Source organism: Anabrus simplex, chromosome 1, assembly GCF_040414725.1.
Source record: "Anabrus simplex isolate iqAnaSimp1 chromosome 1, ASM4041472v1, whole genome shotgun sequence".
Taxonomy (NCBI): Eukaryota; Metazoa; Arthropoda; class Insecta; order Orthoptera; family Tettigoniidae; genus Anabrus; species Anabrus simplex.
In genome coordinates this window covers 175,193,458-175,481,815 of record NC_090265.1, presented here as the reverse complement: position 1 = coordinate 175,481,815, position 288,358 = coordinate 175,193,458, and positions in this window count along the sequence as shown.

The window sequence follows — 288,358 nt, the reverse complement described above, 5'->3', positions numbered from 1 at the left end:
TTTACGGCAGTCGCCCAGGTGGCAGATTTCTTATCTGTTGTTTTCCTAGCCTTTTCGTAAATGATTGCAAAGAAATTGGAAATTTATTGAACATCTCCCTTGGTAAGTTATTCCAATCCCTAACTCCCCTTCCTAAAAACGAATATTTGCCCCAATTTGTCCTCTTGAATTCCAACTTTATCTTCATATTGTGATCTTTCCTACTTTTAAAGACACCATCCAAATTTATTCATCTACTGATGTCCTCCCACGCCATCTCTCCAATGACAGCTCGGAACATACCACTTAGTCAAGCTGCTCGTCTATTTTCCTCCAAGTCTTCCCAGGCCAAACTTTGCAACATTTTTGTAACGCTACTCTTTTGTCGGAAATCGCCCAACACAAATCGAGCTGCTTTTCTTTGGATTTTTTTCCAGTTCCTGAACCAAGTAATCCTGTTAAGGGTCCCATACACTGGAACCATACTCTAGTTGGGATCTTACCAGAGAAAAATATGCTGTCTCCTTTACATCCTTACTGCAACCCCCAAATACTCTCATAACCATGTGCAGAGATCTGTACCCCTTATTTACAATCATATTTATGTGATTACATCCATGATGATCTTTCCTTATATTAATACCTAGGTATTTACCATGATCCCCCAAGGGAACTTTCACTCTATCAACGCAGTAATTAAAACTGAGAGGACTCTTCCTATTTGTGAAACTCACAACCTGACTGTTATCCCCGTTTATCATCATACTATTGCCTACTGTCCATTTCACAACATTATCGAGGTCATTTTGCAGTTGCTCACAATCTTGTAACTTATTTATTACTCTGTACAAAATAACATCATCTGCGAAAAGCCTTATCTCTGATTCCACTTCTTTACACATATCATTGATATATATGAGGAAACATAAAGGTCCAATCATACTGCCTTGAGGAATTCCCCTCTTAATTTTTACAGGGACAGTTAAAGCTTCACCTACTCTAATTCTCTGAGTTCTATTTTCTAGAAACAGAGCCACCCATTCAGTCACTCCTTTTTCAATTCCAATTGCACTCATTTTTGCCAGTAGTCTCCCATGATCTACCCTATCAAATGCCTTAGACAGGTCAATTGTGATACAGTCCAATTGAACTCCTGAATCCAGGATATCTGCTATATCTTGCTGGAATCCTGCAAGTTGGGCTTCAGTGGAATAACCTTTCCTAAACCCAAACTGCCTTCTATCAAAACAGTTATTAATTTTGCAAACATGTCTTATATAATCAGAAAGAATGCTTTCCCAAAGCTCACATACAATGCATGTCAAACTGACTGTCCTGTAATTTTCAGCTTTATGTGTATCACCCTTTCCTTTATATACAGGGGCTACTAGAGCAACTCTCCATTAATTTGATAAAGTTCCTTCATGCAAACAATAATCAAACAAGTACATCAGATATGGTACTATATCCCAACCCATTGTCTTTAGTATATCCCCCGAAACCTTATCAATTCCAGTTGCTTTTCTAGTTTTCAACTTTTGTATATTACTGTAAATGTCATTGCTGTCATAGGTAAATTTTAATACTTCTTTAGTATTAGTCACCTCCTCTATCTGGACATTATCCTTGTAACCAACAATATTTACATATTGCTGACTGAATACTTCTGCCTTTTGAAGATCCTCACATACACATTCCCCTTGTTCATTAATGATTCCTGGAATGTCCTTCTTGGAACTTGTTTCTGCCTTAAAGTACCTATACATACTCTTCCATTTTTCACTAAAATTAGTGTGGCTGCCAATTATGCTTGCCATCATGTTATCCTTAGCTGACTTCTTTGCTAGATTCAATTTCCTAGAAAGTTCCTTCAATTTCTCCTTACTTCCACAGCCATTTCTAACTCTATTTCTTTCCAGCCTGCACCTCCTTCTTATTCTCTTTACTTCCCTGTTATAATATAGTGGATCTTTACCTTTCCTTACCGCCTTTAAAGGTACAAACCTATTTTCAAATTCCTCAACAATTGCTTTAAACCCATCCCAGAGTCTGTTTACATTTTTATTTACCGTTTTCCACCGATCATAGTTACATTTTAAAAACTCCCTCATGCCTGTTATATCAGCCATATGGTACTGCCTAACAGTCCTAATTTTAATCTCTTCCTTTCTTTCACATTTATTTTTAATTACCACAAAAACATTTTCTTGATCACTAATACCATCTGTTGCTTCGTTTTCCCTATAGAGTTCATCTGGTTTTTCCAGCACCACATCCATAATATTCCTCCCTCTAGTTGGTTCCATCACTTTCTGAATCAGGTGCCCTTCCCATATTAACTTATTTGCCATTTGTTGGTCATGCTTCCTGTCGTTCGCATTACCTTCCGAATTGACATTTGGTAAATTGAGATCACTCGCTACGATCACGTTCCTTTCCTTATCGTTTCCCACATAGCTGTTTATCTCATCAAATAATTCTGAATCAGCATCTGCACTACCCTTCCCTGGTCTGTACAATCCAAAGACATCAAGTTGCCTATTATCTTTAGAAATGAGCCTTACCCCTAGAAATTCGTGCTTGTAGTCTTTAACTTTTTCGTAGCTTACAAATTATTCTTCTTTCACGAGAATGAATACTCCCCCTCCTACCATTCCTATCCTATCTCTACGATACACCCTCCAGTTCCGTGAGAAAATTTCTGCATCCATTATATCATTTCTCAGCCATGATGCAACTCCTATTACAATATCTGGTAAGTATATATCTATTAAATTACTTAATTCTATTCCTTTCTTTACGATACTTCTGCAGTTGAGTGCTAACAGTTTTATGTCATGCCTACTTGATTTTCAGTTCCCTGTTCCCTTAACACCGCTCCCTAGGCCACCCTGTTTCCCTGAATGTACCTCCCTATAACCCTTCTAAACAAATTTCCTAACTTATACGTACCACTGCGGTTTCAGTGAAGGCCATCTGAGCGCAGATCCCTATCTCCTACCCACCCATTAGGATCTAGAAATTTCACTCCCAGTTTCCCACATACCAACTCCATAGTCTCATTTAAATCCACAATCACCTTCCAGTCAGTATCCTTCCTACACAGTATTCCACTGATAACAATCTCCGCTTCCTTAAACTTCAACCGTGCTGCATTTACCAGATCCCATTCAAACAGGTGAGCAAAGCCCAGGTCAACGGCCCCAAGCAAGGCGATATGAAATGCATGTCTTCAAAATGCCGCCTCCAGTGCGAGCGGCGAAAATGTCAGCCTGGACGAGAAGTCAGCATACAAGTTTCCGCGGAGCGGCAATTATGGTGAGCTGCTCGTTGAGGGTGAGGAGCCGAATCCTGGAGAACATGATGAGGGGCAGTCCTTAAGAAGCACTGCAGAAGGTTCCAGATCCGACATAAAGTAGTGCTGTAAGTCTAACAGTAGTAATTACTAAAAAGTACATAAAGAACCTTATCAAAAAATACAAAAAACGACAGAAAGGAAGTCCAGAAAGAATATTAATAATTTCCAGTTAATTAATAATATAACAAAGGCAGAAAGCAAATAACAGAAAAGACCAATGGAAAAGTAGGAAGGCGCGGAAGAACACATTCTCGTTACCAACCGGATATGAAGTTGCCGATGACGCAAAGAGTCATGTCAAGGTAATGTAACCAATCAACAGGCAAGAAAAAATGAGCCAGAGAAAGAAAATAGGCAAGCAGTGTTCGAATAACCTCTGACATGATTGCACGTCGAAGGGAACTTGTAATAAATCCACGAAAAGCAATTAAGCAATTAAGGTAAGAGCAATATCTAAAATAAATTCAGACAAGTAAGAGAGGTACCAAAAATAGTAAAAATTACCAACAAAATCGTACGTTCATGGACGCATGAACCACCCTCTGCACCGAAGGCCTCAACACTGATCATTCAGCCAAGGAGTCGGATGAATTGCTGAAGCCATTTTCTCGGTCTTTATACAGTTTCAGTAGTACATTGGCAGAAAGTTGCAGCACTCGGGAATGCCCGAAAGGTATTCCTAAGACCGCATTCCAGAAGACAGTAACTGTATGCGATGTGTAAAGAAAATTGAACCTTACTGTACCACGCGTTTGGAATATATGGTTGCATGACTTAGTTACGCACTCCTACAGTTTAATGCATTTAACTTGCATTTTCGTTTACCCATCAGCATAGAAAAATGAACTCAACGAAAATTGTTCTGATGAACTGCGTATCCATATGTGGCAGGGAGGCGCGACCAGTCTTATGGAGAATAATGGATAGGTAGAGCATTGTGGAATACTGGGTATTTCCAGTAAAGCGACGTTATAATAATATAGCAAAGGAGTAGGACTTGACAGTCATTTCTTTTTATATTCATAGACTTTGAAAATGACATGTTCATTCTTTTTCTTATTTCTTTTTTCTTCCTTATTATTATTCCTACTGGTTTATTCTTATTGTTATCCTAGTGCCATAGTACATAGAGGTTCATAGAGAAGACTGTCGATGGGCTACAACTCCCACTTCTCTGCGGTCTGCGTGCTGATAATAGCAAGAGTGAGAGGGAGATGGACCCAAGGGACCTTGAAATGGAACTGGGCGGTGGTTTCCTTAATTTGCTCGAATTTCCGTTGAGTTAAGCGTGTCAGTCTCTGAGGGAATCGACCTGGAGATATATCCAGAGGACTACGTAATTAACCTTCCTTCAGACAAGTGAGAACATGCTCGAATTGGGAGAGAGAAGATGGCTATGAAACATTCTAGTAATCTGCACTGAAAGGTACTCCACTTGAAGGAATTTACACACCTTTGAAAGTATATCTTTGATTACGTACAGTTAGGTTCACCTAAATTTTCCATCTCGAGTACCTGCTGACCTGCTTAAAATAGCGATAGACGGTTTTCAACTACTTAAATAACAGTAAAGAACAGATGGATGAACGTGAAGTATACTGTCATTGCTTTGATAAGTGCCGAGGCAGCGACACTAAGTTGTTTTTTTAAATGAAACTAATCACATTTGTGGCGCATATATAGTTGTGCTTAAGCAGTCACATTCAGTAATTTAAATATTATTACACTCAGACTTGTAGCACTGACGAAAAAGAGTGTTGAAGTGTGTACGTTTTCAAATTTGAGAACTCCCTAGATCTCACAAAACTAATACCAAGAGGGATCGCATGTTAGATAAGAGAAGGGCGATCAAAGGTCATACATTGATAAGTCAGTATTTGTAGCGTACTTCTGCCGATAATTCAACCATCATTCAGGGTAGCGACTCAACAAGTATAAAGTATATCATCCATTTTAGTTGTCAAATTTGTCAAATAATTTTCTTGTCACGAAATGTATCTTTCAGTCCACTCAGTTTCAGACAGTTGCAGTTCAGTACTTACTAGCTTTTAACCACGGCTTCACCTGTCTTGACCAGGTCAAAAGTCTGTGTCCTCGGAGTTTATAATAAATTACTAATTGGAACAAAAAGTTGTACCAGATTAAGCTCTTGCAGTGAAATAGCAGAGGCTAGACTAAAATACACTGCCCACAAAGATCGAAGCACCAACAAAAAATGTCCAGATGTCAATGTAACTTTGTGCACGTGCACACAATCTCTGGGTATGTAAATTATTAGAGTTGCAATTTACTGTGACAGGTAAAACGGCCACCAGAATGCATTTGTCTTATTCGAGTTTAGTGTTCCAAACAGGCTTGGTATAGTGTATGAGGGACGTGAACATGGTCAGATGTCGAGTAATCACTGTAAAGTACACAAATATGTCGCATATTCGTGTGAGACAGTGTTATCAGCACCTGGCAGAGTTTAAAAGGGGACTCGTTGTGGCTGGCTGGTCGAATCGTGCAATATCCAGCTTTGTGGACCATTCGGATGTGACAGCAGCCCGATTTTGGATTGCATGTGAACATGAGGGCAGGCATACTCGTAGTCATGGTTACGGTAGACCACGTCTGATTACAAAAGCGAGGATCATCGTACTGTGTACCGATCACTCTTCATGTCTAGTGCTGCCTTCCGAAAACAAGGAGTCCTTTATTCTGTGTCATGCAAAACTATTGGTCGGAGGCTAGCAGCAGTCGGATTTGGGAATTACCGCCCCATGCATTGGCTGCCGTTAACACCACAACACAAACGGCTACGTTTGGAGTGGTGCGGTGACCGCGACGAGTGGACTGCTGATGAATGGCGGTCCTGCGAGTATGGCGGCGACCTGGGGATACGTCTTATTCTTCCAATGTTTCGAGAAGCTCGGCGGTGCTACTCTCGGCGTAATGGTCTGGAGAGTCATCTGGTGTGATTTCAAGTCACGGCCGGTAGTGATTGAGTGAACTCTGACGGCAAAACGGTACGTTATAGACATCTTGCTTCCTCATGTATTACCTCTTATGCGACAATATCCTGGCGTCATATCTCAACACGAAAATACTTGTTCACACACGGCACGTGTTTCTATGAACTGTTTGCGTGATGTTGAGGTACCCCCGTGTCCAGCAAGATCCTCAGATCTGTCCCCGATAGAATATGTGTGGGACCAGCTCGGAAATCAACTCCATCCCAGTTCCAGTATCCAGGATGCCGAGGACAGGTTTCAACAGTTGTGGGCCAGCTTGCATCATGGAAGGGTACTACAGGTAGATGACGCCTTTTCCAAACGAATCAGCGCATGCATCCAGGCCAGAGTGGGGAGACGGGTGCAACATCATTGTACTTACAAGTTGCCTCGTACTGCAAAGTTCTTTGTAAATTTGACTCAATTTTATAATCACTGAAATAACATCGCATACCCTCTCAACACGTGAAGATTCATTTCGCTTCCTCCTCCCCTTCTGAAAACTTCAAATTTTTGTCAAACAGTGTATCTTGGAGGTAATAATACCAATGCCGATTGATGCTAAATATACTCAGCATGTATTGTTTGCGTTTGTTTATCTGTTCCTTGTCCGGATCTATGGCTGAATGGTTAGCGTACTCGCCTTTGGTCACAGGGGTCCCGGGTTCGATTCCTGGCAGGGTCGAAAATTTTAACTATCACTGGTTTATTTCGCTGTCACGGGGGCTGGCTGTATGTGTCGTCTTCATCATTTCATCCTCATACGACGCGCAGGTAGCCTACGGGAGTCAAATCAAAAGACCTGCACCTGGCGAGCTGAACTTGTCCTCGGACACTCCCGGCACTAAAAGCCATACGCCATTTCATTTGTTCCTTAGTGACTAATTGTTATTTTCAAAAACATAGGAAGAACAGTTCTATTATCTACATCTAATAACAGAAAACCATCAGTTAGTCAGTTTGTAAGCAACTGATGATAGAAAAATTAAGTTAGCCTGCTGCTCTGCACATCACAAAATCGTCTAGTTATTTTTCGCACTGGTAGGTCTAACAGGTCAGTATCACACAATATCTTTGGATGCAATGTTCAAGTTCGCTTTTCAATTGTAGTTATGTTTAAACAGTAGACGGCTAGAAAGTATAAATCCAAGACTGCGCCCAAAAATATATTGATTTTTTGTTATGGGTCAATTGTAGAGAGCACTGCAGGTGCTGCCTCATCAGTGTGTCATTCTCGGTATCATGTTCAACCAAATGAACGGAATCATTACTTGGATGAGCAACCACGTTTATTTACACATTGATGAAACGTTTTGATATATGTACATGGACGAAATAAAACATACTAATACCGCATAAATATGGGCAAATCTGATACAAAAGAAGGCCTAGAACATCTACTTCAGGACACATTTTAGATATCAGTTATACTGAGACCTGCATGTGAGCGACCCGAAAACACTTAAAAATGCGTTATGTTAAGATTGGTTTATATTTTATTGTTTTATTTTCTTCAAATTATATTATTTACAGTGATAATTAAAAGTGCATTATTCATTCCTAAATCCAATTTCCTTATTAATTGAATATTATAAAAAATTACGAAAAAGGAAAAGAAAAAAGCAAATCAATATTGCAAACGTTCTAGGGATATGAGCTATGAATTGTAGGTAAATAAAATATTACAAAATATGAGAATACATTTACTTATTCCTAAAATTTACAAACCTTTTGTTAATCATCATTATCCGGTCGATTAGATTAGCAGACTGACTTTTTCTATTACTACGAGCTCTAATGTGAGTCAATGCAGAGTTTCAATTACATTCCATGTCGAACTTTTCAAAAGATTCTAAAAACACCTGAGAGTATTGAACCAAGAAACACATTACATGAAGAATGATGTAAATAAGTTAATTTGGCTAGAACTTGAATCAAAAATAAAACGCGTAAAGGAGCAAGCTTTTTAGCCTGTTTATGCGGAACTGCTTTTAGACCGTAGGTGATTTTCGAAATGTGTTTTTTTTTTAGTTTTATGGAGCTATCCAGGACTCATTATACCTTTATAGCTTCAACTTTCAGCACAATTGAGTAAACGTCTTAATTTTACATTTTTCATAGTATGAGGGTCCCTACTTAGCCTGCTAAGAAAAGTTTACAGCATGAAAGTGAGAACCGAAATACCATTACCTCGTCGCACTGCTTGTCGGATAACGCTAATTGTGCACAATATTTACATCCACGTAAGAAGGATGGGTAACCAGCTAGTTTAACACTAAATACACAGAAACCTTCCTCAAGAGATCCTATATGGAAATGTGAAATTCGCTTAAAAATGTATCCAGTGATTCTTGAGTTACAGCCGGAAACAGATACGTACCGTGAGGCTGACATACTTCGAGCTTCAGGTAATTTCTGTAATATTTCAACAATATAAATGTACCCGTAATGAAACATTTTAAGATGTGAAACTAGTCACTCAATAATGATAAGCGTTCCTCTTAATCCGTAAAACCAAATGCTTGGACAAGCGATTATACTGGAGTAATATTTCGGTGGCATTTATGTGAGTTAACTCGATGTGACGTTCGTAGTTAGAAAATTGATTTAGACTGAGGTTATTGTGTTAGCTGGTTGTTACGACAGACTTGTCATTAGAACTGGTAGCAGTGCGCACTACAGTGCAAGCACTAAATTTAATATGAGGTTCCTCAACCGTGGTTGACGTATAAAATCGCTGCTTGCCTCCTATATGTATAATTATATAAGTATCACCCCCCTAAACATCAACGTGACAGACACTGACATTGAATATCTTGTTAACATGATTGGAATGTCATCTTAGAATTTAATAGCAGAATTTCCACCAAAATAAATTACTGAATACCGTCATCATTCGGAAGGTTGCTAATGCTCTAATAGATTCGAACAAAACTAATATCTCCCTGATGACATATGCTCGCTGCTGTGCCATGACCGCAAGTGTAACAATGCTCATCCTATCCATTACTTCCTTTAAGACTGGTCACACCTCCCGGCCACATATTTATACGCAGTCCGTCAGAACGATATTCGTTGAGCTCATTCTCCTATGCGCGTGGGCGACTTTAACACTGACCTTTTAAAGCATATTAATGACGCGAACTATCTACTGAATTTATTTCTCGCTACAAACATGACGATTTCACCCCTAAACGCCACGAATAACGTTCATTACTCTGACCGCAGAAGTCATACCTCAATTGACCTTCTTGTGACAAATCACCTCAAAAGTAATTAAGCACGGACAGATCCCTGCTCGTGGCATCTCTTCTCATGACCTATTGTACATGTGTTATTCTACACGAATACCAAAGTAAAAATCACGCTACATTACAATACGAGACTTATGACACATGGACCGGAATAAACTGCGCTACGATGCAGACAACTTGTCTTGGGTTACTATACGTAATTTTTAGAACATTAACTGTAAAGTAAAGAAGTTCAATTCACTGGCACTGGAAATATTTTATAAGCACGCACCAAAGAAACAGGTAATAATCACCCGCCATTCTTCCGTGTGGCTAACGGCCGAGATAAGATCTGTTATGGCCAGTCGTGACAAACTGAACCGACAATACAGACAGACGCATAGCACAGATGATTTTGAGCGGTAGAAGATCCTGAGAAACAGAACTAATCAGTTAATTAGAAATTCTAAATATAAATACTTTCAGGAACTGATGAACAATAAGAGCCCGCGAAAAAATGGAGTAATTTGCGTACGATATGTATAGGTAAAGCCGCAGAGCAACATGTATCAAGCATATCGCTAGAGGATTTAAACGATCATATCGCGCGGCCAAGAATAGCCTCTGCCTCCTTCCCAACAAATTCACTACCCTTGTTTCAACAGCAGTCCGTGTATGAGCAATTCCCTTTTAGAAATGTCAGCTCGAATGAAATTAAAGGCATGATATACTCTACTACATTTAATGTCACAGGTAAAGATGTTATTCCCGTATCGCTGATTAATCTCAGGAGCTGTTCTTCCAATACTAACCCATATATTTAACTACTGTCTGACAAACGGAGTGTTCCCAGATGTTTGGAAATATGCAATAATTATACCTATCCCAAGGAGCTCCAAGTTAGATTCTCCTTCAGATTATCGTCCAGTGTTCATCCTACCATCCTTATCGAAGGTGCTTAAATGTCTAGTTCATACACAAGTTACTGAATACCTTACAAATCATTCCCTCCTCAACCCCTTTCAATCCGGTTTCAGGAAAGGACATAAGACTGCGACAGCTCTGCTACGAGTAACTGATGATATCAGACGTGCAATGGACCAACAGGACGTGACTCTACTTACATTATTAGATCTCAGTAGTGCCTTCGACAGTGTCAACCCTCAGTTACTACTGCAGAAACTTCGAGAGTTAAATTTTAATACTGTGTCACTTCGGTATTTTTCTTCTTACCTTCAAAATCGCCCGCAACGTGTGACAGTTGGTAATGTGACTTCAGGATGGCAAAGTAAGACGCTCGGTGACCCTCAGGGGTCGGTCCTCGGACCACTGTTATTTATCATCCAAATTATGATATATCAAATGCACTTAAATTCTGCAAATTGCAAGTGTACGCGGATGATGTACAGATTTACTATCATTCAAAACCGAGTGATATCGATACTGCAATTACTAAAATAAGTTAAGACCTTCAACATCATAGTGACTATGCAGATAAAAACAGTTTATTGAAAACCTACAACCTGTTTTCCATTCATTGACCGGGTCAGTGATGGAATGAATGAATCAGATATAGGCTATTAGTACGATGGAGTCGCCACTCCCAAAGTGATTTAGTAATGAGTGATAGATGCTACGAAATGATAATGGAGAGTGTTGCTGGAACGAAAGATGACAGGGAAAACTGGAGTACCCGGAGAAAAATCTGTCCTGCCTCCGCTTTATCCAGCACAAATCTCACATGGAGTGACCAGGATTTGAACCACGGTACCCAGCGGTGAGAGGCCGACGCGCTGCCGTCTGAGCCACGGAAGCTCTAAAAACAGTTTAATAATAAACCCAAATAAAACTCAAGTTATCAATATAAGCACCAGAAAAAACCTATATTCTCTCAAGCAACAGGATATCTCCCCAATAATTTTAAACAAGAAAATCATACCCTACTCTACTTCAGTGACTAACTTAGGAATTATTATGACTGTGAGCCTAAATTGGACTCAGCATGTGATAAGCACATGTAATAAAGTACATAAATGATTATATCCATTGAAACGGTTCTGTAATGCATTCTCTGTTCGACTTAAAGTACTACCTCTCTGGTACTCTCTGGTACTACCTATGTATTACTATTGTGATACTGCATTGGCTGAAATAACCTGCGACAGTAACGAGAAACTGGACCGGAGCCTGAACAGCTGCGTAAGATAAATCTTTAATCTACGATATTATAAGGAGGTGCCGTGGCTTCGAGTGCATCAGCGCCGTGAACTTACCATGTTATCGCTTCTGCATAACATACTTTCCACTAATACTCCCCACTATCTATCTTCACCCTTTTCTTGCATCTCGCCCTATCATGACCACAATACAAGATCTGGGTCCTCCCTGGCAATACCTATAAACCGCACTGCTGTTTACAACCGCTCCTTCATAATCTCTGTGTCCAGGTCAAGGAATTCGCTACCTGCGAATATTAGAGACAATCCCCCTCATCGCAAGTTTAAAGTGGCTTACCGTGAGCATTTGCTGAGTAGATCCTGCTGACGTGCTCGATAATTGTTGAATGAATGAAGAAATGAATGAGATGAATGAATGGATTACTGTAGTTACGTCATTGAAGAGATAATAAAATTTTGTGTATTTTAAAATTATGGTTCTAGTATTATTATTATTATTATTATTATTATTACTGCTATTAATGTTATCTGTTTCATTTGTTTATGTAATTATGTAAAGTAGTTAAGTGTAAGAGAGGGTCTTGAGCCCTAACTTCGTCACCAATAAAGGCATTATCTATCTATCATTCTATCTATCTATATATCTATCTATCTATCTATCTATTTATCTATCTATTCATCTAAAGGAGAATGAACCTTAAAGAAATCGTAATCTAGGAGCGGGTAAATATGTCATGCAAACATGCATACTGCACCCATAAGCGAATGTGCATAATAAATGCATAAATTAAATCTTTAATAATTCGCATATGGAATACTGCAGAAGGCTGGGAAAAGCTTGCAGTCTCACAAAGCAACAGTCAGGCGACGTTCAGACTGAAAATATATCCACAGAATACGTCTTAAGGCACGAACAGGAAGTAGGTAGCCTGAGTGGTACGTCCAATTATGTTCATGATGCCGACGAGAGGTGGAAACTTTCTATCCAGTTCCCACGTGAATCCGCACAGCGGAATCTGCCCCTCCCAGGAGTGCGAGAGAGAAACGAATAATGCCCGTCATCCCTTAGCAGAAAGTGGAAGAATCCAAGCTACTAAGAGCGCGAACGTCTCAGCCAATCACAAAATTGCAAATTTTAATGTCTTGTCGTAGCGGGAATCTACAGCTAGTATTTCGCGATTTGGTGCCCGAAGTAGCTGTGAAAGATTGTGTCCTGACTTCCAAACAATATTTGAGGATTTATCAGTGCAAACGTGTGGTTAATCAGTGGTTAAATAAGAAATTTTCAATTTTATATGGAAGAGTGGTATCGCCCAGGAAATGAACAATCATGGCGGGAAGGCGCCATACTCTTGCAGAAAATAGAGCCAGTGACGCGCGCCGTCGTATAAATTAACCTGTGATCGTTTCTCACAACGCAATGTAACACGTAAATCGGACCAAATTTAGGAATGTTTAGAACACATTTCCTAAAATTCTAACCTACGGACGTATGATAAATCGGTCCCAATTGCAGGATTATCACGCCACATCCCTTCCACAGAACTATTTTCGAAGTGGGGGGAGGACAGTTTACAAAGCTGACGACACCAGTGTGGTGAACCTCAGTCTTGTGAGAATTCGCAGTCTTGTAAGAATTTTCAGTCTTGTAAGAATTCTCAGTCTTGTACAGTTATTGGCATCCGAGTGAGTACCGTATTTATTTGTATGAGTAATATCTTAGCCGAAATGAACACTTTGACAAACTTTTATTCAACTTTAGTTTATGCAGAGATAATCAGGCAAGTAAATTAACAAATGACAATGGTAGTTATATTCTCAACACTTGCCTTGAATGAACTTATAACGTGCTAGGCCCGGAATGAACAATGAATCTCTTCGTAACACGTAGCTGCATAACATTTTCCCTAGTTCACGTGTAGCTTGTATATTTTGTGGAAGAGTCATATTTTGGAGGACGATTATTATAAAAATTCTCCACATATAATTGGGAACATTACATTTAAATGTTTCCACACTCTCATAGAACTATTATTGCAAGTGAGATATTTGGGAGCAGAATTAGTCAAGCCAGTTACAGGGAGAAGGACTTTGTTTTCGCTAGTGGAATGCTGTGGCACTAAGACCTTGAGTCCAGTGTTATGGTCAGAGAAGGTGAATAACAAATAATCCTCTACAGAAACAAACTGAGAGGGGTGTGAGAGACGACAGTAGGAGGCTAGGCAGGTAGCGGAGTCCAGACTTTCAGCTTCACGTCAGGTGCTCAATGCAATGTCATTGAATAATCTTCATAGGAGTGTTAAAAATGCGAGTGCTAATATAAATGTGGACGTGTGCAACGCTATCGTAAAAATGCATCAAGTTTGTGCGCGTGACCTCTTGGATAACCAAATCTGCTTGAAGATGGAGTACTAAATTCATCATGACGGAGTCCGGAGGGTGATCTGACCTGCCTCCAGCACAAATAATGTAAATGAACAGAATGTAAATATGTAAATATGTAGGACTATGAACAATCGATGATCAAAAATGTAGTTTAGAATTTTAAATAGGACTGTAAATAATTCACGTGTCGGATGATATTAATTGTAGTTTGATATCATTTTCATTTTGAGTTAAACGTGAGACTACGACAATTATATTTGACGACTCGGAATATAAATGCCATAGTGTCACAATAAGAGTAATTATAAAAATTAGGATCGTAATAGTAATAATAATAATAATAATAATAATAATAATAATAATAATAATAATAATAATAATAATAATAATAATAATAAATATGTGTTAGCGAGTGTTATTTGCGTAGTTTCCTTAAGTAAATATTTTTCATATTATTTATTTATTTATTTATTTATTTATTTATTTTCATACGAGAATCCTATTTTACTAAGAAATTTACACACAGTGTAGTGCATATTTTAAAGTGATGATAATAATAATAATAATTATGGTAATGAGCGTTATATTTTTGTTGACGTTTTGATTTTGTAGATGTTGCCATGTTAGTTTAAATGTTTACTTTTGCTGCTGGCGCATCCGGTTTATTATTTCATGTTATGTAACCATTATTCAGATGACCGTTTCCGGTAGCCCTCATACTGCGTATTTCGCGACGATATGGTTGATACGCAAAATTTAATTTCTTTATGTAAACGTGGTTACACATTTCGATAGCCGTGTTTTTGAGAGGCAATCTCATTATTTCAGTTAAATAATTATTGACAGGAAGCCATTGATAAGTTAGCTCTGATATTTCATAATATGTGAAACGGTAGATGATCAAAATAACGAGCAAGGTAATAGTAATATCCCTGATGATATGCGTTGAAAAATGGAAAATATGATATTTGGACTATGTCACGAATTATGTCGTAAAAATGGATATGTGAACGACACAGTTATTTCGCCCGCCTGATACGAGCGAGGCCGTATTATGAGTTACTACGTCGAGAATATTGATGAATAAATAGAATTGAGAGATGAATAATTTAACCGAGAGGGTTAAATATGCGATGACATGTGTAATGGTTGCAGGTGAAAAGCCTGTATTGTTTCAAATAGTTACCAGGGAAAATAGATGCTCGGAAAATATGCAAGTTGGAGTCCGAGGTGAATTGTGAACAGAGCGACCGATCAATATGTGTTTCGACAGTCATGTATAATCATTGATGACATGTAATACCAATAATTATTATCCGTAAAGATTGAATAGGGTCATGTCCAGACATTTTTCGTCTGAGGTGAGAAGATTGCCATCAAATTCACGTACTTTTGCTATTTGAATCAGGGTAATATTTTATACTTCGATATTGCGCATTTTTTATTTTAAAAATTTTATTAGGCTGCGATTTTTGGGATCTGGATTTTTGTAATAATATCCTTTCTTTGCATATATTTTGTCACCGTATTATTTTAGAATCTGATGATACGTGAATAGTGTTTGTATTTAATGTATGTAAATAAAATAGGTGTAGTCAGGTTATTTTTAATTTTAGTATTTCTTGGGAGCAGTGTTTCTCCATTGACATGTTCATTTATGTAAATAAGATTTCATGTGTTAGGGTAGTAGATCATCGATTAGTTCATAGTCAAAACCATAGTAGTGGTATGCTCATACCAGAAGACAGTTAGTAATCACCAAGCCTTAGAAATCCACTACATTTCAGTTAGGCAAATGAAGCGATCTTTAATAAGCAGTTGTATCACAAGGCCGCAAATGAGTTACATAAATAAGATGAATCTGCCTTCATCTAGAGTTGGTACCACACAAATATGCATTCACTATGAAAATGCAGGCAGCGGCAAACTAGGTAAAGTTAACGATGTAAAGGGATCGCTTTCATTTAAGATGTAAACTTGAGGCACTTGGCCTAATTAATTTAAGTATTTTAAGCGTCCAGACTATCACAATTAAATAAGTAAGATTTAACTAATTAAATGAGTGATGGTAGCACTCAGGTTTTTGGTTCTATATTTTTTTTTTCAGCCAGGAATATTTTAAGTATTTTAATTGTTAAAGGTTATATAACGGATAAAGTACCATGTTCATGGTTGTTTTGTTTTTTTCTCTCTTCTTTTATTGTTACACATGGTTAGTGCATTCTATTATTATTTTAGAGTTGGGTGTTTCCCAACTGAAGTTGAATATGGGTAAAATATTTGATAGACACCTCAAAGTCAATGTCAATTTGATGAATTAACAAATTAACTAATTAATTACTCAAATTTATTTTGAGAGGACATTTTCCAAGGTATTGTAAATCATTTATTCAAATGAGGCTGTATTTCTTACCAGTGTTTGAATTTGGTCACATCATCGTCATGGAGACAGTGGTTCGATGTAATCCAGAATACTTAAATTTTGATCGACCTTCCGTCGAAATTTACTAAGGCAGATAATTAACTTATTGTAATGCAAATCTTTTAATTGTTTTAAAATTTTAATTTCATTTCACATTATTTTATTTTACACCATTTTACTTTCATTTTCTTACACTTTGCAAATTTTGTTAATTAAACCATTTTATTTATTTCAATTTTAATTCAGTCTTTGGGTACCGTCATTTAATAGTTTAGTTTACCCCATATTTCATTTCCTCACCCCCCGACCGACGTGTGGCCCATCAACCCGAGGGATCCAAGGACGCACCACCCCTGAGGAGAAGAGTCTACATCAGGTGGTAGGTATTATTAAATGTCAATATTTGCAGGAGCAGCCGGCGCACATATCAAGAAAGAAGACCACCGCATTGGGTGCCTTTAAAAGGGCACAATACAGTCTCGTAAATTAACTAAGTGGCACGACAATCCTCTGTTGGCAATTAACTCTGTGTCCTAGTTTAATGCCACACCTTTATCTTTAAATCATTAAAACTGTCTAACTGTCGTCTCCTTGGTCTCTGTACTTCTCTTACCCTCCATGACGGAGTTCAGTATTCTCTTCGATAACCTATCGTCCTCCATTCGCCTCACATGGCTCCACAACCGAAGCCGGTTTATACGAACAGCTTCATCCATCCAGTTTATTCCTAACTTAGACATAATCTCCTCATTTAGAGTACCCTCCTGCCATCTTATCCAACTCTTCGTACCAGCAATAGTGAACATGCATGATCCGAGGTTTTCATTTAAACTGTGCTGATGTTTCAAAGGTTCTTGCAAAATTATAAAATGTTGTCAGAATGTAGAAACAATAACTCAAAAGAAGATAAAAATCAATATTAATGTACGAAAATATAACATGATCTCATTGGTTTAACATTATTCTCTAAGATGACTGTTTTACCAGACGAAATAAGAGAGAGTGTGCTTTGATAAACAAGAAATTAATAATATTATTAGCTTCACGTTCCACTAACTAATTTTACTGTTTTCGGAGACGTCGAGTGCCGGAATCCCACATGAGGTTTTTACGTAAGTCAGTACTGATTATTAAAATATTTTCGAAACCTAATCCAAGTTTTGGTTGATCCATGTCAAATTACTAAACAAAAGGGCTTATGAACCAAACTGATTGCTGTAATTATACCAATTTTTCTAGGCATGCGACAGTTATTTATTTACTGAAGTGTTTACATTTGTAAACAAATTTAGGCTAGAACTAAATACACTATAATATAACAGAAAAAACAACGTGAATTTAGAAAAAAACAAATGCATATCTCTAAAAAGCAATGTTTGTCTGTTGAGGTGGTCTCAGCTTTACAAGTAAACTATGCTCATTTATAATAATGTTAATGAAACAACTAACATAATTTCACACTGTAGTGGAAATGCATTACTAAAAATGAAGCCATGTTGTTGTTTAAAATACTGTAATGTCTAAACTTAGCCCAATTCTTAAGTTATCAATAAACCAAATGGCAAAAATCACAGCACCCAAAGACATTGCTATATTGAGAGACTAAAATGTCAACAAGGCACTGTTCTTTCTTGATATGCTGAACTTGTGAAAAACTACATATTTAATGAATCTATTTTTTCAGGAACGATAGGTTATACGTATAATACTAGCTACATTTTTATGTTAGCGCTGAAGTCCGACTTGTTACTTTAGTAATGGTGAAAGAACGAAAATTTAATGTAATATGTAAGATTGGACCAAATCAAGAAATAAATTGCAAAGGTGATTTAAGTGATTCATATTCATGTTCTTTGTTATCCCTATACTATGAGCTACAGTAAATGGACGTTTTACATTGTAAACAGAACGCCCGTACTTCAACTGGAGCGGAAAGCATGGGTTGACGCCAGGGCCTGTACGGTCCATGCTAGGAACTAATGAGAGAAGGGTATTTGAATAAGATCTTTTTAAATTAAACTTCTGGTTTATTCAAGTTAGACAAAGTAGATCACCTTTTACAGACGTGTAGGATTTTAGAAGTCCAAGCAGTAGTTGGAAGATACGCTGTCCCTCGAAGTGGGCGTCAGCGGTGTCCCGCTTCGTCGGACTCCTTCCCCCTCACCATGGATCTCCTCTCAGCACCATGGCATCACGTTATCCCATGGCGATTGACGGACCTTGAAGTACCGGTGAGGATCGGGATCGAACCCGGGAGTCTTGGCGCCTGGTGATTGTTTGAGTGCAGCGTGGAATAATTAAATTAGAATTTATTTCCACGGAGATTCCATGAAGGGAGTAGAGAAGTGTATAGTCATCACACAGGATGTCAATGAGATCTGATACGACACTTCTCTACCGCACTGGACTGAATATTATTACACAACACTGTCTGTAGAATCGGCGAGTTCCACTATTCACCATGAACGAAAGAGATTAACGAAGTTCAACGTAAATAATATGGTAGTCGTTCGATGCAATTACAACGTAATTCAATTTAGTACAGTATCACAGTTTGTAACGGAAAAGATGATTAAAATAGTTCAAAAATGCAATAATGGTCGTTCGATACACTTGTCGACGTAACTCAAATTAATGAAGTACCTTAGTTCACAAAATCTTCAACCTTTTCTGACACTAAGGCACAGTATTACGAAAATAAATTAAAGCACAGTTCTTACGAAATAAATCCGTCATTGAGACATAGTCTTGTAAAATAAATTAAATCATAGTTTTAACGAAGTAATCACTGTTACTAATGAATTAAAGCACACTTTTTACGGAAAAATTCTTACTAAGGCACAGTCTCACGAAGATGAATTAAAACACAATTTTCATGGAAATTCTGTTTCTATTATGTCACAGTTTATGCAAGTCAATAACAATTCACGATTATTCGCTCGAAGATAGAATGTTAATTACTCTAGCTTTTCCAGTTCAACACACAAGTATTTTGACTCGAGATAGTCAGTCACCTCATACTTCACACAAAATTAGAGTCCAAATTTTCACTTCTGACACTTCGAAATTTAGACACGAATACTTTACTGTTTAACAAGACTATCATAGGCAATCTTCTGGACACAGTAACGGCCTCGAATAGATATCCACAGCTGACCCGCACACCGTGGCAGCGGGGAGTACACGCAGATACTAACTCATGACAGGACTTAGGAACTAGGAAAGGTTTTCATTCCCCTCCCCAAGTGTGAGGGACGGGCCAACTAAAAGGGGACGCCTTCTCTCTGGCCAGATCATGTTAACCTAACGAGCTCCTTTTATATCCGTAGGCCGGCAGTGTGGTTACAAATACAACAATCTTCTACCTTCAATTACTCGGCTATCCTACCGCCGATTTTGATGACACTTGCCATACTACCGTTTGTTATTAAGGGCTATACGATGACGCGATCAGAATTTTTATATCATATTTCGTTCTGGAGATAATGAAATGGCAGGAATAGAATGTTCAATGGCTACGTCATCTGTCCATGGCTGGCTCTCTGGCAGCGACCGGGTTGAGTGCATGGCTGCTACATCCGTCACCCGCGCACACAGCGGTCTTTTCAAACCTCCCGTACAGGTGTTGTTAAGAGTAGTGCTAGAAATACTTTGATAGATAATGTCGCGGTGACATTCCCGTTTACAAATTTCCTTTAGATTCGAACATTTTTGCAGCCACAAAACAGTCGCTATTTTTCAATAATGATATCACAGTGATGGCATCCACACATGGTAGATTGTCTGACTGAGCTTTCTTGAACCATTCTTCTGTCATTTTGAAGTTATTCGTGATAATAAGTATAATAAACATTCGGCTGAAGGACAATTGCTGGTAGAGCTTCGTGCGCTACTCGACGGTGACGTCACAGCCTGCCGCCTACGTCACAGGACGTATTACTCGCCTTGGGGAAGAAGATTTTTAAATATTTTAAATATTTTTGAAAATTAGGTATTTTCCCAATAATTCTCGCTACTTTCATGTCTGTTACTTGCAACTTATGAACATTATGAATATTTAAATGCACGATCTTAATTTTTTCGAAAACTTTCCTGTTGTTTTAAATGACATGTCCAATATTTTAGGATACTTGACTTATTTCCGTTACATCCACCTATGACACGATCTCTGTGGCTAGCTTACAGTAATTCGACGGACGATTCTATCAGGTAATGGCAGAGTGAAGTCCAGATGTGTCGCTCCTTGTTGGAGTTGCTGGACATCCATTAGTAGAGTTTCCTGCAGCCATTAACAAATTACCCAACGTACGAGGATGTTACTGTAACTAAATAATGCGCTTTACTAGCAACGCCCCTCTTTTGCAAAAAAATACCTCCACTCCAGTGTCATTTGACCAACACCCCGCTAGGGCTGGAGTTAAAATTAGTAACTGTATAATTGAATCACCACACTTCTCCAGTGTTAATCTATTTCGTTTAATTGCATTTGATTTTCATCATTCTTGTGATGTGAATCTGGACACCATTTCGTACTATGCACTATAGGTAAGGCGATATGTTAGTCCTTGGATGAACAACAAGTTTATGAATGCAAATATTTTACGTTTTAACGTCTTTTAATTGGAGAACAATCAAATGAAGAATGTATTTTGTCCAAGATTAAAATTTCTTCAATTAACTGTGGAAACTGGATTTGTATGGGGTGTAGAATGCAAGTTTAAAGGTATAATAATTTCCATAGCCATTGCTAGCCTGGATCATCTCTTTTAATGCAGACCTTCCAGGGAGGGTGGGCGGTGCCGGCAATCTACGGGAAATTGTGTGTTAAAGTCGTAGAGACCTAGTACTGAGAGTGGTATGTGAGTTGTTGGAATGCTGAGGATAGTACAAATACCCAGCCCCCGAGCCAAGGGAATTCACCGTGTATGGTTAAAATTTCTCAATCTGTCAGGGAATCGAACTTGAGTTCCGAACGCCAAGACGCTGACCACTCAGCCATGAAGCCGGACATGCTAAGGGTTAAGAAAATTTTACAAAAGAAAGTGTGTGGGCTGAGTTCATGGATCTTGTCTACACTGGTTATGTTATCAATATATCGCATTACCGTCACCGGGAACTGCTACGAAGTGTTGGTCACGAACACCGATTCACTCGGTATGAGTGACCGAGATACTCTCGTCAAAGTGTGGAAAGGATAGGGAGATGACATAATATCTGAAGAAATTACTGGACTATAAGATAACTTTCTATATCATGTTTAAAAGGATTACTTCAGCTTGATTGGGTCTATCCAAGGAGAACAATTCAAAAAGAAAGGGTTTCACTTCCCGTTCTGATTGCCTGGACGTAATTTACGGCACTTTTGTGAATCTAAGACCAGTGACAGGACACGAACCGGTCAAAAGATATGCTCGGGGAACACAATCACGAAGAGAACTGATTTGTCACATTCTCAGGCATCCAGTTTATGGGTATTCTACATCAGCGAACTACAAGATGGTATTTCAGTTGCTCTGTGTGTGGGTATTTCTGGATGAGTGTGGTATTATTTCACCTGTGCTTGGCACAATCCGGAGCAAAATATAGCTTTCACTCATTTATATCGCCGAATTGAGTGGCTCAGAGGGTTAATACTCTGATCTTTTGACACCCACTTGGTAAGGTTCAATCCTGACTCAGTCGGGTGGTATTTGAAGGTACTCAAATACGTCAGCCTCGTGTCGGTAGATTTACTGGCACGTAAAGAAACTCATGCGGGAGTAAATTCCGACACTTCTGCGCCTCCAACAACCGTAAAAGTAGCTAGTGAGACGTAAAGCAAATGGCATTATTATTATTATTATTATTATTATTATTATTATTATTATTATTATTATTATTATTATTATGGCTCCATGGCTAAATGGTTAGCGTGCTGGCCTTTGGTCACAGGGGTACCGGGTTCGATTCCCTGCAGGGTCGGGAATTTTAACCTTAATTGGTTAATTTCGCTGGCACGGGGGCTGGGTGTATGTGTCGTCTTCATCATTTCATCCTCATCACGACGCGCAGGTCACCTACGGGTGTCAAATCAAAAGACCTGCATCTGGCGAGCCGAACATGTCCTCGGACACACCCGGCACTAAAAGCCATACGCCATTTCATTTCATTATTATTATTATTATTATTATTATTATTATTATGATTAGTATTACTCATTTATGGCTGAAGCAGTATGACATTAGGTGATGTAAAGGTGAATATGAGTAATGGCATTACGAACAAAATTAAAGCCTCTTTTTTTTTCTTTTTTTTTTTTTTTTTTTTTGCTAGTTGTTTTACGTCGCACCGACACAGATTGGTCTTACGGCGACGATGGGACAGGGAAGGGCTAGGAGTGGGAAGGATGCGGCCATGGCCTTAATTAAGGTACAGCCCCAGCATTTGCCTGTTGTGAAAATGGGAAACCACGTAGCCTCTTGATTATATGAATGGTGTTACTCATATTGTAAGCCATGCTGGAATAGCACTTCCTGACCCAGCGAGGAAAGCAGTGGTATACTATCTCACTCTTTATCATGTCTTGTAGGTCTCATTACGGAGCGGTTCATGACGTATTTGTGATTTCACTTAAATCCTATGAAGTTTTGTGCTGTTATATAAGGATACAACCAGCCTCTGGGCTGAAGACTTAACGCAATGACCTACACTGTTTTAATGGAATATATTTATGTTCAGCTTGAACTTAGTTAATGTATAGCTGTGAGGTATTTTCTATTTGTATTTATTAATTACTTCCTCCCCTGTGAACCATGTAACCTTGTCGCTGTGGGGAGGCTTGCATATATCAATGAAGCAGATAGCCGAGCCTCAGGTGCAACTATATCGGATAGATATCTGTCAAGAGACCAGAATAACAACTGGTTCATCGAAAGGATGGTAGCAACCTATCGGAAGTTGCAAGGGTGGCAGTCTGGATGATTTACTGATGTGGCCTTGTAATGATACTTAACATGGATTTTCTGTATTGATACTGCTACACGGCTGAAAGCAACCGGAAACTCCAGTCGTAACTAACTCCAGAGGACATGCAGCTCTCTGTGTATGAATGATGTACTGACAATGGCTTCCTCTCAGGTAAAATATCCCGGATGTATAATAGTCCCCCATTCAGATCTCCGGGTGGGGAATACACGAGAGTGGGCCTTCTGCGATTCGGGGCGTGAAATGTTGCAAGTTTTAATCGTTATGGCGGGTTAGAGAATCTAAAAAGGGGGATGGATAGACTGAAGTTAGATGTAGTTGGTATAAGTGAAGTACGTTGGCAGGAAGAGCAGGATCATTGGTTAGGCGACTACAGAATTATCAACACAATGTCAACACCGTGGGTTACAGCGTGCTTCCTATGGGCCGGCCCTATCAGCAGATAGGTCCTTGTTCAAGTTCCTCCCCTGGAGAAGTTTATTTCTTCTATTGACGCTCTGAAGTCGGCCATACGCGACCTGTAAGATATCGTCCCTGTTCTGCCAAAACGGCGAATGTTACATTGCTCTTCCTATCCATTCTTTCCCTTAAGACTGGTCACGCCTTCCAGCCACATATTGATATTACGTCCATCAGAACAATTTCCGTTGAGTTCAGTTTCCTATGTGCGTGTATAAAGGAAAATGAGCCTCACTGTACCATACTGAAGGAATGTATGTTTGCATGACATTTACCCACTCCTATGCCCGAGTGCACCAACCTCGGTAAAGAGAATACCGCGGTAAACTTCACAATTTTACCAGGGTAAAGTCGTATTTCTGTTGCACCAAGCTCGGTTTCGAGTTTACCGACATTTTACCGCGGTATAATGTTTACCGCGCGTGAGCGAGCGGTTAACTAAGAAAACCGCAGTAAAGTTGTATTTGTGCTCTGTGGTTAAAGATTCCAAGATGGAGCTTAACAACTATAGGTTATATCTCCAGTATCTTAATCAGTTTGAAAGAAATGAAGGGAGAATTATAGAATAGAGACGCGATTTATTTGAAGAATTAAGCGATGTTTCGTTCCAGAGAAGATTTAAATGGTGAACAATTGGAATGCCCGACTGAGAGAAACTGTCCGAAATCGCCTAGAAATCGTCTTTCAATAGCGCTGCGGTTCTATGCAACTGGAACATTTCAAGGAGTGATCGGTGACGTCTGTGATGTTGACAGAACAACTGTATGCCGCATAATACACAAGGTTTCTGATCTACTTGCGTCGTTATCGCCACAGTTCATTCAACTTCCACTTACGCAGCGAGAACAAAGAGAGGTTATGGAAGGGTTTCATACAATAGCTGGGTTCCATAGTGTATTGGGTGCGCTGGACTGCACTCATGTGCGAATACAGTCTCCCGGAGGTGAAAATGGGGAGGTATTTAGAAATAGGAAAGGTTATTTCTCGCTAAACGTGCAAACTGTGAGCGATTCGAACCTCACGATACGAGATATTGTAGTAAGATGACCAGGGTCGACTCATGATAGCACAATATTTCACAATTCTCGGCTGAGAGCGCGTCTCGAGACGAGAGAAATAGCTAATGGCTATATTTTGGGTGATGGAGGTTACCCATGTAAATCCTTCCTCCTGTTCAGAATCCCACCTCCCCAGCAGAACAACGATATAACAGAGCCCATATTGCCACAAGGAATGTTGTCGAGAGACAATATTGTGTGTGGAAAAGGAGGTCCCCTTCCATGTCTTTAGGACTTCGATGTAACATTCAAAACATGTCGAACATTATTTTCCATTTTAAGGAGTCGATAACTTGCTTGCGCTGTCACAAAATGTAAACACGAGGGACAAGTGACTGTCGAAACGATCACTGCCGGTTGGATAAACTAAAGACAAGTGACTATCGAAATGATCACTGCTTCCTGAATACTACTTCGAATTTCTTCCGAGGGGAATAATAGCGAGAAAATCAAGCGTCAAGAAACCGCGGTAACGAAACCGGGTGATAGTAATGGTGCACTGCTTTTACGACAATACCACGGTAAAAGTTTTACCACGGTTTCGTAAAGGCTGATAATTACCGAGCTTGGTGCACTCGGGCACTAGAGTGTGATATATTTAAGGTTCATTTTCCTTTACACGCGTGCATAGGAAAATGAACTCAACGAAAATTGTTCTGATTGACCGCGTCTCAATATATGGCTGGAAGGCGTGACCAGTCTTAAGGGAAATAATGGATAGGAAGAGCATTGTCACATTCGCCGTTTTGGCAGAACAGGGACGATATAGCAACACCGCAACGCAAAGCCCATGTGAAGTCGCCCGCGAAGCTATCTGATAGGCTAATTTCAGCAGCTGATGAAATGACAACGGCGCGAGATATCTAATTAGTTTTCCCAAATATTTATTGGTATGACCAACAATCATATACCCGGTTCACGTTGTTTCGGACCAGCCTTTATATATTGGCCTTCAACCCTTACCCGTCTTTAATTGAAAACACTTATAAGGACAGTATAACAACTAAGGAAACCTTAAGATATTCAATAAGAATACAAACAGAGATTTATGCTTCGCATAATTCTAGAACCGACGCGTCGAATGGTGGAATTTCACAATGCAAGTGTTATTACACTTGTGAGCGTTCGAAGCATCACATGTGGAGAACAAAATAATATTAAATTCAAGAACCCATAATTAAAGATGTGAATTTGCACATACAAGGGTTGGTACATAAGTCATTGCAAATATTGTTATTGCCTTGGATGCGAGACCTACCAGAAAAATGGAAATATACCGATCTGAATGTCGATCGTAAAGTGCAGGGTAATGTATGAAAAATGCCGAGTAGGTTTACCAGGTGTAGGATGCACAAGTAACGAAAGTGACAGCCAGGAAATCCTTATGCTTCATAATGTCTCGGATAATAAAGCAACCTTTACGGTAAACCCTCAATTTAGTCCCCTAGAACATCCACAACTCGTTGCCAATCATGCTGAAGACGTCAGATACCAGCCACCTCGCTAAGTGTGAATTTTCCACTCTCATGTTTCAACGGTTTCTTCCCTTTGGGGACGAGATCAAAATCGCACAGAGTTCAGTCCGATAAGCTGTTCTTGCCTCGTCACATCCATTCTGAACGGAGCCTGACTCACTATTACTGTCTCATCGCCCTGTGCGTCGTACCTGGTCCAATACAACGCCATCTCGTGCTGTCCCCATACATTATGGGTGTCATAATTTCCTGGACATTCATGACCATTGTATGATAGCAGTGTGAAAATGTGAGGAAAAACATACTTTCTCAGGCTTATGCCTCAACCGTCGTATTTTAAATTTGCTCCTTGAAATGTTGGTTGTTACAGACGTGGCACTCAAGTAATACAATTTTTCGAGTCAATCAATCAATCAATCAATCAATCAATCAATCAATCAATCAATCAATCAATCAATCAATCAATCAATCAATCAATCAATCAATCAATCAATCAATCAATCAATCACTACTCATCTGCATTTAGGGCAGTTGTTTAGCGAGCCTTTTTTGAATTATTGCAAAGAAATTGGAAATTTATTGAACATCTCCCTTGGTAAGCTATTCCAATCCCTAACTCCTCTTCCTATAAAAAAATATTTGCCCCAGTTTGTCCTCATGAATTTCAGCTTTATCTTCACATTGTGATCTTTCCTACTTTTAAAGAAACCACTCAAACTTATTCGTCTACTAATGTCATTCCACGCCATCTCTCCCGTGATAGGTGGGAACATACCACTTAGTCGAGCAGCTCGTTTGCTTTCTCCCAAGCATTCCCAGCCCAAACTTTGCAACATTTTTGTAACGCTATTCTTTTGTCGGTAATCATCCAGAACAAATCGAGCTGCTTATCTTTGCATTTTTACCACTTCTTGAATAAAGTAATCCTGGTTAGGGTCCCATACACTGGAATCATACTCTAGTTGGGGTCTTACCAGAGACTTATATGTCCTGTCCTTTACATTCTTACCACAACCACTAAATACCCTCATAACCATGTGCAGACGTCTGTGCCCTTTATTTGCAATCTTATTGACTTGGTTACCCCAATGAAAAGCTTTCCTTATATTAACACCCAGGCACTTAGAATGATCCCCAAAAGGAACTTCCACGACATCAACGCAGTAATTAAAAGTGAGAGGACTTTTTCCTATTTGTGAAACTCACAAGCTGACATTTAACCCCGTTTATCGTCATACCATTGCCTTCTGTCCTTATCATAACATTTTCGAAGTCATTTTGCAGTTGCTAACAACCTTCTAATTTATTACTCTGTACAGAATAACATCATCTGCAGAAAGCCTTGTCACTGATTCAACTTCGTTACTCATATCATTGATACATATCAGGAAACATAAAGGTCCAATAATACTGTCTTGAGATACTCCCCTACTTAATTATTAATTAATTATTGGCGTATGGCCTCCGCAGAGGCCTGGTGCAGGTCATTTTCTAGTAGATGGCCTATAGGCGACCTGCATGTCTGTGAAGATGAGGCCCCTACCTAGGATGATTTCTAATGCTGAATACGCCACATACACCCAGCCCCCGAGCCATTGTAATTAACCAATTAAGGTTAAAATCCCCGACCCAGCCGGGAATCGAACCTGGGACCCTCTGAACCGAAGACCAGTACGCTGACCATTCAGCCAACGAGTCGGACTACGTAATTATTAAAGGGTCAGATAGATTCGCCTACTCTAATACTCTGAGTTTTGTTTTCTAGAAATGTAGCCACCCATTCGGGCACTCCTTTGTCTAGTCCAATTGCAATAATTTTTGCCAGTAGTTTCGCATGATCCATCCTATCAAAATGCTTTCGATAGGTCAATCGCGATACAGTCCATTTGACCTCCTGAATCCAAGATATCTGCTACATCTTGCTTAAATCCTACAAGCTTCAGTGGAATAACCTTTCCTCTCCAGAATTATGAATACCACTGTACGTCGATTACAGGAAAATGCTTTAATTATAATTATGATAAATGTCTGCTTCAGGAGCGATTACGATTTAAAAACTCACCAAATACGGAAACAACTAGTGATGAGGAAGGAATCTAATGAAGTACACGTAAGGACCATACCGGAAGAGTCGACGCCCAGTGTATTCTATTCCAGTCCATTCTATTTGGTCATATTCAAAATGATAATGCGATATGTTACAAGCCGTGGTTGCTATTGAAGCTTGTTTAAGAGAAATATTGGGGGATATTAACTGAAAGATAATACATGCTCTACATGCTTAAAATGGCAATTACTCAGTGGAATTTTGTGTAATAATTGTGTATGTTGGCAGCCCTGGAGGTGGGTTTCAATGCTTTCCCATTTTCACACCAGGAAAATGCTTGGGCTGTACCTTAGTTAAGGCAACGGTCGCTTTCCCCACTCCTAGCCATTTCCTATCAAATCGTCGCCATAAGACCTACATGTGTCTGTACGACGTAAAGCAAATATTGTGTACAATAGAACCTTTGATAACCGAAAGAAAGGAGGGGGAGTGGAAACGGGGATTTCGGATAATAACTTATTGCCCTTTTTAGAGGTTAAGAATCGTTTTTAAAAGATTTAGATGAATGTAAATGAAGACGATGGGCTACATGTATAGATACATTGATGACAAAGTATTTCAATACTTGAAACTCAAACTACTCGACTGTATTTACAAAACAAAAATTATGTATGATAGTGCATGTATTACAAATATAGAGTAAGCCTTAATATTGTTTACTTTAAAGGTCTTTTATTTTCTGTACCGGGCGGTACACCTCTACGACTCAAGTTCAAATCTTGCGCCAAATGAAACTCGTCTACAGAATAAACTTCGAACTTTTAAAACGGAATCAACTCTCCTGTTTATCAGAAGATGTCACTGTGTGTTTTTGATTTGATTTTGTTTTTCATTGATCAAGAAGTGTGGACATTCTCTAACAGATGCCTCTACTAAAAACTATGATAACGCACTCTGGTGTAAAGGAATGAACCTTCTTGGAGAAATGTTGTATTCATAAGTTTTGTCTTTACTAAATTTTGTTCTGTGGTTTGTGGGTTGGCAACATTAATCCATTCTTTCAGCCTGTTTTGAATTTAGCCAATCAGTAATTTATGTAATTAATTTTCCTCCAATCATTGCTTTCTTCTACGAATTTCCATGTGTAATTCTTAGTCAACCAATAAAAATTGATGGGGGGGGGTCTACTCATTCCTGAAAGGTCTCGAATTTTCCACGAGGGTATAAAAACTGCTGATTTTCTTGTCTCCAGGCCACTCGTATAACATCTAACTCAGTGTGTGAATATGTAGCAGGGGGCGGGAAGCGCCTCGTTCTTCAGACAGCAGTTCTTCAACAAGGTAATGGCCTTTTAACATCTTTATTTCTTGCTAGCTCAGCAGTCTAACTCTCGGGGAGGTTTCAAAACCTTTAATATGTAACCCATCTCTTTAAAATGTAAATTCCTTTTCAGTCTATGTAAAAACTACAAATCTCTTTTACTGAAAAGCGGGGATAGAGAGGGCTTTACCCTCTCGAGCTCCCCTTCATTTTTGAAGTTGAGGTGACTACGTTTTCATAACCGTTTCTTCTTTTCCTTAATGTATTAAAGTTTTCTCATACGAGTCACCTCCCTAGCTTGGGATTAGCCCCTGTGTATCGGCCTAGAGCCACTTAGGTTTTAAAATGTGTATTTAGGAGTGCAAGTTCACGCCTCCAGTCCTTTCTGTACTTTGGGCCAGTAACTTAACCTGATGTTTTGTTTTCTTCATGCGAAGGGCCTGTAGGTTGGGTATTAAATACCCCTGTTTCTTTGTGTGCCTTGAGGGCAGATAGAAGTGACGTTTGTTGTTGCCTTTGATAGACTTGTGAAATTGAGAGCAGGTGCGCCCTTTCTGGTATTATTAAGCGGGAGCAAGAGCTCCATGTAATATAAGGGTTTTCTGCCCTTTGGTATTTTGTGATTGTGAGCTGAGAGCTCAAGGATTGATTAATTTGGGCCCGTAGCCCAGAATTTGTAAAGATCTCTTAACTGGTGCTTTTCTTGTAAAGCGACATTGTACCTGATTTTCTTTATTTCCCCTAGTGGAAACTGGTTAAATTTTTCTCTAATCTTGGACTTCTTGATTGTGTACCTGATTTAACTTGTTGTTATTTGTTGTACGCTCAAAATTCTTGTTACCATTGTTAAGTTTTGAAAATATAACCTTTATTGAAATTTTAATTCATCGTTCGAACTTGTAGTTAGACCCATTCCAGCCCGCACCTTCTTTCACCTCTGACTTCCACGGATAACTCCGTAACATTTTCTATTGTTTCTTTCTCTTCCCATCGTTTGCTAGCCGCTGTCATGCCACCGCTTCATTAGCAGAATAGTCCGCCTCATTGGCTGAAAGGTCAGGTTCACAGGGACCCGGGTTCGATTCCCGGCTGGTTCGGGGATTCTAATCTTCATTGGTTAATTCCAAGGCCCGGGGGCTGAGTATTTGTGCTATCCCAACATCCGTGTAACTCACACACCACACATAACACTATCCTTCACCACAATAACACGCAGTTACCTACACATAGCAGATGCCGTCCACCCTCATCGGAGGGTCTGCTTTACAAGGGCTGCACTCGTCTAGAAATATCCATACGAAATTATTATTAGCAGAATAACCTAGCAAATTATGTTTCCTTAATTCGTTTTTGTAATTTAACAATTTTCTTCGAACGTTTCGGTTAAAGGTTATTTCGGTTAAAAGTGTTTAGGATAAGGGAGGTTCTACCGTATTTCCTTTCTAATTTTCAACTTCGCACATGTATAACGAAACATTTAATTTGATGTTGTGAAAGGATCGTCTACCAGATTGAAAATGCTAGTGGTCGATGACTGCCTGTGATGTAACGTGCTAGCATTACTGTTCCACTTGAACAATACTGAGTCCACCATTGCAGATCCTAACCACCTGAGCACAAAGAGGGTCACGATTCAGAATATATTCGATATGCCCACTCCTCAGCCATGGAAAATGGTATCCCAAATCTCAAGCCCACTTACTTCGCAGTTCAGCTGTTGTTACTAGCATCCATACCATGAACCTTCTATTCTTTCATAAAATTGTCTCATTCTCATCTTAACAATATGAAGGGGACTGGACTAACTATGATTGGGATATACAAAGTAATTATAATAGTACATTTTATTCTGGAGAGGGAAGGAATGGGATTTTTCCTCAGTCCTCTTCTCCATACACCTGAATTCTTTTTGTCCTAGACTGTCTCTGACAGAGATCGAAACCAGTCTTCGGACTAAAGTCTCACATACTTACATAAGTATATGTGGTATTAGAATAATAAATAATCGTGTAACATCAACTACTGTGTGTTCGGCTTCATAGCTAAATGGTTAGCGTGCTGGACTTTAGCCCAGTGGGGCCCGAGTCCGATTCCCGTCCGAGTTGCAGATTTTAGTCTTCGTTGGTTAATTCGGATTGCTCGGAGGCAGGATGTGTGTGCCGTCTTCATCATTAGAATTCATCGTAGTTAGAACCACGTTCTCATAGTTGCACATGTCGCCTATACGGCGTCAACTCAAACTACCTGCACCAGGCTCTTCAGGGACCACACGCCATTATTATTATTATTATTATTATTATTATTATTATTATTATTATTATTATTATTATTATTATTATTATTATTATTATTATTATTATTATTATCCCAACTGTGTGCAAGCAATTTAATGATACACCACTTCGGCAGGCTGCATGTAAATTTTAACGTTCAAGTTTACTCTGCTCAATGGCACAGAAACAAATCCCTGTGCGGGTGCTGAATGGACGTTTTATCACCCTCGAAATTCCGACTATCTCTTTCGTCCTTGAACCCACGATCTTGCGATCTGGTTGCCAGCTCTCTACCACTGGCACACAGAGAAATCAAAAGGATTGTCGTATGTGTCTCACAATGTTCCAATATCGAAATTATTATTTTAGTTTCTAACGAGGCTGAAAATTAAAAAAATATGAAAATGTTGATTCCGCTTGAAAGGTAAAGTTCAGATATACATACTCACCTTGCCATATTCCTGACGAGCAGCCACTGAAAGCTAAAAATACGTGTAATGCTGTTGAGTTTTGCCGTTTATTCAAGGGCACTTTGTGTAATTAAGTGCCGCGAGCGGTTTCCTTTATTAAACTAGGAGTGAAAACAAAATATCCGCTTGCTGCACATATTCGTGCATGACAGGAGGAGAAGTTTCATGAGTGTTCCAGTGAAGAGGATAACTAGGGAAACAGTGTAAAAACATGAAAAGAAAGTGAAGCAGCTTAGCTACAATGTTTATATTTAGATTATTCGTTATTATTACGTCGTGTGGTACTATGAAGTTTATCAGTGTGTATTTAAGTAGGAAGACAAAACTTTAGAATGCGTAGGTTTAAATCAAACATTCTATAGTCCTTAAAATAATCTTTTGAATCTTACCAATTATTCAGACGAATGCAACGAGCTAGCCCTCTTCTAGGTCACTGCAATATTCTCTCTTAATTTCTGATTGCCTTTGGATGAGGGCAGTTGAATACACTCATGACATCGCCTTCCTGTCGTATAGGTGGCGCCGGGCTGAGTGGCTCAGACGGTTAAGGCGCTGGCCTTCTAACCCCAGCTTGGCAGGTTCGATCCTGGCTCAGTCCGGTGGTATTTGAAGGTGCTCAAATACGACAGCCCCGTGTCGGTAGATTTACTGGCACGTAAAAGAACTCCTGCGGGACTAAATTCCGGCACCTCGGCGTCTCCGAAGACCTCAAAAAAGTAGTTATTGGGACGTAAAACAAATAAAATTATTTTATTATTATCGTATAGGTGCCAAAAATGAGGACCCGTACTGTTGAGTGTGGATTAATGACCACGGGTTCCCTAGCTGAATCTAGCATTACTTCCACTTACTTGTGCCAATCTCCTCAATTTCATATTTCCTATACAACCCATTTTGGACACTTTTATGTTCCCTTCCATCCTCGACAGTGTTAGGTTTTCGAGACCAAAGGTGTCTTCCCATTCACTCCCTTTGTGGCCATTTATTTTCTTCTACCGATATCATAATTCTTCCAAGTTACTTACTTCTTCATCTTTTCATCTGATTAGTGTTAATAGAGGATGGTCGCTTAATTGTACTGCCTTTTAAAAAGCTCGCCACCTTCACGACCCACGATCACTCCCAATTTCCGGTCTAGTGTATTATATTTATGGTTATCTCACATAGAGCATCCACTGCATTAACTTTGGTTTACGTTGACTCATACTCTCAGTGTGCTATCTTCCTGGGAAAATAGACATCAAGTCGGACTGACAGGCTTAGACGGAAGAAGCTGTGTCCTTCACAGCCCAGGTTTTTGCATTTGATCCCAGCCCAGTCTGGTGATAATTAAAGGTCTCAAATACGCCAATCTCGCATAGGTAGATTTATCTGGTCTCGAACACTTGCATCTAAGAATTTCGACACATCGGCTTTTCAGAAAACCGTAGAAGTAGGTAGTGGGATGCAAAATCACATCATACATAGTTGAGATGACTCATGTATTCCAGTTTCGTATTCTCTATCCAGCATTCAATCCTTTCTTCTCCTTTCCGTTTTTTACAAGTTGCTTTACACCGCAATGACACAGATAGGTTTTATGGCGACGACGGGATAGGGAAGGGATAGGAGTGGGAAGGAAGTCCACTTGGGCTTAATTAAGGTACAGTCCCAACATTTTCCAGGTTTGAAACTGGGAAACCACGGAAAAACATTTTCAGTTCTGCCGACAGTGAGGTTCGAACCCAATATCGTCAGAATACTGAATGCTGGCCCCACTTAAGCGACTGGAGCTATCGAGTTTTCTTCATAGGTGTCATACATTTTTTCTTGGAAATTGACATTTTCGTAACATATTCACAGCACCACTTTACATGCGTCAGTATTTTACCGTAGAATGCAAGCTTTTTAAAATTACTTTTTTGTAACGCGCTGACACAGAGAGATCTTATGGCGACGCTGGGATAAGACAAGACTAGGATTCGGAAGAAGCGACCGTGGCCATAATTAAGGTACTGCCTCAGCATTCGCTGGTATGAAAGTGGAAAAATACGGAAAGCCATCTGTTTCGCCACCGTCAGTGGGGTTTGAGCCCACTATCTCCCGAATGCAAGCTGACAGCTGCATGTCCCAAGCAGCGCAGCCTATTTCCTTGTATGTTACTGTTTTATGCTACTGTTTCCTGTAACAAATGTCAAATTTCAGAAATATTTAAATTAATCAATTCTTATCTAATTAAGTTGTTTTTTTTTGTTTTTTTTGCTATTTGCTTTACGTCGCACCGACACAGATAGGTTTTATGGTGACGATGGGACAAGATAGGCCTTGGAATGGGAAGGAATAGGCCGTGGCCTTAATTAAAGTACAGCCCTAGCATTTGCCTGGTGTGAAAATGGGAAACCACAGAAAACTATATTCAGGTACTGCCTCAGCATTCGCTGGTATGAAAGTGGAAAAATACGGAAAGCCATCTGTTACGCCACCGTCAGTGGGATTCGAACCCACTATCTCCCGGATGCGAGCTCACAGCTGCGCGCCCCATCCGCATGGCCAACTCGCCCGGTAATAAATTGTTTATTCCCCTCATACAGTAATATATATTTTAAAGATTTTGATTTTTTTTTACCGAAAGTTGGTATCGGTTAACATATAACATAGAGAGCAAATATTCAGTTAAATATTAGCGTTAAATAACAGTTTCATTGAAACCTAAGGAACAATGTCCTTACAAACATTATGTGCATAATTCTGACAGTGGAATGTCGATATCTTACTGAGGCTTTTGCATTTTATTCACCCTAATAAAATTCGAAGAGTTCGGGAGAAGTAGCATAATTTTATTTAACTTCCTACGAAAATTTCTCATCATCTGCTTTCCGTCATGCATCCCTTAATTTATTTACCTAAATGAGTGGATTTCACTTGCTCGATCACGATGACTGATATGAGATTATTAGTCAAACATCTTTAGATTAATATCCCAACCAATGCAATATGTCTTTATTTTGATCTTTAGTTAGGAATAAATACATAGACACTGATATATACTGTAGATACATGCTGATTCGTTCAACTACTTACAATTTGTGTTTCAGTATACAGCATAAAACAAATGTAATTTAGAAGCCTCCCACTAGCACAGATGAAAGATTTGTGGGCCGAAACGATCTTCTGGGCAGTTTTCCAGGAACTGGACCTGTCATTCACACATTTTCTTCTGAACGGTGGTAATACCCATATACATAAACTTAGCATTTGCTGACAGGTTTTTCTTCATAGGAGATTAAAACGGCTAAGTTTATAGAAATTGTAGATGAGCCTGAAGTGGCTGATTCCTCAGACATTCCCGACTTTTAATTCAATATTTTTACATGATTGGCAGAAGACGAATTAGGGAAATAAATGCAAATTCTGGTAATTACAGTGCAGATCTTACGGATTTAAACCCAGATAAGGTTGACGTCCTTCCAGAAGGATGTGTGCAGAGGTGTGAAAATATTCATTTATTGTATGTGTTTGTGAAGTATTGACTGAATTCGCACCTGTTCGCCTTGCCCACGCATCACATTCTAACAGAACAGCAGTGCAATATTCTTCATTGTAGACTCAACTTTTTCAGAAGTAACTTAAAAATGGAGGGCTGCTAAAACTGGATGACTTGACAAACTTTGATCGTAAATGGGTTAGCAGATTAGCTTAACGTTTACATTTTTGTGGAAATGATCAATGTTGTGGCATCTCAGGAGGTTCCATGTACATACTAATCAGTCATACGGGATTACACAAAGATGACCGGTGGTCTACGTTTGACTTTTTGTAAGCATCCTTCCAGGAGGACGTCAGCCGTTAACCATACCACTTGGATTGCAAAGCTTCTGTGCGCATACTTTTGTTACATTGCTTATGTTAGCTAAATATGGGCCTATCATCCATAGAGCAGAATTCAATTATAAGTGAGGTTCATCTCCCCTCGTGTGGGGGACCAAGCAACGGATATGCCTTATACACTGACTGACAGAGCAAATGCAACACCAAGGAGGAGTAGTTCGAAAGGGATGAAAGTTGGGGAGAAAACAGAGACGGCACGGACGAATAATTGATGTATATTTCAAACCGATATGCAGGTTACACAATGCGCACGGCATCGACTCAGTAGGATGTAGGACCACCGCGAGCGGCGATGCACGCAGAAACACGTCGAGGTACAGAGTCAATAAGAGTGCGGATGGTGTCCTGAGGGATGGTTCTCCATTCTCTGTCAACCATTTGCCACAGTTGGTCGTCCGTACGAGGCTGGGGCAGAGTTTGAAAACGGCGTCCAATGAGATCCCACACGTGTTCGATTGGTGAGAGATCCGGAGAGTACGCTGACCACGGAAACATCTGTATACCTCGTAGAGCCTGTTGGGAGATGCGAGCAGTGTGTGGGCGGGCATTATCCTGCTGAAACAGAGCATTGGGCAGCCCCTGAAGGTACGGGAGTGCCACCGGCCGCAGCACATGCTGCACGTAGCGGTGGGCATTTAACGTGCCTTGAATACGCACTAGAGGTGACGTGGAATCATACGCAATAGCGCCCCAAACCATGATGCCGCGTTGTCTAGCGGTAGGGCGCTCCACAGTTACTGCCGGATTTGACCTTTCTCCACGCCGACGCCACACTCGTCTGCGGTGACTATCACTGACAGAACAGAGGCGTGACTCATCGGAGAACACGACGTTCCACCATTCCCTCATCCAAGTCGCTCTAGCCCGGCACCATGCCAGGCGTGCACGTCTATGCTGTGGAGTCAATGGTAGTCTTCTGAGCGGACGCCGGGAGTGCAGGCCTCCTTCAACCAATCGACGGGAAATTGTTCTGGTCGATATTGGAACAGCCAGGGTGTCTTGCACATGCTGAAGAATGGCGGTTGACGTGGCGTGCGGGGCTGCCACCGCTTGGCGGCGGATGCGCCGATCCTCGCGTGCTGACGTCACTCGGGCTGCGCCTGGACCCCTCGCACGTGCCACATGTCCCTGCGCCAACCATCTTCGCCACAGGCGCTGCACCGTGGACACATCCCTATGGGTATCGGCTGCTATTTGACGAAGCGACCAACCTGCCCTTCTCAGCCCGATCACCATACCCCTCGTAAAGTCGTCTGTCTGCTGGAAATGCCTCCGTTGAGGGCGGCCTGGCATTCTTAGCTATACACGTGTCCTGTGGCACACGACAACACGTTCTACAATGACTGTCGGCTGAGAAATCACGGTACGAAGTGGGCCATTCGCCAACGCCGTGTCCCATTTATCGTTCGCTACGTGCGCAGCACAGCGGCGCATTTCACATCATGAGCATACCTCAGTGACGTCAGTCTACCCTGCAATTGGCATAAAGTTCTGACCACTCCTTCTTGGTGTTGCATTTGCTCTGTCAGTCAGTGTAGTTTGAGCCTTATGAAGGAGCTGGAACACTGTCGCCAAAGTACATATTCTGACAAGGATGTAGGCTAAAGTGTTGTTATGACGTAAGTTGACCAGATTTAGAACTTTCTTAAGAAATCTATTTCGGCAATTTTAACATCACTACCCCTTCGGAAAGAATTATGCAGAAGAAATATACAGGCTACTGCTACGATGAAGACTGGCTGAATCAGCAAGGATTGTGACACCTGAAAGGAGGCGACATGGAAAAGAAGCCTCGAAAACGTTTGACTTCAGATTCCATATTAGTAACTACACGGAATGATAAGAGTGTGATTACTGTGGTCACTAATTTTACACTATAACCCCATCTCGTAAAGTGACACGTTATTCAGAGTAGAGGAAGAAATGGACACTAATTGACCAACCAAAATTCAGTCCCAATTATAACAAGCACATGAGTGATACTGATCGAGCAGATCAAAACATTTCTCCCTATAGGCTGTCGATCAGAGGAAAAAAATGGTACCTCCTCATAACTGCACATTGCATTGATGTAGCATAACTCAATGCTTGGCAGCTCTGCCCAGCTGATGGAGGTAGGCTAGACTATTTCGCATTTCTCCGACGGATTGCAACAGCTATCTTAGAATCAAATCGCCAGGTAGGTTCGACCATACAAGAGGAAGGCCATCTAAAGGATTGATTCGAGGTACGGTATCGTCCCTGTTCTTCCAAAACGGCAAATGTGACAATGCTCCTCCTATCCATTATTTCCCCTAAGACTGGCCACACCTCCCAGCCACATATTGATATATAGTCCATCAGAACAATTATCGTTGAGTTCATTTTCCTATGCGCGCTTGTAAAGGAAAATGAACCTTAAATACATCACACTCTAGGAGTGGGTAAATGTCATGCAAACATACATTCCTTCAGTATGGTACAGTAAAGTTCATTTTCCTTTACACACACGCATAGGAAAATGAACTGAACGAAAATTGTTCTGATGGACGGCATCTATATAAATAAAATTGTAGGGGGTTCGCTGTCTTTAATTTCTTTTGTTTTGCCAATTTTTCAGATATTTATCCGTTTTAGGTCAACTCAAGACCGAATCGGTGGATTTTACGTTTCGTGTCTGTTTGTTTGTCTGTTTGTCTGTTCCACCATCACGTCGAAACGGCTGGATAGATCTCAACCAAACTTCATATTTAGAGTATACTCATCCCGGGGAAGGTTTCGATTTGCATATCGTTTTAAAATCTTTGAATACACGGGGGTTTTATAGGAAAACCAGAAAGTTTTTCCACCATCACGTCGAAAAGGCTGGATAGATCTCAACCAAACTTCATATTTAGAGTATACTCATCCCGGGGAAGGTTTTGATATATATATCATTTTAAAATCTTTGAATACACGGGAGGTTTACAGGAAAACCTGAATGGTTTTTCCACCATCACGTCGAAACGGCTGCATAGATCACAACCAAACTTCATATTTAGAGTACACTCATCCCGGGGAAGGTTTCGATATGCATATCATTTTAAAATCTTTGAACAGACGGGGGGTTTATAGGAAAACCTGAATGGTTTTCCACCATCACTTCGAAACGGCTGGATAGATCTCAACCAAACTTCACATTTAGAGTATACTCATCCCGAGGAAGGTTTAGATATGCATATCATTTTAAAATCTTTGAATAGACGGGGTTTTATAGGAAAACCAGAATGGGTTTCCTCCATTTTCTCTTATACTATTGATTTTCTGTAAACTTAGTTTACCGTACTTGAAACGTCTCTTCATTATAAACAACTTTCGTTATGTTCATAATTTACCTTACTCTTCACATGACGGTGAAATTTACAATTTTCCGCTGGTATCATGCTCTGCATTGAGTGACCGACAGACCGACAACGAACCTACAGGTTACCATGGCAACGTCTCTGACTGCATGCCAGCAGGGAAGTAACGTATTGCCATTTTCCTCATCATGCTTTTAAATTCGTGGTTGTTCCTTGGGTAGAAGGCAAGAGAGGCGTCAATCGGCCTATCTGCGGGATATTAGCGGAATATCGTTGGATGTTATAACCGCCCTCGAATAGATTAAGTAATAACACCATTAGTCATCTTCTTATTATTTGTTTACCTAGGAATCACTGGACCTAAATTTCTCCTCTGTTATCGCTTTATTATATCCATAACTCACACTAGCATAATTTATTGAGGGGCATTTGATTTTCCAATACATTCACTTGGCATTTACATATTTGTCGTTATCCGGCTGTCCTCAGTTATAATCCATTTTCTATTACTTTCAACTTTCTTAAACTGTATTATTTACTTCCTTAATTACGCCGTATGTACGCGAGTGCTACAAACTACTGGATGTATTTCCACCAAGACTCATATTTAGAATACACCTGTCCTTGATAGGTTTTAGGTCAAATATTGTTTCTAAATCCCTGAACTGACTGGGGGTTTATACGAAACCGAAACAGTGATTTTGCACTTCCACAAAATATACACAACCAAACTTAATGGAAATCTACCTACCTTGGTAGAAATTAATTTCTAAACCTTTTTTCTCATGTGCATCATTTCGATACGAGGATTAATAAGGGAGATATCATTAACGGACCGTTTTTCTGTACAAGTTCCATCGGACTTAACTCACGAGCGGGTGCGTGTAAAGCGTATTCCTTACAACTTGAAAACTACTGAAGACATTCGAACCAAAATTTATATTTAGCATCCACCTGTCCAGAGGTAGGTTTTAAACGTAAATAACATTTCATGTTCCGGAATGGACTGGCGGTTTATAGGGAAATGGTGATTTTACTCTTCCACAATATATACAGAACAAGACCAACCTGACTGGAAATCGACCAAACGTGATGGAATTCCACCTGTAAAACTTTTTTTCATGTGCATTTTTTCGTCAGGAGGATTAATAAGGGAGATATCATGAATGGTCACTTTTGCAGGTTAAGTCCAGCGGACATAGCCCAAAAGGTGCTTTACATGGAGCAGATTCCTTATTTATATAAATCAAATCGTAACGACTGTGTGCCTCTACAGTGACTATTTTGGCGAAATTTTCGTACAATAATGACCATCTCCCTAATTTTGGGTTTAGTTTCCTGAAAGTCCTAATTTTTACCCGCCTCGCCCAAAATCCAGATTGCGGCATAATTTGCCAGAAGAAAAGAAGATAATTGAAATTTGACAACATTATACGCTTTGGCCTGTAACGAACGGAAAACATCCAAGATCATTAAATTTTTCACTTTTTATCCCCGAAGAATATCGAAATATGCAGGCAATTTTAATGATGGTGCAGACCTTCGGAAATTCCTATCACATAACGGATTGCACAATCTCCGTTCAATTTGGAATGATCTACAACCTTGGTCTTATTACTTCTTGCTGTATCTGTATCCCTTTTACGTTTGATTTTTCTCTATTAATCGATGTTAAGTCAATTTGGAATTTTCACATGCATAATTCATACTTTCAATTACTTATATGAAATACAGAATCATCATACTCTTCACGAAAATCGGCCCACCCAGTAGGCATATGTGAGCCAAATGCTATGTATGTAGCTGTCACATAATTATCCGAAAAGTAATGTAATGTGAGATAATCTTACAAACCCTTTACCCTGTTCCACGTTTCTAACTCAATCTGACCCAAGAATAGATGAAATACCATAGGAACAGCCATTTAGGCCACTAAATCCGGCGTGTCCTATTGTATAATCCTTTGTCGATATATCGTACGCTTAGTAGCAGTTAATCTGTAAATGAAGGTCTTCAATATTGTAAACACGAATATACTTTCGTATGTCTATCTATATATATTCACTGATGTCGATTTTTAGCGATCGAGAAACGGTGGGTCTGATATTGTAATCAGTACTCCCCACACCGACTTTGACTGGCAGTAGGAAAGGGTTCCTTCTCCAACTCCTGTGTAACTGTCATTAGTAAGGAAGGCCTAAAATTGTAATGAATAGTTCCCTTCTCGATTTGACTTGCAGAAGGCAAGTGAGCATGCAGTTTTCTTTAAAACTCCCCTACCCGATTGTGTTTGGCAGTAGGCAAGGGTGCCCGCCCTTATAAAGAAATGTCTTAATCTAAAATGTGATTGGCATTAGGCATAGTAGCCTGCTATTTTGATGGAAACTCACCAACTTGGTGTGACTGGCAGTAAGCTCGCTGGCAGTAGGAAAATGGGCCTGGCATTATATTGATAACTGCACAACTCAATTTCGATTGATGGTAGGATAATTGCCTACCATTATAATAGAAACTCCTCAACTGTAATCTGTCTGGAAGTAGGAAAGGGGGCTGCCATTTTAACGGAAACTCCCCAAATCGATTCCGTCCGCGTAGTAGGCAATGGGGCCTGCAATTATAATGTAAACTTCCCAACTCGATTGTGAATGGTAGTAGGCAAGTGAGCCTACCGTTATATCACAAATCCGTAACAAACACTTTACATTGGAAACAACGTACGGGGACCTCCCCATGCTCTTTCTGGGATAACGCTAAGAGACATGCAATTTTAAAACAATCTTATTTACTGCATGTACACTATTTACTTCGATATTCGAATACAATGTAGAATACCGTAGCGAAGCACGGGTACATTCGCTAGTATCAATATATGGCTGGAAGGCGTGACCAGTCCTAAGGGAAATAATGGATAGGAAGAGCATTGTAACATTCGCCCTTTTGGCAAAACAGGGACGATATGATGGGACACTTTGAAGCAGACTTGCCTACAAATACAGTTACGGAAGAAAGTAAGTAGCTTCACTGCTGTCACTGTATGAACGACGACAGTGTTCCAAGTTCCATTCAGTATTACACTGGAACCTGAGTCAAAGGTCACTTCTAAATACACAGTTGCTGACCTCACAAAGAATTCAGAGCATAAACGTACTAAGATGACGTTCTTCCAGAAGGGTCAGCTGGTTTTTTAAAACCTTTTGATAGAAAAAATGTGAACCGAGTTTATTGTGTTCTTTCGAATGCTTCTAAGGCCCGGTTTCACAGTATACGCTTAAGCCTTGGATCGGGCTTAAGCGGGAGCTTAAACTCTGGACGAGTTTCACAGTGGGGAGTGCAAGTGGTAAGCCGAGCTTATCTGTGACTGGCTTAAGCTGTATGAAACTGAGGTTTAAGCTAAGGATTCAGATCAGATGGTAGAGCGCTGGCCCTCTTATAGCCCAACTTGGCAGGTTCGATCCTGTCTCAGTCCTGTGGTGAAGGTGCTCAAATTCATAGTTAGTGGGACGTAAAACCAATAACATTAATAAATAACTTATATTTCTGAATATATTTCGAGGCTCAAGAGACAAAATGTCGGTCGGTCACTTGCTTTCTTGGCTTACGCTGCGTGAACCATCAACGATAGACCCCACGTGTAAGTGTACGAATTGTAGAGCATAGAAACCTCTACAAAAATGTCCGCGATGGTATATACCTATTTCCAACCGTTTGCCCTCTAGAAACGATGTATAACCTACAAGTCAATCAATCATAGGCTACGGATGTAAACAAAGATGAGAATTGAATCACTGCGCATGCGCAAGCATTACCAACTTCGGAGATGTTGAGCTTAGTAAAGCTGCACATGGTCCCCCTACTGTGAAACTCGTAGTGTTTAACCCAAAGAGTAAGCCTTGCTTAAGCGGCGTGCGTGGCTTACTAAAGCTTCGGCTTAAACTCAAACTGTGAAACCGGGCCTGAGTAATTTGTTGAAAAACTAAACTATGAAAAGTTACGGAATTTCTCTAAATGTCCTGAATTCTACGGAAAAGGTACGAAGACAATTCTGTACAAATGAGGAACAGTTCTACAGGGACGAGGCAGACTTGTAGTGCATGGAGTTACGAACGAGCGCCAGAGGAAGCATTTTCTAATTAGAGAAAAATCTAGTCGCTGATTCCTTGGTTCTAAAATTAATCACAAATATTACTCTAGCCCTGAAGTTAAGCCGTGGTTGGCATCTGGAAAGAACGCAATAGCGCGCATGAAAACGTATCTGGAAACACAAGAACATAAGAGAGGTAAGGCAATCAAGACTGTTAGGTGTATTATTATTATTATTATTATTATTATTATTATTATTATTATTACCGTGGTTTGGTGGATTAGCAGAGGTGAAAGAAGGCGTCGGGATGAATGGGTCTAACTACAGAATCAAAGTTAATTTAAAAATTTCAAATAAAGGTTAAGTTTTTGAATTTTAACAATCAATCGACGACAAAATCTTAACATTTACTTTTGGAATAACAATTTGTAAACAGGACTAGAAGATGCAAGATTCCAGAACTTTAATTCTCTCGGGCTACACGCCCTTAGTTTTACAAAAGCACAATTTGTACAAATGGGCAGCAGTATGTATTGAATAATGAAATATTGCGTATACTATAATACGGATAAATATCTATACTACAGTTCATTTTAACATTCCTACTATAGATATAAGCTTCAAGAGAAAAAATTCATAATTTATTTTTAATATACGCATCCTGACTGAAATAATATCCACGTATGTGAAATGTAATCGAATTAACATTCTGAAATATAGGTATTCGTCTCTGCCATTATGATGATATGAAGCATAAATGAACTTGAACAAAGTAACAAAGGAGTATTAAACTTTTAGCTCTCTACTGACTTGTTCAGATCAGAATTCAGGATCGCGTGGGGGTAACATACGGAGGGAGAATTTGAGCCTTTCTATGAATATTCATAAACTCAACTTTCAGTCTGAAGGAGAATGGCGTAAATATTTGGACAAACCCTTTTGAATTTTCTGTGCATAGGAATGTAATATTATTTGGAGACTTGTTGATCGCGTGCTTGCTAATTTTACGTTAAATACGCATATAATCGGTTGGCTGGAATTACAGGGAAAAACAACTCTACCACTCTCTTTGTACGTTCATTTTTTTTAGGATTTCGTAGTACGTAACTACATATTTTGACAAATAATTAAAACCATCCTTACAAATGACAAAGAAAAATAGTTCACATATGTATCATAAGTACGTACAAATGTAACTACATACATAATTACTGTCGCCTAAGAAGCAATATCTCGTAAATCACAATGCTATTCTTGGCCATTCCCAGCCTCTTATGGATACTCAGTACATCAGAACAATTTCCGTTGTATTAATTTCGGTACGCATGCGTATAAAGAAATATGAACATTTCATAGCGTATAATATAGGAATGCTTAAGTAAGTCATGTAAACGTATGTCCCTAGAGTACTGTATGGTAAGGTTCATTTTCGTTTACTTCTAACCATAGAAAAATGAGAACAACAAAAATTGTTCTGATGAATTGCATATCCACAAGTGGCTCGGAGGCGTGACCTCTCTTAAGGAACATAATGGATAAGATGAGCGTTATGAGATACGAGATATGGCTTCTTAGGCGATTGTATATCTTCATCATAGGGTGTTGGGCAATTCAGAATTCAGTGTACAAGCCAAAGTGAATTAAGTATGTATTTGTTTATTTGCCACTAGTTCTGTTGGTTCCTTTAGTCACTTTAGTATACGGATTTTTTCTGTACATATCTTAGCTGCTATCGTGCTTTACCTTTAGTGGGGACTACTACACCCATTATTTGTTCGTATTTGTACACAACATCACCAATTCATTATCACTGACTAGTTTACGTAACATAAACACATATATGCGTATGATTTAAAGTGATTTCGTGGAATCTCGGGATGTTCTTATAGAACGAAACACGTCATTCTTTATTTAAGAGTGTATTTTTACAGGTATGTTATAGTAGTAAGTTTTCGACAGACTGAACCGTTTTTAAGTTACAGCTTATCCTTAAATCATTAAAATCTGAGTCCGATGATTACCGCCTTGGCTTTCCTCTCTCTTTCCTCCATGTCCGGAACCATTTTTCACCTAGGTAACCTACTCTCCACCATTAGTCTCACCCCCACTATCGAAACTGGTTTATATAATCAGTTTCATCCATCGAGTTCTTTCCTAACTCAGCCTTTGTCGCTTCATCCCTGGTATCCTGCTATCATTGTTCTTATCTGTTTGTGCCTATGAATAATACTGTCCATCCCAATGCCACCCAGCTTTCACTTCGTTATTACAAAATTCGTCTGTAAACAGTCCGAAGTAGAGATAATTTCGTCCGATAGATCACCTTTTTGTTAAAAAAAAAAGGCCCTACCGTTAATCATAACTGTGAGCTCACGGCTTTAGCTTTGTTACGCCTTGATTTAATATCACATATTACTCCATGTATTACCTCCAGGGTGAATAAACTCCCTGAGTAATTTAAATGATCCACATGTTCCCAGTGTCGTATTTCTTATCTATTACTCAATTCTGTTTGGTTACTTACCTAATGATGTCACTTTTGGAAATGCTCATTTCCATATAACGATGGCCTAGAATGAAAACCTCGTATCTCACAAAGTTCTTCCTATCCATTACTTCCCTTAAGACTGGTCACGCCTCCCAGCCACACATGAATATGCGGTCCATCAGAACAATGTTCGTTGTGTTCTTTATTCTTATGCCGACGTGTGAAGGAAAATGAACCTTACCGTACCGTACTGTAGGAAAGTATGTCTGCGTGACTTATTTACTAACTCCTAGAGTGTAATTTTTATAAGGTTCATTTTCCTTTACGGGTCAGCATAGGAAAATAAACCCAACGAATATTGTTCTGATGGACTGCATACCCAAATGTGACTGGGAGGCGTGACCAGTCTTAAGGGAAATAATGGATAGGAAGAACTTTTTGAGATACGAGGTATTCAATCTAGGCCATCGATAATGTCCGTTGAAAAATCTTTATCAAGGTGTCAGATATTACCTCACAAGATTTCAACACAGTATGTTATAAATAGATTTTATTTTAGTATAAGTCGATTGCTTATGCTAGTACTTTGGCGCCCAGTACTTTAGAAATCAGTATAGTTTCAATATTAAGGGAGAATTCGCCATTTAGAGACATGTATTCCCATGTTCACAGACAAACTTCAATAATTAAGTATAGTATAGGAATCACCCACATATTTCGAAGCCTATACTTGCAAATATTGATACAACCAGCCAAGGTAACTTTCCAGGAAGACTAAAGAGTGCATTAACTCTTATCTTCGGTGAAACATGAAATACAATAGCCTGTTTCGGAGGTTCTGAACCACTGGTTGTGAAACAACCAAGAGCTTGGTAGGAAACAATGTGAACCAGATATGTGTGCGTTAGATGATTGGTCATACTAATCAATAACTTGAAAAAATATCTCGATAAATCACTCCGTTATCATTTGATCAGCTGCTGAAGTTAGCCAATCAGATCGCGAATTCAAATTGGCTTTACGAGGCGGTGTTGCTAAATCTGCACGTGGCTTGGTAGGGCTTGAGAACCATGCAGAGAAATCAGCGTCAAACACGAACACACCGTGGGTTTCAGCCGGTGTCACCGTAGCTCACTTGCTATGGTGCGATCCTGTCAGCTTGGAGGTCCGTGTTTCAATCCCTCCCCGGGCAAAGTTTTTTCTTCGACTGGTGCTCTCAAGCCAGTCTTAAGCCACGTTCAGATTTAGTTACACCGCTTCGCAAAGCTCATTTGAATTCTCCCTTGAAGCGACCTGACCTGCTAAGTTCACCTGCTGATAAAATGACAACGACACGAGGTATCGAACTAATTTTTACAAATTATTTATCACTATGACCACTCCTTTAATGCTCATATATCCTGTTCATGCTGTTTCCGACCAGCCTGTATATGGTACCGAGTTCCCGCGGCTCACTGATATGCGAGTTGGCAGCAATGGGGATTTCTCGTTAGCACAGTTTGCTTCCAGTACGATGGCTTTCTTTTAAAACCTCGTATGTCCAAATGTTCTTCCTACCTATTATATTCCTTAAGACTGGCCACGCCTCCCAGTCATACATTTGTATGCAGTCCATCACAATCATTTTCGCTGTGTTAATTTTCCTTTGCTAATGTCTAAAGGAAAATGAACCTTAACGTACCAAATTGTAGGGATGTTGATTGCATGGCAAATTTACACACTCCTACAGTAGAATGTATTTAAGGTTCATTTTCCTTTACAAATGGACAGAGGAAAATGACCATAACGAAAATTATTCTTTTGGACTGCTTATAAATATGGGACTGGGAGGCGTGACCAGTCTTAAGGAATATAATGGATAGGAAGAGTATTCGGACTTACGAGGTTTTTAAAGAAAGCCATCGAGTAGTTGGTTATCTTTACGCTTGAAGCCATAAGGCCATTTCGTTCACGCTCTGCCATGTTGTGAGTCAACAATTTCACGAGTGTTATATGCATTATTGTGTTAAATTCTATCTTTATAGATAAATATCATGTTAAAAGGAGGAAAGTTGATGATGAGTCAGGGACAGAATCTAACTGTGCAAACGTGCGAAAGACGAGAACTGTGAGAGATTTTTCCCCGTTGAAAAAAAACGGAAACAATAACAAAAATGAGACTGTTATTTTTTGGCAAAATTTTAGGATCGATGAAACCAGATTAAGAATAAAGATAATGAAATGCCTTTGAGGGAGAAAGTCAACAGCAATCTGGAGGAGAAATCAATGAAGATGGTATTTTTAGAAATAAATTGTTAAATATGAGAGGATTCCAAGGAAAAATGTAAAGGAAAACTGGTACAGTGTGGTATGAAGGGAGAAAGAAGAAAGGATTAAGCAGTATCGGAAAGAAAGCAAGAGTAAAAATCACAGGCTGAGTAATTGGCATTGTCCCATGGTCCTTAGCAGGTCATAACTGGAAGAGAGAGGGAGAATAATAAAATAGTAATTCTTATTTCTTCGATTTTGGCCATGTATAGACCACATAAAATGACTTCCACTCGTTCTTTCTCCTTTCTTGATTATCGGTCCCGCCCGTTCTTTTTCGTCCTTTCACTGTGTTCTTTTCTTCTTTCATCCGACCAGAGAGTTACACGTTTTCTGACGCCTGCCTGAAAACCCCCAAAACTTTGTAATCCTACTGCGAAATAATTCCTTAATTAAAATATTTTTTCCAACTGCTTAAACAGCGTGACACACATTCATCTAGCGATGTTTGATAACTGGTTCCATTCTCATGTGATCATATGGTAGACACAGAGAAGGAGTAGTTACATATAGAAGTTTGATATAATAATAATTTCGTCAGGCTATTTCTTGCCGAGTGCAGCCCTTATAAGGCATACCCTCCGTTGATGGTGGGAGGCATCTGCCGTGTGTAGATAACTGCGTGTTATTGTGTTGGAGGATAGTGTTATGTGTGGTGTGTGAGTTGCAGGGATGCTGGGGACTGAACAAACACCCAGCCCCAGGGCCATTTTGTTTTCCTTTCAGCCAGGAGTTTGATTATTTGACCTGTATTTCCCTAATGCACGAAACTAACTTATGGATCACTAGGATTTTTGCGTGAATATGACATTTCGAAGCTATTTATAGAGAATTATCTGTGTTTCTATTAAAGTAGCTTAGATAGTCTCGCACTGATAAAAAGTCCCCTTTTATTGCTTGAAGATGTTAAAAAGAGTTCCAATAGAACAATCAACTGAATTGCAGTTGGTTTCTAGTTATTCTTCTCTTGATTATCACAGCGCATTTAACATGATGAAATATATATTCAGATCACGAAATTATAAACGTGTATATGTAAATGTACCCTTTAATGTCAGGAGGTGAAAGATTAAACGAACTAAAACATCACTTTAAATACATCCGTGTATTCCGAATAATCACAGAACTGATTGTTCTCGCTGAAGAAAGTCTGGTGAATTCTGATTTAGTTACTATAGATTGATATTAGTTCACAGGGTTGTACTTTCTTCACCTTTACTCGGCTATTTCTGGGATTTCGGTAGCCAATCATGCTCATTTTGATGTTTTGTCTGGGGTGTAAGTTCGGATGCCCTTCTAGCTACCACGTTACTTTTCAGGTGGAAATCTCAACCCAAGATCGAGCGGGATTCGAACATCAGTGGGAAGTTATCAACTAATCACGGCCGGCATTTCAATGGACTGCACTCAAATGAAATAACTATGATGAAATTCTACAAGATTCCCATCCTTCATCGAAGTTGCTCTTCATATGGATATAAAGACGACATGATTGGGAACAAGCCCCCCCACGTCAGCTTTCCATAAAGCATGAATAATTCTTACTAACTATTTAAATTGCTTTCGCTACACTATAATTCGATTTCTCTCAATAAATGCATCAAATGAGAAACTTACCAAAAGCGCGGTACTTGAAATGTTCCACATTTTTCACTTTCTAATTCTTTATTTCGTGTATTGCATTCTCTTTGTTCTCTTCTCCTCCGGTATCACCGTATCTGCAGAAAATGCTAATATTTTCTTTTACCGTGACAATAAGTTTGGAAAAGTCTAGGATTGAGAAGGAAACGACCGTGACCTTAACTAAAGTACAATTTGGTGTGAAAATGGTAAACCACGGAAATCTGTCTTCACAGCTGTCGACAGTGGAGATGTCGAACCCATTATCTCCCGAATGTAAGCTGACAGCTACATGACTCGAACTGCGTCCACTCGCTCGGTGGATATGAATTTAGATTTTTTTCAGTGAGACAATAGGATTCATCACATTTTCCAAAGCATAATGGTGTAACTTATGAAACGGAGCACGACGGCGAAATGGTAAGTGAACATAAAAACATACCGGTACATCATCATTATAGACCGTTATGACTTACAGCGTTTAGTCTGCAAGCATCTGTGAATTTACTAAACGTCTCCACAATCCTCTATTTGCAACTAGTGCTGTGGCCACATTTAGTTCTGTACCTCTTGTCTTTAAATCCTTATAAACTGAGTATAACCATCGTCGTCTTGGTCTCCCTCTAATTCTCTTACCCTCCGTAAGAGAGCCCGTTATTCTCCCAGTTAACCAATCTTCCTCCATTCGTCTCGCATGGTCCCAACACCGAAGCCGGTTTATGTGTGCAGCTTCGTCCATCGATTTCATTCCTAACTAATCATTTATCTCCTCATTCCCAGTACCCTCCTGTCATTGTGCTCGCCTGATTGTATCAGCAATCATTCTCGCTACTGTCATGTCTGTTAATTCTAACTTATGAATAAGATATGCTGAATCCACCCAGCTTTCGTTCCCGTAAAGCAAACTTGATCTGAAAACAGACCGATGTAAAGATAGCTTCGTCCGAGAGCTGACTTCCTTTTTACAGAATACTGCTGATCACAACTACGAGCTCACTGAATTATCTTAACTGCACCTTGATTCAATATCACTTACTATATTACCATCCTGGGAGAACACACAATCTAAATACTTAAAATTATCTACCTGTTCCAGCTTTGTATCACTAATCTGATATTCAATTCTGTTGAATTTCTTACCTAGTGACATCAATTTTTTCTTCGAAGGCTAATATTCATACCATATACATTGCACCTATCTTCAAGTTCCAAAATATTAGACTTCAGGTTTCCGGCACAATCTGCTATTAAAACCAAGTTGTCAGCATAGGCCAGACAGTTTACTACATTTCCAACTAACTGAACTAACTGAATTCTTCCCTCCCACTTAACACCTTTCAGCAGATGATCCATGTAAACTACGAACAACAGAGGTGAAAGATTACAGCCTTGTCTAACCCATGTAAGTGCCCTGAACCTAGAACTCATTCTACCATCAATTCTTACTGCAGCCCAATTGCCAACATAAATGCCTTTGATTGATTTTAATAATCTACCCTTACTCCCATAGTTCCCCAATATGGTGAACAACTTTTCCCTCGGTACCCTGTCATATGCTTTCTCTAGATCCACGTAACATAAACACGACTGTCTAATCCTCTCGTTGCACATTTCACTTACCTTGAGCATGCTCAAAATATGATCCTGACAGCCCCTCTATAGTCTGAAACCACACTGGTTTTCATCAAACTTCCTCTCAACCCCTGATCGCACCATCACTTCCGAGATTCCACTGAATACTTTACCCCGATAGTTGTTGCAAGCCTTCCTGTCCCCTTGATTATAGATAGGTGTAATTACTGCTTTTGTCCAATCTGGAGGTACCTTACTAACACTCCATACTATTCTTACTCTATAAAGCCATTTCACTCCTGCCTTCCCACTAATACTTCACCATTTCAGGTCTAATTTCATCTATTCCTGCTGTTGTATCAAAATGGAGTTTATTTACCATCCTTTCCACTACCTCAAGCGCAATTTCACCATCATCATTTTCCACCTTCTCATGAGCTCAGCTTTTCGGGACACCACCATGAAGATTTCCTTTTACGCTGAGAAGATTTTCAAAATATTCCCTCCACCTGTCCAGTGATTCCCTGGGATCGATTAAGAGTTCACTTGAATTGCCCAAAACACTGTTCACTTACTTTTTCCCTCCCTTCCTATGATTCTTTATTACAGTCCAGCAAGCTTTCCCGGCTGCTTGACCTAGCTTTGCCGTGTTATTACCAAAATTTTCCCATGACTTCTTTTTGGATTCGACAACTATTTGTTTCGCTCTGTTTCTTTCACCTATGCACAATTCCCTGTCTGCATTATCCCTTGTTTGGAGCCATTTCTGATTTCTGCGTTACAAGCTGCTCTCAATTCATCGTTCCACCAAGATTTTCGCTTTTTTCCATCTTTACACACAGTTGTTCCTAGACATTCCCTTGCTGTTTCCACTACATCATCCTTGTATGCCACCCATTCTCTTTCTATAACCTGAACCTGCTTACTGTCCACTGTTAGGAACTTCTCAATAAACATACCCATGTTCTTGTCTAATTTCATCGTCCTGGAGATTTTCTTCCCATTATTCTTTTGCAGACAGATTTCACTTTTTCTGCCCTAGTCTTAGGGATACTTAGTCCACTACAGATTAGATAGTGGTCTGTATCATCGAAGAATCCCCGAAAAACCCGTACATTCCTAACAGATTTCCTGAATTTTAAGTCGTTTAAGATATAGTCAATTACGGATCTGGTATCCCTATCCTCCCATGTGTAGCGGTGAATAGCCTCATGCTTGAAGAATGTATTCGTAACTGCTAAACCCACACTAGCACAGAAGTCCAGCAAATGCTTCTCATTGCTATTAGCTTCCATATTTTCCCTACATTTACCTATCATCCTTTCGTATCCTTTAATTCTATTTCCAACTCTTGCATCGAAATCGCCAATTAGAACTATCCTATCCTTGTTTTGACCCTGAATACAATGTTACTCAATGCTTCATAAAACGTGTCAACTTCATTCTCATCTGCACCTTCACATGATGAATACACTGACACAATTCTCGTCCTAATTCCTCCAACTGACAAATATAACCACATATTTCGCTCATTTACGTGCCTAACAGAAACTATCTTGCGTGCAATAGTATTCCTGATGAACATTCCTTCCCCATACTCTGCCCTTCCCTTTTTAACATCCGTCAAGTACAGTTCATAATTTCCTATCTCTTCCTCGTTATCTCCCATTAGCCGATTATCACTTACTCCTAGCGCATCCATATGCATCCTCTTTGCCGACTAAGACAGTTCTACATTCTTTCTCCCATAAACCCCATTAATATTGACAGCTCCCCATCGAATTCCATTTCATTCGCCAAGTAGTTTCCAAGGAGTCAAATCATACGTGAAATGGTAGTGGGACTTCGTTCCTCCCATAAGTCCGAGGCTCTTTAGTAAGGTTCTGAGCACGGTACTGTACCAGGAAGGCATAGGCCCTGGCACATATAAATTACAACTTTTATTTCCAGCATACAATTCCATTCGGATACGTGAGCAGCAGTGTGAGAGAATGTTCTCGTGCCTACCACACTCCACGAGAAAGTCAAGCAAGGTCAAGTGAAGTCACCGCCGCTTGCAGTTTACTTCCCCTACAGACGTTTCTGGACTGTTTTCATGAAATTTTTCATTCCTGGACCGATTAAAACGTGACCAACGCTGACTTGTAGCGAATATTCTGAAAGTAAAACCCTGCAAATTTGAAGTCAATCCGTCCAGTGGTTTTCGAAATATAACAAATTAAAGTTTGAAAAGAATGCTCACCCTCTACATCACCTGATTCCTAGCGCCGCCCACCTGGCGTGTATATATGGGCCACTGGACCAAGGCCAAAGGGCAGTGCAGTCTGGTCAATGCAGCGAGTACAGTCTGCCAGTGCAGTCTCGTCAGTGCACAGTGTGTGTGCAGGAAAGTATGCTCCGTCGCGATTCGCGAGGACATAGTCTTGGCCATGATCGAACGCTGTTTAACTAGTAAAGAACGTCGTACCGTACGTGAAGTTTCTGACGCGCCGCGACGACGATAAGAATCTAGACGTTTCTTGCATAGTGAATTATCACAATATAACACTTGTGAAATTATTAACAGATTAAAACTATAATTTGGAGTGAGATTTCAAGTATCCGATATTTTACGGACTAGTACACGACATCGTGGACTTTACTAATTCCGTACAATTGTGAACTATGACAAAATCCTAAATCATTGTGTGTGGCAAACGGAAATCATAATTTACGACAATTTCAAACATTCTAGGACACATTCCTTTTACGACAGTATATCGGTGAAGTATGTGTAACTTTATTTTCTCAACATTCGTCCCATAACAGGACAAGACTTTATTATTTTCCTAGTGCACTTTCTCGATCTTTCGATCATAACTGAAAGAAGCCCAGTGAACATTAAGGACTTTTTATAGTAACATTAAATAATACAGGCTAGTGTGGTATAAAAACGACCATAAAACGCGTTATTCTGTCACTAATAGTTGTTCAGAGACTATAATAGGGACTGTTGCGACTTACATTTTCAAGTGCTTATGAACTGTGCTTACTACTTCACAATAACATTTCAGACGTAATCAGTGACGATTATGAACTGTGTTTTCTGCAGCAAGAACTGTGAATATTAATTTAATATCGTAAAATTAGTGTAAAACAGAACTGTGCGTTACGATAGTGTGTGGTAGTAATATCTGTGATTACTGAATTTAATAGTGCCAATTGAACTTTCCGTGTGCTGATATCACCTTCAAGAACTACGGAAATCTTGGCGAAAGTACTACGAGATCCTGTTACATCAAACGTCGCTTCATAATTTCTTCATTTATGGTACCCATCGAGGGTCGTCGACGAGGGAGATTGACGTGGTATCTTCACTGAACATCGCCGGTGCTGAGTTAGAGTCTTCGTCCCCACTCCGCGGAATGTTCCAGACACCAAGTCTCCAACTCCAACACTCGTAAGCAGATATTCATCTTCTGAGTGAGTAATCACAAATGACTGACTTTTACAAAACACTTCAATCCAGTACAGTGATATTACCAGTGCTTCGTGTGGATGTTAATCCATAATTTTCTCGTTATTTCAAAGAAATTCACATTTTGTTATAAATTCATTTTCAAAGTTATTAATTAATTTAAATTCACATTACCTAGAAGAACTGTAGGAATTTCAATTGCTTTATTATCATTTCTTTCAATTCAAATGAACTGGGAGACATTCAACAAGAAGTTTAAATATTTTATTTAATTTTTCCATGACAAGTGTGTGTTCAATTTTTTATGATTTAAAATCTAGAAAGACTGTAGGTCAGCACCATAAATAATGAACTGATCCTAGGTACAAATTGATATTTTGTGGTTTAAAACTCATATTAGAAAGACTGTAGGTTATTTATGCCCTATGGAAGAGTGATAGTTATTCTTGGTATTCTCAAACTGACTTCAAGAATATCACTATATAAATCTTTGATTTTACATTTTTTTACAAACATTGATGACAAATTTGAGTGCTCCATTCAGACTGCAGGGTGATATATCTTTGGATATTATTAATAAATTTTATAAAAAAGTATAGCCATCTATTATTCGCCCTGCGATACTATCCTTCTCTGTATCTGCTCCAAAAACACCGAACACTACCTGAGATCCTTCCCATGCTCAAAACCCACAATCATTTCCTGGTACAGTACATTCGTGAAGCCAAATGCTACCTTACTTACACATAGTCCAATTGAGGATCTCTCCTCTTTCGAGTTAGGGACCACGGTGGATTGTATAGTCCTAGCCGCCTGAGCACAAGGAGGGCCATGACTCACAATATGCCCGAGATGCCGACTCCCATTCTGTAGCATGTGGTATCCCGACACTCAGGACCACTTACTAGGCCACTCAGCCGTTGCCTATGGTTCACGAACTAGGACGTGACTACAGTATTAATAATAATGTTATAGGCTTTACGTCCCACTAACTACTTTAACGGTTTTCGGAGACACCGAGGTGCCGGAATTTAGTCCCGCAGTTCTTTTACGTGTCAGTAATACTACTGACATTAGGCTGACGTATTTGAGCACCTTCAAATACCACCCGACTGAGTCAGGACGGAACCTGCCAAGTTGGGTGCAGAAGGCCAGCGCCTCAGCTGCCTAAGCCACACAGCTTGGCTAGAAGTGAAAACTAATATAAAGGTTATAGTGGTGGGGAAGAAGTTGGCACTGTATTTATCATGCTTATTAACAACACAAGTTATAACCTGTGCACTTTTGTGAATTCTTACGTGATTTCTTTGTAATAATTTACTCCATTTATAACTGTGTGTTTTAAGAGACTGCGTGGCTCAGGCGGCAGTGCACCGGCCTCTCACCACTGCGTTTCATGGTTCAAATACCAGGCACTCCATGTGAGATCCATGCTGGACAAAGCGAAGTCAAGACAGGTTTTTCTCCGGGTACTCCTGTTTTTCGTGTCATCTTACATTCAAGCAACACTCTCCAGTATCATTTCATTTCATCTGTCATTCATTACTCATTGCCCCAGAGGAGTGCGACAGGCTTCGGCAGTCGGCACAATTCCTATACTCGCCGCCAGATGGGGCTTCATCCATTCCATTCCTGACCCGGTCGAATGACTGGAAATAGGCTGTGGATTTATTTTCTCTGTATTTTAAGTTATGTTTTGTACATCTTGAGTAAATTTGTGTAAAATTCACTTGTAATAGTTACGTTACTCTACTTGTAGGAAATATTTGAAATTTATGTAAATTTCACGTGAATTACAATCATTTCGTTATACTTACGAGGGTATATCTTAATTTATATCCATGCTCCTGGTTGTATTCGTGCGTAATCCTAATTTTCTTCAGATCATTTTATAATATTGAAGCAGTCCCCGATGGTTTTCATGTCCTGAAGTTAGTAAAGATATGGGTGGTCACTCCTACTTGGGGTCCGTAAAATTCTATATTCCTTTTTTTTTTTTTTTTTTGCAAGCTGCTTTAGGTCTCACCGACACAGATAGGTCTTACGGCGATGATGGGATAGGATAGGACTAGGAGTGGGAAGGAAGCGTCCGTGGCCTTAATTAAGGTACAGCCCCAGCATTTTCCTGGTGTGAAAATGGGATACCACGTAAAAATCTTCAGGGCTACCGACAATGGGGTTCGAACCCACTGTCTCCCGAATACTGGATACTGGCCGCAGTTAAGCGACTGCAGCTATCGAGTTCGGTACTATATTATTTTTCTGAACTGCATCAGTTATGTTTGTCACATGTGCAGTAGTTCTGTATTCACAGTTGTAAACTGATTATTTACACAATCTTTTCCTCCTTTCCTTCTTTTTTTCTTTCTTTCCTTCCTACTTTCTTTCTTTCTTTCTTCCTTTCTTCTCTCTTTGGTCTCTAGTTTTTCGATTAATTCCTTGTTGTACCTACAGAGCTGCCGACGGAGGATTTCTAACCGACTACGTTCTGAATGCAATCTCAAAACTGCACGAATCTAGTCGCATGTCAAAATCGCATTGTGATACTATATTTCATTCGTCGTTTTTCTTTCATGATATTGAGTACATCTATATTCTTTTTGTTTACTGGAAGGACCTGCACATGTAATATTTAAACGTCATTGGTAAAGCAGTGTAAGTAAATATTGCCACCGGCATATATTCCAATAATCATAATAATAATAATAATAATAATAATAATAATAATAATAATAATATTAATAATAATAATAATAATAATAATAATAATAATAATTGTACCAGGCGGTACACCTCCACGCCGCTAATTTAAAATGTGCGCCAATTGAAACTCCTCTGCTGGAGGAGGTCTGAACTTTATTGAAGGTATTAATTTTCAAGTTTCTCAGAAGATGTCACTACCTGGAAATTTTAGAGTTTTTGAACTGTGTCATTTTCGACATATTTTTGTTTTGCTTGTAGAAAGAAGTGTGAACTTTCTCTTCTGTTATTGTTTAAGTTGGCTGTATACCCCTCTCTTTCCCCTTGTTTTGTATTTAACCAATCCCGAATTTCTTTTATTAATTTCTAACTAATCAGAGGTATCTTCCCCCAACTTGAATATGTTGCTGTATCCTACCCAATAAAGAGTTTGTGGGAGGGTGTTTTCATTCCCCTAACGCCTCGAACCTTCCGCGAGAGGATATAAACTGCTGATTTTAGGGTCTCCGGGCCACTTCTGTTCCATCTTTCGGTGTGTAAAGTACATAGCAGGGGGCGGGAAGCGCCTCTTTCTTCGGCGACAGTCAACAACCAGGTAATGGCCGATTAATTACTTCTTTTCTTGCTTGCTCAGCAGTTTAACTCTCGGGGCGGGTCCAAAGTTTATCCATTATGTAACCTTCCCTAAAATGTAAAGGAACTTGTATCTATTCCATCTTTTAAACTGCATATCGGGATAGAGAGTGCTTAACCCTCTCGAGTTCCCAATCATATTGTTTTGAGGTGAACTTATTTTTCTCAACCTATTCTTAGTTAACGTAAAACAAATTGTTCTTTTCTAAAGTCACCTCGGTATTATGGGATTAGCCCTTGCATTAGTGGCCTAGAGCCAGATTAGGTTTTAAAAACAAAGTGTATTAGGAGCGCAGATCGCCTCCTCTCAAATTGTTATTTTGGAGGTCATGTAATTACCCCTTTTCATTTAATTGACCTCAGTAGGTTGGGTATATTACCCCTGTGTCTATGTCCTGGGAGGACAACTTGAAGGTGGAGTTTGGTATGGCCTTTGAGAGGCTTAAAGTTGAGAGCGAGTGGCTCTTTTTCGAAAATTGAGTGTTGTATGCCTCGTGGAGGCTTTTCGGTGTAATTTGGAGCAAGTGCTCCTGAGCATGAATGGGGTTTTCTGCCCCTCTGTTAATACTTATTTTGAAGTAAGGTTGGGCTGATTGCCCAAGCATTGTGAAGTCAGGGCTCGAAGCCCAAATTCTGTAAATATTGTAACTACCCTTGTGACTTGCTACCTTGTACCTGCAATGCTTGTTATTTCTTCATTTTAAAAAGGAAATATAACCTTGTTAAATTTTACATTAACTTTGATTCCGTAGTTTGAGACCCGTTCACGCCCGCACCTTCTTTCACCTCTACCTACCGCTAAAACACGGTAACAAGTGGTAGCAGAGCGTGGTTGAATGGGTCTCAATTTAGCCCCTTTTGACGGCTAAACATTGTTTTGTTCCGAACTCTAATAATTTTCTCAGTTGCTGGAATTTTTTGATTTTTTTTTCAAAATTGTTCTGTCATCATGCCCGGCCCTCGCGATGTTCTCCATCTTAACTATTTGCGCAAGGAGGAGTTAATCTACGAATTAACTATTAGAAATGTGCAATCTGGAGGCACGGTTGCAGTAGACACAAATAAACTTAGAGAGTCCCTTGATTTGCCCATTTCCATCCACACCTTGGGAGAGAAAGAAGTTGACGACTCTCTTTCCACGATCGTCGAGAATATTACTGGGCTAGCTTCTGTAGTTAGTTTTTTTGATGAAAATGATCCTTCTCCTAATCAAATTAAGCGTGTGCAAGCCAGGCTACATCACTTTTCAAATAGAGTTAACGATCTGTTGTCTCTGAAGTTGAATGACGTTCAGAGGAAGGAAGCTAGTACGCTGCTTGAAAATATTTCTGAATTGTCTAGCAAGGTCACTCAATTGTTAACGGGGGAGGTTCCTCCCAAAAGCGATCTACCCACCACAGTGAACGTAGGTAGTGAGGAAGAGCCTCCTAAGGGAGAAGCAAATAGGAAAACCATTGCTGCTCAAACAACCTCTGCCCCATTGGACGAGTCTGAACGCCGTAACTCATTAAATAATGTACGTTCTGAATTAACTTCCTTGCCATTGAAACCTTTACCTACTATGTCACCCGGGTTTAGCAGCTTGCCTCATCCATTGGCAATGTTGCTCAGAGGTATCTCTAAGTTTTCCGTTAATACCACCAGTGACGTAATTTCATTTTTAAGATTTCTAGTTGAATTTCAGGATCATGCCCCTGTGTTTTCTCTTTCTCCATGTCAAATTTTGCAAATTATCTATCCTTATGCAATTGGTATTCTCTCTGACAAAATAGTAAGAGCCATAGCTGAACAGTCATCTATTGAAGATTTTCATGCACACTTGCTTGCAAATTTTATTCCCGCCCGCGCGAGGTCATCTCTGATTCAGAAGTACTATTACCGTGTACAACGCTTGGATGAAAACTTGGCTGATTTCATACAGGACATTAAGTTTTATACTAGGGTGTTTGCTCTTCACTTCCCTGAGGATCAGATTGTACAAGCCATTGTGGAAGGTATCTCGCCATCCTATAGGTCATATTTGTGAATCGCGGCGTGCCCGCAAACTTTCTCTGAACTTGAAGCATTGGCCGTCTCAGCGGAAGGAGTTAGATACGCCGATTCTTTGCGTGTCGCGAAAGAACCCCCTCCTTCTTTTAGTAATCCTCGGCCTCCACCTCGCCGACCAGTCAATTCCCGTAAATGTTATGCTTGCGGGTCGCCTGAACATCTTCGCAATAAGTGTCCACTGATCAAGTCGAGTGGGACAAGGAATGGGGCTGGTTCATCACAAGGCTGTTTTAAATGTGGGGCTTTCTCACATATCGCCAAGAATTGCCCAAACTCAAATAGCACCCCCTCCTGCTCAACTTCTGGTGCAAATTCCACCAATGCCAATAATAAAATGTGACTAGCGGCTTCGGCTGAGTCGACTAATTCTGCTTCCCGAGGCTCAGCCCCTGGCAAAAAGGTCGTGAATTCAGGGAACGATCAGTCTTCAAATCCATCTTTTGAATGCCCTAAAGAATGTCTTAGGATTGCGGCGGATACCCCCGCACCTGTTCCTTTTCTTAAGATTGAGTTAAATAACGAGCCTATAACCGCTCTATTAGATTCAGGCAGTGTTTGTTCAATTATTTCGGACCAATGGTATTCAAAATTTAAGTCTGTTTGTAAATTACCTGACTATGATTCATCTCCTGTTCAATATGTTTCGGCTAATTCATCCCCATTAGAAATTCTAGGTTCTGTAAATGCCAAAATTCGTATTTTTAAATTTACATGGAAAATCAAACTGTTTGTGGCTAAGCACTTGTCTTGCCCCATCATACTGGGAGCGGACTTCATTTCTCACACTGGTCTTGTGCTCGATCTCCAGAGTAAGTCGTGCACATTCAAGTTTGCGTCCAATTGTAAAATTCCCTTGTTAAAGTGTAATTCTGTATCATGTTCATCTATTTCGCCTACCCAGGATGAGATGTTGTTAGACCTTAGACATCTACCTGAGGAGCAGGCTGATAGTATTCGTAAATTATGTCAGTCATTTCCAGAGATGTTCTCTGATACTCTTGGTGTTACTGACCTTATTGAATACAAAATTTAGGTCACGGATTCGATTCCTGTCCGTTTTCCACCATATAGGCTATCTCCACCAAAATGAAGGCATTGAAAGGAATCATCGATCAGATGTTGAAGGATGGTATTATTAGGCCCTCCAAGTCGGCGTATTCTTCGCCTATTTTTCTAGTCCCGAAACCCCAAGGAGGCATCAGGCCTGTTATTGATTATAGAGCTCTCAATCGGAAGGTGGTGTTACAATCTGTGCCCCTTCCTGACCTTCATTCTTGTTTTTCATGGTTTCGTAAGGCCCAGTTCTTTACTATCTTGGACTTGAATCAGGCCTATAATCAAATTCCCCTTGCCGAAGAGTCTAAACACCTTACAGCGTTTGCCACGGACTGGAACTTATACGAATACAACCGCGTGCCTTTCGGGCTCCCCACGGGAGCAGCTGTACTCACTAGGCTGCTAGATAGGGTCTTCTCCGACATTAAATTTGAGTACTTATATCACTACTTGGATGATGTCGTTGTATTTTCAGAGACTTTTGAAGAACATCTAGATCATCTGCGAGAAGTTCTCGATCGCCTTCGTAAGGCTGGGTTAACTGTCAAGTTGTCCAAGGTTGCCTTTGCTAAGCCCTCTATGTCATTCCTAGGGCATATTGTGTCACCTGATGGTGTAGCAGTCGATCATTCTAGAACACAGGCCATCCGTGATTTTAAACCTCCCAAGGACATTAAAGGTATCGCCAGGTTCATTGGTATGGTGAATTTCTTCAGGAAGTTTATTCCTAACTTCGCTAATAGAGCGGCGCCCTTAAACCTTCTTCGTAGGAAAGGCATCAAATTCGAGTGGGGACCTTCTCAACAAGCCGCTTTTGAAGATCTTAAATTAGCTCTCTGTAATGCCCCTGTACTTGCTATGCCTGATTTCTCGAAGAAATTCATCGTCCAAACCGACGCGTCGTCGTCAGCAGTAGCGGCAGTCCTTCTTCAAGAGACTGAACTAGGGAGGCGACCCATCGCCTATGCATCTAGGACTCTATCGGCTCAAGAAGCCAAGTATTCCATCTATGAGCTCGAAGGTTTGGCAGTCTTATTCGCCTTAGAAAAGTTCCGTCTCTATCTGGAACACGTCAAATTCGACCTGGAGACAGATAATCAAGCCTTAAGCTGGGTCTTAGGTAGGCCGCGTCGTACTGGTCGTATAGCCCGTTGGGCCATCCGTATTACTGCCTTCCAATTCGATGTCAGGCATATCAGAGGTACCGAAAATGTTGTTGCTGATGGACTCAGCCGTATGTTTTCTAACGACGTCGAGACCCATGAACCGGTCGGCAGTTCATCACCGTCCGAGTCCATACTATCTGATGTTAATGCCATCTTAACAGATGCTCCCATGCTCTTTAGGGATATCGAGAAATACCAACGTGAAGATCCGACGTTGGCTCCGATAATGGAAACCCTTTCTTCTGGGGAACATGTCGTCCCTTATGTTCTGAGGAATGGTGTTCTATGTTGCCCTTCGAGGCATGATAAGATGATGAAAGTTGTCGTTCCAGCTGTTCTTGTACCTATGATCTTCAAGTATTATCATGAGACCCCATTAGGAGGGCATCTTGGTATCTTTAAAACTCGTGAGAAGATTCGTGAAATGTTCATCTGGAAAGGTATGGACGGTGAAATCCGTGAACTAGTGAAGGCTTGCAAACCCTGTTTGCTTAGTAAACCAACCATGTCCACCAAGGTAGGCCTTTTGTCTTCGCATCAAGCGTCGCGCCCCATGGAACGCCTGTATATTGATTATGTAGGACCCTTCCCCCAGTCTAAGGGAAATGCTAACAAGTTTATCTTTGTATGCGTAGATGGCTTTACTAGATTTTAATGGTTATTTCCGACTAAGCTGGCTACCGCTCAGTCTACCATTACTTGCTTAAATTCTATTTTTGCCTCTTTTGGTCCGTGCCAATATATTGTGTCTGATAATGCTAAGGCGTTCACATCTAATCTTTTTCGTAAATTCTGTTTCGACTTGTCCATCTCTCATGTAACTACTTCTGCTTATTACCCTCAACCATCTCTGGCTGAACGGGTTAACCGTAATCTCAGGTCCGCGCTTATTGCCTATCATCATGAAGATCATTCCAGGTGGGACACGTCCCTGCATTGGTTAGCTTTTGCTTTGAATTCGGCGGTTCATGAATCACATAAATTTACTCCAGCCTCTTTGATGTTCAAGTTTGTTCCCAACACGCCGCTCTCTAACCTCTGGTCTCTGAGTGACATTCTACCCGAGACAATAGATCCGAACAACATTAAAGATCTTTGGAAGAAGGCTAAAGCCAATCTTAAAGTGTCTCATGAAAAGGTTAGGGAAAGGTATGATCGTGGACGGAGACGCACCCCTTTGAAGGTAGGTGACCAGGTTATGGTCAAGAACTTTGTTCCCGCGGGCAAGCTTGCCCCCAGATTTCATGGGCCTTGTATCATTCTCGATTTTCTTACGCCGGTTACGTTGTTATTAAGTAATCCAGCCACCGAGAGGATATTTAGGGTTCACCTGCCACAGGTGAAACCAGTGTAAATTTTGTGTCAACTTGCTTCATATAATTTGAAAGGAATATGAAGGTTATATTTTTTTTTGAGTTTCACTTTTAAGGCTTTCTGCCCCTTCTATAAAATTTAGTTTCATATGTAAGTATTTTTGTAAACCCTCCCCGCACCGTTAAACTGCCATTCTGTCCTTACCACGGCCATTACCACGCTCCCGTCTCCTGCTATACACACTGTGGCTTGCTTATATTAAATGCCATGGATATCTGCACGCCGCTGGCCCCTCAACCTCTCCACCAAGCCTGTGCCCTCAAAAAATGATGATGGTCCAACAATTCTGCCGCCTAGTTTTAATGTTTCAGTGCCCCCGCAGCCGCGTGGCGCCGTGCCGCGTCTGGGCTAGAGGAAGGGCCCCCTCGACCCCAGCGAGGACGACATGTGCACGGCGAGCCGGAGCTCTCCTCCCGGCCAAGGCTGATGTGCGGCGCACGACCTGCTACTGGCCCGCAGCCTGTATATGTTCACCGCGGGCGCGGCGTGCTTCAACACCACTGCTCCCCTCATAGTGCGGGCGAGCGGTATCTCAGGGTACTTGAGGGGTCCGAGCGGCCTCCTTTGGACGCAAGCTGCAACGGCCGGTCTGGCCATCCAACTTAATCAACATCAACTACATGGACAGTTACTATAAGCGATGACTACACTTGGGAATTCAACAACAAAATCTGGTGGACTTAGAAAATTTTCCTCGACATTAAAACTAAAGTTTTCCTTCTCAATTCAACCTTCCACAAACATAAAAACCTTACTTCTCCAGTTACAACAAATTTTTTGAAACTGAATCAAACCAAATTAAGAAAATCTTATAAATGCTTCTGCAATCAATCTTCATATCTACATCAAAACTTGGACCTTGTTTTCAAACAAATTTCATGTGTCACCCCTGGAGGAACTTTTGGGGGGGGGAGGTCTGTACCGGGCGGTGCACTTCCACGCCGCTAATTTAAAATGTGCGCCAATTTATTGAAGGTATTAATTTTCAAGTTTCTCAGAAGATGTCACTACCTGGAAATTTTAGAGTTTTTGAACTGTGTCATTTTCGACATATTTTTGTTTTGCTTGTAGAAAGAAGTGTGAACTTTCTCTTCTAGAGGACACTACTGAAGATCAACAATAGTGCACCCTAGTGCGGAGTGAAAGAACTATTTTTTTTTGGAGAAATTTTTATTTCAAAAGTTTGTTTCTTGTTAAATTTCTTTCTGTTATTGTTTAAGTTGGCTGTATACCCCTCTCTTTCCCCTTGTTTTGTATTTAGCCAATCCCGAATTTCTTTTATTAATTTCTAACTAATCAGAGGTATCTTCCCCCAACTTGAATATGTTGCTGTATCCTACCCAATAAAGAGTTTGTGGGAGGGTGTTTTCATTCCCCTAACGCCTCGAACCTTCCGCGAGAGGATATAAACTGCTGATTTTAGGGTCTCCGGGCCACTTCTGTTCCATCTTTCGGTGTGTAAAGTACATAGCAGGGGGCGGGAAGCGCCTCTTTCTTCGGCGACAGTCAACAACCAGGTAATGGCCGATTAATTACTTCTTTTCTTGCTTGCACAGCAGTTTAACTCTCGGGGCGGGTCCGAAGTTTATCCATTATGTAACCTTCCCTAAAATGTAAAGGAACTTGTATCTATTCCATCTTTTAAACTGCATATCGGGATAGAGAGTGCTTAACCCTCTCGAGTTCCCAATCATATTGTTTTGAGGTGAACTTATTTTTCTCAACCTATTCTTAGTTAACGTAAAACAAATTGTTCTTTTCTAAAGTCACCTCGGTAGTATGGGATTAGCCCTTGCATTAGTGGCCTAAAGCCAGATTAGGTTTTAAAAACAAAGTGTATTAGGAGCGCAGATCGCCTCCTCTCAAATTGTTATTTTGGAGGTCATGTAATTACCCCTTTTCATTTAATTGACCTCAGTAGGTTGGGTATATTACCCCTGTGTCTATGTCCTGAGAGGACAACTTGAAGGTGGAGTTTGGTATGGCCTTTGAGAGGCTTAAAGTTGAGAGCGAGTGGCTCTTTTTCGAAAATTGAGTGTTGTATGCCTCGTGGAGGCTTTTCGGTGTAATTTGGAGCAAGTGCTCCTGAGCATGAATGGGGTTTTCTGCCCCTCTGTTAATACTTATTTTGAAGTAAGGTTGGGCTGATTGCCCAAGCATTGTGAAGTCAGGGCTCGAAGCCCAAATTCTGTAAATATTGTAACTACCCTTGTGACTTGCTACCTTGTACCTGCAATGCTTGTTATTTTTTCATTTTAAAAAGGAAATATAACCTTGTTAAATTTTACATTAACTTTGATTCCGTAGTTTGAGACCCGTTCACGCCCGCACCTTCTTTCACCTCTACCTACCGCTAAAACACGGTAACAATAATAATAATAATAATAATAATAATAATAATAATAATAATAATAATAATAATAATAATAATAATAATAATTCGGAGCTTTATCTCGAGTAGACCGACTGATGTAATCAAGACATTTTCTTCATATAACCAGTCTGTTAAAACACTATGCCTGCTACCCTACTTTGAGGTATCTAATCCATGAGTTTCTATGCTAGTTGTTTGAGCTGCCAGTGACATATATTTAGAATGAAATTTCAATTTGAACTGACCGAGGAGGGGGAGGGGGATGAGTGGGGTATGGGTGGGGAATGGAGTGAAAGTCCTGACTTTAAACATGCACGCTGTCTCGAATGAGAGAAACATTTAAACGCCAGAAATGAATGTGCATCACGCGGCGCAATGCATTATGCATTGGTACGGTATAGAACTGGAACACAATGGACAAACTTTTCAGCGTAAAGCACTTTAAACAAGGCACAATGAAAATTCACAGAACTTTCCCTCTAATACTCTTAAATTTTGCAATGGAACAGTGTTGAAGTAGTTTTTTTAAGTCACTTTCGTTTCTGACGTGTATGACATCAGCAAAAACCCTCCTGTTTTCTCTTTTCTTCTACTGTTATACGTTTTAAATTAAAAACGCTTCATCGCATACCAATGAGGGGTATCCTTTCGCCCTATTTGATATTACGCAACACCCTGGGAGAATATTTAATGAGTTTGTTAGAAGCTCCACGAAGTTGGCTTGCTGCTGAAGAGAAACCCTGCCACACATTTTTTTTCTAACTCAACATGCGATTTACGCAGCTCAAATTATTGGCATTATCTTCATCATGTGGTGATTATGATGAACGTGTTTCGTCAGATGGTTGTCCGTGAGGTAATTAGTATGAAGAGAATCAATAAAAGTTCACTTGAGTGTACATTGTTGGAAAGAGTTAAATTTCAACAGGATGTAATAATAAGCCAAGTGCAGACTTTCAGGACACATTCCTAACACATACAAAGAGAAAATACGTTAGATGGACATGTGTCCGGAAATGCTCTGTTTCCATGTTACAACCAATTTTCTATAACTGTACATGGTACATTGAAATGAAATGTCGTATGGATTTTAGTGCCGGGAGTGTCCGAGGATATGTTCGGCTCGAAGGGTGGAGGTCTTTGATTTCATGATTTGACGGCCGTAGGTAACCTGCGCGTAGTGATGAGGATGAAATGATGATGAAAATAGGAAAAGTCCTCTCAGTTTTAATTACTGCGTTGATGGGGTGAAAGTTCCTTTTGGGGATCATTGTAAGTATCTAGGTGTTAATATAAGGAAAGATCTTCATTGGGGTAATCACATAAATGAGATTGTAAATAAAGGGTACAGATCTCTGCACATGGTTATGAGGGTGTTTAGGGGTTGTAGTAAGGATGTAAAGGAGAGCGCATATAAATCTCTGGTAAGACCCCAACTAGAGTATGGTTCCAGTGTATGGGACCCTCACCAGGATTACCTGATTCAAGAACTGAAAAAAATTCAAAGAAAAGCAGCTCGATTTGTTCTGGGTGATTTCCGACAAAAGAGTAGCGTTACAAAAATGTTGCAATGTTTGGGTTGGGAAGAATTGAGAGAAAGAAGAAGAGCTGCTCGACTAAGTGGTATGTACCGAGCCGTCAGCGGAGAGATGGCGTGGAATGACATTAGTAGACGAATAAGTTTGAATGGCGTTTATAAAAGTAGGAAAGATCACAATATGAAGATAAAGTTGGAATTCAAGAGGACAAACTGGGGCAAATATTCATTTATAGGAAGGGGAGTTAGGGATTGGAATAACTTACCAAGGGAGATGTTCAATAAATTTCCAATTTCTTTGAAATCATTTAGGAAAAGGCTAGGAAAGCAACAGATAGGGAATCTGCCACCTGGGCGACTGCCCTAAATGCAGATCAGTATTGATTGATTGATTGATTGATTGATTGATTGATTTATTGATTGATTGATTGATTGATTGATTGGTTGATTGATTGACTGATTGATTGATTGATTGATTGATTGATTGATTGATTGATTGATTGATTGATTGATTGATTGATTGATTGATTGATTGATTGATTGATTGATTGATTGATTGATTGATTGATTGATTGATTGATTGATTGATTGATTGATTGATTGATTGATTGATTGATTGATTGATTGATTGATTGATTGATTGATTGATTGATTGATTGATTGATTGATTGATTGATTGATTGATTGATGAAGACGACACGTAGACCCAGCCCCCGTGCCAGCGAAATTAACCAATGACTGTTAAAATTCCCGACCCTGCCGGAAATCCAACCCGGGGCCCCTTTGACCAAAGGCCAGAACGCTAACCATTTAGCCATGGAGACGGACACATAGTACATTAATCATGGGAAACACGAACGAACAAAATTTACCATCATAAAACAAGAAACTCTTCCTTTACATAAAATATTCAACTGCCCTCCGCAGTCATTACGCATGCCTCAACACGCAGTTGTATTGAATCTCAGATGCGTTGATACACCGTCGCTCCTATATCAAAACCGCGAATGTGACAATGCTCTTCTTATCCATTATTTCCCTTATACTGGTCACTCCTCCCAGCCACATATTGATATGTAGTCCATCAGAACAAATTTTGTTGACTTAATTTTCTTATCGATGGCTTTCTTTAAAAACCTCGTAAGTCCGAATACTCTTCCTATCCATTATATTCCTTAAGACTGGTCACGCCTACCAGGCCCATATTTATATGCAGCCCGAAAGAATAATTTTCGTTATGGTCATTTTCCTCTGCCTATCTGTAAAGGAAAATGAACCTTAAACACATTATACTGTAGGAGTGTGTAAATTTGCCATGCAATCAACATCCCTACAATACGGTACGTTAAGGTCCAAATTCCTTTAGACATCAGCAAAGGAAAATGAAAACAGCGAAAATTATTCTGATGGACTGCATACAAATATATGACCGGGAGGCGTGGCCAGTCTTAAGGGATATAATAGGTAGGAAGAACATTTGGACATACGAGGTTTTAAAAGAAAGCCGACGTTATGCTCCTTTGTAAAGGAAAATGGACTTACTGCACCGTACTGCAGCAATGTATGTTGGCATGGCATATTTACCCCCTCATAGAGTATGATATATTTCAGTTCATTTTCCTTTACATGTGAGCATAGGAAAATGAACTCAACGAAAATTGCTCTCATGGACTGTATATCAATATGTGGCTTGGAGAAGTGACATTCTCAAGGGAAATACTGGATAGGAAGAGCATTGTCACATTCGCGGGTTTGGCATAGGAGCGACGACATCGTGTATGCAGCTTTAAAAATTAAAATAATATTACTTCTACGTATTTGCAAACAAATCACAACCCACATGCAATAAACGGAAGATTTCATATTCAACTATAAAACGAATACTCTTGTATTTTTCATGTATTCATATCTTTCTATTACAGTATATCATCGCTGCACCGGCAAAACACCGTATCCCACATTGATCTTCCTGTCAATTATTCTCGTCCGACTTGTTGGCTGAGTGGTCAGCGTACTGGACTTCGGTTCAGAGAGTCCTGGATTCTATTCCCGGCCGGGTCGGTGACTTTAACCTTCATTGGTTAATTCCAATGGCTCGGGGGCTGTGTGTTCGTGCTGTCCCCAGTATCCCTGCAACTCATACACCGCAGATAACATTATCCTCTACAACAATAACACGCAGTTACATTCACATGGCAGATGCCACCCACCCTCATCGGAGGGTCTGCCTTACAAGGGCTGCACTCGGCTAGAAATAGCCACACGAAATTCTTACTATTAACTTATCAATTATTCTCCTTAAGACTGGTCACGCCTCCCAACCACATATAGATATGCAATCCATCAGAATAATTTTCTTTGTGTTCATATCCCTATGCTGGCAGGTAAACGAAAATGAGCCTTGAGTGCAGTATACTCTAGGAATGAGTAAATTCGTCGGACAAACATTCATTCCTATAGTGCGGTGCAGTAAGGTTCATTTTATTTTACTCGTAAGGATAGCAAAATGAACACAACGAAAACTGTTCTGTTGGACTGCATATCCTTTTCAAGCTGGGAGGCGTGACCAGTCTTAGGGAAATAATGGATAGGAAGAGCGTTGTGGGATCGAGTTTTGCCGGTGCAACGACGATATATTCGTTTAATAATTCCTCCTCCTTAGTCTAGAAGTAAACATAATATCAAAGCAGGCGGTTCAGAGTGAAACACAGCCCTTATTTAAGATTTAACACCAGTTTCATGGACTCTTATGCGTTTCATTCAATATACAAAATATGCACCAGGAATATTCAGAATGAAAGTGATTTCAAAAATATTTCCGTTACTTTTTATAGCTCAAAATCTAAGTAAATGCTAGTATGGCACCTATTATTTAAAAATCGATCACTTCCACTCCAATATCACACCTGTGTATTAAATGTATCTCCTTATTTCATTATTATGGGATCACCTGCGTACAACATTTGGTGATGTGTTGAAATATGCGGGATCGAACACCGGGGCAGTAGGTAGCGGAACTCTGGTGTCAATACATTTATTAGCATAGTAAAGAAGGGCAAAATACTGGCAATCAAGTGTGCCTATAAATTGATAGCATGTCGATGGCTTTCTTTAAAGACCTCGTAAGTCCGAATACCCTTCCTATCCATTATATTCCTTAAGACTGGTCACGCCTCCCAGTCCCATATTTATATGCAGTCCAAAAGAATAATTTTCGTTATGGTCATTTTCCTTTGCCGATTTGTAAAGGAAAATGAACCTTTAATACATTATACTGTTGGAGTGTGTAAATTTGCCATGCAATCAACATCCCTACAATTCGGTAGGTTAAGGCTATTTTCCTTTAGACAGTAGCAAAGGAAAATAAACACAGCGAAAATTATTCTGATGGACTGCATAAAAATATATGACCGGGAGGCGTGGCCAGTCTTAAGGGATATAATAGGTAGGAAGAACATTTGGACATACGAGGTTTTAAAAGAAAGCCGTTGATATATGTAAATAAATTGATATTAGTGAGACACCCATGATTCACTATGGTTTTACGTTAAAGGTTCTTTTTGAAGTTGAACATTTTGCAGATCTCAAAGGTGGTGGAGTCTACAAAATGCACTCCCAGTATACTCTGCTAGTAGTAAGAGGTAGTAAAGGTGGATATCAGGAGATAAAAACTGCCATGGGGTTATTACTGGATGCAAAATATCGACGGTTTACTTCTAAAACCTCGTATGTCCCAACGCTCTTCCTACCCATTATATACCTTAAGGCTGATCACGCCTCCAAGCCACATGTGGATATCCAGTCCATCAGAACAATTTTCGTTGTGTTCATTTTCCTATGCTGGTGTGTAAAGAAAAATGGACCTTACCATACCGTGTTGTAGGGATGTAGTTTGCATGACGTATTTACGCACTCCTACGGTATAGTGCATTTAAGGATCATTTTCCCTTACATGTTAGCATAGGAAAATGAACTCAACGAAAATTTTTCTGATGGGATGCGTATCAATACGTGGCTGGGAGGCGTGACCAGTTATAAGGAAAAGAATGGATAGGAACAGCATTAGGAGATACGAGGTTTTCGAAGTAAGCCGTCGATATTGTGCTTTTACAAAAATGTTGCAAAGTTTGGGTTGGGAAGAATTGAGAGAAAGAAGAAGAGCTGCTCGACTAAGTGGTATGTTCCGAGCTGTCAGCGGAGAGATGGCGTGGATTGATATTAGTAGATGAATAAGTTTGATTGGTGTTTATAAAAGTAGGAAAGATCACAATATGAAGGTAAAGTTGGAATTCAAGAGGACAAACTGGGGAAAATATTCATTTATAGGAAGGGGAGTTCATTAAATTTCCAATTTCTTTGATATCATTTAGGAAAAGGCTAGGGAAACAACAGATAGGGAATCTTCCACCTGGGCGACTGCCCTAAATGCAAATCAGTATTGATTGATTGATTGATTGATTGATTGATTGATTGATTGATTGATTGATTGATTGATTGATTGATTGATTGATTGATTGATTGATTGATTTTGCTTGTCATTGCTGGGTACTTGTGTCAAGCTCTTCCACTCGTGCTTCCTATCGACCTACCTTGGTCAGTTCTTGTATACTGATGGTATCAAGATGTTGCGAAGAAAGTATTCGTTTAATTTTACCGACTTTATTTTCTTTCTCAGGACGATTCCCTCATTTATAACCGATCTGAACTCCTTATCTCTCTTGTATAGACCGTTGACAGTATATCTGCTTACAAATGCACCCACAATCATAAAGTTTTAGAGACTTTCCTCGTAAATTATACTTCATTTTCTACCTCCTGGCTGCAGAGTTATCAAGCTGTGAGACGTAGTCATTCGCCACCATGCTACGTACAGCCATAGCGAATAGAAAAGAAATTATAATCCTTCCGCTAGTATTTTAAAAATGTCATTAGATTTGGCTGGGAATCGCGCACAGACAGACCGCTAATTCCTTTTGTTATTATGTATAATATAATAATGATGTTTGTTGTTTTAGGGGCCTAACAACTAGGCCATCTACCGATATAGTAGTGAATTGTAAAATTCACTTATATATGATATTGGATACATAATTCTGTATCAATATTGATAAGTTCTGCCACTAAAATACTATTGAATTTCCCGGTCTCACTCTCATAGCCATTTTAATAATTCCCAATTACAGCATTTAAATCAGACTTCAGCTTTAGATTAATTTACATTTAAATATCTGCTTTCCGACAAGTCTTAATATAATTCCACCAGTGAAACACATCTCTAATTCAGTACTAACGATGACTGATTGTTAGAATTTAACCAAATGCCTCAAATCACGTCACAAATTCCAACCAGGAATACATTACATTGAACAGATATAAGCCTCCAATAATACACCTATACAGTTAATACAAATATGATGGTGTATGTAAGCGTGTTCGTTTGTTTGTTTGCTTGTTTGTTTGTTTGTTTGTTTGTTTGTTTGTTTGTTTGTTTGTTTGTTTGTTTGTTTGTTTGTTTGTTTGTTTGTTTGTTTGTTTGTTTGTTTGTTACGGATATGTTTCAAAAGTACTTGACCGAATGAGTTGACATTTAGTACGGATATAGCTTGAAATTCAGAGTAACTCATCGGATACTATCGATTTTGATATATTTGACCGTTTGGAAATATTGGATAAATGTACAGGGCTATGCTCTAAATTTAGGCAATTTTTACCCTGCATCAAATATAATAACAGGCAATAGGTTGCCCCATCGAAAAATGCAGTGCACCGCATGGCCTTGAAATTAAATTGTCTACAAGAAAAATGCCATGCATTTTCTCTGTAACTCTAACGGTTTTCGGGAGAACTCAGCTTTCTTGTATTGGTTGTGCTCGCCATCACTAATGAGTAGGGTACTCATTTCCTGTGTAAGTAGGAGTCACGTGATGATGCCATGTTCGTCATCGTCAGTGCAAAGACGTTGTTCGTCTAGCAATAGGTCACCTGAATAACGTACGCGCCATTCCACAGACAGCGTTTGGAGGCTAAAGTTACGTATATTGTTGCGAGTGTTAAGCATGTTTACGCATATCTGAAAACTGCTGTTGGCTGTGGTTTATTCATTCAGCCATTTCATCATCATCGTCATTGCATATTCCTCATTTTCTGTCTTTTTAATATCGTGTAGGTTTGTGATTCATATTTAGTGGTTTTATAATAAAAAATTGGGAGTTAATATCATCATCAAAGTACTATATTTATATTTCGTGTTTCTATTGTTTTAATATTGTGCTACTTTGGTATTCATAGTAGGTACCCATGTAGATTTCATATTTCATTCTAAGTAGTCTTAGAATTTACAGCTCTTGTCCGGATATTTTCACACGGACTTGTTTTTTGGCCTGGGGGAGGTCTATGTGAAATTTAGGGAATGGTTATCCAGTTGTACATCTTAAACAATAATCACCACGACCACCACTCTATCTGGAATTAGCATCATAAATTTCCAGGCACCATTGTTACCATGGAAACCACTGTTCGTATTACTAAATCAGTAGCGTCATCTATACGTGGCTATAAGAACATAAGATCTAAGTTAAATATTGTTAAATGACGCACAGTCCTAAATTTGCTAACATTTTCGATGTTGCTCGTTAGAATGAGTACCATTTACTGACTGTCGTATCAGGAGATGATCTGAACCTCGATATGAAGTCAGTACCGGGTCAATAATTTTTCTTTTTCATGCATGATACGTTCGCCCTCGAATTCAACTATTTCACAGACACTTTCACTACGAGGTGAAATGCAGCAATGTGTTAGGCGAAAATCGTGTCATGTACACGGATATCTTCTTTCACCGACCCGGGCGAGTTGGCCGTGCGGTCAGAGGAACGTGGCTGTGAGCTTGCATCAGGGGGGGATAGTGGGTTCGAATCCCACTGTCGGCAGCCTTGAAGATGGTTTTCCGTGATTTCCCATTTTCACACCAGGCAAATGCTGGGGCTGTACCTTAATTAAGGCCACGGCGGCTTCATTCCCACTGCTAGGCCTTTCCTGCCCCAACGTCGCCATAAGACCTATATGTGTCAGTGCGACGTAAAGCCACTAGCAAAAAAAGAAAAGAAAAACATCATTTCACACTGAATACCACGGAAATTGTTGTTGTGCTATGTTGGCTACTATGCAGATTAGGCGCCAATCTCTGACAATAACACTAGGCAGCCTTACTTGCATTTTAGCCACTAGGTGGAACACTATATTCGTGTAGGGAAGCATTCTAAATGGAGCCGAAAGAGACAGAAGAAAGAAATGAACGCACGCAGCTAGAAGAGTTTCTCACTTCTCATAATGACTTACTGTTCTGTCCTTAAAGTATGAAGTCTCCCTACATAATATCAACAACAAACATACTAATGGCTAATGCGTATGATATCGTCGCTCGACCGGTAAAAGGTTGTATTCCACAAAGCTCTTCCTATCAATTATTCTCCTTAAGACTGGTTACGCCTCCCAGCCACGTATGGATATGCAGTCCATCAGAGCAAATTTTGTTGTGTTCATTTTCCCATGCCCATGCGTAAAGGAAAATGAACCTTACAGTACCGTACTGTAGGAATGTACGTTTGCATTACGTATTTACGCACTCCTAGTGTACAATGTAAGGTTCATTTTCGTTTAATCGTCGACATAAGAAAACGAACACAACGGACATTGTTCTTATGGACTGCTTATCCATATGTGGCTGGGAGGCGTGACCAGTCTTAAGGAGAATAATGGATAGGAAGACTATTGTGGGATACAACGTTTTACCGGTGAAGCGACGATAAATATATAATTATTCATGACTGGAATTTAAAACAGTGCCTGCAACATAGTTTGAAGTTTTAAAAACATCATATAATACTACAATTTCACCAGTGAGCAGCATAATTTGAAGTTCAAAAAATCATCAAATATTAAATTTCACCAGTGACCGTGACTAAAAACATTCAGAGTCCGGTAGTATTTGAAGGTGCTCATATACGTCAGCCCTGTGTTACCAGTTTTACTGGCACGTAAAAAAACTCCTGCAGGACTAAATTCAGGCACCTCGGTGTCTATGAAAACCGTACAAGTAGTTAGTGAGACGTAAAGCAAATAGGATTATTGTTACCGGGATTTCATGAATCACAGAGAGGTGAAAGAAGGTATGGGCTTGAATGAGTCTATCTACAATATCAAAGATTCTTTTAAAACTTTGAAGTAAAGGTTATATATCTTTTCAGAAAATCAAACTTAACAACAGTGTAGCAGGTAAAATGACAATTTTGAAATAAGAATAGAGAACTCCAGAATAAGGAATTTAACACTTTTGGGCTTCAAGAACCTAATTTACAACTTTACAACCTCGCAATGTTGTGTTATTTAGATAACGTGAGAAATATGTCAATTCCAGAGCACTCTGCTCCAACCGTTAGAAATTTGCGGCCTTCCAAATGTACCACTAGCATCACACAAAAACCAGAAAGAGTTTACAAGCTCTCCGAATTCAACAAAGGATACTGGCTCCCGATTTCTTACAGCCTACTCACGGCAACATTACACAAAAATCTTACAATTCCTAGCCTTTCTAGGCCCAACCTATAATTTACAATTTTTTTTACACAAGGGTATATATTACCCAAACTACTGGGCCTTCGTGGAAAGAAGAACAGGTTAAATTACTGGCCCATACACAAAATGTATGGAGGCGTACTCTTGCGCTCCTAGACAACCAAATATAAAACCCTAACTGGGCTCGCGGCCCTATGATACAGAGGCTAATCCCAAGCTACTGAGGTGACTAGAATGAAAGGTTAATTTAATACATTACAGGAAAAAAGCAGTTACAAAATCGTAGTCACCTCAAGATAAACTGAAGGGGAACCCGAGAGGGTAACGCACTCTCTATCCCCGATTTACAGTTTAAATCTTAATGAAATTTTACATTAGCAGAAAGAAATGTTACATTTTAGAAAACAGATACTTACATAGTTGAAGATTAGGACCTTCCCCTCGGGAAAGTTTGCGGGGATAGCTACAGAGATAGAAAACTGGTGGCCATTACCTGGGCTGCCGAAGGATGAGGCACTCCGCCTCCTGTCTTAACACACACACTCAGAACTTCGACGATCAATAAGGCAAGGTAGCTTGAAAAATCCGCAGCTTATATACCCGAGGGGAGGTTTCGAGAAGGTTCTTGACTAAATCCGGACACACCCTCTCATTTTTGTTGGACGAATAAAATCTGCAAGAAGCCTGTAATAGGCTGAAAAATTAATACAAATATTTCTAATTGGCCAGATTCAAAAGCTGACGGGAATAGAAGGAAGTGTTGCAAACCTTGAAATAACAAAATGAATGAACGTTGATTTAGTTATGGAAACCTAGAAACACAAAACAACTTTAAGTCACAAATTCTTCCACCTTGCACCAGAGTGCATGACCTCAGTTTTTGTAAGGACATCTATGGAGAAAAGTTCAGACTACTTGCTGTACACCAATACAAAACACATAAATCCAGTCAGTTTAGGAAACTTTAAAATAACACAATACTCTGTTATTTATGAGTGACATCTTCTGATTGATGGCCCAACTTCATGCAGTCGCTGTTCCACGTTTAGTTTGATAGATAGAGTTCCTTAAGTTGCTTCTTTTAAATGTGCGGTGTTGAGGTGTACCTCTCGGTACAATTGTTATTATTATTATTATTATTATTATTATTATTATTATTATTATTATTATTATTATTATTATTATTATTATTATTCGCCATAAGACCTATCTGTGTCGGTGCGACGTAAAGCCCCTAGCAAAAATTATTATTATTATTATTATTATTATTATTATTATTATTATTATTATTATTATTATTATTATTATTATTATTATTATTATTATTGGCAACTGAACTCAACAATGATTTTGGGAAGAATGCGGTTAAACTAACTAAAATTCTGGTGTGTGAATTTCATTGTGATTATATGATGAAGAAGTACGCTGATAATGTGAAATTGCTCTACACAGTTAATACCGATTCATTTATTAACCACATAAAAACTGATGCCTATTATGAAGGTTTAAAACTAAACCTAAATAGATTTGATACTAGTAGCCATTCGAAAAATAATGCTTATAATATTCCACTGGTTAAGAATGAAGAATGAATATTATAGATTCATTTGGAGGTACAAAATCTAAATTATATAGTAATGTGACTCCAAGTGATCTATTAATAAAGAGACTGAAAAGCATTAAGAAGAACGTTGTTATGAATGAACTAAATATAAAAGATCACATAAAACGGAACTCACTAAATTGTGATGATATGAGTTACGGATATAAGAAGGCATTAACAGAAGAAAAATTTGGCGCGGGTACTCTTAGGTAAACAGGTAAGAAGATGACTTACGGTGTTATTACTTAACCCTAAAAGTCAAGAGAGAGACAAGAAATAAAAACGGAAAACAGAAGTAGAAGAGAGGTACAGTAAAATTTATAGCAAATGCCAGAAAAAACCGTAAGGTGTGAAATCACTCCGCGGTATTGTTCAAATATTAACAGCCCCTTTAGAACTATTCGAAGAAGATTGCAACGTACAACGGTATTCCGCAAATATCTCGCTGTAGGGCAGCGTGACGTCTGTCAGGCCTTCTATGCAAGGAACAGTCACGAGTTTGCAGGAGTTTGGACGAAAACGACATTAGCCTATGTTACTACAGTGCTGGCAGGCAGTCAGATACCTTGCCATGGTAACCGGTAGGTTCGGTATCGGTGTGTCGGCCACTCAATGCAGAGTATGAAACCCGCAGAAAGTAGTAATTTTCTCCACCATTTGAAGAACAAGCTAAATTATGCTCATAAAAAAATTGTTTAAAACGATCGGCCGTTTCACATGTAGCTCACGGATTATACAGAAAATAAATAGTATAAGAGAAAAGGGAGAAAACTGTTGTAGTTTTCCTATAAACCCCTATTTTATTAAATGATTTTAAAATCATATTCATATCCAAACCTTTCCCTGAATGAGTGTACTCTATAGACTATGTGAAGTTTGGTCGAGATCTATTCAACCGTTTCGCCGTGATGGTGCCACAGACGAACAAACAGACAGACGGAGAAACAGACACGAAAGCTAAAAGCCACTCACACGGTCTTGAGTTGACCTAAATCGGACAAATATCTGAGAAATTGGCAACACTAACGGAATTACATACATCGGACCACCTACAACTTTATTTATATAGATAAGCATTCAAACAAACCCCATGACACTGCAGCCCTTGAAGGGCCTTGGCCTACCAAGCGTCCACCTGCAGATTACGAGGTGTCGTGTGGTCAGCGCGACAAATCCCCTCGACCGTTATTCTTGGCTTTCTAGACCGAGGTCGCTATCTCACCGTAAGATAGCTCCTCAATTCTAATCACGTAGGCTGAGTGGACCTTGTACCAGCCCTCAGGTTCAGGTAAAAGTCCCTCACCTGGCCGGGAATCCAACCCGGGGCCTCTGGGTAAGAGGCAAGCACGCTACCCCCACACCACGGGCCGGCACATAGATAAGCATGGGCACGTTTATAAGTGCAGACATTCATTTCGAGATTTACTATTTTTAAACGGTAGGTCGTATCAACAAAAGGATTCCGGCATCAGACGCCCCTTTTAGTGTTCTACATGGTTGGTCCAATGATATTTGCTCGTATCTCCTATATTCATGGGTTAGATTGAGATAAGGTGAAATGTGTGTACAGTTTTCACACATTACTTTCTTTTTTCGGGTACTTATGTAGCAGCTACAATCATAAAATTTGGCTAAAGTATGACCACTTGTCGTGTCAATGTGGGTATCGGATTTTATGATTCTATCTTTCCTATAAGTGTGCCAAACGGTAATATATACGTGGAAAAATTACAAAATTAACTTAAAATTAAGAAGTGCAGCGCTATCAAAAGTATAAGAGATCGAGAACGACAATATGTCATTGGACCAATGTTGTAGATCTCTCCAAATATAACGGCGATTGTGCTTTCTGTTTTGTGAAACGACTTACAGCTTAGTTACCAATTACACCGAGACATAGGTCTGTCCCTCATTGAAATTGCCTCCATATTTCAGTATGTTCCGGGGCCGAAAAGTTATACATTTGAACAGCTTGGAATTTTTCCTCAAGGGAAAGTGTGTCCAGGTTTCTGGATTAGCACTCGCATACATATAGAGTAATTAAGGATGAAAGTATTACAGTTAAGAAAGTTGAAATTAATAGAAAATAGGATTACAACTGAGGATAGCCGGATAGGACAAATATGTAAATACCAAGTGGTTGTATTGGAAAAAGAAATGGCATTCACTAAATTGTGATGATACGAGTTACGGATATAAGAAGGCAGTAACAGAGGATAAATTTAGGCGCAGGTATTCTAGGTAAACAGATAAGGAGATGACTCGCGGTGTTATTACTTAAGCCTAAAGAGGCAAGACAGAGGCAAGAAATAAAAGCGGAAAGCAAAAGTAGAAGGGAGATACAGTTAAATTTATAGCATATTCCAGAAAACACCTTACGGTGTGAAACTGTGGGCTACACTCAGCGGTACTATTAAAATATTAACAGTCTCTTTAGAGCTATTCGTAGGCGATTGTAACATCCAAATATATTCCGCAAATATCACGCAGTATGGCAGAATGACGTCTCTCTGAGATTCTACATAAGGAACAGCCACGATTTTACAGGAGTTTTAACAAAAATGACATTAACCCATGTTATTTCCCTGCTGGCAAGCAGTCAGAGACGTTGCCATGGTAACCGGTAGGTTCTTTGTCGGTTTGTCGGCCACTCAATGCAGAGCATGAAACCCGCAGAAAGTGGTGATTTTCACCGTCATTTGAAGAGTAAGAGGAAATTATGCTCATAAAAAAGGTTGTTTAAAATGAAGGAACGTGTCACATGTAGTCCACGGATTTTACTGAAAATCAGTGGTATAAGAGAAAATGGCAGAAAATTGTTGTGGTTCCCTAAAACCCCCCATTATATTAAGTGACTCATAAATCATATGCATATCGTCCCTGTTCTGCCAAAACGGGGAATGTTACAATGTTCTTCCTATCCATTATTTCCCTAAAGACTGGTTACGCCTTCCAGCCATACATTGATATGCGGTCCACCAGAACGGTTTTCGTTCAGTTCATATTCCTACGCGCGTGTGTAAAGGAAAATGAACCTTAAATACATCACACTCTAGGAGTGGGTAAATGTCATGCAAACATATGGTATGGTACAGTAAGTTTCATTTTCCTTTACACACGCACATAGGAAAATGAACTCAACGGAAATTGTTCTGATGGACCGAATATCAATATGTGGCTGGAAGGCGTGACCAGTCTTAAGGGAAATAATGGATAGGAAGAGCATTGTAACATTCGCCGTTTTGGCAGAACAGGGACGATATCTAAACTTTCCCCCTCGATGAGTATACTCTATGTATGAACATTGGTCGAGATCTATCCAGAAGTTTCTCCATGATGGTGGAACAGGCGGATAAACGGACAAACGGACAAACGGACATGAAAGTTAAAAACCACTCGTACGGTCTTGAGTTAACCTAAATCAGGTACATATCTGAAAAACTGGCAAAACACACGAATACAGACAGCAGACCCTCTGCAACTTTATTTTTATATATACATAGCTGATGTCTGCTATTCCTATACATCAGCAGTATCTTTTAATTAATATAGTAGCTCTTAAGATTTAAGATTTTGAACGGTTTTGTCGTTTCCAATTCGACTGATACGATTGCTTGGTGAAATAGGCTTACTGATTGCAGTTACATCACATAAGTATTTATAGTCCGTTGAAATTAGTGTATAAGACTTAAAAATAGTGTTTTAGTTAATTTATTGTTTAAATTATCTCTAAGTATAAAACAAGGGAAAGTACTTTTACTAGACGTTGATTTAAAATATGCACTATGTAGGCCTACTGCTGTTTTATTTACGTATTAGTTACCCTGTCCTATGCTAATTTTTCGTTTAGAGTAGAGCTAAAAAAATTTGCTGAAAACTACCAGTCACTGCGTGATAACGTAAGTAAAACTCTGTCTAAACAAGTATGCTGTTTCATTTACTTATTCTGCTTGCGCAGCCAATCTCGTCTTCACTGACTTCGAAACAGCAGCGAAGTTCTCCTTACATAGCAAGAGTTAGCAGGTTCTTAAAAAGTGCTTGGCATATAAAACCTAGCCCATTATTAGTCTCCTTCTTTCTTTTCCTCTTACCCGCCTCCTTCTCCTCCTCATATACCTGGAATCGTATGACTTTATCCGCCCCCTCCTCCAAACAGGTCAGAAAAGGATGAGAGTTAACTAAGGGTGACATATGGGCTCAACTGCGTACTTTACACTTAGTCTCACTAGTAGCTGCTAATATAGAGACCCTTTCAGTCCTATCGAAGACGGCGACAAAATCTCGGCTTCGCTTCGCATGATGCGAGTCTTTTGCATGCACGTACAGGACCCCATAACGCCAAAAATTAAGAAGCCTTGTAGTGCCGAAATGAAGTCCCGTAGCACCCAAAAGAAGCCTCACAGGATCCTGTGAAACACCATGGTACATATAAGAGCTCTACAGCGACCATATCAGTAGTATAATACAGGGATTCTGGCGCCTCATCCCGCGGGAAATTTGAATTCTGGCGGGAAATTTGAATTTTGGCGGGAGATTTGAATTTTGGCGCGAGATTTGAATTTGTAAACAAAGCCACGTGCTTTGTGACAGCTGTCATCGACAACAACGCATCGCTAACCTCACTGCTGCCATCTTGACGGGCCTAAACCTCAGTGGTACCAACTTAACCTAACTAGCGCGAGGTAAACAAAGCCACGTGTTTTTGACAGCCACGTGCTTTTTGACAGCTGTCATCGACAACAACGCATCGCTAACATCAGTACTGCCATCTTGACGGGCCTAAACCTCAGTAGTACCAACTTAACCTAACTAGCGCGAGGTAAACAAAGCCACGTGTTTTTGACAGCCACGTGCTTTTTGACAGACAACAACGCATCGCTAACCTCAGTACTGCCATCTTGACGGGCCTAAACCTCAGTAGTACCAACTTAACCTAACTAGCGTGTGGTAAACAAAGCCACGTGCTTTTTGACAGCTGTCATCCGCCATCTTTAAACCACAGAGCACTGTGCTGCCCTCTTTATCGTAGTAGATGTAAATTCGTCACCTGTCATCAGCAGTGCTGCCATCTTGGCGGGCCTAAACCTTAGTGCTACCAACTTAACCTCACTAGCGTGAGATAAACAAATCCACGTGCAGCTGTCATCCGCCATCTTTAATCCATAGAGCACCGTGCTGCCCTCTTTGTGGTGGCGGATAATTTGAAAAATGCTTTTTGATAGCAGCCATCTTTGAGCACCATGCTGCCCTCTTTAGCTACTTACGTTTGAAATGTGGTGGCGGTAAATTCCACGTGCGTTACAAACCTATATGCTTTTCTGACAGCTGTCATCCGCCATCTTTAATCCAGAGAGAACAGTGCTGCCCTCTATGTGGTGGCGGCAAAATCCACGTGCTCTTGTTTGGAAACAAATCAACATGCTCTTTTTTGACAGCTGTCAACCGCCATCTTTAATCACCGTGCTGCCCTCTTTAGCTACTTACCTTTGACAGCTGTCATCCGCCATCTTTAATCCAGAGAGAACAGTGCTGCCCTCTATGTGGTGGCGGCAAATTCCACGTGTTCTTGTTTGGAAACAAATCAACATGCTTTTTTTTTGACAGCTGTCAACCGCCATCTTTAATCACCGTGCTGCCCTCTTTAGCTACTTACCTTTGGCAGCTGTCATCCGCTATCTTTAATCCAGAGAGAACAGTGCTGCCCTCTATGTGGTGGCGGCAAATTCCACGTGCTCTTGTTTGGCACTGCATTGCAATCAAACACTGTTTAGAAAAAAAATCTCTTCTCAACATGAGCTAGACAATAACATACTTACGAATCTGCTCAACACCTTCTTTCTTGCTTTTCTTCTTTGAGTAATAAACAAAAACTCTATCTTGCAAATAAGGAGCGGGAGGAAGGTAATACCTAACCTAAAATAAAAGAATATGCCAATTCTACATTATTTATTTACATCTTGTATGTACAAGTTTTATCTCGAATCATTTTACCGTAGTGATGTTTGCGTACTTCTCGATGCAATTCTTGTATGTACAAGTTTAAACTTGCTGTACTACGCTCTCAGCGTACGTCTCCCTACAATATGTACAGTGAATTGTGATGTAAGACAGCGTAACGTAAGTACACACCTCTAGCATAATGTTCACACACGCACATCTGCTTTATGTAAACTAGTACCTATCAATACTACTATGCCCCCAGGCTAGAGTGTTGATAGAATTTGGAATGACAAACCGTTTACAATCATTGCTATTAAGGGCTACCTTACTAATTAAATGAGTGTACTACTGGTGCTTCTTGCTTCTAATGACAGACATTTGCTTATGCAAACCAGGTGGATTACTTTTAATGCAATTGTTATAGTTTTCAAAACTTAGCTGATTCTGAACGACATTCTTTTTAACCCCCTTCAATCTCTTTATTTGTAATTCATTTAAGAGTTTTATGCAATATGACTTGGATTTAGTACCTACAAATGAATCGATAATATTCCCAGCACATTCATCTTTCATTTTACCTAGAACCTTTTTGTTCACTAGCGGTAGATGATATTGATTATTTGCAGGATAGTTACTTGTATCAAACCTACCCAAGTCTGGCTTTATATCATTGTAATAGTCATCAGTTTTGATTTGATAAATAAACGAATCGGTATCTGTGTAGAGCAATTGCGCATTATGCGCGTACTTCTTCATCATATAATCGTAATGGAATTCATACATGAGTGTTTTAGCCAATTCAAGTACTGCAAAGCCGACGTAGGTAGGTTTGTCATACTTAACCTTAACACGATTCATCTGTATAATAACTAAATTCTCATGTATGATGGTGCAGCTGTGGAAATTTGGTTTACTTATTATATAGTTAGCACCATACCTTTTCTTAATATTATCCCAGTTTGTAATCAATTTTACATCAACGCGTTTGTCAACATTTTCCATAGTCTTACCAAACACACTGTTATTCATGAGCTTGTAGAAATCTTTTTCAAACTCGTTAACCGCATTCGTTCTTAAATTATTGTTCAGATCGATATATGGCTTTAGCCACGGTGACTGATTAAATTCTAGTACACGATGAATTTTGGATAACTTCAAACCATGCTGCAAACACTGTTTTAAATTTCGGTAATGAATGATATACTTAGATTTATCGCACAAATTAGCAATGAGCATTTTCGTCGTTGATGCGATGTACGGGGGCTTCATATTTTCAGGGCAGAACGGTAGGTCATTATGAGAAGTGTGTAACTCTTTAGGATACTGTAAGTCAACTTCGAGGAAATAGCTTTTATCAGCTTCATCACCTAGGGCGTGTAGCTGTAAAGCATCAATTTCGCACTGCGTTAGCCAGCGGAAACCACTCACCGGTAGATGCTGACTCATCGCCCACCCATACTGATTATTAGCATCGAGGTAAACGATATACTGAGATTCCTGACTAGAATCGAAACTCGGCATGTACTTATTATTTGCCTTGGAATACCGCCCGCTGCACTGACTTAGACCACCTCGAATAGATGATTTTATAAAGTGCACCATATCAATATCAGTTAGCAGTTCCAAATTCACCTGCGTGTGTTTTAACATCGCGTCCCAACTTAACCCAGGCGCAGTAAAATACTGACATGGGTCAAGGCTGTAGGTTTTCATGCAAACACAGCGAAAATTTTCAAAAACATCAGCTAACAAAAGTACATCTGTCTTTAAATATAAATCGGAGTATTCACCCAGCGTTTGAAAGTGGAACTGCTCCCAGATATGTTGTGCATGTAAATAGTCATCATCACTAACATCTGCTGAATTCAGCAAGCTGTAAAGGGATTGTTTCGATGGTAAAGCACGTTCTTCGAGGCGTTCTAAGCAGTCGAGATATTCATAACAAAAAACACCCTTACGCCGAAGTAAATTAAACTGCGCTTCTTCGGGAAAAAACGCGTCGAATTTCCGTAAATTGTTCAGGTTGTAAATGACTAGAAAGTTTATCGAGGCTACTCGCCATAAAACGAAACGAGTCAAGGAATCTCAGTTTTATAGAATGCTCAGCATTTACTTTTACAGACTTTGCAAACGCAATGTACCGCTCTTTATTCTGAGGGATTATATCTACTTTTTCATCTGAAGCTCCAAATTGTGAAATGATGAAATGAGAGTCGTAACCAGATAAGTTATGAAAAATTACAGGGATAAATTTAGGAACTCTATACTTAAGATTACAGCTATAATGAGCGGCACATCTGTAGAAACCAGTTAAATGATCATGATCAAAAACTTTAGGGTCATTTTCGGAAAATTCCCCATCACAAATGCTACACTTTGTAGCACGTTCATGATCATTTAACTGAATTTCGGTGCGTGGCTTCATAGGAATATTACTATTTAGAATATGACCAAGACGAACTGCATCACTTTCAAGTCTTTCTAAAAATACTTTAGCAGCATCATGTCCTCGATACAGCTCTAACTTGTTAAGCGTACTATCGTAACAACACTTGATGTAATACGCGAAGCTATACGGGACATGCATGTGCGTAGTATTAGTGAAAGAGTTGTCAGGATTAGGTAAGCATGTGTTTCATGGCGTGAGGATGGCTTCAAAGTCTGCATAAATCACGAACGGTACCCACATCTGCTTGTGAAAATTTGTAAATTTTAAAACATTATTGCCTGTAGTAGGTATCTCTGTACGTACATGATTGCAGTCATTCTTGGAATGGTTCGTTAACTGATCTTCAGTTCTAAAATACTGCAAGCATCCATCACATAGCCACTTTTTACACCTTTCTTTGGATAACTGACTACCAACAAGTCTACTCAGATTTTTAATCCAGCAAAATTGGCTATTTTCACTGTTTTCAATATACAGTAAATTAACATGAGTACTCTTCTTATGACATGTATAATACAGAGGACCTACTACAGACTTTTTCTCTACACCATACACATTAATGCTAATTTAGTTCCTCAAAGACCTTAATATCTTTTAACTGCACAGGAAATTCTATACTATCGAAATTTAGTTGCGTTGAATAGTGTGGATACGATGATGTTCTATTCGCTACATTCCGTTTCACAGGATTTAAAGCAGACATCACCGCCCATGCAAAACATGCCTCGTCATTGTTTTGGATGTTTACAACAGCTTTTCTTTGCTAAATCCCTGTCGGCAGCTCGATTTACGATGAACCTCGCATGGGATTGTACTTATTGATGTTAACTTCTAGATACATTATCTCAACTAAAGCCCACCCTGATTCCTTTTCCTGAAATTCCTCGCTCTTAGTTGAAATAATGTTAGAGACATCCCTAAGTACATCACCAAAATTAGTCGACTCACTTATGACAAAATTCTTCGTTTTAAATGATTTAATGTCCGTTATTTCGGATTCAACCGTGCTTTTAATGTACAAGGCGAAAAGTTCAAAATTAACTTTAAATAAATTATGATTGGACAAAGATTTAGCAAGAAGCTGTTGTACATCCGGTTGAACGTAATTTAAAAAGTTTGAAGTGCTCTGAAAATTTTGACTAGTGCGAATTCTGTAACTAGCAATCCTACTTTTAAATGCTGTATTAATTTCCTCGATGTTTGCGTTACTATTACTTCTACATGCATTATTTTTATGTGCATTACTCCGTAAGTGTCCCTGAAAATGCGAAGATGGTACATCAGTGTTACAGTGCTCGCAGTGAATAGTTTGAAGTTCATTTTTCCTAGGTTTTTTACTACTAGTACTTTCTACAGCTACATCAGTAGCTGCACGCTTTTTCCCTACTACTACCTGAGGGCAAGTAGATATTTGATGTACCTCTACTAAGTGAGCCTCGTATCGCTCTACGTTAGCGAAATACACACTACAAACTTTGCATAAAGCAGATGTTATGCTAGGGTGTTTTGATATCATATGGCGCATGAAGTTATCTCGCCTTGTAAACGTTACATTACATTCCTCGCAGCAGGGGAACATCTGAAAAGAGAACGACCGATAGAGATTAGGCGAAAGTTACGATGTTCGGAAGAAACCAAGTTTCAACGTATAGAGGTCGGACATGGCTGTGAGTTTGAAATTATAAGATTAACCTCTTCTATAGCATGAGGATTGAAGAGAACGACTATTTATGAATAGACTAAAGTTACGATGTTCTAGAAGAAACCAAGTTTCAGCCTGTTGAGGTCAGACATAGCTTGTGTGTTTGAAATTATAAAATTAACCTAGCCTATAGCATGGCGATTGAAGAGAACGACTATTTATCAATAGACTAAAGTTACGATGTTCGGAAGAAACCAAGTTTCAATGTATAGAGGTCGGACATTGCTGTGAGTTTGAAATTATAAGATTAACCTCGTCTATAGCATGAGGATTGAAGAGAACAACTATTTATGAATAGCTTAAAGTTAAGATGTTCGGAAGAAAACAAGTTTCAACGTATAGAGGTCGGACATTGCTGTGAGTTTGAAATTATAAGATTAACCTCTTCTATGACATGCAGATTAAAGAAAATAACTATTTATCAAGAGACTAAAGTTACGATGTTCGGAAGAAACCAAGTTTCAGCCTGTTGAGGTCAGACATAGCTATGTGAGTGTTTGAAATTATAAAATTAACCTCGTCTATAGCATGAGGATTGAAGAGAACTACTATTTATTATTAGCTTAAAGTTACGATGTTCGGAAGAAACCAAGTTTCGGCCTGTTGAGAACAGACATAGCTATGTGTGTGTGTTTGAAATTATAAAATTAACCTCTTCTATGACATGCAGATTAAAGAAAATAACTATTTATCAATAGACTAACGTTACGATGTTCGGAAGAAACCAAGTTTCAGCCTGTTGAGGTCAGACATAGCTATGTGTGTGTATGAAATTATAAAATTAACCTCGTCTATAGCATGAGGATTGAAGAGAACAACTATTTATGCTTACCGGGCGAGTTGGCCGTTTGCGTAGAGGCGCGCGGCTGTGAGCTTGCATCCGGGAGATAGTAGGTTCGAATCCCACTATCGGCAGCCCTGAAGATGGTTTTCCGTGGTTTCCCATTTTCACACCAGGCAAATGCTGGGGCTGTACCTTAATTAAGGCCACGGCCGCTTCCTTCCAACTCCTAGGCCTTTCCTATCCCATCGTCGCCATAAGACCTATCTGTGTCGGTGCGACGTAAAGCCGCTAGCAAAAAAAAACTATTTATGATTAGCTTAAAGTTACGATGTTCGGAAGAAACCAAGTTTCGGCCTGTTGAGAACAGACATAGCTATGTGTGTGTTTGAAATTATAAAATTAACCTCGTCGATAGTATGAGGATTGAAGAGAACGACTATTTATCAATAGTCTAAAGTTACGATGTTTTAGAAGAAACCAAGTTTCAGCCTGTTGAGGACAGACATAGCTATGTGTGCGTGCTTGAAATTATAAGATTAACCTCGTCTATAGCATGAGGATTGAAGAGAACAACTATTTATGATTAGCTTAAAGTTACGATGATTTAGAAGAAACCAAGTTTCAGCCTGTTGAGGACAGACATAGCTATGTATGCGTGTTTGAAATTATAAGATTAACCTCGTCTATAGCATGAGGATTGAAGAGAACAACTATATATGATTAGCTTAAAGTTACGATGTTCGGAAGAAACCAAGTTTCGGCCAGTTGAGAACAGACATAGCTATGTGTGTGTGTGTGCTTGAAATTATAAAATTAACCTCGTCTATAATATGAGGATTGAAGAGAACGACTATTTATCAATAGTCTAAAGTTACGATGTTTTAGAAGAAACCAAGTTTCAGCCTGTTGAGGACAGACATAGCGATGTGTGCGTGTTTGAAATTATAAGATTAACCTCGTCTATAGCATGAGTTTTGAAGAGAACAACTATTTATGATTAGCTTAAAGTTACGATGTTTTAGAAGAAACCAAGTTTCAGCCTGTTGAGGACAGACATAGCTATGTGTGTGTTTGAAATTATAAAATTAACCTCGTCTATAGTATGAGGATTGAAGAAAACGACTATTTATCAATAGTCTAAAGTTACGATGTTTTAGAAGAAACATGTTTCAGCCTGTTGAGGTCAGACATAAATATGTGTGTTTGAAATTATAAAATTAACCTAGCCTATAGCATGAGGATTGAAGAGAACGACTATTTATCAATAGACTAAAGTTACGATGTTTTAGAAGAAACCAAGTTTCAGCCTGTTGAGGACAGACATAGCTATGTGTGCGTGTTTGAAATTATAAGATTAACCTCGTCTATAGCATGAGGATTGAAGAGAACAACTATTTATGATTAGCTTAAAGTTACGATGTTCGGAAGAAACCAAGTTTCGGCCTGTTGAGGACAGACATAGCTATGTGTGTGTTTGAAATTATAAAATTAACCTCGTGTATAGTATGAGGATTGAAGAGAACGACTATTTATCAATAGTCTAAAGTTACGATATTTTAGAAGAAACCAAGTTACAGCCCGTTGAGGTCAGACATAAATATCTGTGTTTGAAATTATAAAATTAACCTAGCCTATAGCATGAGGATTGAAGAGAACGACTATTTATCAATAGACTAAAGTTACGATGTTTTAGAAGAAACCAAGTTTCAGCCTGTTGAGGACAGACATAGCTATGTGTGCGTGTTTGAAATTATAAGATTAACCTCGTCTATAGCATGAGGATTGAAGAGAACAACTATTTATGATTAGCTTAAAGTTACGATGTTCGGAAGAAACCAAGTTTCAACGAATAGAGGTCAGACATACCTTAAAATCTTCGCACTGCAGACTGTTACTCGGATGAATAAAATGCGTACTTTCAAGCCTGTAACTCGAATGATAATATTCTGGTCGTACCTAAAAGAAAAGAACAAACATATATGAATGTAGTGTAGGGTACATCAGTTAGCCTAGCTATCTTTACAACTCAAAGTCGAAAACATACCCTAAAAAATGCACGTGCTGCAGACTGTTACTCGGATAAATAAAATGCGTACCTTCAAGCCTGAAACTCGAATGATATTATTCTGGTCGAATCTAAAAAGAAAAGAACAAACATATATGAATGTAGTGTAGGGTACATCAGTTAACCTAGCTATCTTTACAACTCAAAGTTCGAAAACATACCTTAAAAATGCATGTGCTGCAGACTGTTACTCGGATGAATAAAATGCGTACTTTCAAGCCTGTAACTCGAACGGTACCTAAAAAAGAAAAGAACAAACATATATGAATGTAGATGTCTATTACCTAGCGTAGAAGTTGCTATGCAAACAGTAACTAACAGTTCTAGCTTACCTTAAGATAAAGGCTGAAGAATGATATTCACAGCAGACAGTACTTAGACGGGAGATGTGTACGTGATAAACGCATACAGAGAACTGTGAGCGCTTCACGCAGACTGCAGCGAGTAAATATGCTGCTTGTTACCAAGCGGATGTGAAAATCGCTGACAACAGCAGTACAGTCGGAACGAAGTGTTTATGCAACAAGAGCTCTCCTGAAGTCCCGCAGGCTGACGTATTTAAGCCGGAATCGAACCTCCTGTTGATGCCGAGGTGTCAGAATTTAAGAGTTCTGCAGCGGATCGACCCTTGGAAAGTTAGCGCGCGATCATCGACTTCTGGACTTAAACGGGAGGGTACTAAGCTACATCCGCGGTATTCCTTACCTGTAGGCACTTAAAGGTATTGAGCTAAAACTACATTTAGCTAGATCATGTAATTACACGTTATGACGATCGCGCAGGCCCCTCGCCTAGCATTTGCTATTTTTTACGGCTTCCAGTCCGAACCCGCTATCTTCCGAAGTAGCGAGAATGATTGAAGAGTGTTGAGGGTGATTCATTTGTCGGATGGAGGCGTTAAGCTGTGTGCAGGCTTCTTCGGTAGGAGTAGGCTATGTACCGGTACCGGGACATCTAGTTATCGATTTAAAATCCTAGTGAGGAAGGGTAACCGGTCGTAAAACTATGGTGTATGATCTAAGAGGCGGGGTGTGCAAAAAAGCCAGCATTAAGTAAGGGCTGTTGATGGGGACGTTAAACCTTGTGCAAACTCCTTCGAAAATGATTTTGAGTACAAGACGTTGATGGTGATTCATCTGTCGGATGGAGGCGTTAAGCTGTGTGCAGGCTTCTTCGGTAGGAGTAGGCTATGTGCCGGTACCGGTACATCTAGTTATAAAACCCGCTACAACAAATTTATCGCGTATACTGCGATTTAAAATCCTAGTCAGGATGGGCAACCGGTCGTAAAACTATGGTGTATGATCTAAGAGGCGGGGTGTGCAAAAAAAGCTAGCATTAAGTAAGGGCTGTTGATGGGGACGTTAAACCTTGTGCAGACTCCGTCGAAAATGATTGTGAGTACAAGAGTGTTGAGGGTGATTCATTTATCGGATGGAGGCGTTAAGCTGTGTGCAGGCTTCTTCGGTAGGAGTAGGCTATGTGTCGGTACCGGGATATCTAGTTATAAAACCCGCTATAACAAATTTATCGCGTATACTGCGATTTAAAATCCTAGTCAGGAAGGGCAACCGGTCGTAAAACTATGGTGTATGATCTAAGAGGCGGGGTGTGCAAAAAAGCTAGCATTAAGTAAGGGCTGTTGATGGGAGGCGTTAAACTTCGTGCAGACTCCTTCCAAAATGATTGTGAGTACAAGAGTGTTGAGGGTGATTCGTTTGTCGGATGGAGGCGTTAAGCTGTGTGCAAGCTTCTTCGGTAGGAGTAGGCTATGTACCAGCACTGGGTTTTACCCTCTCCCTACGGTAGTATATTACATTCTTAGGTAGTTTCGAGGGCGTGCAAAAAAGCCAGTATTAAGTAAGAGCTGTTGATGGAGGGGTGTTAAACCTTGTACAGACTCCTTCAACAGGAGAAGCCTACGTGCCGGCGCCGTGCAGGATCTTTCGATAGGAGTAGGCTATATGCTGGCACTGTGTTTTAACCTCTCCGTACAATCATGATATTTTATGTTAGGAACTTACATAGGCTAAATGCTACACATTCCGTGGCAGAGCCGGGAATCGAACTCGGGCCTCCGGGGGTAGCAGCTAATCACACTAACTACTACACCACAGAGGAGGACTATTTCAGTTTTACAGAACAGAATATTTTACAACCTTAATACGCTTATAATCTAGCAATAAGACGTTCTATGAGTTACAAGTTGCTTATCAGCACACCGTGTCTTCGTTCAAGGTGACTACAGCCGGAAGATACGTGTACAATTTCAGCCAACACATGCATTCCGCATCTCGCTCTGAATGACTGTGCCGATACAACTTCAAAGACTGTGGAACAAAAAAATGTAACCTATAGCCTACAGTTTGGTTTAGTGTGCATGCCCCTCACCCGGTAGTCTCGGGTTCGATTCTCTTGGGATTAAAAATATTTTTTACAGATTTTAAATCGCAAGAATTTGTTGAGTTGCCCTTCCTGACGCAAACTAGCAGTATCTAGCCTCTTACATCATACACTATTGTTTTCGACCGGTTGCCCTTCCTAACGTCAAAGAACTCGGATTAAGAAACTGTTTTACAACTTCTAACACAAGAATCGAGGATTTATAGCTAGATGCTATTCTTAGATTTTAAATCGCTGTATCACGAACTATTGTTTTACAGCCGGATGCCCTTCCTGACGCAAAACTAAGATTTTTAAATCGCAAGAATTTGTTGAGTTGCCCTTCCTGACGCAAAACTAGCAGTATCTAGCCTCTTACATCATACACTATTGTTTTCGACCGGTTGCCCTTCCTGACGTCAAAGAACTCGGATTAAGAATCTGTTTTACAACTTCTAACATGAGAATCGGGGATTTACAGCTAGATGCTCTTCTTAGATTTTAAATCGCTGTATCACGAACTATTGTTTTACAGCCAGATGCCCTTCCTGACGCAAAACTAAGATTTTAAATCGCAAGAATTTGTTTTAAGACTAGTTGCCCTTCCTAACGCAAAACTGGCAGTATCTAGCCTCTTACATCATACACTATTGTTTTCGACCGGTTGCCCTTCCTGACGTCAAAGAACTCGGATTAAGAATCTGTTTTACAACTTCTAACGCGAAAATCGGGGATTTACTGCTAGATGCTCTTCTTAGATTTTAAATCGCTGTATCACGAACTATTGTTTTACAGCCGGTTGCCCTTCCTGACGCAAAACTAAGATTTTAAATCGCAAGAATTTGTTTTAAGTCTAGTTACCCTTCCTGACGCAAAACTGGTAGTATCTAGCCTCTTACATCATACACTATTGTTTTCGACCGGTTGCCCTTCCTGACGTCAAAGAACTCGGATTAAGAATCTGTTTTACAACTAGATGCTCTTTTAACATGAGAATCGGGGATTTACAGCTTAAAGATGGCGGATGACAGCTGTCAGAAAAGCATATAGGTTTGTGAAGCACGTAGAATTTACCCCCACCACATTTCAAAGGTGAGTAGCTAAAGAGGGGGCAGCACGGTGATTAAAGATGGCGGTTGACAGCTGTCAAAAAAGCATGTTGATTTGTTTCCAAACAAGAGCACGTGGAATTTGCCGCCACCACATAGAGGGCAGCACTGTTCTCTCTGGATTAAAGATAGCGGATGACAGCTGCCAAAGGTAAGTAGCTAAAGAGGGCAGCACGGTGATTAAAGATGGCGGTTGACAGCTGTCAAAAAAGCATGTTGATTTGTTTCCAAACAAGAGCACGTGGAATTTGCCGCCACCACATAGAGGGCAGCACTGTTCTCTCTGGATTAAAGATAGCGGATGACAGCTGCCAAAGGTAAGTAGCTAAAGAGGGCAGCACGGTGATTAAAGATGGCGGTTGACAGCTGTCAAAAAAGCATGTTGATTTGTTTCCAAACAAGAGCACGTGGAATTTGCCGCCACCACATAGAGGGCAGCACTGTTCTCTCTGGATTAAAGATGGCGGATGACAGCTGTCAAAGGTAAGTAGCTAAAGAGGGCAGCACGGTGATTAAAGATGGCGGTTGACAGCTGTCAAAAAAAGCATGTTGATTTGTTTCCAAACAAGAGCACGTGTAATTTGCCGCCACCACATAGAGGGCAGCACTGTTCTCTCTGGATTAAAGATGGCGGATGACAGCTGTCAGAAAAGCATATAGGTTTGTAAAGCACGTGGAATTTACCGCCACCACATTTCAAACGTAAGTAGCTAAAGAGGGCAGCATGGTGCTCAAAGATGGCTGCTATCAAAAAGCATTTTTCAAATTATCCGCCATCACAAAGAGGGCAGCACGGTGCTCTATGGATTAAAGATGGCGGATGACAGCTGCACGTGGATTTGTTTATCTCACGCTAGTGAGGTTAAGTTGGTAGCACTAAGGTTTAGGCCCGCCAAGATGGCAGCACTGCTGATGACAGGTGACGAATTTACATCTACTACGATAAAGAGGGCAGCACAGTGCTCTGTGGTTTAAAGATGGCGGATGACAGCTGTCAAAAAGCACGTGGCTTTGTTTACCACACGCTAGTTAGGTTAAGTTGGTACTACTGAGGTTTAGGCCCGTCAAGATGGCAGTACTGAGGTTAGCGATGCGTTGTTGTCTGTCAAAAAGCACGTGGCTGTCAAAAAACACGTGGCTTTGTTTACCTCGCGCTAGTTAGGTTAAGTTGGTACTACTGAGGTTTAGGCCCGTCAAGATGGCAGAACTGAGGTTAGCGATGCGTTGTTGTCGATGACAGCTGTCAAAAAGCACGTGGCTGTCAAAAAACACGTGGCTTTGTTTACCTCGCGCTAGTTAGGTTAAGTTGGTACCACTGAGGTTTAGGCCCGTCAAGATGGCAGCAGTGAGGTTAGCGATGCGTTGTTGTCGATGACAGCTGTCAAAAAGCACGTGGCTTTGTTTACAAATCAAATCTCGCGCCAAAATTCAAATCTCCCGCCAAAATTCAAATTTCCCGCCAGAATTCAAATTTCCCGCGGGAGGAGGCGCCAGAATCCCTGTATTATACTACTCATATCGATTCGAAGCCTGTAAGGTTAAGATTACACTCCTACGCGATTAGCCCGAGTGTCGAACTAGGGTCTGTGAGGTTAGTAGTCCTGTGACATCAATCCTGGACTCGAGTCCAAGGCTGAAAGGTTTAACTTGCACTCTTATGCCGTTATCCAGTGTGTTGAACTTCGGCCTGTGAAGTTAGTAGCTTTGCGAGGTTAAGCCTGGGGTCCAATCCAAGCCTGTGAGGTAAACATTATACTCTTATGCGGTTAGTCTAAGTATCAAACTTAGGTCTGTGAGGTTAACGGCCCTGTAAGGTTAAGTCTGGGGTCGGACCCAAGCCCGTAAGTTTAGCATAGCACTATTCTCGTATTCACCATTAGGTTATGACGTCACGTGAGGTTAAGCATGCCCTCTCAGCCAGCACATCCTTCAGATGGAGGTTGCCTATCAGGCGCATGAGATGGAGGTGGCTGCAGAACTCTCGAATTTAGGCTACTATCCCTGTTCTATGAAATTACGGCCAGATTACATGTTGCTCAGTCACCTTTGTTTACATTTTGATAAGTGTACTCCGAGTGTGTCACTGTTTATTCACCGTATGTATGCTGTATAATAGGTATGATCTCTGGATGTGTATAGTGCAGATCTTCAGAGCGAGCACCCATGGATAACCTGAGCGTCGTTGATGACTGGGTCATACCTGCTGTAGAACATAACGTTGAAAACGACACACATACCCAGCCACCGAGCCGGAGGAATTAACCGATGATGATTAAATTCCCGAGCATCCAAGGATAGAATGCTAATCTGCCATTTTCAGAGACGGATTGTATTTAAATGAGAAGATCGGTTTTAAGACAAGCGTAAATATCCAGACCTCAAATCACAGTAATTAACCATTGGCATTTAAAATCTCCGGCCCGGCCGTGAATCGAATTCGGGGTCTTCTAAACCGAAGTCCACCATAGTGATCTTTCAGACAATTATTAGAATAATAATGATAATAATAAAAATTATATTGCTTTAACGTACCAATAACTACTTTTGACGATTTTCGGGGACGCCGAAGTGACGAATTTTGTCACACAGGAGTTCTTTTAAGTGCCAGTAGCCGAAACGAGGCTGACGTATTTGAGCACCTTCAAATACCACTGGACTTAGCCTGGGTCAAACATGCCAAGCTGGAGTCAGAAGGACAGCGGCTCAACCGTCTGACCCACTCAGCCTGGCGATTAGGATAATAATAATAATAATAATAATAATAATAATAATAATAATATGTAGAGGCGCGTTGCTGTGAGCTTGCATCCGGGAGATAGTAAGTTCGAATCCCACTATCGGCAGCCCTGAAAATGGTTTTCCGTGGTTTCCCATTTTCACACCAGGCAAATGCTGGGGCTGTACCTTAATTAAGGCCACGGCCGCTTCCTTCCAACTCCTAGGCCTTTCCTATCCCAGCGTCGCCATAAGACCTATCTGTGTCGGTGCGACGTAAAGCCCCTAGCAAAAAAAAAATAATAATAATAATAATAATATTGCGCACATGAAAAGGATGAATCAAGAGCGGTTAGCAGTCAGAATACTCCTGCAAGAAAACTGAAAACACAGTAGGGTGTATTACACAGGTACATATGGACCTGGCAGGAGTAGATATCAAGGAGGAAGAGGTACAGAATAGAAAAACATTAGTAAAATGTTTGTGGGGTTGGGGGATGCTTCCGAAAAGCCACTGCCAAGCCAAGGAACATCTCGCCGGAGGAGTGAGAAAAGGAGAAACAAAATACTTGGGGAACTTTGATCAGAGTAAAGGGTATTAGTCTGCGTGAGAGAAGGGCAGGTAGACTGTGTAAACGTTGCCCACAGATGGCTGTATCGATGAATGAATGAATGAATGAATGGATATTTATACATGTAATACGTCTGTTCAATTGCAAATTGTTTTCGGATACACTGAACTGTGGGGAAGTGATATCGAAACTGTCAAAAATAAAGTGACATGAGTTTACACGTTTAAGTACAGTTAAATATCAATTATAATGGAGGGAGTTGAACGCACAGATTATAATACTGTAGGGGCGGGACTAACTCTACTACACTAGCATTCACTTTGAAGTTGAAGAGAGAAGAATGGCTCCTGCTAATTTCATGAGCACTGTTTCGAAAGAATTCACCAGCACTGTTTTAGTACGACTAAAAGAGCAGAAATATTCGTTAGAGACAACACTAGCAGGAGGCTCTTATCTTCCCTACCTCCGTCAAGTATTGGAATTTACAGCAGTCCAAGTCAGGAAATCTTAAATGAGGAAGCGACCTACTTTCACAACACCATAGATCAAAGAACCACAAGCAAGTAATAAATATTAGGAACAGCGGAAAAGACAAAATAAAGCTCTAATAGCGCACCCGACCAGTACAAGAGATGAATGGTTATAGGAAACAGCTCCATTATCGGGAACTACGATTAAAACTAAAGAAAAAAAAACAGGATATCAAGAAATATCTAAGATCTGCTACAAGTACAGCTTCTTTTCAGTTGAGTAATACCGGCAGGAATTGTCAGCGAAACATCTGCAATGAGGAACAGCAAACTCTGTGAACGAATTTCACTCAGTCGTGTAAAATACTTTCATGCTCGACGATGCCGAAGCGTAAGTATTACATGCCAGAAAACTGAATGAGGCTCATTATGGTTCTCGTTTCATTGTAATACAGGTTCTCAGTAGCACAAGTGGACAGTTCTGGAACCGCCGCCGCCACAGGCCTCCCGCAGAGGCCTCCACCGCCACCGCCATCCCTGGCCCCTCCTCAGAGGCCTCCGCCGCCACAACACGCTCTCGGGAGAGGGCTCCGCTTCATTGACTGCGCTGGCTAAGAGAGCGAGCCTAACCTCACATCCGCCATCTTGGAGGGGCTTAACCTAACATTTTATGCGTAAGAGAGCTAGCCTAACCTCATGGAGGGGCTTAACCTCAGTTTTACAGCCGGATGCCCTGCCTGAAGCCTAAAAGAGCGAGCCTAACCTCACATCCGCTATCTTGGAGGGGCTTAACCTAATGTTTTACGCGCAAGACAGCAAGCCTAATATTATGGAAGGGCCTAAACTCAGCTTTAGGGCCGGATGCCCTTCGCGACGCTATCTTGTGTAGTAGGGCAGTGGGTATTCTCGAGACGTTATTTCAGTAGTAGTGCAATGGAGATTAGCATAAGAGAGCACACCTAACCTCATGGAGCAGCCTAACCTTAGTTATACGGCTGGATGCCCTTCCGGACGCCAATTGCAAAAGATGGCGACTATACACAGCTCCTTATGAGACGGCTTAAGGGTGCTTGCGCAAGAAGGCTGCTATTCATAGGTTCTTATGAGACTCCCTAGCGATGCTTGCGCAAGATGGCGGCTATCTAATTCTACAAGATGGCGGCTATGCATAGCTTCTTATGAGACTGCTTAAGGGCGCTTGAATAAGATGGCTGCTATACGTAGGCTCTTATGAGACTCCCTGGGGATGCTTGCGCAAGATGGCAGCTATCTAATTCTACAAGATGGCGCTACACACAGCTCCTTATGAGACTGCCTAGGGGTGCTAGCACAAGGTGGCTGCTACACATATGCTCTTATGCGACGCCCTAGGGGTGCTTGCGCAAGATGGCGACTATACACAGGCTTTTATGAAGAAAGCTAGCTTAGAGGGTACTGCGCAAGATGGCGGCTGCTCTTATGAAGATCCTTATGCATGCGGTGGAGGGCAATTTGAAATTCTACTTGCTCTTGTTTGTAAACAAAGCTACGTGCATTTTGACAGCGACCATCTGTAATCATTAAAGCATCGTGCTGCTATCTTTTGCTACTACATTTAAAATGTGGTAGCGGGGAATTTGTAAAATTCCACGTGCTTTTTTGACAGCTGCAGCGTCCTTTTTTAATCAACAGAGCATCATGCTGCCATCTTTAGCTACTACCTTTGAAATGGGCTGGCGGGCAATTTGAAAACATTCTACGTGATTTTGACAGCTGTCATCGCCATGTTTAAACAACAACGCATCGTGCTGCTATCTTTACGGCACTAAACCTCATCCTTATACATGTGGTGGAGGGTAATTCTAAAACTTCCACGTGCTTTTTTCACAGCTCCCATCTTTAATCAACAGAGCATCATGCTGCTATCTTTACAGCACTAAACCTCATACCTTCGAAATGTGGTCGCGGGTAATTTGTAAAATTCTATGTGCTTTTTTTTGACAGCTATCAGCGGCCATCTTTGAACAATGGTGGATATATATAGGCTGTTAAGGCCTTATAATCCTCCTCCTCCTCCAACTCCTCCTCTACCTCCTCCGCCTCCTCCTCCTCCAAATCCTCCTCTGTCTAGGCATAGCTTTATATATCTATCGAACAAGTTTAACCCTGCAGAGCGAAGGCAAGAGTGTGCACGCGTTGCAGCGATAACATCATTATGCATGTTTATACTTGCAGATCACAAAATAAGTGATTGAAACATATCAAGAGTATATCAAACACTGTACTCGATGACGTTAACTTCAACATGTGATCAGAATATTGACTGATGTGTTCAGAACACTAAATAATAGATTAAAACATAACAAGGCTAGAATAGAACACTGTACTCGATGTCGTTACTTACAACATGTGTTCAGAACATGTCAGGGGATACCTTTGTTCTAAGAATATCAGATCACAAAGGACGTGATTAAAACATAACACGACTAGAATAGAACAGGATACACGATGGCGTTACTTGCAACATGTGTTCAGAACACGTCAGGGGATACCTAGGTTCTAAGAAGATGGATTCGACAGGGAAAAAATAAGTCTAGAAATCTGAAGAGCTTGTACAATATAGCGGCTGTTATATGGTCCTCCTCCTCTTCCCGCTCGGTTAAGGCATACCTCTATCGAACGTACAATGCGATCTTGTGTTAAGGCAGTGCACATACTGCGTAGCCAACTTGCTCGGTACACAATAATATGAATACGACAGAAGTACAACTTCAAATGGTTTGCCTTCCATCATTTGTCTTGTGGGAAAATCAAAACTACGGAAAAACCATACTGCGTAGCCAACTCGCTCGGTAAATGATAATATGATTTAGTTACAATAGAGAAAAAATTGATTCAAACCCTGTTCTCTTATCGCAAGCATGGAAAGTGAAATTAAACAGAACGCCTAGTGCTATAAGTAATACATTGGTTACATTTAATCCCCCTAGCAGTCGAACAAGTTATCGCATAAACATGCAACATGAAATATCGTTTCGGAAACATATTATTTCAAACGGTTAGCATGGGTTACAATAATGTAGCTTGTGCAGGAAAGGGCTACTATGCAAGATAATTGCAAAATGCTGAACCGAAAAAATAATTGTCCTACACACATAAGAGAGAATAGGACCTAAGGGTTCTATCTTAACAGAAGGGCAAAAGGATAAAGCGTCTCTTCCTCCTCCTCCTCCTGACAGCATTCTCCTTCTTCTCCTCCTCCTTCTAGGGATAAAGGGACAAAGGATCCCTCCTCCTCCACCTCCTCACTACGCTCTCCTCTTCCTAGAAGGTGTTAGCTGAAGTTGGTACAATTTTAACAGCTGCAACACCCTCATCGGCTGTTATCAGCAAGAACGCTTCTACTTTGTTAAGTGTAGCAAATTAATTTCTATTGGTAAATGGTTTTGTGTTTAGAACCGAAGAAATTCATGCCACATATAACAGGGAATGGAACCCAGGGGTCATGTCTTATCAGAATTACCTAATAAAGAATAATATCCCCGACCCATTAGTGGTGCAATGAGTTGCGTATCAGTATCTGCTTGATAGTTTTTAGTGTTTGGAACACTGAGCTTTTCAAAATGGCAGCAGTGAGGTTAGCGATGTTCTATTGTTGGATTTTAAATTCCGCTCGACGACATGCATAAGGTGGCAGCCTTGAGGTTTAGCTCCGTGAGGATGGCAGCAGTGAGGTTAGCGATGCTCTATTGTCCTTAAAAGTGAGTTTAGGGCCCGTCAACATGACAGCTGTCAAAAAGCACGTGGCTTTGTTTACAAACAAGAGCACGTGGTCGTGATGTCACGGTCACGTGGTATGCTACGTCAGCACGAGCAGTTTAAAATACATGCCCACGTGGTTAGAACTCGTGAAAACCTTGTAGATTTTATATTTCGCGCCTACGTCGTTAAGTTCGTGCACGTAGGCTATACTAAGATAGCAGCGCTCACATGCGATTGCTTCACGCTCTGGCTGAGGAAGATTAATATGATAGTCGATGCATGGATTACCGATAGGTGTGCACGCGCACATGCGATTGCCGCATGCTCAAAGAATAGCTATGTTTAAAAATCTTGCGAACATAGCAGCGGTAAGAATAACGATGTTTAAAAGCGTGTATAAATCAGCTATCGATTATGCTGTCAAAAAAAGCACGTAGAATTTTTCAAATTACCCGCGACCACATTTTAAATGCATGAGGTTTAGTGCTGTAAAGATAGCAGCACGATGCTCTGTTGATTAAAGATGGGAGCTGTCCAAAAATCACGTGGAAACTTTCTAATTACCCTCCACCACATGTATATGGATGAGGTTTATTGCCGTAAGGATAGCAGCACGATGGGTTGTTGTTTAAACATGTCGATGACAGCTGTCAAAACCACGTAGAATTTTTTCAAACTGCCCGCCAGCCCATTTCAAAGGTAGTAGCTAAAGATGACAGCATGATGCTCTGTTGATTAAAGAAGGCCGCTGACAGCTGTCAAAAAAGCACGTGGAATTTTTAAAATTGGCCGCTTCCACATTCAAAGGTAGTAGCCAAAGTTAGCAGCACGATGTTTTGTTGATTAAAGATGGCCGCTGTCAAAAAGCACGTAGCTTTGTTTACAAACAAGAGCAAGTAGAACTTCAAATTGCCCTCCACCGCATGCATAAGGATCTTCATAAGAGCAGCCGCCATCTTGCGCAGTAGCCTCTAAGCTAGCTTTCTTCATAAGAGCCTGTCTATTGCCGTCAGCCTGCGTAATCATCCCTAGGGCGTCTCGTAAGTGCCTATGTATAGCAGCCACCTTGTTCGGGCACCCCTAGGCTGACTCATAAGGAGCTGTATGTAGCCGCCATCTTGTAGAATTTGATAGCTGCCATCTTGCGCAAGCATCCCTGGGGCGTCTCATAACAGCCTACGTATAGCAGCCATCTTATGCAAGCGCCCTTAAGCGTCGCATAAGAAGGTATGTATAGCAGACATCTTGTAGAATTTGACAGCCGCCATCTTGCGCAAGCATCCCTGGAGCATCTCATAAGAGCCTATGAATAGCAGCCATCTTGTGCAAGCGCTCTTAAGCCGTATCATAAAAAGCTTTGTATAGTCGCCATCTTGTAAAATTAGATAGCCGCCATCTTGCGCAGTAGCCTCTAACCTAGCTTTCTTCATAAGAGCCTGTCTATTGCCGTCATCCTGCGTAATCATCCCTAGGGTGTCTCGTAAGAGCCTATGTATAACAGCCATCTTGTGCAAGCGCCTTTATGCCGCCTCATTAGAAGCTTTGTATAGTCGCCATCTTGTAGAATTAGATAGCCGCCATCTTGCGCAAGCATCCCTAGGGGTCTCATAAGAGCCTATGTATAGCAGAAATCTTGCGCAAGTGCTCTTGACTGTCTCCTAAGAGCAGCCGCCATCATGCGCAAGCACCCTTAAGCCTTTTCACAAGGAGCTGTGTATAGCCGCCAATGTGTGCAATTGGCGTCGGGAAAGGCATCCGGCCATAAAACTGAGGTTAGGCTTCTCGATGAGGTAGGTGTGCTCTCTTATGCTAATCTCCATTGCCCTACCACTCAAAGAACATCTCGAGGATACCCATTGCTCTACTACTCAAGATAGCGTCGGGAATGGCATCCGGCCGTAAAACCGACGTTAGGCCCTTCCATGAGTTTCGGCTTGCTGTCTTGCGGGTAAAAAGTTCGGTTAAGGCCCCTCCAAGATAGCGGATGTGAGGTTAGGCTCCCTCTTTTAGGCTTCAGGAAGGGCATCCGGCTGTAAAACTGAGGTTAAGCCCCTCCATAATGGTAGGCTAGCTCTCTTACGCGTAAAAGGTTAGGTTAAGGCCCCTCCAAGTTAGCGGATGTGAGGTTAGGCTCGCTCTCAGCCAGCGCAGTCAATGCGGCGGAGCCCTCTCCCGAGAGCGTGTGATGGCGGTGGCCGCGGAGGCCTCTGAGGAGGGGCCAGCGGTGGCGGTGGCGGTGGGGGTTGAGGCCTCTGCGGAGGGCCTGCGGAGGCGGCGGTTCCAGAACTACCCACTTATACTCTTGTTCTCCACCAATCAGAGTTCAGATTTTCATTATGAAACAACTGTTTGTAAAACTGGGTAAGGAGAACGAAATCAAACATGTCGGACATGTTAACATCAATACACCTTCTACTTCCAATATTCCACATCCACACGGCACATTCCCGCAAATTCACTGCACCAACTGTACAATAGACAATTTGTATTTGAAATAAAGCTAGGTTTTGATAACCGTCTTTCAAAGCTTTGAAAACGTATGACATTGTGAAGGCCTCTGATCCAGTCACGGAAAATCAATAATCCAGCGCATGCACTCTGCGCTCTGTTCAGTAAACACAACTGTCAAGGGACATACCGACAGAAATTTATGAATATTTAAAAAATAGTCATAATTATCGTCAAGCATAAACAGTCGTATGCAACTCGCCTATAATGGTAATTAAGACACTCGTGCTCTTGTCTTAATTATTGCCATTATAGGCTTGTTGCATAAGGTACGAGGTTTTAATTGTTTAATATTATTAAAAATTTGCTTTACGTTGCACGGACACAGATAGGTTTTATGGCGACGATAGGATAGGGAAGATCTGGAGGAAGCAAGGAAGTGACCATAGACTTAATTAAGGTGTAGCCCGGCATTTGACTGGTGTGAAAAAGGGAAAGCACGGAAAACATCTTCAGGCTGCCGACAATTGAGTTCAAACACACTATCTCCCAAGTGCAACCTACAGCAACGTCACTTGAAACGCGCAACCAGTCGCAAAATATTTCGTGAAATTTTTATGCAAATATATGAACGAATTTTAATGATTGAATGATATGTTTTACGGGTGTTAATTGAAAGCGTGTTTATTACAAAACTAGCAGATCGTGATTTTTATTACGTCTCGTGGACATACAATATAATAATCTATTGTCAACTGTTTCGTCATTATCTATATCAACTGTCAACATACAAAAGTAAAATTCTCTAATTTGTACATGGTCATAATCTTCAACATCCTCCCCACCCTGGTCGGTCGATTTCTAAGGGAACGACCAGCTGCACTGGTCTTGTGACCATTGAGCGATCCGGGAGCTGAAGAATGACTGTTCGGATTCTGTCATCTCGTCCTCGGTGCAGTTCACAAATTCTGCCTCGTTTCCACGCCAGTCTAGGCTTCAGATCCTCTTGTAAAAGTACTACATCACCTATCCGTAGTTCGGTTTCTTTTTTGATCTGCTTCACTTTGTGGTAACTCCTTAATTGAAGGAGATATTCCCTTTTCCATCTTTGCTCAAAGTGTAAGATAAGCTTTTGTCTCTGTCTGTACACCTTAGTCAAATCTTGATAGATGGAAGTATCTGCTGTACTTGGAAGAGATATCAGCCTTTCTCCTATGAGGAAGTGTGAAGGTGTCAGGATATCAGAGTTACTGTGATCTACAGTAATAGGGCGCGAGTTTAGAGTGGCCTCGATCCACACCAAAATAGTATTTAGCCCTTCCTCGTCTACTTGAGCTCGTCCGAGTATCTTCTTGAGGCACATCTTAGTGGACCCTACCATCCTTTCCCAGAAGCCTCCCCACCATGCGGCTCTTGGTACTATAAATTTCCATGTAACATGGTGGTGTGACAAGTGAGTTTGTACTCTTGAATTTTCTAATAATACCTGGAGTTCGGATATTTCTTTGTTGGCGGCGTGAAACGTTCGAGCATTGTCTGAATACATGGTATTCGGAAGTCCACGTCTTCCTACGAAGCGCTGAAAGGCAAGTAGGAATTTATCAGTGGACAAGTTAGTTGTAAGCTCGAGATGAATGGCTTTTGTCGTTGCGCAGGTAAACAACACGATGTAGCATCTCTTCTCTGCAGCTCCAGCCTTCACGAACAACGGGCCTGCAAAATCTACACCACAAACGGTGAATGGCCGTTGAAACTTAACACGGTCCATTGGCAAAGGAGCTTCTATCTGTTCACATCTCTTGGCGTGTGTTATTTTGCAGGGAAGGCATGAGTAAATGACCTTCTTGATTACTTGCCTAGCTTTCAAAATACAGAATTCACGACGCAATTCTGATAACACAACACGAACTCCCATGTGATGAAGTCTTACGTGCGTTTCTTTTATCAATAATTTAGTGAAATGATGAGAGCCATCAAGAAGTAGGGGGTTTCGCTCATTCTCGGAAAGATCTGCAAACTGGAGCCTACCACCAAGTCGAATCGGGTTGTCTTCTAGAAGTGGATGGAATCGTGCAATCTTGGATGTAGCCGGTACCGGTTCCTTTCGTGTCAGGGCAGTAAACTCTGTACAGAAACATTCCTCCTGAACTCGGCGTATCCAGTAGAGCCTTGCAGCTTCTAATTCTGTGGTTGTCAAATGGCGTGGATACTCCACTCTTCTCCGTGTCACCTCCACGAAACGTAAAATCCAACAGGTGATATGTATTACCTTCCAATACGAACTATACCGTAAAATATCTATCAGTGATTCATTGGCACTGATTACAAGGACTTGAGGGTTTGCCTCCTTGGATTCGGGTAGTGATACCTTCTGACGTGAGATTTCCTGTGGCCAAGAAGTGGGAGCCTCAGCAAGCCATTGTGGTCCATTCCACCATAATGAAGAGGAATTTAGATCTGTCGCTAACATTCCACGCGTCAGAAGGTCTGCGGGGTTGTCTTCACTGGGACAATATCGACACTGAACCGGCGACAGATAGTCTTGAATTTCTGTCACGCGGTTGCATACGAATGTCTTCCAGCGATTTGGGTCACTCCGTATCCAACCGAGGGCCACCATAGAGTCCGACCATAGTGTAGCTCGCGTGCTGTCAAATCCTGTTGACTGGCAAAAATATTTCAAGAGGCGGGAACCTATCAAAGTAGCCAGACGTTCCTATCGTAGGAGTGTAATCCTTTTAACTGGAGACAATCTGCTTTTACTGCAGGCCAAGTGTATTGATATATTATCGTCTGTTACCGTTCTAGTGTACAATCTCAAATCAGATTAACAGCAGCAGTCGTAGAGATCCACAGCTATGTATTTAGAGACGGAAGCTATATTCGACACCTCTATGAATGGTGAGGAGCATAAAACAAGGCATGCTACTGATAGACTCCTTAAACGTAAAGATGTCGGGAAGTTAGTGAGGGAGGACTATATACAGAATGGTCGGGAACAACGTAAACCGAGTAGGCCCTATATTAGCGTTAGGGCGTTGGTCATACTCGATAGGTTATTTGGAAAAATTACGTCGATATCTCGCGCCGTTGCCATTTTATAAGTTGCTGAATTTAGCCAATCAGTTCGCTTCGCGGGTGAATTCCAATGGACTTTTCGATGCGGTGTTGCCAAATCTGCAGGTGGCTTGGTCAGGCTTGAGAGCCATGCCTAGGTCTTATGGCGACGATGGGACAGCAAATGGTTAGGAGCAGGAAGGAAGCGGCCGTGGCCTTAATTAAGGTACGCCCCAGCATTTTCCTGGTGTGAAAATGGGAAACCACGGAAAACCATCTTCAGGGCTTCGAACCCACTATCTCCCGAATACTGGATACTAGCCGCACTTAAGCGACTGCAGCTATCGAGCTCAGTCCGTGGGTATTAGTCAATGCTACCGTAGCGTGTTTGCTTTGGGCCGAGCCTATCAGCAGGCAGGTTCTTGTTCAAGTACCTGCCCTGGAGAATTTTATTTCTTCTATTGTTGCTCTCAAGCCGGTCACAAACCACGAGCAAACACTGCGTCGCAAAGCGCATCTGAAGGCACCCCCAAGGTGACCTGACTAGTTAGATTCAGCAGCTGATAAAATGGCAACGTCGCGAGTCAATTATTTGTTTCCAATTATTTATCAGTATGACTAACCTTCTATCGCTGATATACCCGGTTCACGTTGTTTCAGATCACCCTGTACATAATGAACTGGAGCATCAATGATAAAAGAGGGAATATTAGAAAGTGTCAATATCCCATATCACTGGTAATCCTACATATATGTATTTGTAACCGTAATAGTCGCAATGGACAAAGTATTCCAAGTACTCTCATCTCGAGAATCAGTTGCTGAGGGAGTTTTAATACATTATTAGTTAGACACCATTCCCTTACGACATAAAATTTCTACCCCAAAATAAAAAATAGCAAAACTAACTCATGGTGTGAAAAAGTGCCAATGTGCTGTGAAGACTCGATAACGCTTGTCATGCCTGGCAAGAAAAATACGGAGAGTAAGGCTTCAATGTGGTTCTGGTCCTACTTCAGCCATGTTTTGTAGCATGCCCATTGCAGAGTCAGGATCGGATATATGATTTGGAGTGACAGTTCCTTCATACTCTCAGACGTGTTAATTTTAATTTTCTTAATAAATTATATAAAATTGTAGAGACATTTGGTGTATTTCTCTGTATGTAAGAAGACATCATTTTAATATATGATATTTTATAAAGTTGAAATTCAATTCGTACCTCGCTACATTATGCCCAACTAGTTAACCTAAAACGAAATAAAATTATAAACAAAACCATACTGCAAACGTAAGAAACCGGTGGTGAGCGCTGCGTTCACATTTGGGGAGATGGCGTGACTCAATTATACGTCGACGAAAGGCAAGTTAATACATACTGTATATTGAAGCCAGTGAACCGAATTGTACGCTGTCATAACCATGTCCGAAACAAAGCCGTTAAATAAACTTGGTTACTAAATGCTTTCATAGCAAAGTCAGACACTTCGATATAATTTCTCTAATGCAAAAAGGTTTAAAATAATACTCTCACTATCACGTACAGATGCCGCTGATAACCTTAAATCTCTTTAAGCTATTGCCAGACGAGCATCGTAATGGACAGCGGCTGGGAGCTGCTATTAGCCGATGACCACGCACTGTAAATGCCAGTCTGGATCAAATTCGTTTTTTCCACTTCATTTTGTAGTTACAGTCTGTGTTGAAGCCTCTACATTAATGCACCCGGGAGCACAGATATATTGAAACAAAACGGGCATCGCTGGTCATTCAATTTAAAAGAGTTGGAATTTTAAACTTTAAAGTGGCTTCCCACGTCAATGTAACATCCCTAGTTCTACGCAAAAGTAGCTCATTGTTATTTATATTCATCTCTTGTTCCGTGCGTCCAAGAATAGACGTATAGAGAACAATGATCTACACTTTCAATTTGTATATATATATATATACAACAATCTGCGTGGATATACACTGGAGGTAAGAAGTGCCCAGAGAAGAAACGGAAAAGAACCCTTTACTAAAATAGGCGTTTCTTTGAAGATAATAGAAGACGGAATTACGAAAATAATTTTACAGCCTAGGACCCTTTACGCTATTCTGTAATTATCTGCAAGCTGGGGTATTTTTACGGCACAGTGTGCGAAGAAAGTTCCCCGGTCTTTTAGCTACTCATCCTGGATTTGCTACTAATTGAGCCAGTACGTGATATAACCTGCTCGCTAATCTTTCTCACTAGGTACCGCACCCTCCCCCTACCCATATGGGTCTCCGGCGATACAAAAACAGGGTCGTAAACTGGATTTAAATATTTTGAGCATAATAAATATGTACATAAATACGAGGACAAATCAAAAAGTAAGTTAACGAGCTCGATAGCTGCAGTCGATTAAGTGCGACCAGCATCCAGTATTCGGGAGATAGTGGGTTCGAGCCCCACTGTCGGCAGCCCTGAAGATGGTTTTCCGTGGTTTCCCATTTTCACACCAGGCAAATCCTGGGGCTGTACCTTAATTAAGGCCACGGCTGTTTCCTTCCCACTCCTAGCCATTTCCTGTCTCATCGTCACCGTAAGACCTGTTTGTGTCGATGCGACGTAAACCAGCTTGTAAAAGAAATAGCACTTTACAATAGCTCATCGCGATAGCACGCTGTGTGCCGCGGCCGAGGCTAATGCGAAAAAACCTACAGTAATTGTTGACAAGTCCGATAAGAAACTTGGTGAAGTATCCCGTCGTGCTGTATGTGCAGAGCGAGCTAGGATCTATGGCGCGTCAAATGGGTGTTCAAATTTGAGGTGCGTGCAACGATCAGATTTCTTTTGGCTAAACGGCTCATTTGCACGGACATTAATCGTGAAATCACTGCTGTATAAGGTGAGAGTGTAATGTTTAGCCGAGGTATTGTAGAGTGGTGTGAGCAAATAGATGCCGGATGCGCGGATCACACGGACGAATATCGCGAAGGCAGGTCCAGTACCGTTGCAAATGTTGACGGTGTTGATGGGATCATTAGAGACAATCGGCGCATCACACTGCAGGAAATCGCCAGTATGCTGAACATTTCGTATGGGAGTCTGTTCTCCATTGTTCACCAGTACCTTGGATTTTGCAAACTGTCTCAAAGATGGGTCCCAAGTCTGCTCACCGATGTTCACAAGAGACAACGTTTCCAATCGTCACTGGCATTTTTGCAACGGTTTTCTGTAGAGGGCAACGACTTTCTGCGGCGAATTATCACAGGGGATTAGTCGTGGGTCCACCACATCACCCCCGAAACAGAGAGAAATTCGATGGAATGAGCGCACTCTACATCACCACCACGAAAGGAGGCTGAAGTCCAACCTTCAGCAGGAAAGATAATGGTGGCAGTGTTCTTTGACATGTAGGGTATGGTGCACGTGGAATTTATGCCAAAAGGCACGACATTCGACTCGGCTTCGTATTGTTAAAAGTTGAACCGTTTGCGTAAGGCAATTAAAGAAAAACATCAGCGAAAATTGAGCGCCGGTGTGATTTTGTTGCACGAAAACGCCACACCACACACGGCCCACCAAACGTCCGAACTTCTGCAGCGATTCAAGTGAGAGGTATGGCAACACCCTCCATACTCTCCGGACTTAGTGCCATGCGATTATCATGTGATCCGCAAGCTGGAAAGAGATCTCTGTGGACGGCGATTTCGAAACGATGAAGAGGTGTCTCCAGGTGGTTCCATTGCGCTGGAGGTGGTTTCCATTCATCTGGAATCAAAAGGTTGGTTGACCATTCCGTGAAATATTAGCAGTCTTTTGTGAACTTCGTGGAAAAGTGAACTTACCTTGTATGTTGTCAAAGCCTTGTTGTCTATGTGTAGGTGGTTTCATAAATGGCCATAAATTGGAAGTGTAACTTACTTCTTCATTCGCCCTCGTATATATAGCGTGGTTCACCAGGCCTTTATTTTTTCGGAGGTAGGAAACCCAACTTCTTATTCTTCTTATTCTTAATCTCGTTACCTTCCAGGGTTGGTTTTTCCCTCGGACTCAGTTAGAAATCCCACCTCTACAGCCTCAAGGGCAGTGTCCTGGAACGTGAGCATTGGGTCGGGCGATACAACTGCGAGAATGACCAGTCCATCGCCCAGGCGGCTTCACCTGCTATGCTGAATAGGAGGCCTTGTGACGAGATGGGAAGACTGGGAGGGATAGACAAGGAAGTGCGAGGGAAGCCGCAGAGGCCTTACGTTAGGTACCATCCTGGCATTCGCCTGGAGGAGAAGTGGGAAACCATGGAAAAACACTTCCAGGATGACTGAGGTGAGAATCAAACCCACGTCTACCCATTTGACCTACTGAGGCTGAGTGGACCCCGTTACAGCCCTCGTACCAATTTCCAAATTTCGTGGCAGAGAAGGGAATCGAACCCGGGCCTTCGGGGTGGCAGCGAATCGCACTAACCACTACACCACAGAGGCGGAGGTATCCCAACTATCGCGTATATCATAGTCATCCGAAAAACGTTCGACTCGTTGGCTAAATGGTCACCGTACATGCCTTCAGTTCAGAGGGTCCGGGTTCGATTCCCGGCCAGGTCGGAGGATTTTAACCTTCATTGGTTAATTCCAATGGCTCGGGGGTTGGGTGTTTGTGCTATCCCCAACATCCCTGCAAACTCACACACCACACTTAACCCTAGCCTCCACCACAATAACACGCAGTTACCTACAACTGGCAGATGCCACCCGCCCTCATCGGAGGGTCTGCCTTACAAGGGCTGCACTCGGCTAGAAATAGCCACACGAAATTAATTATCCGAAAAACATTAATATCTGCTTTGTTATGGCTTTAGTACAATTATAACGTTCATACAATGGTTGCGAATATGGTAGAAATCTTTAGCGGCAGTGTTATTTCTGTTGCTTAAAGGATAATAAACTTGTAAAACGATCACAGCTGCGAATAACTCTATCTTACGTTTCACAGGAAGTGTCCATAAGGAATACTAGCTCGGCACCAAAGCACCCAGTAGCTAAGGAGGGTAAAACGCGCATGGCTGCTGATGCGTCAGCCAGGCTGTCCGGCAGTAGGTTTGATTCACAGGCTGGTGAACTTTTCTTTTCGCTTAACAGCGTATACAGCCACTGTAATATGGCCACATGTCTTCTTGTTCCAAGGAGTGAATTTTGATTTTGTCCTGAAGAGAACAGTTTTTATCCGATGTTACGTAGCCACGTCGGACTACGACTAGTCTGTAGGTAGGAAGGATGGTACCCTACATATTCAGTGTAACAAGTGTTCGAAATGTTCACTACCTTGGTTTATGCATATTTCATCACGACGTTTTAAAGACATTCCTACACGTTGTCGCATGTCCGGTGTAACAGTTCGGCATGCCTCTGTGATCAGTTACAGAACGTAACCAAGATCTTCAAGCTCTTGTGCATGCACTACCCGCTTTAACTTACCTCCACAGGAAGAAGTCAAAGTGGCGTCAGATCGGGTGATCTGGCGAGCCAGTGAACGGGTCCTCCCTTTCCTATCCATTTATTTGAATACTAGCAAGGTACCCGTGCTTCGCTACGGTATTATACTGAAATTTATAATTGAATGCTTATTGTTTTAGATATATAATCCGCCGAAATTCGCGATCTGACACGTTTTCAGCGAGAATCCACCAAAATTCCCGATCTGACTCGTTTTCTATTAGATTACGGCACGTTTCCTCCCATTTTTCAATCTTCCTTTCCAGCAATCGATTTTGTACTTCCCGGGCTAGGCTCAGGAATTCCTCCCGGTCAGTTGGGTCCGTAAATCTTTGCCATCTTTTCCTATAACTTTTTTAATATGGATAAAAACCTTCAGGAGATCCGGCGTGGTGTCATATTGGGTGCCTTGGCGGCACTGAACCCGCGGCCGGACTGCATTCTTAGTCATTACCCGTCCAGGAGCCCTTTCCAGCGCGGTCCGCATATTTGACGACGGTCCGGAACATTATTATTATTATTATTATTATTATTATTATTATTATTATTATTATTATTATTATTATTATTAATGTTATTCTTATTCTTATTATTATTATTATTACTATTATGTGTTGCTGGGATGAATGATGACAGGGAAAACCGGAGTATCCGGAGAAAAATCTGTCCCGCCTCCGTTTTGTCCAGCACGAATGTCACATGGAGTGACCGGGATTTGAACCACGGAACCCAGCTGTGAGAGGCCGGTGCGCTGCCGCCTGAGCAACGGAGGATCCTTATAAGTACATTAAGAACAGTAAAATCAATTGGTCTCACCTCCTTTTACACCCCACCGCCGTTAGTTTTTACTACCAACCCCTCCCCCCCCCCAAAAAAAAAAATTGAAAAAAGGCGTGTTTCTTTATGTTTAAGGGAGATTCCAAACACCAATGTTCACGTCGATTACCTTCAATTTTGAGATATAAGTATCCCCATAAATATAATTTACTTTTGTCACTTCATTTCAAACTACTCCCCCCCCCCCTAAGTGAATTTTCCGGCAAAAAATACTTGTTTCTTTAATAGTGAAGGATCTTCTAAATACAAATTATCAAGACTCTAACTTCTTCACTTTTAGATTTGTGTGTTCTCATGAAAGGAGTTCAACTCCTTTACACTCCCGCCCCCCAAGATTCCCTCCCCCCCAAAACGCGTTTTTCTTTGTTTTTGAAGGAGATTCAAATACGAATTTTCACGTCTGTAACAACTTTAGTTTTTATTAGATGTATATATTCTCATACAATTAAAGTCAATTAATTTTTCAATTCTTTCACACCCCTCCCCCCGCTTCATTGGATTTTCCGAGAATACGTGTTTCTTTACTTTTAAAGCAGATTGCAAATATCAAATTTCACGTCTGTAACATCTTCATTTTTAAGATATCAGTAGCATAATTAAAAGAATTCAACACCATTTTCAGTCACTTTCACCCCCCCTCCATCCAAGTGGTATTTCCGAAAATTAAAAATACACGTTTCTTTATGTTTAATAGAGATAAAAATGCCATTTTTCACTTCTGTAACATGTTAAGTTTTTTTTTTGATATACTGTAAAAATTCTCATTTTAAAATTTCACCCCTTTTGGGTTCCCCTTAAGTGGAGTTTCCAAAAACAAATCTCCTATGTTTCTTTACATTTACAGGAGATTCCAAACACCCACTTTTTACGTCTGTAACATTTTACGTTTCCAAGATAATCTTTCAAAAAATTCACCCCAGTTTGTCACTTCTGTTTAACCGCCATTAATAGGATTTTCCAAAAACTAAAAAAATACGTGTTTCTTTATTTTTAAAGGAGATCCCATATACAAATTTTCAGTTCTGTAATATCTTCCGTTTCTGAGATATATGTATCCTCATTAAAGGCATTCAACCCATTTTTTACCCTTTTACACCCCTCCTATTGGGATTTACAGGAAACAAAAAAATACGTGGTCCTTTATTTTTAGAGCAGATTCTAACTACCAATTTTTACATCTGTAAATTTTAAAGTTTTAAGATGTAGACACATTCATTTTAAAAAATTCACCCCCCTTTTCACCCCTCAATATTTGGATTTTCCAAAAACGAAAAATACGTGTTTCTTTACATTTAAAGTAGAACCCAAATACCAATTTTCAGGTCTGTAATATCTTCAGGTTCTGAAATATAATTAGCCTCATTAAAGGCATTCAACCCATTATTCACCCTTTTACACCCTTCCTATTGGGATTTTCCGAAAACAAAAGAATACGTGTTTCTTTATTTTTAAAGGAGATTCTAAATACCAATTTTTACATCTATAAACTGTAACAGTTTTGAGATAAAGATACACTCATTTTTAAAAATCACCCCCTTTTCACCCCCCATTAATTGGATTTTCCAAAAACAAAAAAATACGTGTTTCTTTATTTTTAAAGGAGATCCCAAACACCAATTTTCAGGTCTGTAATATCTTCAGTTTCTGAAATATATGTAGCCTCATCAAAGGCATTCAACCCCTTTTTCACCCCTTTTCACCCCCCTATTGCGATTTTCCGAAAACAAAAAAATACGTGTTTCTTTATGTTTAATGAAGATTCTAAATACCAATTTTTACATCTGCAAACTTTAAAAGTTTGGAGATATAGATTCACTCATTTAAAAAATTCACCCCCTCTTCACCCTCCCATTAATTGGATTTTCCAAAAACAAAAAATACGTGTTCTTTATTTTTAAAAGAGATCAAAAGTACCAATTTTCAGGTCTGTAATATCTTCAGTTTCTGAGATATAAGTACTGGTATACTGATTAAGGGCATTCAACCCATTTCCCGCATTTTCACCCCTTTTCACCCCTCCTATTGGGATTTTCTGAAAACAAAAAATACGTGTTTCTTTATTTTTAAAGAAGATTCTAAATACCAATTTTTACATCTGTAAACTTTTAAACTTTCGAGATATAGACACACTCATTTTAAAATTTCACCCCTCTTTTCACCCCCTTAGTGAAGGAATATCCAAAAATCCTCTCTTAGCGAGCACCTACATCTTAATATGAATATATCCCCAAAATTTCATTTCGTTACGTCCAGTAGTTTTGGCTCTGCGATGGTGAATCAGTCAGTCAGTCAGGACAAGTTATTTTATATATATACTAGCAAGATACCCGTGCTTCGCTACGGTAATATACTGAAATTTATGATTAAATGCTTATCGTTTTATACACACCCCGCCGATATTCGTGATCTGACTCGTTTACTGAGAGATTACGGCAATGTTCCTCCCATTTTTCAATCTTTCTTTCCAGCAATCGATTGCGTATTTCCCGGGCTAGGTCCAGGTATTCCACCCGGTCAGTTGGGTTCCTAAATCTTAGCCATGCTTTCCTATAAGCATTTTTAATGTGGATCAAATCCTTGAGGAGATCCGGCGTGGTGTCCTCTTAGGTGCCTTGGCGGTACTGAACCGGCGGCCGGACTACAATCGTAGTCATTACCCGTCCAGGACCCGCTTCCAGCGCGGTCCGCACATGTTGACGACGGTCCAGGACATTATTATTATTATTATTATTATTATTATTATTATTATTATTATTATTATTATTATTATTATTATTATTATTAGGGTGGTTGAAATTAATTGAATTTACGTATTATTATTATTATTATTATTATTATTATTATTATTATTATTATTATTATTATTATTATTATTATTATTATTATTATTGATGTTCTGGACCCCACAGCAATATGCAAGACTGCTACTTGGCGGTAAAATACATCTGCTGCCATTGTCATTGCTAACAATGTGACCAGCACCATTGTTGCGCGTAGGCTAGTGTGCGGAATTTCTGGCGATACGAATGACATACCTCCGTGTATTATTGACCTTATTATAGAGGTGAACAATTTGACGGCCAATCTCATTCCTATCGTTTATTTCAAATGTGTTTACATTTTTATTTATATGCCAGGAGAATCTACTCTAATCTAAGAACGTTCTCCGAAGGAAAATATGGCTGTTGAAAAAGAACCCAGGAAAGATTAAAAATGATCGGTTTATGATCAGAATAAGTACATCGCAAGTCTACAGCCTGTTTCCTGTCATTCGACAGGATCAGTGATGGAATGAATAAAGCCCCATCTAGCGGCGACAATAGGAATTGTGCCGGCTGCCGAAGCTCCCCTCTGGGGCAATAATCGATGAGTGACAAATGAAAAGAAATATTGGACAGTGTTGCTGGAATGAATGATGACAGGGAAAACCGGAGTATCCGGAGAAAAACCTGTCCCGCCTCCATTTTGTCCAGACGAATGTCACATGGAGTGACCGGGATTTGAAACACGGAACCCAGCTGTGAGAGGCCGGCGCGCTGCCGACTGAGCAACGGAGGCTCCTTATAAGTACATTACGAACAGTAAAATCAATTGGTCTCACCTCCTTTTACACCCCACCGCCGTTAAGTTTATTTACCCCCACCCTCCAAAAAATAAAAAGAAGGCGTGTTTCTTTATGTTTAATGGAGATTCCAAATACCAATGTTCAGGTCTTTGACCTTCAGTTTTGAGATATAAGTATCCCCTTAAAAATAATTCACGTTTTTAACTTCCTTCCACACTCCACCCCCCCCCCCTCACAAAGTGATATTAAAGCAAAAAATACTTGTTCCTTTAATAGTAAAGGATCTTCTAAATACCAATTATCACCACTCTAATCTTCAGTTTTTGATTTATGTGTCCTCATGAAAGGAATTCAACTCCTTTTCACTCCCGCCCCCCCCCAAGATTGTTTCCCCCCCAAAACGCGCTTTTCTTTGTTTTTAAAGGAGATCAAAATACCAATTTTCACGTCTGTAACAACTTTAGTTTTTATTAGATGTATGTATTCTCATACAATTAAGCCAATTAATTTTTTCTATCCTTTAACACTCCAAATCCCCTTCATTGGATTTTCCGAGAATACGTGTTTGTCTACTTTTAAAGCAGATTCCAAAAATAAAATTTCACGTGTGTAACATCTTCATTTTTGAGATATCAGTAGCCTAATTAAAAGAATTCAACACCATTTGCAGTCACTTTTACCCCCCACCCCACCCCCCACTACCCAAGTTGTATTTCCGAAAACTAAAAATACACTTTTCTTTATTTTTAATAGGAAAAAAATGACCATTTTTCACTTCTGTACATGTTAAGTTTTTTGAGATATACTGTAGAAATTCTCATTTTAAAATTTCACCCCATTTTAGTTCCGCTTAAGTGGAGTTTCCAAAGACAAATCACCTATGTTTCTTTACACTTACAGGAGATTCCAAATACCCACTATTTACGTCTGTAACATTTTACGCTTCTCAGATATTCTGTAAATATAGTCTTTCAAAAAATTCACCCCAATTTGCCACTCCTGTTTAACCGCCATTAATTGAATTTTCCAAAAGCAAAAATATACGTGTTTCTATATTTTTAAAGGAGATCCCATTTACAAATTATCAGTTCTGTAATATCTTCAGTTTATGGGATATATGTATCCTCATTAAAGGCATTCAACCCATTATTCACCCTTTTACACCCCTCCTATTGGGATTTAGAGAAAACAAAGAAATACGTGTTCCTTTATTTTTAAGGGAGATTCTAAACACCAATTTTTACATCTGTAAACGTTTAAAGTTTTAAGATGTAGACACACTCATTTTAAAAATTAACCCCCCTTTTCACCTCCCATTACTTGGATTTTTCCAAAACGAAAAAATACCTGTTTCTTTATTTTTAAAGTAGATCCCAAATACCAATTTTCAGGTCTGTAATATATTCAGTTTCTAAGATATAAGTATTCTCTTTAAAGGCATCCGAACCCATTTTCACCCCTTTTCACCCCTCCTATTGGGATTTTCCGAAAACAAAAAAATACGTGTTCCTTTATTTTTAATGAAGATTCTAAATACTAATTTTTACATCTCTAAACTTTAAAACTTTTGAGATATAGATGCACTCATTTTAAAAGTTCACCCCCCTTTTCACCCTCGCATTAATTGGATTTTTCAAAAACAAAAAAATTGTGTTTCTTTATTTTTGAAAGCGATCAAAAGTACCAATTTTGAGGTCTGTAATATCTTCAGTTTCTGAGATATATGTATTCTCTTTAAAGGCATTCAACACATTTTTCACCCCTTTTCACCCCTCCTATCGGGATTTTCCGAAAACAAAAAAATACGTGTTCCTTTATTTTTAATGAAGATTCTAAATACTAATTTTTACATCTCTAAACTTTAAAACTTTTGAGATATAGATGCACTCATTTTAAAAATTCACCCCCCCCTTTTCACCCTCGCATTAATTGGATTTTCCAAAAACAAAAAAATATGTGTTCCTTTATTTTTGAAAGCGATCAAAAGTACCAATTTTGAGGTCTGTAATATCTTCAGTTTCTGAGATATATGTATTCTCTTTAAAGGCATTCAACACATTTTTCACCCCTTTTCACCCCTCCTATTGGGATTGTCTGAAAAAAAAAATACGTGTTTCCTTATTTTTAAAGAAGATTCTAAATACCAATTTTCACATCTGTAAACTTTTAAAGTTTTGAGATATAGACACACTCATTTTAAAATTTCACCCCCCTTTTCACCCCGTTAGCGATGGAATATCCAAAAATCCTCTCTTAGCGAGCACCTACATCTTAATATGAATCTATGCCCAAAATTTCATTTCTTTATGTCCAGTAGTTTTGGCTCGGCGATGATGAATCCGTCAGTCAGTCAGTCAGTCAGTCAGGACAAGCTACTTTATATATATAGATAGATGAAGCATGAAGGTACAGTATTTCCGGATGACTACTTATCCATGAGGTGGGTTCCCGTCCTGTAGAAACCGCACTCGTAATTGCACGCGCAGTAACACGTTCTCCGGCAATTGTGAAAGTTCATTTAGATGTCCGTCGAAGAAATATGGTCCAATGAGATAGTCACACAAGATTTAACACCAGGATTACTTAATTCGAGAACTGGAAGATATTCTAAGAAAATAAGCTCGATTTGATCTGGGTGATTTCCGACAAAAGAGCAGTGTTACAAAAATGTTGCAAAGTTTGGGCTGGGAAGACTTGGAGGAAAAAAGACGAGCTGCTCGTCTAAGTGGTATGTTCGGAGCTGTCAGTGGATAGATGTCGTGGAATGACATTGGTGGATTAATACGTCATATTGGTGCCTTTAAAAGTAGGAAGGATTATAATATGAAGATTGAAATTCAAGAGGACAAATTGGGGATAATATTCGTTTATAGGAAGGGGAGTTAGGGATTGGAACAACTTACTAAGGGAGATGTTCACTAAATACCCAATTTCTTTAAAATCATTTAAGAACTAGAAAATCAACAGATAGGGATTTGCCACCTGGGCGATTGTCCTAAATGCTGATCAGTATTTATTGATTGACTGGTCCATTAGGCTCTTTGCGTATCATTTTCCTTCTTTATAAATACATTCGGGTCGTGAAATATAAGGTTTCGATGAGTTTTACACCCAGACGCGCTTCCTGATATCAAGCCTATCTGGAGGGATGCATACCCTATTGCTTATCTCCATGGTAGTTGGTGTGTTGTGTGTATGACGTAGTGTGTATTAAGACGAACGCAAATACTCAGTAGTCCCCATGGCAAGGGAACTAACCAGCTGAAGCTGGTTCGGGGATTACTCCTGAAACTTCTGAAGCGAAGATTGTTACGCTCATTATTCAGCAAAGGAACCATTAAGATTTCTCTTTACCTCTTCGGCAACTTGCATGCGTGTGCTAGGCCAAACACTTCTGAATCCAAGGATAGATTTGAGTTTATTATTTCGTTCAACCCGTTTAGACCCGGCATCCATGCTGTAACCGTACAACAGGGTTACAGACTCCATTCTGTATTTATTATTATTATTATTATTATTATTATTATTATTATTATTATTATTATTATTATTATTATTATTATTATTATTATTATTATTATTAACCTGATTCATTAGATTTTATATATTCTGTTTCTCATCATTTAGACTGTAAGAATTAGGTATCGCGTATATTATTGTATTTAATCATAGGTTAAGTGAATATGTTTGTAATTATTCTGTATTGTAGGAAGTGAGATTTGTTGGTTTCATATTGTCATGCTGTGGCTTGTAACTTTGGCTAGATGAGCTGGCATAGCATTTTGCAATCGAGGCTATGTTTAACTGTGCAAGGAGATTTCCCGGTGACGCATTCGGCATAGTCATTCTCGGACCGCTTGGGTACGCTTAGACGACACATGACTGATGACATCAGTGCGTGGACACGTGATTGGGACCAAGTGTCAGTATTCGCCAGCTACTGTATGTGGAAGTGGAAGGGATGAACAGTGAGTGGGGAGATGAGTCGTCATCGCGAGGTGATATAAGTCGAGGCAACGGTAGTGAGAGATTCAGATGATATCAATCAGTTGATAGTACGCAGTTCATCAGATCTAGTCAGTTCATAAGCAGTTGATATCGTGCAGATCATATGTAACAGTCAGATGTATCAAATGGAAGAAGTGGTCTTAGTGTGATGGTCAGAGCTAAGAGTTGTGTTTGAAGAGGTAATCATCGAGGAAGTCTACAAGTGGTGCTCGTATCCGAGCAGAGACGGGTACTATGCTGATAAAGAAACATCATCTTCTTGTGAGGACGGACTTCACAAGATGTTTCAATAATATTTTCCAATTATTTAAAATATATTGAGTGGACGTAATTACATTGGAGCTCCCTACACGCGTACATGTTATGTAGGCCAACTCCTTGTTATATAAGAAGATTACAACAGACGGCTCCCGACTTCAGCTCACAGGTTTTCCCAAGAATTTCAAGTTCAACAGCGGTGTATGCAGACAACAGGTAATTAAAGCATCAGACATGTTATGCATTCATAACATGAAGAAGAGTGTAATCAGCGGCGATATCACATCTCACTTCAAGTTCATGCCAATAGCTTTTTTTGTTTAGATTAAATTTTCCTTTTCTTTGTACCGCAAATCTCACGATATATTTCTTTTGTTAAATTAAAAGACGTAAATGATTGTTCATTGTGACGTAAATTTAGTCATAAACTCAGTTTTATTTTTAATTATAATAAGTGATTCCAGTTCCCTGTACAATCCTCAATTGTGGAAATGCAACAGTAATTTAATATTGTCCTGATCCATATCCCTGTATATTGCCAGATATGTGAGTTTATCACCTCACGCCTTGAGATAATTGATATAAGAGGTATGCTCTACCGAATTTTGTTGTTTTTCTTAAAAAAGCAACTGGCGCTCAAACAAATGTTATTTATATTATGTGGAAGATATGAAGGTATAAGAGTAGTGGTTGGAGTATCCACAACGTGGCGCCCAACGTGGGGCTCGAAAGGTTCAGAAGAAGTGTTTCTGAATGGCAATATACATGGATCAGTTCTTTTAATGAGTACGCACATGTTAAATTCACCGAGTAATGTTAGGAAGGTCATTTTGTTGAAGTTTGTATTTAAGGGGTAATGTCAGAGGAAGTGCAAGGGGAAATAGCTTTGAGATCGCGAAAAATTAGTAGGAAACCGAAGATGGACAAGGATAGCAATATGCAGTCAGGTGATGAGGCTGAGGTTATTGTGTCCAAGGAAATCCAAGGTGGTAACATAAATAGGAAGTTGGTGACTAAGGTGGGACCTGCTGAAAGTCAGAAAATAGTAGAAACTGAGGAAAACGCTGTCACGCAAGATCAAAGTAAAGGGGTGATTGACCTAGGTTTATTTAATTTGCTGATGTCCAAAATGACTGAGCAGAATAATGCCATTAGTGAGAAAATTGAATCTCAGAATATTATTATGAGTGAGAAAATTGAAACGGTTATTAGTGAGAAAATTGAATCTCAGAATAATATTATGAGTGAGAAAATTGAATCTCAGAATAATATTATGAGTAAGAAAATTGAAGCGGTCATTAGTGAGAAAATTGAAGCTCAGTGTATTAGTATTAATAAGAAGATCGATGATGTTAGTAATAAGATAGATCATAAGGTGTTAGAAATAAGTAAGCAAATTAATAATTTAGAAAGTAAGGTAAATAGGGAGTGTAGTGACATCAGAGCTGAGATGGAATTGGGTCGGAGCAATCTCCATACGGAAATAGAGCAAATTAGTGAGACAAGCATCAAACAGATTGATGAATTAGGCGCCAAGATCGAGTCTAATAAAGGAGAAATTAATGAGTTAGTAGAAGAAAGGTTTGAAAAGATAACCAATACAGTGGGGCAAGAAACTAGGAAATGTATTAGTAGGGTAGAACAGGTGGAAAGAAAACTTGGAGAAGTAGGTGATCTAGAGAGTGAACAAAAATCATTATCACAGAAGGTGAGAGAATCGGAAGAAAAATTACAGGAGAAGTTAAGAAAAATTGAAGAAAAGGCTGAGGAAACATTGGAAGAAAAATTTCTGAGTTGCCAGAGAGTACTCCAGAAAGAAGTGCGTGATAGTAGAAATGTACGTGAAATAATTGTAAATAATGGTTTAATCACTAGAGATCATGACTTACCTAAGTTTTCTGGGAAAGAATTTAACCCGATGGAATTTATGAGAGTAGTAGAGAAGAAATTTGCTGTTCAATTAAGAGACAATATTATTAGCTGGGAAACTGTATTGGAGATCTTATCTAATGCTTTCGTAGGAGAGACTAAGTCTTGGTTTCAAGTATATAAAAGCTCGATGTCTAGTCTAACTGAATTTAAGGAGAAATTCATGGCTAAATTTTGGAGTGAAGGTGTTCAGAGTAGAGAGAGAGAGAGAGTAATGTTTGGCAGGTATAATTCTAACGAGGGTGTTAGAATGACTGAATACTTTTTGGCTCATGTGTTGGTGTGGAGAAATTTAGAATGTATTGGACCTGAGGCTGATATAGTTAGACTTATGGCTAAGCACTATCCCGATAGAATAAGAGAAGCTGTTTGTATGCAAAGAGTGGAGACTATTAAGGAAATGGAGATTTTGTTGGAAAGTTTTGATGCTTTAGGTAGTAGCTTGAATAATAGTAGGACACTAAATAGGAATGTAGAAGGAAGGGGTAACCAATCTAATAATCAGGACAGGACTATGAATAATCGTAACTACAGAAGAGAATATCAGGAGAGACCTAATAATAATTTCCACAGGGAGAGAAACTATCAAAATAGTTCGGAAAATTTCAGGACTGGGAGGCGTGATTATGGTAATCAACCAGAAGCTGGGAGGCGGGAGAATACAGGCCATAATAATAATAATAATGACGCTAGAGGAAATAGGCAACAGGGGAGGCCGACTGAGGTGTGTAACCAACAAGTCGTAACCGAACCTAGTACTTTAAACGCGCAACGGACTGTATAAACAGGTCACTGAAACAGTCCGTAAATGGTGAGTTCACGTATAAGGTAGATAAGTATGGTAATGTCGACCAGCCTATATTTGTAAGTGAACATGATTGTGACCTAAGTAGCAATAATTCAAATATTTTAAGTGACGACTTAATCGTAGACAATAAATTTTATAAGTGTAATTTAAATTTAGATATAAGGCAAGATTTGTTAAGTGATCTTATATTATGTAATGAGGAGAATTTAAGTAGTGTTACTGTTACACCGACGATTGAACTGCTGATATGGGGCAGAAAAGTTAAGATTTTGTTGGACTCTGGTAGTGAGAAGTCATGTGTAAATTCCAAGCTGTATGAGGAAGTTTTGAGAGAGAAGTATGAGGTAGCGGAAATTCCAGTGAGGAATACGTTCATCGTAACAGCTGTTGGAAACAAGTCTCAAAGAGTGAATAAACAAATAGCTGTCCCCATTAGCATAAGTGGAGAATGTATTTTCCAACCATGCTTAGTTGTGCCTAATTTAGTTTATGCCGTTATTTTAGGTACCGACTGGTTAACGTGTCACAAGGCTAAATTAAATTTTGATCTGTGTAATGTCAATCTTATTTGGGGAAAGAGTAGCAGGGAAGTCAGTTTACCATATGATGTTTTGTCAGAAATTAGTGCGAATAAAGTGTGTTCTAGTACGGAAGGATCTTGTGAAATTCCTAATATGAGGAAAAATATTGATGTCTGCCATGTGTCTATACAGAGAGATTCTAGAGATGAATTGTATGAGACAGTGGAGAAATGTAATTTAGCGGAAAGTCAGAAGGACGAATTGTGTGAATTATTGATATCACATAGTGATGTTTTTAGCGATCGGCCCGGTAGAACACATCTTTACGAACACAAATTTAATGTTATTGATAACTCAACTTTTGTAGGACCGAAATATCCCATTCCGTTAAAATACGCTAGCGCTGTTGAAGAGCAGATTGACATTATGCTAGATTATAATATAATTGAACCATCATGTAGACCTAATTTAAATCCACTTGTTATTATACCTAAGAAGGATAACACGGTAAGATTGTGCATGATAATGTTTGTAGGACTATATTGGATGAATTTGAGCTTGGTGACAAGGTTTTACTCAGAGTGCCACTCCCGTCATCAGCAGAAGCTGGTCAATTTTCTAAGTTTTTCTTGTTATATCAGGGATACTTCACCGTAGTGAAACGGATTGGGAAATGTGCTTATTCATTAGAAGACAAGGAAGGAAATATCGTAGGCACATACAATATAAGAAATCTTAAGAAATATATCATGTGAGTTTGTTGATTAATTTTCATTATTATGTTAATTCACCATATTTTATGAAGCTGGCATTGCGAACAGGACTTCAGTGAAATTAGCGTGTGTTGTGATAATAAGTGAGGCACGGCAGTGCAATAAACTCCAGTGCTTGGAGACAGTGTATATAATGAAATGTCTTCGAGAATTACTTTTGAACACTCAATGAACGTTTGAAACGACAGAAGTGAGAAAGAAATGTAATCTGTATGTAAATAATACTGTATAATCAAAGTGAAAATGATAATTGATCAATGTTTTATATGTGTAACAACGAACATCCAGATGGATGATAACATGTACCCAATTTGTAAAGGGCATTTTTATACATGTATCTATGGTGTACTCGATTTCAGGTGATTGTGTAGATATTTCATGAATCAATCGATTCATTTAATCGATTATTTCATGAGGGAGGCGTTCTGTAACCGTACAACAGGGTTACAGACTCCATTCTGTATTTATTATTATTATTATTATTATTATTATTATTATTATTATTATTATTAACCTGATTCATTAGATTTTATATATTCTGTTTCTCATCATTTAGACTGTAAGAATTAGGTATCGCGTATATTATTGTATTTAATCATAGGTTAAGTGAATATGTTTGTAATTATTCTGTATTGTAGTAAGTGAGATTTGTTGGTTTCATATTGTCATGCTGTGGCTTGTAACTTTGGCTAGATGAGCTGGCATAGCATTTTGCAATCGAGGCTATGTTTAACTGTGCAAGGAGATTTCCCGGTGACGCATTCGGCATAGTCATTCTCGGACCGCTTCGGTACGCTTAGACGACACATGACTGATGACATCAGTGCGTGGACACGTGATTGGGACCAAGTGTCAGTATTCGCCAGCTACTGTATGTGGAAGTGGAAGGGATGAACAGTGAGTGGGGAGATGAGTTGTCATCGCGAGGTGATATAAGTCGAGGCAACGGTAGTGAGAGATTCAGATGATATCAATCAGTTGATAGTACGCAGTTCATCAGATCTAGTCAGTTCATAAGCAGTTGATATCGTGCAGATCATATGTAACAGTCAGATGTATCAAATGGAAGAAGTGGTCTTAGTGTGATGGTCAGAGCTAAGAGTTGTGTTTGAAGTGGTAATCATCGAGGAAGTCTACAAGTGGTGCTTGTATCCGAGCAGAGACGGGTACTATGCTGATAAAGAAACATCATCTTCTTGTGAGGATGGACTTCACAAGATGTTTCAATAATATTTTCCAATTATTTAAAATATATTGAGTGGACGTAATTACATTGGAGCTCCCTACACGCGTACATGGTATGTAGGCCAACTCCTTGTTATATAAGAAGATTACAACAGACGGCTCCCGACTTCAGCTCACAGGTTTTCCCAAGAATTTCAAGTTCAACAGCGGTGTATGCAGACAACAAGTAATTAAAGCATCAGACATGTTATGCATTCATAACATGAAGAAGAGTGTAATCAGCGGCGATATCACATCTCACTTCAAGTTCATGCCAATAGCTTTTTTTGTTTAGATTAAATTTTCCTTTTCTTTGTACCGCAAATCTCACGATATATTTCTTTTGTTAAATTAAAAGACGTAAATGATTGTTCATTGTGACGTAAATTTAGTCATAAACTCAGTTTTATTTTTAATTATAATAAGTGATTCCAGTTCCCTGTACAATCCTCAATTGTGGAAATGCAACAGTAATTTAATATTGTCCTGATCCATATCCCTGTATATTGCCAGATATGTGAGTTTATCACCTCACGCCTTGAGATAATTGATATAAGAGGTATGCTCTACCGAATTTTGTTGTTTTTCTTAAAAAAGCAACTGGCGCTCAAACAAATGTTATTTATATTATGTGGAAGATATGAAGGTATAAGAGTAGTGGTTGGAGTATCCACAATGCCTGCTAGTTGAAAAAAGTTGCACTCTCTTTGACTTCGTTAAAGAGCATTGAATGAGCACTTTCACACTTGATTCGTTTAATATAATTAGTCACATTTATGCCACGTTCTAGCTTATACTCAAGAAGCACCAAAAGGTATAATTGCTTTTTATTAAACGTATAATTGCCTGTTGTGCAAAATATCAATTACTGTAGAAATAACCTGTTCTTCGCACAGGTGTTAACTGATATCAAAGACAAACATTTCCTTTGCATATAAGAAAAATTAAAAAAATAAATCTTATTCAGTTCTTACGATGTAAAAATGAATCATAAAGAGACGTCTGTAATTTCCTTCCCTTTTACTTCAGCTTCCACCTTGTTATATGTTGACTTGAAGACGTATAAATGAAAAGATTTACTTCAATTAACAAGTCGGCCTTGCATTGTAGGTATCAACAGTTGGTGTTGTAAGATACGACTTGAATCTACACCAGATGTATAAACGTATTATACTAATGTTCTAACCTCTTGGCTACAGAAGGTAGTTCTGAAGCACTGGGGTCGATGTTTGAAGGGTAACGATCATGTTCAATTGGAAAGCCAGCACTTCTAGCTGTAGCCCGACAACGTAATTTCCATCGAAGAAGACTTTTTCACAGAGCTAGCATTTCTATCTTATCCCACTCCTCCTGGGAGGCTTTTCAGAGGCCATTGGTTTTGTGTCGACGTCTACTTCCTAAAGCCTTTTCAAGGAGTCCAAATGCATAGCAGTCCAGGGGTGACCCATCGGGTGCCTTCACCGTAACGTCAGTAAAAGGAATTGCACAGCTTCCAGTTTCCATCTCCAATCTCTCTAGGAATAGACGAGTCGAACGAGAGGTGTGGCTGGATGCATTATCTTGATGTACCCATACCTGATTTTTCGCCCTCCCGTACAGTGTTGGAATATCTGTTCTGTAAATGGGTGTTAAAAGCTCTTGCTGATAAGTGTGCAGAGTTCACCTTCACATTATTAACACGGCGAATGGTTAACTTGCCATTGTAGCGATGATCATGAAACACCTCGGAAAACTTTACTGGCATTCTTTATACAATGTTTGATTTTTTTTTCTGTCTCTCAGACGGCAGTAAATCGAGCGTGTTTGTTACTATCACAAACTTCACCGCATGTTTCCATCTGTCCCCTGCCAGATATCCCTCATACAGCTTTCCTTCATTAGTGTGACGTTCCGAAATGTGACAAGGCAACAGCTTGTGAACTCGGTGCTTTTGCCGCTTTCCTACTTGCAGGTCCTTGATGATTATGGTGTTCACTGTTGAACCGGACATCCCCAACTTATTTGCGAAAGTACTTTGGTGGAGCAGAGTTACCACCTGAAAAAAGACCTTCACTTTCCTCTCCATTTCTGGTCTACGGCTGGTGACTAGTCGTTGATTTGTCTGTTTCCCCCTCTGGAATTATGCCAAGTTGGCTTTTGCCTTTTTTTATTCAATACAGAACTTATCCCGTTCTTTAATATCAAGAAATAACACTTCTTAAACATTTCTTGGACTACAGAATAGCTATATTTAGCATGGGAAAGGACTGTTATGTAGCCCTCTCAGTAAGGGTGTCTCCGCTTCGGCATCGTTGCATCTAATGTCACGAAACTCTACACACGCGTTCTCAACATTGACGTGAATCGTCACTCTCCATTCTGACGCGCTCACGTTGATAACAGCGCCGCCAGCGGCCTTCAGACTCGTCACCAATATCCCGAACTACCTTCTGTATGCTAGTTAAGAAAGCGAGGAGGAGAATACAACTAAAGTATCCCCCATTAGCCACATCACAGTCAGGAAACGCTACTCCATCAGTTAACAGGCAATACACGCAATGCATATCTAAATGTTGTAATCACTTATTTTTTCCACATCGTACACGTAGAATTCTTTCTCGTCCACAAATGGTTCAAAACAAGACGCATAGTATCCATCTGCTTTATCTCGAAATATGATCTGCTTCCACAACACACAGAAGGTCGCAGCATGTGATATTAATCCAACCTAGGGACATAAAAATTAACTAACATAACAGTCCGTACATTTTATCAGGAACATTGTCCATCATTCGTCCACTTACTCCATTAATCCTACTCTGTACGGGGTGCATTTTTCATAAGAGTTTCTTAGAAGTTACCCATGACCCAAAATGAATCTCTAGGTAAAATTATATTCTCATCGTTTTATGATTCCTGATATATTGTAAGAGTGTGGAAGTTGTAATTTCATATTTACATCCATGCTCGTTACGGGAAACACGTACTCACACAATGGTCCTTTCTTACCAATCAGTCCCTGCGGAGAAGAAGGAATTTCTATTTCTATATGAGCGAACGCACATACTACATACATACATAAACGCAAAGTCTGCAACATTTTCGTAACGTCGGAAATCGCCCAGAACAAATCGTGCTCCTCTTCCTTGGATGTTTTTCCATCTCTACGATCAAGTCATCCTCGTGAGATTTGCATACACTGGAACCTTTAATTATGGCCTAACCAGCGAATTATATGTCCTCTCATTTACATCCTTACTTAAGTACTCTCATAACCATATGAAGTGATATGTAACATGTATTTACAATCCCGTGTCTGTGATTATACCAATGAGGATCTTTCCTTATACTATCACATAGGTACTTACAGTAATCCATGTGAAGTACTTTCACCCCATCAGCACAATACGGTAATTAAAACTGAGAGGAATTTTCCTCTATATGAAACTTACAACCTGGCTTTTCACCCCGTTTACCATCATACATCTGCTGTCCATCTCACGACGTTGTCGAGGTCTTTTTGCAGTCGTCCCCAAACCTGTAACTTATTTATTACCCTAGGTGGTTTAAAATATTCCGCAAAAAGCTTCATCTCTGATTCCAGTTCTTTACCCATATCATTTATGTATGGGTTCACTGTGGAATAGTGATCGGCTCCATGGCTAAATGGTTAGCGTGCTGGCCTTTGGTCACAGGGGTCCCGGGTTCGATTCCTGGCATCGTCGGGAATTTTAACCATCATTGGTTAATTTCTCTGGCACGAGGGCTGAGTGTATGTGTCGTCTTCATCATCGTTTCATCCTCATCACGACGCGCAGGTCGCCTACGAAAGTCAAATCAAAAGACCTGCACCTGGCGAGCCGAACATGTCTTTGGACACTCCCGGCACTAAAAGCCATACGGCATTTCATTTCTGTGGAATAGTTTCCACCAGTTTGCAGTCACATTTTCTGGCATTTCTTTCCCGGAATGAGGCTATTTTCTTACACAAATGCAGCCCACATCGGAGCATTCTGCACGACGTCTGACTCACTAATGAATTACAATCGTCCTCTGCGTGATCTCGTTGTCCCTAGTAACGTGCCAACGAACCATGTGTGTTACGTTCTTCGGGACAAACTCACAAACTCCCCTATATTGTTGTGTGATAGTCTGTAATATTGAGGTAACATAGTACCATGAGTTAGCTCCAGCCCTCTCATCCGTCCTGTACATTTAGTATTCAGGCTGAAGGCTGATTGGATCCTCATTTGATCCACCATCCACTGTCATGGATAGCCTAGTTTTCACTGAAGGGGCGTACTATGGAAATGAAGTGTACAAAAAATCCCATTGCTTGTCAAACTGAGCCAGAAGGTGCTAATTCATATCATTCAATCGATCCTACTGAAATCCGCACTGTAAATTTTCCTGTGAGTTACTAAGGGACTGACTGCATAAAGAATAGTGTTACTAGCATTGCTCATATGTTATACTAATGATATTTTTCAGATCGGTAATTTAGGCTTTTATCACACGTGACACATCATTGACACATTCATTGGCCATCAAAGACAAGGAAGAGATTGAGAGAAGTCAATTAAAGGAATATCGACGGCCTAGTTCTATTACCACGTATCTGACAATTTATTTATTTATTTATTTATTTATTTATTTATTTATTTATTTATTCGCGAAGCACAAGATACAGCTACACTGAGCAAATTTCACTTGCACTGTCAACAGACTATTTAACAAACGTAAACTTTCATAATAAAATATAACAAACATAACAAAATATAACAAGATCAGGTACACATCCCACTAATAACTGTCCAAATCGAAAACCATAGAATGTTCATGTTCATAGCCAAGTCGTCGTGGGTCAAGATGGCGGTATATTCCTTCACATCAACTTATCTTTAAGATACTATTTACACACCTCTCAAATTCACTTTTATTTGATGCTATATCAAGCTCTTGTCTCGTATTAATATTGTTAAAGAGTGTTGGGAGCGGATTAGGAAATATCGTTGAAGTATTGAGTGCTGAGTGTGGGGAATGTGGAGAAGGTCTTTGGTTCTGGTGGAGCGGGAAGGAACGCGGAGAGAGAAGAGTGAGACAAGATGTTCCGAGCGGTAATGTCCATTTAAGATCTCGTGGAGGAAACTTAGGTCAGCTATCTGTTGCCTGATGTGCAGCGGTGACACATTAATTGCCATTAATACCTGCTGCGTAGACAGATTTCTGAGCTTGGGGTTTATGTTCCTTACAATTGCAGCAAAGAAGGACACTGCTCTGTCTAACTGCTTAGTATTGGAGGGGGCGGCTGTTGTCCAAATCGGAGAGCAGTAGTTTAAGAGAGTTTGAACGATCGTGAGGAAGAAGTGACGAAAAGCAATGGGGTCAGAAATTTCTGTGAAGCGATAGAGAATGCCTAGTAATTCCATAGCCTTGGTTGTATAATGCCATTCGTATCCATTATTTTCCTTAAGACCGGTCACGCCTCTCAGCAGACTACCGTAATGTAAGAATGTGTGTTTGCATGGCGTATTTACGCACTCCTACACAGTAATGCACTTAAGGTTCATTTTATTTTACACTTCAGTATAGGAATATGAGCACAACGAAGATAGTTCTGATGGTCTGCACATCCATATGTGGCTAGGAGGCGTGACCATTCTTAAGGGAAATCATGGATAAAAACAGCATTGTCAGATACATGGTATTAAAACAAGGCCGTCGATATATTTGTTGTAGCTCTTGCCAGAATATGTTGCGCATAGTGGACACAAGGTCTCACCATAAATGGCTTTCACCTGTTCTGTAAACGTGAAAACAGTATCATCCAAAATTAATGTTGTGGTGACAGTCTCCTGCAAGGGAGAGCTTAAGAACAAACAGCCTGTACTTACTTCAGAGTTTAGTAGCTGTTTGGACTACATTAGCCTGGTAACGAAGGAGGCGAGTAGTGGGGCGTCCACTGCCAGGGGGATTAATATGAGAAGCGAATAACAACTACGTTATTAGCATGATGTAAGGAATTGACAGCATGTCAGCTCGTTAGCTGGCTTGTAGGCACCGACATAACTTACGCCCACCGAGTCAGGTTACCACATATTTCGTGACATCGTGAAAACTAAACAACCCTATTTTTAAATAAGAATAATTCAAGTCAAGGAGTTTCATAAAGGTTGGGTAGGCTACCAAGAGGTCGGTAAGGGAGTGAGACATTTCCTTCACATAATTTAGTCTTGTGAATTAGATCTCTCCTACCTGCCCCTTGCTCAACTCTCATTATCTTTTGAACCCGAACGTATTAGGTTTGTGAGGGTTCGTATAGTTCTGGAATGGAAGGTGCTATTGATGTGCTTCTTTTACAGTAATAAAGTGTAACCAAGGGCTCATAATTGTAATTTATACACATATTTTAACCCGAAGTAATTTTATTAATTAAGATGGCAATGCATATATTCACTTAATACATCTAATTACTGCTGAATGTAACACACTTTTTGAATTCCTGACTTTCAAGTGAGAATTAGAGGGTGTTACATTTAGGCTTTTCTCATTCTCTAATATCATTTCCCATGATTTTATAATAATAATAATAATAATAATAATAATAATAATGTCCGCCTCTGTGGTGTAGTGGTTAGCGTGATTAGCTGCCACCCCCGGAGGCCCGGGTTCGATTCCCGGCTCTGCCACGAAATTTGAAAAGTGGTACGAGGGCTGGAACGGGGTCCACTCAGCCTCGGGAGGTCAACTGAGTAGAGGTGGGTTCGATTCCCACCTCAGCCATCCTCGAAGTGGTTTTCCGTGGTTTCCCACTTCTCCTCCAGGCGAATGCCGGGATGGTACCTAACTTAAGGCCACGGCCGTTTCCTTCCCTCTTCCTTGCCTATCCCTTCCAATCTTCCCATCCCTCCACAAGGCCCCTGTTCAGCAGGTGAGGCCGCCTGGGCGAGGTACTGGTCATACTCCCCAGTTGTATCCCCGACCAAGAGTCTGAAGCTCCAGGACACTGCCCTTGAGGCGGTAGAGGTGGGATCCCTCTCCAAGTCCGAGGGAAAAACCGAACCTGGAGGGTAAACAGATGAATAATAATAATAATAATAATAATAATAATAATAATAATAATAATAATAATAATAATAATAATAATAATAATATACAGTTGTTCTAACAAGTTTGTGTAAAATACGTTGTAGACTTCAAACCTATGTTTTCTGTATCTACAGCGAGCAGTAGGAATATGAAATAAACTATCAATAGACATTGTTAAATGCTCAACAATATTTTAGGGCGATATCTCATTCGTAAGTCTCTGTCCTTCCCCTCAAACGATGAAAAATTAATAAAGTTTCATTTTTAGATCAAATGGACATTTCAGATCCCAAACGTCACATCAATACCTAAGGATCACCCTTAAAAGTACAGTAGGTACACTATGTGCTATGAATATCGGATCACAGCACGTAGACTCGTGTTTTAACTCACACGGGGAATAGAGAAATGAAATACGTTGAAGGTGTTATAATATTACATTAGTCCGGCTCCATGGGTAACTGGTAAGCGTGCTGGACTTTGGTCACAGGGATCCCGGGCTCGATTCCCGGCAGGGTGGGAATTTTAACCATCATTGGTTAATTTCGCTGGCACGGATGTTGGGTGTATGTGTCGTCTTCATCATCATTTTATCCTCATCACGACGCGCAGGTCGCCTACGGGAGTCAAACCGAAAGACCTACACCTGGCGAGCCGAACTTGTCCTTGGACACTTTCGGCATTAAAAGCCATACGCCATTTCATTTTTTAATATTATATTATGGTTAATTTCATAAGGAATTATAGACAATAATGGCCGTTTACGTCATATTTAATGGTGTCATGAATAATCAGACTTATACAGATCTTACAGTATTTCTTCTTGAAGTCAGTCATCTGAATTGATTGGATTTTCTGAGTACGTTTCTCAAGTTCACCGTCCATTGACACAGACTGCCTTTTCATCTGTAATATTTATTTATGCAATGGCCACCTAAAGTGATGTTTACCGTTCCGAGTGAGTAAGGTAAACTTATCAAGTTACTGGATGTTGAATACAATATTTTATTCCAAACTGTGGTTAATTTACTTATTTAAAATATTTCATTATACATTAGTTTGATTCAGGCAGTGACCATTTTTCTGTGTTGTTCTGTTTGTGTTGCTATTAAGGATATGTTTATTGAAGAAACCAAACCTTGTATGACACATGCTCTTCCTATCTATTATTTTCCTTAAGACTGGTCACGGCTTCCAGCCACATATCGATATGCATTCCATCGAAACAATTTTCGTCGTGTTCATTTTCGTATGGCTACGTGTAAAGGAAAATGAACCTTAGCATATCGTACTGTACTGCAGGAATGTGTGTTTGCGTGACAAATTTACTCACTCCTACAGTATACTGTATTTAAGGCTCATCTTCCTTTACACTCCCGCATAGGAAACTGAACACAACGAACACTATTCTGAAGAACTACATACCATATGTGGCTGGGAGGCGTGACCTGTCTTAAGGAACATAATCGATAGGAAGAGCATTGTGACATGCAAGGTTTGGTTTCTTCACCGACGAGTTATGTGGTAATAAAACGTCAAAATTAGTATTGCTTGAAACAGTAAGCAGTTTACCAAGCTGTCAGGTTTGTAAACATGGTCCTGTGGTTCTGGAATAAGGAACATAATATGAAAGTTATGGTATATTGTATCGCACGAGATATTTACCTGTCGCCGAGCTGAGTGGCTACGGTTGAGGCGCTGGCCTTCTGACCCCAACTTGGCAGGTTCGATCCTGGTTCAGTCCGGTGGTATTTGCAGGTGTTAAAATACCTCAGCCTCGTTTCGGTAGATTTACTGGCATGTAAAAGAACTTCTGTGGGATTAAATTGCGGCACCTCGGCGTCTCCTAAAACCGTAAAAGTAGTTAGTGGGATGTAAATCAAATAATATTTTTATTTTGTATCATTATTATTATTATTATTATTATTATTATTATTATTATTATTATTATTATTATTATTATGTCGGAAATTGATTATCTTAAACAATATTTAAGACGGTCCTGGGGGCAGATTAGTTGAAGTGCAAATGCAGAGACGAAATATTTTGTGTAGATCGGTGGAGAACCACATTCCTGCAATCAGATGGAGAAACAAATTCAACAAGGTTAGGTTTGGTGTTCGCTCTATGACTAATTACCTGTTTACGTTTGTGTGAACCGGAGATCAGTCAATCAGATACAATTTCTAATTATAGTATCCGCAAAGTAGTTAGTGTACCGTGAAGTATTATCTTCCGTTCAATTTTGAGTATGGAAAGAAGTTAATTCCGTCGAAGTATGGAATAAAATCATTTATATAAACACTCTTCTACGACTTTAGTATTATCACTTAGCACTCCCTTGCTGTATAGTCTCACATCGCTCTCCACAGAATTTGCATACGAATGTGTTTCCGTCTCTTCCTTCATACTTTCGTATGTTGCTTCTCCCGGAAACCCACTTTCTCCAAATACACGGTGCATTATGTTATTTAATTTTACCGGGTCCACTAATTTTCATCTTATCCCTCATTGTGTAATTCTTCCTTTTATTTGCCCTTCACTAATCCCAACTGTCACTTGCAAAGGCTTCAGAATTCGGCAGTAAGGAGATGTGTACGCTAGCGTATTAAGGCGAAAGCTACACTTTAGAACATCAGACGTGGATAAACACGATATACCTGGAGACAAAGTGGTTTCATTGGCTGGACATTTGCAAACATGTTCCCGGCTCTTATAAATACTCCCTTAGTTTACTGTATCTTATTCAAAGCATGTTTAAGTAAACATGTAATTCTGTGACGGGTAATATCAAAGTGCCTGCAATATATACTATATCGTGATATGATCTTTCACTGTATATAGGGTGTTCGAAAACAACGTGAATCGGGTATATGAGCGTTACAGCGTTGGTCATACTGATAAAAATTTGATGAAAAATATGTCGATATCTCGCGCCGTTATCATTTTATCAGCTGCTGAAGTTAGCCAATCCGATCGCTTCGCGGGTGATTTCAAACGGGCTTTGCGAGGTGGTGTTTCAAAATTTGCACATCGCTTATGACTGTCTTGAGAGCGCCAAAACAAGAAATAAGCTTCTCCAGGGGAGGGACTTGGACGAGCACGCTACGATGGAATTGGCTGAAACCCACGGTGTGTCAATGTTTGATGCTCATTTCTCGGTATGGCTCTCAATCCCGACAAAGCAACGTGCAGATTTAGCAACATCGCCTACGAAGAGATTTGATTGTATAACTTCGGCAGCGGAACAAATGACAACGGTGCAAGAAATCGACGTAATTTTTCATTTTCAAATTACTTATCAGTATGACCAACGCTCTAACGCTCATTCTCAGTTCACGTTGTTTCCGACCACCCTGTAGCCTATACAAGAAGTGTACACAGTTTTATCTGCCAATTTTGTAAACGTCATTTTGTTGAAGGGTACATTTTATCATTTTCCTTTATTTGATAAATTGTGCTCCATCGATTGCAATCTTCTTACTTTTACGCAATGTCGATTTCATTTAATTCGTGGTAAAATATTTCTTTCTTTCTTAATTCGTTTTCCGTCAAGGGTTTGTCTTTCGTCGGACTCAGCCGGGGATCCCACCTCCAGCGCCTCAAGGGCAGTGTCCTGGAGCGTGAGATATTGGGTCGGGGGATGAAGCTTTCGAAGAGGACCAATACCTCATCCAGGCGGCGTCACTTGCTATACTGGAAAGGGTCTATGTGGGGGTATGAAAATATCGGATGGGATTGACAGGGAAGAGGGAAGGAAGCGGCCGTGGCCTTAAGTTAGGTACCATCCCGGCATTTACCTGGAAGAGAACTTGGAAACCACAGAAAACCACTTCGAGGATGGCTGAGGTGGGAATTGAACCTCTCTCTACTCAGTTTACCTCCCAAGGCTGAGCGGACCCCGTTCCAGCCCTCGTACCACTTTTCAAATTCGGTGGCAGAGCCGGGAATCGAATCTGAGTCTACGGGGATGGCAGCTTATCACACTAATCACTACACCACAGAGGTGGATGGTAAAATATTTATTTAATAAAAAATGGATTAAATGTCAGATAGAAAATATGAACCTAGAAAAGGTGAATAATATCAAATACAGTACCTAGAATGTGTATTCTCCTAGGATGGTAGTATGGTAAGTGAATTTGAATCAAGTTGTAGGGAATCCAATGCGGTGAGTTAAAAATAGCGACCGTTAATATTTTGTAAGAAAGGAATGAATACTCAGAAGAAATTGTCTATGAATCAATCTGTTTTCAGACCGATCAGAGTGAACGTTGGATGTTCTCAGAATATCTCACAGTATTCAAAAATAGCAGTGCCGGTAACCAACATGAATGTTGCTGGTACATACAGGTGGGAACAATGGAATAAATGGAACTCGTAATGAGGAGATGAAGGTTAAATTAGGAATTAGGAAAGAAGCCGTGTGAATGAACTTACTTCGGAGGTGGGTCATGGAGGAGGTGAGATTACATTGGAGTACATGTACTCAGTCATTTAGTGTGAAAGAAAGAGAAAGAGACCAAGACAATATTCAACCTCAGTTTTAATGAATAAATGGTGATAATAACTGAGGCAAAGGACCAATCTGAAAATTAAGGATAGTGGAAAAGCCTAGTTCATATGTTTAGTGACTGTGAATGATGGGTTCAGTATATATATCGTCGCTGGAACGGTAAAAGGTTGTATTCCACAAAGCTCTTCCTATCAATTATTCTCCTTAAGACTGGTCACGCCTCCCAGCCACGTATGGATATGCAGTCCATCAGAACAAATTTTGTTCTGTTCATTTTCCTATGCCCATGTGTTAAGGAAAATGAACCTTACAGTACTGTCCTGTAGGAATGCACGTTTGCATTACGTATTTACGCACTCCTAGTGTACAATGCATGTAAGGTTCATTTTCGTTTAATTATCGACATAGGAAAACGAACACAACGGACATTGTTCTGATGGGCTGCGTATCCATATGTGGCTGGGAGGCGTGACCAGTCTTAAGGAGAATAATGGATAGGAAGAGTATTGTGGGATACAACCTTTTACCGTTCCAGCGACGATATAATAACCCTATATCATACTGTAGTCATAATGATAATTGAAATTGTAAATCAATACAGATCTAATATGGTAGGGAAGACATTTTATTGCCAAATGTGTAAGCATTTCTAGTTAGGAAGGGCGTGGTATAATACTTCGATACGAGGAAAATTACTTTCAACGCGGTAATATTTTTCTAATTTGTCTAATAAACATGCGAAAAAATTATTAAAAGTTATAAACTTGAATTCTCGAAACGGAGTGCTGAAAATGTGAATACATGTTTAAATGTATATCGTCTCCGCTTGCTTTCTTGCATATTGGTGCAAATACTGCTATCATTACTTCATCAATATCCCAAACCAGGCCTCTAATGAACCTGGAGTACATTATACTACAGGAGTGCGTAAATAAGTCATGAAAACATACATTCCTAGAGCACGGTAGGGTAAGGTTCATTTTCCTTTACATGGGAAAATGAACAGAACGAATATTTTTCTGATGGACTAAACATTCATATGTGGCTGGGAGGGGTGAACAGTCTTAAGGGAAGTAATGGATGGGAAGAGCATTGGGAGAAATGACCTTTTGCCTGAACAGCAACGATATATTTCTGTCCTTCAAGCTTGCTTTCTTGCAGATCGGTATAGATACTACTGCCATCCAATGAAAGTCCATTTCAACAAAATCTTGAAACATAGGCCTGTATGACTCCCGTTTGGCCTTGCCTTTTATACGTCTTATTGCCTTCTTTTTCCTCTTAAACACATATTGTGCGCATGTCGAATTCCCCAATAATATGGTACCGTATAATAAATGTGAATAGAAGAAAGCATAGTACGCAGACAACATCTGATTACTCCTAACTGACTCTTTCAGTCTTCGATGTAATAATAACCCTCTTGGCAGTGTTTTACGTAACTTTTGCCTGTGAGTATACAAGGTTAACTTATAATCCAAATGTATTCCCAATAGTTAGACAGAACTATGTTCATTCTCATCTAAAGTTAAGTGAAAATAAATAACTTCTGTCTTGTTATTATTTAAAAATAGTTTATTAGCCTGCGACCAATTGGATGATTTCTGTAGCATCTCTATCCTTTTATCTTCCACGTTTGTTAAGTACTTACCACTTGTTATGGTAGTGATACCATCTGCATGGAGTACCGACCTGCATGGTAAATTACTTGCAATATCATTTATATACACGGGGAAGAGAAAAGGTCCCATAACCGATCCCTGAACTACGCCTGTTTCTACTGTGAGTGCTACAGATTTTTCGTTTTCAGTTTGTACAATTTGACACCTGTCGTTGAGATAGGATGTGATTAATAATAATTCTACATCTTCAAACCCGTAACAGCTGAACTTATTAGCATATCGTGTGGTATGGAATGAAAAGCTCTACTGAGGTCTAACAATGTAGAACATGTTATGTGGTGAGAATCAAAACCTTGTATTACCTCAGTCACAACAGTTTCTACAGCTTTAATGGTGGATTTACCAGTTCTAAAATCAAACTATGCTGTCTTTAATAAATGGTACTTATTAGAATGTGTTGATAACTGCGCCTTTGTACAATGTTCTTTATTGTACATTTAATTAGAACAATTGAAATGGTTCGATATTTGCCTGGATCCAATATATCACCATTCATAAAGACAGGTTTCGTGCCTGTAAATTTCAAACAATTTGGAGGATGGTGAGGTATTAAAAACTCGGTGAAATTGAAGGGAAAACTAGAGAGGTGGTTATATCAAAACAAAACTGAAGAATAATTTTCCGCAATACTTTGACAGCACAAGAGCCTTCACGGGTTCTGTTGGCAAGGAGTAAGTAAGTACGTGCCCAGATTCCTCAACTAAATGTCAAAAAGTGCCTTGCTTCCATTGTCTTCTTCGTCTGATGTCTCCATGAATTGCCTGGCCTTCTTTCATCTTCTTCTAAATCATCATATTCTTGCCTTCTTCTATCTTCTTCCTCACCATCATCACCTCGAAGAGCGCATTTTACTGAGCCACCATTTTCGTGTGGCTTCTGGTCTCGATTGTCACGTCGATTACAATGACGTGGAATCTACTCCGTCTTCTGACTCCACTGTTTTTTCGAATATAACCTTGACAGTTTTTATCGAAAAAAATTTATAAAGAGGGGGTCCAATTATTACACGTACACACGCGATTATGCTTCAGAATTAATGACAACACTTCACTAATTATAGGCTATTTACAAAACGTCTCTTACCCTCACAGCAGGTCTTCGGCTGGCAGTCTTAACCTGGAGCAGCAAATATCCATAATCTTGGTGACAGTTTTCAACTTCTACTTCACTTCGCACTCACCAAAACTGCTAAACAAAGCAGTTCCATGTAGTCGCGTTCAAACACAGATCTCTTCGCTATCACAATGCACGACTTTACACTTGGCTTGACTCCGGACGAGACCGATAACCTGCACATTCTACTCACGTGACCGCTTCACACACTGAACTCTTAGCTCATGACTCATAACAACTGACCATTCAACCCTCACAACAAAACAACAACTACTACTGCTGTTCTATACAAGCCTAGTTCTAGTACCATCGGGGTAAAACGAGAATACGGGTGTTCTACTTTCAAGTTACTGAAAATCCATGAGCACACCAGATGAATGAGACAACAGAAGCAAATCTGTTACCTGGCCGCCGTCTGACCGGTAGGCTCTCCAGCCTGACTCACTCATCCCTTCCAAGAACTGCCGAAGGGGCTTCCACAGAGCTGGCAACCGCATTACCACGTATCAGTATTTAGTTATGGAATAATTCCTCTGTGGGGTAGGGAAGGAATGTAAACTTCGAGCTGTTACGAAGTCACCAATCAACCGACCGACCAACCAACCAGCCACTATGCCAGTTTCTCCAAAGCTGAAGATAATTTTAATTGTCTCTCAGATCCCAAGTTGGCAGGATCGTTCCCGGCACAATACAGTAGTATTTGAAAGTGATCCAATACACAGGCCTCATGTCAGAAAGTTTATCTGCACCTGAAGGAACACGTGTTCATCATTTTCGGCTCCTGAGCATTACCGAACACCGCTGTATAGTTAGTGAGACGTAAAATCCATAAAATAATTACTTAATTTCATATACTATTGATATTAGGTTAAAGTTACCGGAAATGCGTATCGGTTAAAATTCGGACAATAATATGGAGTGAGTGATGAAAGTCACAACATAAAGCATGCTTACCGTTAGCCTTGGTGTTCATTCTTCAAATACCCAACTAGTTTAGAATCCAAATTTACCGCTCTTAATGTCTGATCTAATAGCTGTTTCAAACAATATTCAAGCTGCGAAAAGGACGATCTAATGAATTAAAACATAGTTAACTCACAAATTATCGATGGCCTAGATTGAATACCTCGTATCTCAAAAAGTTCTTCCTATCCATTATTTCCCTTCAGACTGGTCACGCCTCCCAGCCACACATGAATATGCAGTCCATCAGAACAATGTTCATTGGGTTTATTTTCATATGGTGTTGCGTAAGGGAAAATGAACCTTATAAAATTATACTGTAGGAGTCAGTAAATACGTCACGCAGACATACTTTCCTATAGTACGGTACGATAAGGTTCATTTTCCTTCACACGGCGGCATAGGAATAAAGAACACAACGAACATTGTTCTGATGGACTGCGAATTCATGTGTGGCTGGGAGGCGTAACCAGTCTTAAGGGAAGTAATGGATAGGAAGAACTTTGTGAGATACGAGGTTTTCATTCTAGGCCATCGTTATGCTAAACTAACTGGAAGAAATACTATGTATAATCTGCATACATTAAAATGGTTAATCAGTAACGCTATAATTTGAGCAATGTAAACGCACTAATGTATATTATAGTTAATAGCTTTTATTTCACATTAAATTTGCAATTTTATGGACCCATAACGTCCAGTTACAGAGTAATAACAAATGCACTCTATGAAATATAAACTCGTCCTATCTCATTGCGTGTTGATTAAGGCTGTTTAGAGCGGACTGCATGTTTTCAAACTGGATTGTTTTAATAAATAAATCAAATAGGGGCTAATATGAAAACGAGCAGGTTAGTATATTTTTCTCACCGCGGGTGCAAAGAAGTTTACAACTGAGAATGGCCAGATAATGCACCATAAGGTAGTGATGGCATCAGAGAGTGGAGTGTAACAGATTTGGAAAATGACACCTGGTTGGATTACTCGCCATACCCCCTTGAAAGAAAATCCAGGACCTACTCCGTATTCAAAGCGGCATGTTTCTGACGATAATCTAACAAGTGCGTGGCGTCCTTTTGTAGATAAACAATTATTGAAACTTGTAAATCAAAGTACAGAAACAGAGTAATAATAATAATAATAACAATAATAATAATAATAATAATAATAATAATAATTGTTACGGAGATATCCGTGGTAGTTAGAGGTGAAAGAAGGTGTGGGCTGGAATAGGTCTCAACTACAAAATTAAAGTTAATTTAAAACTTTAACAAAGGTTATATTTTCTTTTAAAAATCAATCAATAACAAAGTATAACAGGTACCAAGTAGCAGATCAACAAATTAAGAAACTACAAATTACAGTTCGTTACAAGATTTGGGCTTCGAGCCCCACACTCACAATCCTTGAGCTATGAGCCCAACTTTACCAATGTACCAAGTTCAAACAAAGGGGCAGAAAACCCCAATCATGCCAAGGAGCACTTGCTCCCAATTACCATGGTGAGCCTCCTAGAGGCACACAGAAATCAAATTTAGGAAAGAGCAGACCCGCTCTCAAAGTTCAAGCCTATCGAAGGCCACAACGAATTTCACTTCTAATTGCCCTCAAGGCACACATATAATGGTACAGGGGTACCTCGTACCCAATCCACTGGGCCCTCGCAGGAAGGAAAACAAAACGGGCCAAGTAAATGGCCCAAAATACAAAGCTGAATGGAGGCGATAACTTGCACTCCTACACAAAGTTTTTATCTTAAAACCTATGTGGCGCTAGGCCGATAATACAGGGGCTAATCCCAAGCTAGGGAGGTGACCCGTATGAGAAAACTTTACTACATTAAAGAAGAGAAGAACGGTTATGAAAACGTAGTCACCTCCATTTCAAAATGAAGGGGAGTTCGAGAGGGTGAAGCACTCTCTATCCCCGCTTTACAGTAAAAGATATTTGTAGATTTTACATAGACAGAAAAGGAATTTACATTTTAAAAAGATGGGTTACATATTAAATGATTCGAGCCTTCTCCGAGAGTTAACCTGCTGAGATAGCAAGAAATAAAGATGTTAACAGGCCATTACCTTGTTGAAGAACTGCTGCTTGAAGAAAGAGGCGCTTCCCGCCCCCTGCTACATATTCACACACTGAGTTAGATGTTATACTAGTGGCACGGAGACAAGAAAATCAGCAGTTTTTATACCCTCGTGGAAAATTCTAGACCTTTCAGGAATGAGTAGACACACCCGCTCAATTTTATTGGATAGCTAAAAGTTGCACAAGAACATCGAAAAAGAAAGACACTATTGGTCAGAAATTAATTACAAAAATTAGTGATTGGTTAAATTCAAAACAGGCGGATAGAAAGGATAACTGTTGCCAACCCACAAACCACAGAACAAAATTTAGTAAAAACAAAACTTAGGAATACAATAGTTCTTCAGGAGAGTACATTCCTTTACACCAGGGTTCCTTATCATAGTTTTTGGTAGAGACATCTGTTAGAGATTGTCCACACTCCTTAATCGTTCAAAAACACTCAGTGACATCTTCTGAATAACCGTGGAATTGGTTCAGTAGTTAAAGTTCCAAGTTTCTCCAGTAGAGAAGTTTCAATTGGCGCAAGATTTGAACTTGCGTCGTGGAGGTGTACCGCCCGGTACAATAATAATAATAATAATAATAATAATAATAATAATAATAATAATAATAATAATAATAATGATGATGATGATGAGTAACCATGCGTATCGAGAAGGAAAATATAATACTGACCGCATGGGCCGTTCCAGGTATATAACATATTCCGGCAGTTCTTGTGTCAAATTGAACTGCATTTTCTGCTGTGGGCTAAAATAACATTGTTAGTTTCAATGATCCACCTCAATATTACAAGTAATGAACTCCAATCTACCAATGACTTTGACAAAATAAATGTGACAGGTATGAACAATACTATGCTGTCATTCGCTGTGATGAATGGTTTGGAAGTGTCGCTGATAGAGCCGGTTGGTGAGCGTACATCACTGGACTGATATGCTGTAGAAATTCCTGGTTCGATGCGGAAATTTACTTCACAACACATTTTTTCAGTGTTTCTTAGGCTATATACGACAGCTGATGGTGGAGGTCAAACTAACCTTCGACTTCTTCTTGTACACATTCATTAGTAACCTAAAAAAACAGGTATAATGCGTTTTAATAGTTCAAACACTGTAAAACATAGCAAATATACTCCCTTCCTTTATATTCCTCCTTTATGCCTGTACTAAAACGCCCACACTACGATTCCTGCAACTCGGCGCTGTGATCACTACCTACGTTGACGGACTGTTCTAGTATCATCGAAACTATGCAAATCGTTGTATGAAGACAGCCAATTACATTAACAATTTAAAGAGTAACAGTTTTCACAACCACTCACCCGTCCAATTATTTCTAGTTTATCGTTTTTATTTGTCTTATTTCGGCTTCCTTGCTTCTTTTACCATAGTAAACTGATATCTTAAACTTGATCTCTTTCCCTAACTGAGTTATTTCCCTTTCCTTAAAATTCGTTCTCAAGTTTATACTTTCCTCCATTACCTATTCTTTCCCTCGTTACGAACGACTTATAGCATTATTACCACTTCTTTCCAACCTCTTTTCCATTCGTGAATTCGTTAGCTCCACTTTACCTCTTGTTCCCACACAGTCGATAATTTCTACCACGTCACTGCGTATTCCTTTTGATACTATACCGGCCGTAAAACTCGTGACTTCCTTCCGCTGGTGAAATATGAAATATCTCCTTTTTAACAACAGAGTTGCTAAAAGAAGGAGATTTGCAAAGAAACAGCTCTGACGGCAAGATCGAACGGAACGTACCTTGGTGACAGAGATGTTCCAGGGATTTCTGAAACTTTTCATTGGCTGCAGGGGATACTTATTTTACTCTCTTTATAGTTTGAATAATGCTACTTTTGTAAATATATGAAATGCGCACAATTAATTCAGTATTTGTTCATTTGATATGAACTTCCTCACAGATTTCAATTCCTTCCCATGGAACACTGTTCCTGAAACTGTCGTATCTAAACAAGTGGAAAGAGGTTACAAGTCCGTCATCACCAAACGTTTTATATTATTATTATTATTATTATTATTATTATTATTATTATTATTATTATTATTATTATTATTATTATTTCTGTTGCTGTAATAGATAAAAAGGTAGTAACATAAATTACTGTACTATGTGAAAGACGTGAAGGAACTAAGTGATCTTAAGCTAGAAATGTATAAGGTACCATTATGAAAACAAAATTTTCATTTATTAAACTGGAAGGGGGAAGATATTCAATACGATAAAAGGAAAAACGAACTCCTGCTCAAAGGTAACAAATAACAATTGTATGAAATAAAAATAGTTATAAGGTAGAGAGGATACAAGTGTGAAGACAGGGGACCTTAAGTAAATTAAACTTATCACAACAGTGGTTATGAGTTTAAATAAATTCATAAACATTTCTTCAAAGTAACAAAAGGAGGAATAAATGCCAAAATGTAAAGTAAAATATGAACCGATATAAGTATCAAACGATATAAATGACACAGAAAATAATTCACAATCTTAACTTAAAATCAAATACTCAAAAGAATTACGATTTTAAATGTCATCCACACTCGTGTTACAATTAAAAGTAGCTAAAACCGAAGTTAAAAACTGAGCCGATCAGGACCTAGAAATAAAAAATAAGGTACTGCGGCCGACACTTTTTAAGTGTATAATAGAAGATTCTAATTAATCAGTTACTATTCACATTCTAAAGTAGAATAAAGGTACAAAGATCGAGCACAAGGCTTAAAGGTTACATTTGAAACACAATAATAGATCCTATTGCTACATATGTGAGCATTGCATTTAAATGCCAGAACAGGAGACGGCGAGTCTCCTTTCTGTTTTATCCAAAAGAGCTACAGAGGAGTGGAGAAACAAATTAATCTGACATAATTGGAAGTCCAAAGCCTCTCAAAATTACATTATAATAAATCTTTAAAACTTACAAAGAAACGAAACGGACATGCTCCCAAGGGCAACAAAAAAGAAAAAAGAAAACTTGTCAATGAAGAAGAATTTTCTCCGATATTCACTCGAGGCACCCCCAATCGTCCAGCCTGCTTCACTATCAGTACTCAAAGTGTAGAGGTGGCTTGCAGTTCTCCAGCAACCTAGAAACACTAGCACTAGGCAGTTACGATACACCGCACAGTTTCGAGAAGCTTTAAATGCGATGTCAGAGGAGCGGAACTTAACTTTTCACTGGGTCCGTGACATATTTTATAAGCCATAACTTGACATTTACTCGTAAAAACCTTGGCTTCTAACATGTGTTGGTACAGGGGTACCCGCAATTTGATTCACTAAAGTAGACGCATGAAATAATTTAACATATCGATGGCCTAGATTGAATACCTCGTATCTCAAAAAGTTCTTCCTATCCATTATTTCCCTTAAGACTGGTCACGCCTCCCAGCCACACATGAATATGCAGTCCATCAGAACAATGTTCATTGGTTTTATTTTCCTATGGTGTTGCGTAAACGAAAATGAACCTTATAGGAGTCAGTAAATACGTCACGCAGACATACTTTCCTATAGTACAGTACGATAAGGTTCATTTTCCTTCACACGTCGGCATAAGAATAAAGAACACAACGAACATTGTTCTGATGGACTGCGAATTCATGTGTGGCTGGGAGGCGTAACCAGTCTTAAGGGAAGTAATGGATAGGAAGAACTTTGTGAGATACGAGGTTTTCATTCTAGGCCATCGATATGGCATTATTATTATTATTATTATTATTATTATTATTATTATTATTATTATTATTATTATTATTATTATTATTATTATTATGAGGAGTAGTAGAAGCAAATTATCCCAATATTGGAAGAAGTTAAGCAAATAACTCAATCACGTCTTCTGTGGGTTCTTCTTGTTGTTCCAATAGGCTTTCATTCTTTCCGAGAAGGCTTGTTCACGTTCATCTGACCACTTTGTTCTGCACTGTTTCATTGTGGTAGTTCTGTTGTAGCTTCCCAGTTGTTTACTTTGTATCTAAAGATGACTCTTTCTAGAATTTCTCTTGAACTTATGTTAGCGTTCTTGAGGTCCTTTCGAAGCCATGGTGTTGAGTTCTTAACAGAGATTACATAATCTATTATCCTCTTTGTCCGTCGATTTTCTGGTAATCTAGTGAGATGACCGAAGAATTCCATTCGTCTTACCCTAATTTCAGTTTCTATGTTTGAGAACTTTTCTGTTGCTTTGATTGATTGTAACCTTTAACCGTTTTGTGTGTATCTCGCTCCTAACATTTTCCTAATGACCTTCATCTCTTCATTTTTGATTTCTTCAAGTTGTTGTTTACTGTTGAGTACCAATGTTTCACTTGCGTAGAGGACTATTGATTTTATGACTGTGTTGCAATACCGAATTTTTGTATGTCTTGACATGGATTTTTTGTTGTGGATGTTTTGGACTATCCCTAATGCCTCATTAATTTTTTGGAGACGAGTTTGTTGTGAGATCTTTTCAGGACCTCTCGGTCCGATAAATTCTCCGAGGTATTTATTTTAAGCCACCCTGTCAATTGTAATACTTTCTCATTCTCTTGACATCTGCTTTTGAACATAGGAATTTAGTTTTCTCGAACGATATCTATAGTCCCACCTTTTCTGCACATTAATCTATCTCGGGCTGTTTAACGGCAGTCTCCTCATCCTCCGTTAGTATCACCAGATCATCTGCAAAAGCGAGGTATGGTATGTAGAGGTTCTCTTTGGTAATGCCCAGTCAGACTGGCTTCCAAAACTCACATTTCCTGAGTTCTTTCTCCAATTTTTCCATAACCTTTCCTAGGATGACGTTGAACAGAATAGGAGAGAGTCCATCATCTTGTCTCACGCCTATTTTAATGTCGAACAGTTCTGAGATTTCCCTCATAAATTTAACTTTAGATTTCATGCCAGTCAGTGTTTGTTTTATGAGTTCTCGAGTTTTGGTATCTAGTTCCATCTATTCTAGAATCTGAAACAGTGAAGGCCTGTCTATCGAATTGTAAACATTTCTGAAATCTACAAATGTGCATACGAGGGGGTTTTGTCACAGAGCTCGCATTTTGAGTATGGTCTTCAGTTTAAAAATTTGTTCGGGGCATGACCTATTTGGTCTGAATCCTGCTTGATATTCAGCTCATTGCTTTCGTGTTCTATGCAAGAGAGATGCTGATAATATTTTGTATGTGACAGGTACAAGAGAGATCCCTCTATAATTATTTACGACTGATTTGTCACCCTGTTTTTTAACGCAGTGGATGGATTACAATCTTCCAGTCATTCGGAAGCTCTTCAGTTTGCCAAAGGTTTTGAAGTGTTTGTATGTGAGTAATTTGGGTCTAAATTTATCAAACGTTCAGCTAAAATTCTGTCATCTCATAATGCCTTATTGTTTTCAAGTTTTTTCTGTGTGAATAAATTTCTTCTTGTGTTGGTGGTGACAAGTTTTCTGGTGTGATTTCTGGCTGTATTTTCGCAAATCTATCTCTGTAGGTTCTGGACAATTTAAAAACTGTGAAAAATTTGTAGATAGTTCCTGGCATTTTTCTTTATTGTTTAAAGCCAAAGGCAAAGATTATGTCGAGAAAACGCTTTAATTTGGTTCGCGATGGTCTTGTGAAAATCGTGTGTGTTGTAATTTTTGAAATCGTCTTCGATTGATTTCAGTTGATCGTTGACGCATTTCCATTTATTTTTTCTTAGGATCTTAAATTCTTGTATGCAAACTTCGAAAAAATTAATGTGTGTTTCTTTTGATTTGTTGTAATTGTAGTTTTGAAATGCCTTTTTTTTTAATGCACTCTCACAGTTTTGATTTCAGCAAGGGCGTTTTGGTTCCTTGTGAAAAGAGATAAGATCTTTCGTCGTTTTGGTGATCTTTGTTTGAAATTTTCTCAATTCTCTGCAGGTCGTTCTTCCCGTTTTCTTTTGTTCTTCTGGAGTCTTTGATATTGTCGAGATCAAATTCTGGGATCACCGGCGTTTTCCAGTTGAATTTTCTTTTGGGTGTGAATTAAATTTTGATCCTGGATAAATAATGATAATGATGATAATGAACCTCTACGCACTTGAACATCGTGAATTTTCTTTTGGTAATCGTATGATATTGCCAACTGATCAATCTGAAATTCTCCTAAATGGTGGATGGGTGATAGCACTATTTCTTCGGATTTTTTGGAGTGAAGTTCGCGTAATTATCAAGTTGTTTTGTTGGCATAACCAGTTATTATTATTATTATTATTATTATTATTATTATTATTATTATTATTATTATTATTCCCTGGGTGAACCATATGACCTTGCCGCGGCGGGTAGGGTTATGGGTCCCCATTAAGTTGGTGAGCCGTTGGTGCAACTATATCGAATGCGTATCTTTCGAGAGACCAGACTAACGAAAGGTTCATGGAATAACAGCCGAAATTAGGAATTAGGCTGACATTGCCTTGTAATAATATTGAACACGATTTACCTATGTTGGTAATGCTACATGGCTGAAAACAAAGGGAAATTGTACCTTTAACTAACTCCCGTGGGCATGAATGTCTCTGTGTATGAGTGAATGCTGTACTGATGTGATGAAGGTTAAACAGTCCCCCATTCGGGTCTCCATATGAAAATTATATGGGAGGGGGCAATCATCAGGAAGATGAATATTGACATTCCGCGAGTCGGAGCGTGAATTGATAGAAGTTTGTATAGTTGCAGTAGGTCAAAGAATCTTAACAGGGGAATGGATAGACTAAAATTAGATGTAGTTGGTATAAGCGAAGTACGTTGGCAGGAAGAGCAGGTTATTTGGTCAGCTGACAACAGAATTATCTACATAAAATCAAAACAAAAATACAGGAGTTGGTTCAGTAACGAATAAAAATGGACACCAAACCAATGCCCACTAAAATAATGCAGGTCTACATGCCTACTAGTTCAGCCGATGATCGAGAAATCGAAAGAGTATACGAAGATATTGGCGATATAATTCAGTATGTAACAGGAGATGATCTAATTGAAACAGGAAACTAGAATGCAGTGGTAGATCAAGGAAGTGGCGGTAACACAGTAGAAAATATATTGACTAGGACAAAGAAATGAAAGAGAAAGTCTTCTGGAATTCTGCACCGATCATAATGTAGTCCTTGCTAATATTTGATTCAAACAGCACAAACGACGGCTGTAGACGTACCTAGAGACACTGGAAGGCATCATAATAGACTTAGGTATGATCAGACAAAGATTCAGAAACCAGGTGTCGATTTCAAGAACTTTTCAAGAGCAGATGTGGACTATGACCACAACTCGGTGGTCATGAAATGCCGTCTGATGTTGAAGAAATTGAAAAAAACAAAGAAGGGAACGTAAGGAGTTTGGATTGAGACTAGTTGAAGGAAAGGAGAGATGAATATTTTCAAGGAACATGTTCTACAAGGTCTCATTGTGAAGGCTGGAGGAATAGCAATATAATTATGAAGAGTGTACAGTCCTGAAGAATGAGATCAATAGGACTGTTGAATGCAAGTTAGGAAGAAAGATACACCAAGTAAGAATCAATGCCCTACTCAGGAGACACTGTACCTGACTGACGAACAACAGAAGTACTGAAATACAGTAGATGATAGGTGTAAAAAAGAATACAGGTGAATAAAAAATGAAGTAGATCGACAGTATAGGATAGATCAGGCAAAATGGCCAAAAAGAAGTGCAAGAATGTTGTTGGAAAGTTAGATGCGGCATTAGAAAAATGAAATAAGCCATTGGAGAAAGGGAAATGTAATAATATTAGGAGCTCAGGTGGAAAACCATTTGCATAGAAAAAGGGAACGGTACAAAAATGAAAGGAATATATTACGCATTTGTACCTAGGGAAAGTTCTGGTAAATGGAGATCCAATTTTGAGATCAGAATTCGACAAAGCATTGAGAGACCTAATAGTAACGAGACTACTGGAATTGATTATAAACATTCAGAATTACTGACAGCCTCAGGAGTAATCGCCACGGAAGTGTGCAAGATGTATGACACAGAAGTGCCATTCTATTTTTAAAAATAACGTTAATATTGTTACCTATTTCCAAGGAGGGAGGTGCTGACTAGTGTTAATGTTATCACAGCATTACTTTAGTATCTCATGCTTGCAAATTTTTAATATTTACAGAATAACAAAGTGACAAGTGGATCTGTGTTCGAAAAGATCAGTTCGGCTTCAGAATAAATGTAGGAATACGCGAAGCAGTCCTGAGACTTTATGTCTGCTCTTAGGGGATCAAATTAGGGAGGACAAATCCTTTTTCACGACATTCATAAATCTAGAAAAGGCATTCGATAACGTTTATTGGGTCAATCTCTTTGATATTTTGAAATATCGATGGCCTAGATTGAATACCTCGTATCTCAAAAAGTTCTTCCTATCCATTATTTCCCTTAAGACTGGTCACGCCTCCCAGTCACATTTGGGTATGCAGTCCATCAGAACAATGTTCGTTGGGTTTATTTTCCTATGCTGACGCGTAAAGGAAAATGAACCTTATAAAAATTACACTCTAGGAGTTAGTAAATAAGTCACGCAGACATACTTTCCTACAGTACGGTACGGTAAGGTTCATTTTCCTTCACACGTCGGCATAAGAATAAAGAACACAACGAACATTGTTCTGATGGACCGCATATTCATGTGTGGCTGGGAGGCGTGACCAGTCTTAAGGGAAGTAATGGATAGGAAGAACTTTGTGAGATACGAGGTTTTCATTCTAGGCCATCGATATGTCGAGTTTAGGTAGCGAGGAAGAATGGTTATTTCAATGTTCATATAGATCAGACGTAAAGGAAATAAAAGAAAAATGTGGAAAAGGATTGAGATTCCAAGGATAGGAACTCAAATTTCTCAGATTTTCCGATGATATCGTTATTTTTATCCGAGTCTTTAAAAGATCTGGAAAAATTTCTGAATGGCGTGGACACGGTGTTAGAGAAGAAGTGCAGTATGAATAAAATTAATGGCATTCAGTCGAGCGAGGTCATGATATGCAGGATATATTTGATTAGGAAATGAAATCTCAAAGGAATTGGATAAATATTGTTACTTGTGTAGTAGAAAAAATAACAATGGCAGAATGCAGAATAGCATAAGCAAGGAAGACCCGTCTTAAGAAATGTATTGACGTCAAACACTGATGTACAAATTAGGAAAGGGACTTTTTATCAGCTTTCTTCTAGAGCGTGGCTTTGTAGAGAAGTGAAGAAGTGTAACAAGGAATTATGGATTTCAGTTTATCCCCTCTCCTTTTCGATGATTTTATGGAACAGACGGTAAAGGAAATTAGGGCCTACTTGGTCAAATGCGACACAAAGTATACAACTAGCTCCGAAAAGAAGATAATAGGAACTTTTGAAATAGGGTGTCGCAGAAGAATGCTGAAAGTGAAATGGGTAGAGAGAATCACAAATAAAGAGGTACTAAATATATTGGTAAAAGGAGACTGATTTGACGGAATTTGACCAGAAGAAGAGATAGAATGATAGGAAACATCCTGAGAAATCCATGACTTGTTTAGTTAGTTTTTCAAATAAATATATTCGGTAAGTACAATATAGGTAGACGAAAAGGTGGATATGACAAAACAGAGTAGAATATATCGTCCCTGTTCTGCCAAAACGGCGAATGTTACAATGCTCTACCTATCCATTATTTCCCTTAAGACTGATCACGCCTTCCAGCCACATATTGATATTCGGTCCATCAGAACAATTTCTGTTGAGTTCATTTTCCTATATGCGTGTGTAAAGAAAAATGAACCTTACTGTACCATACTGAAGGAATGTATGTTTGCATGACATTTACCCACTCCTAGAGTGTGATGTATTTAAGGTTCATTTTCCTTTACACACGCGCATAGGAAAATGAACTCAACGAAAATTGTTCTGATGGACCGCATATCAATATATGGCTGGAAGGCGTGACCAGTCTTAAGGGAAATATTGGATAGGAAGAGCATTGTAACATTCGCCGTTTTGGCAGAACAGGGACGATATGTAGGGTGTAGTAATCACGTAGAAATGAAAAGGTTGTCACAGGATAGGGTAGCATGGAGAGCTGCATCAAAGAAGTACATGGAGTGATAACTCTAATAACAACAAAAACATGATTCACACGAATGAAACAAGACAATATTACGACCACTTTCAGTGTGGTAAGAGTCGAAATGTAAGAATAGGTACTTCCCATGTCAGTTTTCGAAGAACTATGGCTCCTTCTTTTCTTATTAATAACGTGCAGTCAAATTTTTATTAATACTCTTATTCGAAATCGTGAGTCAGTTGATCAAATAACAAGCTCACCAATAAATTGTTCTTAACCGAACATCCAAGGGTTTATTGACTGGTTAAAATTGTGTGTCAAGTATAAATCCGAAAGAGTTTCTACAAGTTAATTAGCCAGTATCACTGAAAAGTAAACTTTAAGAAGAACTTACGAACGAACACTAACACACATTTAAAAGTGAGATGAAGCCAGTAATTTATCTTAGTTCTATCCCTTAATCTGCTGTATCATATTATTACCCGCATTCGGTGCTCTGTTTCCAGCAGAAGGAGACCCGTATCAAAACGCGTGAGACATCAGAAAATGGATCTTGCAACCGCAATATCAGATGAATGTCGCCGCTAAATTACACATTTCACTGCTATTCCCCACTAGTAGAATACGGGCCACATCTTCGATTCAAGACAAATTCACTTCTTAATACCACAACCACATTCACTTGCTTTCTCATGATTTCCTTATATTCCTTGACTGGGGTGCTGTTATGGCGAGCAAACATAGAAGATTATTCCTTGATCTGATAATATTTGGCTAGCTTTCATTCAAATAGGGGAGGAAAGGTCTATAGGATTCACCTTGGTTTACTGAAGGTCTCCTTTCTCCAGAAATAAGGAGGTGACCAGGCGGGCAAATCAGAGTAACTGTAGTGGTCTGAAGAGACCACACTCTAAGTCTTCATTCGAATATTCTGTGTTCTCAAGGTGAAAGAGAGACCATGTTTCTAGAAACAGTCACCATTCACTGTCTTATATTTCCTTCCTGTATATTCTGAGCATTGTACAAGGCGAGGGCAAAATTAAATTTCTTATTTGAGTTATCCTTTTCAATGTAATATACACTGACTGACAGTGACAATGCATCACCAAGGAGGAGTGGTTCGAAAGGGATGAAAGTTGGGGAAAAAACAGAGACGGCACGGACGAATAATTGATGTTTATTTCAAACCGATATGCAGGTTACACAATGCGCACGGCATCGACTCAGTAGGATGTAGGACCACCGCGAGCGGCGATGCACGCAGAAACACGTCGAGGTACAGAGTCAATAAGAGTGCGGATGGTGTCCTGAGGGATGGTTCTCCATTCTCTGTCAACCATTTGCCACAGTTGGTCGTCCGTACGAGACTGGGGCAGAGTTTGCAAACGGCGTCCAATGAGATCCCACACGTGCTCGATTGGTGAGAGATCCGGAGAGTACGCTGGCCACGGAAGCATCTGTACACCTCGTAGAGCCTGTTGGGAGATGCGAGCAGTGTGTGGGCGGGCATTATCCTGCTGAAACAGAGCATTGGGCAGCCCCTGAAGGTACGGGAGTGCCACCGACCGCAGCACATGCTGCACGTAGCGTTGGGCTTTTAACGTGCCTTGAATACGCACTAGAGGTGACGTGGAATCATACGCAATAGCGCCCCAAACCATGATGCCGCGTTGTCTAGCGGTAGGGCGCTCCACAGTTACCGCCGGATTTGACCTTTCTCCACGCCGACGCCACACTCGTCTGCGGTGACTATCACTGACAGAACAGAAGCGTGACTCATCGGAGAACACGACGTTCCGCCATTCCCTCATCCAAGTCGCTCTAGCCCGGCACCATGCCAGGCGTGCACGTCTATGCTGTGGAGTCAATGGTAGTCTTCTGAGCGGACGCCGGGAGTTCAGGCCTTCTTCAACCAATCGACGGGAAATTGTTCTGGTCGATATTGGAACAGCCAGGGTGTCTTGCACATGCTGAAGAATGGCGGTTGACGTGGCGTGCGGGGCTGCCACCGCTTGGCGGCGGATGCGCCGATCCTCGCGTGCTGACGTCACTCGGGCTGCGCCTGGACCCCTCGCACGTGCCACATGTCCCTGCGCCAACCATCTTCGCCACAGGCGCTGCACCGTGGACACATCCCTATGGGTATCGGCTGCGATTTGACGAAGTGACCAACCTGCCCTTCTCAGCCCGATCACCATACCCCTCGTAAAGTCGTCTGTCTGCTGGAAATGCTTCCGTTGACGGCGGCCTGGTATTCTTAGCTATACACGTGTCCTGTGGCACACGACAACACGTTCTACAATGACTGTCGGCTGAGTAATCACGGTACGAAGTGGGCCATTCGCCAACGCCGTGTACCATTTATCGTTCGCTACGTGCGCAGCACAGCGGCGCATTTCACATCATGAGCATACCTCAGTGACGTCAGTCTACCCTGCAATTGGCATACAGTTCTGACCACTCCTTCTTGGTGTTGCATTTTCTCTGTCAGTCAGTGTATGTTTCTTTCTTTTTTTGCTAGTTGCTTTACGTCGCACCGGCACAGATAGGTCTTATGGCGACGATAAGTTTCTTTAAAGTACCTACTTTGTAAAAGCGGCACACGGACAACGTTATCAACAGTCATCTAGCTCATGGAGGTACTCTTCCGTGGACATACCATAAATGATTCAGAGTGTGAAATAAAGCCTTTTATTTTTACACATTTCGTTTAATCGTTTTGGTTTCTTAAACACTGATAGGGCTAATAATAATTGTCTGTTGTAATAACGCAACAGTAAAAATCATGAACACGTTTTGAAGAGTTGTTGCGAAACAGTCCTGTTGCAGCTCCCTTCGGTATTTCCTGGAAGGAATGATTAAGTAAGGCCAGAAAACTTCCAACCAGTCGGATGAGGTAGCTGGCCTCGTATTGTTTTCGTCCAGTTTCTCCGCAAGCCTTCTCGAGGGCGAAACGAGATTATTCTCTCTAGCCGAGCTCTGAGGATTCTAGTACTTCATCTCCGGCGATATAAAAGGAGGCTAGCCACGATAAAGGAAGAATAGTAGGAGTTGAATGGCAGTTGTGCAGGCTATTGCCAGCGTTGGTGTGGTGAGTGTCCCTCCAGAGACAGTCGCAGATTATCGTCCTTTGGATTGTTTTTGGAATATTAATGGAGTATATCGTGTGTGCGCTGCCTTGGAGTACTGACTGGAGTACTGTGTGCGTACTATCATGAAGTGCTGAAGGAATGTCGTCGTGGTGTACTGTTGAAATTGTCTTCGCTGTGTGGGTGTGAGTAGTGTTGGAACGTTATCAACAGTCGTTGTTGTGAGGAGAACTGTAGTGGTGGTGAGCACTATTGTGTTGCTGCTGTAACGTGATCGCTGTTTGGTTGTCAGTGTTGAGTCGTTCATTGTGTGGAGTATTTATGTTGCCTGTGAGTTAACTGAATTGACTGTGCTGACTGTGTAAGTTACCGGACTCATCTGGAGTCGAACCAAGTAAGAGTCGCTGTGCGGCATCACTGCTAACAGACTGTCTACGTGCAACTGCTGAGTGAAGTGACTGAGCGTGCGAAGGAAAGCGAAAGTGAAAGGCGGGTGATCAATCAAGATTATCGCCATCTCAGATAAAACCAACGAGCCTGACTACCTGCTCTGAGGACAGAGCATTTGTAAATAACCACTAATTAGGGAACTGCAGAAACCCGTTCATAAATAGAATTATGCAGTGTTTACATGTGTGTTCTGACTATTTAGTTGTCAGTGTTGAGTCGTTCATTGTGTGGAGTATTTACGTTGCCTGTGAGTTAACTGAATTTATTATTTTTTTTTTTTTTTTTGCTAGGGGCTTTACGTCGCGCAGACACAGATAGGTCTTATGGCAACGATGGGATAGGAAAGGCCTAGGAGTTGGAAGGAAGCGGCCGTGGCCTTAATTAATGTACAGCCCCAGCATTTGCCTGGTGTGAAAATGGGAAACCACGGAAAACCATTTTCAGGGCTGCCGATAGTGGGATTCGAACCTACTATCTCCCGGATGCAAGCTCACAGCCGCACGCCTCTACGCGCACGGCCAACTCGCCCGGTACTGAATTTATTGAATCCATAAAACATAGCTTATATTCGTAACATAGTTATGCAATTATGTAATATAAATAATAACGTCCGGATTTAAACCGTTGGAAGCTGGCACTTGCGATAAGTGAAATTTCACTTAAGAAGGAGGGACGTCGGATACTAATATATCATTTTAAAAAATATTTAGATATTTCAATCTTTTTATTGTTATAAGGATAATATTCTACGGATGTTTTCATGAGAACTCATTAAATTATAATTTTGTTCGTGGGTTTAATGTCGCACTAACTCAGATTTTTGGCGTCGATGGGTTAGGAAAGGCCATGGTCTTAATTAAGATACAGCCCCAGAATTTACCTGGTGTTAAAATGGGAAACCACAGAAATCTTTATTCAGGACTCCGTTTCGTAGGGTTTGAACCCACTATTTCCCGAAAGAAAGCTTTAAGCTAAGCGTCCTGTACCACGCAGCCACCTCACTCGGCCTTTGAATTGCATGTATCTAGCGCCGTCTTTCTGCGGAATTGTTATTGTTGTAACGTATTCACTTACCGGCTAGTTGGAGTTCGTTGAACATGATATTACTTACATACCAAAGGGTGGTCTGTTTGATGAAGTCTACTTTAAGGTGAAGAGATGAGTAAAAATGACATTTCCTGCTTAACCCGCGGTTAATCGCAAGGTGGGCGTAGGCCTACATTACTTGTTGTTGGAATGTTACAACACTTATACTTTTGAAACTCCATATATCATTCAAACAGATTTCCATTATCTTTGAAAACGAAGACCCTCAGTCATCATTATGCGCGACAGTGCATGTTTGATGAGCGGTGCGTTCAGTAGCGAGTAACAGTGCTACTCACATTTCGCACATTGTAATAAGTCAATGTTTGTCTTATACCAGTGCTTGATGTTAAATGTTTATATTCTGACTGTTGTTAGTGAATTTATACAAGTTATAATGACAGCCACTGATCAGATACTTCCGTGGTTGGGTGAAACGATGGAGAAAGTGGATTTGAAACACCGAAAGTGATGGTAATGAAAGAGATGAGGTTTACGAAAGTGGTCATAACTCCGAAAACGAGTGTCTGCATTTACTGAGGAACAAGAGGCAGTCTCATTGATTGAAGACTGTATTCCGTGCGTTTTAGGAAAGGATGGAATTATCAAGTGAGGCCTCCATGTTCCTGCTACAAATATTGGAAACCGGAAACAAAATGTGCAAATGTCCCAGGAAAGATGCGGATAGCGACAGAAGTGCTGAATGACTGTGCAATGTTTGTTACTAGGCGAGTTGGCCGTGCGGTTAGGGGCGCTCACCTGTCAGCTCGCATCCAGGAGATAGTGGGTTCGAATCCCACCGTCGGCAGCCCTGAAGATGGTTTTCCGTGGTTTCCCATTTTCACACCAAGCTGTACGTTAATTAAGGCCACGGCCGCTTCTTCCTATTCCTAGTCCTTTCCTGTCCTATCGTCGTCATAAGACTTATCTGTGTCGGAGCGACGCAAAGCAACTATAAAAAAATGGTTTGTTTCCTATTATGCTGTTTTATACTGCATGTTCTCATTATTTAGTCCTCCTATCTCAATTTTCTTTATATTTAAGTATCCGTGTTCCTAAATGAATATTTCTTTAAAACTAAGCATTCGTGTTTGTAAATAAATTGTTTATCTATCCCTTAGACCCGTACACACGGGCTCGGGGACGAGGTGAGATGAATTTATATCGTACTAGCTGATGTACCCGTGCTTCGCTACGGAATTCTACATTGTATACAGAATTCTAGGTTAGGTAGTGTATACGTTGTGAGCAACATTGTATTAAATTGCATAGCACTTAACATTACCCTAGAAACGCGACGGGTGAGTCACCAAACGTACTTTCTCATATGAAGACTGGGTTAGGGAATTTTCATTGTAATGGTAGACACTCACACTCCACCTGCCATTTTACATCCTCAGAAAGACTGACTTAGTAGTTTTCCCAACTGAAATGAATATAGGTCATTACAATGACGTCAGTAGGAATGGCGCAATTGAAACCAATGCTTTAGTATGAAATACTCGATCAAATGAAAAACCACACATTCTCACTTTTAACAAACAGTATTACGCTGCCGATCTAAGAGTCCAAAGTTCCAGAGCTGGAATGACCAAGCCGCAGACAGCCGTGATCCGTGAACACACTTCGTCTTATTTTGGCCGTATGGGAGTGTCGAATAGTGGAGACTCCCAGAGTAAAAACTATGAACGTTTACTAATCTGTTTCCTAGAAGTACCCGATGAGTCGGAAAATATTAATTCACTGCACTGCCGGCGGAAACATCTACCTGAATTGGAGGCAAATTTTTCCTCCAAGCCAGAGGAGAAACCCCGTCTTCACTGCTAATTTGGAATAAAATGTGTACCGGGCGGTACACCTCCACTCCGCTAATTTAAAATGTGCGCCAGTTGAAACTCCTCTGCTGGAGGAAGTCTGAACTTTATCTACGCTATTAATTCTCTACTTTCTCAGAAGATGTCACCACGTGGAAAATTTTGAGTTTTTGAACTGTGTCATTTTTGATGTGGTTTTGTTTCACTTGAAGTAAGAAGTGTGAACTTTCTCTTCTAGAGGACACTACTGAAGATCAACAATAGTGCAACCTAGTGCGGAGTCAAAGAACTATTTTGTTGGAGAAATTTTTATTTCAAATGTTTGTCTTTGCTAAAAAAAATTTCAGTTATTGTTTAAGTTGGCTGTATACCCCTCTCTTTCCCCTTGTTTTGCATTTAACCAATCCTGAATTTCTTTGAGATATTTCCGACCAATCCGATGTATCTTCCCCCAACTTGGATATGTTTCTGTACCCGAGCCAATAAAAAGTTTGTGGGAGGGTGTTTTCATTCCCCTAACGCCTAGAACCTTCCGCGAGAGGATATAAACTGCTGATTTTAGGGTCTCCGGGCCACTTCTGTTCCATCTTTCAGTGTATAAAGTACATAGCAGGAGGCGGGAAGCGCCTCTTTCCTCGGCAGCGGTCATCAATAAGGTAATGGCCGATTAATAAATTCTTTCTTTGCTAGCTCAGCAGTTTAACTCTCGGGGCGGGTGCGAAGCGTTCCTCCATGTAACCTTTTCCTAAAATGTAACGATCTTTTCTTTTATTCTCTTTTAAGCTACATACTGGGATAGAGAGTGCTAACCCTCTCGAGCTCCCACTCTTATTGTTTTGAGGTGAACTTATTTTTCTCAACCTATTCTTCGATAACGTAAAACAAATTGTTCTTTTCTTAAGTCACCTCTTTAGCATGGGATTAGCCCTTGTATTAACGGCCTAGTGCCAAGTAGGTCTTAATCAAAGTGTATTAGGAGTGCAAGCTCGCCTCCTCTCAAATTGTTATTTTAGAGGTCATTTAATTAACCTGCTTTTCATTTAATAGACCTCAGTAGATTGGGTATTTTACCCCTGTGTTTATGTCCGTTGAGGACAACTTGAAGGTGGCGTTTGGTTTAAATTTTGAGAGCGAGTGGCTCTTTGAAAATTGAATGTTGTATGCCTCGTGGAGGCTTTTCCGTGTAATTTGGAGCAAGGGCTCCTAGGCATGAATGGGGTTTTCTGCCCCTCTGTTGAAACTTGTGTTTGGGGTAAAACTGAGCTGATTGCCCAAGCAGTGTAAAATCTGGGCGCGAAGCCCAATCCCTGTAAATATTGTAACTACCCTTTTTGATTTGCTACTTTGTACCTGCCATGCTTGTTATTTCTTTGTTTTTGGAAAGAAAATATAACCTTGTTAAATTTTAAATTAATTTTGCTTTCGTAGCTGGAGACCTATTCACGCCCGCACCTTCTTTCACCTCTACCTACCACGGAAAAACTCCGTAACAAGTGGTAGCAGAGCGTGGTTGAATGGGTCTCAATTTAGCCCCTTCTGACGGCTAAATATCGTTTGTTCCGAACTCTAACTATTTTCCCAGTTGCTGGAATTTTTTGAGTTTCTCAAAATTGTTCTGTCACCATGCCCGGCCCTCGCGATGTTCTCCATCTTAACTATTTGCGCAAGGAGGAGTTGATCTATGAATTGACTATTAGAAATGTACAATCTGGAGGCACGGTTGCAGTAGACACAAACAAGCTTAGAGAGTCCCTAGATTTGCCTATTTCCATCCCCAATTTGGGAGAGAAAGAAATTGACGACTCTCTTTCCACGATCACGGAGAATATTACTGGGCTAGCTTCTGTAGTTAGTTTTTTTTATGAAAATTATCCTTCTCCTAATCAAATTAAGCGTGTGCAAGCTAGGTTATATCATTTTTCGAATAGGGTTAACGATCTGTTGTCTCTAAAGTTGAATGACGTTCAGAAGAAGGAAGCTAGTACGCTGCTTGAAAATATGTCTGAATTATCTAGCAAGGTCACTCAGTTGTTAACAGGGGAGGTTCCTCCCAAAAGCGATCTACCCACCACAGTGAATGCAGGTAGTGAGGAAGCGCCTCCCAAGGGAGAAGTGAATAGGATAACCGTTGCTGCTCAAACTATCCCTGCCCCATTGGACAACGAATCTGAACGTCGTGCATCATTGAGTAACATCCGTTCTGAATTAACTTCTTTGCCATTGAAACCTTTACCTACTATGTCACCCGGGTTTAGCAGCTTGCCTCATCCATTGGCAATGTTGCTCAGAGGTATCTCTAAGTTTTCCGTTAATACCACCAGTGATGTAATTTCTTTTTTAAGATTTCTAGTTGAATTTCAGGATCATGCCCTTGTGTTTTCTCTTTCTCCATGTCAAATTTTGCAAATTATCTATCCGTATGCTATTGGTATTCTCTCCGATAAAATCGTAAGAGCCATTGCCGAGCAATCATCTATTGAGGATTTCCATGCCCATTTGCTAGCTAACTTCATCCCGTCTAGGGCCAGGTCCTCCCTTATTCAGAAGTACTATTACCGTGTACAACGCTTGGATGAAAACTTGGCTGATTTCATTCAGGACATTAAGTTTTATACTAGGGTGTTTGCTCTTCATTTCCCTGAGGATCAGATTGTACAAGCTATTGTGGAAGGGATTTCACCACCCTACAGGTCATATTTGTGTTTCGCGGCGTGCCCGCAAACTTTCTCTGAACTTGAAGCATTGGCCGTCTCAGCGGAAGGAGTTAGATACGCCGATTCTTTGCGTGTCGCGAAAGAACCCCCGCCTTCCTTTAGTAATACTCGGCCTCCACCTCGCCGACCAGTCAATCCCCGTAAATGTTATGCTTGCGGGTCGCCTGACCATCTGCGCAACAAGTGTCCACTGATCAAGTCAAGTGGGCCAAGGAATGGAGCCGGGTCATCACAAGGCTGTTTTAAATGTGGGGCTTTCTCACATATCGCCAAGAATTGTCCCAATTCGAATAGCACCCCCTCCTGCTCAACTTCTGGTGCAAATTCCACCTATGCCAATAACAAAAAGTGACTAGTGGCTTCGGCTGAGTCGACTAATCCATCTTCCCGAGACTCAGCCCCGGGTAAACAGGTTGTAACTTCAGGGAACGAGCAATTTTCAAATTCATCTTTTGAAGGTCCCAAAGAGTGTCTTAGGATTGCGGCGGATTCCCCCGCACCGGTCCCCTTTCTCAAAATTGAGTTAAATAACGAGCCTATAACAGCTCTCTTAGATTCAGGTAGTGTTTGTTCTATTATTTCGGCTGATTGGTATTCAAAATTGAAATCTGTTTGCAAGCTTCCTAACTATTGTTTGTCGGCGATCTAATACGTTGCGGCTAATTCCTCTCCATTAGAAATTCTCGGTTCCTTATATGTCAAAATTCGTATTTTTCAATTCACATGGAAAGTTAAATTGTTTGTGGCCAAGCATTTGTCCTGCCCCATTATATTGGGAGCGGATTTTATTTCTCACACTGGTCTTGTGCTCGATCTTCAGAGTAGGTCTTGCACTTTCAAATTTGCCTCTAATTGTAATATCCCTCTATTAAAGTGTAATTCTGCATCATGTTCTTCTATTTCGCCTACCCAGGATGAGATGTTGTTAGACCTTAGACATCTACCTGAGGAGCAGGCTGATAGTATTCGCAAATTGTGTCAGTCGTTTCCCGAGGTGTTCTCTGATACTCTTGGTGTTACTGACCTTATTGAATACAAAATTGAGGTCACGGATTCGATTCCTGTCCGTTTTCCACCTTATAGGCTATCTCCACCTAAAATGAAGGCTCTAAAAGAAATCATCGATCAGATGTTGAAGGACGGTATTATTAGGCCCTCTAAGTCAGCGTATTCTTCGCCTATTTTTTTAGTCCCGAAACCCCAAGGAGGGTTCAGGCCTGTCATTGATTACAGGGCTCTCAATCGGAAGGTGGTGTTACAATCTGTGCCCCTTCCCGACCTTCATTCTTGTTTTTCATGGTTTCGTAAGGCCAAGTTCTTTACTATCTTGGACTTGAATCAGGCCTATAATCAAATTCCCCTTGCCGAAGAGTCTAAACATCTTACAGCGTTTGCCACGGACTGGAATTTATACGAATACAACCGCGTGCCTTTCGGGCTCCCCACGGGAGCAGCTGTACTCACTAGGCTACTAGATAGGGTCTTCTCCGACATCAAATTTGAGTACTTATATCACTACTTGGATGATGTCGTCGTATTTTCAGAGACTTTTGAAGAACATCTAGATCATCTGCGAGAAGTTCTCGATCGCCTTCGTAAGGCTGGGTTAACTGTTAAGTTGTCCAAGGTTGCCTTTGCTAAGCCCTCTATGTCTTTCCTAGGGCATATTGTGCCACCGGATGGTGTAGCAGTCGATCATTCTAGAACACAGGCCATACGTGATTTCAAATCTCCCAAGGACATTAAAGGTATCGCCAGGTTCATTGGTATGGTGAATTTCTTCAGGAAGTTTATTCCTAACTTCGCTAATAGAGCGGCGCCCTTAAACCTTCTTCGTAGGAAAGGCATCAAATTCGAGTGGGGACCTTCTCAACAAGCCGCTTTTGAAAACCTTAAATTAGCTCTTTGTAATGCCCCTGTACTTGCTATGCCTGATTTCTCGAAGAAATTCATTGTCCAAACCGACGCATCGTCGTCAGCGGTAGCTGCAGTCCTTCTTCAAGAGACTGAACTAGGGAGGCGCCCCATCGCCTATGCATCTAGAACATTGTCGGCTCAAGAAGCCAAGTATTCCATCTATGAGCTCGAAGGTTTGGCAGTCTTATTCGCCTTAGAGAAGTTCCGTCTCTATCTGGAACATGTCAAATTCGACCTGGAGACAGATAATCAAGCCCTAAGCTGGGTCTTAGGTAGGCCGCGTCGTACTGGTCGTATAGCCCGCTGGGCCATCCGTATTTCTGCCTTCCAGTTTGATGTTAGACATATCAGAGGTACCGAAAATATTGTCGCTGATGGACTCAGCCGTATGTTTTCAAACGACGTCGAGACCCAAGAACCGGTCGACAGTTCATCACCTCCCGAGTCCATAATATCTGATGTTAATGCCATCTTAACGGATGCCCCCATGCTCTTTAGGGATATCGAGAAATACCAACGTGAAGATCCGACGCTGGCTCCGATAATGGAAACCCTTTCTTCTGGGGAACATGTTGTCCCTTATGTTCTGAGGAATGGTGTTCTATGTTGCCCTTCGAGGCATGATAAGATGATGAAGGTTGTTGTTCCAGCGGTTCTTGTACCTATGATCTTCAAGTATTATCATGAGACCCCATTAGGAGGGCATCTTGGTATCTTTAAAACTCGTGAAAAGATTCGTGAAATGTTCATCTGGAAAGGTATGGACGGTGAAATCCGTGAACTAGTAAAGGCTTGTAAATCCTGTTTGCTCAGTAAACCCACCATGTCCACCAAGGTAGGCCTTTTGTCTTCGCATCAAGCATCGCGCCCCATGGAACGCCTGTATATTGATTATGTAGGACCCTTCCCCCAGTCGAAGGGAAATGCCAACAAATTCATCTTTGTATGTGTAGATGGTTTTACCAGATTTTCTTGGTTATTTCCGACTAAGCTGGCTACCGCTCAGTCTACCATTACTTGCTTAAATTCTATTTTTGCTTCTTTTGGTCCGTGCCAATATATTGTATCTGATAATGCTAAGGCTTTTACATCTAATTTATTTCGTAAATTCTGTTTTGACTTATCCATCTCTCATGTAACTACTTCTGCTTATTACCCTCAACCATCTCTGGCTGAACGGGTTAATCGTAATCTCAGGTCCGCACTTATTGCCTATCATCATGAAGATCATTCCAGGTGGGACACGTCCCTGCATTGGTTAGCTTTTGCTTTGAATTCGGCGGTTCATGAATCTCATAAGTTCACTCCAGCTTCCTTGATGTTCAAGTTTGTGCCCAACACGCCGCTCTCTAACCTTTGGTCTCTGAGTGACATTCTACCCGAGACAATAGATCCGGATAATATTAAAGATCTTTGGAAGAAGGCTAAAGCCAATCTTAAGGTATCTCATGAAAAGGTTAGGGAAAAGTATGATCGTGGACGGAGACCCACCACTTTGAAGGTAGGTGACCAGGTGATGGTCAAGAATTTTGTTCCCGCGGGCAAGATTGCCCCCAGATTTCATGGGCCATGCATCATTCTCGATTTTCTTACTCCGGTTACATTGTTAGTAAGCAATCCAGCCACCGAGAGGATATTTAGGGTTCACCTGTCCCAGGTGAAACCGGTGTAAATTTTGTTTCAACTTGCTTCATATAATTTGATAGGAATATGAAGGTTATATTTTTTTTGTGAGTTCCACTCTTAAGGCATTCTGCTCCTTCTATTATATTTCTCTATATTTAAGCATTTCTTGTAAACCTCCCCCGATTTGTTAAACTGCCATCCTGTCCTTGCCACGGCCATTACCACGCTCCCGTCTCCTGCTCCACTACACACAGTGGCTGGCTTAGATGAAATGCCATGGATATCTGCACGCCGCTGGCCCCTCAATCTCTCTACATGCCTGTGTTCTCCAAAGAAACATGATGGTCCAACACAATTCTGCCGCCTAGCTTTAATGTTTCAGTGCCCCCGCAGCCGCGCGGCGCTGTGCCGCGGCTGGGTTCGAGGACGGGCCCCCTCGGCCCCAGCGAGGACGACATGTGCACGGCGAGCCGGAGCTCTCCTCCCGGCCAAGGCTGATGTGCGGCGCACGACCAGCTACTTGCCCGCAGCCTGTATATGTTCACCGCGGGCGCGGCGTGTTTCAACACCTCTGCTCCCCTCATAGTGCGGGCGAGCAGTATCTCAGGGTACTTGAGGGGTCCGAGCGGCCTCCTTTGGACGCAAGCTGCAACGGCCGGTCTGGCCATCCAACTTCATTAACATCAACTACATGAACAGTTACGATAAGCAATGACTACACTTGGAAATTCAACAGCAATATTTGGTGGACATTGCAAAATTTTTCATCACTTTTAAGTATTAAAAGTCCATCTTCGGAATTCTACTTCTACAAACTTAAAAACTTTACTTCACCTGCAACAACAAAATTTTGAAACTGAATCAAACCAAATTAAGACAATCTTATAAATATTTTTTTGGCAATTAATCTCCATATCTACATCAAAACTTGGACCTTGTTTTCAAACAATTTCATGTGTCACCCCGGGAGGAACTTTTGGGGGGGGGGGAGGTCTGTACCGGGCGGTACACCTCCACTCCGCTAATTTAAAATGTGCGCCAGTTGAAACTCCTCTGCTGGAGGAAGTCTGAACTTTATCTACGCTATTAATTCTCTACTTTCTCAGAAGATGTCACCACGTGGAAAATTTTGAGTTTTTGAACTGTGTCATTTTTGATGTGGTTTTGTTTCACTTGAAGTAAGAAGTGTGAACTTTCTCTTCTAGAGGACACTACTGAAGATCAACAATAGTGCAACCTAGTGCGGAGTCAAAGAACTATTTTGTTGGAGAAATTTTTATTTCAAATGTTTGTCTTTGCTAAAAAAAATTTCAGTTATTGTTTAAGTTGGCTGTATACCCCTCTCTTTCCCCTTGTTTTGCATTTAACCAATCCTGAATTTCTTTGAGATATTTCCGACCAATCCGATGTATCTTCCCCCAACTTGGATATGTTTCTGTACCCGAGCCAATAAAAAGTTTGTGGGAGGGTGTTTTCATTCCCCTAACGCCTAGAACCTTCCGCGAGAGGATATAAACTGCTGATTTTAGGGTCTCCGGGCCACTTCTGTTCCATCTTTCAGTGTATAAAGTACATAGCAGGAGGCGGGAAGCGCCTCTTTCCTCGGCAGCGGTCATCAATAAGGTAATGGCCGATTAATAAATTCTTTCTTTGCTAGCTCAGCAGTTTAACTCTCGGGGCGGGTGCGAAGCGTTCCTCCATGTAACCTTTTCCTAAAATGTAACGATCTTTTCTTTTATTCTCTTTTAAGCTACATACTGGGATAGAGAGTGCTAACCCTCTCGAGCTCCCACTCTTATTGTTTTGAGGTGAACTTATTTTTCTCAACCTATTCTTCGATAACGTAAAACAAATTGTTCTTTTCTTAAGTCACCTCTTTAGCATGGGATTAGCCCTTGTATTAACGGCCTAGTGCCAAGTAGGTCTTAATCAAAGTGTATTAGGAGTGCAAGCTCGCCTCCTCTCAAATTGTTATTTTAGAGGTCATTTAATTAACCTGCTTTTCATTTAATAGACCTCAGTAGATTGGGTATTTTACCCCTGTGTTTATGTCCGTTGAGGACAACTTGAAGGTGGAGTTTGGTTTAAATTTTGAGAGCGAGTGGCTCTTTGAAAATTGAATGTTGTATGCCTCGTGGAGGCTTTTCCGTGTAATTTGGAGCAAGGGCTCCTAGGCATGAATGGGGTTTTCTGCCCCTCTGTTGAAACTTGTGTTTGGGGTAAAACTGAGCTGATTGCCCAAGCAGTGTAAAATCTGGGCGCGAAGCCCAATCCCTGTAAATATTGTAACTACCCTTTTTGATTTGCTACTTTGTACCTGCCATGCTTGTTATTTCTTTGTTTTTGGAAAGAAAATATAACCTTGTTAAATTTTAAATTAATTTTGCTTTCGTAGCTGGAGACCTATTCACGCCCGCACCTTCTTTCACCTCTACCTACCACGGAAAAACTCCGTAACAAAATGCATATAGAATTGAATAAAAGTGAAGAAGAACAAGCTTTTCTTGAGAAAAGGCTCTTTTCAGAGTTGAATTTTGAGTTGTTTAGTGAATTGTGTGCTATAATTTGGAATAGGCCTAAATTGTTATTCTAGACCGGGTACTATTACTACTACTGCTACTACTACTACTACTACTACTACTACTACTACCACTACTACTAATAATAATAATAATAATAATACTAAGTCATCCTCTGCCTTATGTACACATACTGCTCATTCAAAACAGCGAGTCAGAGTAGGGATCAAATAGCTGGAATACTATGATGAACCAGTGTGTTGCGTACCAGCAGTACGGTATCAGAAAATGTATGAACCAGAGAAATGCTAAAGAATAAAGTTTTCTAACTTCCCAGAAATTTCCGGCCAATATTCAGTCAGACTGTTATACTCGGTATGCAGCAGTAATCAAGTCTATCGGAGTTGAGAGGCAGCATAAGAGACAAAGAACATCACAACAAACACTGGTCAAAGTAATGTTGTTATTGATCAATGTTATGCGCTTTCGATATTGTAGACCTTCACATTTAGTTTTCTTCCGACTCTGAAATACCACTCTTACCATAGTTGGTACGGTAATACTGAATAAAACATAAATGATCGGAAATTGTATTCTCTATAACTTTTGTTATGTAATACTTTTCGATAAGACCAATAACATAAATTACAGTTTAGGCTCCTTCCCCTAAACTACAATTTCATCCAGGGTGAATAAATTTGTTTATAGCTTAGACTGTTGTTTCTTATTCCCCGACTCTACATACCGATTTTCATTAAATTCTGTTCAGCCATTTTCTCGTGGCTTGGCCTTGATGTGGACTTGGCAACAAAATTACAAATTCATGAATATATGTGTTATCATAGGCGGTACGGTAAAAATGTATAAGACATAAATGATCGGAAATTTAATTTTATATAACTTTAGTTATGCAGTATTTATCGATAGGACCACTAATTATATAAATATCTGAGAATTAAATTTTAGGCCTTCCCCTAAACTACAATTTCTATCAGCGTAAATAAAATTATTTATGGCCTAGATTGTAGCGACTTTTGCCGTTTTCTAGTGATGCGTGTACATACATACATACAGACAGACAGACATAAATTACGGAAAAGTAAAAAGTGCATTTCCTTGTTACTGTGGACATGACCGATACAGATATATCATTATTTTCAAATTCTGAGCAATGTACAGACAGAACTCTTATTTTATATATATAGATGTTTTACCGCCGGATGACCTCATTTGGGAAGCGAATGAAGATGAAATGAATGAATATGATATAGGATAAGGAGTTGGAAGGAAGGAATAGGCTGTGCGTGTGAATAGGAACTACCCCGATTTTTGCATGAAAGTGTAATCGGCAAACCGTAGAAAACCATTCTCAGGTCAGCCGACGATGGGGTTCGAACTCACGCGTCTTGGAGCTTGGCTCCATAGCCGTAGTGTGTTAAAAAGTGGCCACTACACTCGCTCGTGGTCCTAAATAAATATTTCAAATTTGATGTATTAAAAATACCTCCATCCTTATAAAGGCATATTATGGCCTTTAAACTTAAAGGTGAGCGCTGCGCTCACTAGCGACTAACGGCGCACCTAAAGACCTAGCGAGAAATGCCGGGTTAACCTGACCTCACTCGACTGCTTTCCATTATTTTGATTAATCTTGTTTTTACTCCAAGTCTCTCAATATCACTCAGCAATTTCTCCTTATCCTCTTCAGACTCAAAGTAAAGGCTCCATCGGTAACTTTCAGAGTTTCGTTTTTCTCTTTTTGAACAGTCACTTCTTTCATAATTTCTCTTTCTTTACCGCCTCAAGTACAAACATAAGGGGGAGGGGCGACAAATAGCACTCGTCTTAGATAGTTATTTCTCTTTAGTATTCCCATATACTTAACACTGCAGTGCGATTTCTGTATAGATTGTAGATAATCCTTCTTTGTCAGTATTTGAACCCTAGCACCTTCATAATCTCGAACAGCACGGACTAATCAACGTTACAAAGAGCCTTTTACAGATATGCAAATGCCGTACAGGTAGGCTGTCCCGTCTTAATTCGATCCTCTAAGATCCGACTGAGAGTCAGTTTTGCTTCACGTGTTCGTACAATGCTTAGGAAGTAAAAATGATCTTCAGCCAACTCGGCTTAACTTATATCCCACTTCTACTATATACAAGCCAACGGTCGTAGCCGTGTTGAAACACCGGATCCCGTGAGATCTCCGAAGTTAAGCAACATTGGGCGTGGTCAGGAGTTGGATGGGTTGCCACGCGCTGTTGGTGGGGGATAAGGGAATGGAGGAGCGGAAAGGAACTGGCCACCCTATCGCACGTAAACTTCGGCTCAGGAATACCTCTGCGGAGGTTCGGACCTGCCTTCGGGCAGAATAACCCTTACCTACTATATACAATCCGTGTTTTGAAAGGTGAGATACTAAATTGATGTAGTATTTTCCATACTTATCAATACCTATTTTGCTATATTCTCCTTAAAATCAGATGTCACTTGTACTGCATCATATTTTACATATTGTATAGTTTTACCGTGTCACATCTCAACACACAGCCAATAATTTTGAACGTACATCATCAGTTCCATGCGCTTTGTTCCTATAAACTTTCCGTCAGTCACACCGTATCCAAATGGTGCCATCGCCAGTTTTTCGCGCACTACTTCACTGCAAATGCGTTCAAGGAACTTCCACTCTCAGTATCAGAGTCAGCTGTCAGTTTCTTAATGAACAGTCGAGAAGCTGTCACTGTTGATGATATTAGTGTAGGGATACCGAACGTTGGCGCCTATCGGGTGCCACGTGACCCGAACCTTCCGTCTTCCTATAATGGCTGGTGACCGTCAGTTTTAATAATCCCAGTGAATTGGAAATAGTGCACAGATTACTTCATGACGATAATTGTGACGGACAGCAACAGAATAACGATACTGATGCTGCAGATATTCCGACTGAAAGTGGAGAAGACAACTCAATATTAACAACTCTGACACTTGGCGTATGGCCTCCGGAAAGGCCTGGTGTAGGTCTTTTTCTAGTTGACAGCCTATAGCCGACGTGCAGGTCTGTGATGATGGGGCTCTACCTGAGATGGTTTCCAATGATGAAAAAGACACGCACACATACACATCCAGCTCCTGAGCCAGACGAATTAAATTAAGGTTAAAATGCCCGACCCGCCGGAAATCTGGACCAAAGGTGAGAATGTTAAACATTTAGCCATGTAACCGGACACTGTAATACTGAGGAAAGTGGAGCGGAACATGGACCTCTTCTTAGGGATGCCCTATTTTATTCAGGAAAAGATTGAACCAAAAAATGGTGTAATCACTCTGAACCTAATCGTAGTAAGAAACACCACCGCATAATTTGATCACGAGACTGCCAGGAGTTAGTACTACACGTCATGTCAAGCATGAAGGTGGATGTTGGAAATGTTTTATTACTGATATTTTCTCCTCATCCTCAACTGAACATGGATGCTATTGAGGGGATATCCATGGATTTCTAATGTGGTGGTTTACCGTTGCCTTCAACACCCTAATACTAACGACAGTTATGTTCTTCCGCCTTTAGGGACAATTTAGTTTTCCAAAGACAAGATAGTGCCTGATCCTCTATTCCCTCATCCGCCCTCCAAGGAGGCCGTTCACTATGTAGAGGGGGTTTTCTTATACCGCCAGTCACTTGATGATGGAGTTTAATGACATATCCGGGACTCCTAACAACGAACATAATAAAACAGAAAAATCAACATTCTTTAACTTCTTCTTCTTCTTCTCCTTAAACTGCTTACACTCCAGGGTTGGCCTTTCCCTCGGACTCTGGGAGGGATCCCACCTCTGGCACCGCAAGTGCAATGTCCTAGAGCTTCAGACTCTAGGTCGAGGATACAACTGCGGAGGATGACCAGTACCTCGACTAGGCGGCCTCACCTGCTATGCTGAACAGGGGCCTTGAGGGGGATGTGATGATTGGAAGCGAGAGACAAGGAAGAGGGAAGGAAGCAACCGTGGCCTTAAATTAGGTACCATCCTGACATTTGCCTGGAGGAGAAGTGGGAAACCACGGATAACCACTTCCAGGATGGCTGAGGTGGGCATCGAACCCACCTCTACTCAGTTGACCTCCCGAGGCTGAGTGGACCCCGTTCCAGCCCTCGTACAACTTTTCAAATTTCGTGGCAGAGCCGGGAATCGAACCCGGACCACATTAACCACTACACCACAGAGGCGGACCATTCCTTAACTTACTTATGTAAAACATGCGCTCAAAAACCACTGTTTTTTTTTTTTGTTAACAGCACAAGGGCGCCACGGCCCACAAGTGACCAAGGCTGGTCCGTGGTCTCACAGCTCTGCACTCCGACCGGCCAACCGAACAGAGGAGGGGTGGCCACGGACCTACCGTGGCTCTACGCCTCAGTATTCGGGAAACAGAGAGGGTTGGTCCCCACCGTCGGCTGCCCTGAGAATGGTTTCCCGTGGTTTTCCATTCTCCTGCACTGAGGTGAATGCCTGGACAGTTCGTAGTGTAGGTCATGGCCGCCAACCCGCTCACCTTCTCCGCACATCTCCTTCTCTGATACAAATCTCCTGGCCTGAGAGACAGCGTCACGGTCTAGGTCTAGGAGATCCGACTCCCCCCTCAGGGGAGGAATGAAAACATTTAGTCTCGATGCCACGTGACTTACCGTGTCAGAATTAGAGTGTAAGTGACGAAAGTTAAACCACCAGGTATTTTGGGGGGATGAAGCTAACCACTCTATCCCACTTGGAGCTGAGGGAACAGGTAGTGGTAACTTTAACTTCTACTCCTCCAAGGGCCCCCATGGCCAGTACGGAGGTGTCTTTGCTTACATTTCAGTGTATATTGATACCTTTCGAACAGATTTGCTTCATGCTGCTGAAAGTGGTTTAACATTGCAGCTGTGTGGTTCGACCACTTCATCTCCCAAATGTAAGCTTATAAGTATACCTCGGATTTTTAGGTGGTAATAGGTTAGAATGCAAAGTAATTTGGTTTGTAGGAAGTGTAATGCAACCCGTTGTACAATAATGTAGGAAGAATAGAATGAATTCAAGGAGTTCTATAGGGTGTACCCCTAATGTCTATGCAAATCTCATAGCATAACCGTTGTACAGTGTAGGGTATACTTGTTACAGGCTTAAGTAAGTTTGCATTCTAACCTATCAGTACCTAATAATCCGGGCTCTACTTATAAGCTATACTCCCGGTACCTCGCAGGTAACTCGCTCAGTGTCGAATTTTTCTCATCCCTTATTTCATTAATGTTATGCGCAACTGGTACGTACACTCCCGAACGTATTCTGTTATTAAATCAATTTCAATAACTAAACAAGTCGTGAAATTTAGCCGCCTTTTGTAATTCAAAACAGGCGCATCAACAAACGTAATGAAGTAAGCTCCCTTCAAACAATTAGCACAGAGAGTCCCAGGTGTTTCACGTAGTTGCTCAGAGATAGCATTATGGAAACGAAACACAATTGTTTCCCTCGCTGATTTATCGTACGGTAAGCAAAAATATGTGCATATTAACCACGTCTACATGACGTGTATATAATGAATGATTCAATTTCTCTGGTCCACCAATAATCATTTTAATACAGCATCTCAAAGCAGATATACAATACACTGAGATGTACATATGTGTAAAAATCAATATAACCCTATGTGGCAGAATTCCTCATTTTTAATAATCTCATTGTATTTTCCAGTGTTCAGTAGGAGATATTAAAGGGACTATTTCATTTGAAAAATTAGGTCATTTCTCACAATTATGCAGGCACACAGTTGATTTAATAAATTCGATATATTAAGCCATTCCTCACCACTTTTACCTCGCACATATTCGTTCATTTAAGTGTTTATTTTGTTGGTGTTTTAACGTCGCGTCAGCTCAGAAACGTTTCTTTCTTTTAAGCTGACAGCTACTTTACCCAAACTGCGCAGCCACCCCTCGGTGTAAATGAATATGTTGGAAATGTTGTCCTTGGGAAGCAAGACAAGCGTCGTTGGCTCGTAACAAAGTTTAATTAACCCGTTGCAGCTCTTTCTGAGATGTAGATTATTTCTTCCTTTACACACACGCAACTGAATAGCACCGAGCGTGTTGGCCGTGCGGTTAGGGACGCGCCGCTGTGAGCTTGCATTCGCGAGATAGTGCGTTCGAACCCCAATATCAACAGCCCTGAAAATGATTTTCCGTGGTTTCCCATTTTCACACCAGACCATAATTAAGGCCACGGCCACTTCCTTCTCACTCCTAGCCCTTTCCTGTCCCATCGTCGCCATAAGACCTATCTATGTCGGTCCACCGTAAAGCAAGTTGTAAAAATAGATGCAACTGAACAGCACAGTATGCCCGCTATTGAGCGACGCTATCTCAGGGGCACAGACAGCTCGCTCACCTACTAACGAATGGCGATAAGTGGAATGCAATCACAGTCTAATATATACAGTCGCGAAGCTCTAATAAGAGGAAGGTTCGTCCATTTGACAGCAGGAGCGAGACTAGCACCTCTAGCAGCGAGGTAGAGGCAACATGCTAGCAGACAACAGGGAACCAATTACCGCTATAATCTAAAATGGTCATAACTTCTGAACCATTCATGCAAATAATGTCCTGAAGAGATTAGTGTAATCCTTATGAAATAGTGGAGGAGGTCAAATAATTTATTTCGATGAGGAGTTCGAGGATAATATCGAAATATATATTTAATCGTAAGGGGATTTTTTACCGCGGGCTATAACATAAAATGGCTTCTAGAAGGCAACCGGTTGGAAAGAGGTGTATACCATCGCGGACGTTTTTGTAGAGGTTTCTATGCTCTACAATTCGTACGCTTACACTTGGAGTCTATCGTTGACGGTTCATGCAGCGTAAGCCAAGAAATCAAGTGCCCGACCATGGTAGAGCGCTGGCCTTCTTAGCCCAACTTGGCAGGTTCGATGTCGGTCGGTCAGTCACTTGCTTTCTTGGCTTGCGCTGCGTGAACCGTCAACGATAGACCAGAGTCCTGCAGCCAGGCCCACCGCGCAGCACTTCAAACCCACGGGCTCCGGCAGCCCAGCCCGTGCAGTCCATTCTCTTCTGACGCGGAAGCGTACCGGCCCACAGCACTGTGTTCATACCGCCCACCGCAGTCCACCGCACTGGGCGGGCTCAATAGAATAACCTTGAGTACTTCTCCACAATAAAATGTTCGCGTGCACAACGAAATGTTCACATCACGCTACTATTCGGATCATTCACTCTACGAATTCCCGTACGCTAATAACATGTTTTAAAGTAGGCAAATGGCATTTTGAAACTAAACGGTAGATATTTCTCCTGCATTGTAATAATAATAATAATCATAATAATAATAATAATCATAATCATAATAATAATAATCATTGAAAGAAAACAGAAACTTTATTATAAACTAATATTCGTTTGCAATTGATATTAAGTCAACTGAAAATGAATCTAAATAATCACGAAGCATATTCATAGGACTTCATTCGCGTTTACCTCAAAATAAAATACAAACAGAAATGACGTGCAATATGCCAACAACAAAAACAAAACTGAACATAACTTTTACATAGTGTGCGTAGTTTATTGGTCATTGTTAATGTGGTGGAATGGAATTACTGTGAATGAAAAGAAGAGCATCAGCATTGTCTGGTTGTAGAAGAGACCGTCGTGCGTTGATAATGAAGCCCGCTGAACTGAAATTTCTCTCTGAAGCTGAACTTGATGCCTGCATACATATTATTTTCTTAGCGATCTGGTGAAATTTTGGATAGTTTTGTCCATTTGTTCTCCAATAGCACGCTACATCTATCTTCTTCCATTCCACAATCTGCTTTAAATACTGTGACCGTTCGTGGACGCGTATGGTTCGAAAATGATAATCTTCTTCAATTAGGCCTCGGCTAGAATTCAGCGGTTCGCGTGAAAATCCATTCAAGGGCATGGCCCTTCGACGAGTACCGGTCACATCTCATCAAATGTTAATTGAGAGCTAATGATCCTACGTCCTACCTAACTACATCTAGGCTCTTAAATATTAATCAAGAAATGACAACTACAATAAAAGTTTGGAAGTATATTAAATTTAATGAAATAATTCTAAGGAGATATAATAATAATTTGAATAAGCAACATAACGGAGAGATATCATTATACAAATCCTATCACACTATGTTGGTCCTGAAAATCCATCTTTTAAACATTATTTAACATTAAATCCAAATATTAAAATAATTCGTGACAGCCTTTCTAATGCTTTCATTATGAGGAAATTATTAATCACTCAAGAAAATCTGCCAATAATAAGATTTTCACTTTTTTTGTTTGTCCATTCATCTTTAAATCACTTTTACCCGTAGCTTGCCTTCCCTGTTCTATCTACTCTGCCATTCAAAATATCGACCTAGCTAATGAACAACTTGAATTCCCTTAACGGTCATTTCTCTAACATAATACGGAATCATATCTACTAATCAATCATGACGCAAATAATTCCATAAATAAATGATCACAGTGCCGTTACTCCCATATGGAAACTCAGCATTGCCGCACCTAGAAAATAACATCTGCTAACTACTAACATAATCAAATAAATCAATGTTAGAAGTTCTGCGCTGCATTAGCTTCCTCTCCATGTTTGCTGAAAATAATTCTAATGCTCAAGAAAAAACTACATGAAGCAATACTTCGAGTGTAAACATACAATAGCAGGTGACATCGACCTTAAAATACATTTGTCTACTGTTCGGATGTGTTGATTACCGAGGATCCTATCTATTCGTCCGCTCGTCTGTTCATTTAGTTTATGCTGTGCCATAATTCATATCATGATAAATCCTATGCGCTCGACAATAATTTCTTCAAAATACCTTAAAATTGTTGTATTATATTACATCGTTCGTCTATCCAATACTTAAAATACGCGGCGAACATTTCATTCAACAATGTTATCCTGACTCATTGACCATCTCGAAGATTAAACATAACATCGTAGCATGCAATTCAATAAATTTCATTCACAATCATTACTGCACCAAATCATATCATCTAACGAATGTACGCTCGCCATACTTCATCAAAATGTGCACCACATCAATATTATTACTCGAATAAAACAAGCATAGGCATCGAAGAGCCTTAATTCCATGCATATTAACATCCTACACCTCCTACTGAATAAACACTTCATTAACGTTCTGCGGAACAAGTCATATAAGAGGATCACAACATTAATAATATCACACACACGCGTTCAGAGAACTTACCTGCAGCACTCAATATTATCTTACCAGGATTAATTTCCACAATTAGTTCACTAGTATAAGAGCAGCAAATGAAACAATCGCTCCTAACCCTATTAAACACTGATGGTAAGCTGAAATCCTATCTCATAAACGGTCAGACCAACACTACATAAAATAAGAACAACCGCCCCGTTAGGTTATTAAAGTCGTTTCTTAAAAGTCACCTGAATGTGATGACAAAATGTAATTCTACAATAAGCTGCTACAAATAGGACAAGGAAAGACAATACAAGGGTACTTATCATTTGAAGATACAGACGTTCATCCCATCCTCCAGGTTGTAATATTTCTGGACATCTGTTCTATGTTATTTTGGTCATTCCAGCAGAGTTCGGATCCATCAGGGATCCAGTTTAGTTTAAGCACACATCTCCATCTTGTTGATATTCTGGATCATGATTATTATCACTCTTGCTGGCCTCCAACCCTGAAACTTGTACAAAGTTTAAACAGACTTTAAATCCACATTTTCATTTACTGACACTCGCCTGCATATATCGGTGCCGTATAATCAAATATTAATCTTATTTAAGCTATATGATCTTTCAAAATTCTACAGATTTCCTCAGTTTTTCAGCATATACCAGAACTACTCTCAGTGTCGACCTACTATCTGCTTTTTCTTCATACATTGTCAACAAAAAATATTCCATTTTAATTATCTCACAATAATAATTGGTTCGCATTTCATGATTCATAAAACTACCATATTATGATGTCCATTACACATGTTTCTGACAATTGAGGAACTTTGACATTACAGTCACTCTCTTCACTCGCAGAACTTCGCAAAGGAAAACATTCTACCATTTATTTACTCTTCCAACACATATGATACGTCACTTTGCTCGCGCCTTCTTGATGGTTAGTTTGTTTATATATGGAGGGTAATCTCAGAAACTACTGGACCGATTCTAAAAATCCTTTTACTAATGTAAATATACATTATCCCTGATGGATATGAGCTCTATTTTATTTTCAAAACGATATAAGAGAAATACCGAATTTGTCGTGGAAGGGCGAGACTAAGCTCGTATTAAGCCCCTAGGCCCAATGAACAAATCTCGGTAAGCCATACGGGCCAGAAAACCATGCTTTAAGGCCCTAAACCCGACTATTATGGAGATATTGGCACCACACTACCCCTGCTCTCGGAATTGGATAAGGAAATGAACTGCCGTAACTACGGCAACGCCAGCTCTAGGATTCTACAGCAGTGAGATTATGCGTGTACGTTTGGGAATAGCTGCCATCTAACATTTGTACACATAATCCATGAGCTTATCTACAATAAATCTCAAAACGTGTACGTGTTACACTCGTGAAGTGGTATTTATTATCTCTTTTAAAAATAAAGAGATATCATTTTGTTTGTTTGGAAAAGGCATGTAAGGGGGGTTTACAAGGACTGAAATGAGGGTTGGCGTGGATTTTTCATTACAAGTAATAAGCATTAACAGCTTCATTTCAAGTAATACTAATCCCGTATTGACTATAATCAATCAATGAATATTGAAGATAAACTTAAATATTATAATTAAGCGGTCCGCCTATTCAATACAATATATAATGTATTATATCTAGTACATGTTTCGTCCCCTAAGGGACATCATCAGCTAATAATAAATTAACATTAATATATCAGAAATAAATATTAAAATTGGAAAGATACCTTAAAAGTTTTGATATTTAAAATAAGATCTTCGAAATTTTGTTAAAATTGTAAGTCATAAGTCATAAGACAGATAAAACAGTTAAATTGTCCTTATTTCTCTTGTTGATGTTCTTGGAAAATACCAGTTTTGCTTATAAAATCTTAAAATATCATTTGTTGTAAATAGCACACTTGATTTGTATCACTTGGTGAAAGATTTGTTGAAACTTAATAAGCATTCCTTAGATGGTATAATAAAATTTAAATGCTTCAGAATTTAAAGTCAGATCGGGGCCGTGATGGTAAAGTTCTGTGTGGTAATGGATATAATTTCATCTGAAACAAAATGAAAAAATAAAAAATAAAAATAAAAAATATAAATGTAAGTAACGTGAAATGGAAGATGAAATAAATATAACGTAATGTAATAAAATCGTAATCTACAGAGGTAAGTGTGCATCTGCTTTAAAACAAGTACTGGTATTTGCTACGCTGAGCGGGAAGTGTGGAGGGCAAGTAGGAGAGTGTGTCCTAAGTTGAACAACTTGAGTGTCACCGAGCGTGTGACGTGTATGAGTCTGACGTTTCTTCCTAACTTTCTCTTTTAATAGTTCTTCATATAAAATGTTATACTTCTCAGAAAGCTCATTGATATTTGTTGGATTGTTTCTCTGGTCCAGATAAATGTAGATTTCCTCATATATGTTTAATAAATGGCCCTTATTTACGGTTTTTAGTATTTTAAGGTCATTATCTATTTTTGTAAACATGTGATTGGATTCGGTCATGTGTTCGCTCATGGCCGAGTATCTGTTGTATTTATTGGATCTGGTGTGTTCCTGATATCTTGTAATGAAGTTCCTACCTATTTGTCCTGCTTAACTTTTTAAACAACTAGCATATTTCAGTTTATAAACACCCGAATTTTGGAATTTGTTATTATTATTATTAACGATATGAGTGTTATAAAATAATTTCGAGTTTGTGTTGTTAGTCCTAAAAGCGATTCTTAAATTACGTTTTTTGAATAGATTCGTAATACTATATATTTTACTGCTATTATATGTAAATACGGCAAATTTCTTATTCTCTTTTTCTTTTTTGTTCTTGTAATAACGTAGTCTTAAGCTTATTTTTTTCTTTATTTTTAATCCTGTTTACAAACTCTTTAATTCTTGTATGCTAAATGGTGTATAGTATTCATTTCTTTTTTTAAATCCTTGGTTGAAAGCGGAATATTAAAATCTCTGTAAATCATACTAAACTTTATCGTGTTCCCGGGTGTAAAGAATCATTTTTGATCATGTTGACACTCTGCGTTGGTTTTCTGAAGATGTAAAAGGAAAGGTTTAGATTATTTCTAGTAATTTTCAAGACTAAATAATTTAAAGTGTTATTTACTTCAGAGTCAAGTGTGAATTTGATATATGGATCAAGGGAGTTAAAGTGGTTTAAAATGGTCTATCCATTAGTAATTCATTCATCCAGTATTGCAAAGGCGCCATCTACAAATCTAGACCAATGGTACAAACCACCAAGTTTATCGATAATTTTTTCATGTGATAAATATAAATTTCGGCTACGATGCCTGATTCTGGGGCACCCATCGGAAGACATTTTTGTTGGTAGATTTTGTTGTTAAACATAAAATAGTTATTGTTTAAGACAAAATTTAGGACTATTAAAATTCACGTATTTCTTGTTGGCTCAAGTGGCTAAATTGGATAAATTCTCTTTAATAATGTTGATGGTTTCTTTTATTGGAATACTAGGATAGATATTTTTAATATCATACGAGGAACTACATTCCTATTAATCTGCTTATTACGACATTTAATATGTCATTTCTCAATTAATAATCACTTTGATTGGAATTTAATTCTAAATTTTTGGTAGCGTTTCAGAATTCGATAGAGTTCTTTAAAAATTTATTGTTATGAAATTTGAAATGTGTTTGTATGTACACATTGTGAAATTTGATATGTTGGGCTAGTCCTGTAATTAATAATAGGTCTGATGGGTGCCCCAGGTTTATGTATTTTTGGCATCGCTCTAGCAGTAGGAAGTCTCGGATTCATATTAAGCAGCTTCTTAGATTCTTGTTCATTCATCAGAAATATGTTGTTTTTCAAAATTTGTTTTAACTTTTTTTGCAGTCCATTAGAGGGATCTTTTTCAGCTATTGTAACATTGCTTTCTGTGAAGAATAGTTCAGTTTCTTCAACATATTGACTTTTGTCCATAATGACTGTATCATTACCTTTATCGGCTTTTGTAATTATAAGATTATTATCTTGAATCTTTCGTTTAAGTTCTTTTAATTGTCTATTTTTAGTGTGTTTAGGTTCAATTTTGCTATCAGGATTGGCTAAAATATCCTTTAGTTTCTTTTTGATTTCATATCGTTTTTCTTCTTGTTGATCTAAGGGTAATTTTTGTATTGAGTGTTCTATTTCTGCAACTGTATCGATCTTATCTTTTAATTTATTAAAGTGGGGCCAATTATATTTGGGACCGTTACTAAGGATAGCTTCTTCTGTTGTACTGAAGGATATATCAGATAAATTCTTCATGGGTGGATGGAATTGCGTTTCTATTATTATGTCCTCCCTTGGTTTCGGTGAAATATCGGGAGAGCCTTCACATTGTTTAAATAATGCTCTTAATTTCTTATCCAAATACTTTGTTTTAAATTCAAAATAAGGTTGAGTTTAATGTTTAAATATTTTTGGTAAGAGTCCCATTCAATCGGGCCCAATGATAATGGGGCTTTGAGGTGTGCCTCATAAAGCTTTGAGTTTAAATGAGCTTTCTTCTTGTAGAGAAATTTGATTTCACTTTTAATTCAAATTTCATTAGTTTTCTTTTGAGTTTTGAGAATTCTTTCAGGTTTTTTGAATTTCATCTTCCTATGTCTCAATAAGTTGGGGGTGAGATTGTGAGTTAGGCATTGTTTTAAAAAGGTTATGTCTTTACCAATTTTGCCAATCTTGATCTTTAAATTCTGATATATATGAGCGTATTTATATGCTTCGCTAGCATCTACGTTAAAAGTGATAAGCTTTAACAGCTTCATTTCAAGTAATACTAATCCCGTATTGACTATAATTAATCAATGAATATTCAAGATAAATATTATAATTAAGCGGTCCGCTTATTCAATACAATATATAATTTATTATATCTAGTACATGTTTCGTCCCGTACGGGACATCATCAGCTAATAATAAATTAACATTAATATATCAGAAATAAATATTAAAATTGGAAAGACACCTTAAAATTTTTGACATTTAAAATAAGATCTTAATTATAATATTTAAGTTTATCTTGAATATTCATTGATTGATTGCAGTCAATACGGGATTAGTATTACTTGAAATCAAGGTATTAAAGCTTATCACTTGTAATGTAGATGCTAGTCAAGCATATAATTACGGTCATATATATATCAGACTTTATTATTTTGCTAGGGGCTTTACGTCGCACCGACACATATAGGTCTTATGGCGACGATGGGATAAGAAAGTTCTAGGAGTTGGAAGGAAGCGACCGTGGCCTTAATTAAGGTACAGCCCCAGCATTTGCCTGGTGTGAAAATGGGAAACCACGGAAAACCATTTTCAGGGCTTCCGATAGTGGGATTCGAACCTACTATCTCCCGGATGCAAGCTCACAGCCACGCGCCTCTACGCGCACGGCCAACTCGCCCGGTATGTCAGACTTTAAAGATCATGATTGGCAAAATTGGTAAAGACATAACCTTTTTAAAACAGTGCCTAACTCACAATCTCACCCCCAACTTTTTGAGACATAGAAAGATTAAATTCAAAAAATCTGAACGATTTCTCAAAACTCAAAAGAAAACTAATGAAATTTGGATTCAAAGTGAAATCAAATTTCTCTACAAGGAAAAAGAGCTCATTTAAACTCAAAGCTTTATGAGGCACACCTCAAAGCCCCATTATCATTGGGGCCGATTGAATGGGACTCTTACCAAAAACATTTAAACATTAAACTCAACCTTATTTTGAATTTAAAACAAAGTAATTTGGAGAAGAAATTAAGAGCATTATTTAAACAATGTGAAAGCTCTCCCGATATTTCCCCGAAACCAAGTGAGAACATAATAATAGAAACGCAATTTCATCCACCTATCAAGTATTTATCTGATATATCCTTCAGTACAACAGAAGAAGCTATCCTTAGTAACGGACCCAAATATAATTGGCCCCACTCTAATAAATTAAAAGATAAGATAGATACAGTTGCAGAAATAGAACACTCAATACAAAAATTACCCTAGATCAACAAGAAGAAATGCGATATGAAATCAAAAAGAAACTAAAGGATATTTTAGCCAATCCTGATAGCAAAATTGAACCTAAACACACTAATAATAGACAATTAAAAACCGAGCTCGATGGCTGCAGTCGCTTAAGTGCGGCCAGTATCCAGTAATCGGGAGATGCTGGTTTCGAGCCCCACTGTCGGCTGCCCTGAAGATGGTTTTCCGTGGTTTCCCATTTCACACCAGGCAAAAGCCGGGGCTGTACCTTAATTAAGGCCACGGCCGCTTCCTTCCACTTCCTAGGATTTTCCTATTCCATCGTCGCCATAAGACTTATCTGTGTCGGTGCGACGTAAACCAAATAGGAAAAAAAGACAATTAAAAGAACTTAAACGAAAGATTCAAGATAATAACCTTATAATTACAAAAGCCGATAAAGGTAATGTTATAGTCATTATGGACAAAACTCAATATGTTGAAAAAACTGAACTATTATTCACAGAAAGCAATATTACAAAAGTTGAAAAAGATCCCACTAATGGACTGCAAAATAAGTTTAAAACAAATTTTGAAAAACAACATATTTCTGATGAATGAATAAGAATCTAAGAAGCTGCTTAATATGAATCCGAGACTTCCTACTGTTAGAGCGATGCCAAAAATACATAAACCTGGGGCAGACCTATTACTAATTACAGGACTAGCCCAACATATAAAATTTCACAATATGTACATTCATTTCTTCAAACACATTTCAAATTTTATAACAATAAATCTTTAAAGAGCTCTATCGAATTCTGAAACGCTACCAAAAATTTAGAATTAAATTCCAATCAAAGTGATTATTAATTGAGAAATGATATATTAAATGTCTTAATAAGCAGATTAATAGGAATGTAGTTCCTCGTATGATATTAAAAATATGTATCCTAGTATTCCAATAAAGGAAACTATCAACATTATTAAAGAGAATTTGATCCAGTTTAGCCACTTGAGCCAACAAGAAATAAGTGAATATTAATAGAACTAGATTTTGTCTTAAACAATAACTATTTTATGTTTAACAACAAAATCTGCCAACAAAAATGTCTTCCGATGGGTGCCCCAGAATCAGGCATCCTAGCCGAAATTTATATTTATCACATGAAAAAATTATCGATAAAGTTGGTGGTTTGTACCATTGGTCTAGATTTGTAGATGACACCTTTGTAATACTAGAAGAAAGAATTACTAATGGCCAGACCTTTTTAAACTACCTTAACTCCCTTGATCCATATATCAAATTCACACTTGACTCTGAAGTAAATAACACTTTAAATTATTTAGACTTGACAATTACTAGAAATAATCAAAACCTTTCCTTTAACATCTTCAGAAAACCAACACAGAATGTCAACATGATCAAAAATGATTCTTTACACATGGGAGCACATAAAAGAGCCGGCTTCTTTAGTATGATTTACTGAGCTCCTAATATTCCGCTTTCAACCCAGGATTTAAAAAAAGAAATTAATACTATATACCATTTAGCATACAAGAATGGCTATAATAAAGAGTTTGTAAACAGGATTATAAATAAAGTAAAAAATAAGCCTAAGACTACGTTATTACAAGAACAAAAAGAAAAAGAGAATAAGAAATTTGCCGTATTTACATATAATAGCAGTAAAATATATAATATTACGAATCTATTCAAAAAACGTAATTTAAGAATCGCTTTTAGGACTAACAACACAAACTCGAAATTATTTTATAACACTCATATAGTTAATAATAATAATAACAAATTCCAAAATTCGGGTGTTTATAAACTGAAATGTGCTAGTTGTTTAAAAAGTTACGCAGGACAAACAGGTAGGAACTTCATTACAAGATATCAGGAACACACCAGGGCCAATAAATACAACAGATACTCGGCCATGAGCGAACACATGACCGAATCCAAGCACATGTTTACAAAAATAGATAATGACCTTAAAATACTGAAAACCTTAAATCAGGGCCATTTATTAAACATATATGAGGAAATCTACATTTATCTGGACCAGAGAAACAATCCAACAAATAATAATATCAGTGAGCTTTCTGAGAAGTATAACATTTTATATGAAGAACTATTAAAAGCGAAAGTTAGGAAGAAACGTCAGATTCTAACACGTCACACGCTCGGTGACACTCAGGTTGTTCAACTTAGGACACACTCTCCTACTTGCCCTCCACACTTCCCGTCCAGCGTAGCAAATACCAGTACTTGTTTTAAAGCAGATGCACACTTACCTCGGTAGAAGTGAGTCCTTTTCCGCACTTCGGGGCCAATAATAAGGGGTAAGTAATACGATTTTTTTACATTACGTTATATTTATTTCATCTTCCATTTCACGTTACTTACACTTATATTGTTTGTTTTTATTTTTTATTTTTTCATTTTATTTCAGATGAAATTATATCCATTACCACACGGAACTTTACCATCACGGTCCCGATCTGACTTTAAATTCTGAAGCATTTAAATTTTATTATGCCATCTAAGGAATGCTTATTAAGTTTCAACAAATCTTTCACCAAGAGACACAAATCAAGTGTGCTATTTACAACAAATGATATTTTAAGATTTTATAAGCAAAACTGGTATTTTCCAAGAACATCAACAAGAGAAATAAGGACAATTTAACTGTTTTATCTGTCTTATGACTGATGACTTACAATTTTAACAAAATTTCGAAGATCTTATTTTAAATGTCAAAACTTTTAAGGTGTCTTTCCAATTTTAATATTTATTTCTGATATATATTAATGTTAATTTATTATTAGCTGATGATGTCTCTTAGGGGACGAAACATGTACTAGATATAATAAATTATATATTGTATTGAATAGGCGGACCGCTTAATTATAATATTTAAGTTTATCTTGAACATTCATTGATTGGTGGATTTTTAAGATGAGCATATTCACAGTATATCTCAAACACTTAACATGTTACAGATGTGAAAGCCGAGCTGAGTGGCTCAGACGGTTGAGGAGTTGGCCTTCTGGCCCCAACTTGGCAGGTTCGATCCTGGCTCAGTCCGATGGTATTTGAAGTTGCTCAAATACGTCAGCCTTGTTTCGGTAGATTTACTGGCACGTAAAAGAACTCCTGCGGGACAAATTTCCGGCACCTCGGCGTCTCCTAAAACTGTAGAAGTAGTTAGTGGGACGTATATCGAATAGCATTATTATTATTATTATTATTATTATTATTATTATTATTATTATTATTATTATTATTATTATTACTCGTGTGAAAATTGATATCTTTAATATTTCAAAAATAAGAAACAGGTATTATTTCGTTTTTTAAAACCACTTAACGTGGGGAGGGGTTGAAAGGGACTGAGGAGGGAGTTGAATTAATTTTATTAGGGTACTGGTGTCTCAAAACCTGAAATTGTTACAGACGTAAAAATTGGTATTTAGAGTCTCTTTTAAAAAGAAAGAAATATTTATGCTTTTGGTTTTGGAAAATCCACTTAATGGGTGATGAAAGGACTGAAATATTAGTTGAAATATTTGTATGAGGATACTTATATCTCAAAAACCTAAAGATGTTGCAGACGTAAATGAAATGAAATGGCGAATGGCTTATAGTGCTGGGATGTGTCCGAGGACTTCGGCTCGCCAGGCGCAGGTCTTTCGATTTGACTCCAGTAGGCGACCTGCGCGTCGCGATGAGGATGAAATGATGATGAAGACGACACATCCACCCAATCCCCGTACCATGGTAATTAACCAATTATGGTTACAATTCCCGACCCTGCCGGAATCGAACCCGGGACCCCTGTGACCAAAGGCCAGCACGCTAACCATTTAACTATGGAGCCGGACTGTTGCAGACGTGAAAATTTGTATTTGAAATCACCTTTAAAAATAAAAAGCACTCTTTTTGGGGGGTAAAATTAACTCCGACGGGGACGGGGGTGGTTGAAGTAGGTGCTGAATTCCTTTCATGAGGATACAAATTTCTCAAGAACTGAAAGTGTTACAGTAGTGATAATTGGTATTTGGCAGCTCCTTTATCGGTAAACTGGATTTTTTCTTTTCGGAAAACCACTTAAGGGACTGAAAAGAATTGAAAAAGCAGGTGAATTTTTAAAATGAGTACCGGTATATCTACAGTGTATGTCAAAAATTTTACATGTTACAGACATGGAACTTGGTACTTAGAATGTCCTTTAAAAATAAAGGAACATGACTCTCATTTTTGTTTTCGGAAAATCCGCGTAGGTGGAGGTGGAAGAAGGGCTGATAAAGGGGTTGAATTCTTTTTATGTGGATACTTATATCTCAAAACCTGAAGATGTCAGATGTGGAGTATTTTCAATCTCATTTAAAAATAAAGAAATATTTTCTTTTTACTTGAGAGAAGACGTTCTCACGTGTACAGTTCTATGTCGCATGGTCATCTCTTTCCCAAAAGGCAATACCACAAACTTGGTTTACAATGAGTTTCTGGGGTAAATTAAACTCAAGTTTTCAATGTGGGTTTTTTTTGCTAGGGGCATTACGTCGCACCGACACAGATAGTTCTTATAGCGACGATCAGTGAGGTTTTATACTTCAGGAATTTTTAGATAATGTCTTAGTACAGTACCGAGGAACGATTACTTTTATCAAATTACGAAATCCACGCAAGAAGCCTCGGGTAACTGCCAGTGTGTACATTAAGTTCACCGCAGATCGTACAGCACACAAAATTAACGTCTTTCCCATCACCATCAACTGCAGGCTTGAATACCAACCAAATACGACTTTTAAGTTTATGATCCGGTTCAGAAGTCTTGTATTGTGCGGTTGTTAGTTCGTTTGTTGCTTTTTTTGTACTTCACTATTTTTTGCCACGGTTTCTTTTCTTTTGGAATTACAGTCCACATTCGTTTCCGATAACAGGATAGACGGAGAAGTCAAACTGAAAACCACAGCAAATTTGATTGGCTCCACTCGAACGTAATGCAACGCACTCCGCTGACTCGCAGTACACTGTACACATTGAAGCTACCATAGAACTACCACAGCGCTGTCCTTGGCTCACCGCATACGAACAACAGAGCGCTGCCTAGACCAGCCCGTGCGATGATGGTGGGATGGTGGGATTTCAGCAGGACATATCAGATCAATTGGATTCAGGAGGCCAGTTAGATTGCATAGCCATAGATCTTTCCAAAGCCTTTGATAGAGTGGAACAAGGAGGGAATAGGATTGAACGAAAGGTGTTACACGTTGGGTAAAAACATCTCTAACTTCAAGGGTTCAGGAAGTCAAAGTAGGAATTAACGTATTGCAGGAAGATAAAGTTTGGAAGGGAATTGCACAGGGTAGTATAATCGGTCCGTTACTTTTCTTAATATATGTAAATGATTTAGGGAACAATATAACATCAAAAATAAGATTGTATGCAGATGAAATAATTGTTTATAGGGAAATAAATACCATTGAGGATTGTTCAGAATTACAAAGGGACCTTGAGAGTATCCAACAATGGGTTGAAAAGAATAACATGAAGGTTAATGGAGGCAAATCAACTGTTACAACATTTACAAACAGGAGTTTTAAAACTGAATTTGAATATACTTTGGATGGGGTAGTTATTCCGAAAGATGGCAAGTGCAAATACTTAGGTGTAAGATTTGAAAGTAATTTGCACTGGAAGGGTCATGTTGATGACATTGTTGGGAAAGCATACAGATCGTTACGTGTCATAATGAGACTACTTAAAGGATGCAACTAAGAATTAAAAGAGAAAAGTTACTTAAGTATGGTTCATCCATTATTGGAATATGCAAACAGTGGTTGAGATCCTCATCAAGAATACCTAATAAAAGAAATAGATAGTGTGCAGAGGAAATCAGCAAGATTTGTAACAGGGGATTTCAGGAGAAAGAGTAGTGTATCAGAATTGTTAAAGAAACTGGGGTGGGAAACTTTAAGTAAGAGAAGGGAGAAAACTAGACTTATAGGATTGTATAGAGCCTATACAGGAGAAGCAGCATGGGGAGATATCCGTGAGTGGCTTCGGTTGGAAAATAATTACATCGGCAGGACTGACCACAAATATAAGATTAGAAGGAATTTTAGCAGAAGCGATTGGGGAAAATTTCCATTCATTGGGAAGGGTGTGAAGCAGTGGAACAGCTTACCAGGGGTAGTGTTTGAACCTTTTCCAAAATCTGTACAGATATTCAAAAAGAGAATAAACAGCAACAGAGAAAATAAATGAAATATTAGAGGGCATTCGACCAGTGCAGGTTAATGCAAATAAAGAATGTGTGTGAATAAATTAATTCCATCCCCTGGTCTAAGGAGTTTGAACAGCCAAAGTAGGGGACTGCCCGTAGGGGTGAAGTACAGTGGGGACTTCGAGGGCCCTGGGACCGCTACGGTAGCTATGAAGGCCCTTCAGGAACTCTGAAAAGTGGTGGTAAAAGGGGCTCTGGTTAAGACGCAGCAGGTCGTTATGCTACTTAGATTCCAGAATGGGTAAAGAAAAGAAAAAGTAAATAAATGCAATGTAAATTTTAATCTTATACCAGTCGTACAGTATCATTTGAAGTAATTCCACATATTGTATATCAGATGGCTATATTTGTAAGTAGTACAGGAGATATTATAAGTAGAATTCTGTAAACAATGTAAATTTATTAATGATGAGCTGTGTGCTTAATAGAAAAAATTGTCAGCGTAAATTATATAATATTGTAATATAGGAAAATTTTATTCTCCTGTTAATTTAATATTTAGTGCTTGACAATAATGTATGTTAGTGTACCATTTGCCACCGAGGTAGACACCTCATTTGCAAATAAAGAGATTTTGATTTGATTTGATGACGTCGCGGGCTTCGTATGTTCGAGCCTTTCAAAGCCCATTGCAGTCTACTGCCGAAGCAGCTCATGGGCTGGGCTTCATTGCAGGACTATGCGATAGACCCCAAGTGTAAGCGTACGAACTGTAGAGCATAGAAACCTCTACAAAAAAGTCCGCGATGGTATATACATATTTCCAACCGGTTGCTCTCTAGAAGCGATTTTATGTTATAGTCCGCCGTAAAAAATAACTCCTTAAGATTAAATAAATATTTCGATATTATCGTCGAACTCCTCATCGAAATAAATTGTTTGACCTCCTCCAGTATTTCATAAGGATTACAATAACCTTGTCAGGACATTATTCGCATGAATGGTTTAGAAGTTATGACCACTTTAGACTGTAGTGGTAGTACGTGAACGTACAGCGTTTCCTCTACTTCACCGCTTGGAGTGCTATAGACGCCTCGGATGAAAAATAACATCAGAGCTTCGCGACTGTATATATTAGGCTGTGATGCAATGTGAGCCTAGTACAGGGAAGTGGAGAAGTAGCTTGCCGATTGGACTGGAGTGTCGAAAGGCGAACGGTGCGTGTCCAAGGCAGCTGCAAGCGGGCCCTGCCATAATCAATATAATTTTCTTTACGTAGCACCGACATACACAGTTCTTATGGCGACGGTGGGATAGTAAAGGGCCAGGAGTGGGAAAGAAGCAGCCGTGGCCTTATTTAAGGTATATCCCAGCATTTGCTTGTGTGAAATTGGGAAACATGGTAAACCATCTTCAGGGCTGCCGACAGTGAAGTTCAAACCCACTGTCTCCCGAATGCAAGTTTACAGCTGCGCTCCCCTAACCGCACGGCCAACTCATTCGGTCCTGTCATAATTTTCGAGTTGAACAGATATTTAAATATTCAATGGTTATGTTTTATAATAATCGATTCTTTCAAAATGTTGCTGCAAATTTTACCCCTCGTTGTTGTCCTGTGTCGGTTATACTCCCACTGAAAAGCGCATCACTGAGATCCGAAGAGAAGACCATTTGCTACCCGTGCCTTTGCAGGGACATTATACAGAATTCGTCGTTTAAACAAAGTACAGATGGTCGGTAGTCTGCTTCTCTTCGTTAACCCGCAGAATTGAGTCAGAACAGTCTGCGACCAGCGCTTTTCCTTTGTTCAACAATCACGACCTCCTTTTGAATCACAGGGAAGTTCTTAGTAGATTTCTCAGACATGTATGAAAATCATCAGCCTGTTTTCAGTTATTCGAGCGCGTCAGAAATGGAACGAAGCTTCTATCTAGCCGCGAGGATACAAATTGTGCTATCTGCCGAATGCTGTCGCACTCCTTTGGGGCAATGGTTAACGACTACCGGAGGAAATAAAATGATAATATAGAGTGTTGCTGGAATAAAAGATGAAAGTGTAAAGCGGAGTACCGAAAAAGAACCTCTCCCGCCTCCGTTTTATCGAGCATAAAACTCACATGTAGTGACCGGGATGTCAACCATGCAACCTAGCGGTGAGAGGCCGGCGCTGCCGCCTGAGCCACGGAGGCTCTCTTCCGGACAAGCATACTCTACTTATTCCATCAACTGCACGTTACACACTTTCCAGTCCCAACATCTAGGTAAGCAAAGATATTTTCATTTTAAGTTTTTATATGAGTTAATATCAATAAACATATCGTGTTTCAATATCTATTAGTGTGTTGCTAAGCGACTTTTGCTAAACAATGGATTTTAATTATATCCCTAGGAAGATAATTTAACTTACGTCCCGTCGTCAATAGCAACGAGCAATATTCCGGTAAATACCGTCTACTTCCTAAATAGAATATCATAATATCATGCTGGCTACAAAGGGAATGAAAATATAATAATAGTCAGGGCACCCTAGTGCGTCATTAAATGGAATCACAGCAATTTATTCTTTACACACCAATGATCCACGGGCATTTGTTTCAGGAAACGAAGAGTTGAATGTCATTCGTATTTAGACCACCCGAGAGAAATTCATTACACAAATGAATCGCGGTAGGAGAGGATGGTGGAGGGAGTGCTTATACAGGGTCTTTCACATGAGTTATTTTCAGATAATTGAAATGAATAATTAGAAATACGATGTGTGCCATGCCTGGACATCTCTATCTGTATCTGGTCCACTTTTCTGGCGAACTTCTTGCTTTCTGATACATATGTATACTCACTGACATGGATATCAAGGCCAACTTCCACTTCTAATTGTACACGCAAACTTAACCCAAGGAGATCGCAGATGTCGCCTGTGTCGTACTGTTATTTTACGACGTTATATTTCCTGATCTTGTCTGTCTGGCTCTTCTATGGCTCTTCCTCTAAGGTTTAATCTTGGTGAAGGGTAATGGAGAGTGACACAATGTTTCTCGAGGCTTGTTTTTACAAGCGTTATTTCAACCGTTCTAAGGTGTGATCACTATTAGTGTTTTTTTCTAGGGGCTTTACGTCTCACCGACACAGATAGGTCTTATGGCGACGATGGGATAGGAAAGGACTAGGAGTTGGAAGGAAGCGGCCGTGGCCGTAATTAAGGTACAGCCCTAGCATTTGCCTGGTGTGAAAATGGGAAACCACGGAAAACCATCTTCAGGGCTGCCGATAGTGGGATCTCCCGGATGCAAGCTCACAGTCGCGCGCCTCTACGCGCACGGCCAACTCGCCCGGTCACTATTAGTCTTGTAGGTTTCCAACGTGCTTCATAGCACTTATATGAATGACCTGATCATTTGGCGGCGGTTGTACAGTGGGCTTCGGCTTTTCCCGTTGCTCTGAACTCCGAGCGACCAACTGAGCAGAGGAGGAGTGACCGAGGCTCTGTCGTGGCTCTACGCCTCGGCATTCGGGAGACGGAGAGGGGCTGGACCCCACCGCCGGCTGTCTTGAGAATGATATTCCGTGGTTTTCCGTTCTCCTGCACTAAGGCGAATGCTTGGACAGTTCCTAGTATGGCCACGGTCGCCAACCCTCTCACTTTCTCCGCCCATCTTCTTCACCGTAACAAATCTCCTGGCCTGAGAGACGGCATCACCGTCTAAGAAGCCCACCTCCTCCTTCAGGGATGGAATGAAAACATTTTAGTAGTAGTAGTAGGAGGAGGAGGAGTAGTTCGGGTAATTTAACTACAATTTTTATGATCCTTCCATCATTCTTTCTCCCTTGTTTTGGAGTTGGCCTCCTGGACCATGTATGTTTTCCACGTAGCATTACGCTTGGCTCTATTTCTTTATTCTCGGTAGCTATTTATATTTTGGCCCGCCTTGGTTTGTGCCGTTGTTGTCCATGTGTCGTTATTTACATTAACATTTTTGTGTGTGCCACAATTCGGTACATTGATCTGTGTCTTACTATCATTGAGTGTCTGTATTGAGTGAATGAGCTCTGTTGTGCCTTGAAAGTGTGGTATGTCCACTTTATTCTACGGTTCATGTTGTGGAGGTTTTATTATTCATGTACCAATTTGCTCTCCGATGTCCCCGCTATGTGATTGTGTATCAGAAAATCAAATACATGGGAGGCTGGTGCTCCATTGCCATTTGTGTTTTATATGAGAGACGTATTGATGGTGTGAATTGGGCCTCCGACCTTGTGTGGGTTTGGCTTCGCATATCCGACTGAGACATTATTTATGAACAGTACTTGTACATTTTTTCGGTTCCTTCTGACCGTTGTTCTCTGTTATAAGTTCTCTGCTTGTAGGACCCTTTTAACCTATTGCATGAGTGTTCGAATGTGAGATACGTAGGACGCATATAATTTTACCTAGTTGGATCGCTTGTTTGTTCTTATCTTTGCATTTTCTTGGCCACTTGCATTTTTGTGTGTATTTTCTTAGCAACTTATTGTTTATCCATAATCACGGGCGCCATGCTTGCGCGTGACCCTATCTTTCTTTTGAACTTTCGTCCGGCTATATTTTATCTTTCTGCCTTTTTGTGAAGTTCGTTGGAAATCATTGTTGTGAGTTGCATTTTATTTTATGACCGTGTGTCGGATTCCGTAAATAGTCGTCTTGTTGAAATGAATATCGTCGCTGCCGGTACAAAACCTCCTATGTGAAATAATTTTAGCTTAGAACTTTGGCTGGTAAGGTTCTGTCATCTAAGGTGCAATATCGTGTGCAAATTGTCAAGGCATTCTCGCTCTTCACAATGTATGTGCTGGGGGTCAGTATATCTCCAAAACGTATTATCACATACGAGGTTTTTTCCCGGCAACGACGATATATTGTTTTGGGCCATGGGCTGCATAATGCAACAAGGATATTTTGTTCTTGAGGTAACAATTTTTTTCCTATGTTCTGTATATTTTTATTTATGAGGGTTGAACCTGTTGAGTGTATCCTGTTATGGATAGACACGATGCTATGATGATAGTGAAAAGGTTTATGTGTATTGATCTCATGAGGCCTGTTTTCGTTCATTACTTTATTTGTTTATGATTTTCGTGTGGCCATTGATATTATTTTTGTTTCCTTAAGTTTATTTAATAAACTCTATATTTACTAACATGCATTATTACTGAAGGAGTAGGAGGGGCAGCCTTTCAAATATTATCCTTTTAATTAAATAGTCTCGAGTGCAGTTCATGGCTTTTCTTCCTGGTCATTTTCGAACCCGCTCCGCGCAAACTATGATACAAAAGTATTTGTTTATCGCGCCGTTACCTCTTGTTGACTGGAGTTCAACTGATTTTTTATTTTATTTTTCGATTCGTTTCTGCCTTTCTACGGTATGTGTTGTGTTTTTGTGGTTATTTAATCCTCGGTTGTCATTGTACCCAACCCTGCCGTGAGCATACATGAATAATAACGTAGGCTGGTCTAGCACAAGCACATGCCACATTTATCTAAATATTAGAGGGGCGCAGATGTTAACATTGATGCTTTCACGACCTGTAATTATAGACGTTATATATATGTTTTTGGGCTAATGACGTGTTACGAAAACAAGGAAGATTACGTTTACGATTCGCAGAGAACTTTGCTCCACGTCTTCAGAAGAAAATCTCGACTATTCAAGAGGAAGTCTTCTACAATAATGAGAGTTTGAATTTAAAAATGCCTTACAGTTGGAGCTGTAGTGGTTCCCTCGATCGCCACCAGATTGCTCGTTCCTGATTCGTCTGATATCCTCTCTGATACATCAGTCAGTCTTTACCGATCTGCATTTATGGCAGTCACCCAGGTGTCAGATTCCCTATCTGTTCTTTTCCTAGCCTTATCCCAAATGATTTGCAAACAAATTGGAAATGTGTTGAACATCTCCCTTGGTAAGTTATTCCAATACCTAACTCCCCTTCCTACAAATGAGTATTTGCCCCAATTTGTCCTCTTGAATTCCAGCGTTATCATCATGTTGTGATCTTTCCTACTTTTAAAGACAACACTCAAACTTATTCGTATACTAACGTCATTCCACGCCACCTTTCCACTGGCTGCTCAGAATATATCACTTAGTCGATCAACTCGTCTCCTTTATTCCACGTCTTCCCAGCCCAAACTTTGCAACATTTGTGTAACACTTCTCTTTCGTCGGAAAACATCCAGAAAAAATCGAGATGCTTTTCTTCGGATTTTTTCCAGTTCTTGAATCAAGTAATCCTGGGAGAGTCCCATTCACTGGAAAGATACTCTAGTGTGGGTCTTACCAGAGCCTTATATGCCTTCTCCTTTATATCCCTACTATAACCCCTAAGTACCCTCATAAATATGTGCAGGGACTATACTATTTATATACAATCCCATTTATGTGATTAACCCAATGAAGATCTTTCCGTATATTAACACCTATGTACTTACAATGATCCCCAAAATGAACAATCACCCCACCAACGCAGTAATTAAAACTGAGAGGACTTTTCCTATTTGTGAAGCTCACAAAGTGACTTTTAACCCCGTTTATCATCATACGTTTTACTACTGTCCACCTCACTAAATTACCGAGGTCATTTTGCTGGTTTTTACAATCTTGTAACTTATTTGTTACTTTATACAGAATAAGATCATCCGCAAAAAGCCTTATCTCTGATTCCACTTCTTTATTCAGAGCATTTATACATCGACGGTTTTCTTTCAAACCTCGTATGTCCCAATACTCTTCCTACCCATTATATTCCTTAAGACTGGTCACGCCTCCCAGGCACATATTTATATGCAGTCCATCAGAATAATTTAATTATGTTCATTTTCCTCTGCTATTACGTAAAGGAAAACGAATCTTAAATACATCATACTGTAGGAGTGCATAAATTCGCCATGAAAAAAACATCCCTACAATCCGGTATGATAAGGTTCATTTTCCTTCACAGAAGAGCACAGAAAAATGAACACAACGAAAATTATTCTGATGGACTGCATATCAGTACGTGGCTGAGAGGCGTGACCAGTCTTAAGGAATATAATGGACAGGACGAGCATTGAGACATACGAGGTTTTAAAAGAAAGCCAACGATATATAAGAAAATATAAAGGTCCAATAATACTGCCCTGAGGAATTCCCATCTGAATTACTCTTTTGTCAATGTGAACTATCCTATCAAATGCCTTAGGTTGGTAAATCGCAATACAGTCCATTTGACCTCCTGAATCCTAGATATCTGTTATATTTTGCTGGAATCCTACAAGTTGTGCTTCATTGGAATAATCTTTCCTAAATCGCAACTGCATTCTATCGAACCAGTCATTAATTTTTCAAACATGTCTAATATAAAAGGAAAGAATGGTTTCCCAAAGAATTATGAGATTGTGTAACACTCCCTTGGGATGGACCGTTGTCGCGTCGAATACAACCAGTGTCTTAGTAGTGGTACTCTCTGCCTTCAAAACTGCATGGTGTGGGAGATAGCAGAATGCCACATATTGATATGCAGTCCATCAGAATAATTCTCGTTAAGTTCATTTTCCTGTGCTCACGTTTAAAGGGAAACGGACTGTTTGTGATTCATCAGAGCGCCACTGCATTGGCGCAGCGCCACTTCTTGGGGTTGTTTATATCGGGAGTGGTCGGGCACCTTCGCGTGCAAACGGGTGACCGGGCAGTGACTAAAAGGCAGCATGGCTGCCGGACTATGGTGAACTGTGCTATGCAGACAAGTTCTGTAAATATCTAAACCATCCCGTGAGCGAGAGGTTAAACAAATATATCACGATGTGTATATAGTGTAATAAACCTAGTATAATGTGGTTCCTAGCACCACCGTTCTCAGGGACCTGTCCGAATGAGGTCGGAACATAACCTTAAATACATCACACTCTAGGTTAGATATGTCTTGTAAACATACATTCCTACAGTAAGGGCTAGTAAAGATCATTTTCCTTAACACACGCGCATAGGAAAATGAACTCAACGAAAATTATTCTGATAGATTGCATATCCTGATGTTGCTGGGTTGCGTGACCATTCTTAAGGGAAATCATGATTAGGTATAGCATTGTCACATTCGCGGTTTGGCACAGCAGTGACGATATATGAAAATATGGAGCCTGTGAAAATGAGCAATCTCCTAAAACCGTAAAAGTATTGTGTGGAACGTACAAAAGTATAATTATTACAATCTGCTTTACATCTCACCGACACAAATAGGTCTCATGGCAACGATGGGATAGGAGTGGGAAGGAAGCGGTCGTAGCCTTAACTAAGGTACAGCCCCAGCATTTGCTTGGTGTGAACGTAAAAACAAAAATTATATAATAAAACTCTCGTGATTTCTACGACCGTGCTTCAAATTGCAACCTCATGAGAGAGTGAGTGGTATGGCTAAACTATATGAACATTCATTTCATACATTCATCTTGACAGATCTATGAGCCTCCACGCCGCTTGCCTACATACATTCAAACACAACACCCTTGGTGACCCCGGTAGATCCAATCGGCGTTGCCATCAGTGGACCGTGAACAAGTCAAGCGACCGTAGGCAATAGCCGTAGGGACACGAGGGACCTCGGCTTCCGTTTGGTCATAGCCTTGAGAGCTCAGAACTGCGTCTAATATTGGCATAAGACTAGCAACTACCACTGTGACAGTACAAAGTGAATACTGCTGTGAATTCATACATCGAAATTATTGTTTAATTGTTCAATTAACAGAAATTTCTTAGTAGAAATTATTTCCAGTAAATAGTAAATCACAACTTGTACTAGAAGAGACTGTTATTTGGAACGGTACCTTCACATGCTTTAACTTTGAGTGTTGTCTAACGTGATTTAATGTAATAATATAGATCTCCATAGGCGGAAAATACTGTTCGCGTCCGTAGCATTCCTTAAGCTAAACGTGCCCCTTGGTTGGTTCTAAAGAACGGTCACATCGAGGGAAACACCTCACCAAGAAGTTTAGGCAGCCAGACAATGGCAGTGATCTCCTGGCCCGAAACATTGCTTGATGTCACAAAATGATAATTTAATATTTTTATGTGCCATACGCTAAATAAATAAAGAAAGAAAGAAATAGATCTTCGTATATCGACATGTGATAAAATTCAAAATTAATATTTTGAGGATGATCAATTTCAAATATTTTTAACTGTTACTCTACAGAAACAAATGTATAAGTAAATAAATTTCTAAACTACTTGAAAAAGAAACAATTTAATTAACAATATATGTTTAGTTATATATACAAATGTTTACTCACTCATGAATTTTAGGTGAAATCAAAGATAATACCACCGAGCGAGATGGCAGTGCGGTCAGGGGCGTGCGGCTATGAACTCGCATCCGGGAGATAGCGGGTTTGAATCCCACTGTAGGCAGACCTGAAGAAGGTTTTCCGTGGTTTCCCTTTTTCACACCAGGCAAATGCTGAGGCGCCACCAACTCCTAGGCGTTTCCTATCCCATTGTCGCCATAACACCTATATGTGTCGATGCGACGTAAAGCCACTAGCAAAAAAAGGAAGATGATACCCTTGGGTTCTTTCATAAAGGAAGCATGTAATTCGAATTTTAAGTAAATTATTTCTTCATTAAAGGCATAATTCTGTTATATGTTTTATTTTTTTCCAGGTAGATTATAAATGCATTTGCTCATAAATTAGTTTTGGCAGACTGAAGAACCTAACATTTGTAACTTAATTGAGTCTAAACTGAAAAGAAGTGGCTTCATATCACAAATTAAAAACATTCTTACCTAAAACTCAAATATAATATATCGTCACTGCTGTGCCAAAACCGCGAATGTGACAATGTTCTTCCTATCCATAATTTCTCTTAAGACAGGTCACGCCTCCCAGCAACATCTGGACATGCAGTCCATCAAAACAATTTTCGCTGAGTTCATTTTCCTATGCGCGTGTGTAAGGGAGAATGAACCTTATTGTAATGTAATGCAGGAATATATGTTTGCATGACATAATGTACCACTCCTAAAGTATGATGTATTTAATGTTTAAGTGTCGAAAAGGAGGGGAGAGGTACGCCCACTCTGTGGCCACACCGTGTATTGAAATTCGTTAGATAGATGATTGCATGACACATGCCAAGCATCTTACCATGGAAAATTAATTGTAATGTTTAAGTAAACGTATGCCTGCCTTTTAGTTATTTCGACCTGAAATATGTTCTTCTAAACTTTATGAGTCAGTCGATAACGCCAGGGACCAACACCAAACTTTTGCCTATCTGACTCTTTGTTTGTTTATTTGCTTTTGTGTGATTGTACGGTAAAGTGGCTGAGTGGATTTCCATGAAACTCTCTAAGCATTGTCCTGTTATTAAACATCAAAATATAGACTGCAATCCATTTTGATAGTCAAAATGTACGAAGGGGTTTGGAGGATAATCGAAGTATCAAATTTGACCAGTATAGCTCCTTGTATTTGTTTGGACGTCAGTAACAAAACTCCAGGATCCACAGGGCTCATAATTTCATTATTTAATGCCAGAAATCGAATTAAATTTAAGATGCGGCACCCCCTACAAATTTATGCTGTGCCGCACGGTAGTTCTAATCACCATTCTCCACCAACCTCATCGGTACGGTGGCTGGGTTCAACTGCTCACCAGTTGCCTTCTGTTTACGGAATTCTTTGACAGCAGAGTAGATACAGATGTATGCTACGAAAGTGGTTTCTCATTGGTTTAATAACGTTCTTCTCACGGGATCCCTAGGTTTTCGTCTATTACTTTGAGGTCAAGCCGCTTCTACGACGCGTCGCCTGCTCCCGTGTCTGCAGTAACTTCGGTTGTTAATATTTGTGACGCAGTTGGCAAACCTAGAAGTGTGGCGTATCCTGCAGCGCTATAATAATTCACCCTATTACAATCGATACATTACTTCGGAAGCATGAGATATCTTAGCTTGTTAGTTATAAAATAGCTTGTCAGTTAATATCCACAACTACACTGTCGGAAGGAAAACATGCAATATCCTCAAGGACAAGGTAATTCACAAGCGATGTGACAGGAAGTTCATCATTGCACAGTTACTACCTGCAGAATCAGAACAGAGTGGGAACAGACCAAATGAAACACGCTGTCACAGTAAGGTGTTCTCAAACAGTCACATCAATACACAGTATACAACCCCCCCCACACACACACACTTCTGGATACAATGCAGGCATGTATTCGAACATTCAAACGATCCTACATGTGCTGAATAGCATCCTGTGACATATCTTCCCAAACAAATATCTCACCTATTCATGCAATTCCGCAATGAATTTTTCAGGCTCCGGAGAACGCGTAAGTTCCCCTTCAATTCGCGAGAGATCCGATGATCCTGCTGGCCAGGGCAGTTATTGTACACCACGTAGATCAGGCTACGTCACCGCAGCTGTATGTGGATGTGCATTGTCCTACTGAAACAGCACATCACCTTCCTTTCAAAGAAATTGCAGTAGCACGGGGACAACAACCTGTGCAATGTAACGGGCACTGGATATGGTACCCTGCAGAAACACCAACTGTGAACGAGAGTTGTTACTGGTGGTCCTTCATACCAAGAAGCCTGCGGTGGAACCTGGATGTCGTGGGCGAATACACTCTCTATGCCGTATGACGCCCATTACTTGCAAACAGACACAACATACACTCGTCACTGAAGACAACTGAGCGCCATTCCCCTCACCACTCGACACCTTCACGATACCAGAGTAGTAGTGCTTGGCGGTGCCTGGCCAGAAGCACACGTGCTCGTAAACCTGCTGCAACAATTCGGTTCCCAGTGGTCCGTGGTGACACAGCAGGTGCAACATGTGACCGGATTTCGTTCCTGGATGATGATCGGTCGGCCACTGTTGTTCGCGTCGATCTTGACATGTGTCTGTACTACGTGGAAGTCCGGAGTCTGGTCTATAGGTGTGCGAATTTTCAACAGACCACTGTTGAAAGCAGCAACACGCCACCGATACATTGTGCCCTACATGTGCAGCAATCCGTCAATACGTCCATCCAGCTTCCCGCAGACCCACAATGCGACACCTTTCAAATGGCTGCAGTTGTTCAACAGGAGCACGTACTTATCAGCGGGGCATGGCTGTACCCTAGAATGAATGTTACAAACACTGTTCACCTCTAATCTCAGCACATTTACTACCTGCATAGTCAAAACAGCGTGGGAATGGACAGGCCTCCTGAGCAAAATCTGATCGCTGATGTCCGTTGAGCCACACCTCGTAACCTGCTTATCTTGTTTTCATATTCTTCAGATACCGCATTTTATGCGATGCTTTACGAGAGTATGTCGTGGCTGCTTGGCATTATGTATGCCGTGGCCGATGTGTAATTTATCCCTATTTAGACAGAAGGCAGCTCATTCCATGAGGATCGCCAAAGCATGTCTTTCTATCTTATCTGCATGTTGTGTGATCTTTGAGAGTCGGACGGTGAGAAAGAAATGTAAGATGGAGACGGTGTTCTGTGATGTGGCTTTCGTCTCTTGCAGAAGGTATTATAATCGTTTTAAAATGTTATCCTGTACGACTCTCAGAGTTTGGAGTCGGAACTATGACTACTTATTCTCGAGGTAATGATCGTTTCTATAATTCTCAGTTTGAAATGTTTGTTCCTATAATTCCCGGTTTTCTATAGGTACTAAGCTTGTTTATAAGGAGGTATCTCGTTTTGTGTGCTATTTGTTTTATATCTTGTTGCAGACTTATTTTCCGTTACCTCCGTTCCTTTACGTGTCTGCTTATGTGTACTCATTTCGGCTAAGAGCGAAAGGTGGCATCGGCCTGATTTTTCTTGTGCATAGTGAGTTTTCTTGCTTTGTTTGGTTGGAGACCTTTACTTCTTCTTTATCTTCGATGTCCTGGCTCGAGTTCATGTTCTACATTGTGTTTTAACGCTGATAATATATGATTCATGTTCGTCTTTCTGCACGATATGAATACGCGTTATGCAGCGAGTAAGTTGCTTACGTTGTGTGTTTCGAATGGGTGTGCCATGTCCCTTTTTCGGCAATCCAGGTTTCTGATCTGTGCTTTCAGATCGAACTCATGAGCCGTCAACCGACGTATTTTATGCTGCACGATTCTTGTCGTTGTGTGTCGCGCCATTGTACCATAGTACTTTATATTTCGTATGCTGGTCGCTATGTGTGTGCGTGAGTGTTGTATGATTTCCGGGCCCATGGCACTTTTCAGTATCAAGTTATTATTTATTATTCTCAATGATCCCATTTTGTCTTACTTCCATTTCTGGCCTTCCTAGCCAATTCATCTGTTGTTTTGATTTTAATCTCATTTTTGGGCCGATGACCTTCGATGTTAGGCCCCTCAAAACAACAAGTATCATCATCAAGCAGCAATCTCATTTTTATGTCTTTCAGCTGCGTGTTTATTTATTTCTTGTTACTATTTCAACCCTTTTATTTACTCTTTTGTGTTCCGTGACTGCTCTGTTCAACCGGTCTTGATTTCGCTGGAATCTTTGTTTTATTGGAATTTAATATCCGTGGAGATTGTTAAAAACGGGTGAGAATAGATTCTGATGATGTACCTCGGGATGATTCTTTTTCCTATTTCGAGAAGGAAATACTTTGGAATCTGATTTTAAGCGTTGTGCTCACTGTGTGGTGAGAGAAATATTACATTACGTAACAGATTCTTCTACCGTGCTTTCTTGAAGTATTCAAAAGAATTATGAGATTGTGTAACACTCCCTTGGGATGGACCGTTGTTGAACATCATGTATATGAGTAACCGTCTTCTCGTATCCTTATTTATTTGTTCTTCTATGCTTCTCTTGGAATGATTTATCCCCATTTATGTTAATAAATGTGTTTCATTTAAATTAAACTTAGATCTGCGCTGTTTGGTTATTATTTTTCGGACGTGCCCCTTTCACTCTGTTTGTAAGTCTAAGAGAACCGGATTCAACCCCTGGTGATTTTCTTAGCCAGTTTCGACCGATCCAGTGTAAAGTGTAAGTTTGTTGACCCTGACAAGTGAATCACTAACACAACCATTCATATGCATTTATCATACCCTGGTGCCACTGAACACAGTCCCTCAGGATGATGCATGTTTTTTCCGGCTGTGAGCGTTATAATTGGGAATGACATGTTAATTCTGTAAATTATAAGCACTTTTGATTCCAGAAATTAAATTATTTAACGTTATTAATTAGTCTATTAGAATAGCTAACTTCAATCCTGTGCTTCCGTCTATTTTTGTTCTCCTCTGTTCTTAATCAAAATAAGATGACTGTGATATAGGTAGTATAAGATCAGTCCGTCTTCACTCTAACCTCTCTCCAGCCAGAAACCATGGATACGCAGTCACACAGACTGCAATAACACTCAAGTGTTTGTTATCAGGGCAGTAAGATGAGCATGGGTGATAGATCTGATTAATATCAGAAGGCATTAAGAAAGAGAGAACACTGAGAGGAGTACGTGAGGAAGACGAATAGCCGATATTTACGCCCTGGCCACACAGACCGTTCGTCCATAATTTAAGGTTAAAATCTTATCAGTTTAAAAACCATTTTTACGGTGTAAGTTTCAAGAATCCCAGGATTTATATTCTTCGTGTGAGAGAGGACGCGCTACGTCTATACAACTAGCGGAAAGGTACTTCCTCGCTGCGTTAGCTATCCAAATTTCCGGAACGGAAAAGAACAATCCATTCCACTTCAGACGGAGAGGTAAATTGTTTTAGTCTTGATAAAAAGCAGCCGAATGCAAGGAAGTAGATTGGATTTCCGACAAATTTAGTAACTGTACTCCATGATGTAGAAACAAAGTTTACTCATTTGTACGAGTGACAAAGTACCGCTGGAAAACTGCTATAACGTAAGGTATTTGGATTGTCGAGAACACTTCTTCTTCATTTCAGTGAACTGCTCTCTTTTTATGAGCCGGCCCTGCGGTCTAGAAGAATGGAATCTTCATCCTACCAGGAAGCCTTGGGTTTGAGTCTTAGTCACATCAGGGATTATTACCTGATTCTCAAGGCTGATTCAAGGTCCACTCAGCCTACATTAGAACAATTCAGGAACTATCTGATGATGAGTTGCGGCCTTGGTGTGGAAAGCTGAGAATAACGGCTAAGAGTATCCATCGCACTGACCACGCATCACCTCGTAGTTCGCAGGCCTTCGATCTCAGCAACGGTCGCTTGGCAGCCCCTGCTCTGTCAGGTATGAAGGGATATTGGGTTTGATGTTATAACTTATCATGAGCAATTTCAACCATTCTCAGACCCTGTCTAAGGGTGTCTTATGTCAAGACATTTGCTTTGAGTAAGGGACCAACTAGAGAGAGTTTTGTAACTTACAATTTCTTGCCTTATATTTCTAAATCCCTTAAAGTATAATTGTACAGAAATATATTAAGAAAAATATAGGAAAAGGATCCATAGAAACTTCAAATACAAAACATGTATATTTCAAAAGAAAGCCAGTAATATTACAGTAATTATTATTATTATTATTATTATTATTATTATTATTATTATTATTATTATTATTATTATTATTATTATATGACATCCACATGGCAATATTTGCTAACAGTAATATGGGAAACGTCGATTAGGCAAATCAGTGCCAAAGTCGACTTTTTAGCAGTCTCAAGTTCTCGATTGCCAGTATCGCAAAATTCTACCTTAAATTAGCGCCTTATTACTTGTTTATTTTTTGCTAGGGGCTTTACGTCGCACCGACATATATAGGTCTTATGGCGACGATGGGATAGGGAAGGCCTAGGAGTTGGAAGGAAGCGGCCGTGGCCTTAATTAAGGTACACCCCCAGCATTTGCCTGGTGTGAAAATGGGAAACCACGGAAAACCATCTTCAGGGCTGCCGATAGTGGGATTTGAACCTACTATCTCCCGGATGCAAGTTCACAGCCGCTCGCCTCTACGCGCACGGCCAACCCGCCCGGTATTATTACTTGTAGTGTACAGGAATTTTATTCAACTACAATCCTAAACTATTTGGAAACACATTGTATTTCTGCCTATCCTCCACTGTACTCTCATTTAGTTACACATTGACGTTCAAGTACGAGCCGTTCTCCTTCGAAACAGGGAATCATGAAAGCATAGTTGATTTTCTAGAGGGTAAGCCTAACTTCGACAGAAATCGTATATCACAACCTTTCTTACCCTAAATTTCGTGGCAAAAGCCTGGATTCAATTCTAAACCTTTGCACAGTGTTTATATAGAGTGAGGGCATATGACGTTGTTGATGGAGATTCGTCCGTTGTGTTGAGACGTTAAGCCTGGATAGGAGTAGGCTATGTGTCGATACTGGGTTTTACTCTCCGTACTACTTTATCATCATCATCTTCACCATCATCATTCCACATCCAGATTCACATATCACACTGGGTGTCAGGCGAGGCGAACCTGTTCTTGCACACTCCCAACACTAAAAGCCATGCGATAAATAAATAAATATAAATAAAGAAGATCGACAGGGAACAAATGCAAATCGATGACTTTCTTTTAAAACCTCGTATGTCCAAATGTTCTTCCTACCTATTATATCCCTTAAGACTGGTCACGCCTCCCGGTCATATATTTGTATGCAGTGCATCAGAATAATTTTCGCTGTGTTCATTTTCCTTTGCTAATGTCTAAAGGAAAATGGACCTTAACGTACCGAATTGTAGGGATGTTGATTGCATGGCAAATTTACACATTCCTAAAGTATGATGTATTTAAGGTTAATTTTCCTTTACAAGTGGGCAGAGGAAAATTACCATAACGAAAATTATATTTTGCACTGCATATACATATGGGACTGGGAGGCGTGACCAGTCTTAAGGAATATAATGGATAGGAAGAGTATTCGGACTTACGAGGTTTTTAAAGAAAGCCATCGAAATACACCATGTATTCAAAAGAATTACTACTCTTACAACTTCTTACATGCAGGCAGTTGTCAAAATGTTTGCTAAAAATGATTCGGACGGCGATAAGGACCTGAATGAATGAAAAAATGAAGTCGTGTGGTTCTGCGTCCCTTTCCTTGAGATCTACTTATCTTCTACGTTTGGCATTGTACCTTGGGCAAACACACCTCCGTGTTTACTAGACTATATTGCCTCTAATGTAGTGTCTGCCGGAACCGTTGTATGGGGTCAGTCATTCATTTGTGTTTGTGACAGTTGTTGATATGGAGTGATGCACTTGCACAGAGAAGGCGGACGTGGATATCGCAATCCCGCCGTACGGGCGATGGGCTCAGCGTCTCTTTACAACAGACTATCAGTCAGACAATTTTCAGACTATCATGTTATCATTCCTTAGATTGGAAACGATTGAATTCCAAGAAAGAAATACGAATAGTATATAGTGGGAGGACTCTGTTTTCGTATCACATTATCGCATGTTAATTTGATGTGGGAAGGAGATATTTCGGAAACTTGTTCTAATTAAGCAAGTGTTTCGTAAGGAGTTTCAATGCCACTCAGGAAGGATGTGTACATTCCAGAGAAAGAGACATAGAATCGTAAAAAACGGTCTAAAATATCGTCCATTCAGAGTCCAACAATCGTCCCTTTTTAGTAAACATTTTCAGATCATCCTGTATATTTGAGCAATATTTTCAATTAGCATAATTAATATCCAAAAATTTATCTCATGCATTCTTCTTGACATGTCTGATTCCTTGGTTGAGTAGCCGGCGTTGAGGCCTTCGTTTCAGAAGGTTCCGGGTTCGATTCCCGGCGGGGTCAGGGATTTTTTCGCTTAAGATTAATTACTCTGCTCGGAGACTGGGTGTTCGTGTTTGTCCCAATACTTTTCTCTTCCTATGGTTGGCGTCAGGAAGGACATCCGGGAGTAAAACAGAGCTAAATCCACATGTGGGACATAGTTCGCACGCAAGACCCTGCAGGTGTGCGGAAAACGGTAGAAAAAGATTTTCCTTTAGCTCATTCAATTACAATAACAGGAATAGAAGGATTGTTTAGTTATTACTCCAATTTAACATTTTTCGTCTGGTACCGCGGAATACAACACGTACTTGCAGGTTAATGCACTAGTTGAAAATGCTATATTCCACTAGTAGTTTAAAGTTGAGCTTTTTTAAATAGGTTTCCAGAGACGAGAGACGATGGCATAGGAAAGTGGCCTTGCTTCAAACATAGAAACATAGAAATTACTGTATACTATATTTACGGAAACCGATAATGCGGTTCGAACTCTCCAACTTCCAACAGCAAGTTTACAGCTGCACGTTCTGTAGAATACAGCCAACTCGCTCAATATTTCCTTCAGATAACACCTGCTGTAAGAGTCGCATTACTTACAGCTGACATTGTGTATGGCTTTAAATATTCAAGGAACTGTAACCCTACGACCAAATTAACCCGGCAGATAAAAGGAGGATAGTTCTTTAATTATTTGTATGTTAAGTACCTATCTCATAACACGTGTAAATCTTCCGCTCTGCTTCTTAAATTGTGATGTGATGTGTACAAGGAGATTTCAACGACAGTTTGACGGCAGTATTATTGTCGATCACTTCGGGAGCACGTGTAGGGCAATAAAGATGTACAATCTGTGGACGTGGATAACGGTTGTTGTGATGTGTTATTAGCAGCACGAAAAATTAATTAATTATTTAATTAATGAGATTCCTCTTTGATTCGGTGGTAGAGTGTCGGCCTCAGGATCATAACAAAACGCATTCAAACCCGGCAGACGTGGCTATAATTTCATCGGCGGAGTAAAGCTAATAATATCACCCTTTTCTTATCCAGATCCATTAATTGGATGTTGGCGACCACATGCTTTACTACTGTATTTTTCGGCTTGTTACTATGTGTAGCAGATTATCCACCGCAAGTGGCCTTGTCTGTTGCTTTCTGCGGTGTGATCACGGTATACTCCTCCATGTTTTCCTCTCTTGGATTCAACCTTTCGCACTAAAAAACAATACAGAAAGAAATATTATGTTTTCGTATTCTGCAACATCCGTTTTCTTTGCTACTTAGCAGAGCAAATGGAAACTACACATTTCACACCTAAGAAGCTTAAATGACGTCAATTAAAAATCCACAGTTCTAGCCCATCAGGCAAGCAACCCAGTGCTGAAATCTTCCTAGGGATATATGTAAGGTAAGTGTTATTCTGCCCGAAGGCAGGTCCGAACCTCCGCAGAGGTGTTCCTGAGCCGGAGTTTACGTGCGGTAGGATGGCCAGTTCCTTTCCGCTCCTCCATTCCCTTACCCCCACCAACAGCGCGTGGCAACCCATCCAACTCCTGACCACGCCCAATGTCGCCTAACTTCGGAGATCTCACGGGATCCGTTGTTTCAACACGGCTACGGCCGTTGGCTTCCTAGGGATATGAGCTACGAATTTTAGGTAAAGATATATAATAAAGTATGAGAATATATTCTTTATTTATTCCTAGAAATTACAATCCTTTTCTTAATCATCGTTATCAGGTCGATTAGATTAGCAGTTTGCGTTATTCTACCACTGCAAGCGCTAATGCGAGTCAGTGCATTGTTTCACTTAAGCACGTCTATGAGCGCTAATGTGAATTAATGCAGAGTTTCACTTAAGGCCTTAGCACTGCATTCGGTGTGAACATTTTTCAACAAATCAAAGAACACCTCAGGGTATTGAACCAAGGAACATAGGCAGAAATAATGATGTAAATAAGTTAATTTTAATAGTATTTGAATAAAAAATAAAACGAGTGAAGAAACAATCAATTTTGGGCTGTTCTTCCGGAACTACAATTAGGCAGGAAGTGATTTCTGGAATTAATTTTAGTTTGACAGAGATGTCCGAGATTCATAATTTGAAACCATCTCAGGCCCTTTAGCACTTAAACTCCCGGCAAAATTAAGGAAAAAGCTTACTTTTACGTTTTTCATATTATTATTATTATTATTATTATTATTATTATTATTATTATTATTATTATTATATATGATTCGCTGGGGCCATCAAGGACCACGTTAAGTCTTGTTGCATTTGACACTGAACTTGGCCTTCTTTAGAGCCCAAATTTCCCTCATTCTTTGTGAGTGGGCCTGCTTACGCTCCTCTGTCCAAGGGGCACCGTGTCTTCTCTTCGGTTGCTCGTCTCGGTTTAGCCCGTTCGTCAATATTTTCTTGCGGAAGAGATCTCTGTTAAGGGCGTCTTCAGCTGAGATATGTAGCATTTGCAGGCCTTCTTTGGTATTTCTAAAGCAGGGAATTGTGGTTTTGGTGTTTGAATCAAAAAAGTGAAAGATTTCTTTAGTTAACTTTCTTCCGTCCATTCTTTTCAGATGACCGTATTATTATTATTATTATTATTATTATTATTATTATTATTATTATTATTATTATTATTATTATCAGCTAAGAAATATTTTCAACATTAAAATGCTTGTACTGGTAACAATGCCATGCGTAGAACCACTCTCCTTTTCACTTTACCTAGCAATCCTGCATTTCTATATACAGTATACATTTGAGGACTTTATCATTACTTACTCTCGCTGACCACGGTATATTAAACATCCTGTGTTAAGTCCACACTTCAAAACCCTCGATATTTAATATTCTATCCCTTTTTATCATCAATTTCTTAACAGCATACACAAGTACATACTATATAATTATCTGGTGGGAACAAAACTCCGTTCATATCGCCATTTAGAACGCCAGGAAGGTACGCATAGCCACAACGGTGTGGATGGAAAATTCGCCTCCTTGTCTTCTAGGCACTGCAGTGCACGGACACTTGCTGTAGAGCGGGTTGTGGCATTCTTAGGCTGAATATTCCAGCTGCTTGGATTACGACTGCAGCAACCATTCACTTCCTTATGGAAAACCGACGCCTACCAAGAAACGTGAACTTTTCAACAATACATATGGAATGGAAAGATAGACATATAAGTGTAATCAGAAGATGCCAAGAGGTATTAATTCATGGCGTAACACTGTTTGAATAGCAAATTGTAATTGTTATATCAGTATAAGGTGCTACTATGACATGGACAACTTAATGAACTTAACATTCGATCAGTGCTTGTCATATTTGTGTTTTAAGAAACAAGCACGATGATCTTTATACAGTGTATTTCATCAGTTAGTTTCATACATTATACATGTTCATTGTTAATTGTTAATTTCGTAATAAAAAGTGTTTCACATAAAAAATAAAACGAACGGGCGTATGTCCCCACCAGCTGTAACACACTGTATCCTACGATTTGATGATGATGACGCTTGTTGTTTAAAGGGGCCTAACATCTAAGGTCATCGGCCCCAATTCCCTGAGATTTAGGTCCAGGTCCATACAAATAAGGATTGTCCTTAATTTCACTGAAGTGCTAGGAGCAATCTACATAACACTTGATTTCCAAGTCGGATGTCCAGTCGCCACAAGATCGTGTTCCATGTTATAAAATATCGGCATGTAGAAAAATCTCTGTTAACACATTTGGAGATGAACCGAAAAGAAAAATATTTAAAAACTCGGCAATTATTCGCTCATTAGAATTCCAGCTTCTCAGCCATCTGTCAGAGGGAAAAAGGGAATTATGCAACTCACACCTAAGCACCTTAAATGATGTCAAATAAAAATATCCGATCTAGTAGCAGTCATATTATTATTATTAGTAGTAGTAGTAGTGGTAGTAATAAAATAAACAATTTGCTGTACATTAGGTACTTCTTTCTTTCTTTCTTTCTTTCTTTCTTTCTTTCTTTCTTTCTTTCTTTCTTTCTTTCTTTATTTATTTATTTATTTTTGTCTTTCTTTCCTTCTTTCTTTCTTTCTTTCTTCCTTTCTTTTCCTAGTCATGCATCCTTTTCAATGAAAAAGTGGGATGATTTTCTTCCGGGAATAATCTCTGAAGCAATCTCCTGAGTTCTCACCGATACGGTGTGATGCGTCAAATAAAACACTTAAGGCAGTGTATTTCTTGCCAAGAGGGGCAGAGCATTTAAGATTCAACACACACGTTCATGATTTACCCTCGTCTACTAATAATTTATTCATGAGCTAGTTCTGGCGCATAGTCAAATTACAAAACAGTTGTCACTGTTGCACAGTTCCACTTAACTTAATTGGAATCTATTTGTTCTGTGTGTTCGTATATCCCAACCACTAGGTAGGAGCTGAACACGATCCAATATCGTAATTAACATACTACCAGTGTAAGGAATTTATTGAAAATCGTTCTATATTTCTTATTATTGGACGTTTACTGATAAAGTGAGAAGGATTTGTTCGGAAGCTATGAACTTCAAAGTTGCCGACTTGGCGATAATCCAATAACTTAGGATTTTTAGTCGGGCAACATATTATAGATTGTTAAATTAATTGGGAGAATAGTTAATTTATATCACATTAAAGAATCTGTCACCTGTTGCCATTTCTCGAACGATGAAATATTTCTTTTTATCTGTCTCTTTGTCTAAGCTTGAGCCCAATGTACTTTCCTCCGAAGTCTCACAATCAGTGACAGATTGGAAGCTACTGTGGTCTGGCTGATGCTGATTAATTATATTCAGAGTACGATCAGGGCATCTGGATCTTATGAAAGGTGCCATTCATTGGGCCGGTTGTGCTGCAATAGCACTTTCTGCTTCAGTGAAGGATCATAACGCTTGGGCTATACCGGGTTTCATTACTAGAGACCTAGTAGCAGACCTAATGAGATATGAAGAGGGGGGACAGCCAAGAGACTTGGTTGTCTGTTCTGCATATTTCCCAGGAGACTCTGAATCTCCACCCCCGCCGGAGGAGTTCAAGAGACTGGTGATATACTGTAGGAAACAATGATTAAACCTCGTAGTAGGATGTGATGCCAATGCTCATCATAGCATGTGGGGAAGTAAAAATACAAACCGAAGGGGAGAGCACCTCATAGAATTTCTATGTACAACTGATCTTGAGATCATGAATATTGGTGATACCCCTACCTTCATTAATAATAGGAGCGAAGGGATCATAGATCTTACCCTGGGTTCCATGGGAATCATGCAGGAATTTAAAGACTGGAAGGTCTCTTTGGAGGCTTCCTTGTCAGATCATAGACACATTGTGTTTTATATAGAGGGCTCCATCGAGATCCCGTCTTACAGAAACCCTAGACGAACCGATTGGATATATTTTAGGGAGGACGTGAGGAGGGGACTGGAGGGAGAACCCTCAAATATAATTAAAAACAAAGAGGAGCTGGAGCTCAGTGTGAGTTTTCTCACACGGACACTGGTTACCTCTTATGAATTAAACTGCCCTATTGTTAAGGCAAAAAGAGTAACAGGAAGCTTCAAGTGGAATAGTTATCTTGAACACCTGAGGAGAAATACACGAAGGCTCTGGAATAAATACAGGGAACTTCAGGATCAAGAAAGCCTAGATTCTTACAAAGAATCACAAATAAGGTACAAGTCAGAAGTCAAAAAGGCTTCTAGGAAATCTGGGAGACAATTTTGTGACTCCATTGAAAGTCAACATGAAGCGGCAAGGCTTCATAAAATTTTAACCTTGGATAGAAGGGCAAGGCTGGGCTCACTGGAGACTCCTTCTGGTGGATACACATCCACAGAGGGGGAGACCCTGAGCTTATTGCTTGATGCCCACTTTCCAGGTTCGGTAATCACGAATAGTGAGGTAGAATCGAGCAGATCCTTCAGACCCGATAAAAGTGGCTGGAGGGAAGCCGCAGAGATTGTTACCCCAAGAAGGGTTAAGTGGGCATTAGAATCCTTTGCCCCTTACAAAAGCCCAGGTGTGGATGGGATCTTCCCGGCGCTTCTTCAGGAGGCGGGGGGGGGGGGTCCTTATACCATACCTGGTCAGAATCTTTAGAGCCTGTCTCACTATGGGGTACGTGTACTCCTTGTGGCGTCAGGCGAAGGTGGTATTTATACCTAAACCCGGAAGGTCTTCATATACTAGACCTAAGGATTATAGACCCATTAGTCTAACGTCTTTTCTACTTAAGACCTTGGAAAGACTGGTGGATAGACATATCAGGGAGAAAGTATTAAGATACTTTCCCCTGCATTCTCATCAACATGCATATCAACCAGGGAAGTCGGTTGAGCCGGCACTACACCAGCTGGTTTCTAGGCTGGAGAGTGCCTTGGATCAGCAACAACTTGCTATGGTTGTATTCCTAGATGTAGAAGGGGCCTTTAACTATACATCTTTGGGCTCCATAGAACGTAGTCTAGAGAGAAGAGAAGTGAGCAGTATGCTCATAAAATGGATTATGGCCTCACTGCAGGGCCGTCAAGTTCTGTTTACTCTCAACGCTGTAATGTTGAGAGCTAATATAGACAGGGGGTGTCCACAGGGAGGAGTATTATCACCAACATTATGGTGTCTGGTAGTGGACGAACTACTTACCAGGTTAAATGTTGGAGGAATATACGCCCAAGGCTATGCAGACGACATAAGCCTGATGGCGGTAGGAAATTTCCCCAGTACGGTTTCCGAACTCGTACAGAGCTCTCTACGTAGGGTGGAAAGATGGTGTCACGAGACACACTTGTCGGTTAATCCCGATAAGACGGAGCTCGTGGTATTTACCAGGAGGAGGAGGCTAGACGGACTGTCAGAGCCTTTCCTATTCGGAAAAAAAAATTAGTTAAGACAACCTCGGTTAAGTACCTAGGGGTAATCCTTGAGGCAAGACTGAGTTGGAAGAAACATATAGATCATAAGGTGGATAAGGCTCGCAAGATTATGTGGGCCTGTCGCAGGGCCGTCGGGAAGACTTGGGGCCTAAGACCTAGTGTGGTCCAGTGGCTCTATATCTCCATTGTACGGCCCATGATCACCTATGCATCTATAGTCTGGTGGCCAGGCTCAGAGAGTAAAACTGTGAGCACCAAGTTAAACAGTGTCCAAAGACTTGCGTGTCTAGGAATAACAGGGGCACTGGATACTACACCATTATGTGCAATGGAGGCCATCCTAGGTTTTCCCCCCTTACATTTATATGTTAAGGTAATAGCGGGAATGAGTGCCTATCGCCTTTGATCACTCGGAGGATGGTCCTTCAAAAACCCGAATAGAGGTCATGCCTCTATTCTTACAAGGCTTCACCAGACTTGCCCTATGACAATGATGATCGGGGATCTGATGAAGCCTAGCTTTAATTTGAATTATAAATTCACAGTGGTGATACCCACAAGGGAGGAGTGGGCCGCGGACGCTGGGGCCCGTCTTAAGTCTGGGGGCTGTACATGGTACACAGATGGCTCGCGGACGGAGGCGGGCACAGGCGCCGGGGTCTGGGGGCCTAAGACAAGGCTCTCCATTCCTATGGGTAAATATGCTACTGTTTTCCAGGGTGAAGTGTACGCAATACTAGCCTGTGCTTTAAATATATGGAAAATGCCTGGACACAGAAGACGCATCACTATATGTAGTGATAGCCAGGCAGCGTTAAAAGCACTATGTGCAGTTAAAACAACATCAAAACTGGTATGGGAATGCCAAAGGATGTTAGATCAGCTGTGTGAGCTTAGCTCAGTTACCTTATTATGGGTTCCTGGGCACACAGGAATCAGTGAAAATGAAGAAGCTGACAAACTAGCGAAACAGGGCTCAATGGGTTCCTTCACAGGACCAGAGCCCTTCCTGGGAGTGTCACTCCGAAGTGTGAGACTGGCAATATCCCAATGGATAAACCAGTCTCACCTAGATATTTGGAAGAGGTTAACCATAGCAAGACAGGCACGTGAACTTATCAAAGGGCCTAGTTAAAACTATAAAAAGGTCCTAATGAATTTGAATAGGACCAGAATGAGAATGGTAGTTGGACTGTTAACAGGCCACAATACCTTACAGAGACACCTACACATCATGAAAATCACCCAGGATCCGATGTGTAGAAGATGCGGTAAGGAGGAGGAGACCTCCGCGCATGTGTTATGTCAGTGCGAGGCTTTTGCAAGCACTAGACATCGATACCTGGGCTCACACTTTGTGAGCCTGGAGGACATCAGGAATGCCAAAATCCGGACACTGGTATCCTTTATAGGAGCACTAGGGATGGACTAGGCAAACCCGTTCAAGGGGCACAAAGGGTCTTCATAGACCTACGTGTGGAGCTCTGCGAAAACAGGGCTCACCCATTTCTTATCTATCTATCTGGTTCAGTGAGAAAAATTAACTTACTCCTCATCAAGTCATGTACAACTTATTGTGGCGTCCGCCAACAATTTCTTGCTGTTTCCCTATAATCGTATAACCCTTGTTGATATTATTTGAGGTTACAATCAGTCTTTGGAACAAATACTTCATCTACTAATAAGCATTAATTTTGGCAGCAAATATTCCAAGACGTTATATTTCAATTGCATTAACATACAGTATATCAAATCACAAACCAATCATTATTTAAGACTTGTTCCAAATTTCTAGGACATGAAATCGACTCACAATATTGGATATTTATTCAATATTTATAAATTAGTGAAGTAAACACTGATAAATAACTACAAATTTTTATATTACATTAAAGCATATCCAAGCAGAGCTGTACATTCAGAGAGCATTTTATTAGAAACACAATTTTAATGCAGAGTTTCATTCTCTAAAATATTTCCATAAATCTTCAAACGAGTGAAATATTTTAAGCTGCATCACAGTGGCACTATAGAAAAGGTGTTGTTCTTCTAAAAAAATTTTAAACATTTCTTACTAGTATGAATACTTTATTTTTTCTTGCTTCATAAAACGTAGCCAACATACATAGGCCTATCAATAAACTTGCTTGAAGTCATTCAGTAACAGTTTTGGCTCAGCCGAATACTGTTTACAAATAAATAAACAAACAAATAAATAAATAAATAAATAAATAAATAAATAAATAAATAAATAAATAAATAAATAAATAAATAAATAAATAAATAAATATTTATCTCTCTTAAAATAGTGACAGTTTTGAGAACATTTGATTAGTATAGAAATCAACTGTGTCGGATCACGTGCACCAGTTACGTTTCAAGATTGAAATTAACCATGGAAGAGTGTCCTGCTTACTACAGTTAACTGCACATCCATAACACAATCGTGAAGGTAACAAAATCAAACTTTAACGGAGAAAAGTATGAGTATAATATAATGTTAGAAATCGATAAATCACAATTCAGTTCCATAAAAATAAAATAACTATTCGGTATTGAATTCCTGTTTCAACGGTCTTTCATGGGATGGAATAGCAGGAATGGTGTTTAATTGGAATTAGCAAAGTGCACTGGTCACATCTCCATTTTTAACTCTGAAATTTCAAAAATTCTTACATCTTGATATTTAAGGTTCACACACATGATGTGAAACCAATTTCTATAGATGTTCACTCAGTTTTATTCTCTATATCCTGGGCAAGTACTGCTTTCCAAAACTTGGCACAGGTACTCATAACTGTTTTAATAATAAAATTAACTTACTGATAGGCAAGTATGTAGTGTCCTGCGATCCCGGTACCACACGTTCAAGTTACCTTGACTCTGTATGTCGAACCCAAGGACAGCATATCTAAGAACTGTCACCCCTTAAAACTTAAACTAACTTGATGCCTTTGTTTACTTAAGGCTTGTTTAAACACCGATAAAACATATCAGAAGTTTAACTCTTTGAGAAGGATAAATTCAAAATCTATAATTCCATAGCATCCATGACAGAATCCGTGGACTAGTTTCTAATCAATAACATATCTTTATAGAATAACTCTCATTTACCGTAGCAGTATTCACTCACAACTTTAACCAACCATAATCAACATGCCATAATATCGAATAGAAGATTGCCTCATAAATTAAATAAGAGACTCAAACATGAGAAACACCTGCAAAGGAAAGACACATGGACTGTTTAGTAATGTACGGTCGGTGGTTGCAGAATGGCCATCGGCCTACAGGTGGCCACGGCTGGTCCATGGTTGTCGAACCATCCGACTAACCAACCGAGCAAAAAAAGGCTGCTCGTGACACTGCCATGGCTCAATGCCTCTGCATTCGGGAGATGGAGAGGGGCTGGTCCCCACTGTCAGCTGTCCCGAGAATGGTTTTCCGTGCTTTTTCAATTCTCGTGCAATAAGGCGAATGCTGGGACAGTTTCCAGTATAGGCCACGGCCGCCAACCCCCTCATCTTCACCGAACATCTCCTTCATCACATCACATCTTCCTGGCCTGCGAGACGGCGTTACCGTCTAGAAAGCCCGCCGTCCCCTTCAGAGACGAAATTAAAAAGATTTATTAGTACCAATGTACACTGTAATATTAGACGTTCGGTCGCATGACTAGTCAAGCTCGAAACGCTTCGATGATCACCTGTCGTCTGAAGCGTACTAGGAAAATTGAATGTTTATTTAAAGAAGATGTTTGTTTATACGTACTGTAATATGGGATTTACAGAAACATCGAATGTAATAGAATTATTTGAATTGAATTTGAAACACATTATGCCCTACGAAATATTTCAAAGGATCAATTCTTATTTTTGTCAATACGGTACCCAAGTTCCTGCAAAACGCATGACCGAGTCGTTCCAGGCTAGTAGTTGCCCTTCTTCTTACGACCAGTGCACTAATAACGTGAAACATATTCTAACCTTTGTGAATTTAATACAATATTCCTATTCCTCCCTCAGTTTAGGGACCAGAATAGCGTACAGCATGTCGTGAAGGGGAATTAATATTCATGGGTTAATACTGTTTTCTGATGTCCGATGTGTTATTTGCATTATTAACCTAAGAATCGAAGTCATCGTCTCATGGATATAAATATACCGGTTGATTCTCTTGCGCATAGTAATTTTGTTTTATGCATCCCAACAAACGTGCGAAAATATCGTAAGTTCGATGTTTTTATACTAGCATCCTTTGCTGTACTAATGCCCCTTAAGCTGAACATGCAAGCGATTACTACCACACCCCACGATTTCTATTTTACGGTCGAGAAACACTGCGTCATTTAAATAATCTATCTACGTCAGCCTAACATGATACTACGTTAATATATCGTGCCTAGTGGCCGGATGTAGCAAAGCGCAAAATTAATGCTTAAAACAGAGGTTACAGTGACGTGAAGAGCGTACGAACTAATTAACTGACGGAGTAGTGTACTCTAATATATTCTTAAAACAAGCACATACTTACATATTTAGTTGCTATCCTAGTGATTAACGGAACATATCATTGATGGTTCCAATCCTTCACCTTTCAATTTTTTTTTGCATCGATTTGACGTTTTAATACTTTAGCACAGGCCAGTGTGCCACATGCAAGCCAAACAGTAGCACCCCGCTATTATTGATATTGTGCGCTGCATTGCTATACGGCTTGAATGAGTCACTTCAGTCATTCGTCATGTTTTCCAGGGATGAATACGTGGACATGTTCCTTATCTATGGGAATTCAAGGGTAAATGCGTGTCAGGTACAATTTCTGTACCAGAAAAGGTAACCAGATTGGCGACATCCAACTGCGAACAATTTGAGCAGTGTTGAGAGACCTGTACGGACAACGGGCGTGATTCAAAGAGTACCAACTCTCTGAGAGAAAACTGTAACATATGACGAGAATAAGGAGCCAGTCGTGAACATGGCTCGCAATGATCCACAAACGAGTGCACGGGCAATTGCACAACAGTTTAATATCAGCCAGCTGTCCGTATGGTGAATACTGCATGCACATAAACATCACCTCTGTCATCTACAGCTACAACACCGGGTCCACGGGCGAATTTTGAAGCTCTAATGAATTTATGTCAGTGACTATTAGGAAATGTGTAAAATAATTCAGCATTGCTATCGAAAGGTGTTGTACTTCCACACTAATGGAACCGTCAAACGCCACAACATGCGCTATTGGAGTGCTGGAAGACCGGAATGGGTGCGAAAGGCAGCCTATCAAGTACAATGGGAAGCGAATATATGGCGTGGTATCTTGGGTGATCCCCTTATCTGGCCGTATTTCTTCAAGATTCATTTAACAGGCACACGCTTTCTCTGCTGGAGTATGACCCACTTGAATATCGTTTCAAAGGAATGGACCTCCACCAGATTCGATGTTAGCCGTCCGTTCGCCATCTGAATGAGACACATCCGAGAACATGGATAGGAAAAGGATGATCGGTTGCTTGGCCCGCCAGGTCACCAGATTTAACGATATCGGACTTATTCCTGTGGGGGCATTTGAAACAAATAGTTTACACTCAAGCACCAAAAGAGCACCTCCAGCAACTCAACAAAGAAAATTGCAGATCAATAACACCGGCCATGCTTCGGCGTGCTAGAAGATCTATTCAGTAAGGGGCCCAGATGAACATAACCAAGCAGGTCATCACTTCGAGCATTTGTTACAATAGTTTTTTTTTGCTAGTTGTTTTACGTCGCACCGACACAGATAGGTCTTACGGCGACGATGGGACAGGAAAGAGCTAGGAGTGGGAAGGAAGCGGCCGTGGCCTTAATTAAGGTACAGCCCCAGCATTTGCCTGGTGTGAAAATGGGAAACCACGGAAAACCATTTTCAGGGCTGCCCGCAGTGGGGTCGAACCTACTATCTCCCGAATACTGGATGCTGGCTGCTCTTAAGCGACTGCAACTATCGAGCTCGGTCTACAATAGGGAATCTGCCACCTGGGCGACTGCCCTAAATGCAGATCAGTAGTGATTGATTGATTGATTGATTGATTGATTGATTGATTGATTGATTGATTGATTGATTGATTGATTGATTGATTGATTGATTGATTGATTGATTGATTGATTGATTGATTGATTGATTGATTGATTGATTGATTGATTGATTGATTGATTGATTGATTGATTGATTGATTGATTGATTGATTCCCCCAACTTAATATTCGGTACTGAATAACGACACGATGGCGGCGAATGTAGACGAACTGGATCAGTGTCCAGAAAACAAAGTGAACTTTATTAACAGTGTTTTGAAATCAGGTAAACGCACGAATAGAGGTTGGTAAGAAGTGCTAAAAAGACTCCGGATAACTTCAGAGAGGATATCATAATGTTAGCCGGCACGACACAGTAGTAAGCAATAAGCATCTTACTTGGAGGTAGTGCAATCGAGGATTGAATAAATTGAAGGGACGTTCCAATCAGATTGGAATCGAACTTATTATCGTCTATTATTTACCACTTACATAGCATGCTTTATAATATTTTAAAGTTAAGAATGTAAACTATTTCAAATTAATCACTCAGTTGTTAACAAAGTCAGTCATTATTTATGGTCCACATAGTGTTCGTGATCGCGTAGCCGATTTTACATTTCAAAAGGTTCTACTTCATTAGCTAGCCACGATATATAACACCGGGTAATATTTCAATCAGTACGGCTTAATATCAACAGAAACGGAATATTAATAGCATAACATAATTAATCTACAGTGCGTCACACTAGAGTGATCTGTGACCCCAGCTATGATACAATTCAAACACCGTGTTATGATGAATAACAGGTTAGCCATTTGTTTAATAAACTATAAGTTTTAAAGCTAATCTTGAGCAAAACACTACTGCTCCTGAATTAGAGCTTCCACGAGCTATAATCTCATGTGTTATTACTATACACAACCGCTAAGGCTGACATTGAGAATATTATTGCTATTTCTTTCCTCCGTTAGGGTCTACTATGGACAACGTTAAGCATCGTTCTTTTCATTTCTGGTTCTCCTTCTTTTGGTCAGCTCACTATTTCTTCATCCTTTCGTAATGCGCTTCTTCACGTTAAAGCGATCAGGTGCTGCCGGTCCGTTTCCTATTCGTGTAATATTGGTTGATCGTTTGATCTCGGAAGCTCATAATTTTGTTGATGGTCTTCCTATAATAATGTATATTTCATACTGCACCCTATTTTATGTTCTATTCCTCCATGTCCTGCTTTACTCATTTAAGACCATTAATTTCTGTCTTCCTGCTCTCAATGTATTCCAGAATTCTCTTACATGTTTTCTCTCGTGGTATTCCTTTGATTTTAACATAAGAGGATGAGATTCAGTTGGATGAAAATGTTGTAAGCAACATGGTGTACGTATTAATGACTAAACTTTATAGCAAATCATGTCAAATTCAATTATTATTTTTATTATTATTGTTACGGTGTTTACGTGGAGCACAGAGGTCCAAGATCATATCTCTCTTTCACTTTCTCATGATAATCTTTAAGGTTAAATTTGGCTTTTCTCCACAAATCTCTGAATTTTTTTTGCTAGGGGTTTTACGTCGCACCGACACAGATAGGTCTTATGGCGACGATGGGATAGGAATGGCCTAGGAGTTGGAAGGAAGCGGCCGTGGCCTTAATTAAGGTACAGCCCCAGCATTTGCCTGGTGTGAAAATGGGAAACCACGGAAAACCATTTTCAAGGCTGCCGATAGTGGGATTTGAACCTACTATCTCCCGGATGCAAGCTCACAGCCGCACGCCTCTACGCGCACGGCCAACTCGCCCGGTAATCTCTGAAATTACCGGGGTCAATTGTCTCTGGCAAAATCTCATTGATTGCCATAAATTAGACAACGGTGTGTTAGAAATGAACTTAAAATAGGAGATGCAGTTGAAACCTTGTTTGACTTGTGAACCGGCGAGTTGAATACAAAAGATAACCAATATCTTTACAGTGAAGTATCCCACCTAGAATGGTCTTCATGATGAAAAACGATCAAAGCAGATCGAAGATTACGTTCAACACGCTCAGCAAGAGACGGTTGTGGGTAATGGGCTGATGCTGTTACATGTGAGATAGGTAGATCAATACAGATTTTGCGGAATAAATTAGATGTGAACGCTTTGGCATTATCAGAGACTGTGTATTGGCAAGGACCAAAAGAATCAAAAATGGTATTAAGTCAAGAAATTGGAGACTGAGTGGAGCCCAGCTTAGTCGGAAATAGCCATGAGAATGTGAAACCATCTACACACACAAGGATGAATTTGTTCCCGTTCCCCTTAGATTGAGGGAACGGTCCTATGTAATCTATGTATAATAGCTCCATAGGGCGAGACGCTTGATGGGATGACAATATCCCTAGCTTAGTGGACACCATGGGCTTACTAACCAAGCAAGATTTAGGCCTACAAGCTTTAATCAGTTCCCTAATTTCGCCGTCCACACTTTTCCAGATGAACATTCATCTAATTTTTCTCTAGTTCTGAAGACGCCTAAATATCCCCCTAATGGGGTCTCAGGATAATATTTGAAGATGTTGGGCACAAGAACAGTTAGGACTACAACATTCTTCTTTTGATCATGCCTCGAAGGGCAACACAGAATCCCATTCCTCAGAACATTAAGGACAACATGTTCCCCCAGAAGAAAGCGTTTCCATAATAGGAGCCAGCACAGGATCTTCCCGTTGATATTTTTTCATGTCGTCGGGCTGAGTGGCTCAGACGGTTGAGGCGCTGACCTTCTGATCCCAACTTGGCAGGTTCGATCCTAGCTCAGTCCGGTAGATTTACTGGCACGTAACAGAACTCCTGCGGGACAAAATTCCGGCACCTCGGCGTCTACGAAAACCGTAAAAGTAGTTGTTGGGACGCAAAGTAAATAACACTACTATTACTTTTTCAATGTCATGGAATAACATTGGGACATCAGTCAAAATGGCACTAACACAAGAAATGCAAATAGAATGAGAAGAACTTTCCTCCCACTCAATGGAAGCAACCTCACCAGAAAACATACCGCTAAACCCATCTGCGACCACATTCTCTGATCCCCGATTGTGTCGCACGTCAAATTGAAAGACCGAAATGCCAATAGCCCAACGGGCGATACGGCCTGTACGACGGGGTCTAGCCAAAACCCAGCTCAAGGCCCGTTTGTCGGTTTCTAATTCGAACTCAACATGTTCAAGAGACAGGCGGAATTTTTCCAAGGCCAACATAACATCCAGTCCTTCTAACTCATAAATGGGGTACTTGGCTTTTTTAGCCGATAAGGTCTTATACGCATAGGCAATTGGCCGCCTTCCGAGTTCAGTTTCTTGGAGAAAGACAGCAGCGACTGCAGATGATGAGGCGTCTGTCTGACGATGAAATTCTTATGGAAATCTGGCACAGCTAAGATTGGGGCGTTACAGAGAGCTGACTTCAAGTCTTCGAACGCCGCTTGCTGCGACGGCCCCCATTCGAACTTGACTCCTTTCCTACGAATTAGGTTTAGGGGCGCTATCCTATTAGCAAAGTTGATAATACATTTCCTGAAGAAATTCGCCATGCCGATGAATCTAACATTTCCTTTAACATCTTTAGGAATTCTTAAAGTCACGAATTGCCAGCATTCTAGAATTATCATTTAAACTCAAACGGGCGACACAATATGCCCTAAGATGCTAAGAAGGACATAGAAGATTTAGAAAAAGCGACCTTAGATAACGTTACTGTCAATCCGGCCTTACGAAGGCGATTTAAAACTTCCTAAGTGTTCTTCAAAGGTTTTAGAAGAAATCACGACATCGACATCGTCTAAGTAATGGTAGAAACATCCGAATTTGATGCCGGATGAAACCCTATCTAACAGTCTAGAAAGGACAGCCGCCCCCGTGGGGAGCCTGAAAGGCACGCGGTTGTATTCGTACAAATTCCAGTAGGTAGGAGAGCTGTCAGATGTTTCGATTCTTCCGCAAAAGATATCAGGTTACACGCTTGGTTAAGATCTAGGATGGTAAAGAACTTAGCCTTACGAAACCAAGAGAAACATGAATGAAAATCAGCAAGGGAGGCTGATTGCAATACGACCTTATGGTTTAACGTCCTGTACCAATAACAAGCCTGAAACCACCTTAGGGCTTCGGTACAAGAAGGATGGGCGATGAATACGCTGACTTTGAAGGTCGAATAATGCCATACTTACACATTTGATCAATGATCCCCTGAAGGGCCTTCATTTTAAGTGGAGATAGCCTATGTGGAGGAAACCTTACAGCGATCGATCAGCCACCTCAACTTTATATTAAATTAAATCAGTAATATCAAGAGTTTCCGAAAATACATCCGGAAATGACTGACATAACTTATGAATGCTATCAGCCTGGTCCTCAGGTAGATGTCTAAGGTCTAACAACATCTCACTCTGGGTAGGCGAAATTGAAGATGAAGCAGAGTTACATATTAAAAGGGGAATATGGAAATTACTTTCAGATTTGAATGTGCAAGATTTGCTCTGAATTTCGAGCATTAAATCCGAATGTGACATGCAATCCTCCTCCAATATCACAGGGCATGATAACTGTTTGGAAACAAACACCTTAAATTTCCAAGTAAATTTAGAAATACGATTTTTGGCACGGATAAATCCTAAAATTTCCAAAGGTGAAGAATTCGCCAAAACACATTTGACAGGAGAAAAACTATACTCAGAAAATTTATAACAAACTTTCAATTTAGAATACCAATCGTCAGAAATAATAGAGATAACACTTCCTGGGTCTAACAGAGCCGTGAAAGGTTCCTTATTTATCTCAGTACTGAGGTAAGCACAAATCATAGGGACATAGGGGCAATTTTGAGACATTCCTTCGGACCTTCGAAAGATATATTAGAGGATATTTCCTCCTCAGAGAGTTCGGTGCCTGACTTGGACCAGGGCTGAGCCTCGAGAAGCTGAAATTATTGACTCAGCCGGCCGCGCTAGTCGCTTCCTATCGGCTAAGTTAGTGGAGGTATGCTGTTAGGTGAAGTACAGTTTTTGGCAAGATGTGAAAATGATCCACACTTGAAATATCCCTGGGACAGCCCTTCTCCATTCGCAGTTCCACTAGATTTCACAAAGGGACACTTATTTCGAAAGTGTTTGCCGATCATCACGCATAACACATGCGTGGATAGAAGGTTCGGCGAGATGGTGGCCTAGAACTATTAAATTTCGGAGGAGGCTCCCTAGCGACTCGTAAAGTTTCAGAATACCTAACTACCTCGGCGGACACTACCATAGTCTCGAGTTCATGAAATGTTTGAGGTCGAGAAGCGAAACACAAATAAGACCTGCAGAATGGAGAAATCCCTTCGAGAATGGTCTGTATAATCTGACCTTCTCAGTAATGATGGTCGAACACCCTTGTACGGAACTTGATATCTTGAATAAAATCTGCTATATTCTCGTCTAGCCTTAGAACTCGGTTTGCATTAAAGGTGACATTGCAGGAATGAAATTAGCTAAAAGATGTGCATGGATAACTTCTATAGGGCTTCTATCTGCTATTGCTTTTACAATTTTGTCAGAGATGACACCAACAGAGTATAGGTAAATAATTTGTAAAATCTGAAGTAATGTATGTCCTGAAATTCCACAAGAAACATTATAAAGGTAATTACCTCATTAGTAGAGTTTACTGAAAATTTAGAAATTCCCTTAAGCAACATGGCTAAGGGGTGAGGCAAGCTACTGAAACCTGGTGGTATTATTTGAGATGGCGCTGAAGGTTGAGGGGGTCGAAAAATATATTAGTGATGATGAATGGTGGAAGTTGTGATGGATGATTAACTTGGTCAGATGGGGCAGAATCTTGTTGACGGCCCGCAGATTCCCTACTTTCAGAAGACTTACTAGGGTCCTCTTCAGTTTGGACAATTACTGATGGAATATAGCCGCCCTTAGCACTAGCGGCTCAAGACAACAGTTGATCGACCTCATTTGATAAATCAGATATGTATTTCAACAGAATGTTAGCCATACTGGCATGATCTTCCTTACGTTTCGGAGACAATAGATTCCTAGCCCTTATTATAGAAATGGAATAATGTAGCTTGAACATGCTTTAGTTGATTTCCAGAGGGTTCACCTACTTCGAAAATATAGAACAGAGGAAGGATCGGTGACATTAGCAGTGATGGTGGACAGAGCATCATCAATTTCCTTCTCCCCATACACCGGAACACAGAGGGGGAAATTTAACGATCCCTTAAGCCTAGTTGCGTCTGTTGCAAACGTGCCAACAGACTGGACCTTTCTAATCAAAAGTTCGTAAATAAGTTCTTCCTTGTGCAGGTCCCACTGTGCAAGAACTTCCCTAGTACCTGACATGATGAAAGAGAATCTGAAAAATTTGGAAAATTCCGGAAACAGCAAACAATTTTAGAGTTCGATATCAAATATTATGAAAAGCCGTAAAAAGGGGTTATGTCCAGGCCCATTCAACCACGCTTTGCTACCACTTGTTACAGTGTTTCAGTGGAGCACAGAGGTGTAAGAAAGTGGGGTCGTGAATGGGTGGACAGAGAAAAGATCAATCTTGATTTAAAACTCTAAAATTGGAAATTTCATTGCTTTTCTTTCTTTTTTCCTAATTCAAATCTAGATGAACAACACCAAATAACAAAACAGTTGGATAGACAAAGGTGAGCTCGTCAGCTCTAGTAACAATAATTATTTAGAAAACCCTAAAACAATCAGGTACATAATAATTTACGGAGTGACCGGGCGAGTTGGCCGTGGGGTTAGGGGCACACGGCTATGAGCTTGCATCCAGGAGATGGTGGGTTCGAATCCCCCTGTCGGCAGCCCTGATATTCCTGTGTTTCCCCCTGTTGAGACATTACATATCAGTGAGATATTTGTTGAAGAGAGGAAAAAGGCTATTAATGGTGAACTAAAGCCTAAAAGATCGAGTGGCCGTGATGGCATTCCTCCATAAATTAGGGCTTGTGCCGATTTCTTGCTAATCAGTTAACTTTTATTTTTAACATTGCCATTCGCACTTCATCCTTTCCTGAAGAATGGAGAGTCGCTAAATGTACACCCATTTTTAAGACAGGCAGTTTTGTTAATGATATCTGATTATCGTCCAGTGTGCATTATACAAAGCCACAGCTAAGGTATATGAACGTATATTACACAATAAGATTTATAACCATGTTAGGATTGCTTTATCTGAATATCAGCATGGATTTTTATCCAACAGATCAGTTATCACCAATCTTTTAGGCTATACTCAAAATTTGTGTGATACAATTAATACCAACGGAAGGACTGGTGTTATTTATGTGGATTTCGAAAAAGCATTCGATAAAGTCGACCTTAAGATTTTAATTACAAAAATGTATAAATTTAGTTTGCGTAAACAGTTGTTGCACTTAAGGTGTTCATAAAAAATCGACAGCAGTTTGTTTATATTAACAACGAAATTTCAGATAATTTTATTAGTCCTTCTGGTGTTTCGCAAGGTTCAAATCTTGATCCTCTCTTATTTTTAATTCTAATTAAAGATTTACCAGACAATATTTTCCACTCTAACTGTTTACTTTTTTTTCTGATGATTTGAAACTTTACAAATACATTAGCGACCACCAAGACCAGGATGAGTTGCAAACGGTCATCAATAATGTCATGTCTTAGTGTGATATTAATAATTTGTCTTTGAATGTTAGGAAATGTAAATACAAGACGTTTACCATGAGGAAGGAATTTGAAGCCTCAGCCTATCATATACGCGGGGAAAAAATTTGATAGGGTTGTAACGTTTAAGGAACTTGGTATGACTTTTGACGGTAAGCTAACGTTCAACAACCATATCAATACATTAACGTAGAATGCTAACCGAATGCTAGGATTTTTATAAGAACCTTGAGACCTTTTACCCAGCCCTCTGTACTGAATACATTATATATTACTTTAGTTCGGAGCATACTGGAATATTTTGTAATAGTTTGGAGTCCGTATACAAAGCAACAAGTGTATGCAAATGAAATTGTACAAAACAAGTTCCTGCGTTATCTTTATTTCAAAAATTTTAATACTTTTGCCCTTCGGACACATCAACACAGTTACTAAGGAATATATTTCAATTTCCTTCATCGAAAACCGAAATATCCTTAATTTCTATACACATACTAAGAAAAATTTTAATAGGACGATTGATTCTCTAGACCTGTTAAAACGCATTTCATTCCAGGTTCCGCAGACAAGATCACGTCAGCACCAATTAGTTCACATTCAGAGGTCAAAAACATTGCATCAGTCAAATTCACATTTCGTAAAAATAACAACGCTTTATAACACTGTAAAAAAGTCGATACATTCACCGAATAGGATAATGATTCGGTATGAAACTAGAAGACTGCCTCTACAATTTATAAATTGTTGATCATTCTTTCTTTTTGATATTCATCATATTTCCCAGTGTACTCATTTTTGTTTTAAGTTTCTTTGTTTTTGTATTGTCTTTTGCTTTGTATTACCGCGTGATTTCACAGTGCATTTTTCATTTCTTTCAAATTGTAAATGGTATTATAAATATAATGCTATTTTTGTTCTATTTTGTTTTTGTTGATTTTATAACTTTGTTTTTGTTAAACTTTAACTTCATAGACACAGATTGTCACTGAATGTTAAGAAGGTACTTAATTAGGTGTAAAATCTATGTACTTTCAGATAAATAAATGAATAAATAAATAAATTAATTATTAAACCTTTCCTGCCAAATATAGGTCACTAGGCTAATCCTTTGAACCGCTAAACAACTGCATGTGGTCCTCTCAACGTAAAGAACATGAATTCCTTTCTAACGTGCTGGCTGATGAAATTATTGAAACGATTTCTCGTCACTATTATGAGAGTTCGAAGTATGGAATTAGTTCACACCGTACTCGTTCTTAATCTTCCAACTTCTCTAATTAAAGTGTCTAATCTCTTTCCACTGTTCATTTCTATGGTCGAGTCCTTTTAAATTCTACTTGTACAAAGTCTATCATCACAGTCTTATTCTAACACATTTCGATGGCTTTCTTTAAAAACCTCGTAAGTCCGAATACTCTTCCTATCCATTATATTCCTTAAGACTGGTCACGCCTCCCAGGCCCATATTTATATGCAGTCCAAAAGAATAATTTTCGTTATGGTCAGTTTCCTCTGCCCGTTTGTAAAGGAAAATGAACCTTACATACATTATACTGTAGGAGTGTGTAAATTTGCCATGCAGTCATCATCCCTACAATTCGGTACGTTAAGGTCAATTTTCCTATGGACATTAGCAAAGGAAAATCAACACAGAGAAAATTATTCTGATGGACTGCATACAAATATATGACCGGGAGGCGTGGCCAGTCTTAAGGGATATAATAGGTAGGAAGAACATTTGGACATACGAGGTTTTAAAAGAAAGCCATCGATTTTCTACAGGTCGGCATGACTGCAAACTGAACGTCATTAACGAATTTCTCCGTTAAATCAATAAAAATGTTCAGGCATAGTGACGAAAACATTAAACTTACACATTTTTAGAAGACTCACTTTGTCTGATATATCCGGCGCGAACGTTGTACGACCGACTCGGTTCACGATTCTCAGAAATAAGACGCTTTCTGTTTTAAAGTAAAAACAAGATACGCACCTGTTTGCGATAACAGTCACAAAAGGTATTCCTCCGCAAGGTCTATATTGAAATATCGTTGTTTCACAGTCCATTCTTTTATGTATTACACTTCGCAAATATTCACACAGTTATCCGGAGTAATGATTGTTTCCTTGCACACGCGATAAATATTAATTAAATGATACGTGCCACTAGTATTATAGCTCTTAGTGTAGAGATTTCCAGACGACCTCAACATTCCGTCACGTGATGATGTCTGGAGCACAAAGGGCAACGTAACGCACTTGTCAAAAATAACCAAACTGTATTATAAATGATCATCCCGAGCTGCGCAAAAATTCACTTAATTCGCAGCACTCCACAAGAAACTATAATTTCTGCTAACTTCAGTCTGCTGTTAGAAATTTCATATATCCTCGGTCTGTATCATAGAACAAATGAGTGCCGAAATATCCTGATTGTTCGAAATTCACCACAGAGATAGATTTCCTGGAGCGGTTAGCTCTCTCCAAAGAGATCGCAATATAACTTTCTCTCTCACTCAAATTGCGCCTTAACTTTCAACAAAGAATCCCCTAGTTGCTTTCATCTTATCTATCTGCAGCTGTGTAGAACATTTGAGTTCCGTAATTTAAGAGCAACAAATAAACATAATTCTACACCCTGCTTCTTGTACCTTTGTAGCCGTCTTGCCTTGTTCTGAAGTTAGACAGGTCATCCAGAACGAAATATATTAAATATATTAGGAATCATTAATTTAATTTAATCCTATCCTGGGATTATCGGTGAAGTATGTATGTACCTTATGATCATTTCCTCTAGCTAGGGGACTTGGGTTTGTGTTCGCGTTGAAACATTTCTCTTCATATATACAATATATCGCTGTACTGGACACCACAGAAACACGCCATAAGGCTGGCCGAGGAAGAAAAAGAACAAGATCAAGAAGCTTTAATGTGGTTTATAGCTATAAATATCGGCTATTATGTTGAGACTTCTCTAATTTATGAACATATGTATTTTTTAAATAAATACAAACCATACTGAGAGACGAGTTGCTGATGTAACCTGGACGTTGTACAGAGTGAAATTACAAAAAACGTGAAGTTATAGGGGGATGTTGTAATCCATAAATTGTCTTTCTAGGTTTAATTGTTATTTTATTGATAATTTACCTTTTATGATGGCAGTACAGAGTACTTCAAATAGGCTTTCAAATTTTATGTCGTGTCGAATGCTTACAGCATACGTTAAAGAGATGTTAAGTGCAGAGTAAAATGGCTAACTAGACATCGTTTAGGCCAGAACACACAGCATTCGGTTTTCATTTCCGATGCTCTAATTTTGCCCTTGCCGCTACTGCTTGGTAATCTACTAACTTGCCTATAGGTCTGCCATTAACGTGCCTAAGTCACCCGATGTAGGCTGTTCTAGTTGAACATTTATCTTTCACAACCGTATTTTACTTCAAATATATTTTTGACAATTAATAATAATAATAATAATAATAATAATAATAATAATAATAATAATAATAATAATAACAATAATAATAATAATAATAATAATGGCTATACGTCCCACTAGCTATGTTTACGGTTATCGGAGACGCCAAAGTGCTGAAATTTTGTCCACCAGATTTTTATAGCCTACGTGCTGGTAAATCTACCCATAAAAGGCTGACGTATTCGAGTACCGCCAAATGCCACAGGAATGATCTGAGATCGAATCCAACCAACTACAACCCTCAAGTCCAGCACTTCTATTATCTCAGTCACACAGCCCGATTTTAACTGTTAGATCTTTTCGTGTCCATACAGTACATCGATGGCCTAGAATGAAAACCTCGTATCTCACAAAGTTCTTCCTATCCATTATTTCCCTTAAGACTGGTTACGCCTCCCAGCCACACATGAATTCGCAGTCCATCAGAACAATGTTCGTTGTGTTCTTTATTCGTATGCCGACGTGTGAAGGAAAATGAACCTTATCGTACCGTACTATAGGAAAGTATGTCTGAGTGACGTATTTACTGACTCCTACAGTATAATTTTATAAGGTTCATTTTCCTTTACGCAACACCATAGGAAAATAAACCCAATGAACATTGTTCTGATGGACTGCACATTCATGTGTGGCTGGGAGGCGTGACCAGTCTTAAGGGAAATAATGGATAGGAAGAACTTTTTGAGATACGAGGTATTCAATCTAGGCCATCGACATGCCGTTGGCACGTTAACTACATAACAAATATGGCCTATCAAGCACCGGAGGGAACCAAACCCACGGTCTTATATTGGCAAAGATACCATCAGACAGACAGTAGACCATCGGACGTGAAATTAGAATGATTGAAAGTAGCAGCAGTGTATTTTAGTCAGTAACAATGTCATCTGATTTCCATCTTTGTGGATAAATGGTTAGCGTGCTAGCCGTTGGTTAAAGTGGTCCTGGGTTTGATTTTCGGCCCGGTAAGGTATTTTAACCTCAACTGATTAATTCGTCTGGATGTTTGTTATGTCTTCAACATTAGAACTTAACTTAGGTACGGCCCCACCCTCACAGACATGCAGGCTCCTATAGGCCGCCTACGAGAGAAAGGCATTCACCAGGCCTCTCTGGAGGTCATATGCCATTATTATCTGATTTCCAAAAATGTGCTTACCGAGCTCGATAGCTGCAGTCGCTTAACCCTAGAAGTGCGGAGTGTTTTTCCCTAAATGCCTGGCCATTTTCGCATGTATTACACATAGGTTTTAACAAATTTAAGCATGTTTAGATGCAGAAAACTTAGGCATGCAGCACACCTTATTACTCAGAAAGCTGTATTTAAGATGCTTATATCAGTATTAGATCATTCACTTGCTTATCTGGTGCGTATCAGGCGATCAAAAATTTGGAAAACTAAAAAAAAAAAGTTTTTCATATTTTCAAGTTCACCATTAGTAATAAATAACCACTCGTTTAAAAAAATCATTATATACAAAACACACGACATTTCTTTTAATTTTTAAAAATATTACGTTCTCAAAAGTAAACACAGAAATAAAATCACAAAAGAATAAATATTTCCGAGCTACACACAGGTCCCAGTTCCGTCAGCCACCGGGTACTACTGGGAATCATTTTCGGAGAGTTTTCTTTTCCTGCCATACCTCATAGGCCTCCAGAAAATCTGCAATTTATGAAAACATTCACGGTGCACCGTATATTTATTAGAATGGCAATTTACTTTTTCATTTCGGAGACAGTTACATCAAACCAGGTTCGCATACGAGAAAAGGCCGCCATTTCTCCAGAACGTCTTTTAGTTTTTTCCGACGCATAGTCATTACTTTCATTCACCAAAAGCTTCCAAATCAAATCCGTAAAGAACAAGTAGAAATGCATAATAGGTGTACTGTTTCGAGGCGGGCAGATCCTAATACCAGGACTCCTTACGCGGAATTTCTCGGAAACATCAAACTCCGGTTCGGGTCGATAAACCCTGCACCACTTTGGTGTTACGGAAACAGTGTCATTCAATGAAACGTCGGCAGGACTGCTCTCTTCATCGGAATCACTTTCAACTTCAGATTCTGGAATATATTCTTCTCCGCTCTCAAAAGTATCATCAGCTAAAGAAAATATATCGCTGGAAGAGGAAGCATCCCAATCATTTCAAGAACTTTGAGAATATCACTTGAATCACTTAGCTCATCATCCATGATGAAAGTTTACACTTCAAAAGAAACAATTTAAGAATAAACTCAATAATGTGTTGAAAGATAACGATATATATTCACAGAAACTAACAGAAACAGCGAGCGAGCGCGAAGTTACATAGCAACTGAGATCACAGGGGGATGATGAAATAGTAGGTAAATTTATACCTACCTTGACCTTGACTGAGTCATTTCCGGCTAGTGAGGAATGTGTGATGGAAGACATGAAGCTTCTTCTTCAATGTCTTACTTATTAAAATAGCGTAAGTGAACGATAAATGATGTTATGACTGATCAAGCGAATGCATGTACTATGCGTCGCACGTGCGACGTTGGCATTCTAGTGACACTCTATTGAGTCGCAAGCGCGACGTTTGGCAGTTCTAGGGTTAAGTGCGGCCAGTATCGATTATTCGGGAGATAGTGGGTTTTCCGTCGTTTCCCATTTTCACACCAGGCAAATGCTGGGGCTGTACCTTAATTAAGGCCACGGCCGCTCCCTTCCCACTCCTAGTTCTTTCCTGTCCCATCGTCGATGCGACGTAAAACAACTTGTAAAAAATGTGCTTAGGAATCACCCACCTTTACTTTATACAACGACACATTTACTGTGTTCCACTAAAACAAAATTTAGAGTAACAAAATATTGTCATGTAACGAAAGGTAGAATACAGTCCGAATTACGAACACAGGCTTTCAATAACAGAATTACCCCTTCATTCATTGTTTGGAATTACATAGAAAATTACTTCATTGCAGCTGGTGTACACATAATTAAACCAGACACACTCCTGTAATTAGGACTCAAGTATTGATAGGCTCTAGTATTGACTGTGACATTCCAGCTTACGAACATGCACATTCCAACGTGCTAATTAACATCGGATATACAAGCGCGTACTTTTAGATTAATGGAAAATTAATATCCTTTCAGTGCCAGTAAATTACAAATACACAAAAGATGTAAGAATTCACAGCGGCTGGTAATCAAGCGGCTTTGCACCACTCAACAATAGTCATTACTATCATCAGTCTCCACGTATACTTGGTATCCGATGACATGGCTGTGTGGTCAGCGTATCTGGTCTCTTCGGTCTCTGGGTCTCCGGGTTTGATTCCTGGTCCGGTTGAGGGAAATTAATATTAACCCTAAAATGATCTATTAATTGTTATTTTATTCCAGATGCTAAATATTTCCTTCGAAAAATAACTTATATGCACCAGAATTTTTTAAATAAAATATTTGTCAATTTATTTGGTGAGTTGTGAATGCATAACAGTATAATAGCTACACAGAATGACCATGCTCATGAATTCTCAATGACAAACAATGTTTGAAGCTTTTTGTTTTTTCATTGTTTAAAATTTAGACTTCACCTCAGACAATCATATTTAAAAGCCTAGACTCATAATATCCTCTGTTCGGTCAGAGGTTAAATTTACATTTCTTTTATGTGACGAAGGTGCACCCCTTGCATAATGGCAACTTGCATGTTATTTATCTTTCCACAGTGGCCAGAGATAACTAAACCGAGCTCGATAGCTGCAGTCGCCTAAGTGCGGCCAGTATCCAGTATTCGGGAGATAGTAGGTTCGAGTCCCACTGTCAGCAACCCTGAAAATGGTTTTCCGTGGTTTTCCATTTTCGCACAAGGCAAATGCTGGGGCTGTACCTTAATTAAGGCCACGGACGCTTCCTTCCCACTCCTAACCCTTTCCTGTCCCATTGTCGCTGTAAGACCTATCTGCGCCGGTACGACGTAAAGCAATTTATAAAAAAATCTTAAATGATTGGAAAGAAATTGGAAATTTATTGAACATATCCCATGGTAAATTGTTCCAATCCCTAACTCCCCTTCCTATAAACGAATATTTAACCCAGTTTGTCCTCTTGAATTCCAAATTTATCTTCATATGGTGATTTTTCCTAGTTTTGAAAACGCCACTGAAATATATTCGACTACTAATGTTATTCCACGCCATTTCTTCAATGACAGCTCGGAATGTATCACTTAGTCGAGCAGCTCATTTCCGTTCTCCTAAGTCTTCCCAGCAAAAACTTTGCAACATTTTTGTAACACTACTCTTTTGTCGGAAATCACCCAGAACAAATCGATATGCTTTTCTTTGTATTCTTTTCCAGTTCTTGAATCAAGTAATCCTGGTGAGGGCCCAATACACTGGAACCATATTCTAGTTGGGATCTTACCAGAGACTTATATGTCCTATCCGTTACATTTTTCCTACAACCCGTCCTCCATGTTTAGCGTATGATGTGATAACCTATATGGAGACTTCTTTTTCTGAATTGTGACGGACTGTCAGGACCCTTTAAATTAAAATCACTAGCCAGTTAGCGTGTATTTACTATCGACTAAATTTATTAAACTGCTATTTATATACATTTAGGTCTTCATTCGCGTTTGAGTTTTCCGCTCACCACAATTTGTACTCGGCGATGTAATCGAACATATAGCCGTCTGGTGCATCGAATTCCTGCTGTTCAACACGTTCTCTCACAGCAGAGACGCATTCAGAAAACAGTTCATTACACAGCTTGCAGCACTTCCCGTTATCAAGCGGTACGTTCCGAACTTTCATTGCAGGGGCGTTGACTGACATTAGTAGACAAATTAGTTTGAATGAATTTCTCAATAGTAGGAAAGAAAATTTTAAGATAAAGCTGCAATTCAAGTGGACAAATCTAGTCAATCATTCGCTTATAGGAAAGAAATTAGGGATTGGAAACATTTACCAAAGCGGTGCTCGATATACTTTCAACTTCTTTGTTATCATTTCAGAAAAAAATACGCGAACTCTTCTTAGGGAATGGATCACCCGATCGACAGACTTAAATTCAGGTCAATATGATTGATTGATTGATTGATTGATTGATTGATTGATTGATTGATTGATTGATTGATTGATTGATTGATTGATTGATTGATTGATTGATTGATTGATTGATTGATTGATTGATTGATCGGTCGGTTGGCGGTCGGGCTGTCGGTCGGTCGGTCGGTCGCTTGGTTGGTTGGTCGGTCGATCGGTCGGTCGGTTGGTCGGTTGGCGGTCGGTCGATCGGTCTGTCGGCCGGTCGGTCGGTCGGTCGGTCGGTCGGTCGGTCGGTCGGTCGGTCGGTCGGTTGGTTGGTCGGTCAGTCGGTCGGTCGGTCGGTCGGTCGGTCGGTCGGTTGGTTGGTTGGTTGGTTGGTTGGTTGGTTGGTTGGTTGGTTGGTTGGTTGGTTGGTTGGTTGGTTGGTTGGTTGGTTGGTTGGTTGGTTGGTTGGTTGGTTGGTTGGTTGGTTGGTTGGTTGGTTGGTTGGTTGGTCGGTCGGTCGGTCGGTCGGTCGGTCGGTTGGTTGGTTGGTTGGTTGGTTGGTTGGTTGGTGCTCGCTGGCTCCGCTCTTTATATAGGGCACCGGGAGGTTATCACAGTTTCCATCTCCAGATCATTAGGTCACCTTCCCTATTGTTAATCAGCTTCCAGCTTCTGCTAAGAACCTTCCATATGGCGAGCTTCAACATTTCGCAAATGGTACTGTTTCGTTTTCTGCTGGCCCCTCACCCATCGTCGCCACTGGGTGGCCACTGTTGCTTCTCGCCGGCAGTGCAGCCTTGCCAGCCCCCAGCACTCTCGGCATTCGTTGCCACAGTCAACAACACTGCACTCTCGTGCACCTGAAGTGTAATGGATTCCTCTTGAGACCATTGAGAATATATTTCTGGTCGGAGATCTACTGATGCTAATAGCCCCGATTCCTGAGAGAAATTACCTATAATGGTCTCCAATTGAAACTATTAATTGATAAAAATTATCGTCCGACTCGTTGGCTGAATGGTCAGCATACTGGCCTTCGGTTCAGAGGGTCCCGGGTTCGATTCCCGGCCGGGTCGGGGATTTTAATCGCTTCTGATTAATTCTTCTGACTCGGGGACTGGGTGTTTGTGTCCGTCCCAACACTCTCCTCTTCAAATTCAGACAACATACCACACTACAAACCACCACAGAAACACGCAATAGTGATTACATCCCTCCATATAGGGTTGGCGTCAGGAAGGGTATCCGGCCGTAAAACAGGGCCAAATCCACATGTGCGACCCAGTTCGCACCCGCGACCCCACAGGTGTGGGAAAAAGCGGTAGGAAAAGAAGAAAGAAGAAGAATTGATAAAAATTATCCCTCCTCCATTTACAAACAGTAATAAGGTTAACATATAGGCCTATTAATGATCAGGATGAACAAATCCTTCTCATGTCGCTGACTTCATAAATTCGTGCCAGTGAGAATTTCCTCAGAAGCATAGTAATGTAACAAGTAAGTTTAGCCGCGCCTAGGGGCTATATCCAACCGCTTCATTGTGGTTTAATTAGCCACGTGTTATCGCATCCTCTGGAGATGTGCATGCTCGTAGAGAGGAATATAACACACACCTACTGCCACGACAAACAACGTTAAAAACGGAGATAAAACTTCACTATACAGCCGAAATATCTGCAATCATGGAGCGAGCCATTCCATGCTCATTCCCTGGAATTCCCCTGATGCTTTATCTCTTTTCCAGCCTTCCTCTGTTTTACCCTCTCTCCACACTGTAACTTGCCATACAGTTTTTTAAAACAAATCTATTTATATAAAATAAGAGTTTTGTCTGTACATTGCTCAGAATTTGAAAATAATGGTGTTTCTGTATCGGTCATGTCCATAGTAACAAGAAAATGCACTTTTCACATTTCCGTAATGTCTGTCTGTCTGTCTGTCTGTCTGTCTGTCTGTCTGTCTGTCTGTCTGTCTGTCTGTCTGTCTGTCTGTACACGCATCATGAGAAAACGGTTGAAGAGAATTTAATGAAAATCGGTATGTGAAATCGGGGGATGAGCCTCTACAATCTAGGCTATAAATCACTTTACTCACACTGAGTGAAATGGTAGTTTAGGGGGAGGCCTAAAATTGAATTCTCAACTATTTATGTTGTTAGTGGTCTAATGAAAATCGGTACGTGAAGTCGGGGGATGAGCCTCTACAATCTAGGCTATAAATCATTTTACTCACGCTGAGTGAAATGGTAGTTTAGGGGAAGGCCAGAAATTTAATTCTCAAATATTGTTGTTATTAGTAGTCCTATCTTGATGAAACTCGGTATGCGAAGTCAGGAAATAAGTCGCTATAGTCTAGGCTGTAAATTATTTTATTCACGCTGAGTGAAATGGTAGTTTAGGGGAAGGCCTAAAATGTAATTCTCAAATATTTCTTATTAGAGGTGTAATCGATGAATGCTACATAACTAAGGTTATATAGTATTAAATTTCCTATTATTCATGTCTGATAGATTGTTACCGTACTGGCTATGATCACAAAGATATTCATGAATTTGGATTTTTGTTACTAAGTCAATATCAGCGCTGAGTAACGAGAAAATGGGTAAACAGTATTTGATGAAAATCGGTATGTAAAGTCGGAGAATAAGAAACTACAGTTTACGGTATAAAATATTTTACAAATCACAGAGTCGAAAGAAAACTAATATAGAAATATAGAAATATAGAAATATAGAAACTAATATAGAAAGCTCCTAGCATTGATCAACAATAACATTACATTGACCATTGTTTGTCGTGATGTGCTTTGTGTCTTCTGTTGCCCCTCATCTCCAGTAGATAGGATTACTGCTGCGTACAGAATATTTTTTATTTGATTTACGTCGCATCGACATAGATAGGTTTTATGAAGACGATGGGATAGGAAAGGGCTAGGAGTGCCTTAGGCCTTAATTAAGATCAGGCCCAGCATTTGACTGGTGTGAAAGTGGGAAACCACGGAATACCATATTCTGCGCTGCCGACAATGGGGTTCGAATCCACTATCTCTCGGATGCAAGCTCACAGCTGCGCACCGCTAACCACACGGTCAACTCGCTCAGTCGTACAGAGTGTAACAGCCTGTCTGAATATTGATGGGAAGTAGCTGGGGAGTTAGATAACTTTCTTCTTTAGCATGCCATTCCCCTGATTCATAAATTTTCTGATACTACTGGTACGTAACACACTGGATCATCATAGCATTCGGGCTATTCAATCCCTACTCTGAGGCACTGATTGGAATGAACAGTGTGCATATTTAGCGAAATAATGGCAGATGAGTGTTCATGGCAATCTGCGGCCTGGTCATCCCAGCTCTGGAACTTTGGACTATTAGATTGGCACCGCAATCTAACCGCAGCACTGTTCGTTAAAAGTGATAAAACGTGCGTCTTTCCATTTGATCGAGTATTTTATATGATAGCATTGCTTTTAATCGCTACATTCATACTTACGATTTTGTAATGACATATGTTTGTTTCTGTTAGGAAAACCACAAAGTCAGTCTTTCTGAGAATTCCGTAGCGAAGCACGTGTACATCAGATAGTCGTAAATACGTGACTTCTCATCTTGTACCGTGGTCATTATTATTCAACTCTACGTTAATCGACAAATCACCGAAATATAAAGCTTCATGATTTCCATATCATGGATTTTAAATACCCCTAAATGTTTTGTATTCAGTTTAATTCAAGGGTGTTATTAACTGAAAGGAACCTACACGACATTTTATTTTTCCAATGTGTAGAATAATTGTAGTATTTCGTTATGGAATACAAAAGAAAATTAAATTATGGTGTTTTTAGGTAAACATGAACAGCAGAACGACCTGCACAACAGTTAAATAAAAATAAATGAACTGCATGACACCAAATGTTTTCTTGCTGCAAAGATGTAATGTGGCGTGATAAGAAATAATTATTTTAAGAAAGAGAAACATTTTCAAGGGATGCACCAGGGTATAATTTCTTCTCACTCGATTACATCACACGTCCACACGAAAAATTTCCGTTTTCCTCACAGAGTCCTAAAACAATAATAACTAGATACTTAAAACGGAAGTTTGTTCAGTTCTAAGGAAGTGCAAAAATGCGCGAATAGTATTGATTTGTTGATTGAAGTCAAAACATCAAACATTGCATTTTGTGCTGTTCTGAATTAGTCGTGTTGAGATGAGGGCTATCAGAGCAGACAGAAGAATGGTTGAATGGGTGGAAATATTTCTAGAAAAGAGAGAATAAAAATAGGTGAAGTGTTATTTGATCATGTAATAATTAAAACAGGGGGGTCCCGCAGGAAAATAGTATTGGACCTTTATGTTTTCTTATATATATATATATATACTAGCATGTGCCCGCGGCTTTGCCCGCGTTTATTAACTCAAGCGTTAGTTGTTTCTAAACTATTTATTTAAAAGCAAATTAAAACATTATATTTATTAACTCACATCATTTTGACAAAAGTAGCATGAAATACATTATTTTTATTATACTTTTACTTTCAATGCTTAAGATTGATGGATGGTACAAATAATATTTAAACAATGTAAAAGACCATGTTATATAATGCAAAATATATAAACTATATTAATGTCCTTCCATTTGGAGGTGCGGTGTATACTGTATTGTGTTTGCCTTCCGAACTCTTGAACAATCCACGTACAGTTTGAAACATGCTCGTTTAGCATGTTCATAACATGTAGGTTTATCTGTGATTGCTAAGAGCTTGCATTAGCTCTCGTTTGGCTTCACTAAACTGACTATTAACTATTTCCCAAACTGTACCGCAGAGGGCAGCGCCCCTGCTTTGTAAACGGATGGTCCTTCCTTCCGCGAGTCTTTTATCTCCTTGACTTGACGTCTTCGTTGTTGTTATGACCTGAAGGAAAGAAAGTTAGATGGAGTCGCCTCTATTCGGAGTAGCATTTTTGAATTATCGATGGGTTTTTATCAGGTTTAAACTCTGCCTCTATTCATATTCTGATTTTTAATTGATCAGCTTCAACCTCAGGTAATGTGAGCTGTGTTTTCACTTTTATTTTATGTTTATCTTGTGGCTGTTTCAAGTGCCTTGTAATCGCGACTGACTGATATACGTCTTTGCCCCGCTATATGAATGGGTGTGTGTTTGCGGGCATTATTGTGGTGGTGGTGACGAGGTAACTGGGTCTCTATGAGAACTGTCATTATGTGCACGACATTATACTTCTTTATTGCCACAAAATGTTAGCAGGCTCTGGGTGTCGACACGAAGATGCGCCGTACCCAGTGCGTGTGTTGGTGGGCTTGTACATGGGCCATGGGTCCGTATCGTCCTGCTTATAAAATATTTGCATTGTGCACGTTTCTACGTCGTGTGTGGGAACTTACTTATGGCCAGGTGAGTCATACTACATGTGTTTGCGACCTGTTTTGAAAAGAGGTTATTGACCCTATTGTTGCCCGATATCGACAATGTTTGTGTGTATGTGTGAGAGCGAGCGAGGGGCTAAAAGGATGTCGTATCGGTCAGTTAATTTATGTTCCTTTTTATTTATTCCTCGTACACTTGTTTTTTCACTTCGAGTGCGGTGTTTATTATTTTTATCTTGGTCTATTTTATGACCGTTTTGCTCGTTCTTTTGGCCGCCATTTTGTTTCATTTCAATTCGGGTGATGCGCACACCCGCTTTATTTTCTTTGCCTTTTGTGTGCTCTTTGGTACTGAGATGCTGCACCCCTGGCCATCTCATTACCTTCATTGCCTTCATGTAACTATTGTTCGTTCTACTCCGAGAGGCGGTGTGATCTTTTATCCTTGTGATGGTCATTGTTGATGCTGTAATAATGACGGAGGTTTGAGTAATGTTTGGTAAATAAAATGTGAACTACTTCGCGGAAAGAAATGACCAATATAAGTCCGTGAGGATCTTTTCTGTCAATGATTTTTCAATATGTTGTGAAAATATCAATCAAGCAGTGAGCACGTCGTAAGGTATTGAGCCCAATTGGCTCATATCATTGTCTTTAAAAATATTAGAAATTAAAAAAATGGCATATGAGGGAATAGCCGCAGTTACATTATAGGCCGGATGTGTGGCGCCATTTCGCTTGCCCAGGTTTAAAGATAGTTCCACGTGTCAAGGTCATCTTGTGATGAAATGGAAAGCATTGGAATATTCCATGAGGTGTGATGACAAAAGTCACCAGATTTAAGTTGGCAACATTTTCAGGCAGCGAATCGCTGCAGAGCAGGTTTTGGAATGATGGGGGTAAATTAAAGATGGGTGCCGCATAAATGACTTCTAAAATAATTAAATCCACCAGGGGATAAGGTGAAAACAAGATTAAACCATTTTGAGAACAATAATTAAAGACGGCGTATTTGCAACAAGTTATTGGAATAAATAATCGCAGGCATATGTGACGGGATGTTACATCATTGTTAATGGGGTTCCCCGAGCTCCATATCCAGAATCCGGCGTGCATGGAGAGGACGCGAGCCGCTAAGAACAGGCACTCTGCTACGGAAATTTGAACGTGTCGGACGTACGTGTATGTGGTTCACGAGAACCCTAATCTAGAGCAGTTCCTATAAAATAACTAGCTGTCGAAGATACTACGGGTCCGATAGACTTTGCATTTAACTCAATAATGACCGAAATTTTTGTAAATTCAAGAAGGTGAATTTTTACAACATTACTGAAAATTAGGATCGGAGCGAGATCAAACAAGGACGCATCGCAGTGCCACGTGTAAACTCGCGGAAAGCAGAGACAAAGTGTATATTACAATTGTGAATAAGTGTGTGTGCTAGAATAATTTAACTATATCTGTGTTTTTTAATATGTATTTTAGTGTAGTAAGAAGTGATGAGCGTGTGATTTCATGAAAGCAACGAGAGTGAAGACCATGGTTGTGGAGAATGGTATGGGTTCAGGTTTTGAAGCCGTTAGCATGATGGCTTAAGTCCATCATGGGGCCGACCTGAAACCATGAGGCCGTGGAGCTGAGTATGGAGCGTCGCCGAGTCGATAAGTACCCTGATTCATTATCTAGCATGTGCATGATTAGCTGTTAACTGTAAATAAATTAATGCATGATTATTCGTTTATTTTCCTTTTTTAAGTACTGTAGCAAGGATAGTTAGGTTTTTTTAGGTTTTATTTTATGCTGATGCCTAGGGGTGTGTACATATTGTGATATTAGCGTGTGTTAAAATATGGTCTTCGCGAGTGTGAAAATAATGTGTGTAAATAATGATCTTCCATTACGGGTGTGAAACATGGTTTTTTGTTTTCTTCTCAGTGCGTGATCTTCTAGCAAATATTAGCGTGTGCGTGTGTGAATATTTAATGACGTAGGAGGCATCAGTAAGGATTAGTTAGAGGGAATAGATAGATTAACCTGGCATGTCGCATGAAAGTTCATCAAGAAAATTTCCATGGCCAAAGTTTCGAACCTTGATCTTTCCGGTACATTACAGTGGGATTTTTGAAATAGATGTCATCAGTAAGTAACAGGTAGTGCTAACCAGTGAATTAAAATTTTGTGCTGTAGGAAATAAAGTGTCATTCTATTAATTTATCCGGAATATAGCTAGCTAGTATTGAAGCAGGGACCTCTAAGACACAGATTGCCAACCGCAGGGTCGAACCAATGATATTGTACAACGCCACAGATGTAAAATACCGGCATAGTGATATATGTGTTCCCGAGAATGTTGAATGAAAAAGGTAGTACAAATATACGTGAAAGATGGAACAAAATGAGATGTATTGAGAGTGTCATATATAATTAGTTACTGTTCGCACCGAGAGTAAGAATACGCAGATATTGTGGAGGAAACATATGGCTTCATTTAGAGCGGAGAGAGAGAGAATATTAAGTGGGTGCGGACAAATTAGAATGCCGTGTCAATGAAACGAGTCGGGCGAGAGATAAGGCAGCAGACCGGGACGGCGTGTTGTGTATTAGAGAAGCTATGGTAGCTGTAGTAGGGTCTTATAAGTAAAATATATTACAGTCATTTGTTAGATAATTCTGTTTTGTAGAACTTAGGACAGCACAATAAATTTGATTAATAACAGATATATTTCGTGACAGTTTATTGCGGCAAGCATAATGATAGGTCACTGTAATGATGCCATGTTGAGGGTCGGAGTTCGATGCCCGGCCGAGCCAGTGTATAACGATTTTCCCTGTGACTATATGATTGAAATTATGTTGTGTTTGTTTATGTTATATGTTCTTCAATATGTGGGCAATGCAAATTTTGATTTTGCAGTTGCAATATTTCTTGTGATGTTGAATTCAGTTCACGATGGTTGTTTATACTTGCGGCAATGAGGTTTATCCCATTGTCTGTAGAATCAGTGTAGGTTAAGATGTATTTAACATTATAGTATAGGGTTTCTTGCTACAGGGTAGGCATATGTTTTGTGTATGATAAAACAGCTAATTAAGCATATGTGAGATATTTATCATTTTAATGAATCGGTAAATTAATTTAATTTATTTATGTCAGGGTTACTTTCGATTTCGTGCGTGCGTTCCATATTATCAGCATTATATGAGGGGAGGATGGTACTGAGAAAGAATAAGTTAAATAGTTTCGGACTCAAATAATAATAGGGACTATTTTTATATAAAATTTGTGATGAATAATTTTATGATATATAAAATTTTGGATTGAATTACCAAATCTAACAAACGTAATTGGATAAATTTATGATTTTCAAGGTAACAATTATACCGACATCGATAACTGCGAATTTGTAAATTATAATGAATTTAATGGATTTAATTAATTAAAAGATGAGTTGTGAATTACACGGCGGATGTTGCTTAATGAATTTACACAGCCTCATACATTTCATTTTGAAGAGTGTATTTAAATAAATAATTTGGTATCTAGTAAATGGTAACTACAAGGTTTATAATGGTGAGGAAATAACTTAAAGGTATGGAGAGCAAATATGAATTTGTTATTCAAAGAATGAACGGAAGAAGTTTTGGTTGTATTAACATTTTAAAAAGGTACTTTGACAAATTAACAAAGGTCATGATGATAGATTATTATAATATTTTATTATTGAAAATTTTGAAATATGGTGGTACCAAAATATGAGTGGAATGGAATTGGATTAAAATTTTTGAAGTACTGAAGTAGAGTTGATGAATAAGATGAAAGGGAATTGTAATAAAGATGAAGTAATGTGTTTAGAAGGATTTGAAATCTATGAGTCATGAGGTTGATATTTTATAGTCGAGGGTGATAGAGGTTGTGAACAATATTTGGTCCGAAGAGTTTATTGTTTGTATAGAAGTATATTTGCTTTGCCAAAGTTTAGCCTTTTCAATAAATTTTGCATTCGTAAATGTTCTCATTCGGATTTTTATTTAATTATTTTATTTCTTCTCTTTATCCTTCCCGCTTGATTAATTTAAGGTTAGTTTATAATATCTGAAGATATCTCTGAGGGTAGTACCCAGTCAGCGACCCTGGGATGTCTCGAGCCGGCGCCACATTTCAAAGGCAGGAAGGGTAGAATGTTGAGTTGTCGCCCGTGACGTGGGGCACGATTGTGTGTTTACCCATTAAGTGGAACCAAGTTGATCATGGTGATGATAGAAATTTTGGAATTTTTTTTGGAAAATCCTAAATTTCGGGTTTCACGATTTTGTTAGATATTTTATGAGTGACATGTAAATGTAGATTATTTTGCGAAACTGAATGAGAACAGATCGTGAGTACCATTGTTATGGACATAGGCTCATGGCAGTCACCTAATAGAAATGCCCAAAAGAATAGAGGGATTGTGTTAAATCCAAACGAGGGTAAAAATGTCTGGTTTATTCTTCAAATAAATTCAGCCAGGGGCAATAGTTTAAGAAATTGTAGATTTTCGTGGAAGGATGAGATGACCTCGGTCTCAAGTTGTGGAAAATGGCAGTGACAAATGTTATGGTGTCAGTTTACGACGATATGGACCATTGTTTCGGTCATATCCGCCGTAATGCTGAGGGCATGTGTTTGTATACTGGCATGTACTGTATGTGAAGTACTTAATAATTCGAAAGCCCAATGATAGTATCGCGATATTCGGTGGTTCAATGTTAAATTTCTTTGGGGCTGTGTTAATTATTTGTTAGCGAATTTATTTCGGGTTTTGTTTTCTTTGTATAAAACTTTGGCAAAATGTAGATGAAATAGGGACAGCTTCTAGATGGCAAGGTTTGAGGCCTAATTTTTGATTGATATTATCCACGTAACGTAAAGTAAAGAAGCTGGAATTAAATTATATAATAGTAATTATGGGAATTTGAACTTATTCTTTCTCATATCCACGGCACTTGGTTGGAGGGAAGGCCCGTCTTCTCAGAAAGATAAAATGTTAGATGTGGAGGTGGTGAAGGGTCTTATGACCGAACTCATGAATGAACTGAGGGAGGACATTAATGAACAATTTAGGGAAGCGAAGGAAAGCACTAATGAACAATTTAGGGAAGCGAAGGAAAGCACTAATGAACAATTTAGGGAAGTTAAGGAGAGTGCGAATGAACAATTTCAAGGTGTCAATGAACAATTTAAAGAAGTCAGGGACCAGATGGTCAGTATCAAGGATCAGCTATCGACAGAGATAACTATAGTTAAAGAGGGCTGTGATAGGAATGCTCAAAGATTAGAGAAGCAGATAGAAGAGGTCCGAATGGAAGCAGTTACCCGCAGTGACAAGTTGGAAGAAAAGATAGATCAGGTCGCTTTAACAGTATCGCAAGTAGATGCCAGGTTGTCGGAGAAACTGAGTCAAGTCGAAATAAACGTCGAGGGTCAACAGAAAGCCGTAAATTCGATCAAGGATAAGATGGTTGATATCGAGGAAGCTATTGTATTGACAGACGCCAAAGTTACCAAGTTACAAATAGAAACACATGAATCGTTTGTTAAGACTGCCGAGGGATTTAATGACCGGTTGTTGCAATTGAGAGATAATGTCCATGGAGAAGTTAAGAAGGTAGAAGACCAACTGAAAGAAGAGATGGCTGAAAATAGGAAGGAACTCTTGGAGGAAATAAATGGAGTGCAAGCGGATCTTCGAGCTGAAGGTTGTGAAGTAACGAAGCAAATTAGTGAATGGGATCATAAATGCCATAAGACGGAAGTGAAGGTGGACATACATGAAGAATTAATGAAAGAAATGAAAGAGGAGATCGGACAAATCAAGGGACTTAAGGAAGATGTCGAGATATTGAAATTACAGGAGACTAAGGGAGAACTGCTCATGCGATCGATGATAAATAAACAAAATGTCTTAGAGCAAGCAGGAAGCCATTCTAGTAGTGTAGGATTGGGAAATGGAGTAGATCAGACCCGTTTACCTGAAACTACCAACCAACCATTTGAAGAACGAACTTCAACGCCACAGATTATGGGACCAATTCCATATTTTGAATTGATGAGATTATCCGAGGGAAAGCCAAGGAAATTCACTGGCGGACCCGAGATAACACCGAAAAGTTTCCTTAGAGAGATGACAGAATATATTCAGGACAATAGAATTCATCCGGATAGACAGTTGAGGATTGTAGAGCGATTTCTAGATGGACAACCATTGATCTGGTTTAAAGCATTCAAATATTGTTTTGATGACTACGAAGGTTTCAAGCGTGCCTTTTTACAAAAATACTGGGGTCAGGAGGTTCAACAAGGACTCAGACTTGAACTGTATTCACGAAAATACCAGAGCACAGTACCCACGAGATACGCAGACTTTTTCAGTGGGCAACTTTTGAAGCTTAGGGAGTTAGACTGTCCGCCTCCAGAAGAAGAGTTAATCGCATCAATCGAAAGACAGTTACCTGTGGATGTGCAAAGGACATTGATAGCTGCGAACGTGAAAACAGCTGTAGAGGCCGAAGTATTGTTGAGGCAATTAGATCAAACATCGAACTTGTATCATCCTAGGAATCGGAATATTGAAGCAGTCCATACTATTGACTTGACCAAGGAAGAGAATTCATCAGAGAAGAAGACCCAGGGAACCAACACGTACAACAATAAGAACGATGATAATCAGAACAGAGAGTATCGAGGAGGATACCAGGGAAGAAATTGGAAAGCTCAATCCTTTGGAAGAGGACGAGTCAACGATAGAAGTTATGAGTCAAATTATAATCAGAATTATGGAGGAAACAGAAGACAAGGGTACCGATATAGATATGGAAGGTTTGGAGAGATGAGAAGACCATATCCACCATATAATAGACCAGGTGATACAAGAGGTCGACCAAGAAGAGAAGAAAATGACAGAATGGATCTTCAAGAACGCAGGAATGAGTCTAGAAGATATGTTGAGGAGTTGGCCACGAAAGGAGTATCGTCAGACCAGTGGAAGAGTGCGATTCAACAAGGGAATCAGGACAGAAGTCATGGAGCTGAGAGTAGGGAATATCAGGCTCATAGACGTAGAGAGGAATCTGGTGGATTAAATATAAATGCCCCGAGGTTTTCAATGGAGGGAAGTGGAGCTAAAAAAAAAGCCGAAATGTAGTATTCCAAGATAGTGCAACCGCAGGACGTTGCCATCAGGATAATCATGGATGGGCAATTGCAACCATTGATTCTTGGATAGCTAGACCAGAAGATCTTGTAGAGTATAAAGATAGATTTGTAAATAATGAAATAAAGAAGTTACCTGTCATTTATGTCAGAGTTGGGAGTCTGAGGGTCAGGTGTTTGGTGGATACTGGGGCCAGCGTCAGCGTGGTATCACAAGTTTTAGTTGATGAATTACAGAGGAAATGTCAAATACCAATTATACCAGTAGCGTCAGTTAAAATTCGAGGCATAATACCAGACAAAGTTACAACATGTAAAAGTCAAGCTTATGTAGATGTAGAAGTTGGAAGTAATATCATGTCTCACCCATTCATTATAATGAACCGAATGGAATTCAACATGATTATAGGGGCTGACTTTCTCCGAGAATTTAAGGCAGTTATTGATATGGAAAAGGATGTAATAAGCTTCAATCTCAGTGATGATCAGTCAGAAATTCAGTTAAACCAACTACCAAACGTTGAGGGAGAAGAAAGAATTTGGTTGGCAGAACAATCGGTGGAAGAGATAGTTAGAAACATACATCAAAATCAGGATGCTATTCTAGAAGAATTTGAGGAAATGATTTTCGCATTGGAAAGGGAGACTGAGTTACCAGATTTCGGGGACAAAGTCAAAAATAAAGTATCAGAAGCCATGATAGGAGAAGAAGATAAGTCAAAATTAAAGGGGATTTTAGGCCACCATAAAACAGTATTCGGATCCAAACCGGGGAAGATTCCAAATTATAAATATGAGCTGAAAGTAAATAGTTGGGAACCGTTTAAACAAAGACCTTATCCAGTAGCAGAGAAGTTTTACCCTAAAGTTAAAGAAGTAATCAAGGAAATGGAGGATAACGGTTTAATATCTAAAAAACCTACACCATTTTTGAATCCTTTGGTGATTGTTGAAAAACCTAATGGAAGCATCCGTGTGTGCTTGGACGCAAGGGCCATAAATCAACGACTTGTGCCTGAATACGATAAGGCCCCTCCTATCAAGGAATTGTTGAGAAAATTCCGAGGCAAACATTATTTTACGACTATTGACTTAACGTCATCGTATCACCATATTGAGTTGGATGAAGCTACTAAGGTTTTGACAGGATTTCTGTTCGACCAACAGACGTATATCTTTAACCGATTACCTTTTGGTTTGAAGACAGCTTGTTCTGCTTTGATCCGAGCCCTAGATAAGAATTTAACGCAGGAAGTCAAAGATTCTACGGTCAGATACGTAGATGATATCATGATTGCAACGGAGACTTTGGAAGAGCATTTTGATGTATTGCACAAACTTTTGGAAAATTTAAATCGTGCAAATTTTAAAGTAAATCTTGAAAAGTCTCACTTTTGTCAAAGAAGTATTATGTTTTTAGGTCATATTGTGGACGGTAATGGCGTCAAACCTAGTCCTGTAAAGATCAGATCAATACAAAATTTCCCCAGACCCATGAGAATCAAACATGTTCGTCAGTTCTTGGGAATGTGTAACTTTTTCTCAGACCATTGTCCTTTGTATACGGAAGTTGTTGCACCTCTTCAGGATTTGTTAAAGAAGGATAAGAAATGGAAATGGGATGAAAATTGTGAAAATGCATTTTTGAAGACGAAGGAATTATTGCTAGTTTCATTACGTCGCACCGACTCAGATAGGTCTTATGGCGACGATGGGACAGGGAAGGGCTAGGAAGTGGAAGGAAGCGACCGTGGCCTTAATTAAGGTACAGCCCCAGCATTTGCCTGGTGTGAAAATGGGAAACCACGGAAAACCATCTTCAGGGCTGCCGACAGTGGGGTTCGAACCTACTATCTCCCGAATGCTGGATACTGGCCGCACTTAAGCGACTGCAGCTATCGAGCTCGGTGAAGGAATTATTAGCTAATAGTGTGAAGTTGGGGTACCCAGATTTCGGAAAACCATTTATATTTCAGACAGATGCTTCAGCTGTGGGAATTGGAGCGGTCTTATATCAAGAGTCGGAAAACAAAGATCACCAAGCAAATTATTTGGCTTTTATGAGTCGCAAATTGCGGTCTCACGAAATTAAGTACACTACGACGGAGTTGGAGATGCTTGCCATTGTTACAGCATTGGGACATTGGAGGAAGTATATTTATGGCTATCCTATTATCATTCGGACGGATCATAAAGCCTTAACCTTCCTTTTCAAGACAACTATGTCAAGCGAGAGGGTTAGCCGATGGGGCTTATTTGTTCAGCAGTATGATGTTACCCTTGAACATTGTGCTGGCAAGTTAAATGTGATTGCAGATGCGTTGAGTAGAAATCCTGAATCTGGAAAAGCAGAAGTAAATTTGATTGAAATTACACAAGAGGATAATCAGTTTTTGGAAAAACTTAGGAACATTTCGGAAGTACAAGAGTTGTGGGATGAGACCAAGAAATTGAGGGATTATTTTCAGAAGAAATTGCAGTCGGGAACAGTTGAATATAGAGAAGCAGAAAAACAAGCTATAAATTACAGTTTCTTTAATGGCATACTTCACAAATTCATTGATGAAGAGCACACGAAATTGAGAATTGTTGTACCACCACAGTTGAGATGTGAATTGATCTGGCTTACACATCATTCGATAGGACAGGCTGGGATTGATAAGGTGACGGCGACCATTAAGGAAACCTTTATTTGGCCAAATTTGAAAGACATGGTGCGGAAAGTCATAATGACATGTGATATATGTCAGCGAATTAAACCTTGTCCATTTTTAATGAGACAAATTCCTAGGCCAGTGCTACCCTCTAAGCCTAAAGAGTTGTTTGCAATGGATTTCTACGGCCCTTTGCCACGTGCAAGTAGAGGATTAAAATATATTCTGGTATGCGTTGATGTGTTCACAAAATTTGTGACATTATGCCCTATCCAAAGAGCAACTACGAAAGCCGTTATTAGTCAAATAAAGAACAAAATTATACCTCAGATGGGAAAGCCGGAATTTGTACTAACGGATCATGGGACTCAGTTTACGTCCGAAATTTTTAAAAGGGATACTCAGAATTTGGGAATAGGACATGTACTCAGTTCAATTAGAAATCCCCAGTCAAATCCTGCTGAGAGAATTATGAGAGAGATTGGGAAGTTTTGTAGAATTTATTGTCGGAATGAACATTGGAAATGGATCAGAGTATTGCCAATCATAACTGAGAGTATTAATTCAACGATACATGAATCTACTGGCCAGATACCCGCTGTCGTACACCATAATGAGTATCCAAAAAGACCATGGGAAGGTATAATCCCGTTACCAAGTGATCCAAGACCTTCACACGAGCTTTGCGTCCAGAATACATCTCAACATCTCAAGGAACAAGCTGAACGACGTTTACGAAGAATGCGTAATAAGAGGTTCCACCGAAGTTTACGTGTGGGAGAATTGGTGCTCGTGAAGAAACCTGCAGTCTCAAATCCTAGTTCAAAATTTTATCATAAATTTGCTGAACTTTATATTGGGCCATATGAAGTCATACAGGACTATGAGAATAATTCTTATAAAGTCAAAAACTTAGAGACAGGAGTTGAAAGCACTTATAATGCTGGAAATTTGAAATTATATTATCCCACAAGGAGAAATATTGACCAGGAAACAATGGTTGACGAAGACGATCCTGAAGAACATCCTGAAGAAGATGAAGGAGGAGAAGAAGATGGTGGAGAAGACGATGAGATGGAAGATGAAGAAGAAGAAGAAGATGTCATGTTAACCTACGATACTACATACGAGATGCCCAGAGGAGAAATGGATGAAAACGAAAGTTCTGGCGGAGAATGTGCCTGTGAAGAATTAATTGAATTAAGAGGAATGATGGAGAAGGTGGTTACTAAGTTAACAATGAATAATACTCGTCGTAAGGAAGAAAATTTCAGTCTAAAATCTGGATTTGTTAAGTAAATAATGGAAAGACAATGATATATTTGGAAGATGTGTGGTTGGAAAAATCCCTTGTCAGTAATTTTTCCAAAAAGAAAGTGGGGGAAAGATGAGCCCAATTGGCTCATATCATTGTCTTTAAAAATATTAGAAATTAAAAAAATGGCATATGAGGGAATAGCCGCAGTTACATTATAGGCCGGATGTGTGGCGCCATTTCGCTTGCCCAGGTTTAAAGATAGTTCCACGTGTCAAGGTCATCTTGTGATGAAATGGAAAGCATTGGAATATTCCATGAGGTGTGATGACAAAAGTCACCAGATTTAAGTTGGCAACATTTTCAGGCAGCGAATCGCAGCAGAGCAGGTTTTGGAATGATGGGGGTAAATTAAAGATGGGTGCCGCATAAATGACTTCTAAAATAATTAAATCCACCAGGGGATAAGGTGAAAACAAGATTAAACCATTTTGAGAACAATAATTAAAGACGGCGTATTTGCAACAAGTTATTGGAATAAATAATCGCAGGCATATGTGACGGGATGTTACATCATTGTTAATGGGGTTCCCCGAGCTCCATATCCAGAATCCGGCGTGCATGGAGAGGACGCGAGCCGCTAAGAACAGGCACTCTGCTACGGAAATTTGAACGTGTCGGACGTACGTGTATGTGGTTCACGAGAACCCTAATCTAGAGCAGTTCCTATAAAATAACTAGCTGTCGAAGATACTACGGGTCCGATAGACTTTGCATTTAACTCAATAATGACCGAAATTTTTGTAAATTCAAGAAGGTGAATTTTTACAACATTACTGAAAATTAGGATCGGAGCGAGATCAAACAAGGACGCATCGCAGTGCCACGTGTAAACTCGCGGAAAGCAGAGACAAAGTGTATATTACAATTGTGAATAAGTGTGTGTGCTAGAATAATTTAACTATATCTGTGTTTTTTTATATGTATTTTAGTGTAGTAAGAAGTGATGAGCGTGTGATTTCATGAAAGCAACGAGAGTGAAGACCATGGTTGTGGAGAATGGTATGGGTTCAGGTTTTGAAGCCGTTAGCATGATGGCTTAAGTCCATCATGGGGCCGACCTGAAACCATGAGGCCGTGGAGCTGAGTATGGAGCGTCGCCGAGTCGATAAGTACCCTGATTCATTATCTAGCATGTGCATGATTAGCTGTTAACTGTAAATAAATTAATGCATGATTATTCGTTTATTTTCCTTTTTTAAGTACAGTAGCAAGGATAGTTAGGTTTTTTTTTTAGGTTTTATTTTATGCTGATGCCTAGGGGGGTGTACATATTGTGATATTAGCGTGTGTTAAAATATGGTCTTCGCGAGTGTGAAAATAATGTGTGTAAATAATGATCTTCCATTACGGGTGTGAAACATGGTTTTTTGTTTTCTTCTCAGTGCGTGATCTTCTAGCAAATATTAGCGTGTGCGTGTGTGAATATTTAATGGCGTAGGAGGCATCAGTAAGGATTAGTTAGAGGGAATAGATAGATTAACCTGGCATGTCGCATGAAAGTTCATCAAGAAAATTTCCATGGCCAAAGTTTCGAACCTTGATCTTTCCGGCACATTACAGTGGGATTTTTGAAATAGATGTCATCAGTAAGTAACAGGTAGTGCTAACCAGTGAATTAAAATTTTGTGCTGTAGGAAATAAAGTGTCATTCTATTAATTTATCCGGAATATAGCTAGCTAGTATTGAAGCAGGGACCTCTAAGACACAGATTGCCAACCGCAGGGTCGAACCAATGATATTGTACAACGCCACAGATGTAAAATACCGGCATAGTGATATATGTGTTCCCGAGAATGTTGAATGAAAAAGGTAGTACAAATATACGTGAAAGATGGAACAAAATGAGATGTATTGAGAGTGTCATATATAATTAGTTACTGTTCGCACCGAGAGTAAGAATACGCAGATATTGTGGAGGAAACATATGGCTTCATTTAGAGCGGAGAGAGAGAGAATATTAAGTGGGTGCGGACAAATTAGAATGCCGTGTCAATGAAACGAGTCGGGCGAGAGATAAGGCAGCAGACCGGGACGGCGTGTTGTGTATTAGAGAAGCTATGGTAGCTGTAGTAGGGTCTTATAAGTAAAATATATTACAGTCATTTGTTAGATAATTCTGTTTTGTAGAACTTAGGACAGCACAATAAATTTGATTAATAACAGATATATTTCGTGACAGTTTATTGCGGCAAGCATAATGATAGGTCACTGTAATGATGCCATGTTGAGGGTCGGAGTTCGATGCCCGGCCGAGCCAGTGTATAACGATTTTCCCTGTGACTATATGATTGAAATTATGTTGTGTTTGTTTATGTTATATGTTCTTCAATATGTGGGCAATGCAAATTTTGATTTTGCAGTTGCAATATTTCTTGTGATGTTGAATTCAGTTCACGATGGTTGTTTATACTTGCGGCAATGAGGTTTATCCCATTGTCTGTAGAATCAGTGTAGGTTAAGATGTATTTAACATTATAGTATAGGGTTTCTTGCTACAGGGTAGGCATATGTTTTGTGTATGATAAAACAGCTAATTAAGCATATGTGAGATATTTATCATTTTAATGAATCGGTAAATTAATTTAATTTATTTATGTCAGGGTTACTTTCGATTTCGTGCGTGCGTTCCATATTATCAGCATTATATGAGGGGAGGATGGTACTGAGAAAGAATAAGTTAAATAGTTTCGGACTCAAATAATAATAGGGACTATTTTTATATAAAATTTGTGATGAATAATTTTATGATATATAAAATTTTGGATTGAATTACCAAATCTAACAAACGTAATTGGATAAATTTATGATTTTCAAGGTAACAATTATACCGACATCGATAACTGCGAATTTGTAAATTATAATGAATTTAATGGATTTAATTAATTAAAAGATGAGTTGTGAATTACACGGCGGATGTTGCTTAATGAATTTACACAGCCTCATACATTTCATTTTGAAGAGTGTATTTAAATAAATAATTTGGTATCTAGTAAATGGTAACTACAAGGTTTATAATGGTGAGGAAATAACTTAAAGGTATGGAGAGCAAATATGAATTTGTTATTCAAAGAATGAACGGAAGAAGTTTTGGTTGTATTAACATTTTAAAAAGGTACTTTGACAAATTAACAAAGGTCATGATGATAGATTATTATAATATTTTATTATTGAAAATTTTGAAATATGGTGGTACCAAAATATGAGTGGAATGGAATTGGATTAAAATTTTTGAAGTACTGAAGTAGAGTTGATGAATAAGATGAAAGGGAATTGTAATAAAGATGAAGTAATGTGTTTAGAAGGATTTGAAATCTATGAGTCATGAGGTTGATATTTTATAGTCGAGGGTGATAGAGGTTGTGAACAATATTTGGTCCGAAGAGTTTATTGTTTGTATAGAAGTATATTTGCTTTGCCAAAGTTTAGCCTTTTCAATAAATTTTGCATTCGTAAATGTTCTCATTCGGATTTTTATTTAATTATTTTATTTCTTCTCTTTATCCTTCCCGCTTGATTAATTTAAGGTTAGTTTATAATATCTGAAGATATCTCTGAGGGTAGTACCCAGTCAGCGACCCTGGGATGTCTCGAGCCGGCGCCACATTTCAAAGGCAGGAAGGGTAGAGGGTTGAGTATTGTTTATCCATAAGTTTATGGTATGTTGTGCTCGAACGGTTATGATGCTAGCTTCTAATAACTTGAAGGACAAGAACACGTATCGCTGGCTATCTTTTAAAACTTCGTATGTCCCAATGCTCTTTCTACCCATTATATTCCTTAAGACTGGTCACGCCTCCCGGCCACATGTTAATATGCAGTCCATCAGAACAACGTTCATTGTGTTAGTTTTCCTATGCTCATCTGTACTGGAAAATGAACCTTAAATACATTATACTGTAGGAGTGCGAATTTTCGCCATGCAAACAACATCCCTACAATACGGTACGGTAAGGTCCATTTTGCTTTAGACGTAAGCACAGGAAAATGAACACAACGAAAATTATTCTGATGGACTCCATACAAATATGTGGCTGGGAGGCGTGACCATCTTAAGGAATGTAATAGGTAGGAAGAGCGTTGAGACATGTGAGGTTTTAAAAGAAAGCCAACGGTATGTAATAATGTTGCATTTTTCTTTGGTGGCTTCTTTTCTTAGATTTACATTTTTATCTTAATAAACTCTCATTTAATTTTATTTGATTTTTATTGCTGGTAGTTAGTTGTTTTTCCTTGTCATGAATTATTATTAATCAACGTCTTCAGTTCGATGCTGTTATCTGCCTCTCCTGATCGGAGTCCACGTCCTCGAATCTCCCATCGTGTTTTTACGTATTGGGTCCGGTGCAAGTGGTAGCAGATGCGTGCTCGATCAGGACGTCTCCTCTGTAATAGACTCGGACAAGATGGAACTGGAGATGGTGATTTATGATTATTTTATTATGTGAAGCCTCAATTTCTCTTAATTTATCTTGTGAAGCCACTATTATTCTGACCTTAATTTTGAGTCATATTTTCTATTTATCTGCATTGTTGTGCCAATCGGCGTGTATGCGTTGTGTTTATTTGAGTTAAATAGCATTGTGTTAATAATGGAGAGTCAGAAAACGATTGAGATGAATAAACATACTGATGTTTTGACTACGGAAATGCCCGACGCTGTGAGAGATAAAGGGGAGGATACTGATGAGCTTAATGCTTCAGTTACGTCCGATAATGATAGTGCTAGGTGCCCTGGCCGTTGCAATGTTATGGAGTGTCGTAATCGTGCCCTTGACCTGAATCGTGAGGAGCCCGTTTCTCCTATTTCCAGACCTGCTTGTTATCCGAACGCTAATGCAAATATTAATCCTGTATTTGATGTAGTCCGTAAATGGAAATTAAATTTTTCGGGGGAAGGCAATAGTTCTAGCGTGATTGAATTCTTAGAGCGGGTGGAAGACATTGCGGAGTGCAGCTCGCTCCCCCTCGATCTATTCGTACCCGTCATCCCCGGAATGTTAGAAGGGCCGGCGTTGAGATGGTTTAGATTGACGAAAGCCAATATTCGGTCGTGGGATGATTTCGCCGTCCGTATTAAGCAGCAATTTGGTTTATCAGACATGGATTATTGTTTGAAACAAGAAATTTTTAGAAGGACTCAGGGAATGGGAGAAGGTATCGACGATTACGCCACAGGCATTCTAACCCTATTCAATCGTTTAAGCGTTAAGGCACCGGAATATGAGGTCTTTGACCAATTTTATCGAAATCTGGCTCCTGACTATAAATTATATATAAAGAGGTCCCAAGTAGACTGTGTCGAAGACATTATAAATTTAGGCCGTGAGTTCGAATCGACAGTCAGTCAGAACAAGCTGTATCGTCCACCTCCTACTCCTTCCGATTATTCTTTTCCCGATGTTGCCTGTCGTGTACCCATCAAGTCGGTTTCCTTTGGTGCCACCCCTCTTCATCTCGGCCTTGTGGCAGTTCCGATCGAAAGTCCGACCTTGCATCCCCACCTCGGCGCTATGTCAACGCCATTCAACCCTCTAATCCGACTACCGTAAGCAACGCCACTGCTAGAAAATGCTGGTATTGTGGTAAACTGGGACATATTTCGAAGTACTGCCGGTCTAAGAGTCTTCTCAAATGTTTTAATTGTGGTCTTACTGGTGTTACTCGGCGCGTGTGTCCGTGATGCAATCCTGAGCAGGGAAACTGAAGGCGCGCTGGCGTGATGGCCCGCCGTTGGCGCCTGATATGGGTGTGAATAAAAGAATCTGGGGTCTCCCCTCGTCTACACCCTGGGCCAAGATTTTGATAGGATCGCGAATAGTTTATGCCTTATTGGATACCGGGTCGAGTGCTTCGTTCATCAGCCAATCCCTTGTATCATCCCTCAATTTGACGTATCTGCCAGCCTGTGAGAACCTGGGAAAGTTCATGTCCGCTGATGGGCGTGAGGTGTCTGCCGTGGGTCGTGTCGAGTGTCATATCAAAATTCATGGTTTGTCATGGGACTGGACGTTCAATATTGTTCCCGACTTGACTGTCCCGGTCATTTTAGGATCCGATTTCATGTTGGCAACAGGTTTGTCCATTGATTTCATCAGTCGCACCTTTGCTTTTCGGTTCAAATCTGATGTGAGTTACCCCTTTGAAACCCCCTTTCAGCGTGGCACTGTATGCGCCATCGTGGAATCTCCACTTCCCAACGCCTCATGTGAATTGACTGAAAATCAAACCTTGATGTTGAACGGTCTGTTAGAAGAATTTTCCGATGTGCTGACTGCCGATCTGGGTTGAGCCAAGAATTTTTCCTATTCAATCGAACTCAAAAACGGCACCCCTGTTACGACCCCTCCGTTTAGCTGTTCACCCCCTAAATTGTGCGCTATGCGCGAAATGGTAAACGAGTTGTTAGAAAGGAAGGTCATCAGTCCGTCAAAATCGCCCTATGGTAGCCCCGCTTTCCTTGTCCCCAAAAAGGACGGTCGATTTAGGTTCGTGGACGACTATCTAAAAGTCAATAAGAACATCGTCTTTGACAGTTTCCCGTTGCCTACCATTGAAAGCGCATTTCAACATTTTCATGGCGCAAGGTTCTTCGCTGTTTTTGATTTCAATTCGGCGTACTATCAAATCCCCTTAGACCCTAAAAGTCGTCCTTGCACCGCTTTCGCCACTCTATTTGGGCTTTTCGAATTCAATAAAGTGCCGATGGGTATTTCAATTGGTGGCCAAGCGCTTAGTCGGGTGATGGACTCGATCTTCGGAGACCTAAAATTTTCTTATGTATTCAATTTCTTGGGTGATCTTCTCATATATTCCTCGAGCTTCGACGAACACCTAGCTCACCTGCGCGAGGTACTCACCCGTTTGCGCAAGCACGGTTTTACCATCAATCCCAGAAAGGTGTCTCTTTGCTCTAAGCGCCTGAATTTTCTTGGCCATGTCATCTCCGAGTCCGGCATTGCTGTGAACCCTGACAGAGTCAAATGTATCAGAGAATTTCCTCGCCCAAAGAATGTACGTGGCGTTAGAAGATTCTTGGGTATGGTTGGCTTCTACAGTCGTTTCATTAAGGATTTCTCCCAGATTTCGGCCCCCCTAAACCTTCTCAAAAAGAAAAATTGTCGCTTCGTCTGGGACGAACCCCAAGCCCATGCCTTCAATCAGTTGAAAGATGCCCTCTGTCGAGCCCCTGTTCTTCACAGTCCAAATTTCTCCCGTGATTTTGTTCTACAGTGCGACTCTAGTGAACTTGCCGTTTCCGCCGTATTAAATCAATCCGATGAGGATGGGAAGCTAGTCCCCATTGCATTCTTCAGCAAGTTGTTGCACGGAGCTGAATTGCGGTACTCTATCTACGAAAAAGAATGCCTAGCCGTAGTCTTGGGAGTTGAAAAATTCCGGTCTTATTTGGAACACCGCCATTTCTTCGTCCATACGGACAACCAAGCGCTATCTTGGATGAGCGCTAATGTCAAACGACTCGGTAGAACTTCTAGATGGATACTCCGTTTGTCATCTTATAAATTCACCATTGTTCACGTTCGGGGAAAAGAAAACGTGGTGGCCGACTGTCTGTCGCGCATGTTCTACGGGGTGCCGGAGATTGAGGTCGAACCCGAAGACGATTGTTATCCATCCGAGTTTGTTGAAAGCGTCAACATTTTGCAAAGTTATCCCTGGTCTTTCACAGACATCTCCGAGCATCAAAAAAATGATATTGAATGTCAGGAGCTGATGAAGGGTGTCGCCGATGGGTCTCTTCGAGACAAATCATTTGGTGTCAAACGAGGGCTGTTAGTCCACCGCAGCCGTAAAAATGGCAAAGACAAGGTTTTCGTTCCTCTGGCATTACGATCCATGATGTTACACTACTACCATCACTCTTACCTAGGTGCTCATCTGGGTCAATTCAAAACCCTGAATCGTATCTCCCGGGATTTCTTTTGGCCCAACCTGAAAAAGAATGTACTGGAGTATGTGAAAGGTTGCGACATATGTCAAAGGTGCAAACCTGCGCAATCCTGTCAAACTGGTTTTCATTCCGCTGACATTGCATTTTACCCCGGAGAAAAGTTGTTTGTAGATTTTTTGGTCCTCTTATGAAGTCCAAAAATGGCAACATCGGAATTCTGTCGGTAGTAGACGCCTTCTCTAAATTCGTCTGGTTGTTTCCGGTTAGAAAAATTAACTCGAGCAGCGCCATTCGCCTTCTATCTCACCATATTTTCGGAGTTTATGGCCCCCCGAAAATGTTAGTAACTGACAATGCGTCTACCTTCAGTGGCAATAAATTTCGCCATCTGTGTTTTGGATGGGGAGTGACGCAGGTTTTTCTGAGCCCCCACTAACCCAAACCCTCACACGTCGAAAGATTTCATCGCAATCTGAAGGCCTGTCTGAGTGCTTACTATAGCGATGATCAGCGGACCTGGGACGAAAATCTTGATTTTTTTTGTTCTAGCTTTCAACAGTGCAGTCCACGAGTCCCATCGCCGCAGCCCGGCAGAATTATTCATTGGTAGAAATCTGGCTGACCCATTGGAGTTGAAATGAAATATTGAATACCTGAGCAAACCGTCAAGGAATGCAGAGATTGAACAGAAATGGAAATAAGCAGTCGCCCACTTGATCCGTGCACGAGACCGGGTGGCTGAACGGTTCAACCGGGGCAGAAGAGAGGTCGCCCTGCAAATTGGAGATTTGGTGGTGGTGAAAACGTTTCCTGTCAGTTCTGCAGCTAACCAGGTCACCGCCAAACTGTGTCATAAATGGTCAGGCCATTAAAAGATAGTCAGATTCTTGGGACCTGTCACCGTTGAACTACAGGACCTGAAAAGTAACGAATTCAGTAAGGCTCACGTGTCTTTGTTGAAAGTTTATCATCCACGGAGCCAATAATACTTCATTAATTTGTCATATTATGTTTAATACTTGTACATGTTCTTTTGCTTGTAGCAAAATTGGCAATCATCTTAAATTCCTTTTCTTTCAGGGATAATATTGATGAAAAAGAGAGACCGGAATAAAAATAAATAATAATTGGATGTCGTAAATTTGAGATGAGACGAAATGAATGCGGATTCCGTGGAGAGGAGAGGACTCCCAATCTCATCTTCGCTCAGCTATACCGATCATCGCTGGTGGAGACATTAAATAAATTGCGTAAAAAGAAGTGATAAAAAAGGGAAGAGAGACTGATTAATTCAGCCTGTTATTGTTAATCAAGAAAGTACTGAACCTCAAAATGAGATGAACTAGATTTCATGATACCTTGTTGTGTACATAGCTCGTAACTATATCTGTCTTGTGTGTTTCATTTATTTGTAGTTAGGATGTAAGATTCTTTAGGTTTAGATGTGTGCACACTCTAGTTATAAGGTTTGAGTCTCATTTTAAAATGTGTCTCCTGGCTGATCACCAAAGGAAGACACATTTTAAAACGGGGCTGTGGGATGATGAAACATGCTCGTTTAGCATGTTCATAACATGTAGGTTTATCTGTGATTGCTAAGAGCTTGCATTAGCTCTCGTTTGGCTTCACTAAACTGACTATTAACTATTTCCCAAACTGTACCGCAGAGGGCAGCGCCCCTGCTTTGTAAACGGATGGTCCTTCCTTCCGCGAGTCTTTTATCTCCTTGACTTGACGTCTTCGTTGTTCTTATGACCTGAAGGAAAGAAAGTTAGATGGAGTCGCCTCTATTCGGAGTAGCATTTTTGAATTATCGATGGGTTTTTATCAGGTTTAAACTCTGTCTCTATTCATATTCTGATTTTTAATTGATCAGCTTCAACCTCAGGTAATGTGAGTTGTGTTTTCACTTTTATTTTATGTTTATCTTGTGGCTGTTTCAAGTGCCTTGTAATCGTGACTGACTGATATACGTCTTTGCCCCGCTATATGAATGGGTGTGTGTTTGCGGGCATTATTGTGGTGGTGGTGACGAGGTAACTGGGTCTCTATGAGAACTGTCATTATGTGCACGACATTATACTTCTTTATTGCCACAAAATGTTAGCAGGCTCTGGGTGTCGACACGAAGATGCGCCGTACCCAGTGCGTGTGTTGGTGGGCTTGTACATGGGCCATGGGTCCGTATCGTCCTGCTTATAAAATATTTGCATTGTGCACGTTTCTACGTCGTGTGTGGGAACTTACTTATGGCCAGGTGAGTCATACTACATGTGTTTGCGACCTGTTTTGAAAAGAGGTTATTGACCCTATTGTTGCCCGATATCGACAATGTTTGTGTGTATGTGTGAGAGCGAGCGAGGGGCTAAAAGGATGTCGTATCGGTCAGTTAATTTATGTTCCTTTTTATTTATTCCTCGTACACTTGTTTTTTCACTTCGAGTGCGGTGTTTATTATTTTTATCTTGGTCTATTTTATGACCGTTTTGCTCGTTCTTTTGGCCGCCATTTTCTTTCATTTCAATTCGGGTGATGCGCACACCCGCTTTATTTTCTTTGCCTTTTGTGTGCTCTTTGGTACTGAGATGCTGCACCCCTGGCCATCTCATTACCTTCATTGCCTTCATGTAACTATTGTTCGTTCTACTCCGAGAGGCGGTGTGATCTTTTATCCTTGTGATGGTCATTGTTGATGCTGTAATAATGACGGAGGTTTGAGTAATGTTTGGTAAATAAAATGTGAACTACTTCGCGGAAAGAAATGACCAATATAAGTCCGTGAGGATCTTTCCTGTCAATGATTTTTCAATATGTTGTGAAAATATCAATCAAGCAGTGAGCACGTCGTAAGGTATTGTTTATCCATATGTTTATGGTATGTTGTGCTCGAACGGTTATGATGCTAGCTTCTACTAAACCTGAAGGACAAAAGCACGTATGTAATAATGTTTCATTTTTCTTTGGTGGCTTCTTTTCTTACATTTACATTTTTATCTTAATAAACCCTCATTTAATTTTATTTGATTTTTATTGCTGGTAGTTAGTTGTTTTTCCTTGTCATGAATTATTATTATTATTAATCAACGTCGTTAGTTCGAGGCTGTTATCTGCCTCTCCTGATCGGAGTCCACGTCCTCGAATCTCCCGTCGTTTTTTTACCTATTGGGTCCGGTGCAAGTTGACAATGGCGAAAGCACCGTTTTCGAAGATGGAGTCCTACAATTTTAAGCGATTGTCCTATGTCAAAATTTGAGATCTCTGTGTGTCGTAGATTTAATTGGGCTTGGCACACATACACACAAACATTTCCGAATATTACGGGCTGATGGCTCCTCGTGTCGCGGACCGAAAATGGCTTCCTACTCAATGGACTTACCATGCTTTGGCCTACCAAGCGACCGCTGCTCAGCCCGAAGGCCCGTAGATTACGAGGTGTCGTGTGGTCAGCACGACGAATCCTCTCGGTCGTTATTCTTGGCTTTCGAGATCGGGGTCGCTATCTCACCGTCGGATAGCTCCTTAATTCTAATCACGTAGGCTGAGTAGACCTCGAACCAGCCCTCAGGTCCAGGTAAAAGTCCCTGACCTGGCCGGGAATCGAATCCGGGGCCTCCGGGTAAGAGGCGGGCACGCTACCCCTACACCACGGGGCCGGTCAATGGAGAAATACTACTTCGCCCGCGGCATGCTCAGTCATGATGGTGGCTTCAATAATATTCGTCATCAGTTTCAGAGCCGTGTTCATTGCAAAGGGAAGGATTCATATTCCTGAGAAGGATAATTGGTGCCACAATCGACCACCCCAAGATATTCGAGGGTACTCCAGGTGACTCAAAATTGTTCAAAATCTCTGTCGTGTAGTTGACAGCCTCATCTGTATGACATGTCGTGTCGATAGACTTTTCAATTTATATAAAACTGGATAATTCTCTTGAGTGTTGCTTTTTGATGACGTTGACAGCTTCCTGTCTTGGTGCAAGAATTGCTCTTAGACACAGCCATGCGTCATAGGTGAAAACCTGTGGCCAGCTATGACAAACCAGACATCATGGATTGAAGGAAAATGGCTTCATATTCCACGGACTTAAAATGGCATCTTGACTGATATATGTATTATTCCTTATTTATTATTATCGTCTATCTTGTGTCCTATATGTTTCCTCTAAATATATACGTGTCCAACCCTTGTCCCCTTTCTCTACGGGGTTTGGGTATGAAGTGAGATGAATCCTCGTAGCGAGTTTTTACGACCGGATGACTTTCATGTCATCAACCTAATCAGATGAGTTAATGAGATGAAATGAATGGCATGATATATGATAGTAATAATGAAGAGAATGAAACCCGGCGCCGGCATATAGCCCACTCCTCTCAAATAGCTCAAGACTTTACGTCCCGTTCCGACGGACGAATCACCATCAACAGCGTCATATGCCCTCACACCATATCAGACCAAAAACGGCTTCCTACGCCCTGGACGTAAAATGGCTCCTTGAATATTGTGTTCTCTACCTATCTTATGTACGTTGCCTAGCGACAGTGACTCTATGCATTTAATCTTGGGGACAGCAGGTTGGATTGTTATATCCCAATACAATATTCCTTTTTTTATTATCTATAATTATAAAAGAGTTTGTCTGTGTGTCTGTGCGCGATGTCCAACAAAATCTACAGCACGCAAAGATCTGAAATTTTGAACATAGGTAGATGGAAGGGGGTCCGAATGCACCTCGAAGCCGGAATTTTCATTTTCGCTTTCGTTGGTGAGTTATGAACGAAAAACCATCGGAAAACGTGCAATGAGATATGACAATCCAACGTGCTGTCACCAAGATTAAATGCATAGAGTCGCTGTTGCTAGGCAACGTACATAAGATAGGTAGAGAACACAATATTCAAGGAGCCATTTTACGTCCAGGACGTAGGAAGCTGTTTTTGGTCTTATATGTTGTGAGGGCATATGGCGGTGTTGATGATGATTCGTCCGTGGGATCGGGACGTTGAGTCTTGAGCTATTCGAGAGGAGTGAGCTATGTGCCGGCGCCGGGTTTCATCCTTTTCATTCTTGCTATCATATATCATGTCATTCATTTCTTTCAACAAGCAACTTTTACAATACCCGATGTTCTACACAGTTACGAGTCTATCGACTACACGGCAGAGGTTTGAAAGACTTGGAGTCACTTGGAGTACCCTCGAACATCTTAGAGCGGACGATTGTGGCACCAATTATCTTTCTTAAGAATGAAAATCCTGCCCTCTGCAATGAACATGACTCTGAACCTGATGACTAATATTATTGAAGCCATTCTCATGACTGGGCATGCCGCGAGCGAAGTAATATTCATTCCTCGGATTCGAATAATTTCTTCGGATATACAGTTTAAGTTTAGATGTCTGCAGTGTACAATAATCTATATATATAAAATAACTTGTCCTGACTGACTGACTGACTGACTGACTGATTCATCATCGCCGAGCCAAAACTACTGGACATAAAGAAATGAAATTTTGGGCATAGATTCATATTAAGATGTAGGTGCTCGCTAAGAAAGGATTTTTGGATATTCCTTCGCTAAGGGGGTGAAAAGGGGGTTGGAATTTTAAAATGAGTGTATCTATATCTCAAAACTTTGAAAGTTTACAGATGTAAAAATTGGTATTTAGAATCTCCTTTAAAAAAAAGGAAATACGTATTTTTTTGTTTTCAGAAAATCCCAATAGGAGGGGTGAAAAACGGTAAAAAAGGGGGTTGAATGCCTTTAATCAGAATACCGGTACTTATATCTCAGAAACTGAAGATATTACAGACCTGAAAATTGGTACTTTTGATCTCTTTTAAAAATAAAGAAACACGTATTTTTTTGTTTTTGAAAAATCCAATTAATGGGAGGGTGAAAAGGGGGGTGAATTTTTAAAAACAGTGCATCTATATCTCAAAACTTTTAAAGTTTACAGATGTAAAAATAGGTATATAGAATCTTCATTAAAAATAAAGAAACACGTATTTTTTTTGTTTTCGGAAAATCCCAATAGGAGGGGTGAAAAGGGGTGAAAATGGATTGAATGCCTTTAATGAGGATACTTATATCTCAGAAACTGAAGATATTACAGACCTGAAAATTGGTACCTTTGATCTCTTTTAAAAATAAAGAAACACGTATTTTTTTGTTTTTGGAAAATCCAAATAATGGGGGTGAAAAGGGGGGTGAATTTTTTAAATGAGTGTATCTATATCTCAAAACTTTTAAAGTTTATAGATGTAAAATATGGTATTTAGAATCTCCTTTAAAAATAAACACGTTTTTTTGTTTTCGGAAAATCCCGATAGGAAGGGTGGAAAAGGGTGAAAAAGAGGTTGAATGCCTTTAACGAGGCTACTTATATTTCAGAACCTGAAGATATTACAGACCTGAAAATTGGTATTGGGGATCCACTTTAAAAATAAGCAAACACGTATATTTTCGTTTTTGAAAAATCCGGATAATGGGGGGTGAAAAGGGGGGTGAATTTTTATAATGAATGTGTCTATATCTTAAAACTTTAAAAGTTTACAGATGTAAAAATTGGTATTTAGAATCTCCTTTAAAAGTAAAGGAATAAGTATTTTTTCGTTTTCTGTAAATCCCAATAGGAGGAGTGTAAAAGGGTGAATAGAGGGTTGAATGCCTTTAATGAGGATACATATATCTCAGAAACTGAATATATTACAGAACTAAAAATTTGTATATGGGATCCCTTTAAAAATAAAGAAACGCGTATTCTCGGAAAATCCAATGAAAGGGGGGGGGGAAGGAATTCTAAAATTAATTGACTTAATTGTATGAGAATACATACATCTAATAAAAACTAAAGTTGTTACGGACGTGAAAATTTGGTATTTTGATCTCCTTTAAAAACAAAGAAATACGCGTTTTGTGGGGGAAACCATCTTTGGGGGGCGGGAGTGGAAAGGAGTTGAATTCCTTTCATGAGGACACATAAATCAAAAACTGAAGAAGTTAGAGTCGTGATAATTGCTATTTAGAAGATCCTTTACTATTAAAGAAACAAGTATTTTTTGCCGGAAAATTCACTTAAGGGGGGGGGGGGTAGAGAAGTGTGAAAGGAAGTAAAAAAAAAAAGCGAATTATTTTTATGGGGATACTTATATCTCAAAACTCAAGGTAATAGACGTGAACACTGGGGTTTGGAATCTCCTTTAAACATAAAGAAACACTCCTTCTTTTAATTTTTTTTTTGGGGGGGGGGTAAATAAACTTAACGGCGGTGGGGTGTAAAAGGAGGTGAGACCAATTGATTTTGCTGTTCATAATGTACTTATAAGGAGCCTCCGTTGCTCAGGCGGCAGCGCGCCGGCCTCTCACAGCTGGGTTCCGTGGTTCAAATCCCGGTCACTCCATGTGACATTCGTGCTGGACAAAACGGAGGCGGGACAGGTTTTTCTCCGGATACTTCGCTTTTCCCTGTCATCATTCATTCCAGCAACACTGTCCAATATTTCATTTCATTTGTCATTCATCGCTCATTGCCCCAGAGGAGTGCTTCGGCAGCCGGCACAATTCCTACTGTCGCCGCTAGATGGGGCTTTATTCATTCCATTCCTGACCCTGTCGAATGACTGGAAACAGGCTGTATATTTTCGATGTACTTTTTCTGATCATAAACCGATCTTTTTAATCTTTCCTGGGTTCGTTTTCAACAGCCAACTTTTCCTTCGGAGAACGTTCTTATATTACAGTAGATTCACCTGGCATATGAATAAAAATTTAAACACATTTGAAATAAACGATAGGAATGAGATTGACCGTCCAATTGTTCACCTCTATAATAAGGTCAATAATGCACGAAGTATGTCATTCGTATCGCCAGAAATCCCGCACACTTGCCTACGCGCGACATTGGTGCTGGTCACATTCTCAACAATAACAATGGCAGCAGATGTAATTTACCGCCAAGTAGCGGTCTTGCATCTTGCTGTGGGGTCCAGAACATCTATAATAATAATAATAATAATAATAATAATAATAATAATAATAATAATAATAATAATAATGTTCTGGACCGTCGTCAAATGTAGGACCGCGGTGGAAACGGGTCCTGGACGGGTAATGACTAAGAATGCAGTCTGGCCGCGGGTTCAGTATCGCCAAGACACCCAAGACGACACCACGCCGGATCTCCTGAAGGATTTGTTCCATATTAGAAATGCTTATAAGAAAAGATGGCAAAGATTTAGGGACCCAACTGACAGGGTGGAATACCTGGACCTAGCCTGGGAAGTACGAAATCGATTGCTGGAAATAAAGATTGAAAAATGGGAGGATACTTGCCATAATCTATTAGAAAACGAGTCAGATCGCGAATTTTGGCGGATTCTCGCAGAAAACGATTCAGATCGCGAATTTCGGCTGATTATATATCTAAAACAACATTCAATTATAAATTTCAGTATAATACCGTAGCGAAGCACGGGTATCTTGCTAGTAATAATAATAAAGCAAGCATAATCTTCTTCTTGGTATATATAAAAATGGATGTATGCATGTATGTGTGTGTGTGTGTGTGTCTAAATGACACATCTCCTCCTAAACCACAGGAGCAATTTCAACCAAACTTGGTACACTTATGACTTACTATCTGGAGACGAGCTCGGTCGGGGCAAGCCTTCCGTAGCTCCCTTAGTGGTGGGGAGTCATGGGGCGAAAGGTATACAAATAATAGAAAAAAACTGTCGAATCCACAGTGTTCGGGGCCGCTGAGAAGAGTAGTGACACTCCGGACTTTTTTAAAGTCCAAATTCAGCCCCCTTTTGGGGTGGTGACGAGGGGGAGTGATATACAAAATTAAAAGAAAATAGTGTCGAATACATAGTTTTCGGGGTCGCCGAGGTGAATTGTACACTCCGGATTTTTAGTATCAGGAGACAAACCACGTGGGGGTACGATAACGCAGGAAGCCTTAGGAGCGGGGAGCAAGGGGGGTCAGATATACAAATTAACGAAAATAGTGTCAAATCCATACTTTTCATGGTCGCTGAGATGAGTAGTGATACTCCGGACTTTTTTAAAGACGAAGTTCAGCCCCCTTTGGGGTGGGGGCGAGGGGGAGTTATATATAAAATTAAAAGAAAATAGTGTCGAATACATAGTTTTCGGGGTCGCCGAGGTGAATTGTACACTCCGGATTTTTTGTATCAAGGAGACAAACCACGTGGGGGTAAGACAGCCCAGGAACCCTTAGGGGAAGGGGGGACGAGGGGCTGAGATATAAAATCATCGAAAGTAGTGTCGAATCCAAACTTTTCGGGGTCGCTGAGATGAACAGTGACACTGCGGAATTTTTTCAAGTCCAAGTTCATCCCCTTCATGCTGGGGGGCAATGGGAGAGTGATATATAAAAATAATCGAAAATAGTGTCGAATCCATAGTCGTCGGGGTCGCTGAGATGAATAGTGAGCCTCTGGATATTTTATAAGTCCAAGTTCAATCCACGTTTGGGTGGGGAGCGAGGGGGAGTGCTATATAAAATTAAACGGAAATAGTGTCGAATACATAGTTTTCGGGGTCAGTGAGGTGAATTGTACACTTCGGATTTTTACTATTAGGAGACAAGCCACGTGGGGGTAGGGCACCCCTGGCATGCTTAGAGGAGGGGAGAGGGCGAGGGGGTGATATATAAATATCATCGAAAGTAGTGTCGAATCCATACTTTTCGGGCTTGCTGAAACGAATGGCAACACTCCGGAATTTTTTAATGTCCAAGTTCAGCCCTCTTCGTTGTGGGGAGCGATGGGAGAGTGATATATAAAAATAATAGAAAGTAGTGTCGAATACATAGTTTTCTGGGTCGCTAAAATGAATAGTTACACTCCGGATGCTTAGTATCAGGAGACAACCCACGTGGGGGTAAAACGCCCCAGGAACCATTAGGGGAGAGGGAGGGGGGCAAGGGGACGGAGATATACAAATAATCGAAAGTAGTGTCGAATCCATACTTTTTGGGGTAGCTGAGATGAACAGTAACATTCCCGATTTTTTAAAACTCAAAGTTTTGCCCCCTTTAGGGTGGGGGAGGGAGGAGTGAGATATAATTATAATTAAATATACTGCCGAATCCATAGTTTTCCGGGTCGCTGAGATGAATAGTAACATTCCGGATTTTTAAAGTCTAACTTCAGCCCCCTTTGGCATAGGGGGTGAGAAAGGGTGAAAAAAATTCACAAATATCCGAGATAATGGACGTGTGTATGATCCAGCATGACTTTCAAGTATGATTTACTACATGGGAAACGTACTGTGGGAGTAAGACGCCCCTAGAACTACTAGGGAAGCGGGTGAAATATAATCCATATTGATAAATGGATGTCAGTTTGGAGCGATCTATATGTACTGTACTATACCGGGTGGTACAGCTGCCCCTATTTTTTCTCGAATATATGCAACCAGCTAGGACGTATATGCCTCTTAGTCCCATCTTGCGCAACACCTTACAGCAATGTTATGTGCAGTTAACCCGATGTAGACTTCTCCGCACAATGGAAAAATGGTACAAGAGGCAGTAAGTGAGGTCCATCTCAAAAACACTGTACCATTTTATGTAGAGCGGTGTCCAATACTCTACTAATTTTTACGAAATGTTACTGTACTGTACAAACCATAAACACGCCTATAGCTGTCGGTAGAGAATTGCGCACCTGATTGGTCCAAGAGGCCATTTTCTTTTGTTAGAAAGGACGGTCGTGGTATCATAGAAAACGTGATAGGGTAAGACCAATTACAGACATGTCAATGCACCACCATTTTGTACAGTCTCATCACATCGAAATTGATAGAAACGTGTTTTGCACTGTAGTTTATACTCTGTGGCACGCAAATGCTGTACAGCAGATGTGATAGCTTACGCCATGTAATTACTACCGTTAGAGCGATCAAAAATGCATAAAACGGGACCATAAGGCTGTAACTCATCAGTAACTTGTCGAAGCGGGAACTTCCGCTCTCCTCGTGAATACAGAGTTACAAGGATGGCGCTTGTACGTTGCAAATAGCTGCGCGGAATTACGTATGGAAGACGTACCTCGATAGGTTACTTGAAGCAGGAAGGGTTCCAACCATTCTTGAGTCATGCGTTTTTTAATGTCATTTCGTATTCGCCTAGGCATCGTTTACGAAGAACTTTCTGAAGTCTCCGATATTCTTCTACGGAAATTATAATAAACAGGTATCATAAATATCGTCCGCCTCTGTGGTGTAGTGGTTAGCGTGATTAGCTGCCACCCCCGGAGGCCCGGGTTCGATTCCCGGCTCTGCCACGAAATTTGAAAAGTGGTACGAGGGCTGGAACGGGGTCCACTCAGCCTCGGGAGGTCAACTCAGTAGAGGGAGGTTCGATTCCCACCTCAGCCATCCTGCAAGTGGTTTTCCGTGGTTTCCCACTTCTCCTCCAGGCGAATGCCGGGATGGTACCTAACATAAGGCCACGGCCGCTTCCTTCCCTCTTCCTCGCCTATCCCTTCCAATCTTCCCATCCCTCCACAATGCCCCTGTTCAGCATAGCAGGTGAGGCCGCCTGGGCGAGGTACTGGTCATACTCCCCAGTTGTATCCCCCGACCAAGAGTCTGAAGCTCCAGGACACTGCCCTTGGGGTGGGATCCCTCGCTAAGTCCGAGGGAAAAACCGAACCTGGAGGGTAAACAGATGATGATGATGATGATCATAAATATCGCCACATACGCACCGATTGTGAATACCACCTGAAACATAACGCTGGACTCATTCAACCAAGTAACGCGTAGAAAATGGTTGCAACTATCTGGGCGTAAGAGAGACGCAGTATCGAAGCGATAGCCTAGGTAATTCCATTAGTACAGAGCTACGAGACCAACTCTTCATCGCCTGCAGTGGCTACATGGCACCAATCGCAGCGAGCATACGGTATGTTAGCGGGCATTTAGAGTTCGATTCTAGTTGCGAGCTTTTCAATTTTATTTTAATTTTATATTTGTAAGGCCATTCGTAATAAATATTTAACGTTCTTAAGTCTCAAAAGTAATTTGCCACCTTTACAAAGAAAGCATATATACGAAAGGAATAATAACATGCGACTTCCATATGGCAAACGACTACAGGGAATGAAGCGCCGTGCACGTGTTGTCAACATTCTGACCCACCCATTCAACCAAGCAACTGCGCACGTTCGACTCGAAAACCAACTAACAGCGGTCTACACTTCATACGTAGGGCACATGAAACAGCATATCGTAATCCTAGCAGCAACGTGTGAGCACGTACTGTACGGTTAGCACGAAAGCAAACATTATGTATTCACGGGATGATTATGTGAATATGGTACTACTTTATGGAGAAGCAAGGCAAAATGCACGGGAAGCCAGACGCTTGTATCAAGAACGATTTCCTGGACGAAGGCTGCCAACTGCAGATACATTTCGACGTGTTGAAAGACGGTTGCGTGCAACGGGGTCATTTCATACATTACCCCCCGTTCGGGATGCTCCAGTGACGTCTGGAAATAACGACGAAGCTGTTCAAAATGCAATTGCATACAACCCGCACACAAGCTCACGGGCCATAGGAAATGAACTGAACATCAGTCATGTATCTGTACTGCGAATATTGCACCGCCATAAATTCCACCCTTTCCATCAACAGCTGCACCAGGAACTTCACGGAGATGACTTTCCAAAACGGATAGAATTTTCGCAATGGATATTACAAAGAGTTGAAGCTGATGCGAATTTCTTAATGGACATTCTCTTTAGTGATGAATCCAGATTTCACAACAACGGAACTGTTAATCGTCACAACTTCCATTACTGGAGCGTTGAAAATCCTCACTGGATCAGGGGAGCTCGATTTCAGGTACAATGGGGCGTCAACGTGTGGTGCGGGATACTAGGTGACAAGATAATTGGACCATATTTCTTCGAAGGAAACCTCACGGGACGACGCTAACTAGAGTTTCTTCGTGAGTACCTCCCACTCTTATTGGAGGATGTGCCCCTTATGACACTGTTACGGATGTGGTTCCAGCAGGATGGAGCTCCCCCACACTGGTCGTTGGCAGTACGGAACCACTTGCATAGGACATATCCTGGACGATGGATTGGACGAGGGGGTCCGGTCACATGGCCGGCTAGATCACCTGACCTTACTCCACTCGACTTTTTCCTCTGGGGTTATTTAAAGGAAAGAGTCTATGAGCATGCGCCTGAGAGCCCGAATCATTTACGGCGGCTCATCACGGAAACCTGCAGGCAGATTCCACCACATATGTTGCAGCAAGCAAGAATGTCTCTCCTCCACCGTGCTCAGATGTATATTAACGAAGCAGGTGGTCATTTTGAACATTTGCTTCATTAATCGAATGTCCATGCATAAGCCCATCGCACCGCTGTCGGTACAATCTCACTTTATTGCAAATAGCTCTTTTAAGAGCTCCTTAAAAACAAACATAGCTGAGTACCTGCAATATGAGAACTGATCATGATTTAGATTTGTCGTCAACAACTCGACTCTCACGAACATCAACAACGCAATAAAAATATTCGCCGTACAAAGGACTCGAACCGCCTGCTAACGAACACCGGTACTCTCCTCTAACTTTTAGCAAGTTCGGCTATCACGGGTTGCTGTTTAGCGCCGTTGTGTTGCTGCTACTTCTAGTCATTCACCAATAATATTCTCTGTACAGGACGTTTCTGCGACACATAATTTTCACGATTCTTTACCATCAATCGGTATTTTATCATTAATGCTGATTTGCTTGACACGAATAAACGAATTATGGAAAGCGTTGTAAGAGCAGACATTGTAGTGAGTAGTCAAGGTCAATATTTTTAGGTTCGAATATAATCTGCGGGTTGCATACAACTGCGTGAATAGGGGCAGCTGTACCACCCGGTATATATAAATTAGGGCATAAAAATAAAAACTGACGTGAATTAATGAGACCATTCTAGGCATCTTAAAAAATTAAAACTTGGTACCAGACAAGCTGATGACTTCGGGATCCCTAGAAAAATCTAAAATTCTCAAAATTCTCTGAGGGGGACACGCTGGGAGTTTCAAATCTGCATAAGAACACAGTCTGCGATATTTATCCAGAACCCATAGCTTTCATGGGCTTAAAAGTTTCCTGGAAGTCCTGATTTTAACCTCCTCCCCCATATAAAAATGGCAGCACAATCTCCCACACAAGTTAGTACTGTAAATTGAAATTTGGCAAAATTATATCTTTTAGCATGTAACCGCCGGAAAATTTACGATATGTTTAAAAAATATATATTTTACCCCGAAAAATATTGAAATATGGAGGCAATTTTAATGACGGTGCAGTCCATGCTTTCGATGTATTTCGTGGCTAAACGGTAAGTCGTATCACAAAACGAATGGCACAATCTACGTTCAATTTGAAGTGATCTGTAATTTTGGCCCTATAAATTTTTTTCGTATCTCTATCCCTTATACGTTAAATTTGGTTGTATTTCTGGATTTACCAAAATTTTGCACTTTGTACACGTATAATTGATGGTTTGATTCACTTATAGGAAATTTGGGATCATCAAATTCTACACGAATTTTGGCCCACACAGTAGCCATAGGTGAGCCAAATTCTATGTTTGAAGCTGTAGCGTAAGTATCTGAAAAGTAATTCACTGTGTGAAAACCTTACATAAATTTCACCCTATTCAACGTTTCTAAAACATAGCGAATTGTGGTAGAGAAGTGCACCTGTCGTTATCATCACAACTCCGCAACTCGCATTTTACATTGGAAACAACGTATGCGGACCTCCCCATGCTTTTTCACGGATAACGCCAATTAACATGCAATTTAAAAATTATTATTCACTTCATGTACATTAACTTACTTCGATATCCGTATACAATATGGAATAGAGTATCGAAGCACGGGTACATTTGCTAGTGAAATGAAATGGCGTATGGCTTTTAGTGCCGGGAGTGTCCGAGGACAAGTTCGGCTCGCCAGATGTAGGTCTTGTGATTTGACTCCCGTAGGCGACCTGCGCGTCGTGATGAGGATGAAATGATGATGAAGACGACACATACACCCAGCCCCCGTGTAAGCGAAATTAACCAATTATGGTTAAAATTCCCGACCCTGCCGGGAATCGAACCCGGAACCCCTGTGGCCAAAAGCCAGCACGCTAACCATTTAGCCATGGAGCCGGACACATTTGCTAGTACCGATATATAATATGAGTAAAGAACTGGAATCACAGATAAAGCTATTTTTGGATGATGTTACACTGTGTACAGTAGTAAATGAGTTGCAGAATTGTGAGCAATTTTAGGGGAACGTAGACAATGCTGTGAGATGGACAGCGGACAATTCTATGATGGTAAACGGAATGAAAAGCCCAGGTTGTAAGTTTCACCAAGCGGAAAAGTCCTCTAAGTATTAACTACTGTGTTGCTTCGGTGATGGTGTCCAATGCCGAACACTAAGTACATACAATTTAATATAAGGGAAGAACTTCGTTGGCTTAATCACATTAAGGATGTCGTAAATAAAGGTTACAGATATCTTTACATGGTTATGCGAGTATTTAGGAGTTGTAGTAAGGATGTAAAGGAGAGGGCGTGTAAGTCTCTGGGATGACCGCAATTAGAGTATGGTTGCAGTGTACTGTATGGGACCCTCACCATGAATAAATGATAACGAGAACTGTAAAAAAGATCCAGAAATAAAGCAGCTCGATTTCTTCTGGGTGATTTTAGACAAAAGACTAGCTTTACAAAATGTTGCAATGTTTGGGCTGGGAATACTTGGATGAGAGGAGACGAGCTGCTCGACTAAGTGGTATATTTCGAGCTGTCACTGGAGAGATGGCGTGGAATGTTATTAGTAGAAGAATAAATTTGAGTGGAGCTTTTAAAAGTAGGGAAGAACATAATATGAAGCTAAAGTTGGAATTCAAGGGGACAAATCGGGTCAAATATTCATTTACAGGACGAGGAGTAATGGATTGGAATAATTTACCTGGCGACAGTCGTAAATGCAGTTCATGATTGATTGATTGATTGATTGATTGATTGATTGATTGATTGATTGATTGATTGATTGATTGATTGATTGATTGATTGATTGATTGATTGATTGATTGATTGATTGATTGATTGATTGATTGATTGAGGAACAAAGTAGCTGCTAATGTGGATAGGTCTAAGGCTTCCATCTCCTTAGCTCACCCTCTAAATAAACATCACCTGACATCATCAACTCTGCTTAAGTCCTGGAGTAGTTTCATGCACACTTCAGTACCTCTAGTTGCAGACCCTAAGAAAACGAGAGTTGACCTATGGATCTGACAGTTTCCAGACCAACTGAAAGTGTGAAACTTGGAGGTAATACTGCTCACTAGCCAATATCAGTCCTGGACTCTGGAATTTGAGATCAAAGAATAGCCTGAAAAAATGGGGTATTTTGTACGACTGTTGTGAATATTAGAGGACACGGTACCTGGTGAACTGCCCTTTCTTTCTATACCAGTATCTGGCACTAGTCAATAACAATGCCATAAAAGTCACCAAATGTGGTGGTTTAATAACAGTAATTATATTAATGGCGTGTAGCTTCCGTATACACCTGGTGAAAGTCTTTCGAGTAGACGCCGTATATTCGACCTGCAAGTACAGTATATGAGGATGAGGCTCTACGTAACATTAATTCTAATGTTGAAGACGCACAAATACCCAGTCCCCGAGCCAAAAGATTTAACCAATTAATATTAAAATCCCAGAGCAAGGTGGGAATCGAACCCACAACGCCTTGGACCACATACCAGCACTCTAACTACATAGCTATCCAGCGGACAATTAGAGGCTGACGCATTGTAAATACATTAAATTTATGATGTGATTGTCGTAGAATAGCACAAGCAACGAAGGCTATTCTACAGAAAAGGAATTTGTTCATATGAACACTGATATAAACAGGATTTAGAAGGATATTTTTACTGTACTTCCGTCTGGAACGTGTAACATGGACGATAACTAGCTCAGAAATAAAATAGAAGCTTTGAAATGTTGTGTTACAAACGAATACTGAGGGTGCGATGGGTAGATCGAATCACAAATGAAGAGATACCGAATCGAAATGATAAGAGGAGAATGAGTTGGCAAAATTTGAGCAGAAGTGATAGGATGATAGGACACATCTTAAAACACCCGGGACTTGTTCGCTTAGTTTTTGAGGGACGTGTAGGAGGTAAAAACGTCAAGGGTAGACCAAGGTACGAATGTGACAAATAGAGTAGAGTAGATGTCGGATGTAATAGTGAAAAGTACAGGATTGGGTGAAATGGAGATCTGCATCAAACCCACCTATCTCTATACATGGATCGCTGATGGCAGGTCTCCGCTGCAGGAGAAAGTACGCCAAGTTGAGCGCGCGGTTCGCCATGTTGGCGTGCCCAACCTAGAGCTCTCCTTATGGGCAAGCAATGATAATATAGTCAATTTTAAGTCGCAATTAATGGCGCATTCGAATAATTAAAAATATAGAGACATGTTCACTCAAAGCATAAGGACATTGGGATCACTGACACGTCATTCCGCGGTCAGTAAACCTCCGGGGTCGCAATAAACATGAGTGTATAATAACGGCCGACAAATATTAACTTAGCTGCTGAATACATGCAATTAGCGATCGGTAACACAATACGAGTGAAAATCAGTTTCTGGAAACATTGGTGTAAATTTTATACATGTATGGCATGAAATTGTGCATTCTTAAAATGATGTACCTATAAACGTAGCTCACTATACAGGCCTAGATTCGACATATCGTAATCGGTGCTTGATACTGAATTTCGGTTTCCTGTTTCCATGAAATAACGCGCATATTATCAAATTAAAATATAACTGAAGCAAATGTACACATTTATAAAACCAGCAAATATTCAAAACTTGTCAATATATCACATTACCTGCAGCTTAATTTACTATTACAGACCTCTTTAATTAAATTCAGCTAGCAAAGCGATATTGATAGTCATCATCAGAAATATGTAACACCAGTTAAAAGAGTCCCAAATACCACGAATAGTATAATGGGATAGCCCCAAACACCCACCTCACTTTCCCTTCTCCCACCACTCCAGTGTCTGAAACCCATAATTATTACTGATGTAAATAAGGTCTAGAATTCCTCCAGACTTCATTTTCCAAGATTGTTATAAGGTCACGTCAATTATTTCATCGAAACCGTAAGTTTAATTATGAGAAATAAAAAATATATAAGTAAATCTTTACTTGCAGTTAATGTTCAGTAAAATTAAAAACAGTTGGCTGTACATCACTTCTAAGGTGTACAGTTTGTCCATTTCTATCAAAACAGTCTTATTCTAAGTGATCCGAGCAGGTAAGGTAAGGGTTATTCTGCCCCAAGGCAGGTCCGAACCTCCGCAGAGGTGTTCCTGAGCGGGAGTTTACGTGCGGTAGGGTGGCCAGTTCCTTTCCGCTCCTCCATTCCCTTACCCCCCACCAACAGCGCGTGGCAACCCATCCAACTCCTGACCACGCCCAATGTTGCTTAACTCCGGAGATCTCACAAGATCCATCCGAGCAGAGAACAGCTGTTTTAGAAGGCTCCCAATTCTCCCGCCTGATAATCCATGAGCTTAGAAGTTCGGGTCTCGAGAAAGGAAACCTACAAAAATTAATTGCCATTTTGCTCCCGGAATATGCGAAGAAAGATACAATAAACCTAAAACTCAAAACACTACCCTAGGAAGATTCTTATGTACAGTATAAAACTCCCCGATGAAATGATTTCTCCTTCTGCTGATCGGTTCTGTTTGTACATCCATAAGCTGAACACTGCGGTATGTTAATACCCCGTAGAATGTTTCTTCATTCATATTTCAGATAAACACATACATATTTAAATAGAATATTGTAATCCACAAGTATACTACAAGGCAACGAACCTAAATTCGTAAAATACACTACTATTTACTTTGCAATAACACAGCACAGAACACTCGTAGAACTACAATCAAGAGGCACCCTCTAGGTGGCCCGCCCTACCCCTTCAGGGTGGGGAACGAAAGCATTTGATAAGATAATCAAGAGGCCTGGCGTCACTGAACCAAGCATAAACAAAGCAAGGGCGCTTCTCGTGGTCCATTGCACCATGCGCACGCTGCCATCTTACTACGCCAGTCATCTTCTATTCGGCTTACTGCTACCCAAGCTACCAGCCATCCAGGTATAGAGATCAGTGATCAAACCACAACAATAGCGTTTTATGTATGATGTTATAGACACGAATGTCCGGCTCTATGGCTAAATGGTTAGCGTTCTGGCCTTTGGCCACAGGAGTCCCTGGTTCGATTCCCGGTGGGGTCTGGAATTTTAACCATAATTCGTTAATTTCGCTGACACGGGGGCTGGGTGTATGTATCGTCTTCATCATCATTTCATAATCATCACGACGCGCAGGTCGCCTATGGGAGTCAAATCAAAAGACCTGCATCTGGCGAGCCGAACTTGTCCTCGGACACACCCGGCACTAAAAGCCATACGCCATTTCATAGACACGAATAAAGGCAAGGAAGGAAAGTCAAGTTTTTCAGCAGTGCGTCACTTCGCACTACAAGAAGCCAAAAATGTATTATGCCCTAAAGTTTTCATTCAGAGCTGGAATCCTGTACCCAATACAAAGGAACTGGACTTATATAACAAAATAATTTCAGTTAATCTAACGACTTGTAATCTAAAAACATTCCAGAAAACGTCCAATATTATAATGATGTCGATTTTGAAGAAACTGTAGAGGTTAAAATGACAAGTTGGGAGGACAATTCTGGAATAAACAGAACGTTTGGAGTACTTAATATGTGCGTAGAAATTGAAGTTGTCTCAGGGGACAGTAAAACTAATGCAGTGAGTTCGCAGTTACCCTCAATAGTTATCCTGTAATATGAAAGTAAGTATACAGACAATACTACAGCATATCCCTCCTACCATGTTGACTACACATGGGCTTAGGATACCTTATTCTTAACATGCAGGTAACGGCCTTGAAAAGGCCAGTGATCACTGGTAAGGTGATGGGAACAATGGCGGGAAGGCATTTGAAATGAAGAGATAGGGCAATGAATTAATGAATAAAATCGTGTTTATTAAACGGCTAAGGTAATAGGGACATGTGCGGTGTATTGATGGGTATTTAATTACATTGGAGACTAATGAACTCACCCATAGACGGAAAGATATCCAGTTGGGATTGTAACCAGGTCCAATCTCTTTCTAAATACGAAGTTCAGAACTTGAATTTTAATCATTTTAATTGTGTGATCTCAGCTCTTTGCAGACATTTTAATTTGATGCCATCTAGGATGCCTGGATGTCAGTTTTAAAGTGTGGTTTTATTCTAGCAGGTGGCATATAAACCGGAACGCTGCCGGGTGACCAGTTGCTAGGTTATAATTACGAGTAAGTTTATCGGGTCATCGGTTGTTGGAATTCTTTACACTTTCCTACAACCTTAAAAAATCTGACCACCTGTATTGGGCTTAAAGCAACGATTCTGGAATTTGGAGGCGAGCATTCTGCCACTGGTCCACAGAGGGAGCTTCTGAAAGTGATAAGTCATGATAATATTTGGCCATGGAGAGCTGTATAGTATTTAAAAACGGAGGCTCGTAGACTGAACGCTGAAAGGCATAGGTAACCGTCTATAATGAAAGAGTCTGGACATAGGTATTAAAATTATTATTATTATTATTATTATTATTATTATTATTATTATTATTATTATTATTATTATTATTATTATTTATTCATTTCTTTATTTCTTATGTTTACCGTCCGGGGTTGGTTTATCCCTCGGACTCAGCGAGGGGTCCCACCTCTACCACCTCAATGGCAGTGTCCTGGAGCGACAGGCGTTGGGTCGGGGGACCAGTACCTCGCCAAGACGGCCTCACTTGCTATGCTGAACAGGGGCCTTCTGGGGGGGATGGGAAGATTGGAAGGGACAGGTAAGGAAGAGAGAAGGAAGCGGCCGTGGAAGTTAAAGACCATCCCGGCATTTGCCTGGAGGAGAAGTGGAAAGCCATCTAAAACCACTTCGAGGATGGTTGAAGAGAGAATCCATGCCCCCTCTACTCAGCTGACCTCCCAAAGCTGTGTGGACCCCGTTCCAGCCCTCGTACCACTTTTGAAATTTCTTGGCAGAGCCGAGAATCAAAGGTGGCAGCTAATCACGACGCTAACCACTACATTACAGAGGTGGACATTATTATTATTATTATTATTATTATTATTATTATTATTATTATTATTATTATTATTATCGAGTGGAGTGGCCAGCATATTAGCGTGTTACGATTGTGGAATCAAGCTCTGCATTCGGGAGAGGAATGGTTTCGAAACAGACCATCGGCTGCCCTGAGAAAGATTTCTAGTCGTCTTCCAACCGATTTCTTCGACCTTCTTACCCGATTTCACTCACCATCAGGTTGGCTAAGCAATTGCTTGAAAACAAGGCGTGAGAAGAAACTATATCGAAACAAGAAATTTCATGATACCGAAAGGAAGAAATGCATGTCATTTGCTAATTTGTCGCTTTTCGGGAAAAGGGTCATATCTTTTCTCCCTATCCATTATTTTCCTTAAGACAGGTCACTTCTCCCAGCCACGTATGGATATTTAGTCCATCAGAACCTCGTTCGTTGTATTCATTTCCTTGTAGAAATCTGTGAAGGAAATTATCGTAGCTCGCAGTGGGAATGTGTGTTTGCATGACGTATTTACGAACTCCTATAATATAATATTGGGACCTTTCCCATCAACCCCCATAACTCATGGGACCATGTGACGACATCAATGTAACCCTGTCGGGTCATGTACACATGGGACCATGCTCCATGGAAGGCGATAGTTAAGGGACCTTTTCGGCCTGGTGACAATGCCGCCTCATCGGGATTTTATCAAAATAATCCACTCACATGAGACGACAAATGCCCTTTACGGCACAGCGAGGTCATCGCTACTCTCCCGTTCCAAATATCTGAACCCCGGCATTTCAAGGGCACAAACCGTCCGCGGCTATGAAAAATACTTCTTACAACTACCTGAAAGGCATACAGTGAACGGAAGAGGTTGTGGATGCTAAATTTTTCGACATAGATCGGCACAAATAACTTTCTATAAATTTACTAGGCGCTCGTTGAAATATATACAAAATCCACTACAACCTTAACAGGCTAACACAAATTTTACAAATATTAAAACACTTGTTTATCAACGGAAAAATCCGTGCTACCATTCACATCAGTTATCTCATCCACATTCCAAATAAAATATCTATGTAGATTACAACTGTTTGCTGATAAAATTTATGATACAAGAAATCCTACCTTCATAATCAACGATTTGATTGTTACCTTCCTCTCTATTAAAAAAATGTCCGAGAGGATGACAATTCTTGTTAACACATCACATTTCTACAATTTTGGTTTTTGTGGTCTATCAACCCGCTGAATTTAAACTGTTGAGAGCTACAGAAACAATCAGAATAACCCTTATATATTTACAGTTACAAGCTATGCCCCTCCAAATGCAAGTATTCCACGGGATTAAATTCCACATTACTTATTTTAAAATTTATTTACACTGGAAAATTTCGTCTTAGAGTGGCCGCCTAACATAGATTTACCGCCAACGAATATCTGTAAAATAAATTAAATTGGAGAAAATGACCAAATGCACCGGCAATTCAAATAAATCCCATCAATCTAAACATGAAGATGAATAATATAGTTACGAGTCTCCCATAATAGAACTAAACTGTACACAGACTTATCATCGAAACTCGTCATTTACAACAACTATCAATGGACTATCACGAAGTCTAAATTCAAATAGAACACTAATTAACTAAAAACATGTTCACACCCTGAAAGAGAAACATATATTATACACATACAAAGAAAACCATGGCTGTATTTTGTCTCGTACAAATCCGCTGCTTGTGTGACCTGCCGTTCTCATTTTGCTACCGAGGTTCGAACACAAGACCTTGGTCGTCTGCATCAAGGATACTGAAATCAAGCCCTAGCTACCGTAATCATGTAAAGTACAGTCATAAATTTCTCCTTTGCTTTGGATCATGGCTTGTGGCGTGTGTGGTAGTTACGTAAATATTCTGTCTTTTATTCATAGAAAATCATAGTGGTAGAAAGAAACAAATTCCTTCGCTGGGCGGCTCGCCCAGCTGGCCTCTCCCTAAAGGACTCTCCCCTCTCTGGGGTTGTGAATCTCGGCCCTCGCCTGCTTCTCTGCCAACAGGATAAATACACCGTTCGACCCGCTTACTATAGGAGGTCAATATGTCAATAAATTCACTCAGTTGAACTGATACATTCTATTCATGCTCAAATCAGCTCATATACTTTCTATATCAATGAATTCTCTCAAATTAAGCCGCTAAATCATATCATATTCCCTCAACTCTCCAGAGGTCTGGGGTTCAACCAAACGTTCTCTTCCCCGTATCATTCACAACACTTCCACCAGCATACAACCAAATAACAATGTTCTCTAATCTCTGACCGATGAGGCGAGAGTGTGTACCTGACATCCACTAACATGATGCACAAATATATCGGCATAAAATCTCCGATCAAATTAAAATAATAATGATAATAATAATAACAACAAAAATTAAAATAAAATATCAGAATTTACCAACACAACCAATAGACATTTACACGTGTAGCCTAACTTGTGTAGGAGAGGGCGGATATTCGAACCTCTGCAGAGAACTCTTCGCTCAACTTCCAAATACAGCCCAAATCTTACTCTAGCATGCAAGTCAATGTACTGTTTGCTACTTTTAAAATAGAGTGCTGTAGCTATACCACGCTTATATCTGTTCAGGCACTTGTTGAGGATCCTGTCGCCCAATAATCCCTACTCTTCTTATCCACTCACAAAGATGAGGTCCACGTCATTAACCTGACCAAATTCCTACTTATCTTCCCACTTTTCTCCTTAACAGCACTCGTAAAACCCCAAAACAAAATAACATATTCATGCAGTCACTAAAAGGGGTCCCAAATTATATACCATCCCTCCTAGTTCATTTTCTTCCCATACACATTCAAATTATTTAAACAGAAAGGGACTCTTCCGACCACTCTAAGCGAATTAGCCTATCAATTTCATATTATCATTAACCCTATCCTTACAGTAATTTGTATTTACAAGGGGAAATACTAGTATTGGAAAAAACATAGCTCAGTACTCAACAGTTTGGTGCATCCTGCCCCGTCCGGGTTTCCAGGGGCCTGCTGATGGCGATTACTCCATGACGCTGGCTCGTGGAGTCCTGGGTTCTAGATGTTCCTTGTCGTTTCTTGAGCAATCCATATTATTGGTATTGGGATCACTGGAGAATATATTTCACACAGATTTACACACTTCTTGTTCACACGACACCATAAAACCTCCCTTTCTCCTTTCTCTGACTAATTAAAGTTACGTGTGGATAATTCTAATGGTTAACTCAGCTAGTCTACTTCACTTTGATAAGATAAGACGGACATTCACGGTATTTTCACCGCAAAGTTTATCGCCTCAGATTGCCGTGACGTTAGCTAACCGTATTTATCCTGATATCCTGTCTAATTCGTCTGTTCCTGAACACCTATCACTCCCCGTCATTCAGTGGTATAATTTTATCCTGAATTATGTTCATAATTTAACGTTGATTTTATAGTACTTTATCACACGCCGACTTCTTTTTAAACAAAGTTTTCAAATATTATAATTATAATCCTCGAAATTTCTCTCTCTCACTGCTACGGGAAATTAGTCTCAAAATTAGCGTTCTCCATAGCGTAATAACTACACAGTCATAACATACGACGTAATTGCGTGTACTTACTGGCTGCTTCGCGGCCGATATGTCATGCACGCATCACTGCACTGCAATTACTTTCTCTATTAACAATGCACAAGAGAAACTATCTGATTTACACTCCCGCTTTCGTTCACTTTTAGCATACAAAGGAATGACAATACCGCTCGCGAACCGGCCGTCTCTTCGCCTCGGAAACTCCTTCTCGACGAACTCAGAGTAGGGGTGGTTCCATAGACATCGCCCCACCCTAATTCTGACATCTCCTGAACCAACAGGTATATGAAAATCAGCTACGCGCCGGATTGTGTGACCCAGTAATCGCAAGTACTCAATGTTATGCGAAACGCGGAACGATCAGTGGTTTTGTGGTAATTTATTCATATAAAATCGGAGTGGGGAAGGGAATCCCCATTGGCATCTGGTTTCCCAGTTAGCGTGAGGATGCCAAGCCAGTTACGTAATCTCATTTAGACGCATTTTCATAGGTGACATTCTTCGATCTTGGTTTATAATTTTGCCATTCATCCAATATCCTTCTCATTGCTCTGACATGTGCTTCCCGGTTAAATTAGCCTTTATTAAGCCGAAAACACCTCTGAAATCCCCCCTCCCGTTGGCTCTACTATGAGTTG